Source organism: Canis lupus, chromosome 12 (assembly GCF_003254725.2).
Source record: "Canis lupus dingo isolate Sandy chromosome 12, ASM325472v2, whole genome shotgun sequence".
NCBI classification, from domain to species: Eukaryota; Metazoa; Chordata; class Mammalia; order Carnivora; family Canidae; genus Canis; species Canis lupus.
The window spans coordinates 63,159,189-63,447,546 of NC_064254.1; the positions used below are offsets into that span (position 1 = coordinate 63,159,189).

Below are 288,358 nucleotides of genomic sequence, written 5' to 3' on the forward strand. Positions count from 1 at the left end.
TTTACATTTATTGTGAAATGATTACCACAATAGGGTCAGTGAACATTCATCCTCTTATATAGATTCAATGAAACAAAAGAAAGGACAAAAAAGAAAAAAAGGAAAAGGATTTCTCCTTGTGACGAGAACTCTTAGGATCTACTATCTTAACAATTTTCCTGTCACACAACAGTATTAGTTATAGCATGTTATACATTATCCCTGGTACTTACTTATAACTGGAATTTTGCACCTTTTGACCAACTTCTTCCAATTTCTCCTCCCCACATCCTCCATCTCTGGGAACTACAAGTCTGATCCCTTTTTCTATGAGTTTGCTTTTGCTTTTGTTTATTAGATTCTACAAATATAAAAAATTTAGATAAGTGAGATCATACAGTATTTGTATTTCTGTCTGACTTACCTTACTTAGCATAATGCCTTAAAATTCCATCCATTTTGTCACAAATTGGAGGATTTCCTCATTTTTTATGGTTGAATAGTCTTCCATTGTGTATATCTACCATATATATATATATTTTACCATATTTTCTTTATCCATTCACCCAATTATGGGCACTTAGGTTGTTTCCATGTCTTGACTATTGTACATAATATGGTGCTATGAATATGAGAGTGCAAGTATCTTTTTGAGTTAATTGTTTTTTCCCTTTGGAAATATTCCCAGAGGTGAGATTGCTGGATCATATGGTAGTTTTTTTTTTTTAATAAAGATTTTATTTATTTATTTGACACACACAGAGAGAGAGAGAGAGAGAGAGAGCACAACAGGGAAGTGGCAGGCAGAGGGAGAGGGAGAGGCAGGCTCCCCGCTTATCAAGGGACTTAATTCCGGGACCCTGGGATCATGACCTAGTAGAAGGTAGATGCTTAACCGACTGAACCACCTAGATGCCCCTAGAGTAGTTCTATTTTTAATTTTTTGGGGATCCTGAATACTGTTTTCCATAGCAGCTATTCCAATTTATAATCCCATTAAGAGGGCTCAAGGGTTCCCTTTTCTCCACATCCATGCTAGCATTTATTATCTCTTGTCTTTTTAATAATGGCTATTCTAGCAGGTATGAGGTGATATTGTGGTTTTAATTTGCATTTTTCTAATGACCAGTGATGTTGAGCATCTTTTCATGTACCTATTGGCCTTTTGTATATCTTCTTTGGAGAAATTCCTATGTAAGTCCTTTGCTCATTTTTTTTTAAAAACTAGGGTATTTGTTTTTGTTTTTGCTATTGAGTTTATGAGTTCTTCAGAAGTTTTGGATATTAATCCCTTATCAGATATATGGCTTGCAATTTTTTTCCCCATGTCATAGGTCATTTAGGTTTCTTTTTGTTGATAGTTTCTTTCACTGTGCAGAAGCTTTTTATTTTGATGTAGTCCCACCCGTTTAGTTTTTATTTTGTTTTTTGTACTTCAGGTGTCATACTCTAAAAAATCGTTACCAAAACCCATGTCAAGGAGCTTTATTCCTTTCTTCAAGAAGTTTCAGGGTTTCAGGACTTACATTCAAGTCTTTAATCCATATTGAGTTAATTTTTGTGAGGAGTGTAGGATATGGGTCCAATTTCTTTCTCTTACATGAGACTATTCCATTATTCCAGCACCATTTATTGAGGAGATTATCTCTTCTCCACTGAGTATTCTTGGTTCTCTGTCAAATATTAGCTGACTGATATACCAGGGCTTATTTTTGTGTTCTGAACTCTATTGGTCTACTTGTTTTTATGCCAGTACCAGTCTGTTTTGATGACTGTAGCTTTATAGCTTGAAATCAGGAAGTGTGATGCCTCTTGCTTTGTTCTTCTTTCCAAGGATTTCTTTGGCTTTTTGTTGTTGTTGTTGTTCTCTCTCAGGATTTCTTTGACTATTTTTTCTTTTGTGGTTCCATATAAATTTTAGGAGTGTTTTTCCTACTTCTGCAAAAAAAAAAAAAAAAAAGAATGACATTGGAATTTTGATAGAGATTGCATTGGCTTTTGGTAGTATTGACATTTTAACAATATTAATTATTTTAATCCATGGACACAGGATACCTTTCCAATTATTTGTGTCTTTGATTTTTTTTCATCAATATATTGATGCTTTCAGAGTAGTGACTTTTCACTTTCTTAGTTTAATTTATTGCTAAGTATGTTATTGTCTTTGATGTTATCGGAAAAGAGATAGATTTCTTATTTCCTTTGCAGAAAATTCATTGTTATTGTGTAGAAATGTTACTGATTTTTGCATGGTAATTTTGTGTCCTGCAGCTTTACTGAATTCATTGATTAGATCTAAGAGTATTTTTGTTGAGTCTTTAGGATTTTCTCTATCTAGAATCATGTCATGGGTAAATAAGGACAATTTTACTTCTTCATTTTCAATTCTGGCATCTTTTAATTTTTTCTGATTGCTCTAGTTAGGACTTCTAGACTATATTGAATAGGAGTGAGGACCCTTGTCCCACTCCTGATCTTTTTTTTTCCACTCCTGATCTTAAACAAAAAACTTTCAACCTTTCACCATTGGGTATGATGTTAGCTGTGGGCTTGTTATATATGGCCTTTATTATGTTGAGATATGTTTTTTCTATGCCTAATTTATTAAGAATATTTGTCATAGAGATGCCTGGGTGGCTCAGTGGTTGAGCATCTGCCTTCAGCTCAGGGCATGATCTCAGGGTCCTATGATCCAGTTCCACATTGGGCTCCCCATGAGGAGCCTGCTTCTCCCTCTGCCTGTGTCTTTGCCTCCCTCTATGTCTCTCACTCATGAATAAATAAATAAAATCTTAAAAAAAGAATGTCATAAATAAATGCTGAATTTTGTCAAATGCTTTTTCTGGACTTTGAGATGATCATGATTCTTTTCATTTACTCTATTAATGTGATTTATCAAACTGATTGATTTGCAAGTGTTGAACCATCCTTGCATATCAGAGATAAATCCCACTTTAGCATGGTGAATGATCCCTTTAATGTGCTAATGAATTTGTTTTGCTAGTATTTTATTGAGAATATTTGCATCAATATTCATCAGGGATATTGGTCTGTAGTTTTCTAGTAGTGTCTGTTTCTAGTTTTGGTATCAGAAAAATGGTCTCATAAAATGTGTTTGGGGATGTTCCCTTCCTTTCCATTTTTTTGTAAGAGTTTGAGAAGGATTGGTGCTAATTCTTCTTTAAATGTTTGGTAAAATTCACCAGTAAAACTATCTGGTCCTGGGCTTTTCTTTGTTGGGAGATTTTTGATTACTGATGTAATGTCTTTACTAGTCTACTCAGATTTTCTATTTCCTTCTGATTCAGACTTGATAAGTTTATGTTTCTAAGGACTTTTGAAATTTCTTCTAGGTTGTCCAGTTTGTTTGCATTAAGTTATTTAGAGTAGCCTCTTATGATCTTTTCAGCTTATGTGGTGTCAGTTGTAACATCTCCTTTTCCATTTATAATTTTTCAAGTTGATGTGCTCTTTTTCCTTGGTTAGTCTAGCAAAGGCTTTGCCAATTTTATTTACCTTTTCAAAGAACTGACTCTTCATTATTTTTTACTATGTCTTTCTGTGCACTATTTCATTTATTTCTGCTCTAATTTTTATTATTTCCATTCTTCTGCTAACTTTGGGCTTAGTTTGTTCTTCTTTTGCTAGTTCTTTAAGGCATAGAGTCAGCTTGGTTTTTTTGCTCTGGTTTACTTGGGATTTTTCTTGCTTCTTAATGTAGGCATTTATTGATATGAACTTCCTACTTAAAACTGATTTTTGTTGCACCTCACAAGTTCTAGTACATTGTGTTTCGATTTTTGTTTGTCTCAAGAAATTTCTTAATTTCTCCTTTGATCCATTGGTTGGTTGTTCAGGACAGTGGTGTTAATTTCCATGTGTTCGTGAGTTTTCTGGTTTTCTTCTTGTTATTAATTTCTAGTTTCATGCCATTGTGGTCAAAGAATGTTCTTGGCATGATTTTAATCTTCGTGAATTTGCTAAGACTTGTTTGTGGCCTAACATATGTTCTATCCTAGAAAATGTTCCATGTGCACTTGAGAAGAATGTGTATTCTGCTATTGTTGGACAGAATGTCCTATATATATATCTGTTAGGTCAATTTGGTCAATGTTGTTCAAAGCTGCTGTTTCCTTATTGATTCTCTGTATAGACAATCTATCCATTATTGAGAGTGGCATATTAAAGTCTTCAATTTTTATTGTATTACTGTACTTTTTTCTCTTTTTTAGCTCTCTTTGGCTTTGTTTTATATATTTAGGCATTCCAATATTGGGTGCATAGGTGCATAAGTATTTATAATTGTTATATCTTCTTGATTATTGACCCCTTTATCATTATATAAGGATATTCTCTGTCTCTTTTTACCATTTTTAGTTCATTTTTAGTTTTTTTTGGTTTGTTTGTTTTGTTTTGTTACCACTTACCTAAAATGTCTTTTTTCACCCCCTCACTCTCAGTCTATGTGGGTCTTCAATGCCACAAGTGAATCTATTGTAGGCAGCACATTGTTTGATCTTGTTTTTTTCTTTTTTAAATTCATCCAGCCATTCTGTGTCTTTTAGTTTGATAACTTAATCCATTTACGTTTAAGGGAATTATTGATAAGCAAGAGCCTACCATTGCTACTTTGTTAATTGCTTTCTCGAGTTTTGTAGACCCATTTTCCTTGTTTCTTATCATACTGTCTTCTTTGTGTTTTGATGTCTTTTGGTATTAGTATGCTTTGACTTATTTATCATGTTCTATTTTGTAATTACTACAGGATTTTCCCTTGTGGTTTTGCTCTGAAGGCAGAGGAAGTCACAGGCTGTGTTCTCTGTTCAAGTGCCACTCTGTGTAGGGCTGTTGGATGGGTACACAGCTTCCTGTGTGCTCTGGTTAGGTTCCTTAGTTAGATAGGCTAATGTCTGTGTTCAGGGATGGGGAGGGCTATGAATTAGAATCCCTGCTCTAGTGCCATAGAAGAAGCAACTCTAAAACTGGTAAAGGTCTTTGTTTGTTGTCTCAATCCAAACCAACCTGCACCACAATTTCTCTGACTGAGCAGGACTACTAGCTTTTGCTCTGCAAACTACTAAGTCTGATTGCCTGCCTCTCAGCTTGAATGGTGCTGGGTCAAACAGGTTCCAGGAGTCATCAGCAGCTCTTTTGTTCAAATGGGGCTAAAAGGCACTCTCTGCAGAGGATGGGGCTACAATTCAGCCCCTTGCCTGGTGGGGGAAAACTGGGCTCTCAGACTTCCCAATATTCTTGTTTAAGGTCCCGCATCAGGCAGATCTGCACTCCATTGAGGTCCTTGGTCCCTGACTTGGTTCTGCAGTTGAGCAAAACTGCTGGTTGGGATATTTACTTGGGCACTGTAGGTATGAGTGTGGTCTGCCAAGATCCATATGTTGGTTGTGGCAAGCCCCTGTCCCCTTCCCCATCCTAGTCAGATTCCCAGTGACTGAGCCCCACAGAATCCCATGTAATTCCTGTGGGGTGAGAGCAGAGGCTCTGGCAAAGCAACCCACAATGCTTTGGCAGGGTTGGTTGTTTCTCCTGGGTCCTCTTTTCTCCCTGGAGAAGCCAGAGGCTCAGGTTAGACCTCTCCAAATGTTGCTGCTGGCCTGGGACACTGTGTAGCTGCTTCTCTTACCCTTCTAAAGCACTTTGTCATAGTCACTGAGGAGCAGTGAGATGCTTCAGTCTTGCCATTGTGTTGTAGGATTCTCTCAGTGGTGTCTTGCTCTTGAATAGTTGTTAGTTGTTCTTATGAGGAGGAATGAAGTCAGGAACAATCTCTGTCATCACCTTGCTGATATCACACCTTATGCCAAAAACCTTTGTGACATCAATCCACCCCATAATTTGTGGGTTTCTCCCACTGACCCACAAACTTCTTGAAGTCAACAAACCCCATACTTTTCTTTTTCTTCTTCTTTTTTTAAACATTCTTGCCTTGCTGCTAGGTATAATACTAGGCCAGTAGTTAGCACCTGACTAATAAATAGGTGTTGAATAAATGAATGGATAATATACTGCGGGCTTGGAAACATTGCTAACCATTGAAGATCGTACCAGGAGAGAATGGCTGAGCACTTTCACACACATAGTTTCACTTAGTCATCACCATTACTCCACGACAGGTAGTATTATCATATAACATAGAAAGAAATTAAAGCTTTGAGGCATTCAATAATGCCTAAGCTTGCATGGCTGGGGTGATCATGACTCAAGGGAAGAGCTGTTTGTTTCTAAGCTCTTAGCCCTTTCTACCACTCTGAACCACTGCCGTGTTAGTCAAGGCTTTTTCTTTGGCACAGCTGATGGAAAACCAACTTAAACTAGTTTGGGATAAAAGAAGGCTTTTATTGGAAGAATCACAAAATAACGGGAAGGTTTGCAAAAGCCAGGGTTGTTCTGGGAACACCAGAAACAAGAAGTAGGAGGAAGAAACCATCAAGCTAGGCTGTCTTTCTTTGCTCAGGCTCCATTCTCCCCTCATGAAAAGGGGACTGTGTGTTGGGGGAGAGAGGCATGAGGACCACCAGCAGCTCCACACTCATATCTTTCCCCCTTCATGACTGGACAGGTCCCCATGTATGTATGTATTATCTCTTTAAATCTAACTTATCCACTGATTTAATGTGTATTGCAGAAAATTTCTCTTGGGGGAAAAGGCAAACTACTCAATGGTTTTAGGATACAACCTGCTAAAGTGGCACAGTGCTGACCTAGATGATATATGGCCAGCATGGAACCCCAAAAGAAGACACCAGTGAAGGTCTATCACATTCTCTTTGCCTTCATCCAATATGACTCACATCAATTGCCAGCTCTCTGTGTTCATCTAAATAACTATTTTGCTATCATTAATTGACAAGTGTCTAGAAGGTTCACTTATAGCTTAAAAATTAATATGGTTTTTAAAAACATATTTTATTTATTTATTAGAGAGTGCATGAGTGGGAGGCAGAAGGAGAGGGAGAGGCAGCCACCCTGCTGAGTGGGGAACCCTACAAGAGGCTGAATCCCAGGACCCTGAGATCATAACCTGAGCTGAAGTCAGACACTTAACTGAGCCACCCAGGCGACTGCTAATATGCTATTAACAGATAACCAGGCTCTTAATGCCTTAAGAATGACACTGATGATATTTTTGTTTGCCATAATTGGCTTTTTTCTCTCAAATTGATTAAGTCAGTTACTAGCACTAGAGAAACATGACTGAACTAACACTATCACGGTGCCAATATTCTCTAGTCATTTGAAGGCAGTGTTGCACACAGGGCAATTGTAGTGGTTTTCCACTTTTTTTTTTCTTTTTCTTGCCATAAATCTTGTTCAAAATAAAAACGTATCCAGTTTCTCAACATATAAAACAGATAAAAACAAGACTGTTGTTTTCTCTGAGGGAATTCGGAACAGGGTGTGGCACGCCTGCTGCTTTGCTCCCCTGCAGTGCATCTTTTAGGTGGTCTCAAAGGAGGTTCCTCAGGATAGAATCTGTACCCCCTGGTGGAGTGGGAGGACCCTGTACTGGAAGCCAGAAGATCTGGTTCTGCTGGTAATTAGTTGTGCAACCTTTGGCAAGACATTTAACCTCTATCTTTTTCCACTGATATAATGGGGATAATAATATTGCCCATTCCAATTTCTGGGGTTGTTGTTAGGATCAAATGACACAATGGATACAAAAGTGCTTGGCAAATGGTAAAAATTAGTAAAAACATGTGAAAGACCTCACTGCAATTATATATCAGTATTTGTTGATGTAGACAGAACTTTGTAATCCAGGGCAGAACTTTTAAAAAGTGCCCATTTATTTATTTTTATTTTTTAAAGATTGTATTTATTTATTCATGAGAGACACACAGAGAGAGAGAGAGGCAAAGACATAAGCAGAGGGAGAAGCAGCCTCCCTTCGGGGAGCCCCAGGTGGGACTCGATCCCAGGACCCGGGGATCTTGCCCTGAGCCAAAGGCAGATGCTCAACCACTGAGCCACCCAGGAGTCCCAAAAAGTGCCCATTTAAAACCTTTTTTGTGTCTCTAGTAATTTTAAGATACATACAGGAATATTGAAATAGAACATCTTTTTAGCATACGTAAGCAGGCAATGTCAATTTTATGAACTATCTAATGTTAGCCAGGAGTTTTACCATGTAGGTGCTTGGTCCTAGAAACACCTTAAGATAAGCCTATGGAAGAAAAGATGGAGAAAAGTCTGGAGCATAAAAGTAAATTGTGTGAACAGTAATGGCAAATTGTATAAGCTCGTGGGAAAAGACCACTTGAATTAATTGGTACCACCATCAATCACAGGCTGTTGATTGCTTGAGGAGCAGGGTGTAAATCCCATGAAATGAAAAGTGGGGCTGCAAAATATAAATCTACTTTAACCCACGGTTAAGAAAGGAAATGAGTAGCACTGTTCAAATGTTGTATTTCCTCTTGCCAAATGCAACAATTAGACCCACACTTTCATGAATTAACCTGTGAAGTGAATAAATCTTCTCTTCAACAGTTCCGTGTCATTGGTTCAAATGGTGTAGCGTTTCTTACATAAAGGACTTAAGAGAATAAATCCATTAGGGAAAGTAGGGGAATTTATCGTACTCCAAGGCTATGCTTTTAAACAGACCTCGACTGTACTCGAACAAAAAATGGCCTTGTGTTCAACGGTTGTCACGTCCAGGTTTGCAGTAGGCATCGTAAGAAACCAACAGACTACACATGGGCTTATTCCACATCTCTTTACCCTAGAAACTGTGCTGCTTTGTGTTTGTATCTCACCTAATGCCTAGTAGCCTGTTCCCAGGAGATGAGTGGAAAAAGACGGTGTTCCCCAGGTCAGCCCCTGCAATTTAATTTCTATTTATTTTTCCAGTAAAACCTGTACTTTCTTAATTTCTACAACTGTGGTAAAAATAAAATCTGTGAGCTGACACATCATTCCTGTTGGCCACCTCAGGAACTTCCTGGAACACACCATTTATAAGTGATATCACTGCCTCCAAATGCACCGATTTTTTTTTTCTCCTTTCACTCTGGGGCCTAAAAGGAATCCCACTTTACCTTTTCCATAAATATCAACTGTTCAGTGGAAAGCTGTTTTTCTTGAGCAGTACATTAATGCTACCAGCAAACAACAGTGGCTTTTCAAAACTCAGAACGCAAGACTAGCAGGGGCCAGCTGTGATTTTCCCTCTAGGAGAATAAGGAGCGTTGTTGCACCTCAGGCTGTTTGTGAGAAAGGATTTTCCTTTTTTTCCTTCAGAGCATCTTTTTCCACTGATAGTCATCCCAAACTCTACTTCAGAAAGAGTAAAAAAGGCTCAGGGATACTTTAAAATTAGGCCGTTGGAAAGTTGGAAATCGCACTACACTGTGGGACAAGCCATGCAGACCAATGGGTACTTTTCACATCAGAATAGATCAAGATATATTTCGTCACAGCCCCCACCCCCATTGGGAGATTATTTTTAAAATAAATTTAAATATGTGAATTAAAATAAATTATTTTTCTTACCAACATCTGGGAATATTTGGGCTTTAGCCGGAAAACTTTGTGCCCCATGCCAGGAAGTCCCAGCTTTCAGGCAGGAGTTGACTCTGATCCCCAGGGAACAACTGACCTCTTAAATTCTTTAGCTATCTCGACAATCAGGAGTGCTGTGTTCATAGAGGTGAGTCTGCACACTGTGGATTATGGCCATAGCCAAGCCAAGTCAAACCGGACATATGTTGGTCATTCCAGAAAAGCAAGCTCTAGCATGGGGGGGCAGGCAATGCTTTCGACTGCAGCTCAACCTTTATGAATCCACCCTGTTCTTTACTACCTCAGTATCTCAGGAACAATTCCTGTTGTCTTCCTTTATTTATTTATTTTGTTTACTTTTTAGTTTTTGAATAATCTTGAATCCTTTCCTCTAGCTTCTCAATCCTTAGGGTTGCTCTCCCTCAATTCCAGTATGGACTGTAGTTTTTCATCAAAATCCTGAAAGGTATTCAGGAAATTCACAGACTAATAAAACCAGCAATTTGCTAACACCCAGAGCAAATCAGACAGGCAAATTGACCTTTCCAAGGATACACAGCTAATGTTTTCGAAGTCATTGGAAAAGCCCAGATTCTGGGACTATGCCAATCCACTGCTTTTTTCCATCATACTAAAGCCAACCTATAAGATAATTTGTCTTTCCATAAATACAGACTTCTTTCCCTTGCATGTCTCTCTACTCTCTGGATTCAGGGTAGAGACCGTAACTCATTCATCTTTTCATACCCAGCATCTTATATGGTGCCTGGCACACAGTGGGTGCTTAATAACATCGGCTATCACTCCCATTTATTATTAATGCATCTCATGGGGCGCCTGGGTGGTGAGCAACTGATTCTTGATTTCAGCTCAGGTCATGATCTCAGGGTCATGAGATGGAGCCCCGCCTTGGGCTATGTGCTGGGCGCCAAGTAAACTTGTTCCTTTCCCTCTGCTCCTCACCAACACTGCCCCCACCCCCACCATGAAATAAATAAAATCTTAAAAAAATACATCTCTAACTGGATGATGAGTTATGTCTCCTCAACTTGATTAAAGCTCTTCAAGGGCATAAACTATATCCTTTTATTTTGAAGATATTACAGTTCCCAGCAGGATTTAGTACATGTGGGCCTTTTTAAAAATTGAAAGCATAGAACAATGTCATAGAATGACATCAACCCAGCTTTCTGAAGAACTGTAGTAGGCTGAAGAGTGGCACTCCAGGTATGTCCATGTCCTAATCCCTGGAACCTGTGAATGTTGACTTACAAGGCAAAAAGAACTTTGTGATATGCTTACTTTCATACTCCATTTGGGGGATAACTGTGGGTTATCCAGGTGGGCCCACTGTAATCACGGTGGTCCTTCTAAGAGGAAGGCAGGATGAGTCGGAGCCAGAGGAGAAAGGGATATGCTTCGAAGATGTAGAAAGAGGACGTGAGCCAACCAATGTAGGTGGCCGCAGGATTCTGAGAAAGGCAAGGAAGGAAAGACATTGTTCCTTCAGAGCCTCCAGAAGGTACCAGTCTTCCCAACATTTTGACTTTAGGTTAGTAAAATGATTTTGTACTTCTGACCTCCAGAACTATAAGAGAATAAATTCGTGTTGTTTTGAGCCACCAAATTTGTGGCACTTTGTTACAGAGGAATCACGAGAGACTGATACAAGTACCATGAAGGCAATTTCTGCAAACTGAGGAAAGTAACACATACTCGACAAACACGTTGAATAATAGAATTGGAAGGGAATTTGAAAACTCACCCTTCTTGGTCACCTGACCTAAGGCAAAGGACAGTCTGCAGGACAGGTGGTGGATGTTTGTGGATTATGTAGGAACAACGACTACATTTGATTTTGCTTTGTTGTTGTTGTTGTTGTTTTCGGCCCTGCAGGAGATAGAATTCTGCTTGCCCTTCATTTATTTAAAACACATATAATTTATTTTTTTGGTTTTTCCCAAAGAAGAAAAAAGCCTGAGCTGGTAGACAGGCGACATCACCTGCAATCTTTCTGATATAGATTGAATGTGGAGATACAAGTAGTGGCAATCAAGCAAAACAGTCCTATAAACAGATGGCTTTGGACACCAAATATCTAGTTTTCTTTGAGCCAATTCACTTCTGCTGTGGTCTCGCTCTGACCTCAATTCTACTTTTTAATCCCACAATTCATGGCGTGTGTGTGTGTGTGTGTGTGTGTGTGTGTTTGTGTGTGTTATTCATCTGAACTAAGCTTACCCTTGGCTTAGGAAACATGTGAATTGGAAAGCTGTTCTCAAAATGAGCTCCCTCCTGGAGGATTTCCCAAAGCTCGGCCTGCTTTAATTACTTAACCAAGAAGTTTTCAATGAACTGTTTTGAACCTGGCATTCACAATACACTTGCCTTGTACTGAGCGATAGCTTTATGACAGGAAGCTTTGTTAGCAGGACCACCCGGGGAATGGGGCTTGAATAGAATATGGCTGCCTGTCGACTCAAGAATGTGGGCTCCTCTGGACATGCCACACCTGTGTTCCCTCAGCTGCCCCCAACTCCTGTTCATTTCCCATGTAACTCAAGGTGTTGAACCTAATCCATAGAGCTTTGCATCAATAGCCTCATTTATGGGTCTGTCTCAGGCCCTGGCCATGCGAGAAACCTCTTTCCATGTAGTCTAAAGGTTCTGGAAGGCTGTGCAGATTATGCATTTCAATGCTATCTGCAATATAAGGGAACCATGTCTATGCAACGGCTCCAAAATAGTTTGAGAGAAATCTTTAGGATTCGCTGAATAGCACACTTCACTGTTGACAGAATTTACCACTTGACAATCAAAAGTGAAGTAAAAGCATCATGTAGGTTAAAAGAACCAAACTGATTTGAACCTAATTTCTCTTTCTGATGGAGATTCCTATCATTTCCACCCATTTGGTTCATGTTTCAAACAAATCGATAACCTTAGCTTGCCTTGCCACACTCCATTCCCTCTGGCTTCGCATCTTACGGTGTAGAACCCACTCCTTCCCTAATTTTGTGGTAGGGACCTAAGGGTACAGCGCATCAACCAGATTTAAATTGTACTCCTTTGGTCGTAGTGATTGACTCAGGGTCAAGTGCATGATCTAAGACACATCAATCAGAGTAAATGTTGGACTTTTGCTGAGAATGCTGGGACAAAGGTAATTTGCTCCTTTATATAGATTTAGATCTTTCAGAACAATGGAGTCCTGGAGTCCTGTCAGTCATTTGAGTCATGTGTGACCTAAGAATGGAGCCTAAACTGAGAAATGGAGCCTGGGGATAGGGACACTGATTCCTGGTGACATTGTTTGAATCCGGAATCTAGTCTTTTTTTTTTTTTTTTTTAAGATTGTATTTATTTATTCATGAGAGACACAGAGAGAGAGGCAGAGACACAGGCAGACTCCCTGCGGGGAGTCTTGATTCCAGGACCCCAGGATCATAACCTGAGTCAAAGGCAGACGCACAGCCACGGAGCCACCCAGGTATCCCCTAAATCAAGTCTTTACTGGACAGTTTAGTGACATAAACCACTAAATACCCCCTTTGCTTTAGTCTCTTTTGAGTTTGGCTTTCGTCACTTTCAACTGGAAGAATAATCATTGTTACAATAATAACATTATGATAATACTGGAACTTCAGATATTGTTCAAATCCAGTGGTTTAGTGATGTCTATAAAAGTGTGGTACTTGTATTAATTGAGCATCAAGTCCCTGAATTTAAGCACTTTCTAGGACTCTCAGAAATCAGGGAAGTGAGAACTTTGCTATTGTTAGCATACCTAAAAATATAAAAGCCATCTATTCCTGCAAACCTTTTTTTTTTTTAAAGAATTCATATATAAGTACATAATTAGCCCCTGTGGGAAAATGATTTAAAAGTTTGATCCTGTTTGATCAAGCTGGTCTCATTTCTTCATCAGGTATATTGGATGTTGCAGTATTTAATGCACTTGTGCTACAAAATTCAAGTAGGGGAAAAATAAAAATACATTTGTATCTACCTCTGAGCATTCTCCTCAGGATTAATAGATAATAATTAGACCAATGGTGAGTTTCTAGAATAAAGTTATACATAAGTTTCAACTGTTTTCGTAATTATTGTTTCCTATCAAATATTATATGCTTTTGGCAACAGAGATAAAGTTTTTGTATTTCCTTTAAAGGATCTGAAATTCTGAATTTTGAGATGTATCTTTAGTTGACAGTTTATTTTGCCTTCCTTCAAAAGATGGATAACAATGACGGTCAAATCTGTAGTATTGTTGCAATACTATATTTTTTTTAAACAATTAGGTTTCTTAGTTTAAAAATAATTATAGTAGCTAGGGTGGTTTAAAAAGCAAATGAATAAGAACCAGAAACAGCATAACTGTGTTGTGATAACAAATTCTTCTAGACGTTGATTGGTATATTTTGTTATCAAATTCTGAAAATTAAAATAATGTTAATGGGGAAATTGTTTTATTTAAAATTTTATTTTCTCAAAAAACAAAATAAAATAAAATTTTATTTTCTCTTTGTGTCTAACTCCTATCTTTCATTTGTTCCCTAGCTTCTTTGATGCTTCTTTATTTTCTTTTCATTCTACTAGTTTCTTAATTTGGAATGTAAGAACTTGACATTCTCATAGGTTAAAAGGTGGTAGAATTTTTCAGTGATTCCATATAGTTCAACATAACACAATTTACTTTTTAAAGGAAACTTCATAGTTTTAAATTTCAACTTCCAGGCTCTTCTTCCTGCCATAATCTTTATAAATGGATGCTATTTTTATCTGTACCATGATGAGGCTCTCTCTTTCTAGGACAAAACCCAAAATGAAACCAAAAGCAAGAAGTTAAGTGAACTAACTATTATGGGTTGATTTGTGCTTCTCCCTCCCACAAAAAAAAAAAAAAAAAAAAAAAAAAAAAAAGATATGTGGAAGCTCTAGCCTTCAATGCCTTAGAGTGTGAATTTGGAAAAGAAGGTCTTTATAGAGGCCATCAAGTTAAAATGAGGTCATTAGGGTGGGCCCTAATCCTATAGGAGTGGCATCCTCATGAAAAGGGGAAATGTAGACAGGAGAAAAGCACTAAGACCCTGTGAAGACACCTGGAGAGAAGATGGCCATGTGACTGGGTGATGCATCTACCAACCTCAGGATGCCCCTGATTGCTGGCAAGTGCCGGAAGCTAGAAGAGGCAAGGAAAGAGCCTCCCGTAGAGCTGTCAGAGAAAGCATGACACAGATGATACCTCCATTTCAGCTTCCAGAACTGTAAGACAATTACATTTCCGTTGTTTCAGGGCATCTAGTTTTTAATACCTTGTTATGGCAGCCAGGAGCAATGACTAAGGAAACTTTAGGCACCTGGACTTTGCAGTCCAGGTTTACCAGCTCTCAAATAAAAGACTGATATTAAAAAAAAAAAAAAAAAAAAAAGACTGATAATAAGTAACAACGTTTTTTTTGTTTTTTTTGGGGGGGGGGTTTTTTGTCTCCAGAATTTGGAGGAGAGATAATTAAATAAGAAAAGGCTCTCTTGTTCAAGATCCCCAAGAAACTGTCTTTTCAATATTATTTGAAGGAATATGGAGTGGAGTTTTAATGACTATTTTTTAAAATTCTATTCATGGTTGTGATGTATGGTTTGTAAAAAAAAAATGAGACTGCTTATTTAAGATCAATTTTCGCCCAATACATATTTAAATGTTCTCAATGTGTAAAAAAGATTTTAGTAATAAAAAATCATTTTAAAGAACCTCTCACAAAAAAAAGAAAGTAAGAAAGCAAGAAAGGATTCCTCACATCACAGACAGAGCCTAGTGTTTGGTTGCAGAAAAGTATCATACTACGTTTTGCTGAAAATTAAGAGAAGTTACATTATAACTATACTAATGGCCCAAAATTTCATATTAGACAAATGTCTGCAACTACTCAAAATTACATATGCCTCATCCAAAAACCTAAGTAAGAACAATGTTAGATGGGTTCAAACTAATAAATACCATGAAATTTAAAATTGAGATTTGCCATGTTTTTGTAATAAGTATGACTGGATACACATGCAGGGCATTCTTTTCTCTTTTCTTACTTTTACTGTAACTCTACTTTAATGGTGACAATGATATGGCTATGGATATGAAAGAGTTTCTCTTCCTTTTTTTCTTCCCCTCTTTTCTTTCCAGTGTTCACATTATTTTTTTTTCTTGATACCAACGTTAGCTTTTTTGTATACTTCCCAAATATATTGAGAAAATACATCAATAAAAATTTAAACTTAAAAAACAGGTAGTCTGAGGGCTAGATAATGGCAAAATATTCTTTTAAAAAGAAGTATAAAGAGTATGGAACAGGTGACCAAAATCCTAGAATTGGAACCTTGACTTTAACGAAACATAATTTATATTTTTATCTCTTGTGGCCTGGACACAGAGACCTGCCAAGACCACCATAAAATTACTTATCGGAACGGAACTTGCCCTTCTATACGTGTACTTTTGTTGATAATTTCAACCAATTCTGTATTTTCTTTGGATCTCCAAATTGATTTGCTAAAAGTTATCTACTGATCAAAAAGCTAAAGCCAGAGTTCTCAAGTCATGAGACTTGTTCAGAGTTGACTTTTATTTTCTTTCAAAATTTTGTACAAGTTGCAAGAGAATGTAACTTATGAATTCTAATAAAATATGGGTATACATTTTAAATACAAATGTACACCCATTTTTTGGAAAAAAGTGGCATTGATATAATCTGTATATTCTTCTTTTTTGTATGTGATCTGACTGTATTTTTCTAAAAGAGAAGCCCTGAGAAAACTTTAATACGTGAAATGTCAATTTCTTTAAAAATTGTCACCAACTCAACCCTGGTTCATCAGCAGGAAAAAGTCATCAATTATTTAAAAAAAATAGTAACATTCCCAAGGTGTCTACATCTGCTGCAAAGAAATTAAGAATTAGTATTTTACTTGGCACATTTAGTCATTGTGGGAATCAATTTTTAAAAAACCCCACCATAGTGGAAAGGTATTTGAAAATGCATATAAGGTTAAACAGTCATTAGGAAGGAATTAATTAAGGGTAAAAAAGAAGGCAATGAAAAGAAAATGTTTGCTTGGTCTCATGCCTCAGTATTGATCATCTATCTTATAAATTTTAATGGTTATTTGCAATGTCTCTGGCAACTTCCTTGGTCCTTCTCATTCATTCGCATTTAGCCCTCTCATTCTGATTTCAGACTGTGCTAAGGTAGTTCTAGAAGCTCAAACTAAATGCACACCAGACGGTAGAGGCATTTGATATGCATTCTAAAACCAATGAGAAATTAATCTGCATTAGCAGTGGAGGTGGAAGCATAATTACAGGCTTATTACAATTGAGAGTTGACTGTGTACATGTGCTCATACGCCTGTGCTTTTCTACATGTTGATATAATTCTGCAAAATGAAGGGAAAATCTCAAATTACTTGGCTGCTTCTGCCTTATTTTATGGTTGGGCATTCAACGGACATCACAGGTTCCAATACAGGGAGATGAAAGTTTTTAATGAAGCCAGGACCTGCTAGCACAGCTCAGTGTTCACCCCGATGGTGGGGGGGGGGGGGGTCCAAAACCCTCATCAGGACATGATCTTATCAATTTCACCTACAAGCCTCAACCAATATTGGGATTAAAATGTATCAGCCAAATGGAAATACAGAAATTTCCCCCCTTTTCCCCCTTTCTCTCCCTCTGTCTCCGTGTTTTTAATTTTTTTTTTGGTTTGTTTTTTGCATGCATGTGCACTTATAATTCGTATGGGTCCATGTACCACTGGACCCTGACAGCGCCTGAAGAAATCCTAAATCATTAGAACATGGGGAACCTAAGTGGCTTCCTTTTATTTCTGGGCTGCTTGCCTCCTGGGAGAAAGCGTGAAAATCCTCTTCATTCCGGGGCTTGCTCATCCTTCTTTAAATTGCCCCCAAGATTTGCTTTTATCTGGGATGTCTTGGAAGGTGTATGGACGTCTCACTCTCTCTGACCCCCTAAGTCAGATGAATGGCCTCCTTTTCAATAACTTTCACTTTGATACACATATTTTTGAAAGCGTTTCCCCCTTTTCTTCCTTTTGAAAATTGGATGTGTTAAACATGCCCTGACTGCTTTAGCATTGCCTATCTGTCTGGTGGAGTGCTGGAAAATTTACATTTAAACAGCACCTCCAACAGTTCTTAATGACCTGCTGAAAGGCGGCTGGCTGGAGTCCAAGTCTGGGGTTTCACTGCTCAGGCAGGAAGGTCAGTTTAGTCCTAAGGGGAAGGGAAAAAAAAAATACTAGACTCTATCCTGCAAGAGAAAAATTACAGATTCAGATGTAATATTTAAAAATACTTCCTTCTTAATTTCCAGGTAATTGCTTCTGGTAGGCAGTGAACTCCCCATGGTTAAAATTATTAACTTAAGATGCTTTGCTTTAAGTTTGGACGAAAACCTCTAAGTGGCCTACTTTCATTTTCGTTTGGTTGAACAGTTTGCGGTTATAATATTTAAAATAAACTTTTAGAATGATCTTGGGAAGGGGGTAAGGGAGTTTAAAAAAAAAACCCATCAAACCTCAATTTTTGAATCCTGTTTCCTGGAGACCCCTGCCTAATTGTTCCAATAAGGACATGAACACTTATGTCAATCATGTGAGTTTAGTGTCATCTCAGGAGCAACAGAAAACCAAAAAAAAAAAAAAAAAAAAAAAAAAGATGCAGGCAAGTTTTGTATTCTTCCTTAGATCAGCTACTCAATCATTTTGTTTTTCGTTACTTTGAAACGTGGCTGTGCCTCCTCGAGGTGGAGGGAGCAGATGGGGTGCCTTCGGAGCCCCGAAGGAAAATCTTCGTGACATAGGACTACATGCCAAGGGACAAGGAGATTACATGGATGATGTGTGCTCTGGAGTTATCCCTGAAACTCCCGGGTACAATTAGCTGTCTGGTGGGGAGGTGAAGGCTGGGACAGACAGATTAATGTAACAACTTTTCTTCACGACTAAGTCATTTGTTAAATAAAACCTATGGGAAAGCTAACGCCATAAAAGACGTTAGATAGCATCACCATGGTGTTATCACTCTTGCTATCCTTGAACTCTAGCCACTTAATGATCTTCAAATAAGTAGTATTTAAACAAACCTCTTTTCAAACGAAATGAAGGCTTATTTAATAACCACAAACATACAGCGAGTGGTACAAAAATTCTACTTGCTTGATTTCATTTTGATAAGCACGCCATGTGCTGAGTAAGCCTGGAAATCCTAAAGTCAAATATTCCGCGCGCAGTCCCCCAACCTGGCATTTTCCACTGCTTAATCTACTAAAATTAAAAAAAAAAAAAAAGATCACTACTGCTTTTGGATTTTGGAGCCCAAACCACGTTGATTAGTGCATCTTGAAGAAAGCTGGTTTAATAGACATCAATCATTGATGAAGTTGCTCAAAGACAGCGTGTACGTTAGGCTGAGGTTTGAGGACCATACTCCAGCCGTCGCACAACCTCAGTGGGAAACTTCTTGTGACTCTATCCACAGAGTCACTGCAGGAAGGACAAAGAAGGCTGCAAACTGCCTTGCGAGACACTGACATTTTTTGATCTCTCTACCTGGTTTGTCCAAGAACAGAATCTTTATGAAGTCTGAGATCACTCTGAGAGGCATCCCTGAAGACGTGACTGTTTTTTGTCTACATGCAGATGTCTATACGATGATGTTTCTTAGTCTTCTCTCAGGTTATAAACCCCTTTGAGAAGCGGTAAGAAGTTACAGAATTTAGAAAAAATGCACACATGCACGCACACATGCACACACACGTAGAAGTTGCGGATCTTAGGAGGGAGTTCCACGAAATCCCTAAGCGTGGCTATGGACCCCTGCTGCACACAGGCTACACTTTGTCTGACTGATGGATTCATCTCACATTTTTATGACCTTTCTAGGCCGCCTGCATTTTATCGGCAGTTTTTGGTATGGGAGCCAAGATTCCTTTAAAAATTTGCAAAAAAATAAAAATAAAAAAAAAAGAGACTCCTTAACATGGAGAGGTAACAGACAAACAAAACTAAAAACCCGACAACCCCAAAGATTCCATTCCTCTGGGGGGAAAAAAAAATCTGTCATCACTTTTCCAGGTGTTGCTGCTTTAGTCTACATTAGTGAGATTCTAGTGCTTTCCTTCCTTTTGCTGCTTCCACCTGCTGCTGTACCCTTCCCCTCACCGACCCTGACATGGGCACATTCTTACCTGCTTTGTTCTCAACTAGTATGACATCTTTCGAACTGCATGCTCATTTAATTTGTGAAACCAGGTCCCTTTCTTCCAGCGCATACAGCTTTGTGTCACAGACTATCTTCCCTTTCTTTTGAAAAGACTTCTTCGAGAAAGGTTAAGTTCTGAACTGAAGAGATATTCCTTCCCAGATCTAGCCAGGGCATGGACTCATTTTCATCACTCCCCGTTTACTTTCTCTGCCACAAAGAGCCAGGTATCAGCCAGCTGCACACCCCCCTCCCCTTTAGCACCTGATCCTTAACTCCACATTGCAAAAAAGAGTAGCATCTCTAAGATCCTATGGACTTTTACCTGAGGGAAGCCGGGTGGCTGTCTCCCATTTAAAGGGTTTCTCTTCACATGCAGCCACTTGTCCACTAGTTGGGGCTCTATACAAAGGAAAGAAAACCCGAAGGGGCTGCTTCAGAGTCATTTCCTCGCGGAACAGCATTTTACGTGGTATCCCTAAACTATTTCCTCAGTCTCTGAAAGAAGCTGGCTAATTTTTGTTCCAACACACCAATCATGAGCTTGTGTTATGTCTCTGGATCGGTTGCGTTTGCTTCGCTTACGTTTGTTAGAAAATTCTAAACCCAGTTGACTGCTTTTGGTATGAATTTGCAGGGATCCAGCTCACCTTGCAATGGTACTTATTACAGAATATGAAAATATAAAGTACGTAAATGAAACATTCAGTATATAAATAGTAAGACCATTTTTACTTTTGCTGTTTTTTTTTTTTTTTTCTAGGACAAGGTAGTTTCCAGTCATCTTTTAAAGCCTATGGCAATGTCCTGCACAAATTAGACTCTTCTTGAATGCGGTTTGGTTTCTGCCTCTACCTAAGGACCCGAGTTAGGACAAGACTATCCAGTACCAGTTCTCTGGGAAAAAAAAAAAAATGTTGGGAAACCGTCTTGGTCCATGCTAATGCTTGGCTCTCTCTCTTGGCTGTACTTATTTGGTGTCAGGTTGAAAGATTACCTTGGGTAGTCACATATAATCAAGGTCTCCCAGGGCTTTGCTTACACTTGCGTTTTGTTTTAGGTTTGTTTATCCTGTCTCTCTCCACCTCCCCGGAGATCCTTTGGCAAATCTGATAAACAATGCCTTTTTCTTGCTCAAGGCAGAAAGTCCAATCGAATACAATGGGAGGCCAGACTTGGCTGAAACGCAGGCTGCAGGTGTTCTCTGCATTGTGGTCATCTAAACCAGATGCTGGGAGTCCGAGCACCTGCTTCCCTTCTCTGTCTACACTCTGGAGACTACCACTCCTGGGTAAGCGAGGCCACAGAACCAGGTTGAAGAGAATAATGTACCTAGTGCAGCATCCTTCTGGACAGATACAATGGGTTGCCCTAGAAACAGCTTCACAAAGTTCTCCTTGAAGTTCTCAAATAGATACCATTTGATTTGTTCTCTCCCTCCCTTTCCTGATCTGACACCGCCATCCTCTCAACACACGTGCACTGGACAATATGGTCTACTAGAGGCAGGTACTTGGTGGCAATTTTATTTTTCTCTGGATTATATTATCTGGAAAGACAAGACCGGCCATGGTCAAGAGGGTGATGATTTTTATGGCCCTGATAACAATGATACAGATGCCAAAAGCCTTGCACAGCCTCGGATTTTATGAACATTTCTATAGGTGCCATAAATCTCTGCACAATCCAGAAAGAACATTAAATCGTCTATCTCGAATGTTGAACATTAATAAGAGCTCAGGGAGAAATTGATTGGAGGGGGACTCTGCTATAAGCATTGGCTGCCAGAGAGGTTGGCTCTGGTATTTTTATTAAGGTGATTCTAAGTTCTATGATTTCAGTTCTAAATATTAGTAATAAATTGACTGCATATGTATTCAAACCCTTAACAGCAAACCTGAATGATAGAAGTTCTGTCCTGCTGTTAATATTTTTATTTCCAATTTCAATGTCACTTTTTTTTCCACGAATATCTTTCTGGACAGAGTTCATATTCTGCATTCATACAAAGGGATCTATTTTCTCTGTGTATCCCTGCACTGTGTTCCTAAAAAGTCAACGGAGAAAGCTTTTGCCTTGAGGATTGAAGCCCTGACCCCACTGCACTCTGATGGCTTGCATGCAAACACCCCCAGTGAGGAGGCTGGGGCCATGGCCTGGGGGAGAGGCATGTACTGGGCCTGTGGCCTTCTCAACACCCCCAAGAGAACCTGGTCTCTTGTCAGTGACTTCTACGGATGCCACAGCTTGAGGAAGCCCTTTAGCTTTGCTTCCCATTGCTCTGCGATACATGGATATATTTTTGTTCCTGCACCTCAGACCAAGTCTACCCTGAAAAGAATACTTTGAGATGAAGAATCTGGGATGAGTCCGTGGGCAAGTGAGGGAACGAGAGATGGGGTAAGGTAGGCGGGAGAGGAGTGACAAATCACAGCTAGTGGAATCAACTTGACAGGAAGGACATGCGGCATTGGTGAAAATTCCTTGAAATGAACCAAAGGGTTCATGACATATTTGCCCCAAAAGAGCCGCCTTCCACTCCTGCCCACATTCTTCTCAGCCAAAGCCTCATGAGAAGAGGCCCCCAGACCCAAAATGATTAGGGGAAGAGAGAGAGAGAGAGGGCAGCTCTGGGAGTTGAGAAACTATGGAGACCTCCATCGGCAGATGTGCTGTGCCCAGAGTTCAGAATCCACTTGGGGGTGGCGAAGGGATGGGGCGCGGGGTGGAGGGGCTGCTGCTTAGATGGAGATGAATATGGAAGTGGAGATTACAACCTAAGATAAACAATGCATCTTTTATTTAATACGATCGGAACTGTTTTCACTTATCTGCGTGACTCTTTTGTGCCTCTTAATTTGTCCTTGAAGTTCTGTATCTAATCATTAGCTGAGCAACCAATAATTCTCCCTCAGTCCCCCACCCCTTTTTACAACCAACTTTAATCTTTCGACTCAGTGAAAAACATGTTTCTCCTATCATAACTGGTTTAACAAAAATTCTCTTTCAAGTTTAGATTGCTCAGATACAATGCTTTCCTGCAGCTTCATGCTAGAGAAAGGAATTTACATTAGAAAAGAGAGATTTATGATAGCATTGAATTTCCATTTGAATATGGAGAGTTAATAACATGCATATGTTTTTTTATTATTATTATTTTAAGGTTTAAACTACGCCATAGGCAAGAGGAAAGCTGGAAACTGCGGGGCTGGCAGGGCTCAATGAATAATTTAATCTGGATTTCATTCACAAACAGCAGCTCGCTGCTAGGGAAAGGACCGGTGCGCTTCCCCAGATCGGAACTGGAGGAAGTGCCAGGATTTCCTGATTTGTTTACATTTCTCAAAAAAACTTTTTTTTTTTTTCCCGGGACCAGGACAGAATTAGACTTCCTTTTCCACTTTTGGCTCCTTCCAGGCTATTCTTGTTTAAGGTATTCTCTCCCCTTTCCCTGCATTCTTCTTTGTCGAAGTCTCAGCTGGGTTCTTTTGTCTCACAGAAAGCACGGAGGGGCAGCGAAGGAGGTTGGCAGGGGAATGGGCCTGGCGACAACAATGGGCCCACGGTACCGGCTTTTCCTGGACGCAGCTCAGTCTGCTCCCCCTCCCCTGTTCTGTCGCTCCCTGAGCCTTGCAGCGCGGTCCCCAAGGCCAGGGGGTGGTACGTGTCAAGTGATCTTGGTTCCAGAAGGAGAAACTGAAATCCCTTCCATTCCCATACACTTGGCTGGTGAGACTCATCCTTCAGATAACACGATTTCAGCCAGATCTAAGCATGGGCCGCACAAGTTGCCTCTTGGTTGGGGTGGTGGTGGCGGCGGGGCATTTGGCCAAGCTTCTGGGACCCGTGCCTGGGGGCTTCTCTTTCATCCTGTTATCCTCTCTGCTCGGTTTGGTTTCACTTTCACCATCTTGACCACCTCTCAGTGTTACACAAGCTTGTTTTGAAAATTTACTCTACGTTCATCTGTTTATAAATATTTGACAATCCAGAGTTCAGAGTTCCTTTTCCTAACAAGGGAGCTCTAGGCCGAGGTCTGATGGCCCATCTCCAGGCATAAAAGGCAACCACATCTTGTTGGGGGCTTACAAATAAGTGAGAGAAAGGCAGAGGCTGTGGGAGTGGGAGGGGACAGGTTCCCTGAGAGAGGTGTAACTCTCTTGTTTATTTGCGTTTCTATTTCTTTTCTCCTTCTCTCTTGTTTTTAGGCGAAAGGTCTCTTTTGATTTCACTAGTTAAGGTCATTTCTGTTTGGAAACAGGTCTGCCTTTCTGGCCCTAGGGATAATTGTGAAAGCTGTCTTGGAGCAACCCTATCCTCCCTCCTCGGATACCTTCCTTCCCCATCTTGGGTTCCTTGGGGCAGCCAGTGTCATCTGTCCTTTTTGCTTCCCTAGAAATCCAACCTAATTCTCAGTAGAGAAGCAGATAATTTTGTTTGTACTGGAGAATGGCCCTAAATATGAATTAGCATCACCCCAGTGTTATTTGTACCATAACGGAAGAAGCAATTTCAAGTAAAGGAACGAGTCTCTAAATTGTGGAATTTATGCTATCAGTGGAGGTCCCCTAAGCAAAATGGCTTCCAAGTGTTCCTGTAATCATATCATATGGAGGGTAGATTATGTTTAAAGTCAGGGTCAAGGGACGCCTGGGTGGCTCAGTGGTTGAGTGTCTACCTTCAGCTCAAGGTATGATTCTGAGGTCCTGGGATTGAGTCCCATATCGGGTTCCCCCACAGGGAGCCTGCTTCTCCCTCTGTCTATATCTCTGTCTCTCTCTGTGTCTCTCATGAATAAATAAATAAAATCTTTTTTTTTTTTTTAAAGTCAGGGTCAAGCCAGGCACATGTGTTTATCTCTATCCTTATGTATACGTACGTAGATGTACACACGGGGAGACACAGTTTATCACGAAGGTCCTGCTGGTGCTGCTGTGCAGACAATGAATGACCAGGAGCCTTTTCTAAACTATCTACTAGAATAGTGGAGCTATGAATCCAGACAATATTTAGAGATTGTGAAATGTCATTTCATAGCATTTTCTACTCACTCAAGTGACTGTGGGGATGGCTACCTTTCAGAAGGCCAAAACTGGACTCTGTTCTGTGACCCCCTGCAAAGTTAGGCTGAACAAATGGCTGTTTGAGTCACTGTAACCTCCACATGCATTTGGATGCTCCCAGCGGACTAATGGTGCAAGAAGAGAGTGTCAGTGGACACTAGCATAGTTTGGCTCATCAAAAGAATACAACATTTTTTCTTTTTTTCTCCTACTGGTTTCAGAGACAGTACTGAAGGTGAAAAGAACCAAGGTGTAACCTTTTGATGATTTCCTTCAAAGCTTGCTTTGGGTGATCATTGACAACAAGCACCTAGGAAATGATCAGCTGACAAGTGGTTAAGCGAAGCGCATATTCCAAAATCGCATAATGTCCTCATCAGGGTCTAGAGAAAGATGTAAAATGACTAATGACCTGAGCTCTAATATGACATGTATCTTCTAAGGGGAAAATCCCCCACAACACACTTGAGGGATGGGAAGAAAGGAAACCAGCTTTGTGACAGCGTTAATAGAAAACCTAAACACTTCCGAAATCGGGTGAATAAATACGCAGCCTCGACGGTAGAGTATAATACATTTTATATATTTTTTACTCTTTCGACTACTTTACTGAGGTGTGACTGACACATAAAAAGCTGTGCATGTTTGATGTCTGTAACTCCATGCGCACGGGGGAGAATGCGGTGCACCTGGTCCTGTGTCTACAGGTACTGCAGATGTCAGCATTTTACGTTATGGTTCATACAACGTTGAGTGCTCTTAATCCCAGGTCTTCATTTCAAGAGAAGACCAGATGCAGGCAGCTAACTGGAGAGAGCTATCCCTACCTCCATGGACACAGCGAATATTCAGTAGGACCCTCAGATTTCTCTCCTGTTAGTAAATGAGATCCCCTGGCTCCTCCGAAAGGCCTCTTGGAAACTTAGGAGTCCAACTTGAGTGCCCTGTAGGCCGACACGGTGATTCCTTTGGGTTTGTCTCTGGTGCTAACCTAGACTCTTGCACAGAGGAAACACGCATTGGTCCAAAGACAGTCCCAACGTGCCGGGCACCAGAGGTGCTGCAGATGGGATGGTTTCCATGTAGCAAGGACACGTGCTGGTTTTGCCTTATGGTTATCGGAAGCCTGAGAGCCTCCTGTGCCAGGCACTCAAGAGTCGTCTGAGTCCTGGTAGGCCACATCACCTCCCCAGCCTGTGACGGAGAGATTTTTTTCCTCTCACGCAAAAAGTGCACCTGCCTCTCTTTCTCTGGGAGCGGGCAATGCTGAGAGGCTGCATAGGCACACGTTTCTAGGCCCAGATTTATGTCTTCTTACACATCATGTTCTCAGTTCAGTAGCTACGAAGCTACTGAATGTTAAGTAAGGTGTGAAAATACAGGGGTCTCCAATTCCGGCAACATTTTAAGAATTGCCGCACTTATTAAGAATTGCACACGGTGGGCGGGTAGGTGAGAGCAGATTCCAGGTATATATAAATGACTTCGTTTTCTTTTTAAAGAGTTATTGTGTATGTGGTACCTGTCATGTCTCCACCATTGGCTTATGAGTCTTCGTAGGATGGTCAGCTGGGCTCTCCTCTCTCTTTAGCCTTTCCTTCTAGATTCCCAAAGATGCCTTAGAAGGAATCGCTCCCTAAAGCCACAGGGAAGTTTCTGGGTAGCTTTAGTTCGGAGAGTGCAGCAGAGTGTGTGGGCACCTGGGTAACAGTCAGCTTGGGTGAGGTGAGGCTGCACAGAATAAGTCAGCAGATCTGAAAAAATGTGTGGATATGACGAACAGGGAGATTTGGCCTTCCTCATAAATCCCCTCTTCCACTCTTGGCAGACAGCATAAAGGACTCTACTTCAGAGGAGGGAAAGCTGAGGAAAGATGGGGAGGGTGTGATCATCCAAGACTACTTTGGGATCCACCGGCAAAAAAACAAGATGAAAGCATGCAGTTTCTGACTATGGGACCAGATGCGCCTCGATATCTCTTGAGCCAATGGCAGAGTCATTTCTCTTATTTCCTTTACCCCACCCCACCCAGCTCTGATACCTCTTCCTACCACTTAAGCTTGACACATTTAGCCCCCCTGAGAGAAAGGGACGTTGGCTTGGACAAAGTCCACACCCACCACGCCCACCCCCCTTGGGCCATCTTGTTATCTCTTCTAGGAGTGTGATTTAGTACCACATGACACTAAGATATGATAACCTGAACTCTCTATTACTTTAGGAAAGACAACTGAGCAAAAAAAAAAAAAAAAAAAAAAAAATGCTTGTTGGAATAGCCCTGCTGATTATAGCTAGCAGGTGTTATCTTGGAAGAAGATGGAAAATAATACAGAGCCAAGAGTTGTTTTGGATGGCTAAAGTGAATTCAAAACTAGATGAAGATCTGCCCACATGTTAAGAAAATCCTCAAAGACATGACAACTGTCAAGATTGCACTTCTTAGCAGTTATCACCTACTTTTTGTTTTCTGCTTCATCAGCTATATAACCCGGCAAGTTTCAGTATTAGGATTTCCTGCTACACTTTTAGTTTTCAGTTACAGATTGACTAGGGCCTGCCAGTATGTCTGGCCTACTGATGTTTGCTGGTAGATTATCCTTGTAAAAGTTACTATTGTCAGGGTTCATTTTTTTTTTCTCAAGATAATGAGGAATGGCAATTCAAATGAATTCCCCGGCCTCCTCGCTAGTGATGGTCCAACAACTATGAACAAAACAGAAAGACAGCCTCCTTGTAAAGAAACCTTCTTGTTTAAAATACAATAGCCAACTAAGCAAACACACACAAGCAAGAAAACAGCCCATGGTGGGGTTTACCAACCTGCAGAGTTCAGACTTGGCCCAAGCCAGGGACCGGCCTCTCGTACAGGGATTCATTTTCCCTTTTCTCAATATTGAATGGAACTCCCTTGTTAAAGGCTTATGACTTATTGTCTCAAGCTGGAACTGGGACAAATTCAAGGCAGGATGAAAGGAAGTCTCCAAAACAATAGCATTGAAATTCTCTCAGGGCTTTTTCAATTGTGAGAATGCAGTGCTCTGGAGTCGCTACGCCGTGTCCAGACGCAGGACTCCATAGAGTGGCAGCGTGCCTCAGTGGCGTATCTTTGCTTTTCAGTCTCAGGACGTGGCCTCCTCTGGTGGAATGAACATTGATAGGGATTTTTAATGTTTTCTTCCATTGAGTTGCAAATATTCTCCAGTTTTCCAGTGGTTAAAACATAGCCAGGCTACGCGAAGAGCCTAAGAGCACGTGGTCCAGTCCTCAGTACAAAACTTTAGCCATCCTTACCCTGTACCGGGTTCGAAGCCGCATGCGCTACCTGCCTTAGTTCATTTGATCTTCACAACAATCTTATGGGCGCAGGTACTATTATTATTTCTAGCTCAAGGACAGAGAAATGGAGAGGTTAAGCAACCTGCCTAAGGTCGCGTGCCTTGGGAGTGCCAAGTCAGGATTTGAACCTGGGCAGTCTCACGCCATTGCCATATTGGTAACCACTGAGCAGTATTGCCTCCTAAGAAGAGTAAGCTGCCTGGATTAAAGGATGTGAGGTATGGAGGGCCGGGGAAGACTTGGTTTTTGTTCCAAAGAAGCCCAGCACATTTAGTTTTTGAGATGAGTCCTGAAATTCTCCCACTGAGTAAATAAAGAGGCTGGATAAGGTGGGTCCTGCTATGTTTTACTACACAGCTGATCTTCCCAATTTTATTTCGTTCTATTCCCGGCCTGCCTGTTTCTGAAAAGCGATCGAAATAAGTAACATGCACTCATATATGTTTATTCCAGGTTTCTGCAGAGCCCCAGTCTCATTTCAACCCCGTCCTACACATCACCGCTGAATCCAGGCCTTCTGGTACCTCCTGTATCGTCCTTGAACCTTCCAGCCCCACCCTAAACTCACTCTTCCTTTTCATTTGGATTTCTCTAGCTCTCTAACCGTGTCACCCAGTCACCCAGACTCTGAAGCTCAGGGTAAGATACATTTCCCTCTTTCCTGGACTGTCCCTGCCTCCATCCCCTCCCCAGGTACACAATCAGTTAGTCATCAGCCTTGCTGATGATTCCTTGCGCCGTATCTGTCCCCGCCTAGTTCTACTGTGAGGAACCAAATTGCTAAAACCAGATTTTGGAATAAATTTCCAAGTAGTTTGCCCACCTTCAGGCTCTCTGCCCTTGAGACAGTTACCAGAGTGAAGTTGTGAAGCAATTCCTTCAAGAGTTTTGGGGGCTTTATGATGTGCCAGGCACCGTTCTAAGCTGGAGACACATCACCTCTCTGCCTTGCTCTTGATGTCACTTCAGCTTGGAGTCTTTACCCTCCCTCTTGCCAATATTTCTGCTTTCAGCACCAGTGAGTTCTCTGCCTCTACCAATGGATGAGGTCATGGTACACGCACAATCTTTCCCCACTGACCCGAGGCAGGGTAGATTTAGAGAGCCCTAGCCTGACACCTGACTGTGGTGGAAAGTCTCTTTTTTTTTTTTTTTTTTTTTTGGAAAGTCTCTTTGTACTGATCTAGCCTGCTCACCCTCTTAAGTTTCTGCTTTGATTCTAATGCCCACCATAGACCTTAGTCTTGGTACTTGAACTTATGCCACATGATTGTTGAGCTCCTCCTGGTGACCTCCTTCTTCATATATCTTACACAGTGTCCCCTGAATGTAACCGTGCTGGTACACTCCATCCCTGTGAGGTCCAACTTCCCAAAAGACTGTAGTTTCTGAGAGTCTCTCTGCCCCTTTGGAAACTAGAATATTGGGGTTACTTATTGAACAATCAAGAAATGTTTTTGAAGCCTGTCTACATGCCAGAGGCCAATCACAAAACACATAAGAGGAATGACAATTTCCTGTGTTCGTGGTGCCCACTCTCTCACTGGGGCAAGAGGTTATGGAAAGAAGATAACTGTGGAGAATGAGAAAGACTATGGAGCAAATAAAATGAGCTGCTGAGATGGAGGAAGAGGAGGGCAGAGGCTGGCTTAGATAAGATGCTAAAGGAAAGCATCTCAGGTGGGACTTGCACGATGAGAATGAGCCGGCCTTGTATAAAATGAGGCACCTGTTCCAAGCAGAGGGAACTGCTGATGAATAATACTACTGGCTGCACCAGCCTGGCATGCTCTAGAAACAGAAGAGAGACCAACAGATGAGCAAAGGAGGGGAGAGCGGTAAGAAAGGTGGCTACAGGGGCCTGAGCACGGAGGCCTTGTTGCTCGTGCCTGAGAAGTAGTTTTGTTGGATTTTCCCCAGTTATTGGCTGCCTGACCCTCCAGCTCTTCTGGCCTGTTCATCAGACTGCCCTTCCCCTCAACCCCCTCCTGTCTGATTTGTCCTCCCCGATGACTTCTAGACGGCACCCGCTTTGGTGGCAGGATATGGTTACAGACTATTGGATTCCACTCACTGCCCACCTCTTGGCCATTACATGGTGTCCACCCAAGTTCTACCTGTCTTCCAAAGTTTTCCTAAATGATCCCAGCTAGTGAAAGACCCTTTACCAGTAGCCTGCCTTGGAATGAGTCATCACATCCTAGTTTATATACTCTGGTGTCACCTTCCCTTCAGATTATATGCCTTGGAAAGTAGGGACTGTGTCTGGTACGATTTCGTTCCACTTGGATTAAATAGCATAGTGTCTTGCTCTCAGCAGCCATGTGATAATAACTGTTTTGGAGAATAAACTCTTTTTTTTTTTTTTTGAGAATAAACTCTTTGTGATGATTTCTGGCTATTGTCATGAGGATTAAGAATATTTGTAAAGCATCTGGAGCATCGTGGGTTCTAAATAAATCACAACACTATGATGGTTATCACAGTTGTGTGACTTTGGGCATAACTCTTTATGTTGAAATGATGTTGCTGGAAAAACGGATTTCTAAAATGCTTTCTGGTTCTAAAACTTGAGCACGACTTGGACGAACACCCTGGAGAAGCTCAGGAAAAGACAGTCTTTGGCAGTTGAGTTACATTTCCCCTTCAAGTAGGAAGGCTTGAAGGCACTGCAGATTCTTTTTAGAGCTTTGGTGGAAATTCACAATAGGTTATTTTCAATAATATAGCAAGTGGGCATCTGTTCTTAGCAATATTTCAGACATTTGGGGTCTATAAACAGTGATAATACCTTTTTCAAATGTGCACTTGCAATAGCAAGCATTGTAGGAGAGGTGGATAAACAGAAATTCTCGTACACTTCTGGTGGGTGTAAATGTCACAACACTCTTTGGAGGATGATTAGAAGACAGCTAGGAAAGTAAAAGATGCACATATTACTTACACGAGCCAGCAGTTCTGCCCCTGGAGAAACTCGAGCACATTGATAAAGAGGCTTGTTTTAGCGATTCATGAGAGCTCTGCTTGTCATAGCAAAATTTGAAGCAACCCAAGTGTATGAATATAGGAGGGATAAAGAAATTGTGGTGCATCCATATATGGCCATTAAGATGAGTGAGCTACGTATACAACTATCAACACAGGTAAATATCGAAAACACAAAACTCAGTGAAAAAGCAAATTGGATAATCATAATAGCTTTTAAATAAAGTTGAAAACCGGGAGTATATAGTTATGGATATGAGCATAAAATGTTAAAGTGCGACAACGTGGACGGGCAACACAAAATTCAGAATAACTCCAGGAGGGATGAAGGGAGGGGAGTAGAATTGGGAGAAGGATATGTAAGGGGCTTTGACTGAATAAAGAATATGGGGCAGCCCGGGTGGCTCAGCGGTTTGGCGCCTGCCTTCGGCCCAGGGCGTGATCCTGGAGACCCGGGATCGAGTCCCATGTCGGGCTCCCTGCATGGAGCCTGCTTCTCCCTCTGCCTGTGTCTCTGCCTCTCCCTCTCTCTCTGTGCCTCTTATGACTAAATAAGTCTTTTTTTAAAAAAAGAATATGTTTTTTTCCTTAAGGGCGACTGGGTGGCTCAATCGGCTAAGTGTCTGACTCTTGACTTTAGCTTAGGTTTGGTATCAGGGCCATGAGATCAAGCCCCGTGTTGGGCTTCATGCTGAGTGTTGAGTTAGTTTAAGTAAGAGTCTCTCTTTCTCCCTCTGCTCACCCCCCTACCCCCCACTCACGCTCTCTCTGTCTCTTTCTAAAACAAACAAAAGATGTGAAAGAAATAGGGCAAAATACTAAGATTTGATGAAGCTGGATGCATATATCAGTGCTTATTATTACTATATTTCTTTTGTAGACTTGTAATAATTAATGGAAAATAGAACTATTAAAATACACCTCTAAGTAGTTGGATTTGGGAGGAGAACCGGTAATTTAAGCTACTCTTGAAGTGGCTAACTAAAGCCTCCTTCTTGATACTTGTCTTTGTGTTTGCCTAAGGAAAACACCTGGATTTGAGACTCAGTATCAATAATTACAATGAATATAATGAAAATAATTAAGATGACACATTTCAAGAAGTCTTTCTTACTATTACATCCTGGAAGTATATAGCGTTATTTTCCTTTAGACAGATTTCATCTGACCAAATGCCCACCGAAGCACTTAATTGTGTGTTGTCTTTTATGTTCATTTAAATACTTCATGCGTTTGGGATCCCTGGGTGGCTCAGTGGTTGAGTGTCTGCCTTCGGCCCAGGGCGTGATCCTGGAGTCCCGGGATCGAGTCCCACATCAGGCTCCTGCATGGAGCTTGCTTCTCCCTCTGCCTGTGTCTCTGCCTCTCTCTCTGTGTCTCTCATGAATAAATAAATAAAATCTTAAAAAAAAATATTTCATGCGTTTATCTTAACTTTCCAGCTGAACCGAACCAGAACCCTGATGATCCAGTTTTTAGTCTGGAGTTTCTCTTGTTAACAGCTTGCCTCTTTCCTACTCAATAAATGCTTTTTGAGGGGATGAATAATCATAGTTTTAACGCACCAATTTCTCTTGTAAAGGGAAACCTAGTCAGTCTTCTGTGCACAGGGGAACCTTCCATCGACTAAAGAATTTGATGTGTCTCTAGGATACAGGACATGACAGTATTCTTTTCCCAGTTGGTGGAGTGCAATAAACCAACCTGATTCTTTATTCTATAAAAATGCACACTTCACTTGTGTCTGGAGAAGGCCACTGGCCTCCCATCAGGCTCCCAGAGCAGCGAGGAGTGCTCCTCCCCTGCTGTCTGGCATCACTGGTGCTCATCCAGGAAACACACACCTGGCCCTGCCCCTCCTCTATTTTGATTGACACACGTATTTGTCAAAGGCAAAAAGTCAGATCTTAATATTCGGACCTGAACACTCAATGAATTCACAATGATGGCCGGAAAAATTAGTGGATACAGGCAAAATTGTTTTCAGCCATGTGGATGAAAGCAATCTCTACTTTTCTCTAATACTTGGTCCGGCTTTGAGGTTCTCTAGTTCCACCAGATAAAACGCCAAGCCTTTGTAGTGTGTTTTGTTGTATGTGTGTGTTTTTTCCCTCCTTTTTTTTTTTTTTTTTTGATGTGAGCTGGCATCTCTCATGAAAAGATAAAGGCATCAATTAACTATACTCCCAACCCCCAAGGATAAAAGCTATTGTTGTGAACAGGAGTTAGGCACGCACATGGTATCAAATAAGGGCCTGGAAACAGACTGCTGCCAAGGAAAACAGATGTCTGCCTCCTTTAAGGAGCCCAAATTATGTGTATATTAGCGATTGCTAATCTCCTGATTGATTTCACAGCGATGGCATCGATGCTCCAATTTGGTTGAGCACCATCATTGCCGTCACCACTGTCACAATACAATTTAAAAAATGATTCAATCCACCGGTAACACCACCACAACAATAAAGCGCTAGCCAAGGAGCCAACCCTGCAAGAGACGAGGAGGCAGCGAATGCAAAAATGATAAAGGGTCAGGCCGGTGTCTGCCTCCGTGGCTTTGCTGTCACGGCACAAGTCCAGATGTGGGCAGGAGAGGAATTCCCCCGCCTGACAATGAGTAAGAGCCACGAACTCACAATCATAGGATGCACGAGACAATGACGAATTGTATATGTCGAGCGTATAGAAGACAATCGGACCGGTCACTTTCTTCCTAGTGGAACCCACCAGCGAAATGGGGACTGAAAAGAAAATTCCACTTGAGGTTTTGTACACTGTTTTTCCTGTTTTCCTGACATGGTTATAAATAAGAAAAAGGACAGATGTTCGGATTCCCTGTGCAGTCCCATGACCGTGTTTCATCCTTTTATTGGGTTGCTCCTATTGTTCCTCTTATGTTGTTGTTTTTAAACTCGCCTGCACATGCTGTCCTCAGGAGCTTCGGGTTCTCTTTCTCTCTTTCTTGTGCCCTCTTTCTGCCTTTCTCCTTTCCTCCTTCCTGACTTCTTTTTCCTTCCTTCCTTCCTTCCTTCCTTCCTTCCTTCCTTCCTTCCTTCCTTCCATTTCTCAGGATGATTGGGAGGAGAGAGGCAGGCCTAGATCATGAGCCAGAATCAAGAGGAGCTGCATGAAGCAGAGGGCCTGCCTAGAAAACAGACAGCAGTACATGCTGGCAGAGCCCAGTTTACTCTCTCTGTCTCCACAGAGGCCAGCTCAGTCCTGGATTACGTTCACCTGAAGGGGACACATCCAGAAAGAGGTCAACTCGAAGCTTAAATAACTTCAGCGTGACCAGGCTGGTCATGAGAGCATGAAAAAAATTCTGAAGTCTGTCTAGAGGGTCAGCTTCACTCTCGGGAGGCAGAGGGTCCAGTTTAATAAGTAATGCCTGCTATCAATACAAGGGTAGGCTCAAACTTTTACTTGCTTCCGAGCTGAGCTCCCCGCTGCCCCTTCCCAGGGATTTGAGGGATGCACATCGAAAAGGCTCGCTGGCTGGGAGAAGGACTGCGAAGTCAGTTGAGCTGCAGTGGGCTCTGTTGTGTTCTTTTCTTTGCATCAGTTCCTCTAGAAAAGCTCTACTAACCTAGGTGTTTCATTCCGAGCTCTTTCCACTTTTTCAAACCAAAACACCTTACTGTCACGCAGGTCTTAGGAGACTCCCAGTCCCTACCAACAGTCAGGAAAAATGATGTCCACGTTCCTGGTCTCCACTGCCCAGTGGTCCAAGGCTGCTTCTACAAGATACAAACAAACACCTAGATGTTTCCAGATTGGGGATGTTGGTCTGCCCGGTGCCAAACATCTGGATAGTTGAAAACATCAGGATGCTTGGCATCAAGCAGACAAAACATCTGGATGGCTGCTTGAGTTTTTCACTTTTTAACTGGATGTTTGGTGTCATGTAGACACAAGCTGAGGTTCTGACTTCATCCTGTAACAGCTCCCAGGCTGCCAGGCTGGCTCCAGATTCCTTTTATTGCAACTGACATTTTTACAAGGAAACTTTGCATTCTGTGTGATGCCTGTTGCTCTCATGCCCAGAAACAGATTCGTTACTCAGGAAAAAACAGCCCAAACCAACCCCCAAATGCATCATGCGAGAGCAAGGGTCTGAAGAAGCTGGAGAATTTCAGAATCACCACTGTCTTTGTGAGCAGAATCGTGGCACAGCCTTAGTAAGAGGGGGTGGCTGGCGGGAGAAGATCTCCAGAGAGGTAAAAGCGCCAGATCCATTCGACCAGCCCTCAGTTGGGCCCACTCCCATTTCAACCAAGAAGTATCATTTCCATGCTGGCAAAGGTGGTGCTTCCTACACTGCTGGATGTACATTAATGACAAATGGCCACGCATCCCATAAAATACAGCAGTGATTCCACAAATGGGGTAGTTTAGAAAATGTCATTTTCTCCAGATTTTTTTGCAGAGAAGATGCTCGGCTGTCCCTCATTTGAGTTGCATGATCCAATGAGGGCTTCTACGTTTTCCCACTTTGGAACAACTGTGCCAATGATGAAAGTAAATGATCAACAACGACTTATTGAGCACCTTCCGTGCCTGGCTGTCATGAACTGTCTGACTTCACACGCTTTCTCATCTCTGCTCTTGCCAAGTGTACTTATTAGCTTCTCCGATGAGCTCATACCTGCCTACTTGCTGTGAGCAGCCCTGCTCTGAGGCACAGAAGGATCCTTGGCCTTAGAAAGTTTTTGGAACAGGTTCAAGCTAGACTCCTTCCCCTTATCTCTCCATGCCTGATATATAAGCTCCCTTGCCTGGGACACTTCAATCTTTGGCCTGGGTTTGTTTTTTTTTTTTTTTTTTTTTCCTCCATTTGTGTCCCTCGTCACTGACTTTTTAGCCTTGGAGACTAGATTCTTTATCTCTGGGCTCCAATCTCGCCAGCTCTGAATGATGCTTATTAGCTATTGGAATGGCAAGATTTGCTGCTTCCTGCCTGCCTTAACAGCAACCACTTGTTGAGTACAGGATCTAGCACTGAGCTGACCTTTTTTATATACTACCTTATTAAATCCGCACATGAGGTCAGTAGTGTAAACTGCTACTTCATAGAGTAGAAACCGAGGTTCAGAGCAATTTAACAACTTGCCTCAGCTTACAAGTAGAAACCAAGAGAAGTGGAGGCAGCATTCAAACCCAGGATTGACTGACTCCCAAGTCCAGACACGGAAGTGCGGTTTGGGGCTGTCTCGGCCTGTCTTCTAGACTTGACCTCTTGCTCACCTAGCCCACAGTATGTCGCCACCTCCAACACTTTGACTTTTCCTTACTTGACTGACTTTATTTGTCCCATGCCTCACATGGGATTCACTCTTTCTACCCAGAATAAGGATTTATTGGGCAATATATCTTGAATGCCCACTCTGTGGTAGGCGCTGTGTTTTGTGCTAAGAATGACATGATAAGCAAGATAAGACCTCGGCTCTGCCCTTATGGCGTAGTGCCTCGTGGGGGAGACAGACAAGGAAAAAGACAATTTTAATTCGGTGCAATTAGTGACACAGGAGCTATTTATAGTAACTGGCTAGGCCCGGTTCTGGGGCCTTCTGGTTTTCCCTGTTACTATAGTCCCAGCTGGTCCTCTTTTTCTCTTCCTGACTCAGCTGACATTGGGTCCTCCAAGTCCCCTACCAGGAGGGCTCACTTGAAGGTCATAGCAGATGGAAGGTCAGCAGTCTCGGGGCCACCATCTAGCGGAACTTAGAATCGGGTTCTGTTCCCCAGATCTGATATTCACTGGTCCAGGCATAACAACCAGTCTCCTACAGCTCCCTCCAGTCCCCTTTGCAGCCTGACAGGTAAAGGTTCTAGGGTTCTAGGTATGAGCTGTTTTATTGCCAGCATTTTCATCAGAGATTCATAAGATCTATGAAGGTTAAACCAAAATTCCCAAGTTTTGGGCTGAATTACCTTCCTCAATATTTTCTAGATGTTCTCTAGGATAGAGGCTACAGTATTCCCTTGCCCCACCCAGGGCAGGGGTCGGTCTTAGAACCTAGGGAATAGATGACTCCTGACTTAGACTGGTGTTCAGAATTCCCTTTTGCCATGTTTCATCTCCTGATGCCAGGGTTATCTGGATTTCATGTGAATTTGCTGTACATAAATCTACACTGAGCTTGGGACCACTGAGATGTAACTTTCAGAATCACTCACTGTAGACTGGTCAATTTACACTTGATCTTGTACAATACTGATAATTTTCTTAAAAACATAGAAACCTATAAAAAATGTAATCTCACCCAGAAAAGTGATGATACGCATAATTAAATGCTCAACAAATATTTGTTGAATAAATTAAATAAAGTCAAAACAAGAACTGGGGCCAGCACTCAAGTAGCACACATTCACACACACACACACACACACACACACACACACAGGTCTCTTAATCACCATTTCCTGATTTGAATTTGCTTGAATTGAGTTGCACTACAATCTGTCTGGGGAGATAAGATTTATAGGTATGAAACAATTAAGAACAATAAAAGGCAGCACACCTCGGTGTCTCTGTCTCATATCAACTGCCTGTGGATAAAGGAGATAGCCTCAGGGATCAAAGTTGTCAGCAAAACACTTATGGAAGCTGAAAGATTGAGATGGACTTTGGGCTGCTAATACATTTCACATATTTCCAGATGAGTTTTTCAAAAATTCCATAGTAGATGTACCACCCTCATTTTACTACTAAAAAAAAAAAAAAAAAGTAGAAAAGAGATGAGAAATTATTTAAAGAGTATTCACATCTAAAGTGATCATTTTGTTCTAATTTGTAAATATTGATGTCTACTATACACCATCCTTGATTGCCAAGAATTAGGCATATGACATGGGCAGGAAAGACATGCTGTCTCCTTTGGGGCACCACAGTGCTGTGTATGGGCTATAAATAAGAAATTAAAAGACAATGCAGTGAGCGCTAAAAAAGAATTATGTAATGTACGCTAGAAGAACCCAACAAATGACTGAATCTGCCTTTCTGGGCAAAAATGGGGAAGATGTCTGTAAGGAAATATTTGGGCCCTGAGTCTGAAAGATGACCTTGAGCTCACTGTGCTGGGGAGAGAGAAAGCCTCAGAGAGGCGATGACCTGTATCAGGAAAGAGCATGGCGTGCACAGACGCCAAGGATGTTGGCCAGGGAGGGTAAGAACAGGCGATGAAGTGCCTCCAGCCCCTTGCCAAGTGGCTAAAGACTTCAGAACTTTGTGCTGGCTTATCCTTCTAGAATATGGATTCTAGAGCATTTTCTCTCTACTTTTCTTCTTCTTTCTACCTTAGCAGAACATGGTACACCCCGCCATGGTGTCCATCTCTGGCCCTTGGCTGCAAGAGTACGTTTCTAAAGATGGTAAAGGATCAAAGCCAAGCACGTCAGTTATACCTCATACTCTATTGACTTGCAAATGTGATTCTTTTCTCCCAGATATTAGGCAATTCCATGTTCCATTTTGGCTGGGCAACACATTTTGAAATTCTTTCTTTTAGAAGCCAGAGTGGCCGACAGAAAGCATCTCAAAATTCAGGAAACCATGGAGAGGATCATCCTTCCTTCTGGCCCCATGACAATGCACTCCATGGATCCCAGGTGCTTGCCTCTATTCTGGGAAGGGGCTCTAGTTTGGAGATTTGCACAGTCCATTAAATCATTTCTGTGTCCTGCTGAGTCTTCCTGCTATGAGCCCAAGCCCTCCACACAAGCATGAAGCTGATAGAAATCCCTGCCAGGAAAAATAGAGCCTTGAGTAAGCTCGACCAGTCAAGGGTTCACCCCTTTCACAGGATTTTAAAGGATATGGTACCTGTTAGGAACCGAGTCAAGATTTCTGCTTAACTCTCTACAGGCCAGACTTAGCCATGTTTGTGAAGCCTGTCCCAGTACTAAGTTTACAAAATGGTGCTCTCCCCTCATGGATTTTCATTTAAAGGAAAAATACATTTGTTTCCTCCACATTAAATTAACTTGCTTGATTTTTTTTCAACTTTCCTAAAATATTTATTTTTCGCTTCACATTCCAAATTAAGGTGAACAGCCAGATTTCTAGGCTCACTTGGTCTCTTACTCATTGCTTCTCAGACTGAATTTTGGTGATTTTGTTAAAAAGCAATTTCTGAATGAGGAGATTGGGGTGGACCTGAGATTCTGTATTTTTTTTAAGAGAGAGAGAGAGAGAGAGAGAACACGTGAGTGGGGCAGGAGAGGCCAAGGGAGAGAGAGAGAGAGAGAGAACCCCAAGCAGGCTCCACACTGGGAAGGGCTTGATCTCATCATGACCCTGAGATCTCGACCTGAGCTGAAACCAAGAGTCCAATACTTAATAGGTGAGCCACCCAGGTGCCCCCGAGATTCTGCATTTATTTTTTTAAAGATTTTATTTGTTTATTCATGAGATACACACACACACACACACACACACACAGACAGAGAGAGAGAGAGAGAGAGAGGCAGAGACACAGGCAGAGGGAGAAGCAGGCTCCATGCAGGGAGCCCGACATGGGACTCGATCTCGATCTCCGGGATCATGCCCTGGGCTGAAGGCAGTGCCAAACCACTGAGCCACCTGGGCTGCCCAGATTCTGCATTTCTAACGAGCTCTCAGGTGATGGCAATGCTGAAGGTCCACCTATTGCATTAGGGGTAGCATGACTGTAGAATATTGAGCTCCCTCTATGGACCAGGCATTGGGAGAAGAGGACAGAGGACACTACTTTTTTATAACCAGTGTATGACTCCAATTAATTAGTAAGACCTGATTTTATTCTTGATTGAGAATTATAAGTGACCACAGTTAGACTCTTTCATCTACTTTTATCTATAGATTGATTATTGACTGAGTTACAAGCAGAGTCTTCTAACTTTCCAGGAAATACAAAGTAGTCACCATCAACTCTGATTCTCTAAGATTTGTCCCGCCTTTTGGGTAATTGATTTATTCTGAGAGGTGAGTGCTTCCCAATCTTGTTGTTTTCATATAATAGAAAAATATAATATTGGTGTGTCACCTCAAGGGAAGTTGGTTGCCTCTGGACTAGCCATTGGCCATTAGAAAGCGAACAGCCCAGGAGCTGCCCGATGGAGATCAAAACTGTGGCATAGCAGTAACTCATACACTCAGCCACCTGGCTGGCAAGCTCTGTTGTTTGCTATTGTCCCTCGGCTTCAGAAATTCATCTTTAATATATAAATGCCAATGCGAACAGTAATATCAAGGTCCCTATCAGGTAAGAGTCTAGTGGGGATTAATTGAGAGCTAACTCAAGTAAAGGAGGACTCTAGGTACAACCCAGAGCATGCCAAGGAAAAAGAGGAATGGCATAGGGCAGGCCAGGAGAAAAGGGATGGTGGAAAGTCACCAAAGGTGAGTTCACCTTCTGCAAATTTTGCCAAAGGCCCGCCTGTCTCAGCCTTGATCACACTTGCCCCAAATATCTCCCCCTCCCTCCCAGCATAGATTGTGAATCTACATGCAGACCAAGTAATAAAAAGCAAAGCGGTAAGAAACCTGAGCAGGTATCTGTTTTTGCACTGAATATATGTATTTTTCCCCTGAGTTGAAAGGCAATGATTAAATTAAAAAATCCTTTTGAAATGTTTCTATGATAAGGAATTAGCACCCAAACCCACGTGAAAGGATAATCCCCTTCTACAATATGTTTTCTTCTTTGTAGACCAGAGTCAGCATACATTTTCTACAAAGGGCCAGAAAGTAAACCTTTTAAGCTCTGTGGCCCATACAATATCTGCAGCAACAACTCAAATGTTGTAGCATCCATAAACAGCACATAAATAAATGAGCACGAATGTGCTCCAAAATAACCGTATTTTCAAAATCAGGCGATGGGCCGCATTTGGCCTGCAGTCTGTGACCCTGTTACGGATAACACCTCTCATATTAATTAACCAAAAATAAAAGTTGAACGTAGAAAAGAACAGAGCATAGCTACTTGCAGGGTGAGCTGGGCAATCGCAACAGCATGAGGACAGATGCTTTCTGAGCACCAGACGCTGAACACAAATACCCACCCATAGCTTCTGGAAAGTCGTAGTTTGCCTGGCTTATTGCCAGGAGTAAGATGTAAGTGGGAAATTTAAGACTTAGTTGAGGCAAACGTTCTATGAAATGAGTCTTCTAGGTCAAGTTGGTAGACAGATTTGAAACTCCACTATTTTGCATAATTTTTTGCTTTTTTAAGTTTTCCACCAGCCCTTTGCGATCGCAATTGTCATGCATGAGAAGGCACCCAGAAATAGTCATCTGCAGAAACACTGCACAGTTGGTACAGGTTGCATTCTTATGTTTTATTAAAATTCTTCTTTGACCACATACCAATTAATCTCCAACTTCGAGCCTATGAGGCTATGCTAATTTGGATGTCTGGTTTGTTAGCAGGGACCATCCAGCAGTTTAAATTGCACTCTCTGAATTTCTCAAAAGGGGCCAGATATAGACTCTAAATATTATGACCTTGAAATACAACAGACAGATAAGAACTTTTTTAGGATCGTAAAATGTATATGCACATTTACTGTACACACGATGCAGATAGGGACATATTCAGAAGTCAAACTTTTCTTCCTGTGTGGCCCTTTCTGCATTAACTATTAAACTGCATTTTAAATGTAAATTAAAGGTATCTAAACGCAAGCACTTTTATGTTAATTGCACAAGTAACAATTTACTTCGCTCAATTATGTTTCCATTTTTGTTTTGTTTTTACAGGAAGTGAAATCTCTGTCAGATAGAACAGTAGGTAAGACTGGGATTTCTTGTTTGTAATAAGTGTGTTGTTCACATTATGCCTTTTAACATTTATCCTAAATCAACCCTTTAATCTAGGAGTCTTTGATCCTAGTTCCTTTCTAGAGTCTTCAATACCAGAACTTCCCCCAAGTTATTCTTGTGTAAATCGATATCATGGATGTTAGAAGGCAATAAATGAACAATGCCACATCTAGTATTTATAACAACAGGGATTATTAGCTTAATTACCTTATCCTTTTGAAATATCTGAAGAAGAATTATGACCTCTGGGACACCAGCAGCAGTCACCTAATCTATTTCTTACGTTAGAGCTGCAAAGTCTCCAGCAGGCATCCCTACGTGGTCTGGCTTATTGCAAGCACTATGGGGCATTTAGCAGTGGCCTGTCATGGAATTCTAAAGGCAGAGTGCTGATTTCAGGAGCCTTGAAATTTCTCTAAAAAGTTAAATTACAAAATTCAGTCTGGGGACCAGTCTGGAAGCATTAAATTTTTGTCAAATGAGGACAAGAGACAAAAATCTTCCATCTACCCTAATCCTAACTTCAAAAAAGGAAGGACACTGGAACACCAAAATTGTAAGTAGGAAATAATCCTCAAACTGAAGTAGCAGGTCTTTTGGAAAAGACTTGCTATGTTGTTTTATTTTATTTTTTCCACTTTAATGTAGTCTGGGAAACAAATGCATAAGTGATAAAGGAGAGGGAATTAGAAAAATCTTCAAAAAAGCCCCCTTCATATCTTAAATAGAATCAGAAGGGTTATTTTCTGTGTTTAGGTGCAATCATTCAGAACTGCTCCTTTATAGCAAGTGAATTTAAAAGAGTGAAAAATGGAATCGTTTTTCCAAAACGATTTTTTTTTTCCAAAAAAAGTCTTCCACTCCAGCACTGTAATTCTATGGGACAGGTTCCTTTAACAGGCTAGCACCTTTCTTAGAATATCATCCCCGGAATTAAAATGCAGAGAAATGCACCTCAATATTTGCTGCACTTTTCAGGTGGTCAAATGAAAGCCATTATTCAAGAGAGCTATTAATATGATGATTTCAACTGGTAGTGATCATAACCACATACAAATATTAAAGAATGGCCATCCTTCTATATAAAGCGATATTTCCTGGTAAATCTATTTTAAAAACATTTTAAGTGGAAAATTACCATACCCCACACAACAACAACAAAAAAACTGCAGAAGATGTTTTCAGCTCCTTTCCTATCCGATTCTCATTTCCTGTCCACTGGCCTCGGGGGTATAAACCAAGCAAAATTTCAAAAGCTCTTGGAAAAACAGAAGCTGTGTGTGTGTGTGTGTGTGTGTGTGTGTGTGTGTGTGTGTCTTGGCGAGGTAGGCGGATGGTAAAATCAAAACAGATTATAACTGTCCCTTTTTCTGTAATTTGTCTACCTCTTCCAAAGGCACAGACACACACACATGCTCTGGGTTGGTGGATGGCCCTGTGGTAGGCAGAGCCTGATTGATAATGTGCTGTGATGAGGGAATCCAGTGGAAGCATTCACTGAGGGAACATAAATGGTTTGGGATACACCAAAGTCATCCTATCATCAGGGTTGTCAAGAAAGCTGCTATAAATATCAACACTTAATTCGTTATATAGCAAAAAGCATGGAGAAAATTCACTGGGACCAGGGCTGGGTAGTGGGTCCCACTAATCAAATACCCTTTGGAGCTGGTCGGTCAGGCTGAGAGCACCACAGAGTGGAGCTGGAGAGTAGGGCTGGGTGGGAGCAGCCGGGCCTGGAGTTATGAGTCAGTGTACGTTCAGACACAACAGTGAGCGTGGCTGTATGGACGGGCTTACGCAAAGGGAGAAGGGATCATTAAAAAGTGAAATCCCTGCGTTGTGAGATGCTGCAGCAATACAGGAAATCGACATTAGGATCCGTGGTTTCCTGCAAATGGTGAATCTAAGAGAATATAAAAAAACAAAGCCACATGTTTCAATTATCAATGGAGATGTACCCAAAGATTTCCCACCCTGTTAGCGTTGGGGACAAACATATGTGGGACAAAACAGGAAGTCGGGGAAGAGTAATGCTAGAAGACGGGAATAGGATGTGTGCAAAATATTCACTTGGAACATCGCTGGTAGCCGATTAGGCGGAGGGGGTGGGTTAATGAGTTCATGCAAGAGGAATAATGAAAATCGTAGCTCATCTTTCCTGAGGAAGGCTGCTGTTTCAGGCACTGGGAGAAGGGCTCCATGCAGTTACTAAATCTATACTTCTCAAAGAGAAGGTGGATTAATCCACAGGATGGATTAATAAGGACATCAGTGATGGGTAGCTGCCTTTTTATCACCACTGGCAAATGTACTGCCTTTATTATGCGTTCCAGGTGACTAATATCAATAGCTTGTCCTCTGGTTATTAGAAAGAATGAAGTCTAAATACCGAAAAAGGATAAACAACATACAGATAAATATTTTGAAAGAACCCAGATTTGGAAAGTCCTAATACATTGCCAAACTTTCAACATTTTCCTCACCACAGAATGACTCCTCTGAGAACAAAGTAATTGCTGACTTCAAAGAGCTCCAAGGAAGTTCAGTGGATGGAAAGAATTTGGCCAGCAACTGGGTGAATCAAATCTAGAGTTTTTCTTTCTATCACTGGTGCGTGCGTGCGTCTGTGTGTGTGTGTATGTGTGTGTGAAGCACATGGGTATTTCTACAAAATTTGACTACTGAAGTATTTCTCAAAGTCCCAAAGAGAAGAGAATGGTAATGCTTCCTCTGGGCTGTTTCCTACTTGGGCTCTCCCAGTGTTAATTATGGACACCAGGAGTTCTCAAACCTAGCTGGGCCTTAGAGTCAGGTGGGGAGCCTGAAATGTATATTTCTTTCTTTTTTTTAAAGGTTTATTTATTCATTCATTCATTCATCCATTCATTCATTCGAGACACAGAAAGTGAGGCAGAGACACAGGCAGAGGGAGAAGCAGGCTCCATGCAGGGAGCCTGACGTAGGACTCAATCCCAGGTCTCCAGGACCATGCCCTGGGCTGAAGGTGGCATTAAACTGCTGAGCCACCCAGGGATCCCTGAAATGTATATTTCTTGAGTCCTACCTCAACCTTAGTCAAGCTCTCCAGGGCTGGAGTGGGCATATGTATTTGATGCTGATACCAGTTTGGGTGTAATTTAATTCAGGCTGGCAGAGAATCTTGTGAACCATCATCTAAACAGTTCCATAGACACTCAGGTTAAGTGGCTGTTTCTATTAAGTTATTCCCTTAACGACTCCTCGAGGGCTTTGACTTTAATGGATTGACCTGTCCATACTGCCAAATGAGACCCTCCGTTGCGTTCCTGTCTTTCAAGGAAAGGAACATGACCTATCATGAAATCCTAGGGGAACCAGGCCAATCTGGCTTTGAAATTGATGGCTGTTTGGACTGATGCCCCCACTGTCCCAAATGGATTTAGGGAATAAGCCTTAGTATCTGCCCTCAGCCAGATGCTCACATGGATTCCAAACAAATAATTCAAACCGAAAATCTCCCCAGTGCCACATGAGACATCATAATAAGCCCTTGGTTCCACTGATTCTTTTTTTTTTTTAGTTTTTTATGTTGAGATGGTCTCTTGGTCCAGAATTCTCCCCACTACAAATTCAGCTTATCAGGCTGTTAGAGCCCTCAATCAATGGACAGAATCACACACAAGGGACAAAGGCATCAAAATCCTGAGACCACAGCTACTTGACTTTTTAGGTCACTAAGTCTCACTGGAGGATAGCCTATGTTGACTACTGGTTTTCCTTTTTTGAAAATTATTTTGGCAAATCAACCTCCACCAGCAACTCACATGGTGTGTTTGTGAATTTGGCCAAAATAGAGCAAGGCGTCTTCAAGACCCCGGCATTCGTTCCTCTCCTGGAGAGACAGGGACATGGGCGCTTGTTCTCATCCCTGGGGAAATGACCCCTCATGAATCAAAATGCTTTGCTCTTGGCCAGGGCAGTCTCAGAGGCACATGCTTCCTACTCCAATCCTTTCTTTCCTTTTGAGTCTTAACAGTTATGGAAGTTGGGAAGAATGAATACATGATTACATTTATTCATTGGGCAATTTACCCCAACATTTATCTCTCATCGCTGTGGGCCAAGAACTTTAAGGGATAAAAGGTGAACCATGGAGAGAATAAATTATATATAATTTCTCATGAAGAGTAGAAAGCGATTGGCAGCATGGAAAGAACATTAAAACATTAAAATTGCTCTATGAGCTTTGTGGCTAGAGCTTATATATCACATAATGGAAGGGAAGTTTATGAGGGAAGGTTTCCTCTCTTTCCAATCTCTCTCTCTCTCTTTTTTAAGAGAGAGGGAGGGGCAGAGGGAGCCAGAGAGAAAGAATCCCAAGCAGGCCCTATGTCCAGTACGGAGCCCCATGTGGGGCTTGATCTCATTACCCAGAGACATCATGACCTGAGCTGAAATCAAGAGTCAGATGCTTAACTGACTGAGTCACCCAGGTGCCCCTCCAGTCCTCGAATTTTAAGTATGTGGTATAATATGGCTCCTGAAATGCCTTTGAGGCCTTGTGTGGTGGGAGTCTCTGTTAAAATGTCAGCACTCATGGGGTTGACGGGGACCAAGGCTAGCTTTCCAGGAGAACACCTCGGATCACCTGGGGAGCTTGTGGAGTCTGAAGATTTCTGCTGGCACCACAGAGGTCCAGAATCGCAGGACGGGGCTGACTCCCTCATGTCAACTCTATGCTGCATGTGCTAAATTCTCCTGGGGATGAGGCCAGTATCTTTTGGGGTCAGATCCCTGGTTAAACTGATTTTGTTTCCCACAACCCTAAACCGCAAGGAGACAGGAAGCAAAGTAAAGTTGAACACCTAGTAGCAGTCACTTTTATGGTATCGAATTCCCATGGCCACCTGCTTCATGGCTCTGAAGACGCGCTGAGAAAAAGATCAAGGAAGGGACCTGAGTCATTGAGGGGTCAGTGGTAGAACCTGGCTCTGGACTCAGATCTCCATCCTGCTAGGGCACTGGTGTTTCCGTCTTGCCCCCTAGGACACATAGGGGTTAGTTAGTACCTGCCAAATGGAATTGAGTCAGAAACAAAGTAGAGCTTCCGGAAGTCTCCAGTTGTGACAGTGGATCCATCTATTTCTTTTTTCTATCTATCTTTTCTTTTTGCAATTCTCTTAGTCGGCGCCATGAGCACCAGTGAAGAAAGCTGAATGCTGGCACCTCTCCCCGGGCAGGCCCCCAGAGCTGCGTGATGTGGTGTGCAGGTGACACAGACCCAGCCCCCCAGGGTCTACAGCCAGTGGTGGGGGCGATGGAGCCTTGCCCAGTCCTGCCAGCGCATCTTTTCCCTTCTCAGCACGGTAATTGGAACAAGGGCTGAGCAGAGGCACAGCATGCTATTGGCAAAAGATCTTTTTCCGGCTCTACCCTTGAAGACAGAGAAAAGGAAAAGCCATCTTATAAGGTTCCACTGCGTCTTCCTCAAGGTTGCCTTCATCTGGCATGGTGGCATGGGCAGAGTGCACACCCCGTCAGAAGCATCCGGGATAGGCACAGTCATTCCATCAGTCATCAAGATAACTGAGAAGCTTGTGCCTGTGGGCATGGATGAGTTTTCTACTATGTAGTTATCCTTCAAGAGATTAAAAAATCACTTTTACATATTCATTTCATGTTGCATAACATCCCTTAGTTAAAGTATGTCTTTATAATCGTCTACACACTAAGTGCAGTAGAAGGAATCCGAATCGAATATTACACAGCCAAGTTGACTAGGGTGTAACATGGAAAGTTGTGGTTTGAGGTATTCAGATAAGAACTCTTTTTTTTTTTTTTTTTAAATCAATTTGAACTATTATTAGTCTTCTCATCAAATATTTTCTGTGCTCGGAGATAAAAAATGTTTACAAACTTGATTTCCCCCCTCATGGCTTAAAGCCTTTATCTTGATTATTCGGACCTTTTGGCTTTCTTCTTCAATGCTGTGATTCATTGGTTTCCTGTCACTTCACTCAGCAGGGTCTGGTTTTCCCATTGACAGCCTGCCATCTACTCAGCAACCAGAATTAGCCTGAAGTGCTCAGGGGCTGAGACAGTGGCTCGCTGACTTGTTTGGGTCTACAGGGAGATGTGGCCACGACCAAACAAAACAACAACCCAAAGGAAAAGCTAGCAGGTCCTCCTGTATTTGGACAGCCCAGATGTTATTTACAGCCTTGTTTATGAAGTATTTTCTTGACCCTGCTGGCTAGGATCCACACACTTTGTCGTTTTAGAGCACACACGTCCTGTCACGTGGTGATGATGTGCCCTGAACAAGTAAACAGGCTGGAAGACTATTATAAGGGTAGAAAAATCTTTGAACATAACATTGTGCTTCCCCACTCCACTTCCAAAAAAAGACAAAGGAAAGCAAAGAGGAAGAAAACCGAAAACTGTTTTATTTTTGGATCTTTAATTAGCCACAGCCAAGGTGGCCATTTGGAACTCCTACTGTGTGCAAGGTGCTCCAAACAAAGAAGTTGAGTGGCTCATCTACTCTCAAGGTCCTCAACCTCCCAAACTAGTGAGAAGCAGATATTACTTACTAAACACAGTGAACCACATGAAGGCGAAATGCAGTTGTTGGAACACCCCCCCTTCCAGCGCTACGAACATTCATTCTAGAGCTATTTATAATACTGAGGACCCAGGGAATACCACATTCCCCCAAACTGAGAGAAGCATGAACTAAATCAAAGTCTGTCCCCACAAAGGAGGGCTGTGCTGCTGTTTGCTTCCATCATCATCAGAAGTCTCCCTGACCAAATGTCCCCTCTCCACCCTCTCCCCCGGCCTCTTGTCTCCCACACGATGTATTTCTGTAGTCCGATCCCCCCTGTTCTGATCCCTTCCCCAACTTCTCCACCACGCTGTCATCAGCAGAATCCTCTGCACACCTCGTTCAGCTCGTCTGCTCTGGACATTCTCATCTTACCTGGAACCTGAATGTTCCCTGAGGATAGTGTAGCCCATTGGTCACTCTCAAGGGAGAGGCCATCATGGCCTCTGCCCCAGCCCCCACAGCACCTGGACATGCGTAGGTATCCTTCTTGCTCCTCCCTCAAAATCTCCACTTCTTTTCATGCTTTTCTGCCTAAGGAGCCAGCTGCTACCTGTCTTTGCTGAAGTAATTCACTGACAGTATGGTCATTCTTCCTTGGTCCCTAGAGTGTGACACAAGACGTACGACCTTGCCATCTGTCACCATCCTTGAGGACTTTACCACTCCTATAGAGGATTTAGCTTCTCTGCTATCTTCATGGTTCCTTAATCAACCTTCAGATGTTCTTTTCCTTCATAACACCTCCACCAACCCCTTCCAGGGTTATGAGCTACAATTCAAGCCAAATTTTTCCAACTCACTTACTGCAGTAACCTTATTCTATTTCTCTGAGCACATAGGGTCCACCAATCCATCAACCTTACCACTTTTCAGGGCCCTTTGTGTGCCGCACTACATGTCCCAGTGTCTCTTTCCCTACTAGACTCTAGGGCTTGTTGCTATAATCACTTCTTTGCATGCGCCCTCAACTTCTGTAGAGAGTTGAACAGCGTGTATCAAAACTTCATGCCCACTCAGAACCTTAGAGTGGGATCGTGTTTGGAAAGAGGGTTTTTACAGATGGGATTAGTTAAAATAAGGACATACCAGATTAGGATGGGCCCGGAATCCAATGACGATAGCCTCATAACAAGAAGAGAAGCACATACAGAGCTATTGGCCCAGGGAAGAATGCCAGGGAAGATGGAGAGAGAGGATGGAGTTATGCTGCCACGAGGCAAAGGATGTCAAGGACTGCTGGAAGCCACGAGAAGCCAGAGGAGAAGTATGGGATTGTTTTTTTTTTTTCCCTGAAGACTTCAGAAGGACCCGATCCTGCTGACACCTTGAATTTAGACTTTTGGCCTTGTGAGCTGTGAGAGAATGTATTTTGTTGTTGTTAGCCACCAAGTTTGTGGTGGCTAAAAACTGTTTCTCAGCAGCCCTTGGAAACTAATGTGATCCTTTCTCCCTTTGTTATACTCACAGCAAAATACCAACACTGATTAAACCCAGTTCTCCACTTTTTTCAGTGCCTGCACCTAACTGGCAGATTTCGGTTGAAAGAAAACACACAAATTTACTAACTGGTTTCACTTGACAATTTGATCACATAACTTATATTAGACTGGTAACTCCACAACATTTTGCATTTGTTCCTTCTTCTATTCTCTGGGGCAAATATTTCATACCCTTTTTCCCTTCCATGCTGGTGACTCTGCCTCTTATTACCCTGAGAAAATGAAAGTAATGAGAAGAGAAATGATTATTCTTCCTTCCACCAAATCTACTAGCCTACCTGCATTTGTATACATTTTTTTTTGTCTATTTTTCTTCCTGCTGTAGGCATTTAATACATACGCACTTACTACATAGTACTATGTACCAGGCAATGTTTTAAGTCTGAAGGATGGCAAAGTCCTTTCTCTTCGGTGATTATATTTTTGGGTAAAATACAAACAATAAACCAATAAACACATGTTCAATATTAGACACAAAATATGTTATGAAGGGAAGCATAAAAGATTGAAAGCTTAGCTGTGATCAGGAAATAGGGTACAATTTTAGGGGAGGTGTTCAGAGAACACCTACTCTCTGATTAGGTCTGAGCAGTTCTGAATAAAATGAAAAAGGGATGACCTCTCTGTGCTTCTTCCTTTTTTTTTAATTTAAAGATTTTGTTTATTTATTCATAAGAGACACAGAGAAAGAGGCAGAGGGAGAAGCAGGCTCCCCACGGGGAGCCTGATGTGGGACTTGATCCCTGGAACCCGGGATCACGCCCTGAGCAGAAGGCAGATGCTCAACCACCGAGTCACCCAGGTGTCCCCTCTGTGCTTCTTTCTAAGGCATTACAACACCTTGTGCTCTGGATCCCACCTGACCTGTCCTACTTGGAAGCTCCAGTCCTACCATTTTCACCCACATTGTTTCTGTGTTTCTCTAATTTACCGGGTCATGTCCATCAACATACAACATGATATAGTATCTGTCATCCTGTAAAAAATGCTCCTGGAATCCACATCCACTATTCTCCCCTTTATTTTAAAACTCCCCCCAAAAGTTTCAATATTAATTGTTTCACTTTGAATCACTCCAATTATGCCTTCACTCCTACCAATAACTTTCATCTGGCAAAGTGCAATGTCAATTTTTAGCCCTCATCTTATTGGATTTCTTAGCAAAATCGAAGCAGATGATCGCAAACTCTCTTTTAAAAATCATTTTCTTCCAGCGACTTCTCAGATCACCTAAACTCCATGCCCTCCTCCACTCTCATTGAGCTCTGATTCTCAATTTCCAAGTGTCGAAACATTGGAGCATCCCAGGGTTTAGCGCTTAGTGCTCTTGGCCTCTGCATCGGCACACATGCGTTAGGTAACCTCATTCTGTCTCACTGCCTTAAAAACCATCCATATGCTGCTGATGCAGATTTTATCTGCAGGGCCTCTGAGCTCCAGACTCATGAGTATCCAATTTCCTATTCAACATTTCCACTAATAGACATATCAAATTTAAATGTGTACAAAACCAAACTTGATTTCCTTGCCTAACGAGTTCAATGCCCTCCCTCTCCTCCTCATCTCATTGACCCCTGGTTGCCCAGCCCCAAATGTTAGATAGCCATTCTCTGAACTCCTTTATGTCTTCCTGTATCCAGATCTAGCACCAAATCCTGTGAACACTGCTTTCAGATTATGTCCTCCTTCTAGCTCCTCTGTAATTGCCACCCTTGCCCAAACCTCCGTTGTCTCTCTCTGGGGCGGCAATAAGTTTCTCCAGTGGTTATCAGTCTGATTTGCCAACTTCCATTATTTATACCCCCTATGTCACTCAGAATGGTCTTTTTTTTTTTAAGATTTTATTTATTTATTCATGAGAGACACACAGAGAGAGGCGGAGAAAGAAGCAGGCTCTCTGTGGGGAGCCCGATACGGGACTTGATCCCAGGACTCTGGGGTCACGACCTGAGCCAAAGGCAGATGCTCAGCCACTGAGCCACTCAGGTGTTCCCAGAATGGTCTTATTAATATATGATTCAGACCACATCATCCCCCTCTACAAAATGCTCCAGTGACTTCCCATTATATTCAGAATAAAATCCAAAGCCCATATCATGATGCATGAGGCACTACATGATTTGGTTCCTACCCACTCACCAACTTCAGTTCTTCATACTCTGCTCCAGCCATCCTCACCTTCCCCGTTGTCCCCACTAGGACAAATGCTTTGCCTAACTCAAGGTCATACTTGTACTTCTCTGCTTGGGGGGCTTTTCTCCTCTGTTCTTGTCTCCATGGCTTGCTCCTCATTTCATTCAGGATGTCGTTCTAATGATTTCCCCCTTTAGAAAGGTTTTATCTGATTACACTATTTAAAATAGCACTACATCCATTTCCTATTTAATCATTTTGTATCTCCTAAGCTGCTTGATTTTTCTTTGTGGCATTTATTAGTATCTGATAAATATTAAAATAAAATATACATATTTGTTTACTTAATGGTTTATTTCTGGGTTTCTAGAGTATACAGGAATATAAATATCAAAGTGTAGGGAGTTTGTCATTCACTATTTTAACTCTAAAATCTAGGAGGTGGCATTCACTCAATAAATATTGGTTTAAGTTGAGTAAAAATTACTTTATGAAAAATTTAAGTGCATGGACAAAATGTACAAAATAAGGTCAATAACCAAAATAGCTATTAATCACTCAACAGAGTCCAGGAAGTTTGTTAAGTGCTTTACAAGTATGATCTCTTTAATCCTTCTGTTAGCCTGAGAGCTAAGCGTATCATAGTCTCCATTTGACAGATGAAGAGACTGGGGTTTAAAAAGTCATATACCAGTAGGTCAAAGAACTGGAATTTAATGTAAATTTGTCTGGTTCCAATATCTGAGAATACCAAATCATAAGTATATAAATGTTTATTCTTATTTATGACAGAGAAAGGGCTGGTGCTATTTCAGTGGGATCCTGGAATAGATACCTGAGATGACATTCCAGATTAAAAGAAATTCCTGGATAGAATAAAAATGCTTCATTGAGCTGGCACAAAAGTAAGGAATTCATCAAGCACATGAAAGAAGAGAAACTCAGAACTCAGAGATAAACAAATGCTAAAAGCGGGTTTCAGGCGGGGGAAATTCTCACTACACCTGGGAACTTGGAACTTCTGCTCTGACTACTGCTTGGAGTTCAGGGAGTGAAAGATAAGCCTCGGCTTCACCACGGTAAGGAATCCTCGCAGGAAGTGGGAAGTGTCTCAAATGGCTGTGTCCCCAATGAAAAGGTGAATAAGAAATGAACCCTACGGTACAGGAGAGGTACAAAATAACTTGTATAATCTCTGGTTCCGGAAAACCGTTCTTAATGAAAATTCAAAATCATATGGAAAGATTAGGTTGGAATTCATACTTTCAAGCTGAGAATTTAATTTAAATACTTTCCGGTGGGTAGCATTTCCAGGTCATTGGCAGAAGGAGACACAATCTACTCTAGAAAACCAGAAGTTCATGCAAGCCTCAAAGGATTCTTATGGGAAAGTTAGCAACTCATAGTCAGAGATCACAAAACATACTCTAAAAGAATAAAACCATAATTTCAAGGAGCAGATATTGGCAAGAGACTCTGAAAGATTGAATCATTTTGATTTGTCTGATGTTGAATATGAACTATAGTTAATATGTTTGAAGAAATAAAAGAGAAGTTGAAAACATGGATAGAGAACAAGTAGAAATTTAAAAAAGAACAACAGAATGTCTAAAAATTTAAAAGTAAATTTTGGAAATAAATTTTGGTTGGTCTCTTCATCAGCAGACTGAATACAAGTGAATAGAGAATTGCTGAGCTGAAAGATGGAACTTTAGTCCAGAAGCTATAGGGCAAACTCCTACGCCAGAAGGAACATTAGTGGAGGTGTTGGAGAAGTAGAGGACAGCCACGCAGGGCATTTTAGCCGGCTCTGTGGGAGCTGAGAACATCAGATCTCAAGTTGCCGCAGCATAGAAGCCATCAGGACAGATGCTTCCAGGTGCTAATAACTCTGAAAAACAGCTGATACCCTTAAGATTCACCAAAAGACCAGCACAAGACTAGGATGTCCTTTCCTCCTAATTCTACAAAGACCACCTAAGCCACATCTCTCCCTCTATGCACTTGGGCATCCCATTAAGGGACAGTGGTCTCACTGAGGATTCAAGGATTTTTATCAAAATCAGATACTATTATTCAATTTTTTAAAAAAAATTAGCAAATTATATCAGTATGAAATTATATTGAAAATTTAGTTAATTTTTATCCACAAAGTGGTTGGGGCTGTGAATAAAACTATATTAGCTGTAGACAAAATTCTAGAGCTACATTTTCTTAGTACATCTAAATATATGACATTATTCCACTTGTATAATCTTTTATTTAAACTGATTAAAATCCCATCTAATTCCATTCCAGTCTAGTCAGTCTTATTCCTTCTCCATTTGTAGTACTGTTTGGAAGATAAAACTAAAGATAAAGGGAAAAAATGGTTTTATCACAAATTTTGTTGTTTCAATGCACATGACCCTAATGCAAGTTTTATGAAGCACTTAGATCATTTGTTAAGCAATAAGATGTTTGATTCCTTGTGCCTGATCCAGAGACGTGGCTTCGATAGACTTTTACATAATTCTAAAAGTTTAGTAGGGAGAAAAGAGAGCCAGAATTAAATAATGTCTATCATTTCTGCTTATGTGAAAAATTCCTGGCATCTAAATGTCAGAAAGCAGAGCTCATTTGGGATGGACCTGGGAAGAGGGTTAAGACACTGGGGCAGCTTCGAAAATGCCCTGGGTCATTGTATCCTCTGCCTCAGGGCAGTGATTTCATACGAATATAAAGGACAGCCAACTGGGCAGTGAAAGGATGGATCTCTGTACCCCAAATATGCACCCATAATAGGTGGTGGAAGGCCAGCAAATGTCTAAAGACAGATGCTGACACAGAAATGCCAAGTCATGATCTGACGAGTGTGATGTCATTACCCATTTTGCTGACTCATGGAGGCTACCAGTCCTGTAGTCATGACTGGCTCAATGGCTGAAGGCTGGTTAAGATATGACTTGTTCCAAAAGAGTACAAAAATCATTTCCAGCAGCAGAGGGATATGATGGGAAGAAAAAGGGTTTTCTTTCTGGTATGGACTCAGTGGCTGTATGCTGAGCTGGGAGGAGAAACCAGGCAAGATTCTTGTTAAGTTAGCTCACGTATTTCATATTGAATATTCAATCCTGAGTCAGGAAAAGTAGCTTGCAGAAGACCTCAGGCAGATCAGACTCTTAGACCCATATTGGGAGGCATGGTGAATGTTTTTAAATTCAGCCTCTTTCCTGCAATAGGAACCTACTCCTGGCTCTTCGTCTTCTGCTTCATATGGGACTTTCCCTCCACTCGTCCTCCCATCACTCGGAGCCCTTCCTTCAGAAGGGGACATATATATATATTTTTTCTGGACCAAGGGCTGTCTTTGTTACAAGAGAGCCTGATGCTAAACCCATGTGACTTGTGTCCAGTTTGACTACTAGGATTGCCCACAGCAAGTTCTTCCCTCACCTAAACAGCATTCTTGTCTTCACCTGTATTCTCTTCTCTATGTTTAATTGTTATCTCTTTTGACTTTGAATATAACCTATCCAAATTTGGCTAATGTTCTAGTAGAATTGTCTTTTCTGACTTGTCATTTTGTTGCTTTGAAATTTCATTTTTACTGTTAAAGTCTATCTTAAAAGCCACCTTAAAAAAAAAGTATCTCAAAAAAATGATACTAAGCAGCAACCACACTTTGGGTAGATAATAGGTATCTGCGCAAAGAATACAAAAATACTAATTCAAAGGATACATGAACCCCAATGTTTAGAGCAGCATTGTGTACAACAGTCAAACTATGGAAGTAGCCCAAGTGTCCATTGATAGATGAGTGGATACAGAGGTGGCTCTATATATCCATAAAAAAGAATGAAATCTAATAAAAAAAAATCTTGCCATTTGTAACAACATGGATGGAGCTAGAGGGTATTATGCTAAATGAAATAAGTCAGAGAAAGACAAATATCATATGATTTCACTTATATGTGAAATTTAATAAACAAAACAAATGAGCAAAGGGGCAAAAAAGAGAGAGACCAACCAAGAAACAGACTCTTAACTGTAGAGAACAAACTGATGGCTACCAGAGGGGAGGCCATTGGGGGGGATGGGTGGAATAGGTGATGGGGATTCCAGAGTGCACTTGTGATGAGCACCGGGTGTTGAATCACTATATTGTACACCTGAAACTAATATTACACTGTATGTTAACTAAATTTAAATAAAAACTTAAAAAAATTAAAAATGATACTACAACATTGAAAATGTATCCAAAATATGTGTAATAAATTTAATCTGATTCACTGTAAACTCAATGTTGTGTTCACCACAAGCTATAAGGAATACATGAACAAAATAATTAAAATCCCCAACCAATGAAGTTTATATATAACTAAAGACAAAGAAGATGGACTCCTTCTTCCTTTAGGAAGAAATTTCTTCCCTCTTGTTGGTTGATGACTAAGTCTATTCAACTTCTTAAATAGTTCTAAAAATTTATTTCTCCCTCTTCATTCCTACTATCACTCTTCATTAAGATTTTATTATCTCTTGCCTATATTCTTACAAAATTAAAAAGAAACCAAAGAGAAAGAGATCAGTTATTAGAGACAAACTATGTGCCAGGCAGCTTGTCATATGGGGGATATAGAAATGAATAAGAGATAGTTCTTGTCCTAAAGGTGCTCATAGTCTAAATAGGGGGCAGACATGCAAACAAGTAGTCATATTAAAGTGTGATTAGGGGGGCACCCAGGGGGGCTTGGATGGTTGGGTGTCTGCCTTTGGCTCAGGTTGGGATCTCCAGGTCCTGGGATCGAGCCCCACATTGGGCTCCCAGCTCAGTGGGGAATCTGCTTCTCCCTCTCCCTTTGCCTCTCCCCCTGCTTGTGCTCTCTCTCTCTCTCTCAAATGAATAAATAAAAAATATTTTTGAAAAACTGTGATTAGGAAAACAAAAGCAACAATATGAGACATAGCATTAGCCATGAGGAAGGAATAATTAACTTTCATGTAGAAGTATTAGAGGATGCTTTCAGAAGTCACTCTGAGTTGCCAGTTAAGGGAGTAGGACAGGGCATTCCAGGAAGAAGGAACAGCAGCAGATACCTGGCCTGCTGTGGCTGACCTGGACCCACCTATCTTTTCCATCCTGTACCTCACACTCATGGGCTCAGGCATTATCAAAATTCTTATAGTTCCCCATTACATTCCATGTAGTTTTATGACTTCCTACTTTTGTGTTGTTCCCTTCATTTCCTGCCTTTATCCTGTAAGTTATGACAGCGAGGGAAGATTTTTGAGCTAGAGAGAAATATAGTCAAATTTCTTTTTAGACATATTTTTATGGCTCTATTAAGGCTGAATTGAAGGAGAAAAAGATTGTAGTTAGAGGGACCAGTTATATTAGTGCTATAAGAGTTAATAAGACTCTAAGGCAGTTGCAGTGGAAAGGAGGACAGAATGGATATGAAAGATGTATTTAAAAGATATACTCAAAAGTACCTGAGTTTTTGAATGGGATGAGTAGTGAGAAGAAAAAATAGGATGGGGTAAGAGGAATCTATAATGCCCTTTAGGTTTCTACCTTCAGATATTGGGTTGTTTGGCATTGCCACCAGCCAAGATAGGAAATACAGAAGGGACAGCACATTTGAGGGGAAGATTAATTCCATTCTGGGGAGTCTTTTGGGTAGAGCTGATAATAAGTAGCTGGATTTCAGGAAAGAGGTCTGGGTTGGGGATATACATTAAGAGGCATCATCAAATAGGGGCTAGTTAAAATAAAGAGAATTTATTTATTTATTTATTTATTTATTTATTTATTTATTTATTAGATTTATTTATTTGACAGAGAGTGCAAGAGAGTACAAGCAGAGGGAGTGGCAGAGGGATAAGGAGAAGCAGCCTCCCTGCTAACTGGGGAGCCCAACACGGGGCTCAATCTCAGGACCCTGAGATCATGACCTGAGCCAAAGATGGATGCTTAACCAACTGAGCCGTCCAAGTACCCCAAAAAGAATGCATTTAATGAGTAGAGGAAATATGGGTAATACTCATAGTTGACTTGTCAGGGAAAAGATTCACTGGGTTCACTACTATGGTAAAATCTTTTCTCAGAGTAGCCTAAATGGACAGAACCCCAAGACAAAATAAATGTCAATCTCTCCAACTTCAGGTGACTAACAATGACCTATCCAGGATAGGAAAGGACTCAGACTGAGGTCCTTGAATACCTGCCACCCTGAAAATAGGATTGTCTTACTGGATGTGCCATGTGACAATATGACTTACAGTTTAATGAATATGGTGCTTTCCTCTCTAAGTAATTACAGTAAGACTTGCAAACTTAAGAAAGATAACAAATTGTGAAATTATTTTGAGATAAAGGACAGAGCGTAGGAACAAATGTGAAAAAAGGAGTAATAGTCTTCACAGTCTGATAAAAGACACATAGCAGAATGCCCATATTTCCCCAGTTATTATCCTAGGTAGAGCTACACTGACTGGCCAACACAGTGCATTGGTGGAGTTGGCGAGTAATGAGTATCTTATGATAGTAAAGAGAGTCATATCTAGCAACTGTAGTGGAAAAAAAAAAAAAAAAAAAAACCTCTCAACATCATTCAGTGACATTTATTCTGATGAGCACATAGTAAAGACTTAATGAATTCTTGTTAATCAATGACTTAATTGTTTACCAAGCAATCTTCTAACTTTCATTTGCCTTTCTAATTAAAATGGCCTTTTGGAAAGAAAACAAGTTGATACTGGAGTTGGATATGTAAATGTGGTCAGGGATATTCCTCTTATATATCTGGTACATACTAAGTGCTCAATGAACATTGAGGGAGGGGAACAAGGATGGAAAAGGGTGGGAAGGAGAAGGAAGGAAAGGTTAAATTAATATCCTCCTACAATGTTTGTGCTCAAAGGTGATGTGGTTCAAGACTGGGCAGTGTAAACAGTATGCTCTAGGATAGTGATTTCTAACTTTGCATCTGATCACTTGAAAAGCTTGAAAGTAGAGAGACACTCAGTAAGGCTCCACCCCAGGGCCACTGATTCGGAAGTTTGGGAGGTGACATCAGGCTATCTATTAATGTTTAAGCCTCTGTTGATGATTGATTGATTCTGTTGCACCAGCTGGGTTGAGAATCACTGTCCTCACATCTGACAGATCCTGGATACATTAATTCATGAAGTTCTAGGCTGGTGGAATTGAGAGGTCAGATCTCAAACCTAGAGTATCTTTACCAACATAGAGGACATCATGAGGCTCCCCTAATTAATCTGCTGGATCTTGTTGTCTTAACTGTAGCAAAGTCCTAATTATCCCCCAATAAGTAACTTTAAGCTACCTAGTAAATGAAAGGAGAAAACTGAGTTGATTCTTGATTAATTCTGTTTGAGGAATTACTGATTATACCCAGCTTGCCTCTCCTTCTCTAGCAATGGGGAGAAGGGGTTCTTATGTTCTTGCTGTCATTTTCCCTTAAACTTCCAGCTCCCCTGCAACTATAAGGATAGCGGAATATAAGAAATAGTACCAGGGACCATAAGGGAAGGAGGGGAAACTGAATGGGAAAAAAATCAGAGAGGAAGACAATAAGAGACTGTGAGAGACTCTTAACTCTGGGGAACAAACTGAGGGTTGCTGAGGGTGGGGGTGGGGAATGGGGTAATTGGGTGACAGGCATTAGGAGGACATGTGATATAATGAGCATTGAGTGTTATACACAGTTGATGAATTATTGATATGTTGACAAATTGAATTTTTAAAAAAGATTTTATTTATTTGAGAGAGAGAGAGAGATAGCAAGAGAGAGCCTGAGCAAGGTGGAGAGGGAGAAGCAGCTTCCCTGCAAGCAGGGAGCCCAATGTGGGGCTTGATCCGGGTATCCTGAGATCATGACCTGAGCAGATGCTTAACTGACTGAGCCATCCAGATGCCCTGGCAAACTGAATTTAAATTCAAAAATAAAATAAAATAAAATAAAATGACTAAACGCTTTTAATATAAAACATTGGACACCCAATAATTGTTCATAAAGTTGTAAGTACTCAAATGTATGTTAACTGTATCTTTACAGTTTATCCTGTATTTTTGAGCACCAAACATTCTCTCAATGACTGAGACTAGTTTGAAGCATGTGTTTTTTTCCCCATCTGAACATTTTTATTTTTACCTTTTAATGAGTTCATAAAAATAGATTTGCCTAGAACTAAAAAAAAAAAAAAAAAAAAAAAAAGGTTTTTCTGCCACAAATCTCAGAAAATGTTTTTCTTTCCAGGTTCGCTTTCTTTGTATGGTAACAGTACTGTCTAGATACAAGAATACAATCAATGCTTTTATGATAGAAAATCAGCCAAGTGGAAATCCTTCCTTAATTCCAAAGATAAACATTGCATTCATTTGCTGCCATTGTGGGTTTTTCCAAATTCAGGTTATCTTTTTGATGGAAAAAAGTTGGGCTTAGTTTGAACAGACTGTTCATAAATGTCACTGGAATTGGGTTTGGAAGGGGAGAGGCTTCTTAGATCATCAGGAGAAGCATAAAGTTGTACCAGACAGGGAGCATCGGCTCAACACTAACCAGCCCTGAGAACCATCTTCCAGAGAAGGGTGGTTCATAACCCCAAGGAAAGCACCCCCTGACAACAGAAACACAGCCTCAGAATCATACAGACATTGATGCTTGAGCAAATGTTGCCTTGTTCAGGGGCATACTAGTCTATGCATAAAAATATATATTTTATCTATGCAGGAAGCATCCCACATCAATAAGTAGCCTGGAAGGAAAAAAGGCAGTTTTTAGGAAAAACCTTTGCAAAATGCCAAATTAAAACTTCCTAAGTATTTTCTACACATTCATCCTTTATGGTGATTTGCTGCTTACAAGTGATTAAGATTTCTCGGCATAGTTGATAATGAGTCATAAGACAAATTCAGAAGAAAAAGATAGTCATCACTATGGATTCACATTCCCAAGTTTATTGCATTACATACACATACATATGCATATCCCTTCACTAACAAGAGGGCTGATCAATATTTTTTGAGTAGCTCCTATATTTAAGACTTTCTTTCACAAGTGGAGGTGGTGGTAGACCCATCAGGGTTCCCGTAAGAAATCTGATGGCATATTAAAAAAATATTTAACTGAAACTAGTTTAAAGAAAGGATTATTTATAGTAGCATGATCAAGATTAAGGAAGCCAACAAGGAATGGTGAAACACCAAAGGACTGGAGACCAGTAGGAAAATATTACCATCACTGGGCCTGAATGAAGAAGGAGAGCAGTGTAACAGAACATGGGGGCCCTGGAGTCATGGGAGAGGGCCCCCAATAGTAGCTGTGGTTGTAGAGAAACTTGGTGAGGCCAGGACAGAGCAGTGATGGGAGTAGGAGGGTGTCTCCATCTCTTTATTCCCGACTATTGGATCTACTGCTGGTGCTTTCCTTTGGCCCAACCCATGAGGAAGTGGAGGCAAGGACGTGGATGACACAGCCCAAATGGTTTGTCCTCAAGACCCAGAGCAAAGCAGAAAACAGATTTGGGGAGGAAAATGGAGAAAAACCATCTCAATGGGGGAGCGAACATACTTACAAGAGTTACCTAATGATGCAAAGCTACACTTGGCAAATATCCAATCTAGGGAGGACAATAGTGTGAACAACAGGGCAGAGCACAGCTCCGTTGTTAAGACCACGGATTTTGGAGGCTGATGGTCATTCCTTCAAACCCAAGCCCTACCACCCACTACTGTATCTATGACTATGGCGAGTTACTACCTCTCTGTGCCTCAGTTTCATTCAGATGTAAGTAATAGTGCTTATCATATAGACCAGTCTTATCCTAGGACTAAAATGGGATAACATATATGAATCGTTTGGTTTGGCACCTGGCACATAGTAAGCACTCTCAACATTAATTAATATTATCATCATCAACAGAGTAGTCTAGCAGAAGAACTTACCAATGGCTACTGGTGTGAGAAAAGGAGGGGTGGAATCTGCAAAGGTAGGAGGAGAGGGGAAGGAATTCTAGAGAGGGTTAGTGGGAAGGGATGGCATGAACAGATTAGGAAGCAGGGCATGAGGTTGTATGAGGACCATTAGATTTGGTTGGGAGAGATAAAATGTAGGAGGGGATGGCCCTTGAATGTCAAGTCAAGTCTGGCTTTTACCTTGTGCGCTAGAGGAAACAAAAAATTTAAAGGAAATCCAAGGTAGGGGTAATATTTTTGTTTTTATTTTTTAGGTTTATTTATTTATTTTTAAGTAATCTCTGCACCCAACATGGGACTTGAACTCAGGACCCTGAAATCAAGTCACATGCCCTCCTGACTGAGCCAGCCAAGCATCCTAAGAGTAGTATTTTTAGAATGTGATATAATGTGTGTTTATAATAGCAGTGTGTTCATACTGTGGCAGAATTTTGGATAAATTTAGGTAGGAGAGGGACACCTGGATGGCTCAGTGGTTGAGCATCTGCCTTTGGCTCAGGGCGTGATCCTGGGGTCCTGGGATCGAGACCTGCATCGGGCCCCCTGCGGGGAGCCTGCTTCTGCCTCTGCCTATGTTTCTGTCTCTTTCTCTTTGTGTCTTTCATGAATAAATAAATAAAATCTTTTAAAAAACCAGGAGAAGTAGTCAGTTTTAACAGTGAATTAATAAATCCTTTGAAAAACTATGGGGAAAATTAATATAAGTAAAACCACTGATTAATATCTATTAGTTATTGTAAGTACATCAAACCATTTATTCTGCTAATAGTTACTGCTATCTTTATATTTTCGAGGTCTTAGATACTGTGTCCCTTAAAATTTCAATTTGCTTCTGCATCCAGGGACTCTAGTCTTAGTAATGTTTAATCATTCTTTTCTTACAATTTAAAAATTTTAAATAGAAATAATTATTCTGGGGGCAGCCCGGGTGGCTCGGTGGTTTAGCGCCACCTTCAGCCCAGAGCATGATCCTGGAGACCCGGGATCGAGCCCTACGTCGGGCTCCCTGCATAGAGCCTGCTTCTCCCTCTGCCTGTGTCTCTGCCTCTCTCTCTCTCTCTCTCTCTCTCTGGGTCTCTCATGAATAAATAACTAAAATCTTTAAAGAAAAAAAGAAAAAAATCTTTAAGCCTAAAGACTAAAATCTTTAAAGAAAAAAAAGAAAAAAAAAAGAAATGTTATTCTTTGGTTCCCAGGGAAAACAAAGGCTATGCATGATAAAAGTATAAAAATTTTCAGGATTTATAATCTTCTACTTCCTGTGTTTTATAAGTTCAATGCATTTAATCTTCACAACAATCTGATGAAGAAATTCTATTACCATTCCCATTTTACAGGTGAGAAAATTAAGGCCCAAGGCATTCAAATAACTTATGTAACACGTACAACTAACAAGAATTACTAGTAGAGTCCAGGTTTGTACAAAGGTAGCTGCGCTACACGTTTCCCAAGAAAGACACACGCAGAGCACACAGCATCAATTACTAAAGTTTGATCTCAACACCATCATTTCGTCTTGAGCTACATGACCTTAGGCACATGATCTGTGTACCTTACCATTTGTTATATTTTCAAAGTCCTTTACTATTTACAAAGGTAACACCCACGATCATATCTGATTGTCACCATGAAGAAATAAATTTGTGGTGATTAGCTAATTTGTTCAAGGTCTCCAACTAGTAGGCAGCACGGTTGGGACTTAATGCAGATCTTCAAACTCCAAACTCTGGATTGTTCTCACCAGGCAAAAGGGGTCTGATGAGGAGCAGAAAATTTAAAAGAGGCGTCTGGTTCTTTGTATATTGATAATTTGCGAAGCACAAGTTGTCTCTCTGAGCACATCCTGGGTGCTAATACAAAGGAAAAAATAATCTCTGCCCTTGGTACTCATCGCTTGGAGGGGAGATAGAAAAAACTGATGCAAAAGGAGTGGGGCTTTCATGCTGTGAGTACAGATACCAGGTGAGCACTAGGAAAAGCACTGCTCAGCCTGGAGAGGGAGAAGATAGCACTTTTGGTGGCTCATGACAGGAATGGGGGAAAGAACCACTACAGACGTGAAACTGAGCTGAATTTTGAAGAACATATGTGTGGAGGTGGCAAAAGCTTGTGCAGGCATTTGAAGGCTTGGAGCACAGAACACAGGGGAGGTATCCACGTGGTGGGAGCGCAGGGTCTAGAGATGAGGTTAAAGGCCAAATCCAGGACCTTGTGCTCCAGGGTAAGGAACTGGGCCTTCAGCCTATATAGTAGCAGAGTGATGTGCTCAGATGTGCAATTTTGGCAGCCTCACTCTGGAAGCAATCTAGGGGACGAACTGAGGTTGGAGGAGGTCATGGGGAGGACGTGACTGGTGGTTGAACTGCAGGCTGGACCGGGGCAGTCGGAGGCTCCTCACAGCCTCCCCTCTTCTTGGGTATGTGTTCTCTCCACCATTCCCACAGTGGGGTCCATTTTCGAGGATGCAGCCTTGGGAGTCATATGTTGTTGAAACCATCCGGACTCTGTACGTGACTGCACCCCTTAAAGCCTCTGAAGATTATGAAGATAAACTCTTAAGATTCTAGCGGGCAGGTGCAGAAATCTATCTGCCTTGCTGCTTGCTGCCCAAGACAAGCTTCATAAGCAAGTTCCTTCACGTACTCAACCCTCCACGTACTAAATCCAGAGTGGTCTGCTTCTTTTCCTTGGTTTCTCCTTGTTTCCATCCAATGGGGCCAGTTTTCAAACCAACAACTGGAGGCTCAGACACCACATAAGTGGCTTCTGGCAATATTCCTGAGAGAAAGCACTGCAGGGAGATATATAGGATGCATGGAAGGACAGATTTAAGAGGGAGCCGGAGGTGGAATTATCAAGGCTGTGAGACCCTGGGTGCAGAAGTAAACGAAGGAGAAGGATGTTTAGAATAGTTTCCAACTTCTGGGATGCCTGAGTGGCTCAGTGGGTGAGCATCTGCCTTTGGCTCAGGGCATGATCCCAGGGTCCTGGGCTGGAGCCTGCTTCTCCCTCTGCCTATGTCTCTGCCTCTCTCTCTGTGTGTCTCTCATGAATAAAATAAAAAAAAATAGTTTCCAACTTCTGACATGGGCAACTGTAGAATTTGGTGGAAGTAGAAAATGAAGAGATGATTATGGGGGAGGGGTCGTGCCGGAGGCCAAGGTACGGTCCACATATTCTGTGGTTGAGATGGTTGTTGACAATCCAAGCAGAGATGTCTCGTAGGAAGTTAAACACATGTGTTTGGAGGCAGAAAGTATAGGCAGGTGGTAAAGGTTTAGGAGTCAGCAATACATAATTGGTGCTTAACGATAGTAGTAGTTCCAAATATTAGTTGATGACCATATGCTAGGCACTGATCTTTCTGGGCATGCCAAATATTTTACTGTCTCCTTTAATCATCACAAAAAATTTTTATGAAGGACATTATTTTCTAAGTTGCTAAGAGAGTAGCTCTTAAAAGTTTTCATCACAAGGAAAATACATTTGCGACCTATGGCGGGTGGTGAATGTTAACCAGACCTCTTGTGACCATCATTTCACAATATACACATATATCAAGTCATTATATTGTATACTTAAATTAATGCATAAATTATATGGCAATTTTATTTCACTTAGAAAAAGAAGAGACGAGAGCATTACAGCTCAGAAGGCTAAGCAGCAACTGGAACAAATACTTACTGAATGCCTGCTATGTGTCAGGCACGATTCTAAGTGTTAGAAACTTTTCCTAGGATTGAAGCAAACAGTCCTTTCACTTAAAGAAAAAAAAACAACCCTACTTCTGAAAAATCTCCAAAGATTCCTTTAATTATAATATTTAAAAATGTACCTGGTCAGAATTCACAGTGGAAGATGGTGTTTCCCTATCCCGAGTTATTGGGAGGACTTTGAAGGGCAAGACAATGTTAGAGAATTCATGCCAAGTTATTTGTTAGATTTCAGTCAGATGTGAAAGCTCGCAGGGGGCAAGTTAGCAGAGGATAATAATGTAGAACCTGGCATTCGAGCTTTGTCTCTACTCCTGATTAGTTTTTTCGTTTACTAAGTAACCCACTTAGTAAATGCTCAATAGGGTGTTAGTGTAGAGTGAAATAATACCTGGTGTAATACATCATGTGGCACAAGGTAAACACAAAACTGAAGGTGGATATCGTGAGATCCTAACTCTGAATCATATGTAGTCTTGTATGGCATTCAATATGGATTTCTTGATTCCCAATAACAGTAGAGATCACTTACTGCGGGCGAACCACATGCTAGATCCAGTATGGAGAATGTTATAAACATTCCTTTTGTTTATATGCCTAAAGATTGATGGTTCTTGGCCTCACATCAAGTTTAAAAGATTGTTATTACTTCTCACAAGGATTTGGGGTCTCAAAAGGGTTAAATAGCTTGCCCAAAGTCATATTGCTAATAAATGGACTCCAAAGAAATTATGATCCAATTCCATTCTATGTCTTCCCAGAGGTAGAAATCATCAGTAGGCAGGCCAAAGAAAGTCCCTCACAACTTCGTCTAAAATCACCTGCTGGGATGCCTGGGTGGCTCAGGGGTTGAGCATCTGCCTTTGGGTCAGGGCCTGATGCCAGGGTCCTGGGATCGAGTCCCGCATTGGGCTCCCCAAAGGGAGGATGCTTCTCCCTCTGCCTATGTCTCTGCCTCTCTCTCTCTCTCTCTCTCTGTGTCTCTCATGGATAAAAAACATCTTTAAAAAACTAACAAAATAAAGTCACTTGTCTGTTTTGCCCATACCTTATACTTTTCAACAGACTCAGCATATGTGCCTTATTATTTCTATCCCTTTACATAGACCTTATTGTCATCCTTCTCACCATCAATCTCATTATTCTTAAAATATAAAGGGCCACAGGCAAGGCAAGGCTGAATCAAATACAGGAGATAAACAGCCATGGTTGGGTTTCTTACAAACTTACAGCCTAAGAGGATAAAAAAAAATTACTCAGACTGTTCATTTGTCTCTGTGTAGTTTATAAGTCAAACATTGAGCAAGAACACAGGAAGAAAGTATGTCCCAACACAAAAATCGGGGGGAAAAGTGAATTTAGAGGAAATGATGGTGCTGACCGAGCTAGGGGTCCTGTCACCTCTTCCAAGTAGTTAATATAAAAGATTTCATGGAAGAGGTAGGATTTCAGGAAATGTATGATAATTTCACATTTCATGGTATGAATCATTGTGCCTGACTTCCACGGGATTTGTATGCAAATAATACACTAGCTTTTAAAAGAAAGAAAAAAAAATACGATGGCCATCTGTGGTTTCCTCAGGGTGGTAAGTCGACTACCCTGTGGTTTCCATAGTGTACATTCAAATAAATTATCTGCATTATAATATTACAGAAAAATATTGGATAAAATATTTTGGTCAAGTACAAAACACTTAGATTTCAGTATTTGTTAAGTTTCCTTGAACTGTCCCTTATTTAGTAGAGAAAACACAATTTAGATGGAATATATTATCATGGGATATATTATCCATTATGATGATTAAGATGGTTAGCTTTTCTTGAAGCTAGTGCCTTTCCTCTGAATTGCTAAAGAACTTTGCAAGTATTTATGATGTAGAAAACAATGTATGTTACGCATTTAGCTTTGCTACTACAAATAAAATTAATTTTAAATGTTCAAACAGAGACAAAGCTAGTTATGTTTACTTTTTACCACGGCAAGCTTGACATTTTCTTTTTTAATGCTCAGAAATTTGTCGTGTAATTAATTTGCACAGTTTAGTGAGTTTTTCTGTATTAGATTAGGAAGACAAAACAGAACCCAAAATACAACCCAAACCAATAAAGCCATTAAATGTCTTCTTAGACTCGCACTCAACTATTGTATGATTATAAAACTGCTTCTAATATTATATATATGTATATATATTATACATGATATATATGTTTCTAATACGTATATATAAAAATGCAGCTATAGCAATGGACATATATACTTTCTTCATATAGCTACATAAAATTACTGAGAATTAAATGATATAAAATATTAAGTATAACAATAGCAGCAATTATTATTATTTTTATCATTATATTTTTTAGGATTTTATTTATTTACTTGAGAGAGAGTGAGAGCAAGAGAGCGTGCAGAAGGAGAGGGAGGAGAAGACTCCCCACTGAGCTGAGAGCCCATGGCGGGACTCCATCCCAGGACCTGGGGATCATGACCTGAGCTGAAGGCTGATGCTTAACTGACTGAGCCACCCAGGTTCTCCACCATTATATTTTCTTATCTGAAGACTGATTTTCAGCAGATGCCTTTTACAGATGAGAAATCTGCAAAGTCACTTATTAGGATAATGCTATACTTCTTGATTCATTATAATCATCTGTTGGCTTTAACTGAAATGTTAAATTCATTACCATCTTCAATAATGTGCTTACATTTCACAAGTATGAGTGAATTTCATTCTTTGGCAACTCCTAGCAGAAATTCACTCAATATGTTCATACTTAACTGTAATCATGGCAAAGGATCGTCTTAAAATTAAGGAATTATAATCCTGCATAACATATCTATAGCAGAAGACTAATTATTAACAATTCTTTTTTTAAAACAATTCTTGATCTTTTATGACATTCATCCTGATTAGCCATTGGCCTCAAATAACAGATTCAAATATAGTAACAGATTTGCTAGTCATTTGTACGAGAACTGGTAATGCAAAGTCATTTAAGCATTTAAGTCTTTTTACATTTTTTATTTCTGAATCTCTACTTTTCTACTTTAATCAATTGTGCTATATAATTTCTCACCAAGTGGGTGACAGGATATTAAGAACTGAATTAACTATAGGTTTTAATTTCCTGGGACAAATTTTCTACTTAGATACATTGAATAACACATTAAGTGGGAATGGTTTGGAGAGTTTGCCAAGGAGTTAAAATCTAATGAAATATGGTCATCTGAAGGCCCTTTAGACTACATTTCAAGGCGGTATCTATAGCAAAATGCTCTTTTCAGAATGACGTAGGTGATTACCCAGATACTATTTCAGACTACAGTAAAGCAGGGATAAGATTATTCCCATTCCTTCAAAATACTCAACCCCAAAGGGCTATTCTGAAGAATTGCAATGACTGAGTCCACTCTGCATAAAAGAATGGGAGTGGTGCTATAGATGGATCACATGCCAGTTCTTCCTGGGAAAGTCACCTCGAATTAAAACAAAAGGAAATAAACCATGTCACAACTTGAATGCACTGTCATCAGAGTTTCCAAGTAAGAAATACTTGGCTACCAGACAACTAAATGAAACCAAGACTTTAAGCAGCATACCTGAATGGTTTCACTGAAAAGCTATATACCTACCTTCTTGTCAATGCTTCATAAAAAATATTAGTGACAACATACCTTGGGAAAACATATTCTCAACTGTTTGCTCCCACCACGTCATATTTTCTCTTAAGAAATTATAAAAAGATCAAATATCTTCATATTTGGTCATATTAAGTGGTGGCAGAAATAACAGTGTTGTTCACTAATGATTTGATGTTATTCTGAACTCATTTTAGCAGACTAGAGCAGTAATGAGGAAAATGAAGAACATTATGCACTTACACAAAGTTGAAGACTTTGAGTTTATAAATTGTCATATTCGAACACTCTATTGCTGTAACTTCTCTGTTAAAATGGCAGGACAATACAGACCAAAAAAAAAGAAAAATGTTTCCTAAAGGAATAAAACATGTGATGCAAGGGCATGTTCTCAATAGAGAAGTGAGCAGGTAAATGCAATATCACGCAAACACGTGAGAGGAGATTATAGCGGAAGTTCAAAATCTTGCAATCCAAAAAGGCTATCAGTTGGAATCCATAAATAGTGCTGACGCTTGAATGTTTGGAGCTGTAAGTGTGCTGATGTGATCGTCCAAATAAGATTCCAGGAAAATATCCTATTCCGTCAGCTATTTAGCTACCTCCACAACCCACCACCCTGCCCTCATTAAATCCATAAGTTTCTCCCTTGTTAGCCTGAAAAGTCTCTGAGGAATGGTGAGGCTCTGGAATATTGAAGTTTTGCCCCCAAATCTGCAACTGATAAAATTATATACATTTGACAGAAACGTTTCTCAAGTATTGCTGAGTCTTCTCCATTCATCTCATGTGTCATACAGAGATTAAATTAATGCTTGACTCATTCCTAAGTATCTGACTAAGCCACAGGCAGCCATCTTTCAAGATTCAGCTTAGATATCAACCCCTTGGGGAATTCTTTTCTTAATAACTCCGATTTGGTTAACTGCACCTTCTGTTTGCCTTAACATATACTCTTGTTCTGTGCTGTGATTATAGTTTATTTGCTTGCCTCTGTTCTAGACTGCAAATTTACTGAGGATAGTGATTCCCACTATTCACTTTCTTTCTAGCACTGGAGCAAGCCTGGCACAAGGGAGCGTACTCAAAACACAGAGAAAAACTCTGAAAACCATAAAGTTGGGTGTTATCATTTGTATTCAAGGTATTTTTTCATTAATAACATTAAAAATGATTTTGAATACTGAAAAGTCAGAACAAAAAAAAATCTCTTGATGCTGCTTTATAAAAGCTTGGAAAATCAGTAAGGAAAGCAAAAGGCTCACCCACCTATTTCGTAAGGTCCTTTTTTTATACCAGAAGCAAATGTCATCATGTGAATTCATGTCCTTAGGAAGAATAGACTTGCCATGGGTGCCTAATAAAAGGTGTGCTTTGAATAGCTGTTTTAAATCCACGAAGTGAGAAGAATTTTGTCACGAAAAGAGTAAGTATCCAATTAGATGACACTCGTTAAGACAATATATTTCCTGGGGAGTGGGGTAGGGGGAGATATGTTCAAATCTGAAATCCTGAAAAATCTGCTATTTTATTTTCTGGCAAGCAAAGCTTGTGAAACATAATTTCAAAAGGCAAATATGTCATGACCTGAGGCAGAATTACACTTGATGTGATGTGGAGAGACAGCATTATTCACTGAAAAATGGTCGGTCTTAGAGGCAAACCACTCTGGGTTCAAACCCCAGGTCCATCCTATAACTGCTTGAACTTTTTAAAAGGTATTAGATTTTTTTTTTTAATTCCTAAATTTCATCTGTAGAGTAGGGAAAATGGTACCAATTTTGCAGGGCGAAACAAAACAAAAATAAAAGCAACCCCCACAAAAACAAAAACCAAAAAAAACCATAAATAGGGCTTGACACATAGTATATCTTCAACAAATATTATTTATTATCATTTTGCTTCAGCCCATTTGTCCTATTACTCACCACTAAGGATTTAGGCACATATCTTAATACACTCTCTTTTTGGATCTCAGTGTGAGAAGTGGAGCTAAAATGATACACATATGCTTAGAAGGATGATTATAAGACTTTTTAGGATACCATACCAGTATGAAGCCGTAAGTATAAAGTAGTATTAAATACTAACATGGAAAAATCTTTTTAAATTCAAAGATTAGAGAATGAAAATTGGCAATGACTGAGGTCCAGGGAAGGGACTAACTTGTCGTTATGGGTTAATTCACTATACATTCCTTTTCTGGGAACAGGGATAACTTATCATTACAAAAAGGAAAATCCACATTTAACAGTGCTTTTCAAAATAATTTAAAAGACAGACGTTAGCCGGCACATCACATAACCAAAATAATATATATCAGAAACTCCCTAGACATCAAAGTTTCTATTTAGTAACTAGTTATCTTGTCTGTCCTGTTGGGAATCCTGCCTGTTTTGCTTTAACCAGTGATCCCTGGATTTTTTCCTTCTTTCTTCTTTCAGTTTATGGATCGGGGTATTGTACCTCCTGTGTTTCTGGTGGTTCTCAACCTTGGCTCAAATGGGTACCAAAGTATAAAACAAACAATTTGGGTTCTGTCTCGGACACATCCTGAGAAACATGGAGACCATGTCTAAACGTTTACACTGAGATCTTTAGAGAGATAAAGCTCAGGATTGTAAAATTTGATGTCAGAGGAACCCCTCTCTTGACTTGTGAACCCATTGTGCCACCACCAAAATGTCATCTGACTTTTTTCTTTTAATTCCTTAAAAAAACCAACAACATGTAAATAGTAACTAATTGACATGCAAGTTTACTGTTGAAGAGATGCTTTCATCATGATTTCAGTTCTTTCTTCCTATCTTCCTGAGACAGAACAAGGATTATTCTCACCCCATATTTTCTAGATGAGTCTTATGACCTGTCCAAGTGATATCTATAAAATTCAAGAGACAAAAAATTAGCCTGAACCCATTCTGAGTTAGTCGCTGAGCCCTTTCCCCAATGGTTAGGAGTTTCCAAAGTGTGCTCCATTGAATATTAGCTTTACGTGATGCTATAGGATAGGGAGCCTCATCAAACATAGAGACCATTACATTAAAGAAAATTCAGCACTTTACTGCATTCTTCGACATGGCAATGTGTGTTGTCGATAGGAAAGAAGGAAAATGTACCGTATTTTCTAAACTTACTTGACCAGGATCGATTACAACTAGTCAGACAAGATGAAAACGTGTAAGGGAAACTGCTTTATTCCATGCCTATTGAAGAGCATGGATGTTTTAGCAGTGTTTAATAGTTCAAAATGCTGACTTAGCCCCTGGCTTTCTGCTCAGCAGCTGGCCGCCATATTGCACCCCAAGTCCCCCTGACAATGAAGAGTCCTGATGAATTCACACTTTCACAATCAAAGACCCAAGAAAGTGGAGAAATTTATTTTAATCTTTAGAATATTATAATTTGGGGAAAATACCCTACAGTTTTGAGCCTGTGCATCATTTAAAAAGTTGTCTTGCTTTAGACTTTGGTACAGAAGTCAAAATAAGCCATCCCTTATGTTTTCAAGTTGTATTGAATCTGTTTGGGGAGCGTTTGGGGGCATTTTGGAAAAGGGAGATGGATGTCAGCATGTGGAAATAATAGTGTTTTTGGAAAATTAATTAGAGGAATATTATTTTGTGTTATGTGTGCTTGTTCCCAGGGGACCTATTCAGGAAAATAAAAAAGAAAACCTTCCCACCATTGGTGAAACAAATGAAAGATTCTGTTTTCACTGGCTTACAAAATAATCCCCCAAATATTTAGCAACAGTATTTTTATTTCTCTCATTTCAAATGCTTCATAGGGATAAAAGACTGAATTTACAAGTGGAAAATAGCCATATATACAATTTCAACCATCCAAATTGAAAACTGGTAGCATCCCACGTTTTTAATTAATAACACTGATGCCATTCACATTCACTCATATGGGATTAATGCTGGTGAACGTGCTATAATCTCATTCCAAACAGGACTGCCAAACAGAGAAAAGGCTATAGACACAGATGTAATAGATATGTATATGTGATTATAGCTTTATTCTAAGATAATTAAAATGCATAGCTGGTGTAAAGGAACCGTGAATATAAGGATTTGCCCATATCCTAAAAAGCGGTGGCCAACCTGAAGGAATAAGAATCCCCCAATGGTAGGACTGGAAATAATTTTAGTTACTTAACTGGCTACCCAGGCAGTCCTGGGTTTGAATCCAAGTCCTGCCATTTGCTAGCTTCGTGACCTTTGGCATGTGCCTTAAGCTTTCTCTCAGTCTCTGTTGTTGATTTGTAAAATGTAGAGAATCATGCCCATTTCTCAGAGGTGTGGCAAGGATGGAAGAAGATCCTGTTTGTAAAGAGTAAATGTTCTGACATGGTCTAATAACTCAATAACCCTTCCCTTTATCTGCAACAAAAATGGGGTTATGGGGGGGGAGGGAAGCTGATAATTTGAGAAACTTAGTGTAAAACTGAGGAATCTGCCCTGTGTGGTGGAGTCAAGTAAGCCATGAGTCCTGGAAATGCTCCTCAGAAATAGGATATTTTATCTCTTTCTAGACTATTATCCCTATGTTCACCATAAGGATCATCTACCAAGAAGTGAGCAAAAAAGGTCTGTGACCTACTTCTGAGATTTTGACATTTATAGGTTTACATGATATTGCCAGTGAAATGGCTGAAAAACAAATCAAAACAAGAAAGCACTCTTTAGTCTGAAAAAGCAGAGGTTGAGAAGGAGTCTGTGAAATCATCCAAACTGGGAGGGTGGGGGGAGAATACAGATTTGTTTTACAAAACCTGAACTTAATAAGAGGAGGGAAATAACCTGTAAACTTCAAGAGACAGAAGGTGGGTTCAAACAGAAACAAAGTCTTTCACAGTGAATAGTATAAGTGTGTCTATATATATATATTAGTTATCCTCAAAAGATAGACGGAAACAGAAATCACTTCCTAAATAATTAGCTAAATTCATGGATGCAGATCCAGAATGTACTTCTGAGAGACATCAGAATGCTTGTGGTTTATCTAGAATCTTTCAAGGTCAAAATGATAGTGGGAAAGCACCCCCCATAGAACATCGCTGGCCCAGCATGGTATTGATTTTATTATTTTAAAATCTTAATGTTTTTACTTGCAGGTGAGTTTTTGGTCCATTTTCAATTATTGTTTGGCTGTCATATAAGATGGGCCAGTTATCAGGAAGACAGCCTTGTGTTTGGCTAAATTCTGGGCTACCTACCTCCTATTACTCTCTGTACACACACTGGGGGTTAGAGACAGTTACTCAAGTTCCTGGAGACAACTGATCTCAGCCAAGAAACCATAACTCAGCTTCTACTCATCAAGCTCAAACTAAAGTGAACAATGCATGACAGACAGATGATGTTCTTCATCCGCGCTCAATGTATCATGACCAGAGCTTGGGGTAGCAAGTTGTTTGACACTAGCCTGCTTATTTACTGACTTTAGCCTAATTTTCAAGACATTTCCTAGTGACTAGAGACACCTGAAGCTTGAAGTGAGGCAACAAGCTCCTATAAGAAAAAAGAGGCAAGATAAAGGACTTTTCTCTTAAGACGTCTGAATTGCTTTAGGGTATCTGTTTTCCCCAAAAAAGTTGGCATTTGCCTTGGACCAGCTATATCACGATGAAGAACCATCATTCTTATTTTGGTTACATTATGGTCTTGACTGAATGGTAAACACCAGCTTTTAAGATGGAAACCACCATGGTAATCCACGAGTGACATTTCTCATGCAATTGGTTCTATGGTCTGATGCCCCTGAAGCCTGGCCTGGGAAAGCGGGAAGGTGATTGTTCACTCCTCCACTCTATTTATATATAGCTATTGAAAGTTAGAGCCTTTCTCCAGGGCTTGGCCTCTTTAATTGGAGTGCAAAACACAATTCCCATTAAGATACCACTTGAAGCAAGGAAACCGTATTCATATCCTGTGAGCCAATGTGGATTTTTCCACTGATGCCCATTTCAATGTCTCAGTTCCTGAACGCAAGAATGGGGCTGTCAGAAAGCTTAACGTTTCCAGGATTTGGGATAGGGGAATCCTGTGAGCACTGTCTCATGACTTGAGAAAAATTTATCTATTCTGAGAAACTCATAGTTATTTATCCTTATAATAATTACTCATTTCTAATTTGAGAAAGAGTCATTTGGGAGGCAAGAGTCTTACTGTGGTGATTCATTTCTTTCTTTCATGGGGATTAATTGCACTATTGGACAAAGCACAATGTGAGTTGCATCATTGCACACTACACATGAGAGCAATATGAGATATTAAGGAATGGATATTTTCCAAAGTCTAATTCTGCTTTCTGTCAACAGCCGGACTAACTTTAAGGGTGTTCTTTTTTTTTCTCTCTCCTTTTTCCCCCACTTAAGTATCTCCAATTCTAATGTCATGTGCAAGGGGCTCTCAGAAATAGAACCAGTACAGAAAACATGTGGTAAAGCCTCCTGTTTCTAATCCACAGAGGACCCTTAAATGGTGGTCCTTTGAGGTTGGCCATGGTACTAATTGTGGGAACAAGGCTTAGGGACAAGGACTAAACCTAAGTAAAAAAGAAGCTCAGACCATCTGTGTGCATGAACACACAGGACGCTTGGGGACCAGGTAGATAGATCCAAACTCCGAACTGGTGGAAACGAAGACAGCTTTGTGAAATGGGGAGTAGGCTCATGAGACAAAGGTGGGCCTGTGTGTCTATAAAATTAGGGACCAGGGCACCTGGGTGGCTCAGTCGGTGGAGCATCTGCCTTCAGCTCAGGTTATGATCCTCAGAGTCCCGGGATCGAGCCCCACATGGGGCTCCTCGCTCAGCAGGGAGTCTGCTTCTCCCTCCCTCCAATCCCCGCTCGTGCACTCTCTCTCTCTCTCAAATAAATAAATAAAGTCTTAAAAAATTAGGAACCAGAACTAGATGAAAGATGTAGAATAATAACACAGAGAGGAACCAAGAAAATATGAAGAGGTAAATGTAAATACAAAGGGGGTGGGTAGAATTAGTAGAAGACAAATACCTTCAATGAGTATAGTTTATTTTTCTGGAGGTCAGTGCATTTTATACACCTTTTTGGTTATTGCAAGAAACCTCTGGGAGTTAAATGGACAGGATTATTACATTCTTTTATAACTAATAGTGACTCGCACTGGTTTGCAAAGAGGAAATGTTTTAGGGGTGGTAATGGTTGGAGGGATGTTAAGAGATAATTGTTTCTATCCTGGTCTTATCATTAGGTAGGTCATTTGATTTGCTGGGCCTCATTTGTCTCAGCTGTAAAATGGGTTAATGAATAAAAAAATTAAAAAAAATTTTAAAAATGGGTTAATGAATTATAAAGTTCCTTCTATTGCTGAGATAATGAACATAAAATTACTATTTTTAGAGAGCATTTTTCACTTGTGTTCATATAAAAATAAATGTCTACTCATCAGAATGTCTTCTGATTCGCTCTAACTCCCGTACGTTTCCTTCGGAACATAACTGTAAAAGATTTCTATTCATTCTCAAGAAGTCAGGCCTCCATTTAAAAGATGAGGTCTTCTCAAAATGCAGACAGTAGGACAAGGATTTGGGATTACAAATCGGCATAAGTTCTGTTACCTGATGCTCTTGTTATTTGTTTCCAAAATTCTGCATTTATATCTAATTCCTTTGCATTATTGTATTTCTTTCTGCTCATGAAAGACAATTTGCTTTCTCTTCCTGAGTTACAAAAGGAAGGACAGAAGAAAGGAAAGAACAATTGAAAATTTTAGGGTGTCTACTGTTAGAATTTTATATGTCAATATCATTCCATCACTCATAAGCTAGAGCAATAAAACAAATGATAGTGTTTCTTCTGGGGTGTGTGTGTGGGTGGGTATTATTTTATCCCCAAACATAAACACATAGGTCTGTGGATCTACTAACCTCTCTCTCCTCTCTCTCCTTTCCTAAAGGCAGAGCCTCATACAAGTTACATTTCTTGTTTCTACTTCCTCACCTCCAATTAACTCCTCACCCTGCCTGCAAGCTGACTTCTGCCCCTATCCTACTACTGAAACTTTCCCTAGCGAAGTACTCCATGACTCTCTATGGCAGTTAACACTATCGACCATATTTTCCCTTCTGAAATTCTCTCCACCCTAAGATCCCATGACCCCAATCTTTCCTGATGACTTGCTGGTCATCTATAAGAATTCCTCTTTGTCTGCCCAGCCCTTCAATGTCTGTGCTGTGTTTACCGGGCCTGTTTCCCTGACTCTTTTTTCCCTCACTTGTTCTTGCCGGGGGATTTCCCTCATACAATTTTTTAAATCTCAAGTCTAGATCTCTTCTCCGAAGTTCCAGGCCAATGTGTCTAGCTTCCAGAATTCTCTACCCACAGGCATCTTACATGCAAATGTTCAAATTCCAACTCTTTATCTTTTACCAAAACTGACTTCCCTTCCCGCACTTTCTGTCTCAGTCCATGCGCCGCCATCCAAGCCCATCATCCGCCCCAGATGCTGAATCTGGAAGCATCCTCTCAACCCTCACTTCTGATCAATTACCCAACCCATCCCTTCCTCTGTGTTTGCATCATCAAGGCTCAGGACTTGGCCGTTTCTCACTTACTGTGGAGGCCTCTGATTTGTATCTGGGATTCCAGTCTTGCTGTGACCTCTTTGCTGTGACCAATTTTCCACCATGCCACCAGAAAGATTTTTCTAGAACACATCATCTCAGTGTCGTTCCACTGCTTCATTCCCATGGATTGAAAGCTTTGTTTCACTTCACGTTAAAGTTGAAACTCTTTGTCCCGACTTTCTAGTCCTTTATTACTTCCCTCTTGTCCGTCTCCTCAGTTTGTCTTGTACACAAACTCTCTGCTCTGCCAATCTGTATTAATCATGAAGCAGACATGCTCTTCCAAGAGCTGTGTTTTACAAATGTTCTTTACTGACTGTGGAGTGTCTTTTCATCTCAATGTGGTGGGTGGATTGCCTACTTTTACCTTCCTGACAATGAACTGCTGGGGTTGGGGGGGCTTGAACCCTACCCCTCCTACTCCAGTGCTTCAAGCAGTTCCCAATAAAACAAACTTAATACATGAGCTGAAATCTAGCTTTTATTTTTTATTTTTTTAATAAAAAGGATTTTATTTATTTATTTGACAGAGAGAGAGAGAGAGAGAGAGAGAGAACAAGCTGGGGGAGGGACAGAGGAAGAAGCAGAAGCAGACTCACTGCTGAGCAGGGAGCTGGATGCAGGGCTCGACCCCAGGGACCCCAGGACCGTGATCTGAACCAAAGGCAGATGCTTAACTGACTAAGCCACCCAGGCACCCCTGAAATCTAGCTTTTAAATTTCAACTGGCTTTTAGAAGTCGTTTCAAAATTGCTATATGGTTAAAACATGCACTATTTCCTCTTCTGCTCTTAGTTTTACTAAATTATATAGTTATAGCTTTGTTTTCCTGATAATAACTAAATTTCCATTTATTCCCATGTCAAATTCCTAACAGGCGTACTCACATTGTCTCCTCTGAGGATCATCCATAAATTCTTTTAAAAGATCCTAACCAGTAATCATGAATCATTCAGTGTATTTTTCTTTACTGTTCTTATCATAGTATAAAAACTTAGCCACTTGCTATTAAACTAAGGAAAAGGAAAACTATAAACTGTCACATAAAAAACCTGTGTGCAGAGTTTCCTCGAGGAGAATTAGATATTTAAAATTCTTCGGCCTTGTTTGGTAACTAACATTGCTTCTCAGTTTGTTTTATGGATAACGAACAAAACTCACCACACTTGATTGTTCCTGCCCAATTATTAGCTGGTCTCCTCCGTTCCCTGCAAGCTCCCTCTGTGAGGGAGGGACCATGCCTATCATTTTGACACCGTGTCTCTAGCACCAAGACTTATCCATAGCTGGCTCTTAATAAACAATTTAAAAATCAATGTTGAAATAGTTAACTTTTGTTTTATGTGCTATTTTACAGAAGTCCAAATTAAGCTGCCAAAGAGGAGAGAAAATGTCACACGACATCACAAAAACTGCACTGGGTCACCTCTTCATCATGAAATGGCAAAAGAGGTTTGTTCCCTGCCCCCACTCCCACCCCCATCTCTTGTCTTTCTAGGCTGAACTCTTAGACACAACTAGTTGAAAGTTTTACGATTCAGAGCAACCTTTTGGTCAGTCAAAGGCAGTCCACTAAGTGAATCTGGGATGAATTTAGTAATGATTAAACTTGGCAAGTATCTCTGTGGGAAACAAGGCACAACAAAGTAGATCTCTGTGTCTAAGTCACAGAAGCAAAGAAAAACTTTTCAAGAATTGCCCCACCTATAACAACATGAACACTGGGTTCAGAAGAAGTGTCCATTAATTCAAGTAGATTTTTTCGACAATAAACTCTCCCAGTATCATAAAATAAGTTTGCTCTCTGCAGTTTCTTAATTAGTGACCATTCATCAGGAAGTTGTACCACATCAAGGGATGCCCATAATAGACTCAATATTCTCCATATAATATCATTTAGGCAAGCCATTGTTTTCACATTTTTGGTTGATAAAAAAGAAGAGAGTCTTTTCAAAGTATGTGCATCTGGTTAGGAGAGAATAGGACAAACCCAGAGTTACAAAAAGTGACATTTTTGTTTCCTGATTCAGCACAAAGAAAGCCAGAGCCTTCAAGTTCTGAGTTTTCCTTGGTGTGGGACCCTAGACTCCAAGCCCTGATCCAGACATGGGTATTGCAAAAACACAATGAGATATCCTGGTAAGGTGGCAATTCTAGGAATGGTCAAAATAGATTCCATCTTTCTGGGAAATGTCACTCCATTTTGTAATAAATCTGGAATGACTTCCCAACCAAGATGCTGTCGATGAGGAAAAGCATGGGCTTTCCAGTTTTCCAAATGCAAGGAGAAAACAAGTTAGATGACTGTTTATAAAAATGAATCCACTGGAAAGGGGGCTCCTGTTGATGACAAACATTTATTTTATTCCGTCTGTTTAGTGTGGGAAAAGAACACACTTAAAGTTCGCCAAACATGGTAAGTATGAGTTTCTGCAGAGTCCCTGAATCTTGTGTTGAGAGTTCTCTAAGCAAAATTTTTCTATCCTATTCCCAAATGCATTAACAGTAGGCGGGACAGAAAAAAGCGAGGGCAAACTAAAATAGCCTAAAAACTAGCACATTTGCTGTGTAGCTTCTATGACGCTGTCCCTTTTTCCTAATTCTGTGGTCTAAATTCTATCTAATCTCAAAAGCCAATTCCTCTTCAACTCAATTAGACGTCACCTCCAGCACTTTGTACTCTCAGAAACATGCACACCTTCTGGCTTATAGGGCGATCACATGTGCATTTACCATCTGAGCTCTAGGCAGGCACCCTTGCTTATCTCTGCAATATCCAGTGTGATTCCTTATCAGCAGAATCAACTATAACTTTGAGCAATTGTCCCTTTAATTCTTTAAATCTGTAAGCATGTGATACTAGAACTGCTATAAATCACAGTAAATTGCTACAATGAAACGTAGATAATATAGAAAAATGTAATGATTATCTTCAGAATGATTTACATAGATGATGGTAATTAACATGAAAATGGTGTCATTATCCTTTTTTCTCTTCTTTACCTTTTTGGTTCCTAGTGTTCACAATAAGCATTTCTGCTAATGATCTTTCCTGCTCCTATGCGCCGTGGAGCTGTAAGGGTCCCTAGTGATTCTCATGTAAGTCTAGTATCTTCCTCGCATATCTGGGGTTCTCTTTATATCAAAGCCCTTTGCTGTTACTCCCCTAGGCATTCGTTCACATGTTTCAGTCACCTCCACACTTTTTCTTTGGTTTGTTCTCTGATTCCAAATACTCAAGGACCCCTGCCCTTTAATTCAGTGGTAAATATTTGCGTTCTGGGGCTCTTCTATGATAACAGGGCTGGATAATGAGTGTTTACTATTCTGAAACAGGAGACCCATGTTGCAAGGAAAGAGAAACAGATGGGATTCAAGAGAATGAACCTGGGACCCCCAGGACCTGATATAAGAAGAGCTAAAATTACAAGAGGCTTGTTGGAAGAAATGTCATACTCCATATACCTTCAGCTATGACACTTGCTGGAATTCTCGCTGGAGAAGAGACTAAGGCAGAGCTACTGGGAGAAAGAGCTGGAAGACAGAGGTGCCAACAGTGAGGCCATCCTCTAAGAAGGCCAACCAGCAGAACACCACTTCAGTGGCTGCCAGTGAAACTCAAAAGGGGGGGCAGGACTAGAATCCATGGCTAAAAGTCAAGTTTAGTCATTAGGAAGGAAAAGCCTGTAGAAGTCTCTGGATGGGGGTTGAGTTTATTTTCTAGCAGTTAGAGTCAGGTTCAGGGAGGCCTGTCGGTGCTAAGAGGGAGGAACTGTCTGAAGGTTCAGAGGTCTTGTAATACAGCGGAGGGCTAGAGTGTAAATTAGGACCCAGAGTACAAATCCAACTGCACAAACCAAGGGATTAGTGCTGGAAGGTGAAGGAGGGAACCATGACTCAGTGCACTCAAGGTAGCCAGGGTACATACACCATAAACCCTACTGGGAAGAGGAAATTGGTGCTAGCCCTCAGGACGGATGGATGTCTGAATTGGTTTCTTTTGCTCCAGTGAATGGGCAAGGCTATGATAACAGGACCTTTTGTACCTGTGTTGCATGACTCACGGAACAGGCAGGTATGAACGCAGGCTAAGAAGAGAGGGGTTTGGTCCAGGTTTTGGACATTCCTACTGTCCTGAAGAACCAAAGAGCCTGGCAAAAACTCCAGTGCTCTGGTGTTCTGTTCAAGTCCCAGTGTGTGATGTTTCTGTTTCTCAGGAGCTTTCCTCGAATTGCCTCCCCACTGTGGGCACTTGAGAAGTGATGGCTGCCACCACCCTCAACACTATTATTATTTCCTTCCAGGTCAATACCATCATCCCAGGAGTTAAATGATAACCTCTTTGCTCATTTAAAATGTCATGCTCATGACTGATTGACATTGTTTTTGAAGTGCTCTTGTTCCAAAATTAGACACATAATATTTTAAACAGCACATAACTTAGAAGCATATGGAAATCCTATGAAGGATACGTATACTACAAATGGAGGGTGTCGGTTCAGATGCTTTTGGATGGAGATACCAGAAAATTGGCCTCGAACTGGCTTAAATAATAGAGGGAACTAACTGGCTCTCCAAAGGGAGAACTGGAAGTGACTTCAGATGTGGACTGGTCCAGTAGTTCAATGATACCAAGGAATGAGGTTCCTTTCTTTCCTTCTTTCTTGCCTTGGTTGGCTTGCCTCTGAGGTAAGTTTGCCAGCACTGCTAGGCTACACACATCTTTATTTATGCACAGCAAGAAACAGATTATCTTTGCCTCAGCATTCCTAGAAAATGTCTGGCACTTCACCATGATTAGATCATCTTCTGGGACTTATCCACTCAGGAACCGATCACTTTGTTGACTGGCTGAGCAGAGGTCATGTGTTCTACTCTGGTTCTGAGGGTGATGTGTGTTTCCCCAGAACCACATGAGTCCTCAGTCTCCACATGAGACTGGAGCTGCTGGGAGGGTAGAAGGGAATTGTTACTGAAAGAGGTAGCAGTTAGGGTCCAAAGGTACGAACAAAAAACGAATTCTAATTAAGAGAGAGAGAGAAAAAAAAGGAATTGATCAGAAGAACATTAATACAACAAACCAACAAAAAAGCTGGAAAACCAGGTGGGGTAAAAAGTGCATACATTTCCTAGGGCTCCTATAATAAAGTACCACAAACTAGGGGACTGACAGAAAAAAAAAATCAAAGTTCTTGAGGCTAGAAGTCTGAGATTAGGGTATTGGCAGGGCAAGAGGGGAAATCTGCTCTGTGCTCCTCTCCTGGCTCCTGGTGGTTTGCTGGCAATCGTTGGAGCTCCTTGGTTTGTAGATGCATCACTCGGATCTCTACTTTTACCTTCATGTGGTGTTCTTCCTGTGTGGGTGTCTGTGTCCAAATTTCCTCTTTTTATAAGGACACAGTCATATTAAGTTGATCTTAACTTGATAACAGAGACCCTATTTGTATGTAAGTTCCCATTCACAGGTACTATGGGATTAGGACTTCAACATTTTGGGGAAATGGACAAAACTGAACCCATAATGATGTAAGAATCAACTCAGGCCATGGCAACCACATAGCCAGGCATGGCCTTGGCACCCTAGCCACTGGATGTTTGATGTTACTTCTGCTGGTTCTGGTGACCCATGAAGCTGTCCTAGCTTCGCAGTGTCACCGTGTCGTGCCAACTCCTTGGCTTCTGGGTGTGGGGAGAGGGGAGCTGCTGGCTCCTTCTCCTTCCCCTCCCCCAAGATTTATGAAGCTTGGTATTCTCCTAACACTAGGCCACCAAAAATGAAAACTATCTGCTGCAGGTGGATACTTGTAGCTACCATGCAGCAAGGGGGGATTCTTTCCTCTTTTTGTAGAAGGATGATTGGGGAAAAGCTAGGCACTGTGTCCTGAGGTGCCAGGGGATCTGATTCTGATGAAAAGTAAAAAGGAACAGAAATGGCAGGATGCAAAAGCCAAAGACAAACTTCCACTCTGCATTTTGTCCTTGGGGTGAGTCAGTTTACCTTCCTCTACTTGTTTATGAAAAGAAGCTGTGTTCAGGGGTTGTGTTATCCCAGCCAGGGTACGTGAGTAGAGCTCAGCTGAGCCATGCTCCGGGATGAAGGCCTGTGGTGAGAGTGCCGAAGAAGAGCAGCAGAGCCCACAGTCAGTTGTCCTGCTTTCTGCACATTGGCAAACTCATGGGACGTCTTGATTAGCCCCAATCCAACGCTGACCCATTTGCTTTTGAAATGGCACTAAGATGCCTACGTATCGGAGATAAGCCTGCCTAATGATAGGCTACGTTTATGTTCTAATTAGGCTATGATTCATTCCCTTGTGGTAACACTTCTAATGTTGTAACCTCCTGGAGATTAGAAGGTGTCTCATCTATTGTATTTTCGGTGCCCAGTGTCCCTGCAGCTGGCAGGTACACTTTGGATGCCCAGCAAATGTCAGATAAAATAGTGAATGGATAGATATAAAACGTTGTTGTGTGTGTGTGTGTGTGTGTGTGTGTGTGTGTGTAGGGATTTTGAGGGGGAGGCAGGGGGACAGTAGAAATTATTAGACAACTCTAAAAGGCTCTCAGTTTGGAAAAATGATTTTTTTTCCTCAAAGCAGTTCTACTATGATCCGTGACCTTCCCTGACGTGTACCACAACCACGGTACGTAGTTTAAACACCAGGAGATACACAGAGGTGATGGGATGTATACTTAATCTCCCAGAAATCAGGCCTTGCTTGTATCTCAGCAGAGGTTTGTAATGCAAGATCATTAGGCTAATTCTGCTCCTCCTCCAGCGAGAAACCCTGGAAACTGGCAGATTTCACCAATTTACACTTTCCTGAAGTGACCTTGAACTAGGTTTTCATTATATCTGTTCCAGATTGATAGGTATTGGTATTTTTTTTTTATTCCTCTCCAGGAAATCAAATACAAAAGGTCCCCCAACTTAGATTATTCACCTGGGATTTTTTTTTTATTTTAGGATGTTGCGAAAGTGATACACGCTCAGGAGAAACTATATTTTGAATTTCGAATTTGATCTTTTCCTGGACTAGTGATATGCAACGCCACCTCTCACGGTGCCAGGACCCCAATGGCCACAGCCCCCCTCTCCCACACCACCATGAAGGGAAACAACTGATAGCTTAAAACTATTTGTACCCATGTAGCCACTCACTTTAAGTACAGTAGTCAGTAAATTGCATGAGATACTCAATATGCGTTAGATGATTTTGTCCAATCGTAGGCTAACATAAGTGTTCCAAGCAAAGGTAGGCCAGGCTAAAAGCTACGATATTTGGTAGGTTAGGTATATTCAGTGCATTTTTGACTTACAATATTTCAACTTACAATGAGTATATTGAAACATAACCCCATTGTAGGTCAAAGAGGACCTGTGAACAATGATGAAAAATAAATAAAATGCTTTAAAATCTGGACAGAGGACAGAATTTGAAATGTTTTAGCCTGTGTTATATTCACCTCTGAAAATGCATTAGCTCGGTCTTTTGAATTTGAGTTCCTTCAGAGTTCTAGAAGCAAACAAGAATTAATTTCAAACAAAAATCTGTCTTTATTTGTATAATACTAGTTTAAACTCAGTTAGAAAAAACATGTTTTTTAAATTAAATTTCCTTTGAAAAACAAAGGCTTGAGTTAAGGGGGAAAATGTTTTGGAAACTTGAAGCTCCAAAAAACAAAACTTGAAGGAAAATCAAAATGGTTTTAGGGCTTTCTGAAAAATCCCTAATACTGCTGAATCCCCTTCCTTCATTTGTAGTAGGAACTGGTGTAAACTCTCTTGCCTCTCCACCATGAAAACGGAACCCCTTTACCAATTCAGTGTTAACTTTTTTTTCATTATTACATTAATAACTCTTTTCCACCCTTGTTTATAATTTCCAGTTAAAATGCAAATGATTTGACATAGCAAATTTAAAAACTTGAGACATTTACTTCTCAGCGTAGAATAAGTGCATCTGAATGGCCAGCAATGGTGAGAAGTATACAAACTAAATGCATCTATCACCACTTACCCTAAATTATTCATTTGATATTTTCTCAAATTTGAAACACGTGATACCTAACTGATCTATGGTTTCTTAAAGAACCATAGTTTAAATGTTTATTTAACAAACATGCGATTGAGTGCTAGGTATACGCCATCCTGCTAGGTACATGTCTAATAAGAAAAGATACTCCAATTCGTCTCTGGTGTGTCACCTTTATTCACATCTTATTTCAGACCCGGCTCCTAGACATCTAGAATAATTTTTTACTGTGTATTTATGAAGACGTCTGTCTCCCCTGTGTAGCATCTGTGATGATGCTATTCAAAAAATCTTCCATCCATCCATCTCATTGCATGCATGCTCTCCCTGTTACTATGGCAGCCTTTCATCAATGAACCATAAACATAACCCTCACTAGTTTATAGTGATAATAAGAATTATATTCTTACTCTTAAGTCTCGTGATGGTCTTGGGAGAGGCAAACTCAAATGCATTTATTGCCCGAAGGGGTAAGAGAAAAATGTGAGTAAAAAAAAATAATGAGGAGTGGCAGGCCTTTAGCAAACTGGGGATATATGTTCTGCCTATAGGCATTCGAATTCATTCAGGAACATGATGCTAGCCCAAGAGAACACTTCTGTGGAGTATTTTTTTGTGTGTGTCTGTTGATTCTGATTTTTTTTCTTAACATTTTGAACAATGGTAAGGCAATATAGGCTTCCCCTCTTTTAAAGCACAAATACAAAGATCTGTGGTCTTAAACTCCTTAAACAGTTTTCTGATGAGTGCTATTAACTAAAATGATAAAAATACTAATAACTGAAAACAAATTTTCATTTCCAGATTGATCTATCAGAACCATATGGCATTTTGAATTCCCAGTAACTCCTAGGGTTGTATTGCTCTTTATTATTATTAATTATTAATTATTATTATTATTGTTATTGTTATTGTTATTGTTATTGTTATTGTTATTAGTTAATTGTTTGAGAGCTCCTGTCAGCAAACTTTTGCTCTGAGTTTTGACTAGAAATCATTAGATGTGGTGGTTGTTTTCTATAGTGTTGACTCTAAATTCATCCCTGCACTCTTCAAATCATTATCCCATTCAGTGGGATTGCAAAAGGAGCCCATCTCCGAAGAATGATGGGAAAGCACAACAGCTGCTTTGAACAAATCCTACAAACACAATTTAGCACAGATACAGAACAGGAAGAAAAAATAAAGACTGACTAATTATGGGCGAGGGTGTGCCCTGAAGCCTCGAATCTGGAAATTATTAATTCCTATTTTTTCTCTCACCTCCCCAAAGGTTCAACGCGTACATTGATGTCTGGAGTAAAATCCACACAAGATGCATTTTCACCACAGCATCTGGTTCTCTGGGAACCCCATGGCCTGCTTTCTTGCTGCCTTTAACCTTTTGTCTGAAGTATGTTCTGGCAGCCAAAGATGTGTCTGAATTACTTTGTGTTTTCAGGAATCCCACTTTCCCTTCACTCATAAAATCTGCAACCTGGTGTAGGGATGTTTGCAATGTGTTTCCCCCGGTCCTTACATTTTGGGGGAGGGTCATGGAGCTATTCGCTTCACATCCACCCACATCTCAGTCCTCATCCCACCCAGAGATTGAGGTTTCCTTTGTCAATAGTCTGTACTCAAAACCACAAACCCTATGGTGATCAGTGAAACCATGTCTTGCTTGATGAATGAGGTAGCTAGTAGATCTCTGTCCTTTTGTGAAAAGAATATAAAATGAAGCAAATCTTAAAAGAAAAACCTGTACTGTTTTTAAGAGCAAAAGTGCTCAAGTTTAAAAAAAAAATACGTTAGATCTGTTACACTATTGTTGGCATCAGACCTAGGAGCTTTGTTATATTAAAAACATCTTCTACAAAAGCAACCAATTTAAGAAGAGTACGAAGAGCCTAAAATATATATCTCTCAAGCATCTTCCTTACAGAAGCAGAACCAAATGTTATATAATGTGAATGAGATAAAACCACAATCAGTGGCCTTCCTCCTCCAAACGGAGGGGACTTCTCAAAATGGCCTAGTCACACCATTTTCATTTTTCATTTGCCAAGGATCATGGGCTAGATCACAGCTACAATGATTAAAGTTTCCCAGAGAGCACTTGTCAATCCTCGTGACGATACCTTCTCTATGTCAATTCTAGGCTGTGGGAGGTCAATGGTTCAGTATTTCTTTTCTTATTCTCAAGTGGTACCTTCCTTTTTTTTTTTTCAAACTAGAGTATTCAGGAAATGATCCTACAGCAATTTGATGAAGGTAGCTAGGTCCACCAACTTCACACTGATTAATATGTAAACTTGGATATTAATTAGCCTTTGTAACTCTGGAAATTACAAAGTACTTTTCTAAGCATTTGAGGGAACCCTGTATAAAGGCATATGTTCTTAGAGAAGCTAATCTGCATAATACTATGCAAATCCATTCTCCCAATAAAACATGATGAATAGTGTGGCTATGCAGATATTAGTGAGTGGGGTTGGTTGTCACATGTAAGTTTTAAGTAAAAATCTACCTTTGGAGGACTTGTATGTGAACCATGTATTCAAGGTAAATGACTGTACTAACTCTCAAAGCACTTGAGCAAACCAGGTAGTAATACTCTTAAAATGTTAAAAAATTCATTCCATATTTGATGGTAGGATTGAGAATCCTCAGATGTCAATTTTACTCAGTCATTGTGTGAAATTAAAAGTAAAGCATCAGTTCAGGCTCAACTTCATTATGGCTGTGTATCTACCACTTTCACATACCCATGAACCTTGTGTATAGGAAGAAATAAGCTCAAAAAATTTAAGTATCTGTATCTGTGCTGCCCTTTCAGTTAGTCATTGAGAGTAATGGATGGAAATAGGATTGAAATCTCAAGATTTGACTCCAGAACCAACAGACTAGCCCTTAGAACAGGGATTTCAATGACCCGCAGAAAGAAACAGATACAGAGATATTCGTATTTGGATTACAGGTTCTACAAAATAATGCTCACCCTTATTATATATAAATCACTATTATTTAATAATTGTATGTGTGTGTATGTGTGTGTGTATTAAAGCCGATTGTGACCCATGTCTAAATGGATTTCACCACTAACGGATCACAATTCACAGATGGGCTACTACCACACTTTGAAATGTTAAGTCACAGGGTCCCTCACTACAAGGGTGTCTCCGCAACGTAGTGGTACAGGATCCCATGATCAGAGGGACCCTGGATTTAATGTCGTCCTGAAATTCTTAATAATTTTGTCTCTGAACTTGTGTTTTGGAAGTGAAGTCAAAGGGAGCCATGGATGGTGAACTTGAGCAGAGGTACACAAACTCTCTCTGTCTCCTCTCTCTTGCCATCTATTCACGTACTGCATTCAGGATGCCCTATGAGCACAGAATTCCAGGGGACCCACAATGCCTGGGTATTCAGCAAGACACAAAGTGAGGGTCTCAAAGTGAGACACAAGTAAGGGTGCTATGCCTATGACTGAGGAAGGAAGGGTGCTGACACCCTTAAGAGACCATGCTTTCAATTCAAACCTGAATTTGCTTCAGATGAGAAACAAGGCAATGACACTCCAAGAAACAGAAATTACCAAGTGGCCTCATCACATCCTTTCTTGTGTATATTACTTCCCTGTCTTAGCCAACCACTTAGGCTGAAAAGGATGATATAGAAAGAAAGGGAAAGATTTGGCAACCCAGAGTTCCTTTCCTTTCAGTCCTTCCTTAATCAGTGAGGCGAAGAGAGAGAGAGAGAGAGTCGGTAGAAAGTGTGTGCGTCAAGAAAGGTAATAAAAGCAGTTGGTTTAGTTTTGTGCAGCATTCTGATGTTCTAGTAAGAATGAAACACACATGCATGCATTAATTGTGAAATACAAATTGTGTAATTTGGACGATTCTGTGTCAGAGTTAAATGCTGTTATATTTGCATTTAAAACTCATTGCATAGAATAAAGATGACTGATATAATTCATGCACATAATTTACATTTTCTTAAAATGGCATCGCATAGCAAATAAAAGACCATGACAAGTTGAGAGAGAGAGAGCACCAAAGAAGAAAAGGTTTTTAGTACTTTTAAAAGCACAGTTTTCCTGGTTTTCGAATACAGGCCTGACATTTTCCTTTTGCTCTGGGCACTGCCAGTTATGAAGCTGGCTGCAGTGGGTTGAGTGGTGCCCCCAAAATAGTATATCTAATCCTAATCTCTGGAACCTGTGAATATTACCTTATATGGTCAGGGAGTGAATATTTTGTATGGCAAAAGATGTGATTAAGTTACATATCTTGAGAGGAGGAGCTTATGCACGATTATCCAGGTGGGTCTTTTTTCGTTTTTTTTTTTTTTTTTAAGATTTTATTTATTTATTCATGAGAGACACAGAGAGAGGCAGAGACATAGGCAGAGGGAGAGGCAGGCTCCTTGCAAGGAGCTCGATGTGGTAGTCAATCCCCAGAACTGGGATCACACCTTGAGCTGAAGGCATCTGCTCAACCACTGAGCCACCCAGGCATCCTTATCCAGATGGGTCTTAAATGCAATCATATATATCCTTATAAGATAGATACACAGAGAAGAGGAATATGCAGAGGTTGGAATGATGTTGCCACAAGCCAAGGAGTCCCTGGGGCCACCAGAAACTAAAAACACATGGAGAAGAATCTCCTCTAGAGCCTTGGCATGGAGCACAGCCCCACAGACACCACAATTTCAGACTCCTTGCCTCTAGAACTGTGAGAGAAAAATGTTCTGCGGTTTTAAGACATCCTATTAAAATGGCAATTTATTACAGAGCCCTAGGAAACTAATACACTGGCTCTGTTTCATTGAACCCCTTTCCTCAAACAAGACCTAAGTGTCTTGCTCTAGAAAAGCTTGTTCATGGGGCACCTGAGTGGCTTAATGGTTGAGCATCTGCCTTTGTCTCAGGTTGTGATCCCAGGGTTCTGGGATCGAGTCCCACAGCAGGCTCCCAACTGGGAGCCTGCTTCTCCCTCTGCCTAGGTCTCTGTCTCTCTCATGAATAAATAAATAAAATCTTTAGAAGAGGAAAAAAAAAAAAAAAAAAAAGCTTGTTCATGACACCAGCCCATAGAGAGCTCTCCTTTCTCTAGATGAGGTTGCTCTTCATCATCCCTTACCAGGAGGATGATAATGTCTGATCATTTCACACACTAGTTTTGATCCTTTGAGAGCATATCTCAATGCCCAGACCCTCTAGACTGTCCTGAACAATGCTACTTTCATAGAAAATTCTCAATGGATTCCTGTTGATTGACTACAGACTTGACTGATGAGGTTTATTTACTTATTTTTTCTATTGAACACTTAGAGAACTTATACCAGAGAACTAATCTCTCACCCTTATTTAAAATGAACAGAGAAAAAAAAAAAAAAAAAATAAAATAAAATGAACAGAGAAACCATTAGTAGTGAATCTCAGGCAAATCTATTTTATTTTAACAAGGGATTGTTATACAGAAGCCTAAAAGTGAGATTAAAATCAGAAAGGTTGGGCAACCCTGGTGGCCCAGTGGTTTAGTGCCACCTTCGGCCCGGGGAATGATCCTGGAGTCCTGGGATTGAGTCTCACATCAGGCTCCCTGCATGGAGCCTGCTTCTCCCTCTGCCTGTGTCTCTGCCTCTCTCTCTCTCTCTGTCTCTCATGAATAAATAAATAAAATCTTAAAAAAAAATCAGAGACGTCTAACAGCCTTACTTTCGTTATTGCAGAAGGCCAGTCCCAAGTGGCATGTGTCCTGGAGGCTTTTCTTCTATGTCAGTTACTGCTGCTCTTATTACATGTGGCACAATTTAAGGCTAAGAGGAGAGACAATTGGGGACACGGATTTTTTATATCTTTTGGATTGAAACTTGGAACAGAGCAGTCTACATAGCAGACACAGTATACAAGTCTTGTTTATAGGATATGTGGACCTTAATTTAAGCTTTGTTTTAATTTGTGGAATTTAATTTCTTTTAAATTTAGAAGATGGTCCAAATTAAATTTAGTTCAGCAAATATTTACTATCCTCCCTGGAAGAAGCCCTTATTAGTCAGCTGTGGGGTGTTCAAAAATGAGTAAGACACAGTGTCTGTCCTGAAGTGACTGACTCTCTAGTAGCGTTAAGCAATTATATAAATAACTTCAGTCTGGTAACGCAGTCTATTAAAATATGTGCACATACGCACGTCTACACGCACACACATATACATGTACACACATGCCAAAGGCATGCCAAGGAAGGGAGTAATTCGTTCTGAGATGTATGGTTGGGGATGGGTGCACTAGAGATTGTGGTATTTGGACCATGCCTCAAAGAATAGAAATTTTGTCACTAGCCAAACCATTTTGAGGGAAGAATATTCTAGAAAGAGACTTTGCATAAACCAGGAGGATACGAGTGCTGTGTTTACTGTAGGGCTTTGCTAGTAGATTGATAATGTTTCTGGAGGTGGTGTGTGGGGTAAAGTGTGGTAGATGTGACTTGTAAAGGTTTTTGAACTCCATCACTAAGAGCCTTAAACATCAGGCTGAGATCACATTTTATCCCATAGGATGTGAGAAACTCTGCAGGCTTTTGAGCCAAGGAAATCTGTAACCCAACCTTGTGCCATGTTAATGAGGTGTGGACTGAAGAGATAAGAGTTCGATTGTAGAGGGAGCTATTACGAAGGTGAAAGAAAGAGATTATAACAGCATGGATTTGGGAAGTAGTTTAAGAAAGAGAAGGGAAGAGAGAGAGTTGTTTAAGAGACAGTTAAAAAGTAGAATTAACAGGATTTAGTGACTGATGGGATATGAGCATAAAAAAAGATAAGTCAAGTCTCTCTCTTAACTGGTCATGGTTTTTTATTTGCTATGTGATATCATTTTAAGAAAATGTAAATTATGTACATGAATTTTATCAATCATCTTTATTCTGTGCGAGTATTCTTTAGAAAAATGAGTCCAACAAAAATGGCCTGCGAGCAGGGAGGTTTAGAGAAGTACGTAGGAAACACAGGAGAAGGTGCAGATCTGGAAGGAAAATCTCCAGAAGAATTGTAGGTTTAGGACATGATGATTCTAATCACCAGCAAATATTTTGAATCAGAGCTCAGGAGATACAAAGTTTAGACTCACCAATGTGGAGACTGTGCTTGTAGCCACAAGAGGGGATGAGAGGCCAGAAAGAAAGTACCAAGTGAGAAGAAAGAAAGGGGAAAAAAGAAGGGTTTTGTGGTAGAAAATTTACCCTGGCATGCCTGAACCACAATATTCCTGAAATCCAGAGGAAAAAAAAAAAGTATGTGTGTTTTTTAAGGTCAGGTTTATGGAAGTATAAATTTACGTAGTAAAGTTCACCCCCCAAATTTGGTTTATACTATCAGTTTTGACAAATACGTACAGTTGTCTAATCACCACCAGAATCAAGATCCAGAGCATTTCCATTCCTATCCCAATTCCTGCGTTCCCCTTAGTAGTTAATCTCTCACCACACCCATGTTCCTGGGCAACAGCCACTTGGTTTTCTAATCCTGTATTTTTGCTTTTCCAGAATGAGCTATAGACAGACTCCTATAACATATAGCCATTTGAGTTTGGCTTCCTTTACTAAGCGTAACATACTTGAGATTCATCCAAGTTATGATGAGTAGGATAGGTATTTTTTATTGATAAGATTGATAAGCAGTTTTCCAAAAAAAAAAAAAAAAAGATAAGCAGTATTCCATTGTACGGATATACTACGGTTTGTTTATACATTCACCAGTTGGGTTGTAAGCTTGGGCCAGTTCCAGTTTTTGTTGATTATGAAAAAAAAAAACCACCATAAACATTTGCATACAGATTTTCGCGGAAACATACATTTGCATTTCTCTTGGGTAAATAGTTAAGAGTGGGATTGCTGGGTTGGTACACAGCAGGTGTATATTTAACTTTATAAGAAACTGCCAGACTGTTTCCAAATTGGCTATGCTATTTTGCGTTCCCATCTGCAGTGAGTGGGAATTCTAATCCTCCGCATTCCTGCCAGCACTGGGTAGTGTTGTTGCTGTGATACATTAGGTGCGGGTGGTACCTCATTGCTGCCAACTTTGGGGGTGTGTTGGAACGTGTGCACTCATGTGGGAAAAGGGACCATAACTCCGTCAGGTTCTCAAGGATCCGTGAACCTGAACCTGAAGGTAAAGCATCATTGACTTACAAACTTGGAGAATGAAGGGATGTCAGGAAAGCACGCTGGGAAGACTGAAGAAGAGTTTTAGAACGTAGGGGCTTGCAGTGCCAAGGGGAGAAGCAAGCTTAAAAGGTGAACTAAGGAGAGGATGCTGTCCTCAGTAAGGGAAGGTTCCTGGTGATCTTGGAGAAACCAATTCAGTGGAGCGGAAGGGAGGACAGGTGAAGAATAAGAATGTGCTGGTTTGGGGGCACCTGGCTGGCTCAGGGGTTGAACATCTGCTTTTGGCTCAGGGTATGACCCTAGGGGCCTGGGATCGAGTCCCACATCGGGCTCCCTGCGTGGGGCCTGCTTCTCCCTCTGCCTGTGACTCTGCCACCCCCCCCCCCCGCCTCTCTGTGTGTGTCTCATGAATAAATAAAATCTTAAAAGCAAAACAAAACAAAAAAAGAATGTGCTGGTTTAAAGCACAAATGAAAAGTGAGAAAAATGGAGGCAGCACATACGGATCTTTCCCTGAAGCATCTGGAAAATCCAGACCAGTCCCTGTTGCTAGAGAAATCATTTACAGAGAGCCCTTGGGGAAGTAATTCTGATAACAGGGAACAACATTATCTATTTTTTTTTAAAGCAATAAGAATCTTTGATGGGATTTTTTTTTTTTTAATGTGCATTGGATTTTACTGGCATTTCCTTCGAGTTTCCCTGAGAAGCGAATTCACTTTACCACGGATGCCACTGATTTGGCTGAAAAGAACTTTGGGCCCGCGGAGTGTTGCTGTGGCCGGAGGAGGCCTCCCCGAGTACACGCCGAGGCTTTTACAACAGGCAATAAGTGTGCTGTCAGGAAATTTTACAAGTCAGCCGACGCGTGCCTTGCGCCACAGTTGCTCCCCTCTTGGGCCTGTGGGGAGGCCACAGCCTCCGCCTCAGCTGGGCCCTCGGGGCCTGTGCCCCCAGCACAGACAGAGGAGAAGGAGTGACACCCCTGCAGTCACTAGGCCTCACCACTCTGCTTGGTCTCTGCTTGGGCTGCGAGAAATCTGTGGAAGGAGAGGAGACAAGGCTTTAGCACAACCCAGACGGGGGCCCACGGAGAGCAGGTCTGTTGGTCATGAGGGAAAATCTGAATGTCAAGAACGAGCCATTCCAGAGTCTCTTTTTCCTGCTCTGGTCTTTGAACACGTTGAAGAAACGAGGGAGCAGACAACATCTAAGCTGCACTGTCCGCTCCTAGTTCTCCTTAGTCTGTCTGTCTCTCTTGCACACACACATGCACCCCCTGCCTCCACGTTTTGACGCGCCCTAGCTCAATATCCAGTCCTCCAGTCTTGTTGTTTGGCAGATACGTGGTATGGGTCCTGTGAGGAGCTTGTCTCCACTAGTTTGTCTCTGAGGGGCCTAGGATGGGGGCATCACGCTCAAGCCACTAGAAGACTGGAAATCTCAGCCAACGTCAGGCCTCCTCCCCTCGTCGTAGGTGCTAGGTTCACAGTTCCACTTGAATCCCCTACGTGCCAATGCCGTGCCCTGGCATAGACCATAAAATAGGTTGCTGCAGTAACCGTGATCCTGTGAGGAGAACTCAGGGTGTGGAATCCAAGAGAGGAGTCCGAGACACGCTTTTGCCACTAGCCACGTGATTGTGAGCAAGTTACTAATTCTTTCTCTGTCTCAGGATTTTCATCCAGAAGATGGAAACCAACAGCTCCTCACGTATACCTTATCTTGTGTATGGGGCATCCCAACAGCGTTGTGAAAACTCACATGAACTCTAGAGGGTCTGACAGTTACTGGGCACGGCTATTACCACTCTCTACAAACTGGAGACCATTGTGTGCTGGTGGCATGCTGGGCGACTTCAACGGCTCTGACGTCTTGGTTTAGCTCCGCCCTTCCTCTCTGGGAGCTGCCATCAGAGGAGTATGTGCCAGGGATTGTCCCCCTTTCTTCTCTGCTGTGCCTTCCTTCCATCTTCTGGAAACAGACTAACTTCCTACACCAGTGAGTTACCATATATCCTGGGCTCTATGGCTCTTTCCTTTCCTTCTCTTTCTCGTCATGTGTAAGGATAATCTTCCCAAAAGAACCTCTCCCCTTTGCCACGTACTACTCCTTTCCCCACAGCATCAGCTTCAAGTCAATGGGTGGGATACCCTTGAACAGGAAATTTAGGGAAGTGCTGGTGCAAGTTAACCACCCCTAGGCTATGAGGAGGTGAATGTGGATCCAGCTGATACCTTTGAGGGCAGGTAGTCATTCGCTTAAGATGGGTTGTCTTTGCCCGACACCATTATTCCATAAATATTCCCAGATTCTGCTCAACCATTTTCTGATCATATTCCATCTGGATTTATGGGAAAGGGTTAAAAAAAAGCTAATGCAAATGAAAGCCCTTATCATCTTGGAGTCTTAGACAAAGCATCGTGTAGTCAGAAGGTAGAAACAAAATTTGTCAAGGTGCGTGTTAGATAAGATAAGTTAGCTTATGAGAAGCCAGGACCTAAGATAATGTCAATGTGAATTATGTTTTTTTTCCTTGCAGAATTGAGGCTACAAACTGCCCTTTGCCTGTCAGAATATATCCCACTCATACTAATGTGAATGGTATGCTTGGGCCAAGGACAGATGCGGCCCTTTAGGATTTCAAAACTGGGTGAAGACTTTGAAATAATGGTTGAGCAGCTGGTCAATATGTTGCTCATCACATGACTGAGTTGGAGACTATGATCTCTTCTTGCTTTAAAGTTCCCTTGGGGAATGATGTGGGGTTTTTTTGTTGTTGTTGTTCTTTATTTGTGTTCTCTGATCTGCACTATGTCAAAAAATCATGTAAAAAAATGGAAAGTAGATAGAATGATTATATACAAAGAAATTGTGTTATCTCTGCCTTTTATGAGACAAAATTGGGTAAGTTCTCTCTCTTTGAAACCCTGATTTGATAAGCCTTTTTTCTGTGCACACAGTCTTGTAGATAAAAGGCATTGACAAATATCAAGTTTATAGACGTGAATGAAATAATAGATGATATTGGCTTTTATAAGTGACAGAAAGGTCAGCTGTGTGATACTCACTTGTTAAGTTGACCTTCTCCCCAGCTCTTTATTTATAAAATGATTCTTGTGCCATTCCAAATCCCAGCTGGAGGGGAAAGAATGAACAGGCCCCCAAAGAAGGTACCGAGAGATGTGGATTCTAACTTCTCTCAAATCTTTAACCATTATCTTTTCCCATTTTATCTGCTTGTAAAGTCTCCAAATTGCTATGCGATTAGATTACTCTGAGGTCAGCCCATAACCCTGATAGAATCGACACCAATACTCTGTGAGATGGGGCCCTCTTAGAAATGTGTTGTTCCAGTTAATTTACAGAAGACAAACAGACCCCAGAGAGGTGAGTGAGTTGGCCCTTCTCTGGTTACCCATGTTTGGAAGATTTTTATTTTGGATGTTTGGTTGCTTTTTCATCAAAGTAATGATTTACTACTATATACTCATCCTCACTTCCCAGGAGAAAGGTGCCAGGGTTTTCAACTCCACAGCTGAACTGCTCTGTGGCAACTTCGTTTGCTAGTCAAGCTTTCTTTGAAGGCTATTTGTCAATATGGTGGTCATTGCAGGAGCTAGCCTGTGGGTACCCTCACTGATCTGCATCCCTACCACCCCAAATGACAAACCCTCTTTGGCACTGCTGGAAAACAACAGGCTATTGATTGGATGAAAAAGGAATAAATGTCATTATAGAACTTACTTTCTCAGGAGCAAAATATCTTCAGCTAGAGAATTTAGATTAGAAAACACTATGTATCAGCAATGAAGATAAATACTGTAGGCCATGCATTTTCAACTGTGCTTGACTTTATGGGATTAGCTTTATTGGATGAACTCAAAAAAGTTTTCAAAGCTCAGCTGAATTTTATTTTATAGTCAGCAGGGAGTACATAACATGGAAAATTAGTTTCTGAGAAGAGATGATTCATGAATAAACATAGACACAGAGCTATGAAATGGTTAATACCCATGCTGACTACAGTCCAGGGCACTCATTTATGGTATGATTCACGAATGCCGAATTGAAGGAAAAAGTTCACTTTTAAAACCATTAGCCAAATGATAAGATCTTTGAGAATCTCATCCAAAGCACCATTCCCTGACTATTGAGAGTCTCTTAATGTTTGTTGGAGATAACCTCTTGGCTTTCTTTTTCTGCAATAAGCCTTGTCTGGCAAACCTGGAACTCCACAGAAAAAGATAACACCGTCCCCCCTGTGGACTTTGACAAATGCCAAGTTCTGAGTCTACGGGAACCACTTTATTCTTATCCAGAGAAATCTAAGAGTCAGCATGTTCTTTTTAGTTAAATCACTCACTTTCTAATTTTTGCTTAACCTTTGACATAGCATCTTGTTATGTGGCCACAGTTTGAGCAAAGATTATGGTATTATTAATAAGTTTAAATTTAATAATGATTTTAACCCCATGCATGTTTGTGAAATGAGAGAGAGTGAATATCAGCTACTTTGTGCCCTGGGGGCAGGCGAGGCAGTTTTCACACGTGAAGCTGATATCCTACAGCCACCTTAGCAGCACATTTAACCCAACAGGTAACCAGGGTGGTGTATGTGACCAAACGTGGGCCCTGTAGTCACACTGACCAGCATTCAAATCCCAACACTGCCCCTTTCTGGTTGTTGCTTTCTTTTTGACAAATTACTCAATTTTGTTAAATTCCATTTTCTCATCGATTAAACTGGAGCCACAATTCCTATATCATAGAGCTGTTATATCAGTGAGATAATATATTTTTAAAAATCCCTACACATAGCACTTGATACATAGTAAGTGCTCAATGCACACCGATTTTCCAGTCTCTCCACCTCGAGTCCAAAGGGGCTTGAATTATCAGGATGTCATAACTATTATATGGTTTCAGCTATATACTGATCCTGGAATATAAGCCTCAAGAACAGCAGGAGAATAAAGCTCACATATCCATAACTTTAAAATGGGTTAATTATTTATGTTAGCATAATTGTGAAAACCTACAATGCCTTAGGAACAAAAGTCTCATACTGCCTTGGAAGGGGACTCTGTGAAAGAACATCTTTCCGCTGCTGAAAGAGTCAGCCCTTCTTAGCCGTGCTTTTCTGTCTCTCCAAGTAGCTTGAGAAGTTAGCTTCATTAGCTCCTCTACTACAACAGACTTACAATCAACAGGAGAAATTTCCCTGCTACATCGATCCCTGAACCCTCCCTTTCCTCACCAAAGTGATATTCTTTCAGGGCATGAAGACGGAAGAGGGAAAGAAGACACATAGAAAAAGTTGTGGTATTAGCATTAGTCATGATAAAGATGGCTAATATTTATGAAGCTATAGGCCAACTATTTTGCAAACATGTCTTTTAATATCCAAAACATCCCTATTAAGAGAATAATAGTATCAACATCATTTACAGTTTGAGGAAACTAAGGTACAGACAGGTTAACTAATTTATCTAAGACCATCTCTCTAGGAGTGTGGAGGTGGAAATTCAAACACAGGTCATCTGAATGCAGAGCCATGGTCTATAAACCACTATACTCTTGGGAGCCTGAGAGCAGTGAATCAACAAAAGGGGGAGCTATGGTGGGAGCTCACCAACATGTTAGCCTAGTGGACGATTCCCCAGCCATAATGTTTCCAGGGGATCCTTACTATTCTTTAAGGAAAGTAAAGATGGGATCATATCTACATCTACTGTTACACAAATGAAGAGCAGAGTTTAGGAGAGTGATATTTGTCAATATCAATTTATCCTGGTAAGACTAAAAGGCACTTGGGGATCTCTAGTATCTGGCTCATGACTTAAATAATAGTTGAATTTCTAACAATTGAAGAAATGGTATGTGTGGAAGCCTTAGTACTTTCCTGGTTAGGTGGGAAAACTGCCTTACTCTAAATCTATCATTTCTTTCCATCATGTGTAAAAACAATCTAATTTAAAAATAGGCAGAGAATATACTCTGCTTATAGACTGGAATATTTAATATTGTTAAAATGTACATACTACTCAAAGCAATCTATATATTCAATGCAATCCCTCTCAAAATACCAATGGCACTTTTCACAGAACCAGAACAATGAATCCTAAGGCTTGTGTGGAGCCACAAAGCCCTGAATAGCCAAAGCAATCTTGATGAAGAATAAAGATGGAGGTATCACACTCCCTGATTTCAAATTATACTACAGAGCTATTTTAATCAAAACAGTATGGCAGTGGCACAAAAACAGATACATAGATAAATGGAACAAAACCAAGAGTCTAGAAATAAAACCATGCTGATATAGCCAACTAATGTTCAACAAAGGAGGCAAGAACCTTCAATAAGGAAAAAATAGTCTCTTCCATAAATGGTGTTGGGATACTGGGCAGGTACATGCAAAGAATGAAACCGGATCACTTTCTTACATCATATACAAATATAAACTCAAAATGGATTGAAGACTTAAATGTAAGACTGGAAACCATAAGAATCCTAGAAGAAAACATAGGCAGTAGCTCTTGGATATTGGTCTGAGTAATGTATTTTGGATCTGTCTCCTCGGGCAAGGGCAATGAAAGCAAAAATAAACAGATGGGACTACATCAAACTAAAAAGCTTTTTCCACAGCAAAGGAAACCATCAATGAAACTAAAACCTACCGGATGGAAGAGGATATGTGCAAATGGTATAACTGATAGGGGATTAATATCCAAAATATATAAAGAACTCACACACCTCAATATAAAAAAAATCAAGTTAAAAAATGGGCAAAGGACCTAAATCCTTTTCTCCAAAGAAGACATCCAGATGGTCAACAGACACACAAAAAGATGTTTAGCATCACTCACCATCAGGGAAACACAAATCGAAACCACAGTAAAATATCACCTCGCATCTGTTAGGATGGTTATTATCAAAAAGACAAGAAATAACTAGTGTTGCTGTGGATGTAGAGAAAAGAGAACCCTCATCACTGTTGGTAGAAATGCAAAATGGTGCAGTCACTGTGGAAAACATTATGAAGGTTCCTCAAAAAATTAAAAACAGAATTAGCATCTGATCCTGCAATTCCACTTCTGAATATTTATCCAAAGGAAATGAAAACACTAACTTGAAAAGGTATCTGCACCCCATGTTCATTGCAGCATTATTTACAAAAGCCGTGCTATGGAAACAACCTAAGTGTCCATCAATAAATGAATGGATAAAGAAAATGTATGTGGACACACAGTGGAATATTATTCAGTCATAAAAATGAAAGAAATCTTGCCATTTGCAGCATGGATGGATCTTGAGTGAAGTAAGTTAGACAGAAAAAGACAAATACTGAATGATCTCATATGAATCTTAAAACAACAACTGAGTTCCTAGATCCTGAGAACAGATTGGTGGTTGCCAGTGGTAGGGGGTAGAGGATGGGCAAAATAGGTGAAGGGGTTCAAAAGGTACCAACTTCTAGTTGTAAAATAAATAAGTCATGGATGGACCTAGAAGGTGCAATGCTAATTAAAATAAGTTGTCATAGAGGACAAATACTGCATAATTTCACCCATATATAGAATTTAAGAAACAAAACAAAGAAAGAAAAAAAAAAAAGAGATCAACAACAACAACAGAACACCAGACTTGTAAATACAGAGAACAAATTGGTGGTTGCCAGAGGTAAGATAGGTAGGGGGACAGGTGAAATAAATAGAGGGGATTAAGAGTACACTCATCATGATGAACACTAAGAAATGTATAGAATTGTTGAATCATTATGTTACACATTTGAAACTAATATAACACTGTATGTTAATTATTCTTCAATAAATAAATATATATAAAAGACACAGGTATGTAATATACATCATGGTAACTATAGTTAATAATATCATATTGTATATTTGAGATTTGCTTAATGAGTAGATCTTGGGACAGCTGAGTGGTTCAATGGTTGAGCATCTGCCTTTGGCTCAGGTCGTGATCCTGGGGTCCTGGGATCAAGTCCCACATCCGGCTCACCTCAAGGGAACCTGCTTCTCCCTCTGCCTATGTCTCTGTGTCTCTCATGAATAAATAAATAAAATCTTTAAAAATAAAAAAAAAGAGTATACCTTAAAAGTTCTCATCACAAGAAAATTCTGCAACTATGGCAACAGATGTTAACTAGATTTTGCCGTGGTGACCATTTTGCCATATACCCAAATATCAAATCATTACATTCTACACCTAAAACTAATATAATGTTCTATGACAGTTATATCTCGATTAAAAAAAAACAATGAAAGCTCAAATAGTGGATACATAGAATAGCCTTAATTTCTTCTGCAATAACCTGGCATATTTCAAGCTGAAACATGAAATAACCCTCTATTTCAAGCTGAAAACTGGCTAGCACATGGAGGAATGGGGTAGATAAATAAATTAGAAACTGAATGGAGACAGAATGGAAAAAGAGAAATAAAAAGAGAAGTAGGGAGAGAAGGCGTAAGTCACCACTTGACTAAAAAAGTAAATTTTACCGGCTACGACCTTGTGACACCTCTGTGTGCCAGGTTGTCCATCCGGGGCTCTTCTTACTTCTCTGACAGCTCCCTCTCTGGATCTCTGAGGCTTTCACCACCTCATAGCCCTGGCTGGTGCCCCGGGCCCATTCTCCTTACTATGTAAGTTCTTCTTATCCATTTTGTAAGCTTAGAATTGCCATAGACAACATTTATTAAGTGTTGCTTATGATCATCAGTATGTTGACTACTACGATCTCCGTTGGTCACTGAAAACTTCAAAGGCTGTGTAGGTCCTGGGTAAGAGCACGGGCTTTGGACCCAGACTCATTGTGAATCCTGGTTGTGCTGTTAGTTGTGTACCTTTAGCAAGTGACCCAACCTATATTGGGGGTGGCAATACTACCTACTACATAGGGTGGCTACAGGGATCAAATGGTATTAGGGGCTCTTACCATTTTGTGCCCAGGAACCCATTTGACAGTCTAGAGGAGACGCTTGGAATTTTTTCTCAGAATAAGATATTTTATTTTATTATTATTATTTTAAATATTTTATTTATTTATTCATGAGAGACACACACACAGAGAGAGAGAGAGAGAGAGAGAGAGGCAGAGACACAGGCAGAGAAAGAAGCAGGCTCCACGCAAGAAGCCTGATGTGGGACTCGATCCTGGGTCTCCAGGACCACACCCTAGGCCAAAGGCAGATGCCCAACCGCTGAGCCATCCAGGGATCCCGTCAGAATAAGATATTTTAAAGACACAAAAGATATAACACTGTAAAACAAACTAATCAAAATTCAGTTATCCAAATATCTTAAAAAACAAATTTGTGACTAGTAATAAATGCATCAAATAATTTTAGGTTTAAAATCAACAGGAAATTTCAAGTTTGTGATAACTAGAAATGTTATTTTGAGATAGCTTGGGACAACTGTTGTATAATATGAAAATATCTGATTTCCACTGGTGACAAAAACAAGGGTACTGGTAATGCTACCAAAGTTTACAGCTCATGTCTATATTTGAAAGAAATGCAAAGTTCCAGTTAAAGGTTAGCAAAAATAAATATATAATTTTTTTTACATACGTTCAAAGACCCTCCTTAATTCAAGTCGCACACTTTTTTGGGGGAGTCCATGGGCCTCAGGGAAAGCCTTGGATTGATGTCAGGGCTTAGCACAGTATGGCTCATAGGGAGAGCTCCATAAATTATTCATTATGCAAAGATTTCTTCTTAGAAATTGAAATGATGTCATTCTATTAGAGAAAAACCACGTGAAATTGCAAATTTTGTAGGTAAAAAAATGTTCTGGCAATTTTATATGGTTCAATCTAATATAATTTAGGAACCATATAAAGTAACTTGTGAAACTGTTTTAATTCTTTAGTATATAAGGTTTTTTTCCTAAGAAAGTATATACTAGCTTAATGGTTTTTTAAGAAAAGTATAGACTATTTGGAGTAACACGTTTGACTGTTTCTTTGGGTTCTTTCCAGTATTTGTTGACAAAGACAAATGGACAACATTTTGGGTTATTCTGAGATTTATGATACTTCTTAACATACATCTTTATCTTCTTAATTATAGAACATTTGTTATGTCTGTGATTTACTCATTCCTAATGATTCATTTAGATCTGAAAAATCTCTCCTAATTTGCCAAAAACTTTAACCTTATTAATCTGGAGGAAGCCTATGACCTAGCTGGATTTAGGTCTTTAGGAAAGATGTCTTTCCTTTTATTTGGAAAGATAGTTTAAGGTGTCTCAATCACCCACAAATGAGAGTACCTAGTGTAGTCACAGAAGTAACGTGTCACTTTGGGCAGCCTACACTGTTTCTGGATTGAAAGAATGGAGACAAGGGAAGATTTCACTAATTGATAAAAGTTCAAGTTCTTATAATAGAGTTTCACTTCAGGTTTCCTTCCCTTTTTCCTTTCTTTCCCATGCCAATGGGATGATACAGTCTGATCCTCTTTCTCCTGGTTATTATAATATCCCCAGTGCCTAGCTTTGTGCCCAGCACACAGTAGATAGTCAATAAATGTTTGTTGACTGAAAGAATGAAGAGATGAATAAAGACTAGCTCTCCACCAACTGCTCTTCTCCCCTCTGGCTGATAGAAGTATCAGGGGGCTGTGATTTTAATTTGGTTTGCCATTAACGTTCCAATGTTAACTTTACGTGCTCAGAAATATTGTCAATTCAATAAAATATAATCAAACGAGAGGGGAATAATTAGCTTTGTGAGTGCATTAAAAAAACTACTTTTAACGATGAACACATTCTTTTTCACAGAATGCACAACCAAATTAAGCATATCAACAAGACTACTGAGTTTGACTTAGGCAAAATCTCTACCTTTCAAGCATTATCAAGTTCTTTAGAGGCATTTGTGTCCACTCAACCTACTGATCATATTATTAAAAAGTTGGCAGGTTATTATGAAAAATATGCTCACAGGAATATTATAGAAAATAGATAAGAAAACACCAAAAACACATGGCACATTATCAGTACTCATAAATAATGTTAATTCGATTGATTAACCTGATTAAAAAAATACCACTTTGTTTTAATTTTTGTGTTTTAAAATTTTTGACAGAACAACCATCATTTCACATGTTTATTAATCATTTCTTTTGCTCTGAGCTATCGCCCTTGCCCTTCTTATTAAAATTGGGGTCTTTACATTCTTAATTGATCTACGAGAGCTCAATCTTTCATCCTAAAAATTGACAGTATTTTCCCTCTTTAACAATTGTCTTGGGGCACGTGGGTGGCTCAGTGTTTGAACATCTGCCTTTGGCTCAGGTCGTGATCCCGGGGTCCTGGGATCGAGTCCAGCATGGAGCTTGCTTCTCCCTCTGCCTATGTCTCTGCCTCTCTTTCTTTGTCTATCATGAATAAATAAATAAAATATTTTTTAAAAATGGTCTTTTAGCACTGTGTGTGTATATATGTGTGTGTTTGCCACAAAGATGAATATTATTCTATATTTCAAAAAGTTGAACACAATATTATAAAAATATTTAAAATTATGTTTAATTCTTTTATAATTTAAGTTTTTACATTCACATTTTTTATCTATCTAATTTGGGGATAAAGAATCATGCAGAGATCTAGCTTTATCATTTTCCAAATGGCTATCTAGGCATCCCCATTTTTTTCATTGTAAACCTGTTTTTTTCCCCACTGTCTGGAAAACCCAGCGTTATTGAAGTCACCCTGCCTAAACTTGTGATTATTTCTGAGTTCTTTCCATTGAGCTTTCTATTGTTGCAAACCACAATTACAGTTGGTTAATCCACACTTGCTATTTTCTTTCCCAGAATTTTCTTTGCTACTCTTGCATGTTTATTTTTCAGACAAACTTTACAGTCATTTTGCAAATTTCCCTGAACTTGTGACTTTGATTAGGGTTTTATGAGCATTTAACCCAATGCCTGACACATAGTAAGCCCATGGTAAGTGTGAGCTATCATAATCATTTTAATAAGAATTATGATTACCACATCAAATATAATGATAGATATGAAGAAAATTAATATTTTCGCAATACTGGGTCTTCTTATCCAAGGGAATATTTGGATAATTTCCACTTATATAAACTTAAAAAAAAATCTATCTCGATAGTTGAAATGTTTTTCTAGCCTACTCACTATTTACTCTAGTCCTTCTCTCTTGTGACAATTATTTTACACCTTCCTCATTCTCTTTAAATTTCCTGTTCTAGTGTCTATACATTTGTAGGGAAAGTTGATATGACCTGGCTACCATTTTCATCTTCCTCCAAATTATCAAGCCTACCTCCATTTGCATTCTTCTCTTCTTCACCCGAGTTACAAGTGATCCTCATGTTCCTAAATCCAACGGTCATTTTTATGCCTCATCTGACATGACTTGCTATTTCTTTCTTGAAATACTCTCTTCCTTCTGCTTCCCTAAGATGATTCTTGGATTTCGAATCCTTCTTGACTGCTCCTTCTAAGTCTCCCGGACTTTTAAATGTTCAAGTTCATCAGGAATTTCCTCTGGGCCTCATTCCTTTCTCTTCCCATTCTCTTTTAATGACTGTAACTACCCCGCCTTGACTTTAAATATCATCTGTATAACCAAAGACTTAAAACTTTATCTCTGGTCCATATCTCTATTTCTGTACTCCAGTGGGAGATACCTAGTTGCCTACTTGAAATCTCCATTTGGAAGTCTTGCTGGCATCTTATATTAGATGTAAAATTGAACCAAGCCATTCTCTTGCCCACTTCAGATCTGTACTTTCTCTAATCCTTCCCACCTGAGAATATGGCTTCTCCATCTACTTTATTGCCCATGACAAAATCTGGGTATAATCTAACCATCAATAGCTCATATTTAAGTCATGACCAAATCTATCCAGTAACTCATGAATCTTTTCACTAAATTTCATCTTCAACACCTCCACCTAATTCCTTTTTTTTTTTTTTTTAATTTATTCATTAGAGACACAGAGAGAGGCAGAGGCGGACTCCATGCAGAGAGTCTGATGTGGGACTGGATCCTTGGACTCCATGATCAAACCCTAGGTGGAAGGCAGGGGCTAAACCGCCGAGCCACCCAGGGATCCCACCTCCACCCAATTCCAAGGACCCCATCACTAACTTGGACTCTCCGACAGCTTCCTTTTTTATGCATATTTGCAGGTATCCTTCCAACCAAGCTGTTCTCTACCTGAAAATCAAAGTAATAGTTTAAAAATACAAACCTGAAATTATTACTGCTTTGCTTAAAGCTTTTTAGTGGCTCCTCATTATTCTCTTAAGAAAGTTACTAAACTCCCAAGGTCCAGTATGACCTGTTCTCAAACTCTTCTTCAGCAATTATTTCCTGTCAACCTTCCTTATGATTCTCTGCTGAGACTCCACTCTCTGAAAGGTGATAATCTTCTATCTTTCTCCTTTTTTTTTTTTGCTTGGCCAATTCCTACTCATTCTCAGGCTTCACTTTAAATTTACATCTTTAATAAAACAGACCTTGATCTGATGATTGTTCTAGTTATACAATTAATTACAGAGCCTACATATGTATATAAATGCTGGTCCTCACTTGGGAGCCCAAGAAGCTGTACTTCCATGGCTGGGAGATGTCAGGCTCTTGGACACATGACATTCTCACCACCTGTGCTCCTCAGACCTTTTCGACTGAAGGTTATTCTGCTGCTTCTCTTGTAAATAGCATAGTCATCCTGAGCTCTGCTCCCTGAGAGTGTCTGTCGCCTGTCCTCACTTTTGACCCTTGTCTCCTCTGTTCTTGGAAGAGGCCCTGATGTTAATGGCCACATAGGAGAAGGGCTGTGGCAAACCCGTTCCTGTGGCAAGTCCAGCATAGAGACCCACAGATTCCAGTATGCACCTTTATAAGAGAGGAAACAGCAACTCTGTCCTAAATGTACCAGCCAAGTGTGAGGTGCATGTGACTTCTGATCCACGAATGTGTGGAGGCAAGAGGGATGGTGTATTGCCTTGAGGGAATAAAGACATGGGGAGCACCTCTCATGCTGCCAAACAGACATTGCAGGCAGGAAAGTGGGGCCCATGAAGCCAGAACAAGAGGCCCATGAGCTCACATAGGGTCTGAAGGCAGCAGCCCACAGGCAAGGTCATCTGGGGATCTGAGTCTGGGTACCCCCAAGACAAGACCCAAGCTGCCAAGCCACCCACTGCTTCCTCCCTTCCTCAGAATCCAGGAGGGCATCCTGAACAGCATCCCCTAGAAGGTCTGGGGAGCTAGCTATGTGTTTATCTTGAGCGTTGTTAGGTTTTAGGCCTAGGCCTGATGTGAGCACCCACTGGCCACACAACATGAGTTGTGAAGGAAGCATCTGGGCCACCATCTGTGCCAGACCCCATGATGCAGCCATCAGTGGCCCTGTGGTGTGCTAGCATGTCAACGGAAAAGTCTGCCTATCAACCAGCGAGAAAGCAGGTGAGCACTGGAGAGCCCCACGTCCCAGGAAACCTGTGTCATCTCATGGACTCTGCAGAATCATTAGGCCCCTTTCCACAAGCTCCACACCCTGAGCTTCACTCAGCTGCTGCCTCCGGTCAGCACTGCTTCTTCCACCCAGAAATTCACAGGAGCTTTAGCTGGTGGTTCACCTGCCATATCTAATTTGTTTTGGTTTTTTAACTGGGTGCATCTTCTTAAAGAGCTTTTCAATTGTTCTGGCATTAAAATCCAAGAGCTAAAATAAATAAATAAATTAATTAATTAATTAATTAATTAATTTACATCTTTAGGGAGGCCTTTGTTGACCCTTAAATACAGTCTCCCAATATTGTGTGTACTTATGGCACTCAATACTTTCTCTCTGTTACAGTAGTTATCATATAATTCTTTTTATTAATGATCTATGTTTATTATTAGGTTGTATTCTACTTGATGTCAGGGACTATATAATTTTTTAAAGCTTTTTATTTTATGATAATAGTAGAGTCCTATGTAGTTGTAAGACACAGCACAGAGAGTTCTTGATTTCTTCCAATGGCAACAACTTAAAAAACCAGAGTATAAGATCATAACCAGGAAATTGGCATCAACAGAACCTGCCAATAGAACTCTGAAGAGTTCACCAGTTTTACGTATGCTAATCTGTGTGTGTGTGTCTCTCTGTGTATTACTTGCAATTTTATCACACAGAGATTTGTGTGACCACCACAGCAGTCAAGATACAAAACAGTTCTATTAGAAGGATATTTCGTTATAGCCATCCCATCCCTCCCTATGAATTCTTAAATTGCAACATGTCTAGGACTTAAGATAGAACTTCGTATATAATAGGTATTAAAAGAACATCTGTTAAATGAACAAAATAAATTACATAATTTATCGAAGTTGAAATTCATTAAAAGAACAATTAACCACAACCAAAAAAGATTTATCCTAGAAATTTGTAGGAGGAAAATCTACCAAAATTATTTCCTATAAAAATACTTTTAAAAAAGAAGAGTTAATAGACAAAAAATTATTTAAAATTTGTGTCAATTTCAAAATAAACATTTTTTCAAAATATAGTTATTCTTACTTAATCTGATAAAGGAACCCACTTTAAAATGAAAGCAAGTATTAATACCATGGTAAAACATGTTAGTCCCTTTGAACAGGAATGTTTGCTGTCACTATTATTATCCTTTGTTATTTTAGAATCTGGCCAATGTAATAAGATATGAAAAAAAATTTAAAAGTTGATATGAAGAAATTATCAATGCCCTCCAGATAAAGACCACCAGGAACACACCTGTTATTAAATAATTTGGGCTTATCACTCCTTGCAGGGAGAGAGAGGCCTTGCTGGAGAATGAAGTGAATGGTGAATCATGGGGTGTCTCACTAACAAGGTATTGGAAAGGACATAAGTAACTTGGCTTGTGTCAAGTCTTTGGGGTGGGCTTAAAGAAGTAGGACTTCTCTCTGGACAGGATGTGGTTATTAAATGGAGATAAATATGTCAATAAATCTTTTCTAGAGGTATGGGAGACTGCACAAGGCTAAATCTGTAACTGGTAAATCAACAATCACACATATTAGTCAAAACAGGGATCTATTTGGTATTTTGTGGTTTGGACATTGTTCATGTTTTGTCTGTCCTCAGACATGATTACACAGTGGTCTTGTTTTTGTCTGGATTGATTATGGTCACAGTATGGCCTTGTCTGATGCTAATGTTCTGTGAAATAGTATATATTTAATGGAAGAACATGAAGGCCTGACTAGTAATACCAGACCAGCTCCTGTATGTTAGGGATTGCTTTTTTTTTTTTCTCAAGACAATTATCATTATTTGCAAACCATATTAATATATTTACACAACCACTGTAATAGGGAATGAACTTAATATTTATCAAGAGCATATTATTCAGTAATATTTGTATAAAAGACAAAGACAAGGGGATCCCTGGGTGGCTCAGTGGTTTAGCTCCTGCCTTCGGCCCAGGGCATGATCCTGGAGTCCCGGGATCGAGTCCCACATTAGGCTTCCTGCATGGAGCCTGCTTCTCCCTCTGCCTGTGTCTCTGCCTCTCTCTCTCTCTCTCTCTCTGTGTCCCTCATGCATAAATAATAAAATCTTTAAAAAAAAAAAGACAAGCTATTCATATCATCTATATCAGCAATGGGTTGCTTTAAAATAAAAAATAGACTTTTTCCACAATAGAAAACAAATATATAAACTAAGATTAAACTTAGTAAGGTATGTGAAAGAATTTAGATAGAAAAAAAATTTAACTGACACATAGAAGATGACTCATTTAGAAGTGTTCTTAATAAACATGGTACACATCTTTTTGTATATTTTGTAACATGCACCTATTTCAGGCAGCTACTTTCCCATGTATCAGAATGTCTTATTCTAAAAGGAAAGCTATAATACCAAGAGTTCTTTCCTAAGTGTATTTGGGGGGCTGGTCTACCAAATGAAAGGAACAGGAAAAAACAGGTGAGATACTGTAAATCTTTGTGAGCAAGTATTTTCTAAGAAATCAATTCTAAGGTTAACTTAAGAATTTACCTTCTAAACATTTATAGCTTATCAATGGGAATTGGCAAGGGTTACAAACAAAGCAACTCATTATCTTATCAAATCATAGTATTTTAATGGTTTAGTGATAGATTTTTTTATTAATAAGATATTAATAAAAGGAAGTAAAGTGAGAAGTGATGCAAAAACCCAAAATTATTTTGTCATGTGATGACATAAGGTTCTTCCCTTGTTCTATGAGAGGTAGCAGTTGTGGAGGAAAGAGCACAATTATGGAAATTAGAGATTTGGCTATATATTCCTTCTCTTCAATTTACTGGGCTATGGAAATTTGAGCATGTTATTTAAATTCTCTGAGTTTCAGTTTCTTCATCTGAAAATGGGGCATATGTCCAAACACTTGGCACTTTATAATGATCATATGAGACAATATATTAAAAATAACTACCTTACTGCTTGACACAAAGCAACTCTCAGGAAAGAAAATTCTGATACCCTACATACACTTTCCCCTCCTGTTTTCTCCTGAGATCAACTTAGAAGAGGAATTTCGATTACAGTTCTGAGCAGATATCTGACATTAAACATTGTGAACCCTAATGCCTAGCTCTGAACTCAGTTACTCAATTCAGGAACTGTGCCTGATGGTAAATGTAAGCGAATTTGAAAAGACATCCAGACAACCATTTTAAAGGAGTTCAGATCACCAATTCCAATGTGCGTGCCCCTGTGTGTATAGGGAGAGTCTCAACACAACACCAAGTAATTCTCTGGCACCAGATGCTAATCACAAGCCCAGATGGTCACCTGTATATCTCACCGATTGGCTTATATATCAGAAGTTCCCACAACCTTCCCCTCGGGTTCAATTAATTTGCAAGAGCAGCTCACAGAACTCAGGAAAACATTTTACTTACTGAATTACAGGGCTCTATAATAGAAGGATATAACTCAGGAATAGCCTGATGGAAGAGATTCATGGGGGAAAGTATGGGAAAAGGGCACAGAGCTTCCATGCCCTCTTCAGCATGTCACTCTCTTCATAGCTTCTTGTGTTCATTAACCCAGAAACTCTCTGAACCGCCTCCTCTTTCAGGTTTTTATAGAGGCTTCGTTACACGGTCAATGTTGATTAAATCACTGGCCATTGGCGAGTTCATTCAACCTGCAGCCCTTCTCCCCTCTCTGACAGTCAATGGGGATGGGGCTGAAAGTTTCAACCCTCTAATCATGATTGGTTCTCCTGCAACCAACCAGTCCTCATCTTTAGGTGCCCTCCAAAAGTCACTTCATTAACATGAACTCAGTTGTGGTAGAAAGGGGGCTGTTGGGAACAACAAGACACCCATTTCACCTTGTGGTTCTGAAGCGTTTTCAGAAACTGAGGACAAGTTTGTCCATATGTTATAATAAAAGATGCTCCCTTGCTCTTATTGCTCAGAAATTGGCAAAAGGAAGCTAAGCTAGGATGTGTGGATGAAAATTGAATATACACAAGAAATATATTTTGGTCACCTGAATAACCAAATATATAGTTCTTATAGGTCACAATATCGCACACTTTTTCCGAAGTTCTTTGATGTTAGGCCATTCTTTTTTTTTTTTTTTTTTTTTTTTTTTTTTTTTTTTTTTGATGTTAGGCCATTCTAAGACTTTCTGCTCCTCCTGGTAAAAAGATATCTTCCTACCTCTGGCCCACTAGCAGTACAATTAAAATGCCAGTTGACAATCACAGGTGTTGGAAAACAAACCCCCCAGTGTTTCTTCATTAAAATGCTAGAACAGAAATGTGACTCTTAATATTTTTTAACTGGCTTTCACTAGACACCTGATGGAACATCAACAGAGAATTGTCTCCCTTGATTATCTCGTGAAACTCCTGGGATCGTCCATCAAACTCTGGATTTTGCCTCAGAGGGGAAAGGTTTCCTCAGAGTCAGGGAGGATTCCCACCTGTGGGAATAGACTGTGGCTCTGAAACAGGCTGTCAAAGACAGACTCGAAGCTGTTACTTGAGCCTTCTGACTCTAGTCCCCTTCTCTGTCTGGTGACTTGCTGCCTCTACTTGAGATTGCTTTTTCCTCCGGGGTAACCTTGTCTGGTGTTGACTGAGTGGAGCCTTTGCTTATCTCTGCACTTCTCCAAAGTTGAAGATCAGAGACATTTACAAACCTGACTGGGAATGAACTTGGAACCACCAAGCTCAAGGCTCATGTGAGCCAAATCATTATTTAATCAAGTTGGTGGATGTGGAAGAAAAGAGCAAAACCACTTAAGTATGGACGATAATAGTTCCTGACTTCACCTCTGCTTGTGAGAAATAATCACTCTTCTCAGTGACACATACAGTAAGTCAGAAGATTGCCATTTACTGCTCTTGCTTTTAGTGTATTTCTCATCATTATATATGGCATTCCATCTATCAGAAAAATCTTAGATTTCATTGACATAGGTTATAAATTCATCTTGGAAAAAAGGTGATTTTTTCTGGCATGGAAATATAATATATGGGCATATACAACTCAGTTCTGTCTTAATTATAATATAGAGTATCTCATAACTTATTTGTGTTTTCATCTTATCTACACTTTTTTTAATGTCCAAAAAATCTGATACATAGCTTTCCTCCTATTTGATCTTTTTAGTTGAGATTTTTTAATTTTATTTTTTTATTTAAGATTTTTACTTATTTTATTTAAAGATTTTATTTATTTATTCATGAAAGACACACACACAGAGAGGCAGAGATATAGGCAGAGAAGCAGGTTCTATGCAGGAAGCCCGATGTGGGACCTGATCCTGTCATTCCAGGATCACACCCTGAGCCAAAGGCAGATGCTCAACCTCTGAGCCACCCAGGCATCCTGAATTTTTTTTTTAATTAATGAACTATTTTTGTCCATCTCTTCTTAAATATTACTGAATTTTCCTTGAAGATATTAATTATGTATTGAAAGAGAAATAAATACACAGGAGGAAAAGGATTTTTTAATTGTCAGTATTTGAGTATTGTAAAATCATTACTGATTGGCCTACATGAATATTAAACTTTTCGGTCCTAAAAAAGTCTATACTGTTAATATAGCTTTCATTGCAGTTTCTTTGCTAAGCATTTTATAGATACTATTTCAGTTATCCTCATATCACCCTCGACAAGGTAGATAATATACTTTAGCTGTTTTTAAAATATATGATGCACTTGAAACATTTAAAAAGCGAAATAAATTTCTCAATGTTACACAGCTAATTAGCGACAGCTAGGATCCAAAATTATATAATAATTCACTTTTAACATAACGAGGTAAACTTTTTCCCTCCTAGGATGTGATGATAAATCTACCAAGTTTACATAATTAACAAATTAATCAACTACACACAAATATAGCGGATATAAACTCCCATATACTCAGGTGTGCAAGAACAGCATGTTCCCTAAGGATTAAAGCAGCATAATTTCTGATTGTTAGCCCTGTTATTCTCATTCTTTCTAGGATCCTCATCTACCCTAAGAACACATCCCACACAATCCAGGGACCTAACATGATACCATGAGTGGAGGGGCTTTTTGTAAGACTGTCCCTGGCCAGTCAGCCTAGGTATACCTTGCAACTATTCCTCTTTGAGGGATACCCATACATCTTGGAATTGCTGTCTTCTAGGCAGGAGCTGGATCCATTCTATTCCCTGATCCTCAGAAATCTCTCTGTACTCTCCACATTCTATGCCTCATCTTTTTTTTTTTTTTTTTTTTTTCCAGCTAGGCACAGTGAAAAAGGGATCTGGCAATCATCTGCTTTCTCCACTTGTTCAGTTGTTTTGTCTATACCTGGGAATCCCATTCTTCATTTACCATAACAGACTTTCTCCATTCAGTAAGAGTTTAGGCCTTTGTAAAATAAAACCACAATGACTGATGGTCTCTATTTCTCCTTCATACCTGGCCTCCACCTTTCCCTGAGGCAGTGATGTTTGGAGCCAGCTGCCATCTTGAATGGGGGAAAATGAGGAGTGCAGAAGTACAGGAGAAAATATAAGTTAATGTTTCAAAATTTAATCACAACCCACAAATATTTAGGAACTATGAGAATTTTCTTAAGTCTGAAGGGGCATAGGAGTGGGGTACAGGATGCCAAATAAGTAAAATAAATTGTCACAATCCCTAGGCACTCTCATTCTATTAATAATTGGAATATAAAAAAACCTATTATCTATAAACTATCAGAGAACAACAATGCAAATTTTGCAATAGGAAATTAGAGAGTAGAGAACTGAGGAAGAGCTTAAAAACAGAAATATCAAAGCATTTTAATAATACCCACTATCAAATTAATTAGATATTACCAATGGAATTCAAAAATATTTACTAAGCAACTACTATGTACTAAGCACTCTACTAGGCACCAGGAATACAAAAAAGGAACATAATTTTATATTCTAAGTCAGGGTGGGGCACAGAAGATGGGGAGGAAAAGAGGGAGAGGCATTGGAAAATACTTTTTAAAGGTTGTGACTTTGAGCTGGGTATTAAAGAGTAGAATTTTTGCAATGGAATTATGATTAGAGAAAACACAATATGCAAAGTCAATGATAGAATTGATCCTGCTTCAAGCTCTTCCTTTCCCCCAAGCTTAGGAGTGGGTTTTGCTAGGAAAAAAAAAAAAAACAGCATGAGGAAAGTGGGGAGTCTTTTTTATCATATACACTTTAGTTAGAGACCTCCTTACAGGACATGAAGGAGAGGGAAGGCATTAGTTTGGATTCCCTTATATAGATTGAGGAAGAGAGCTGAAGCAAACTATAGCTCAAAAAATGGTCTGCACTATGACTAGTAAAATAAACAAAAGGCCTAAGGTCAAAATTGTATAATGCCTCTTCACTCAGGCCCATATGTTCCCAGACAGTACCATTGACAAAATGATATAACAGTAATTCTGCAAAGGTCTTATGTTCTAAAAATGACACCACCGAGTATTCCAGCAACTTGCCTGGGTTTACAAATTCTGAACAACTCATGCCAAGACCATTTTTGACTAATTCCAGCCCTCAAGTCCTGTTAGTACCATACCCTAATTTCTTCTTCTTTTGACTCAACCAATGGTTCCTCTACCTTATATTGTCTCTTGTTCTTGTAGGCTAAATCAAGCTAAATTTTTTTTTCTTTTACTACAGGTGTGCTCCTGGTGGTCTCTGGACAGAGTTTGGCAAACCAAGATTATCAGAAACCTTGCTGCTGTAGAGACAGACTTCTACAGAGAGCCATACTTGAAAGCCCTTGAGCCTCCACTTCTTTGAAGCCAATCTGTCTGTAATGAAAAGCCAGGTCTCACTACCAATGTGAGCTCCAAATATTTTGTTGAGTTCTTTGGCATGGGTCTTATTTCATCTCATGGATAACATTACAGGACTTTTTAGTTATTTGGTTATATATGTCCTCATTCTCTTGAAGCCATCCCAAATTATCGATCTGCTGTTCCTCTGCTGTTTGTCTATTTACAATCCTGTGGTACATCTAAGAGAGTCACAGGACAGGTCAGAGAGACTTAGGTCCAATGAATTTGCATTGCAGTTTGTTGTTTGATGATCAAATATCACATTTTATGAAAGTTCTTTGACCCCTATAAACAACAGTGCTTGTGTCCTTTTGGGGGGATGAACATGTGTTGAATCATTTGGTATGGTAGTTCCTGTGTTGTAAAATTTAATACTCTAAAGATCACACATTTTGTGCCTGCAACATGGATAAACACTAAGACGAGAATCACTATAAAAGTTTGAGATAGGTTTCATATGTCTCATAAACAATTTGGATTTCTTTCTTTCTCCAGAGAAAGCCAGCCACCATGTCTTAAAGATACTCAAGCAGCCCTGTGGAGGCCCACTGCACAAGGAACAGAGACTTTCTGACAAGAACCAGCAAGAACTTGCCGGTCACGTGAGTGGCCACCTTGGAAGTGGATCCTCCAGCCCCAGTCAAACCTTTAGGTAACTGCAGCCTCCATGGAAACACCAACCAGAACAGCCTAGCTAAGCCACTCCCAAATTCCTGACCCACAGAATGCTGTGCAAGAAAACAAGGATTTATTTTCCTGTGTTAAACCATTAAGCTTGGGACAATTTGTTAGACAGCAATAGATAAATAATATACCAGGTAACTAATACTAAGATCATTACTGTGATAGCTAATGTTAAGTGGCCTTTCATTTAATTTGGATAGGGAGGGTTTATCCCTGCCTGTGACTATAGGATTGCTCCCATATTTGCTAATTATTAAGAGCAACAGTTTTGGAAGTACCATAACCACTGGACAAGACTATCTACTAATAATTTAGACTCCTGAACCAGCAGAAAACTAAAAACACTGCCTCTTACTGAGATATTTTACTATTACTTATGGAAGACTACATTTCTAATTATCTCTGGGGCCTTTAAGTAATTTTAAAGAAGAAACAGGAAACTCTGCAGATAATAAGTTGGTTCATGGCCTCTAGGACGGCCCCTAACGATCTGTGCCTCCTTATATTTGTGCCATTATGTAATTGCCTCCATTTGAGTACAGACTATATCTAGTAACTTGCTTCTAAGTGGTAAAATATAACAAAAGAGATGGCCTGTCATTTCTAAGATTAGAATACACAAAGTACTTGGCTTCCATCTTGCTTGCTCTTTCTCTGTCTTTCTGGCCTATTCTGAGGGAGGATAGCTGCCATGTTGTAAACTGTCCAGTAGAGAGGCTCGCTTATTGAGAAAATGGTATCTCCAGCCAAGAGCCAGCAAGTACTTAAGTCATCAGTCCAGTAGCCTATAAGAAGCTGGATGCTGCCATTGAGTGAACTCAGAGGGGATCCTTCCCCAACTGAGCTCCAGCCAATATTTAGCCTCTAGCCCTTTGAGAGGCCTTGAGCCAGAGGTATCCAGCTAGGCCATGCCCAGATTCCTGAACCATAGAAACCATAAGATAAATAAATGTTTGTTGTCCTAAGCCATAAAGTTTTGGGATAACTTATTATACAGCCATAGATAACTATGTTGAACAGTTAGATAAAATAAGACCAACCTGTTCTGGTTTATTTTTATAATAATTTTTATTAATTAATACATTCTCATAGAGCAACATGAGAATAGAGGTTCTGTCTCCTGTTGAGGTTTTACACATAATCAATTTTATAGGGATTCAGTCACTAATTATCCTGGGAGTAGAGGTGTTTTATGGACAATGGGCACATTGAAAAGTCATTAACTCATAAAGTACGTTATAAATGTCACCATTTGACAAGGACATTTAAACCTATATGAAAAAAGTCCTCCTATTTTTCTGTTGGCAGAAAATGAGTTTTTTCTGTCAACAAAATGTTTTTTCTTTCTAACCTGGATCCTATTCATAGTAACATTTTGACAAACTTCTTATTTGATTTGTCAGGCTTTTGTTTCCCTGATCACGCATTTGATAAGAGAACGACTGTGATCATTTTGGAATAATTAAAATCTGGAGAATCCCAAGCAAATTTAATTTTTGTTATCATCTTTCATTTTATAAAGCAAAGAAGCAAACATTGGTATATAGACATCATTAACTGTTATTCTTTGGAGCTCAAATTTGGTAAAGACAAAGTCAAGAAGAACGGTCTTCAAAACACAAGATGTGTTATTAAGGAGTTATGTCTCAAAAAGACACGGTTCAGTTTGACTTCCAAAAGATTCATTCAAATATTTAAGAGACAGATTTATGTTATTCAAACACTTGAGGAATGTCAAAAAAGAGAGAGTGTGCTTCCTATATAAACGTATAGAATAATTGAGAGCGAACTGAGCAGATGCAGGAGCACCTTGATGGCAACAGAAATGAGGGGTTCAGAGAGCAGGGCAAGGGGTTCTCTGAGAGTAAGAGAATGAAGAAGGACCTCCAGAAAAAGAATTTTCTTAAGATTTTATTTATTTATTCATGAGAGACACAGAGAAAGAGGCAGAGACATAGGCAGAGGGAGAAGCAGGCTCCATGCAGGATCCCAGGATCATGCCCTGGGCTGAAGGCAGATGCTCAACCACTGAGCCACTCAAGTGCCCAGGAACCTCCAGAAAATTTTTACTTGAGGTTCCTTTTTATTTTTTTAAGATTTATTTAGTTATTTGACAGAGAGAGAGAGAGAGCGCGCGCACAAGTAGGCAGAGCAGCAGGCAGAGAAAGAGGGAGAAGCAGACTCCCCACCGAGCAGGGAGCCCGATGTGGGGCTCCATCCAGGACTCTGGGATCATGACCTGAGCCGAAGTCAGAGGCTTAGCCGATTGAGTCACCCAGGAGCCCCAAGGGCCCCGAGGAGCCCAATTCTAATCAACTATGTGCTCCACCAGATTTTGTGCCTGCTGAATAATTGGCAATGGAACCAGCTCTGATAGTCCTGAGATGGATACTGTTTCCACTTGAGATCCATCTGTCTTCCCTTTTAAAATCAATGTTAAATTCCAGCACCAGTGACCAAATCTGAGGTTCCAGCTCTTTATTACAGAACCAGATGAAGGGAGAGGGTTCCCTCGAGCCATCTTTTCTGATCTTAAAGCCATTCCCTTGGCTTGCAATCTCGAATGGGCCATGGATGGCTTCCACAGAAACTAGGGAAACCAGCTAAATAACAAGATAGCTACGTAAAGTTTTTTTTTTTTTTTGTATGCCAGTTATTTTAATTTAGAAAACAATCTGCTGCGGTCACACCTTTGCATCTGCTTTTAAGAAATTCCTAGAATCTCCGTGTGTGTCCCGACTAATCTACAAGAGCCAACATACACGGGAAACTCAACACTGTGGGGGAGAGGGGGGAAGAGAGAGGAGACAGAGACAGAGACAGAGACAAAGAGTTTAGAGAGCACATGAATAATCATTTCAAAGGATTGCTTGGGTATTGGGAAGGTGGAGTCTAAGGGATTAACATGGCAGAGAAATAAAAGGTTATTTCCGGTCGTTTGGTTTTTAAGACCTAATAATGGTCAATATCCAACCAACGTGGGAAAAAATGCACAAGAAATGATGCATATCAGGTACCCAACTCCCTTACACACCCAAAACTCAGCTGTGGTCTTTCTTCTCTCTCTTCCTGTCCCTAAAACCCCAAGGCAAGGAATCAAGGCCTCTAGACACTGCCGGATGAGTCAAGGTCCCACGGCCCAGACAAGCTAAGCACTGCCTCTGTCACCACACAGACATAAAGGCATTCGAGAAACCACAGCCCTCTGGTTTTGTGGCTCCTGCCTTCTCAATCAAATCGACGCACAGCATGTGTGCAGAGTTCACCCACAACACACAAGCACCGTGAAACACCTGGGGGGATGTTGGTGGGCAGCAGTGTCCAGGAGCTGTGATTCACCGGCAGGAGGAAGGCCTCCAGAGGGCGGCCGGGCAGAGTCCGGTCCAGGGAAAAATCACTTTGGCTCTTCCAGGAAGCCATCTAATTATGTTACTGTAATCCTCAGGCTTGAATTTTTCAGCCTCCTCAACACGGACTCACAGACTTCACTGATTATGTAATTACGGAAAACTTCACAACAAACATGAAGATTCCTTCTGGAGGCCACATTGAGGATGGGGGTGTGCATTTGAGCGTGGGAGGGGAGCACACGGCTCACAAAGGGAAGAGCAAAGAGATTTATTGAACTTAAAAGGCCGCTGTTTGAAAGAGGCCTCTCTACCAGACCTCCCTTTTCGTGTGTGCACATTTTTTGCACCTGCAACTGTTTGTGGGCTGGAAAGCAATAGCCCTCCCCCCACCCCCCCAACCCCCTTCTCCCAAGAGACCATGCTTTAATGCCTTGGCCCCAAATGTGTCATTTTCCTGGGGGGGGGGTTAAAAATCAAAAGAAACTAAGTTTTTAGAACTTTGCTGTAAAGAAACTAATAGTTCTGTAAAGGATTGGAGCCACATTTGCAGGTTAGGGCACAGTTGCTAGAGATATGTCAGAAGGGAAAACATTCCTCTTCACTTACCTTCCTAACTTGCCCAAATCCTTCATCGCACTGGGTTCTGTGTGACATCTGCAGCACCCATTCTGGGGGTGGCCGAGGCAAGCGTGGGGCTCGGGGGCGTGGGGCTGCACTCAGACCACAGTGTTCCAAGCCCAGCTTCCAAATGGACCTTCCTGATTCTTCACACACAGGATGTTACGTAGATGATTTCCACTGGAACAAGCCTTTGATACCAGAGGCGAATTGTGGCATCTTAATTACGATGCTCATGAATGGAGTGCTGACAAATGATCCGGCTATAGGTGGTGGGTGTTTAGGTGGTGGGTGGAGCTCGGGTTAGAGCTAGGATCAAAACTTCATTTTGGCCATTGATCCGCTTCCTCTCTCCCCCACCACCCACCTCATGTGTGGAGATGAAAGTTGAGAGCTGAGAGCCTCTTTTAAACCATTATGAACTGTTTTATTCAAAGCAGCATCTGTGAATTTTTATAAGACTGGCCAAGATTTGCCAAATTATTCCTCCAGGGAATAGAAAGTTTAAAATCTTGGGTCCTAATTGAAGGAAAAGTATTACATTCACATGAGGTGGAACGGATTGCTGATAGAGGGAAGATACAACAAAGCCCCTCACTCAGCATATATAATAGTAGCACAAAGGATGAATATGAATGAACATGTTAGAGTAACAGATGAAGACCAAATAAGCTTAGTTCTCCTTGGTTTAACTTGGAAGACATTAAGGATTTTCTATATGGTATAAACCTTGATGAATGTTGATGATATGGGGGGCGGGTTCTCCTATATTTTATAAGATGCCAGTGTGCCGTGTGGTCAGGGAGCTAGAGATTTTTAGAAAGGGGATATATTTAATTGCCTCAAAGAGGGGGAAATAATCATCCCAGCTACATAGTGATAGTTTTTTCTTTTCATCCTCTTGACCCATCATATATTAACATTTTTGAAGTAGGTCGGCTTGGGATTCCTATAAAGCAAAACCCATGATGGTCTTCAGTTCAGTTGTCCCAAAGGGAAAATGCGAGAGAAGGCTGAAGGAGTTCACTGTCACTGAGGTGCATTTATGTCATATTTATTTTTATATTACTGAGTTACCTTTTTACAGACAAAATGATGGCATGGAATGGGGTGGGAGTGGTTAAAGGGAAACACGAGAAGCCCTGGGGTATCAAGACTACACGATAAGAGTCAAGGGATAATAGAAGAAGGAAGAAAGAATCCAAGAAGGAAGAAAGTTAACTCAGGAGCAAATAGAAAATTACTTTGGGCTCCTTGGTGGAGAAAATGAGAGGTTTCACTTAAATACATGCTGCCCTGACTTCACTGGCATCAAAAGGGCCAGTCGGAAAGCCTGTCTAGGAAATTAAGAGAGGAGCTTTAGCGCCCAAGTGAGCAAGGGTCAGCATTCAAGGAGGCTTCTGTCCACACAAATGGCTTCCCCAAGAAAGTCTTAGTTTAGGTTTCTGCTCTCAAATAAAATGATGCTTTCTTTGATGGGCTCATTTGCATGAGAGCGAAATGATCAGGTGAAAATCCTGTGCCAAGGGCAGAACAGGGTCCATGGGAGGAAACTTTTAGAGGATCTTCCCTATCAACACACGTAAGAGCTAGAGATTCATATTCAAAAATCTCTGTATTCCACCACCATTTAGATTCCAAATACACAGATTTAGGTGTCTGTGGGGAATTTTATCTGGTAGTGGAATCTGAACACATGTCTTAAATTTGCAAAGCTTGTTCTAAGGATGAATTTCTTCCTCCTTGACTTTGTACGAAATGCTACAGGTTCGGAAAAAAAAGGCAGTGGAATGAACCCCTGATGTCTCCAAAACAGTTTTAATTTCAGTTTCATTTGGAGGAGAAAAAAGAATTTTTTTTTTCCTATTTGATTTTTTTTGATTTGCACTCCTTGAGAAAGTGCATCATTGAACTTTATCTTCTTCAGCATTTGTATTAAATACCCCGCCCTGCCCATTTGGGGACATCTTTCTTCCAATGAAAGGGCACTCCCTGGGTTCTCCAGAGGAGCCCTGTGGGGCCAGGGCGGGGACTGGCGGGGGGGGTGTGGCACCACATGCAGAGGCCCTGGAAAGTTCTGTCCCTCGTGTGGCAGACACGGGGCGGGGGGTGGTCCCTGAGCACCAGCCACAAGTTCTCCAAATACAGCGCCTTCTCCAAGTCCAAGACACGGAAACAGAACTGACCCTTTTTTACTTCCCATTCACCAGATAAAGTATAGCAAGGGCTTAAATTTGCTCGCTTTCCCAACAAAGCATAAAACGGAAGAACAACAACAACAACAAAAGATGGTGATGAAGATATAGTAGAAGGTCAGGCAGGTCAGAAGGTCAGTAGACACCACTAACCTAGTTGTCTTTTAGTTTTTAAATTTGGTAGTTGACACACAATGTCACATTAGTTGCAGGTGTACCACATGGCGATTCAACTTTTCTCAAAGTTAGGCTGTGCTCACCACAAGTGTAACTCCCATCTGTCACCATAAAACACTATTACAACATCATTGACTGTAGTCCCTGGGCTGTACCTTTTAATCCCATGACTTATGCATTCCCAACCTAGAAGCCTGTATCTCCCACCCCTGTTCACCCATTCTGCCCATTACCCCACCCCCTTCCTTCTGGTAGCCACCAGTTTGGTCTCTGGCTTTATTTATTTACTTTTTAATTTTTAAATATTTTATTTATTCATTCCTCCTTTGCAGGGATCCTGATGTGAGACTTGATCCCGGGACTCCGGGATGACGCCCTGAGCCAAAGGCAGATGCTCAACCGCTGAGCGACCCAGGTGCCCCTTGGTCTCTGTATTTATAGAACCATTGACCTGTGTTTGAATTGTACCCTTTCAGGTGGGTTCATCTCTTTCTCTTTTTATTCTAGTACCCGAGGGCTGCGGGGTTTTAAAAATTACATTGATTGATTGATTGACTGAAGTATTACTGGGCTTCCTCCAATCTCATTCAGGAAAGTGGAATCCCTTACGGTAGTGTGCCCCTTCTGAAGAATGGCCCGGCTTATGGACACTCTGTGTCATGACCCAGAGGTGATTAGCAACTCTCCGCTAGCCCCACCTAACAGATTATCTGTCTGCAGTTGGGAAATTCCACTAGCCACTTCCTGAACACAAACTTTCTACTCTACGGCTATAGATGATGGCTATGGAGTGCCCAGGCAACTCTAGAAGCCAAGCTGTGGAGAAACACCTAAGCCTCTTTGCCCAGCATCACTCCCTTGAGTCCTTCTCTGTCCTAATCTAGCCCCTGCCCACTTCACGGATTCTCCAGGGTTTCCCCTGATTTACAAGGAACAGCTGTTTCTCCTTTATAGGAGAAAGTCAACTAGACATTTCCTCAACTACTGCCAGTAAGTAATTACAAAATAAAAAGTAAGTCATTGTGGATATACAATTCAGATTTTGTCGGGCTGTTCACAGTGTTTATTGAGCGACCAATGTATACAGGGAGAACGTGGCAGGAAATGCTTTTGGGGGATTATGACACGACGGTAAGAGCCACCGACCGAGTAGATGCCTTGCTGCAACACTCAGGAAAAGAAAATTTATGCAGATTTCAGAAAGTACTCCTTTAGGGTCTAACACATAGAAACATACAGACCTACAGGCTAATACATTTGGTCTAATGTTATAGTCTAATACGACACCTAGATAACAAAGGAAAGCTTCTCTAAAACTCGCCTTATTCTAACGTATCGCAAGTCAGTGTATATCCCAGGATGTCACAGTTCAGTGAAGTGTTCTTTTATTTTACCTCTACATATATCAACATAAAAAGTAAAATAAACACCTATATGTTTGTCACCAAAGCTAAACTCTTAAAAACTTGGCACATTAGGGACGCCTGGGTGGCTCAGTGGTTGAGCATCTGTTTTTGGCCCAGGGTGTGATCCCAGGTCCTGGGATCGAGTCCCATATCAGGCTCCCTGCGGGGACCCTGCTTCTCCCTCTGCCTGTCTCTGCCTCTCTCTCTGTGTCTCTCATGAATAAATAAATAAAATCTTAAAAAAAAAAACTTGGTACACTAAATACATGACTTTTTAAAATATGATGCTTCTCTGTCACATTAATAAAAATACACTCGAGGGGACACTTAAATCATATTAGTTTGTCATCTGTTTGTTTCTGAATCAGAAAGAATGGTAATGAATGAAATCTAAAGAGCAGCCTAACACTCTTTTGGACTGGGGGGTGATCCGCAGACAGATGCAGCAGGAGGATTTGCAGCCCAAATTGTTCAGGCAGGCAACCAAGATAAAGGAGAGAAAGTGCTGGAGCTCGTTGGTTAGAATGGAATATTGAAACCTAAGAACTTCCCTCCGAGGAAAGAGTCTTTTCAAACACATCTGTCTTGGAGAAAATTCAAACTGCCTTCTCTCGGTGATTCATTTTCCCATAATTTTAAGTTTGCGTATTTGCCATGTGAGGAGAAGAAAAGAAACAGTCCGTCAGACTTCTAAGGAAAGGTGCTGCTCACTCGTACTCCTGGGCCCCACCAGCCCACTCTAGTCTTGAAAGCAATCCTGGTCTGAGGTAGGAAGGAACCCAGGAAGCTGGAAGGGAACTCAGCACCGAGGCATCGGTAAGGTCATCGGGCCAGACCTTGACTCCTTATTCCCATGTACTGGCTTCTGCCTTGTAAGACCACGCCCCCACCTGTGGATCTCTCACTCAGGTGCTGAGCCTGAGCCACTCCCAGCATGGCACCACTCCCACAGCTTCTCTGGCCTGGGTTGTTGCCTTCCCAGGGCATGGAGAACCACCCCCATGTGCATCTAATGTCTGCTACTTTGTATTGGATTGCACATTGCTGCCTCCCTGATCATCCTCATACCTTCTAGATGCCCCTTTTGGCATCTCACAATTTGGGTTCTCATTTATTTGAACGTTCACCTTATGGCAGGCACCACGCTGAGTAACTCACTTGCGCTATCTCGCTGAAACCTCATTGGCAAGGCCATGAGTCAGATTTTATTCCCATTTCATCGAAGAGGAGCCTGAGGCTTTGAGAAGTTAACCTGTTAGTAAGAAGTGAAATTGGGATTCAAACCTAGACCTCTCTGATTTCTGTCTTCCCTCCTTGGAGGTCCAGTCTATGCAGGTCTCCCTTCAGTGGAAGATGGCTCTTGTCTAGACCTTTCTCACTACAAGTGTGTTCTGAACTATGATGGGCTCCTTTCAACTTTTCAGTGCATTTTATAAATAGATTTTGTGCTTTTGCTCATTCACCATATTCTCATTTTCCTCCCTACACTACCGCACTCATATCCTAAGTGACATTGCAGAATCTAACAAGCATGTTAAGGAGTGCACAAAGCCAATTCCCACAGCATCTCTGCCTCTTGGACTCATAATAGTCCCTCAAAAGACATCATAAAAGGAAAAGGGATGGAAGATCTCTGAAAGGAAGTTTTCTGAGAGTGTTTACGTGACAAAGAAGTCAGGAAAATATGGTATTGTTGTGATTCTCTTCATCATTTCAGGATCTGAAGTGGTTCAGAAAGAAAGACACTCCAAAAGGAAGATGGACTTCCAGGGGATATGACTCATGAGGGGGAATATGAATGAGAGAAAAGTGATGTGTCAGATGGACAATGGGCTTTTATTTGAAGCATATGGGGCCATATGGAAGACTACAGAGGGGTGGAAGGTCGAAAGCGACCACAGAAGACAGAAGATGATGTTCCTGGCTTGGGCAGGGTGAGGGGGTGGGGCCCGGAAGCAGAAAGCAAAGGAAATGAGCGCAGAAGGACACAAATACGGGAGGCCTTTGCGTATACAGTGGAGAAACAAATGCCCAACTTTCAGCATCTTGAGAAACGTTGGCTATTTATTACACCAAGAACAAAATCAATGTCTCTAACGCTTTCCTCCAAATGACTCAGAGAGCCTCAAAAGCTTTCTGCTTGTACCATTCATTAGCCAAGAGAAAATCTTCATCTTCTCTGCTCTGGTAGAATGATAACAGAAAAGAATTCCAGTGTCATAAAAGGATGGTTTCCAGAAAGGAACATGAAAAGTGTGTTTCCTAAATGCGATAGCAAAAGTTTATTTTTTCGAGCTTGGCCATTACCAGTAAGCCTCAAGGAAACCAAAGAAAACAAATCCAGGCAGAAGAAGGGAATTGGCTTCCTTGTCTGGCTCACGTCTCCACAAGGAATGGTCATGTGTATGTGGCTTCCTTTGGTGCCACTTATCAGTTCTCAAATAAAATTCTGCGGATGACTTTTCTTCTGTCTCCGAGGAAATGCCTGTATCAGAAATCTCTGTTTATAATACCAAGTACCTCAGAAAATGCCATCTGGTGCTCTTGAACTTAACATTCTTGTACAAGTTTATCCTGATGAAATCCTTGGCATTTTCCTGAGGCTTTTTTTGCCTTCCTGCCAAATGTTAATTGGTACCTGTTCCTGTAAGTCTTGAATTCTCCTTTCCCAGCTGTAGAGATCAGCCTTAAGGGCACTTTTTTACTTCAAAATCTTTTCTCTGAAACTGCGTCCTGGTTTCCAGCCCTGATTGGAGCCCCCTCCCCAGGCTCTGCATGGTCCTGTCTCCTCGAGGCCCCTGCACTGGATTCTTTCACTCTTCCTCTGGTGACCTCCACTTTGTAGAACCGACCTCCTCTATGTATGTTATGTAAAGGTTTGCAAAATATATTAGGAGATGCTATATTATATGTCCCTCGGTGTCTGTCAGCCACCATATGTGCCTAAGCCTTCCACGGTACCTCAGATTGCCATCCAGCTCCTCCCAGATAAACAGCCCATACATACTCTTCCTAAAGTATTATTTCCATGATTTCTATTGCTCTCTGTGTAACCACCTCGGCCTGGGAGACAGCATAATGGAGGAGAAAAGGCATGGACTTTGATGCCAGAGAGATCTAATTTTAAACCCTGGTTTCCTCCTCCCCCCCCCCCCTAATTTTTCTCACTGAACTTGGGCAAGTGATTTGATTTTGTATTTCTTTATCTTCAAAGCGGGAATGATGGTGGAGGTGCAGAGATTAAATATAGATAATGCGTTTGGGTGGTTGGCACATAGTCGGTGCTTAAAATATTTGTTGGGTAAAAGAATAGACGAAATTAATGAAAGAGAAGGACAAAAGAAGAGAAAAAGGACACCTTCCAGTTTTTGCGTATCTACTGAGTGCTGGTGTAGTTTAGCAAAGCAAACAGACACCTACGCACAAAACTGCCAAGCAGTGTAGGAAGTACAGGTGATGGAGGAGAGCAGAGGAAAGGTGCCTAACCCAGCCTGTGGGGGGGGAGGGTCGGGAAAGAATCCAGATCTTACATTTTCTATCGGATCTGTCTTTTTTGGGCAGAAGTTTTGCCTGCCTCTTGCACACCGATGGCTTCCAAAGTGACATTTTATGCAACATAGGCTACAACGATTCCATGTTATGGATCGCACCACAGAAATGCAACCACCTTGAGTGGTGACTTGGTCAGGTGATGGAGCTGGGGCATGTTAACTGTGTCTCAGGAAAATTCACACTTTCTTTTCCAGATCTACAGAATCTGCTTTTTGGAGGCCCATTATGAAATACCCTTACAAGCCTGGGACACAGGAAAATGTAATTGGTTCTATTAGAACCAATGGAACTGGAAATGGTCTTGCTTCTATTTCCTGTTCTGTGTGTTATGTACTAGGGCAAAGCCCCCAAATGTCTATACTCCTTAGTTTTATAGGTACCAAATGTCACTAGAATTATCTGTGTGCTGTTAAGACAGTGTTAAGGATGAGCGGTACAAAGAATCTTGGGCATGTCTCCAAAGCCTGCCATGCTCTACAGGTAGACGGATTCCTAATCCTAATGGCATTATTGATGACCCCATACAATCAAGAAGCTTGCTTTTCTTTCCTATGAATTTTTAAATGACACATTTCCCCCATTGTAAATAAATATTTTCTTCTAAATGAAAGTTTCAAAATATCAAACATTTTGATTTATAATCTGGTAGTACTTTCTACTGGTAAACATTCCCCCCTGCAGTTAGAGAATAGCCCTGTGCTGTGGATAAGTACTGTTCTCTCCCATTTTACAGATAAGAAAACTGAAGCATGAGTACAGCATACAATTTGCTTAAACTTTCTCAGCACCTTAAGGACGGCCTGGGAACCTAGTTCGCAATGTCTACATTTTTAAGTCTGTTCTTAGTCATGAGACCGAAAGGATCTCAGGAACTACCAAGGTCATTAAAAATGTTCTCTTTGTGGAGGTCAGGGTTCTATTCCCAGGATATAAAATCTGACGAATGGCAGAGAGGAAAACAAACCACCTCAGAACAGAAAACCACATTGGAGAGTAGTAGAATCTCAAGCTCAGCTTGGAATATTATTATTCAAGAGTTGGAAAATGATGTGACATGACTGCACAGGATCTGGCCACTTTTCAGTAATGTCTGTGCTATTCATACACTCTTGTGCAAACTGAATTTCTAAAAGTTATGAAGGGAATTTTTGTGTAACAAAATGTTCTTGTAAAAGTCGTCTGCTATTAAACTCTAGACACAACTCCAAGGAATCTTTTACTAGAAAGCAATGCATTATTCCAACATGAATCACAGGCTAATTGACTATTTTCCCAGGATGTTATAACTGACTGCTGCACTCAACTGGGAACGACGATACTCTACTACATCTGTGATTGAGATGCCCACCGATCAAGGGTCTAACCAAACCAGATTTAGTGTGAATTTGTCGTATGTGAAAGGAAACCCAATGGAATGTAGTAGGGCAACTTTCAGTTCAAAAGACTACAAATCATAAAGAATGTGCACAGGAGACATTAATCACCACGCACTTAAATTACATTTAAAGTGGATCTCTCAACCACTTCTAGAACATTCTGCCTTTTTCCATCTGGATGTCAGGTGCAATAAAATTCCAACATGGAAAGAGGAAGTCAGTCTAGAATCAAGGCTTGAGAGAACGAATCTTTCCATGTATGAAGGTGGATCCTGACCATCAAATAAGACTCATTAAGTGCCCAGATGCCTATGGAACTGTAATTGGCAGTGCATGGATCAGGAATGTACTTTTAATGCCAGTCTCACTCTAGCCATAATTTTTATTAATGGCATTTGTGAGAGAAGGAAATAAGAAGAAGGTAGTATAAAAAAAAAAAAGAAGAAGGTAGTATATTTTTCATGAAACTATCTAACATTCAAAAAGTGCTTTGTTCTTTGAAAGTTTTACAATCCCTTCCTCACAAAAGTCAAGGGCATTAGTTGGAAAGGTGTTATCATCGCCACTTTTAAAATAAGAAAACTGAGACCCAGGTGAAGTGAAGACATTTGCCAGAGTTCAAGTTGTAGGTTAGCAACAGAATTTTTTTTTTTTTAAAGATTTTATGTATTCATTCATGAGAGACACAGGAAGAGGGAGAGAGGCAGACACACAGGCAGAGGGAGATGCAGGCTCCATGAAGGGAGCCCGACGTGGGACTCGATCCCAGGACTCCAGGATCACGCCCTGGGCCCAAGGCAGGGGCTAAACCGCTGAGCCACCCAGGGATCCCCCAGAATTTAGACTAAAATCCAGATTTCTTTTTTTTTTCCACGTTGATAGTTTTCGTTTAAGTTTCTAATCCTACTTCACAATGTTCTCTATGAACTTTTTTTTTTTTAAAGTTTACTTCTTTAAGTAATCTCTATATCTAATGTGGAGCTCGAACCCAGGACATCAAGATCAAGAGTCTCATGCCCCTCCAACTGAGCTAGCAAGGCGCCCCTCTGTGAACTTTTAAATAGATTTTAATATTTCCTGATCTCAAATAGCAAAGATCTGACACATATTCTAAACAAAAAGCTTCCACCTTGGTTCTAAGAATGGAATAGTTGTGGCAAACTTTTCCTTATGAGAAAACATTAGAAGGACGTTTATTTCATTGATTTACAGGACCTTCATTTCATTGATTTATGAAGGAAAAAAACGTTTTCTCTGTAGAAACATGAAGCTCCCTTTATTGACTTCTTTGTCTTTGTTTTAAAAGTTAAAAAATACATAGAAAAGTTACAGTAAATAATATAACAAAGAAGAGTGTGTCCACTATGTAGCATTGACCAAAATTGACATGTTCTGATTTGGCTTCATGTATAAAGAGGAAGCTGCTATATCTCCTTCTTTACCTTTTTTCCTTAAGATTTTATTTATTATTTATTCATGAGAGACACAGAGAGAGAGAGGCAGAGGGAGAAGTAGGCTCCATGCAGGGAGCCCAACGTGGGACTCGATCCCGGGTCTCCAGGATCAGGCCCTGGGCTGAAGGCGGCGCTAAACCCCTGAGCCACCAGGGCTGCCCATCCTTATTCACCTTTTATGCACTTTTTAATAAGGTAAAATCCAGATTTTTTTACCTGAAAGCTGAAGAGTGTGAGGTCACACAGACCACGTGAAGACAGAAAGTCCCTCTCCACTCCTTGGGAGAAAAGCACTGACAAATGCTTAAATTGTCAGCAAGCACCTCCCCCAAATAAAACACAGCCAGCAGCCCCCCAAATACAAGGCTGCTGGTCTTTTCCAGAGGTAACTGGTGAATTATTATTACTTGTTGCATTTTCTAGAACCTTGCTTTTAAAGTTTTAGGCAACACCTTGGCCCACACTCAGCTCTACGAGGTCTTTTGAGTAATTATTCCTTGAAGGTTATTGACTGGATTGGTTTGTTTAGTAGCTCCCCGTGAAAGGGGAAAGGGCTTTGGAAACCAAGAGTGACTGTGACTATTTTCTGTGTAAAGTGGAAAAATAATGGATTATTTTTCCGTGTTGATTCAAGTTTTTCAGATCAGCTCTTCTGAAGAGTAATAGATGGGTTTAGTGTGTTGAGAAATTTAGGGGAAAACTAGGGTAGTGCGAGACCATAGGGGCTTTTTTGGTTGTTGTCAAAAGGTAAATACCACTTTATATTCAAGTTCTGTAATATATGTGGCATAGGGACTGATGAATCATTTGTTGTTAGAAAAGTGAACGAACTTGCCCGATGATACAGTTTTCTTTTCCCTGTGTGTATGTGTGTGTTCGCTTTCTGGGCAATGCCTCCCTTAGACACATCTCATATTTTCAATTATGCCATTTTTTTTTTAAACTGGTAAATTCATTTTCACATAGTTTCCATTCATTCACTGGTTTCTCGTCATTTTTGATACACGGTTGAAGCAAGAGAACTACAAATGCAATGCAGAAGTTTATTAGGGACTTTGGAGCATAGATGACAAATCAGAACCATGCAAAAAGGGATATTACTAAAAATCTACACTTCAGGATAGATTGATGTTTAAAAGAATTGTACCAAAAATTAAGAGATCTTGATAAAAGTGCTCTGCTTCATTAACATAAAATATTATTAAGGGAATAACATTATTATATCCAATTTATGATGATACTTCTTCATACGGTTGTTTTTACTTCCTTATACAAATCTTATTTCTTTTTCTTCTTTTTGGGCTCCACTGTTTCTCTCGCTTGTGAAATTCACTTCAGTACTCTATTTAAGATTAAATCAGAAATAAATTCATAGCTTCCGGAATGCAAAATCCTCAGTTGCATGAGTATTCAGTTGGGGCCAGTGCCTTCTTGACTTCTAGGTGGAAAAGATGAACCCAATAACTGACATCCTTATCAAAGCATTGGGATGTTTTTTTGTTGCTGTTGTTTTTATTCTTATATACATCTCTTCCCATCAATCTTTCCTTGGGGCTCTTGGAGTTCCACGTCTTTCAAAGCTTTTTGGAATTCCATCCTGTGTTCCACTCTAACACCTGTGTCCTTACCCCTGACTGTGCTTCTCTCCACCCTTTTGAGATGTTACCTGTCAACTCATCAGCAGGTGAAGCACTGCGAGGTGCCTTAAGTACATCTCAGGTTATAGTCCTCAAGCCTCGTAGTATAGAGGAGTGGAAAGACTATTCTATAAATAAATATTTGGAAAGGCTCGTGACAAGAGTGGCTCTGCCAAAAGCAAATAATGGTTAACATGCCCAGCTAGTTTTTTACATCTTTCCTTGGAAGAGAGAATCTATGACATTTTCAAAAATACCAACTAGTCTTAAATGAATAAGGCTGCTCGTGTTGGTACCAACTACTAAAGACATTTAAAACTTCAGTCACAACATATCCCCAAAGCCTGATCTTTTTCAGATGAATTAAAAGGTCTTTTTGATGTGTGTGTTCTAAATACTTCATTAATAGCATAAATGATGTCCCTGGTACTCTTATACTTCGGCTTTTGATTTTTGTCCCTTTAGTGACACTTGCTTTTATTCATATGCCTGTTATTTGCCCTGTTATAAGCACTCACATGATTTTGTCAGTAATTCGGTGCTGGATAAGTGACTTCTTGTTTTTCAGGATACCAATTACCCTTCCCAGCTTACATCTTGTGTGGGCTTGGCAGACATCAGCTCCCAGCACCTAGAAGGCACTTCCTTCTCCAGAGTAACTTCACGGAAACAATGTCTCTGTTGCAACTGGCTGAGGTTGGAATTAACTCCTCCTCTGTCTGCATTACAAAATAAGTGAAGACTAACTGGCCCAGGCAGGTTTTCTGTATCCTTGGATTGATCTCTTTGCATTCTCTGCCTCTTTTCAAGAGCTCCTTTCTGTAAAATAGCCAGACTGCATCTACATTTGACAATGTGATATGGTACAAACAGGCTTTCATGCATGCTGTGTCATCAAGGGGATTTCAGGATTGTCTAATTGGTCTGCCTTGATGAATCTGATGCAATCTCCCATTGGTCTGTACTCAGGAATCTGGGTGGGAAGTGAAAGTACAGACAAACCTGCCCAGGCCATCTCCACCATGCAAGAGCTTGCCGCTGTGTGTGGGTCTGAGACCCGATTCAGGCCAATTCAAAATGAAAACCTTCAAATGAGTGCTCTGAAAGTAAAACGAAAACTGAATCTATTTGCCACCTCTCTCAAGGAGGCCCCTAAGATAGAAAAAGGTTTTGGGGTCCAAGGTCAAACTGAAAGGTTAGAGACAAAAAAAGCCTCTTGCCCCTCAGACTAAGTATCCTTCCCAGGAGTCATGACTGTGGACAGGTGGCACCGAGGAAGGTCAAGGGATCTGAACTTCCACTGCTGGATGGCATCTCATTCAGGCCTTTCCTGGTGACCCCCACAGAGGGGCTGGTTCCAAACCGAACCTGAAGAGTTATGTGAAATCCTGTCTGATTTAGGACTTATGGTGGGGGCGGGGGGGGGGGGCGGGGAGAGAATTATAAGGATTTGGGAAAAACTAGTACTGGGTAAATGTTTATGCTTCAAATATCTGTTCTCTGCTCTAGTGTTCTCTAAGTTATTTTTATTACTGACACAAAAAGGGATTAGCTAGAGTGGTTTGGCATAAAACATATCCCAACATTTCTTATTAAAAAAAAATCATTTTCTTCTGATTATAAATTCATGCTCACTGAAGAATAGTCAAATGTTACAAAAATATACAACACAGAAAATGAAAGCCCTCCCCACATCACCACATCCCCTGGAGGTAACTTTCCATACCAATTTGTTTTATGCTCTCAGTTATTTCCTCACCGACTATCTGTCTATCTGTCTGTCTATCTCTTATCTATCTCTAGTTTTTATCAGAATGGAATCTTCCTTGAGACTTCTAAATTGCTTTTTATTGCATTCAACAATATACCTTTCCATGATTGTTCAATACCGTGTTTGGTTTCTAAGACTAAATTTCTTTAAAATTACTGTACACAGAACAAAAGCCAAGAATAGAGAGAGATACACTGAAAATAAGAACGCTTCCCTTCTGTCCTCCATTCCACAGTATTAACTCTGCTCTTTGTAATGTTTTTAGAGCATAAACAAGTGTATGCATGTGTGCTTGTTTACTCCTGTGTATTCTTTTTCACATAAATAGAGTACTTATACTTTGCACTATAAAGTTCTGTGTCTCCATTTTTAAATTTAGTACTAGAATTCCCTCTCAGTTGTACCACATGGTGTTTAACTTGAAGATATAAGAGCTCTTCCCCAGAGGGAAGAGACCACGTCTGTTTGGTTCACTGCTATATGGACTTTGACTGGCATGTTGTCAACACATGGTCCATACATGGAAGCCTTGAGGGTCTTCTGCTCCAGTCAGAATAATATCTGGGAGAAAAACTATCCCTCAGCCCCAAATGCTCAACAGATCCCACAGGAATTTTCATCGATGGACTCCAGGCCAGGATCTGCATGTGCGCTTCCTCTTACTGGCACCGGGCTACAGTGAGACTCGTTTCTGGGTGTAGGAACCATCATCTGGTGCTCCAAAGTCAGCAGGGGAGTGTGTGTACCTGGCTGGAGAGGGGAGAAGGGGGCCAAAGAGGTAAGCAGACCTTGACCATGCTGTAGTTTCCCTCACATCCAGCAATCTATAAAATATACCCAATCTTTTTTGGGAGCAGGAAATCCAACTCTGATAGCAGAAAGTGGCTTCTGAGTCAACAGTAAGATTATTAAGACTCTTAATAAAATTCTTTGTGGATTTTGTTTTAGAAAATTTCAAAACTATTCGTGTGTGTGTGTGTAGGCTGAAATAGCCATGTAACAATATTAAATAATGTTTGGATTTGACCTCTTATGCACATTGCAATTTCTTTATTTTTTAAGATTTTTATTTATTTATTCATGAGAGACACACAGAGAGAGAGAGAGAGAGAGAGAGAGAGAGGCAGAGACCCAGGCAGAGGGAGAAGCAGGCTCCCTGTGAGGAGCCAGATGCAGAACTCAATCCCAGAACCCCAGGATCACGACCTGAGCCAAAGGCGGACGCTCAACCACTGAGCCACCCGGGTGCCCCGTACATTGCCATTTCTCCAGCATATTCACCCTGTGATATACTCCCTCCCCCAAATGTGAGTTTGGTTTTAAATTCTTCAGTACTAGGAAAATAAAATGATTCTTGTCACCAAATTTGAGCATCATCCCAAGCTATTAAAAAAAAAAAAAGCCATTTCTTCCATTTCAGAAGCATTTTAGTCACAATTTTGTAGCTAATAGAAATGAAAACCAATGTATGGTAGCCTTGAATAAGAGAGAAACTTATCTGTTGGAGAGACTTCAAAGGTCAACAGATCCCAGAAAGGCTCTAACTTATAACAGGAGACATTTATTATGCACGGACTTTGGGACATTAAAATGTCACCGCTAGAATTTACGGCTTTCGCAAAATGTGTACAATTTCTGTGGGGAATTGTCCTCATCCCAAAGGACAGGGATAATAGAAAGGAAGCCTTTTATTAGGGCTTACTTTTAAAACGTTCTAAAAGTGGTAAGGAGTCAGGATGACTGTTGTCCAGCTGGCTACAGGCAGTTGGTACATAAATCAGAAGGAATTGGCCTTAGTGAGCCTCTGTATGGAAAAGCTCATATAAACTGGCAACTGATCATTCCCTCTCCTTTATTTCTGTATAAACTGTTTACAGAAAACTACGTGGCAGAGTGTTTGAGAATAGTGACATTCTAATCCCTAGTAATTCTTAGGAAATGTAATTGTAGGAACAGATTTCATAAAGTGCCTTCAATCTTATATAAATCTGTGTAAATCACAGAGCCCTATAAATGCCATTTGGACATGAGAGCGTTAGCTGGGACCAGAGCCTTTACCCTCTCTGGAGCTTCCCGAGGGCAACTGCTGCTTTCCTGGTTGGGTACTCATCTCCTGTGCTGGTCACATCTTACCAGCTGCCTTCGGTGGTTTCCAGGGAATTTGGGGGCAATCTCACCCCACTTGCTGAACTAAGGATTTGCCCACTGAGTTTTAAAGGCATCTGCCTTTCGTAAGGAAAACCCAAACTTCTGCTTCTGACTCATTTGCACAGAGCTGCAGATGCCTAAATTGAAGTGACTGCTTGCCGTCCCTGGCTGTGAACAGGCTCTCTCTGTTGAAAACTGAAAACCTATGTGGTGAATGGCATGAGGCCTGTGTAATGGTGCTAACTTCCCCTCCACAAAAAGCACTTTTAGAAATGCATAAGGGATGACAAGGCCGAGACTTGGAAATGTTTTGCTCACAGCTTCCAAAACTGATGATGATGATGAATGAGCCTCTTGGAACGCAGGAGGGAGTCCATGTCCCTCTTTCAACTTCCCGGATGCTAAGTAAGGGCCAAGCACAGCCTTAACGATGGATGCAGATCTGAGAACGGGGAGCAGGTTAAGTTTTCCTTCTGAGGTTCATGTTGGGAGAATCAAATGGACCAGTGGAGGCATGGACACCCTGACCTTGGTTGTTACCCAAATAGATCCGTGTCATTCTCCAAAATATCACTTCAGTCCAGCCTCCCCCACTTCTCCATTTGTACCATCATCCTCCCACCCAGACCTTGACAATCTCTCACCTGGATTAGACCTGCAGCCTCTAACTTGTTCCTCTGATTTTAATCTGGCCTCCACTTAATTTATTTTTCCTCTGGACCACTGTCAAAATGTGATCCATCTATCACCTGAATCTATTATGTCATTCTCTTATTTCTCATCTTAAAAATTTTCTATCACCTACAGGATAGAGTCCATCTAAGACTCTCGATGCCTGCTTGCTGCTCCAGGCTCTGCCCGACGTGGCCATGCCCCACATTGGACACGCTGCCAACACGATTGCCTTCTTCACGCTCCATGCTCCCTCTCACCCCTGTACCTTGTCATGCTGTCCCCTCTACCTAAGGTCTTTTCCCTGTTCTCTTGGCTGGTGTGACTACTGTCCATTCATTAAGATTCAATTCACACCATACCTCCTCCAAAGATCCTTCTCTGGCGCACTGTCCCTCAGGGCAGAGAAGGGACCCACGGCTCCATGAGCTGCCCTCACTGTATGGATCTGATTGCAGCCTACTAGTCTCATTATGGGTCTCCTGACCCATGAGATGCTTGAACACATCAACTGTGACTTAGTCGTTGTTATGTTCTCACTCAAAGTATAGCACCATATCTGTCATATATTTGGTACCCTATAAATGCCTGATAAATGAATGAATGAGACTGGAAGGGCAAAATGAGTAATGAGGAGGGCTTAGAGTTTTATACAAGGTTTGCAAGGGTTATAGCAGGTCATATAAAGTTTATAGTAGGTTTTTTATAAGGCTGTTTCAGTTTTGTTAGAAGCATATATATTTATAAATAAGTAGAATAATTTTTTTCAAAAAATACACAATTTTTAGACTTGAAAGAGACTTTAGAAAGCATCTAGTCCAATTCTTTTCTTTTACAAATGGGGAAACAGAAACTCAGAGAAGTTACAACCTTCCCAAAGCTCCATGTAAGGTAATAATAACCTGTGAACAGGTCTACATATAGTATTTATAGGGTCTACTGGACGAATTGAGGTCTGTGTTATATAGGCTTTAATATTTATGTTCAAGTAAAGAATCAATATCATGATTCACTAGTGGGACATTGAGCCCTATAGATGTACAATTTAAGAGTAATATCAAAGTGTCTAGTCCTGTAAAATGTTCCTCAGTCGCCATCTGCTACTATGGTGAATGCCTCACTAACTCCTGAGTATCTCTGGAACCACCAATTGGAACCCAAAGAGGAGGAAGAAAATGGGGAGCTCAATGCTACCAGGAAGTGATATTTGATTTTGCAATCTGAAAGGAGGACTTGACAAATTAATTAATTTGTCTTTTTTTTTTTTTTTTTTTTTTAATATACCTAAGTGCTTCTGCTTCCTATACCTTCCACATTCCAAAGCTGTCAGCAGTGGCACAGCTCACAAGCCTGGATGGCATGTGGTCAGTCCTTTTGTTCTGAGGGACGCAGAGCAAGAGAAGTACAACAGGGTTCCCCTGGGGCCTGGGACCAGTGCTAAACATCAGGGTAGGCACACTGGTTGTGTTGCACTAGCACTGAGCACTCACATGGTGCTGAATAAATATGTTTTTGTGGTATGCAATTTCATCTAAAGCTAAGGGACCAGGACAAGAGTCTCTCTTTCCTCTGCTTCCAGAGCAGTGCTAAATTTGAAAGAAAATCATATACAGTAACTATCAAGGTTGACTATCAAGCTCCCCATCAAAATGTCCTGTGACACTAATAAGGCAATAGACTACTGGGGTCCTTAATGCAGAGTTTCTTACATTCTTACGGCATTGCATTTAGGATCTAAGGTATAAAGGTCTAAGGGGAAAGGCCAAGAAACTGGGAATTTGCAGTCTTGGATTGTTTTCTTAAACCTACTAATTACCTACTGGGTAACTTTGAGAAAACACAACCTGTTAATAGTTAGCCATTTCAGTTTCTCTACCCATAAAATAGGCCATAAATTATCTACACCCTTGCCAAAATACTGGGAGAATAAGTGTTCAAATGAAAGCAACTGTAGAAGGATAACATGGTTTTACAAGTTTGAAAGCTGTTCTGACCTCCACTTAAATAGGTAGCATGATGTCAGGCTCCCATGGAGGGAGACTCCAACATAACTGGTCATAGATGCAATAGCATGTTTTCCTTGAGATACTCAAATGGAAAGTGTTTTCTAAATCCACTCTATTTTCTTGAGCAAATAGTTTGTGTGTAACATGTGACTATCATGTGAAAAGACTCCATTACGGGAACAAGATCGTTGTTTGGGAGCCTCTTCCATTCTGCCTGTATCCCATCTGTCATTATCTGTCCTTTTCTGAGCTGCCGGACATTCCTGTTCCCCTTTGGCTCCTTATAAACTGGACCTATAGAGTTGTCTGCCTTCAGGTGCCACAGTTAAGCTGTTTTGGGTCCTCTAGTCTCCTAGAACAATATGTGATTTGGATTACCAAGTAACTCAAAGACCTTTAGACAAATGTGGTTAAAAGCAGGTATTTTCCTGATTTAGATGAGGGACCAACTTTATAAGCTTGATTAAGGAGGCATTTAGAAACTCAAACCATCTAATCCTGTCTTCAAGGGCTACAGGATCCCTGCTGCATGGCTGGATCATCTTAGTGCACGAATGGGGGAGCCCTACTCATGCTCTTGAGAGAGAGAATCTCAAGCAGACTCCATGCTGAGCAAGGAGCCAGACGTGGGGCTGGATCACATGACCCTGAGATCATGGCCTCAGCCAAAAGCAAGAGTCAGACACTCAACTGACTGAGTCACCCAGACACCCCACCTCACAAGCGATTTTATGCTTCAGAAGTAGAGAGAATATCCCCTCCCACCTACAAACAGCACTGAGCTAGTCTCTGGGGACTCAAGGACTCTGGAATCACCAAGTGTGAACTTTGAGGACCTGTAACTTTCTGAGGTTCTAATTTGAAAAATCTATCCTTAGAAATGGGAGATTTCTGGGAGGCGGATGGTTCATTTGTGTTTCCCTCTACCCACAGTAAGGAGGTTCCTCACCTTAAGAGAACTATCATTCCAGTGGTACATATTTTCCACTCTTGATCAGCCCACTGAACCAGACCCTTCCTGTTCATGGTCATCTCTTCAGGACCTGTCTGGGCCTTGGCTATATGAGTTGCTCCAAAAAAATTTTTTGTTGAACAAATAAACAAAATATAATTTCATTACTCTTCTCTTGGTAATCACTCAATTAAAAAAAGTGATACCCTCCTTACAAGGCCTTCAGAAGAATTTTTCCACTCTAAATTTCCCAGAAAGCCAAATGGACAAAATATTTCCATTTTAATTTTTAAATATCAGAAGAATGCAGTGACCACAGTTTATATTCTTCCTCCTATTTTCCTCAGGGCCTGCGTTGCTCATTTAAATGCCATTTGGTGCCTGTTTGGGTCAGTGACTTAAGCTGGGAGGCTCTTACAGTAACTCAGCGCTGTGGAAATCCCAGACCCCTGGCCGGGGTCTGAGGGGGAGAAGTCCAGGATTGGTGGCTCTGAGGGCCGTGTAGGTAAGCACCAGGCAGAGGGCTGGTCTACTTGCGGCAGAAGATCTCCAGCCTCACCAGTTTGGGTCAGTATGGAATCAGTCAGCAATGCCTGAGAGAAAGCCAGGAGACCAGTCAGGATGACTAGGGAGGTTATAAACCAGAAAACTTCCGCCTTGGTATTTGAAAACCACACAGTATTTTACAACATTCCTGTCTATTAACTGCTGGGAAGGGCACTACCTTATTGCCTTTTGCATAATGGAACCAATCTTTCCCCTCAGAGGCCCTCGTGCTGCTTTGATCAAGTTCAAAAGATGAGGGAAATGATGACTAAGGACCTTGGGAACCAGACAGAAGAATCTCACAGACATACTCAAGGGTTTTGTGGAGATTGCTGTTTGTTTGTTTGTTTGTTTGTTTGTTTTTACTGATGCATCATTTTGGTTAATAAATTCTACGGTCAGTGCACTTATCAAATCCCTTCCCCAAATATTTGTTATTTATAAAATAATCAAGGAAACAGGCTTGTGTTTATTATTCTGCAATCAGCAGCAGTTTGACGAATTAAAAACAGTCTTTCTTTTTCCCCTCTCCTTTCCCCTTGCCAGGCTCTTGTAAGAGTGCCAACGTTATACACCCAACTCCCTAAATGGTAAAAATGAAAAATAAAAGTGACCTCGGTGAACTGTACATCGCCTCTGCCCAGGTTAGACTTTGGGCCGAGGGCCCACTCCCCTTAGCATCAGAGGTAGAAATTTGGAACCAATTGAGTTGGAAAGGGATACTGTACATGTCTGTTTCCGGTTCACAGGGCCCTCAGCGTCACTGCATAGTTTGGACGTCTGACTAGTTTCCTGACTTTGAGAGTCTCCTACTTTAAACATGAGGGATCAACCCTGGAGAGGAAAGGAAAGACACGCAAAAGTCTGCCAGTGACTCCACCAACCATTACTCTCAGGACGGGTTTCTCCCGGCAGGATTTAAATAGAACTATTGTGACATGGACAGTGCTTTCTTTTGGTGTCCTGAGGCAGGGTGATGGTGAGGTCGTGGGTCTGCTCACATGGTCTGAGTGGGGAAGGCCAGGTCTGGGCCAGTTCTCCACAACACAGCTTCCAGGAAAGCCCCACCTCCACGCATCATGACCAAAGAACAGAGCAAAAACAGACACTTCAAACCCAGAAAACCATGGTAAGACTGGGTCTCCTCTACATTGTCCTGAAGTGGTTCTATTTCTGTTTTACATGCGTGAAAGAAAGGCTTTGTTAGGGGCACAGATCTAGGCTTTTCTTTCCCAAATGGACAAACGTGTGAAATCATCATGAGGGAACCAAAGCCTTCCAAGGAAACCTTTTATTTTAAAACAACTACAGTTAAAAAAATAGAATAAAATAAAATAAAATAAAATAAAATAAAATAAAATAAAATAAAATAATACAATAACTACAGTTAGCCTTTACCAAATGAAATCTCTAGGGCGACAGCAACTTCAACTTGGCACTGAGTTGCCACAAAGCCTAACACGTAGATATTTGAACACTCGAGCTGTCTTTCAAGCCACCCAATTCTTGCATGTGCTCGAGTTTGTCCTCATTTTCATGACTTTGTTTCTACGTTAACAAATAGAATAGCAGTTCTCACCCACGTGGAGAGGTCATGCACCAATTGCTTCCATTCCTTTTATGATAAACTGAGCTGGCTGAAAAACTGATTCTGTTGGGTCAGAGTGTGACTGGTGGTTGCTAATTCCTGAGGGAGCCGTTGGCATGATTTGAAGGGGGGGAGAGGCCAAAGAATCGAGTTTCCCAGAGGAAACACAGGAGTGGGAACAGGAACCGTGGGGGAAGGGAGAGGGCATGGGTTGGTTGGGAAGAGTGGGACACCAGCGAAGAATATGCCTGCAGGCTGGGAAATGGTGTATCGCAGATTCATAAGTGTTAACTTTCACATTCACGAATAAACATTTCATTTGCCATTATGAAAGTTAGAGTTTTGTGTTCATAAGTAAAAATGTCAGTACATAAGTTCACTATACCTAGAGAGATCCCAGAGGCAGGAGTCACCTCACCCTCCCCCCCCACCCCCCAAAGTAAGAGAAGCCAAGTAGAGCCTTGGAAGCATTGTCACCTTCAGTGGTCAATCACAGGGGTCCTGCCAATGGAAGCCCAGAGAAGGGTGGGAGGGGGAAAAGGTTTTGTTTTTCTTTTCCTCCAGCATTATGAAACAACCAGGGAAGCTAGTCCCTTAGGATTCCGTTCAAGTCTCGCCCAGACTACTTTCTCTCAGGAACTTTTGCCTTGAACCACTTTTAGACATTGAACTAGTTCCTTCTTGCTGGAAGAACGTTATTGTATTGTCTGAAATAGAGTAAGCTTCCTTCCAGAATGCCGGCGGAAAACCCCAATGATGCCCTTTCCCACTAAACTATTAGGATTTCTCCTTCCAGTAAGTGAAAAAAGAAGAACACGCAACTGTTACTAACTGGCAGGTGAGGAATGTTTTTTAAAATCAAAAAGTTATATTCTTTAACTTAAAATTTCTACTACTGTAAGCTTTGTGAGCGCAGAGACCATACCATACATCTTTGTGTCTCCACGATTCCTATTATTTAGGCACACAATTGGAGATGAATAATGATTTTATACATGAAGGAAATTGGCCCCCCAAATTAAAAGCCTTTTTCATACAAAACTTCGGCCAAGCAAAGGCCCATAATATCTGTAAATGTGATGGAGAAGCAATGAGGATAGTTCTTGTCCCACTGTCTAGTATGGAAATCTAGATTGATGGTTTGTTTTACTTTTCACATTCTGTTTTAATGAAGAGAAGGAGGAATGTGAATAGTTGAAAAACAACTCACAATTCAAACAAAACTCATCTGAGTTCCACTTTGGTTTTTGATAAATCCCACACCTCCGTAGTGACCATGATCCCTTTCTATTCATCTTCAACTTCAGTCTCTGTTCACTTGATCAGGTCCTGGCTGGAAGGAGGACCCAGAGGGTTCCACACATCCAGGGAGATAAGCTTCTGGAAAAAGAGGAAAAGTGGGAGAAGGTGCTAGAATAGAGGACCCAAGGGTCAACGTTGAGGCTCATCTCTGCCACTAAATCACTTTGTGTCTCTGAGAAATGTTTCTTCACTTTTCATGCCTGAGGTGTCTTCCTGACAACTGAGATGCATGAGTTAGAAAATGTAAAAATTTCCTGCTGGGACTGTAACTAAAATTCACATATAAGTAAAAATTCGTTGAGCTTTGCATTGTTTTGGTATTAAACTGAATGTGGAGAGAGCTTATGAATTTAATAATAAAAACTAAAAATGGATAAACTGAGTCAAACAAAGAATTATCAAAAGCTCGAGAAATCTAGGGATGAAAATGGAAACAAAGTAAAACATTTACATACTATTAATTCCAGTGCCTACCACTGTTTTCCTTCTGCAACTTATTTAAATACACATTTCAAAGTTATAATGATTTTGAGTAAATCCCCTAGTTGACTTGGATGTATGTAAATCTGGTCTTGGTCATTTGAACTTGACACAATTCAGCAATTTTTGAAATTTGTATTCTGTTTATTCAAGTAAATGAATAGTGTCATTTGCTTATTTGATGCGATTTGAAAAAAAAAATGAGTCCTTTGAGAAACTGCTTCTGGGTATCAATACTAAAATGAAAACACTGGCTAAAATCATAAAAGCAGGAAAATTAATTTCAGGGCATTTTAAGCTCCCCCTGCTTCCTGGGCTCACAGGGCTTCAGAAGTTGAGAATTGCTCTCTGATGTCACTGTTCTCTGAAAGCTGATCCATTCAAATCCATATGGTGGACATCTTTGAATCACACACTGCTTACATTTTTCAGTGCTTCTGAAAAAGAATTTCTCCCTTTTAATCCTCAAAACCAAACTCAAATGAATTGTGTTACCCACCTGCAGCTTCCTCTGAGGAATATAACTCTTTGATTCAATCCATAATTTCCTCTATTCTCCCACCCCCAAATTATCCAATTTTAGTTTTAAATTCAAATCATTATTACTGTCACTGATTCTGAGCTGGGAAAATGGAAGGTGGCTTTTTTTGTGATGCGGCATGGAGATGTGACACAAACATAAGCCGGACAATTTCTCATTTCTTCAGTTGTGTACCACAAACTACAACTGTATGAATTCAACAGAGTTTCAACATGGTTCTTTATAGCCTGCAAACCCAGAAACTTTTGGCTCCTATAAGCCTCCTTCAAAGGGAAAACTATCTGCTGAACAAGAAAGCCCATCCAGAAGAATGGAGTGTGGGCTTCATTGCTTTGGGTCTCAGATGGAGGTGACTGGTGGCGGGAGCCTAGAAGAGGACTGTGTAACACAGAATTGCTGCTGGCTCAAGAAGCATGCACACAGTGCCCAAGAGCAGATGATGAACAAATGGTTGATATGTAGGCCTCCCCGGCCTCCCTCTTCCCTTGCACCCACTTTATACCCCCACATTTAATTATTGTATTGCTTCAACTGAACTTCAAGCTCAGCTTCTGTCCCACATCAACACTCATTCATGCTTCCAAATATCTTTCCTACTTGGGCACATCCCTATTTTGTGTCTTTGTATCATAAGGACATGTACTGTTGCAGAACTTTTAGACCGAAAATAAGATGTGGTTCTGACAGTACCTAATGTTGCCATGTACTCCTGAGTTCTTAATTCAGACCCTGTTCCTTCTGTGGAAAGAGCCCACCATTTGCACCTCAGGCCAACTGCTATATATCCTATAAGACTTGGTTACTCCCCGGGATGCCTGGGTGGCTCAGTGGTTGAGGATCTGCCTTTGGCTCAGGTCGTGATCCCAGGGTGCTGGGATCAAGTCCTGTATCGAGCTCTGTCTCTCTCTGTCTTTCAGGAATAAATAAATTAAAAATCTTAAAAAAAAAAAAATAAGGACTTGGTTATTCTTCAGATGCTCTGTGGAGCCCCTCTGACTGTCCCCCTCTTCTACACCTTCCAAGCATCCTGAACAACCTCTATCATAGTTTATAACAGACTGTTACGGGCCTAATTTTGTCCCCCCCCCTCCAAATTCATATGTTGAAGTCCCAATCTCCAGTACCTCAGAATGTAACTGTATTTGAGAAGAAGGTCTTTAAAGAAGTGGTTCAGTTAAAGTGAGGACATTAAGGTGAGGCCCTAATCTAACATGACTGGTGTCCATATAAGAAGAGGAAAAAAACTAGATATATGTACACAGAGGAAGGGCCATGTGAGGTCATAGCAAGAAGGTACCGCCTGCAGGCCGAGGAGAGAGGCCTCGGGAAAAAGCAAGCTTGTGCTGACAACTTGATCTTAGACATTTAGCCACTGAAATTGTGAAAAATAAATTTTTGGGTGTAAGCCACCCAATCTTATAGTAAGATAATACCCTGTCCTACAAATTATTACATTATATATCTCTACTTCTATATTATGAATACTTTTTATTTTTAAGATTTTATTTATTTACTAATGAGAGACACAGAGAGAGAGAGGCAGAGACACAGGCAGAGGGAGAAGTAGGCTCCCTGAGGCGAGCCCGATGCAGGACTTGATCCCAGGATCCTGGGATCATGACCTGAGCCAAAGGCAGAAACTCATCCACTGAGCCATCCAGGCACCCCAACTGTGAATACTCTTAAAAGGGATTGTATTTCATCTCTCTAATCACAGAACCTAGCAGAGTGCTTGATATATACATATAAAAATTTGTTGATTGAAGGAAGGAAGGATTTTCCTGACTCAATTTAATCATCAGCCTCTAGTTACTTAGCATCTTATTTTCCTCCCTATTTTTATGCCTCCTCTCCCATCCTAATTTTAATGGCTTGGATACGTGTCTCTATTTTGCACCTAAGTCTTTAACACAATCAAATTTATTCCTAGTTTTCAGAGGTATAACACAGGACATTAGCGATATCCGGAACCACTCCTCCTGCACTGGCTGTAGACATAGTTGTTGGGTGTCGTGCTTTCTCATCACGACAATATGTCCAGCCCAAAGATGCCAATTTACAGGAGTACAAACAGAGAAATGATGGCATACATGCCCCTTTTCTAGAGTCAGGCTAGCAACTCAATGTCAGAGAGGCTGAAATGGCTCCTAAGAAGAATCTCTTCTGACTGCCAGTTCTGAAGTGATCAAAATAAGAGTGGAGATGGCTGTTACGGTGACCCAGGAAATGCTAAAAGGGTGGGAAGTCAGCCCAGCAGAGTAGGAGCTGCCTCACATCCTGAAGTAATTACTCCAATAAAACACTCTTACATCCAGATATTTCTTTTCCCCAAATTATGGGATAACTACATACAACAACTCAGAAAGATCACATTTGTGTGAATAAAACCTGACTGTACTTTGAAGGTACTTCCTTTCAGTGTCACTCTCCTCCAGTCTCTTGGGATCCAGTAAATTTTGAGGAAAGAATGGCAGGGCTGGAGTATTTATACATCCATAGAGGCTGTATTTGTTTTTATACATTCTTGTTGCTTGGCCCTGTATTCTTGTTTAAGAAACATCATGTTAAAAAAAAAAAAAGAAGGAAACATGTTGAAATGGAATGGTATTTTATGTGAGTGAGGGTGCATGATGCGTGCTCTTGTAAGAGAGTAGCCTAACACAAGTCCTAACACAAGTAAACTCAGGCTGACCTACTGCTCTGGACCTTGGTTAGCAAACTTTGTAGTGAACACTCTTTAAACCTAATGCTTGGAAGAATGATTTCTTCTGTAACAGTTTGTAATGGCAAATCATTTTATGCCCATGTTCTGTTTAGTTTTGTTCATGAGTATTATTTTTTAAAACATTTATTATTTATATGAGACAGAGAGAGTGAGCACAAGCATGAGGGGCAGAAGGGGAAGGAGAGAGAATCTCAAGCAGACTCCTCACTGAGTGGAGCAAGAGGCAGAGATTCATCTCATGACCCTGAGACCATGACCTGAGCCGAAATCAAGAGTCGAACACTTAATCTACTGCCCCACCCAGGTGCCCCCATGCATGTGTGTTTTTTAATTCCCAGTTTAATTGGTAAGTCTAGCAATCCTCTTCTTTTCCACAAGTAGGATATTTACTGATACAGAGCACCTTGAAATTCCAGCTATAAATGGTTTGGACCAGCTTATTTTACCTTCCAAAGAAGTATTGTAAGGCAAACTATACATTTAAAAGGAGAAATGGTCTAAGATTTAGCCCTAGATGCCTTGAGGTGAGAAATCAAGGGCAAGGTGTTCATTGAGATAATGATGAAGACCCTTCAGCGGATTCCCAGGACTGCCTCTTCTGGACACTCCATTAAGTAACGTCCATTGCGTGCAGGGTACAATGCAGGTACCTTGAAAAGCATTAAGGATTAAAATCTTTTAAATGTTTCTGGTTCTCAAGGAGTTTACAGCAAAGTTGGGGACAAAAATGTTAATCATGGCCAGGGTAAATAGATACGGAATATTCCAGTAACAGATCTAAATAAAAAGAGATGACAGCTGCCAGAGAGCTGTCCATGGTTAATTGCTAAATGAGTTTATAAGCAAGCAGTGCTCTGAGACCCCAGTGCTCTCTCTGGAGTCTCATCCTCCCCTCAGATCGGAAGGCATCTTCAGGACAGGCAGATGCAGGTAGGTCCAAGGGTGGCCAACAAACCTACCTGTTTGTCTCCAGAGTATGAGACCAGGTAGACCTGAACTCAGCTCCACCTAGGACCACCCGGGACAAGTTCTTTTCTGTGCTGAATCTGTCTTCTCAGAAGAAAACAGATGATAAACTTACCCTCTGAGTTGTGAGAGTAGATGAGTTCTGTGTAAGTAAGTTCTTGGTGTAGACCCTCACATCAATTCGTATTTATGAGAGCAGATCTCCTGTCATGTATTAATTTGTCTTTTAGCTTATATTTCCTGTTTGCCCCACTCAAAAGTAAACTCCTTGAGGGCAGGGACTTAGCATTGTTCTGTCCCTGGATCCACAGTATCTATATTACTATGCGACACACAATTGATGCCTAGTATGTATTTGTTGAATGAATAAATTAATAATTAACATCAAAAAGTAAATTAGCTAATATTATTGTTCAATCCTGTCTTTTTCATATTACTTCTTATCCCTCTTTGTTTTCTCCAACCTTACAAGCAATAAGAGATGTTGCAAACAACAGGCTAAGTTCCAAATGAGTAGGATCATTTGGAGTGTTAAAGTCCCTATGAGTTCAGGCTATTGGAACTTGCATTGTTCACTTCGCAAAAAATAGATGATGCAATGGGGGAAATAAAGCTTTTCTTCCTGTATCCCCTTCCTCCATCAGCTCATCCTCACTGTATCCTCATCATGTCCATGTCCCATGTGCCCGTCTCACCCAACGATATCCAAAAAATAAAGAACAGAGACAAATTGTGGGGGCGGAAACAAATGTTTTTTCGCATGAACCTTCCAACTCCCATGGAGAGAGGGGTGGAATGTAACTTCTCATTTCTCCAACGCACCTCAGTGCCCATTTTTAAGCCCAGGAAGGCTTAGTTAGCCAAAGCCTGGCCAATGAAGCATGACCGTTAGAAAAATGTTGTGTTTGCCATGACACTAAGCAGGAACGGGCTTCTAGTGTGAAATCACTTGGCTTTGTGCAAAAGTCCCTGTCCCTACCACCAGAGACAGACTTATTTTGACCTAATTTTCAGTTCCGTTATGATTTTTGTAAGCTAAAATTAAATTTGGTTTAAGATCACTGACCAGGGTTTATATCACTAGCGGGAGGGAAGGAATCAACAAGCAATGTTTTATCATCTTGTGTTGGTGCGTGACCAACTGGAGTGTCTCATTAAAATCTTATTTGCAGGAAATGGACTCATTTACAGCTCCCCACTCAGTCGTATGTTTGTTAATAGTGCAGAAGGGAGGTAAAATGAGTCACAAAAGGTCAACTCCGGATCGAGTAAGTTTCCTCCCAGACTGCAGATTACTGACACCTCATTGTGTTTTTCGCGTGTGACACAAAGCTTCAATCCATGTACAGTGTAACCTCTTAGATAAAATCCTATCCCCAGACCTGCAAGACCCATTATTGCCTAAGAAAAGCCAAAATTACTGAATGTTTTCTTTTCTTCTGACTTAAAATGCACGTCATCAACCACGTAAAGGAAAAAGAACAACGTACAAAGTATTCTCTGGGGTTTCTCACCCATTCTAAGATATTCTCACAATGAGTTCTCCGCTTCAAAATGGTTTCATCAGAGGATTTTAATATGCCCCTGTGTATTTCAAGAAATTCAAAGAAATGAAATCTAACCATCTCAGGGACATCTTATGGAGATGTTGATTCCAATACTTAGATATTTTTGTTTTTCCTATGAAAAAATATCTTAGAATCTACATAAGGGTCTTTATGGACTTTATTAAAAAACATTTTGTAACATGTATATATGAGTCAGGGTCCTGGTAAGAAACAGAATTCACCCCAGTTTCCAGTAAAGACAGTTTAATAACTACTGACAAAGGTGTGGGAGGCAAAAGAAACAAACAAGAGATGTCAAAGCACCCAGAGACCAGCAACAGTGGGAAGCTGTTACCACTGTTAGGTCTAAAGGGCAAGGAGAGGAAATGATGCTACTTGATCCCCGTGGATGCTAGCAGAGATGACAGTCCCTGCCAAAGACCCCTCTGAAGATGACAGGGAGCCAGGAAGAAACACCCACATCACCATCTCTGTCCCACCTCTGATCTGCTGCCTGTGCTTCCCATTGGCCAAACTGACCTGGAAGGCAGTGCCAACGGAGACTGGGTGATAGAGTCCCCAGGGGTCAGTTGCCCAGCACATATAACAGGGTGGATGGAGAAAGGCAGAGGATTAACCTGTTAGGGCAACTGGAGCATAAAAAGCATAGTGTTCTTCATAGACAATGATTGATTGATTGATTGATTGCCAGTGTGTTTATGATAAACTTGCAACTGTTTACCCAGGCTTGCTCTTTACCTTGATCCCCTTTGAGATCCTGTAATCTGAACTTATATTTAATGTCCTGAAACAGAGCTTCTCTCTGTGCAGTGCTAACTCTTCTGTATGGAAATTAATCCTTATCTCCATGTCAACTAAAAAAAATTAAAATTATTAAAATTATGATGACTGTTCTTCACCTTTCTGAATGTTTAAATTCATAATCTCTTGGTTTAGCAGTTTCTTTCTTTCAAAGAGATTAAAACATTTTAGTTTTGTTATCTCATTGATCTTTGCCGTATCTCTGATGGGCAAGCATCTAGGTAGAGTACCGGGTACAGTGACACACGGAAATAGACGCTCAGTAAATGCTTTTGGCAAGATGATCATCATCAAATGCCTCTTGTGCAGATAGGAGAGCTTACATGGAAAAGTTAAGCAACTGAGCCAATATCTCATGGTGTGCCAGTAGAAATAGAAGCCAAGTCCTAGGGTTTATCCTGAATATGCTTCCTCCTTATGGAGATTTTGCTAAGCAGGGCAAGAATTTGAACAAGAGTTTATTTGCTTCTTGTACTTTGACCCAATCATAAGAATAGTTGAGAAATTCAGGGCATAGTTTTTCAACTGATTTGTTTCCTAGATTGCCAGTGAAAGGTATGCCTCATTATTTGTTCTTAATCATTAGGCATAAAACACTGTTGCCAGCAGGAACAAAAAGCCGAGTTATTCTCTTAGAGGAATTGAACTAAACTATTACATTTCTTTGTGTTATTTCTGAGATGGGGCAAAGAAAACATAAAGGGGAGATGAAATCTGAGAACTGCATGTGAAATCAGTTACAGCTGACCCTTATCAATGAAAAACAAGGACAGGAATGACCTGAGAAACATAAATGTACATGGTTTTAGAAACTCTACAATTATTATAAGTCCACCTTCATCAAAACCTTCTACTATATTTCAAAGTTTTAAATGCTAGTTTTTCTTGGATGACACTGTTTTCCTGAATATCCCAGGAAGGAGTCCTATAGAGAAGGAGACACAGAGGGGTTTGGATTCACTGCAAGCCAGATAAACTCTTCGTGAAATAATACTAAATCAGGTAGATCAAAATTTGAAAACACATGGGCACAAGGAAGGTCTGTAATCTTGCAAGCCTGCATCATGCCTTCTTCCAGAGAGTGTATCACCAGCCTGCTTGTTGGTAGGTGGCTCCTGTGTACACAGCCTCACGGTGGATGCATGTGACATGACACAAGAGACTAATAAAGGGCTCGGGTCTTCTCGAAATCACATTTGTTTCTTTTTTAAAAAAAGATTTATTTAATTGAGAGAAAGAGAGAGAGAATGCATGCAGAAGGTGAAGGGGTAGAGGGAGAGAAAAAGAGAGTCTTAAGCAGACTCTGCGGTGAGTGCAGAACCAGGTGTGGGACTCCATCTCACGGTCCTGAGATCATGACCTGAACCGAAACCAAGAGTTGGACATCTAACCGACTGAACCACTAGGTGCCCCACAAAATCACACTTATTGTAAATCAATGAGAACTCGTTTCTTAATAACTTGTGATCTCATTTAGGCATTATTCTCAACTCCTTCCTCTTTCTCCTCATGCTCTTAATCATGGTGAAATCCTTTTTTCTATGTCTCTCTTGAATGTGACCTTTTTTCTCCTCAGCCCCTTTCCTAGGCCAAGCTTCTAACAGTTCTCATCTAGACCATCACGGACCAGATTCCTAATTGGTTCCCCTCCACCCACTCTCCCACTGCAAACTCCTCCACACTGTAACCATCGTCATTGCTTAAAAGCACAAATATGCTCAAGTCAATTGCCAACTTAAAATACTTCTGTTTTCCCATTGCCTTGAAATCTATACTCCTTACAACCTCTTCATGCTTCTGTCTTCAGCCTTCTCCTCACTATTCTCTACTTCACACTCCCCTTTGTCAGAGAAACAAAGTCCCAGTGCAGGGCCCTGTATTATCTGACCATAGCCGATTTTTTCAGCCTCATCTCCTACCCCTCTCTTCCTTGTCATCTTTATCTGGGTATATACTGCCTGGCGAGTATTTTCTCTCTCAAGACTCAGCTCAAATGACACTTCTCCTGACTTGGCTAGTGACACCACCCTTTTTGGTCGTGCTAGCACAATACACATATCTAAATTATCGTATGCACCACATTGTATAAATCTCACTGTTTATGTCTGTCTCCTCAATGGACTATGAGGTAACAATCTTCAGCCTATTCAGGATCTTAGTGCCTTATCTAGCATAAGCACTGCTCTTAAATCCTGAAGGAGGAGGGTCATACTTCAGAGACCCCCCACCCCCAGCCCTCTTCCAGAAGTATCCCTACACCTGAGGTGAGAAGTCAGCAGGACAAGGATGTACCTTCCTGGATTCCACATCTCCCTAGATCCCATGCTTCCTGTTTCTAGACCATGCTTTGCTAAGCAAGAGCCCAAGAATTCCCTATCCAAATGGTCCAATCTTCCTTCGGGGCCTGCACACGCCCTTTTCCAAGATCTTTCCTCAAAGAAGGGACCAAGAAGGTGTGTGCTCACTCCTAGATCCAAAGACTAGCCAAGCTAGTGATTTGTGAAGTGTATGGCCAGAACTTGTATAAACAGGCTAGATTGTCCACATATGTGTATGCAAGGAGCCAGTGATGAGGTCAGAGCAGCACTAGGAGAGGCAGGCAGGTAGGCAGAGAGCTGGGGCCTGGAGCATCAAGGAATTAGAGAGTTCTAAGGTTGAACCTGGCCTTCTAGGTAGTTATGAAGATATATTTATCTTGGGGGGAGGATGGATCATATTTTGTCATTTGCAACCTTGAAATATTTAGGCATATGTCATGTGGGCCTCCGTGTGTACCCTAGCCTGGACCTCTATAAACGTTAGGATGCTGGTGGCTTGTCTAATACAGTGCACAGCACATGGGAGATGCTTCATGCGTGACTGAGGATTGGCTCACAGCAAAAAAATGTGGAATAATTGAGACTCAAGGGAAATAATTCTGCTGTGTTTGAGTAAGAGAAATTAATAGAAGATAGTAATTATAATCGAATTAACAAACTAGTTAATATACTTCCTAAAAATGTTTATATTCCAAAGGCCAAACTTAAACATTCTTGCTAGGAAGATGTTATTTACCAAATGAATGATCAATTGTTAAAGCCTCACTTGAATTCTCCAGCATTCTTTCAGTAGTTCCAAAACACAACACTAATCTACCAAGCACTCATAGATGGGTTAAGAATGAAGTCAAATAAAACATGAGTCAGATAGCAAACTCCGTTGTGGGAGTCATACTCCAGCCTGAGAGGAAGAATTAACGAAAACTCGCATCAATATTTCTTGGAACCAGCATTTCACATCTCCATCATTTCAAATGACCCCATTATCCTTCACTGGCAGATGAAATCATTCTTGTAAAGAAAAGGAATATTCATCTTCTAGGTGGAAACTTGAGAACTAAGGTTCTGCTTGCCACAGATATGATCATTTCAATGAACGTGGGCATTTTAATTTTTCTCCAGTATAAGAATCAATGGCTTACCGTGTTGAGTAACCAAGACTTCTTGTATCTTTTATTGTCACATAAATGTATGTTACTAACAAACGAAAGAACATTTCAGACTAAAATATGGTTCTATGTATGTGCAGGCATATATGTGTGGAAATTGAGAGGGGCAGAGGGAGGGTAGAGAGAGAGAAAGAGAGAATCAATTTAACCTGGAAAGTCAACTAAGAAACATCTATTGAGTGACCTCTATACTCAGCATTATGCTAAGCATAGGGGATAAAAATTCAAGGTCTTCAAATAATAATGAGATACCACACTGTACGTCGATTAGGATGGACAAAATCTGGAACACTGACAACCCCAAATGTTGGACAGGATGTGGAGCAAGACAAACTCTCATTCACTGCTGCTGGGAATGCAAAGCCACTTTGGAAGACAGTTTAGTGGTTTATTTAAAAACTAACATGCTCTTATTCTATGATCCATTGATTGTGCTCCTTGGTATTCATTCAAAGGAGTTGAAAGCATGTCCACACAAAAACCTGCCCATGAATGTTTATGTCAGCTTTAATCATAATTCAAAACTTGGAAGCAACCAAGATATTCTCCAGTAGGTGAATGGATAAATAAACTGTGCTATATCTAGACAATGGAATTTTACCCAATGCTCAAAAGAAATGAGCTATCAAGCCATGAAAAGACATGGAGGAAACTTAAATGCATATTACTAAATGAGGGAAGCCAATCCAAAAAGGCTACTTACTCTATGATCCCAACTATGTGACATTCTGGAAAAGGCACAACTACAGAGACAGTAAAAATATTAATGGTTGTCATGGTTGGGGGACAGAGAAGGGGAATGAACAGGTGGAGCACAAAAGATTTTTAGGGTAGTAAAAATATGATATCATTATGTCATTATACATTTTATTATGCATGTCATTAAATATTTTTCTAAACTCATAGAAGGTACTGAATAAGATACAGAATAAGTTGAATAAGGTACAGAATAAGCTAAAATATAAAATAAGGACTTTGGGTGATTATGATGTTTCAATGTAGGCTCAGTGGTTGCACCACGCTGGTGAAGGATGTTGATAATGGAGGAGGAGGCTCTGCATCTATAAGGGCAGGGGTGTCTGAGAAATCTCTGTAGTTTTTCAATTTTGTGGTGAGCCTGAAACTACTCTTAAAAAGTTAAGTATTGGGGATCCCTGGGTGGCGCAGCGGTTTGGCGCCTGCCTTCGGCCCAGGGCGCAATCCTGGAGACCCAGGATTGAATCCCACATCGGGCTCCCGGTGCATGGAGCCTGCTTCTCCCTCTGCCTATGTCTCTGCTTCTCTCTCTCTCTCTCTCTCTCTCTGTGACTATCATAAATAAATAAATAAATAAATAAATAAATAAATAAATAAATATTTAAAAAAGAAAAAGAAAGTTAAGTATTTTTTAAAGATTTTATTTATTTATTCGTGAGAGACACAGAGAGAGAGAGAGAGGCAGAGACACAGGCAGAGGGAGGAGAAGCAGGCTCCACGCAGGAAGCTAAGTGTGAGACTCGATCCCAGGACCCCAGGATCACGACCTGAGCCGAAGGCAGACACCCTAAAAAATTAAGTCTTAAGAAAAGAAGAAGGGCACCTGGGTGGCTCAATCAGTTAAGTGCCTGCCTTTGGCTCAGATCCTGGGATGGAGCCTGCAGCGGGCCAGTCTCTGCTCAGTGAGGAGTCTGCTTCTCTCTCTCCTCTGTGTGCTCTCTCTCTCTCTCTTGCTTGCTTGCTTTCAAATAAGTCAATAAAATCTTAAGAAGAAGAAGGAGGAGGGGAAGGAGGAGGAGGAGGAGGAGAAGGAGAAAGACAAGGTCCTGTCCCCAGGAAAATTTACAATATCTGATGGGAGTTGGGTTTGGAGTGATGGGAGAAGCACCATAGGCATATGTTGGTAGGTGTGAGGTCATAGATTTCCCTATTACCTTCCACGAACAGACACTGTGATTAGGTATGTTATATTAGGGCATCTCATTTAATTCTCGTTGAATCAGTGCATGTAAATACTATCCCCGTTTTCCAGATGAGGAAACCAATGTTTAGAAGAAGAGCCCAATGAAAGAGCAATACAACTGAGCAATTGCCAAAGTAACTATTTAGAAGGAACTTATGGGAATGTAAATTGGTACCATCTCTGTGGAAAACAGTACAGAAGTTCCTCAAAAGAATTATAAATAGAACTGTCATATGACCCAGCAATCCTACCTTTGGGTATATATCCAAAGGAAATGAAAAAACAGGGTATTGAAGAGATATCTGCATTACTATGTTTATTGCAGCATCAGTGGATGAGTGGAAAAGGAAGATATGGGTCATATATGCAACAGAATATTATTCAGCCATGAGAAAGAAGGAGATCCTGCCATTTGTGACAATGTGGATAGATCTCAATGCCAAGTGAAATAAGCCAGAGAGAGAAAGACAAATACTGAATGGTGTCTCTTAAATCTTGGAAAGTCTTAAAAAATCTTAAATAAAAAAATAAAAAAAAAAGTCAAACTCTTAGAAGGAGTAGAAAAGTGGTTACTAGGGGTCAGAGGTAGGGGAAATGGAGGTTAAGAAGAGGGTACAAACTTTCAGTGATAAGATGCATAAGGTTTGAGGATCTAATGTACAACATGGTCACTATAGTTGATAACACTCTATCTTCAGTTATACAACTGAAATTGGCCAAGGGAGTAGAATTTAAATGTCCTCACCAAGAATAAAATAAAACAAATATGTGAGGTAATGGCTATGTTAATTAACTGGGCTGTGGGAATCCTTTCACGATGTGTAAATCTATGGAATGAGCACAATGCACCCTTTAAATATCTTACTATCTTATTTGTCAATTATACCTCAATAGAGCTGAAAAAAATGAACAGCTGAATCAGATTGCTTGTACAATTCAATCACGTTGTCAAAGACACAAGCAGTTCCCTCTCAATTCATGGCAGGGTCTGCAAATGGAAAAAAAAAATGGATGGTTTCACAAGGGTGATCATGGCTTCAGGAGTGATTATATGCACTGTGCTCACTTAGTGCTAGCAATGCTCAAAATCAGGAAAAAATGTAAAAGGAGAATCAAGTTGAAGCTGATTAAATCACAGCATCTCTTCCTTCTTAGTTGTTTTACATTAATTTTTTTTGGTTTTGTTTTGAAAAATGTCTCACACATGCTTGAAAAGGATGTATGTTCTCTAATTGCTTGGTGCAGGATCCGCATATGTGCCCATTAGATCATGCATACTAGTTATGTTACTCAAATGTTCTCTATTTTAGTGACTTTTTTGACCTTTAAATAATTAAGACTTATTGAAATCTAGTGGGCTATTGCAATTTTAAATTTCTACCTATAGTTCCGTAGATTTTGCTTCATATGTTTTGAGACTATTTTAGAATTATGAAATCTTCTAAGAGAGTTGAAAAAAATACAATGAAAGGAATTTAAACATTTTGAAGTTGAGGTGTCTTAACTCAGAATAGTTTTACCTCATGGTTTCTTACATGATGGGTGAAATGTAAACTGGCCCCACTTCTGCTTAGCACATGTGTTAATCCCTCATTTGAATTTAATCAAAATAACAAGACAACATTTACATACATATTTGAACAATTTCTTTACTGCCTTACTCCTCACCAGATAGAGTCTGCTGCTGAGCCCTGGTTCTTCAGTGTGTTGAGGTCAAGCGAGTATTTATTCCCAGTGAAATGATCTTTGATTTGACATAATGGAAGATTTCTATTATTCTGTAGGGGGGCGGGGGTGCAAGGAGAGCAAGGGGGAGGTTAGAGGGAGAGCAGCTGAGAGAAAGTTACTCTGCCAAGAAAGAGAGAGAGATTTCAGGAGGCATAAGACCTGTGACTAGGGTGTCAGAGCCAGGGAGGAGGGACACTCAACAAAAAAGGGAGGAAGAGGGAGGTATCCAAAGGGGCTTTCTCAACCAACATGCTGGGCCATGTGGACCTCCTCCTTATGCTTCTCCACTTGATCTTTAATGAAGTCTGTGTGGGCCATTAACACCTTTGACAGAAAGGAGCTGGAGCTATAGGACAAGAGGATGGACATATTGTTTAAAACAAAGATATGGTGAATTACTATTATTAGAAAATCAGTTTATCTCTACCCTTGCTAAATAAAGATAAATATTCAGATTCTTAAATATTAAGATTATCAATTTGAGGAGCGGCTGGTCATAGTCCTGCTTGGACCATTGACTTCTCTGGATGGTTTCATCACTGGTGAAATAATGAAGTCAGGTGGCCCGGCGTTGGCAGGGTGGGGATTTACACCCAGCCCCTGATTTCTTTGACCATATACCACCTCCTGTGTGGTGGGAACAATTCTGAGCCCGGAAAGAGGGAAACTTAGTTGTAAGCCTCAGCTCTGCTACTTATTAAGGTTTAAATTAGTATAATTTGGTCTAAATTAGCGTCTCTGGGTCTACTTTCCCCATCTGTGGAATGTGAATAATCAAAACTTTCAGTCTACCCCATAGGTCAGTTTTAAGGATCAAATAAGAAAACAAATGGGGAAATATTTTGTAGACCATACAGAGTTTTAAGTGATTGGGCCAGCTAACCTCACAGAAATACCTGAATAATCATGAGCATACTTAGCCTGAATGGAAGGTCCTGGGTTCAGCATAAACTGATATTGCCAAAGAGTGTTAGTCACTTGGTAAATGCCAAAATGACTGGAATGCAAAACAACAAAAAACCAACCCCCCACCCCCCAACACCAAACAAATGAATCCAAGAGGTTAGGCCTCTTGTTTTTCAGTCAGTTGATACTGACTGTAAAACTTAAGCTTTGTGACTTCTTAAATAGTTTACTATTTTCTTGTGAACTCGATTTGGTTCCTGGGAATAGAGTAGGATGGGGGAAAAAAAAAGAGAATTCAAGGGAGTGTTTATCTGGAAGTTCATTGGGTGGTTCCTTTCCTTCCAGTGAAGCAGAGAGTTCTGGAAGTCAATTTGAATATTTTGAATGGCCAGTGCTGCAGTGAAAGTCTTCTGAGTTTATTGCATGTTTAAGTGAAAAGGATCCAAGTTTGATGTCTTGAACAGGTGACAGAGGTCCTCAGTATCCCTTCTATCCTGGTCCAGTGTAACTGCTCTTGACCTTAATGGCTGTGGCCTCACCTTTTCCTTTTCAAAGATTCATCAGGTACACAAAATATAAACACTTTTTAAAAGAACAAAAATCTAGTTTTTATTCCTCAGAGGAGAGCAGTGTGAATGCCAGCATGAATTTGTTTGGGGGTTGTGACCATTCATATTGCTTTTTTTTTTCCTCAGACACGAGGGTCTCTTGAGTCAAACTAATAACTAGGTTAGCATTTCCCTCCCTTGATCTGCCAATAAAATAAGAGAGGTGCAGAAAAAAATCATGTGCCATTGTGAGTTTTTTAGGTTATACCTTAGAGATCCTTATCCTGATAGCTCAGGAGACGTTAGTGCCAGGAATATCTTTATTTATATCTCGCTTAGGCATATATTCCTATAATAGACAATTTTGGATTTTGGGAAAATTGTACTTGTCCTAAAACATATGAAAGATGAATGAATCAGCCTGTGGTCCCACTCCTGGGGATTGTGTTTGTCATAAGAAAGGATTTATGTTGCACCATCGTCAGCTTCAGTTACAGTTTACATCGGAAGCATCAACATCCATGACTAGCATATTTTGTGACATTTTCACTAGCCTCCTAATTGAGACTGGGCTGAGCTGTCAACTGTCCATCTGGATGGCTTTTAAGGGCCAGAAGATAATCTTCATCAACCTTCTTCCAAAGCACTATAATGAGGACATGAAAGCCAAGCCCACCCAAGACTTGGAGAGCAAGACCTTGCTCGTGTCTCCCATAGCGTTGAAACAGAGCTGAAAATTATTAAGATGTCAATAGATGCCGATTGAACTGAATCAAGATGGCCAAAGGAGATTAGATATGAGGGAAGTCAAAGCAACAAATGGGAAACAGGTTGTCACAGGAATAAAGACAGAAACCAAATGATTCTCTAAATAGGAGATACAGAGTGTGCCAATCAAAAGTCAACCCTGAGCCCATTCGGACAAGTTCTTTTCGTGTTGATCTCCATACCTATCTCGCTTCCTATTGGTGCTGGACTTTGATTGACTACCCAATGCCAACCCATCCTTTAGGACCTGCCTCAAAATCACCTCCACTGAGAATGCTTCTTTGACCTCCCCCAGACAACTCACAAAGTGAGCGGCTTCCTTCCCTGTGGAGTTTGAACCCACCCAGGATTTTGTCCTTAACTTTGTTCCCCCTCTTATCTCATTATATGTTTATGGTCTGTTTACATATCTGTCTCTTCCCTCCTCCTTCCCTCCAAATCCAGACTGTAACCTTCTTAAAGATGTTATATTGTTTTTCCTGTTATCTCTGACTATCATCTATGTATCCAGTCCTGAACCCAGTCCCTGGCCACAGGAAATGATCAGTAAATGTTTAGTGAACAATGACCAGTGCAGCTTCCATTTGTGGTTTTCATTAGAAGCATCAAAATGCAAAATGAACTTCTTGAATGGCTGCCTGAACGCCAGGAAATTTACAGCTATTTCTCAACAGGCAAGAAGAAAAGCATGTTCGACACAGAAGGAGTACCCTACATAAATATCATTCCTACATAAATGGATAAGCCACAACCTCATACCCTTAATGGCTCACACCCTTCTAGAACAAACTAAGTCCATAGACATTTGTAATAGGCAAGTTCTTTCCGACGATCCACTGTCCCTACTTCACAACACAAGTCCACATGGAATTACTTTCTATGCTGCTTTCTCAAGGGCCCGGTCTAATCTGGTTTCAAAATAACCACTACCGAGAAGGTCCCATTAATTCCCTAAAATGGCTGTCTCTTGGATTAGTAGACTTCTAGGGATCTCTTGTACAAATAAACAGTTTGGTGACACTGAACCAAGGCTGGCCTGCTTTGGTATTTCTGTGTGCAGCTTAACTGAAACATAGCTGGACTTGGAACATGTTTATACAAACTAACTAATCCTTCTAGATCATCATGACCTGCAATTACCCTGCTATTCCCAGCATGTACTCAACTTGTGCCAAATGAGGCAGTGAGTTTCATAATGAAAGAAAGAGTTTCCATTAAAGAGACAGGTCGGACCCCGGCACTTCTTTCCCGTTCACTCGGGTGTTCCATGTCTCTGCATATCTAGCACTCATGAGGAAACAACATTAAGGGCACCAGCTCCACAGGGCTGCTGTACTGAATGCGAAAGAAAACTTTTCTGTGTTACCAGTTGGATCAGATGTCAAAACTCTGAGTTCCAGGCCTGCCTATCTGGTGGCAGTCATTTTGTTCAAATAGGGACATTCCACTCATGATAACTGCACTTACTAAATAGTTCACTTATGTACATACTAATGTAATGATATCCCTATGGGCTTGCAGAGTCAGACTTTGAACTCACAGAATATCTTAAAATACTCTATGTTTGGTATCTGATGGAACCTCGACTATATTTTTTCTCAAATATCTCCTATAAACAGCCTGAAGATTCGAAGGGGATATTAATCCATGTGTTTCTGATTCATTTACACTCATACCATTAAAATCCTGTATTGTAAGAGCTAGCTGATGTTCAAGAAACCAGTTAAACTTTTAAATAATCTTTGTAAAGTCTTTCTTCTTAACAACAGGAAGATATGTTTGCCAAAAGAAAATGAACTGAAACACTAGAAAATCTGGGTTTGATTCAAAACTAACCCGGGAGGTTTAAAAGGGCTGTAAACTTGGTGAGTGAAACGGGTTTAGTTTCCATATACTACATATCCATATGCCGTGTTGATACTTGGTGTGCACATACTTAGCTCACACATGCTGATATGTAGTGTTAACATTTGGAAAGTCGGAGCCAGTTGGCAGGTTAGGTTGGAACAGGGTGCTAATGAGGTCAAGATTCCAGGCCCAGTCTTCCTGAGGATGGGGTGCCACTTCTCTTAAGCCAACCACTTGCCACTAATGAGCTCAGTGGCCTCGGGCTACTCTGATTCAATCTAATTTAACAAGTTTATTGAGGCCTACAAAGCGCTGGCACTGTACTCAGCACCAGGACTACTCCCAGGGCTACCATGTTGTCCCTATACTGCAGGAGCTCACAGTCCACCAGCGGAAACAGGTAAGTCAATGTACCAGGGAAGCAGTATAATACAGGGAAAAAGTAGGACTTAAAATCCTTGGAGACCAAGGAAGCCTTCATGGAAAAGGCTTTTTTCCTTATCTTTAAAGCTCAGCACAAGTACTCTTCGGTGCAGATTTCCGTAGGCAAACATAGGTGCTCTCTTTTCTACGGTCCAATGTCCTTGGAATAGACCTCTGTTAGGGACACTCAGGAATACTTGGTGAACAGATGGTGGAGATGACACAGGATTATGAACAGAATTTAAAAAGAAGAAGAACACACCAGTTACAGGAATGGGGGAGCAGGGGGAGATTGGTAGGAAGAGTCGATGGATGGAAGAATAAGAGGGGATGAGGCTGGGGAGGTAGAAAAGTAGGATGCTGTTCTTAAAATGTGTGCATGCCCTACAGAGAAGCTTTGGTTTCATTTTGTAGCCTATGGGGACTTATTAAGGGTTTTAAGAAGAACTGGACTTGGTTTTTAGCACGACCGATTTGGTAGGCTGCTTGGATGAAAAAGAAATGAATCCAGAGGCACTAGGACCGATTTGGAACCTATTGCCATTCTCCAGGCAGGAGCCAAGGATGGTCTGAACTTAAGCTCTGGTAGGGAGGATGAGGAAAAGAGGGTGGATCCGTAGATGACTAGAAGGCAAAGTCAGTGAGACCTGAAGAATGATTGGGTATGGAGTCAGCAAAGGAAGGAGTCCTGGCTGATCCTAGGCTTCTCCGTGGGGAGATTAGGGGGTTAGTGGGATCACCAGTTAGCATGAGCAATGTGGGAAGGTGTCTAGGACAGAGTAGGTGATACTGTAAGGAGTTCAGTTTCAGAACTAATGGGTTTTGGTTGTTTATGGCTATTTGTAGGGAAAATGTCTACTGTCCAATCAAAGATGAACTATCTCTTCTGGAGATTCAGATATAAGATGAAATAAAGATGGGGAAGGGGATGAAGACAGGTATCCAGGTAGGGCAGGTAAAGTGAGAAAATAGGAACAAAACAGAAAAACACCCAGGGATCCTAGTATTTGAGAGATGGACGGAGAAGTTTGATCCAATAAGAGTCCTGAGGAAGAATATTCTGAGAGATAAAAGGTCAACAAAGAGCGGGTGGTGTCATGGAAGATAAGAGGGAATGAGGGAGTGGCCAGTCCTGGTAAATGCCCCAGAAAGATCAAGAAAGGAAGAAACTTTGGCATCAGGAGATAAGTAACCACTTCACTGAGAGCAGTGTCATGTGTCACGAGCCAAGACCTGTTTGCCAGGGAATGTGTGAATAGATGTGAGGTATGAATGGTGCCTACTGATGTAAAGCTTGAGAACAACAGAAGGAGAACACTGAGGTAAAAGCTAGGGACAACGCTGGGAGGGCTTGCCCTCTTGTGGTATGGGCCACATTTAGAAAAATGAGAGGCTGGGATGTCTGGGTGGCTCAGAAGTTGAGCGTCTGGCTCAGGGTATGATTCCAGAGTCCTAGGATCGAGGGATCGAGTCCCACATTGGTCTTCCTGCATGGAGTCTGTTTCTCCCTCTGCCTGTGTCTCTGCCTCTCTTTCTCATTCTCTCTCTCTGTGCATCTCTCATGAATAAATAAATAAAATCTTAAAAAAAAAAAAAAAGGAAATGTGAGAGGCTGAAGGTAAGAAGTCACGCAGGAAGGAAAGAGTAAATACAAGGTCCCCACGAAGGAGAAAACAGGAATAAGGAAGGACCAGCCTACCCAGGGAGCCTACCACCTCAACCACCATGAAAAAGTTTTCACTCAGCTTTTGGAGTATTTACGATGTTTTCATGGTGAAACCTTTTACTCCAATATTTATCTAAAAATTTTCCCATATCCCCCCTTAAAAGCATCCTTACCCTTTTTTAGGGTAATGAAACCCTAAAAAACTATACTAAAGCCATTTAGTATAGTTTTTAGATATGAAACCAACTCTTTATGAAATGACATTGGATTGGGAGGCATGGTTGTAGTATAGTGAGATGAGGCGGGAGGGGGGGTGCTGATGTAGGTTGGAGCCTCAGCTCTGCCATTTACATCTTACCTGGCCTCTTAGGACCTTGTTCCTTTACCTTTATCCAGCCTACTCAACAGAGCTCCTGCAGGTCAAATGAGACCAGGTCACGGAAAGCTCTTGATAAACTAGCACAAGACAAGGTTAGTAGTTGTATTCAGTTTCCTGTCTGAATACACCACATCTGTCTTCCCCTGTGTGACTTCTGGGGCCGTTTTGTTTTAAATGAGGTAACACATGCATGTAAAACCCTTAAAAGTGGCTTGGCACAGGTAAGTATGTGTTAAAAGTCAACAATTATCAAGCTCTTCTCTACCTCTCTCTACTCCTTTGACCTAGAGTGCCTCAATGAGCCATCAAGAGATGGTGAGGCTTCCTACAGTGGCCACTTTGTACCTTTCCAGAAGCTTCTCACCCTGCCCCAGAGGAAGGCTCACAGGTATTGCATTACATTCCCTTAGACCCACCCCTTCTAACAAGTATTACAATTAAACCTGTTTAGCTAATTCTTACTGCAGCAATGATGACTGCAAATGATTCCTTCTAACAGTATTTATAGTTTAGCATAGTATAACTCCTTGGCCAAGGAATGAAACCTCTAATCGTATAATATCAGGTAATACGTTTGGCGGGTCATCACACTGCAAGATAAATGGAGTCCAGTCTTGGTATATTTGAGAGGACAAACATTTTCTAAAGCAGATGAGAAAACGAGGCCGAATGTTCCTTGAGAGTATCCAAATGTTAGAATTTGCATTATTCATATTCACATTTATAGTTTATACCACAGCCCTTTCTAAAAATGACTTGAGTCACCTTACAAAAAGGTAGGTATGTCTAAAAAGTTTAATGAAATCAAAATATAACATCAAAACTATGGAGGGGAAAGACAGAGAATGTTTGAAATATAGTAACTTTGTTTTAAATATAGTAAAATCTATTTATATACACAACTATTTACATATTTGACTTTGGGCTTCCTGGTTGTTGCCTGGACATTAAAAACAACAACAACAACAACAACCAAAAACCAAAAACTAGATAATTCAATTCTGTAGTGAGAATTATAGCTGCTCACCAATGTCTACTCCTTTCTTAAAATGATATTTTACAATTTTTTTTTTTTACAGCTAACCCAGCTATAAGATTAACTTCTAGCCAGTGGGATAGAAGGATACACAATTAATAGGTGTAATTCACAACTTTAGTACAATAGACATGAGACGGGATACAGATGAAATGGCTGGAGCTGGAGCCTATTTCGAACTCAGAATATCCTATGTGTTCAGGTTCGCAGAATCTCTGTACGAGCTCTGGGCTGCTGACCTTCAGGTTATTACTTTGCTGAAGCTACTGCAATTGTGGATCCTTTTGTTCCATTAGCTTAGATTGTATTCTCCCAATACAAAAAATTGGTATCCAGAAGTCGAATCCAGTAGTAAAAATAGAAACCCTGAAATAGATGACAGGGTCTTAATGGTCAGGCAACAGGCACTGAGGACAAGGATATTGAAATCTCTAAAGCTGTTGACCACTGCCATGTCATGGTAAACATCTGCTAAAACTACCACCGGGGACAGATGGCTGATGACTGGCAACCCTAGCAAAGCCTTACAATAGAGCCTAACTCAGGTGACAGCTCAGCAGCTTGCAAGCAGATCCCCATCCGGGAAAGTTCTCTCTTGTATACAGCCTTCAATCCACATGGAATGAAAGTCTTGTAATTCAAAGGGTTGCAAATACAGCTGCTTTTGTACCACCAAATACATTCAAGCCTTCCTCAGAGCCTCATACAGAATGTTCCCTACTAGACAATAAGGCCACTCTCACTCTGTTGCCTTGCCATTCAAACCTGTTGTTTCACATGGCCTCTAGGGAATCTCCAGCAATATGGGAGGGAGAGCTATGTTGAACATGGAGACCAGGAAATGAAAGAACAGAATCTTCTGGCTTAAGAGGCATGGATAGTGGTTACTGGCATCTGGAACTGACAGGAAGCAAGTAGACCATAAGTCTATAAGGTTTTAAAGGAATTGTATTGCCAAAGAAACCACAAGACTGGCCTGCAAAAGCTATCTAAAGCTTAAAGTAATCCTGTCTCCTAAACCTTCACCAGCAGGCAATGAGCTATGCTCACTTTATATGTGACCATGAAAGATAAAGTCAAGAACATGTCCCAGTGAGCCAGGGAGGACAATATGTAGGGGAGTTACTTCCAGCATTGGGGCTTTCGGTGCAAGGGGCCCCTGCACTGCCAGGGCATGGAGTCTGCAATTCCTGTCCAGTGGAGTTTGACGGTTGCTATGGACTAATGGCTGCTCTATGTTTATCATTTTTTCACTTTTCTAAATGGGAGTTGTTATTGTGGTTATCCACAGTAAAATGGTCATAAAGCTCTGTTTATTGTGGTATTGGGGGTGGAAGGTGGGCCTGAAGGTAACTCGTCTCATAATTTGTAGGTCACCAGATCACAGGAGTCAGAGCTAGAGCTAGACTTGATGGGGGGAGGAGAAGAGACTCTAGGTTACGCAGATTCTGGACTATAATTGTAATCTCATGGAAAATGTTGTGTGTGTGAGGAGAATACACATGGGTATCTGGGTGGCTGGAGGGACAAATGCTGGTGGACTTTGTTTGTCTACTAATATCAGTGCCTCCTTTCTGTCTTCTCATTCTCCCTCACAGCCAGGCATGGCCATGACGCTAATTTCTGTCCCATAGGAGGTGAACACAAGTAGGCCAGTTCTGGGTTCTCTTGTCCTTTGTCCCTTGGAGCAATCACTTTGAACCCAAAGATGGAAACTGTATGTTGATGATGGCAAAGGCTCTTACCAGCTATGGACCTTCTATTTGTGGAGTTTTACACAAAATAATAATAAACCTAAACACTTAAGCCACTGTTTTGAGATATCTGTGGAATAATAGCTAGGCTAACACACTCTACTTATTAAAAAGGGAGAATGCCCACTAGTCTTGTAAGAAAAGCCTTTTTGTTTATCCTGACTCTCAACGCAAAAAGAAATTTTTCAAGTGAAGCCTTACATCGAGGGTCCTGTAGACTTTATCCTTGACAACACTTTACAACAAATCAGAAGTAATTTGCACGTGGCTATCCTCTGCTTGCTTACCTCTTTGAAGTGTTAAAACTAAAAGCACAACTTTGGAGGGCAGCTCAGTGAAGGCAGTTCTTTAAGAGCTTCCACTAGAGTGCTTCAAACACAGAGTCTCCCAGAAGGGTGCAGAAAAACTTGATTCAACGAGAGCTCTCATAACCTTCTGGAGTAACAGAATAATGAGTACTTCCCAACCTAAGTCATTTAAAACCTCTTAAGTCTACTCTAGCAACGGCAACTAGGATATAGAGGGTATGTATGTACGTTACTTAGACTGTGGAGTAGATGGTGGGGGGCGGTGGGGGTTACATTCAATCAGGAAACTGGAGAAGCATGGACAGTGTTCTCCAGTGTATTGAATTTTACTCTGTTCTCACTTGAGCAAAGCTAAAGAGCTTTTGGTACATCAGAAGTCAGGACTTTGATCAGGATGAGCTCAAGCACAGGTACCAAAGTTGCTGTCTGTTGCAGACTTCTTTCCACCCAGAAGCATCACACCACTCTGTGGGCCCATTAGCAACACAAGATGCGTTGTGACCCTATCCTTCTTCCACACCTTCAAAATAAATCTCAGTACCCAGAGCTGTGACACAAAAAGCAAAACAGCTCACTTTTGAAAGGACTGGTCTTTGGCATTTGGCTACCCAAAGAAACCTTCAAAAGCCAACCCTCTCTCACTGCCATGTGAAAACAATTTTCTGTCCTAGAACTCAGATTATATTTTATAGTGAAATAACCTAAAACTTTTTATCCATCTTCTTGATTATCTTAGAAGATTATTGTTTTTTTTTAAGGTGAATTATTTCAATATCAGTTAAGAAAAAATATACTAGAGGCTCTAGGTAAACGTCTGCTCCTAGGCACATATAAGCCTCTAATTCTATTTCGTAGTGTGACGCAGCTGATTCAGGACTGGAATATTTTCAAAACAAATGTCACTAGGATGCCCACTTTACCCAGAAAACATCTGAAATGTTTGTGTGGATTGTGTGGTGACCTTCTAGATGGCTGAACATGTAGGCATGCTATATGGGGTTATTTGGTTTTACACAATTTAAATATACAGATTATCTACCTGTGACACTGATTTTAGGTAGAGTATAATATCAAGACACCTTTTTTTTGTTGAACGTTTAATGTCTAACCATTGGCTTCTTTGGGCCACCAGAAACTTTGAGGGGATAAATCTGATTCAAGGATTCATCTTAAAACCTTTTTGAGTGGCAGACTATACAAACTGGTTCCCAACCTAAATGATCCAAAACCTCTCCAGTAAGTGCCAGCAGTGACCACAAGGGTCTAGAGGGTGTGTACTTTATGTTACTTTACGTGACTGAGGAGTGGATGAGGGGCTGACATTCAATCAGGATATCAGAGAAATCTCAGGATCATAACACCATGGAGGCTCCTTGCTTCCTATTTGTTGCACAGGATAAGTGCATCTAAATGCTGTTCTCAATTCATGTTAACTGAAGACAGCTAGATACCATATACACATAGCGTTTACGTGCATGTGTTTGTGCATGTGTGTGTTTGTATTTGGAAGGTGAAATTGGGGGTAATTTTCATTTTCTTCCTAGTGCATGTTTGTATTTTTGAAAGAAGCACACATTACTGATATGTTAAAAAAAAAAAAAAAAAAAAAAGACACTTTAAGACATATCCGCCTCCAACCTGCCAGACTTTCAGAGGGATTGGGCTGACACCTAAACCCACTGGCTTGGTCAGCTTTAGTACCTTTAAGAGTGTGACAATCAAACAGTATGTGCTTTGTGATATGAGACAATAGGACACTTACAGTGTCTTCCCATGATACATTCTTGCCACCAGCTGCCTACCCCCTTAAAAAAAAAAAAAAAAAAAAAAAAACCCTCAGCAAAGTCTGAACCAATCAAGCTTCAGACCTAATTGCCAGTTAATAGGAAGTATAAGGATTAGAGAAACAAGTTAAAAGATACTACAAGGAAGCAATCTACCAAACCCAGAATATAGGAATATTCTACATGAAAAAGAATTTGGTTTCTCCAATAAAAGAAAAAATGACATTAAAAAAGAATAATAGTGTTAGAGTTTACAAGGGACTTATAAGAGTTAATAATCAAGTGCAATATGTGGACCTTATATAGAACCTCATTCAAATAGACCAACCATAAAAAGACATTTTTTAAGAAATTGAGGAAACATTATATTGAGTGGAAATTGGATCTCTATTAAAAAATTAAGATGAAATGCTGATTGAGAAAGGAAAAAAGTAGAAGGAAAATAACTGTCAATCTACAATTGTACACCTAATTAAACTATCTGTTCACAGGAAGGGTGAAATCAAGATACTTCCAGTAACACAATCTCCTTATTCCCAAATGCATCATATCATTTAGGTGAAGAGTAAGAGCATGAGAGAATTAAATATGGCTTCCTTTTTTATCAATTGAGATGGTGATATAATTTGGCAGTTTCTTTCCTGATGTAATTCTTGCAGAGGGATTAAAATCCAAGTGCTATAGCAGTTATCACCAACTGTTGATGTAAACTACAGAATACACTGTCTTTGCAAAACAGCAAAGAGAATGTACAAACACCAAAGAGAAAAAGTGTAGACAGATATAATAATAAAGTAATAAACAGAAGGTGAATGCAGATTCATGTGGTTTTCCTTAAGAGGAAAGGGAATACAATTTTAGTTAATATATCAACATACCTGAATTCCAATTGTTCCTCAATTAAGATTTTAGACTAAGAGATGCAAACTTTCCTCTGTTGGGAGAATCCTAACTTGGAGCTCAACCTTCTACAACATGTTCCCTGTTGAGGGGCAAAGATCCCTGGAAAGCAACTAGAAGGTCAGCTCCACAATGACAAAGATTATTGTTTTGTTCAATGATGTGTCTCAAGCATCAAGAGCAGATACAGGTACATAGTAGGTGGTCGATATATTTGGGTTGAACTTTTAAATGTGTATCACAGATAGGACATAGAAAAAGAGAGATTATGAAAGCCAGGCTGGGGCTTCCAGCCATCAGTTAGCAATATTGGAGGAGAAGCCATGGAGGGTTGCTCTGTGCTTGTGTGTGTCGGCCTACTCTGAAGAGCTTTTAAGATTAAAAAATCATGGGAATATGGTGGTAGGAAATGATATAAAAATAAGGGCTTTTTGTATTAATTGACTTAACAGTATCTTATTCCCCCTTCTAGAGATGATGAGGTCAAGGACTATAGGAGAAGATTCTTAGTTTACTCCATTTTCAGGATTTCTTTGTAAAAGGGTGAGGTTCATGGTCAGTGAGGATAGTGGTAAGATTCCTATTTTGGCGGAAAATGGAGATCTGCAGCAGTCTAAGTTGGATAACGAATATATTGTATTTTAAGTGAATAACCCAAATAGGAACACCTGTCTCAGTGCTGCAGAAATCTATGTCTTAGCCAGCATTGAATCCGTGATGATAAAGGAAGGCCATATTTACATATGTGTTTTGATTAACATCATATGCACATTCAACCTGCATCTGCAGACTCTTAGACAACATCTGTAGTCCATCCAAGCCTACTTACTTATATTGAGATCTGTAGGTTTCATAGGGAAATCACAGTTAGGGTAAATCTGTTCTTAAAGGGTACCATCATACTCAACAAATTCAACTTGGGAAACTTGGTATAAACACTCCTTGGGGATTAGGAGAAAAATCTGATCTGGGCACAGCTCAGCACCCCAAAGTCCCATTGTTGGCTGATCCCTGATACTTCTGCAATTTTAAAGCTCTCCCAATTTGTGAATCATTTCAAAGATGTTGGAAAATAACCAGCGTGGACTTGTTTAACATAAATACTCTCTTTCCTATTAATGTGAAGGCTTTTGTATAAACATCATGGCCACAACAGTAGCTGTAAATGCCATCAATTTTCATATGTATTTACTAGCTTAGTTTGTGCTAATTTAAAGGGGTAAAGGCCCTTTTTAGCTTGATACAATCCAACTAATCATTCTACCTTGATTCTCCCTAGCATGTGCCAAAAGGAGTTTTGATTTTAATGGGTGTGGGATAAAAAGATGAGGGAAGTGCCCTTCTGCAGTTCTTGGAATGTTTTTGTCATTAAGTTTCCATGAATGTCTTGATTGTACCATCATGTTAATAGTCCGCTCTGAATTAGGAGGAAATTTTATTTCATAACACTTGTCACCAAAGACAAGCACATCTCACCACCCATCCATAACATGTATAAACATATGAAAAATCAGATCCAGGTGTACAGTTAAACTTGAGATCCTAAAATGGAACAGGTTAGACTGGTAGAGGAAATTTTATAGGGCTTTGATATTCCTACTTTGCAAAGTGTAAATAAGAGTCTGTCACTTGACATTTCAGTAAAGAATGGATTATATATAAATTTACAAGTGTGGCCAAGCAGTTTTTAATAACTAAGAATTAAACTGGGTAAGAGGAAAACATATCCTATCAGATACCAAGACATTACGAAGCTTGGTAATTAGATACACATAAGTTTTCAGGGACAAAATTGAGTGGAGAATTTAGAAGCATATAAAGAAAAGATATAGTTTGAGAATAATAGAGAAAATAAATTAGTTGGTTATGTAACATTATGGCCCCAAATGAAGTAGAGTATCAAAAATCTAAAACTATTCATTGATGTAGTTGTCCCCAATAATTCTTTACTGTATACTCAGGTGTTATTCAAGGATGAGCTTCCTGAAAACATGTGTTTATTAGAAACAATATCAATGGCACCAATAAGAATACCAGAATACTAGGAGCCAATAGAAATTCCTTTGATTAGTGACTTACACTTGGAGACCTAGAATCTTCTGAGTACCTCATGGCAATGAAAACCATTTATGATTCAAGTTATGACACTGTGATGAAAAAAAGAGGCATTATCAATAATTATACTGAGAGGTCACACATAATTCTAGACCACCCTGGGAAAATCAGATCTTAGAGCTACTTTAGCCATGGCCATACAATGTCAGGGACTTCATATTAATTCTAAAGTGCACTAAAATCTCCAAAGTTGCCCCAGGGATACACATTTAACTTTGGTTGAATCCATATATTCTGTTTTGGCCCAGACAGTGTGGATGTATTTGTTCCAAAATCACATCAATCTTTTTTTTTTCCTCCATGCCCCACCATCTCTAAGTTCTTTCCATTTGGGGTTCTGATCTATAGGAAGCAGGAACTGAAGTACATCTCTCAGGTAGGAAGATGAACTCTTGAACCACTTGTAGCCTTTCCAAAATGACTGGAAAGCCAACATTTTCTGGTGAATCTGGCCAACAAGATAGTTTACATTTTCTACATATGTTATGTGGCTTTATGATTTTTAGGCCCAAATGTTTCAAAGCTGGTAAGATGCTTGGAAGAATAACAAAGAAGAGAAAGGAGTGTGTGTGTGTGTGTGGGGGGGGGGCGGTTAACATAGTCTGAGCATCTAGAACATATCAGGCCCTGGGTTTGATGCTTTATATAGATTATCTCATGTAGATCATCCCAGAAGCTCTATGATGAGATAGGTATTATACACTTATTTTTAAGATGGAAATATTAAGCCTCAAAGATGGTAAGTAATTTGCCTAAGATAACACAGCTAGTAAGAACCAGCTCAAGGAATATTTGTCACCATATGCTTTCTCACTTTCACCTAAATTTCTTCATTTCATTATTGGCTCCACCTCCTTCAATGTTCCAAGCGATAATGGTGAAACCGTTTTAAGACACAACCATTGGAGGCACATCCGATGAAGAGGAAAATGCTACCTCTCTTAGTACTGGAAAGGCAGGAACACCATCATACGGTCGCTTAACAGAAAGCAACTTTATAAAGAAAGACTCACAAAAGTGAGCTTTATTTCCCAGACTACTATTGGACCTAAATGGGAGTTTTCTATACCGACGACAATTTTTTCTCAGCTGTGGCTTCGTCATATGTTCTGAGTTCTCAGAAATCATCATTTTTCTGTTCACTCTTTAGGGTTTCTGTCACCCTAAGTGGTGAGTCCTGTGCTAAAAAGCCAACAGTCCCCTAGTGTCAGATGTGCTGTTTACATGTGACCACATTGGTCGCTTTGATTCTCAGTTTCCTGTGCATCTGGCTGAAGAATGGCTAGATGGAAAGTTGGGGGATGCAGTCATGCACCGAGTCATAGCACACAGTGGTGACAGCATGCTGAATTACATACCAAACCTTCCAAATGCGTTCTCAAGATCATTTCACATTCTGTAACAACTCACCTATATTGGATTCAGGGTGCCCTGCCTCAGGCAGATAAATTCCTCTTGCCTTTTTTTTCTGATAGTTCATCATCTCTGCTTCTGATAGTTTATCTCTACTTTCAATCCACCTCTCCTTTTCTCTGTCTCTGTCTCTGTTTGTCTCTCAATTAGACTAGAACTCAGAGCACCTATACTGAGCTTAAAACAAATGTTTATGCTTTATATCCCTAGAAAATATGCACATGGGTTTATCCAAGTTTTTAGCACAACGCCTCCCCCAACAAATACTGGAAAATTCGAAAGCAGCTTGAGAAAAACTATTCCGAAAGATGTATAGGTTTGACTTTTCGGTGTGGGCATACTTACATTTAAAAAACAGGATTATCCATTGTGCTCAGAAATTACAATAAACAGAATACTGGACAAACAAGGATAATGGAATTGTAGAATAGTATCATTGTTCATTAGAGAAAACAATGACCCTTATGATGCTGTGAGTGTAGAGAATTGCATTATCATTTATTCCAAACACAAGCACGAATATGGAACAGACAAACTAATGAGTTGAGATGTCATCTGAATTTCCACGGGTTATACTTACAGCTTAGAATTGTAGCTTTATTGAACGGTGCCAAAATATTCTTACTTTATAACAGCATTAGTGACAATGCGCTTGGATAATCCTATTTGTTTTTATTCATTTTAATGAGGTGGTTTGGGATGGTAATCTGCAGAAGAAAACTTGGTAACAGGTGACAGCATGATTTGAAATGCCTCTTGAATTGAAAGTAGTTAAAAGCTGAACTAAATGCTTAGATGCACAGTGGTTATCCGGTACTATATACTTTACTCCAAAAACAGTGAGGCTAAAGTACCAATTTTAAGAACCTAGGACTTTATTACCTTTTAAAACTTCCCTGCATGGATGAGTGGATAATAAGGACTAATTTGCTGCATTTTTTGTGGCCTGTTTCCACATGTTTGCATTTCCCAATAATGCTTTCTTTATGGAAAAGAGTATGCTAGGCACAACACATTTTTTTTCCATGCCATGATCATATGTCTATGATTCATTAAATCCTTCAATATATACTCACAGTCAATAGTGATGCAGATGGCTGACGGGTATGGATACTTGCCAGGCCTTTAGGTGTCCCAGCTTATAAAAGGGGTTTCTAACATTGAGAACTTCAATTATGTCACTTAAACCCATCAACCTTTTTCCCTTGCCTAATGCTATAAATCTTTCCAATCTCTTCTTTCTATAACATCTGATGCCTGGTGTGGAAAGAGCTCTTCTGACCATTTTAGTTTTCATAGAAACTTAGAATGAGAAAGATGGGGCCTCTGTACATCTTCCTTATTGATTAAAAATGAGAAGAAGACTTTCCTCATTCCATCTTACACAAAGACTAACTCATCTAATAAGTAGACCTCACACATCTTTTGGGGCCCAGGATAAGAACTCATACTAAATTCTAGTCTTTTAGGGTGAGAGACTAAATAACAATACGATATTTCTACCCAAAGGGCACCATTCTCAGGTTTGCTCCAAGTACACCTTGCAAGATTTAGTCGAAGTCCAAGTGAGACAGCTGTGAGATAAAGGAAAGGACTCCTATTTTCTCAGTCCAGGATGAGTTAGGAGACAAATTACACCAATGGAGAGAATTTAATATAAAGAACACAGAGAATTATTTGCTAGAGATTAAGTTACTGAACATGCACAAAGAAAACACTGAGTTATTATAGAAATGGGATACAGTTACCACCTGTAGGGCTGAGCAACAAGAAGAGATGAGAATTATTAAAACCAGAAGCTTGGTTTTAATGAACCCAACCCTCAAATGTCTAAGGAGGGAGCACTGCTGTAATGGTACTGGGCCTCAGACCTTAGAAAATGGGCCCTGTGGAGGGTAGATTCAGACCTCCCATGAGGAGGTGGCAGCTGGCTGCTGCTGGTGTGTATCTCAGGCCAGCAGCAGAGCCTGTGGGGTTGGCTCAGACATCTAAGGGTGCTGCCAACTGAGACGGTGTCTCTGAGGGGGTGGCATGAGACAGGTTCTACAAGTTTTGGAAAAAATTGCACACTGGTATCAACTCCTGCTATTGGAATGAACTGCCATAGCCTGGGTAAAGAAGTGTTCCTGTGTGATACTGGGGGAAAAGCAAAAACAAAAACAAAAACAAAATAAAAACAAATACAGCCAGCAAATCTGAGCTCAAAAGTAGCAGGAAGGAAGACAAACTTTCTCCTCTTCTAGGCTTAGAGTCTCCCTCTAACCTCCACTATGGGCAGAGCGTAACAGGAACTAGTAGCAATAAAGAAGGGCATGTGTTTTGCAGAGACTCAACATCCCAAAGCAAAGTATAGAAGGATGGGTTTGATGCTGGGAGGCAATTCTGAGACTCTTATACTTGAATTTGTATTTCTCCATTCCCCACCAGGTGAGTTCCTCTGGCTAAGAGCATTTAGCAAAACTTAAGTCAAGATTTTTCTAACTTTGTTGCACTATTTCTTCAGAACCAGAGTAGAATCAACTAGGTTAGTTCTTTTATAGAGGTTATCTAGATGACTTTTACTTCAGAGTGTTACCACTGTGAGGAAGGATTTTTTTTTTTAAGCCTATTTTTACTTAAGGAGGAAAAGCAAAGCCTACCTGGGAAATGATTTACCATGGCAGTCTTATTTATGAGAAAAGGCAGCAGTAAAATCCTACCCATCATGCCCTAGGCTGAAATACCTGGTCATCCTTCCTGAGTGTGGAACAGAACCTGCAAGGCACATGGGTGCCTCTTTCGAAATCTCTAGGCTTCCCTATTAGTCTTCTTGCTAGTTGTGAGTTGAGTTATATAACAGAATGAGAATGTCCACTTGCTTGTTTTCTTAAGCTTTATGTTTTAAACTTTGGAACCCGATTCATTACTCAGTAGATTTTTCTTCTTAAGTATATAGAGATTGGCAGCTACCTTCTGACAGGAAAGCAGAACAGCTGAATTTTGCTGGAGATAGGGACTTCAGCTACTGAAATGAATCTCTGATTCACATCAAGAATGACCAATCAGCTGCCACTTAGTTTAAAGAGCGCGCTTGGCAAATCCTTAGAGGATGACTTATATAACAGCCTCTCACAGTAGAAAACATGAAGGCAGTACAGAGTGGTATTGTTTTCCAGCAATTCCCCTTGAGAAATTAGTTTGCTATCTGGCAAGAGGAGAGATGTGCAAGTATTCCTAGAAATAACAATCTACCTGTGTGCTTACTGGCACTTCCACCATGGAGGGAGGCTTCTTTGTGAAGGGCAGGTTTTGGTTTCGGCCCCGCAAGAGTGCTAGCAGAGGGCTCCTCAAAGGAACTGGGAAAGGTCTCATCTACAATCCAAATCTGATTTTGAACCAAATTCCTAAGGGGAAAGTGACAACAGGGGTTGTAAATGATGCTTCATTCCATAAACTAATTGAAACGGAACCCTGGGCAAGATTTGTTGGCATGGAAAATTTCAATCTGAGAGCATTTGCATATTAGAAAAATAACATCAATGAGTGTAAGAGTGACAAAAACAAGGAAGCCAGGCCTGTGCTAACATGACAATAGGATCACTATTTTGTTTACCTTGGAATGTAGGAGTTATAGACACTATTTCAGTTCCCATAAAGCGCATTTCCTCCATAATAGAATTGGCCCAAATTTCATATTTATTCTGGCATAGGCACTGGGCTCTCCCTTAAGTTTGAAGAGTTCAGATTACCAGTCATCCCCAAGAATAAACCTAGGACAAACCTGCAGTTTCTAGCATTGAAACAGAGGTCCTCTATATTCCTGTTGTCAGGTAAAACACCTGGAGAAGTCACTAAACACTCTAAGTCTTAGGTCACTCTGCAAGAATGGTACAAGGTCACGCAGGCTTCATATTCAAAGAGCCACTAGTGGATGCCTCACCTAGCCTCAGGCCAGACAGAGAGGGGCTTTGTAAGACTTTCCTAGGAGCGCAGAGGTGGTTTGAATTCCATTAACAACCTGGACAGAGCTAGCCAGACCAATACAGACACAACCATTGAAGGTTCTGAGAGCCTGTCTGAGACCAAATGCATTAATAAATAAAGAAACCTGCAAGTAACCTTCCCACCAACATTAACCACACCAAAAGCGAGTCAAACCCAGGCTTCTCATAATTGGTTCTTGTTCCGACACAAGGGTGAGAAGAGCCATTTGCTGTGGCCAACGGTTACTGTCGCTCTCCTCTGTAGAAAGCCACTGTCTTCGAAGAGCTTACTAAGGGTCTCCACTAAAGAACAAAAAAACATGGGTAAGACTGGTTTCCTCTCAAGTTATGACTCAACTTTGGTCACCGCACTTCCACTTCGGCCTATTAACATTCGGTGGCCAGAATGTCACTCTTCTTAATTGGCTGCTCTAGCAAACAACAGCCTTGCTGCCTCTCAGTCATATAGAAAGCCACAAGAATATTTCCTTTTGACTCCCTTCTCTCCACATCAGACCCACAAGTCAAGCTATTGCTGAGATCTATCTTCTCACAATCTACTAGAAAGTGGCCTGCCTTGACTTGCTTACCCTGCTAAAAAGAGAGGCAAGAAATAAACAGCTTAATGTTAATTATATAAATAGAGGGCACTGGTTATTGAACTTGCCCATGGCATAATGGAAATGCAGGAAAACATCCTGTTCCATCTTTGCGCAGGTTGTGAGAACAGTGCCTTCCTCCTCAACACCAGGGGAAGCAATGTGGACACAAGCAAAAGGTGGGATCCTCATGACCACTCACGGACTACTCGGCCTGGGGGGAGGGTCAGAGGAAAAAGAAAACCTGTTGTTTTCTTTCCTCCATCTTTCTTGGAGGTTCTGAAGATCCACGTTTTGCAGATAATCTCCTGTGTGCTCATGCACATGTTAAGTCTTTCATAACGTTACTTGGCTTTGAAATTTTATTATCATTATTATTGTTAGTGTTATTTATGATTATATTTATACAAAATTAATCAGTAAGATTTATTGGGCCAAGTACTATGATAAGCATATTAAATATTTTCTTTACTAAATTTCGCAACTACCAGAGGAATCAAATACTAATACTAACTCCAATTAAAAACTAAGAGCTTGAGGCTTGAAGAGGTAAACTTGTTGGAGACCATGTTGCTAAAGAATGGTAGGGCCAGGATTCGGCCCTAGGTTCAGTGCCTCCCACTTCAGGTCTTTCCTCCCTTTAAAACAACCAACTGTTCAAATTCTCAGCAAACCCAAATGCTTAGAATGAAGAGCCAAATAAGAGTAAACATTACAAATGCCACTGTTTGGTTTCTCAGATGGTACATCTCGGGGTTATTAAATGTAATCCCTCGTCCCTTTGCTTCGGTAGCTTCTTTGCCCCTTGAGAAATGTCTCTCCCATTTCTTCACAATCCCTCACCCCAAACACCATCCTCACCCAGGCCATCTGAAATCTACCCAGCTTTAAGGCTGTAACAAAACTTCTCTACGTACTGTAACTCCCACTTCTGAATTTCTAGAAAAATTAATATTTATATTACCTGGTATTTATGTTTTAGTTTTTACTGTTAGTTCTACTTGAGAATAATCCATCTTCAGGCTGAATTCATTGATTGTTTGTAATCTTTGAAGGCAAGGACAGTGTATTAAAAGCTTTTTATACCTATACACATACCAAGCTCAGGCATTCAATAAATGACCACTGAGAGCTGGATTAGAAAGCCCACTGCAGCCTGGAATTTGAAACAGGCTGGGTTGGTAGAAAAAGAAGCTAGCTCGTCTTCTTCGAGCTCTTAGTGAGTACTGTAGAACACATTTAAGAATAAAGTCTAAGGAGCCTTTAGGGGCAGAAAACAATTCTCTGGCTCCTCAATTCCTGGCCTCCCATGTTCCAACTTCTCTCACATGGTCTGTTCAGACTCCTAAATTTTGTTCGGAACTAACAGGAAAGTATGTAGAGCGGTAGACCCTGAAAAACAACAGCAACTTTTACTTACCAGTTTCACTTAACTTCACACCTGTGGTTTTGAAGGTGTCAAATTTCCTCTGAAGTCTTTCTGCAAAGCTTTATTTTTCCCTCATTTTCCCACCCTGCCAGTCATCCTGTCAACAGTGACAATCTCTTTGTCAAACTGAAGTCACTTGGGCTATCAGTTTTCATTAGCATTTGGGTTGGGATAATCCTTGCTTCCTACAAAACTGTTTTCCTTCTAGGAATTACTGGTTCCTTTTTAGTTTAGGTTTCTAAAACTTCTCTAACTAAAGCCGCCTGCCCAGATGATTTCTCATGGTTTTCTGAAAGTATTCAGCTAAAAAATTTGGTAAAACTTCATATTCTATAATTTGAAGTATGCAAAAATTGGTATATTACTTTTTTTCTCCTCGAAACTATACATAGCACCCCAGCGAGTTTAAGATGCCCTAGAAAGTGGTATCTCCCCTGGAATAACTATTCAAATTGCCTTTCAGTTTTTATAAGATCTGCTTCTTTACCTCTTCCATTTCCTATCCAGAGCCCATTCTTTGATGACTTGAGCTAAGTGAAAAACTTTTGCCAACCTCAGAACCCTGTCATCTATTTTCATTCAGATTGTTAAATTCACTAACCTAGAGGAGAGCCATAGATAGTAAATGTTAACTATACAAAAGGGACCCCTTCATCCAGTTTGTGTGAATGCTAGTTCCAGGGATAAGTAAACAAATAATACTCAAACCTGTCTATCTCTGTTCTCCCACAACCAAGTCTCCATTTTCAACACCCCAATTCTACGTCCTCAAATTCAACATTTTAAAGAGGCTGAGTTTCAGAGAGGGATAAGTAGCTCTTCATCTTCTCATAAAGTTGAAGTCAGCCCTAAGCCTACTGTCTCTGAATACCTTCTTACTCTTACTAGCACTGCTCACCTATTCACTTTCTACTCCCATTTCCTACCCTTCACTGAGAATGAGTGGTTGGAACAGAATTATCTCCACAAGAAGAGGAAGCACTAAGTAAGAAGTGACAATAATTTATCACACAGTTGACTTAGGAGAATGTAATGGAACTCTAAAAGCAGATCCTGGGCAGCCGGGGTGGCTCAGTGGTTTAGCACCACCCTTAGCCCAGGGTGTGATCCTGGAGTCCAGGGATCAAGTCCCACATGGAGCTTCCCTTCATGGAGACTGCTTCTCTCTCTGCCTGTGTCTCTGCCCCCACCCCTGTGTGTGTGTGTGTGTGTGTGTGTGTGTGTGTGTGTGTCTCATGAATAAATAAATAAAATCTTTTAAAAAATAAAAAATAAAAATAAAGGCAGATCCCTCTTCCCTGGGGGTTTAGTCTTCACTTGGCCAAAATTAATGCAAAAGAACCAGCTGATTGGAGTAGCCAGATTTGTATACAGGCCAATGTATTCTCTTTGACCAAGTATCCATGATACCCATGTTAAGGTATAAAGACAGCAATTCATCTTAAAGCAAACTGTTCTAAATACTACCTTTCTTATTTTCTGATTTCCTTAAAATCAGCTAATGCCAAGCAAAAGTTTCGTCTTCCTTTCTAAAACACAGTACAATCACTCCCAAAAATCAGAAGATACATGTTCAGGTCCTGATTCAATAAGACAATAGCCATGGAATCTTGACCAGATATCAGTTTTCTCAAACATAAAACACAGATTTTGCCCCAACTATCCCATGAGGATGTTGTGAGAATGGACTGAATTAATATAAAGAACTACTTTATGAACTTTAAAGCTCTACATACATGTATATAAACTCTATATAGTATTACCATTCTGTTTTTATTTTTCCATTACTAACTCTTCATTTCCTGTCATTTCTCAAATACTTTCTCTTAATATACCAATGATCCTTTCTCTGGACTGAAAAATTTCTTGTTTATAGTTTGAACTCCATTTCTATTCCCCTGAAAAACAAATCCCCCTAAAACCCAGCTCTTTCTTAAACTACTTCTGGATAAATATTCAGGCAATCTGATGTTTCTTCTTTTATTTTTTTTTTAATAACTAAGGAGCTGATTTTCTTGTGAGAATTTTTAAAAATATTCTGGGTCCACCAGAAAGAGGTTGAAATCTCTTTAAACCTGATTCAGAGAATATAGAGGGTCCCAGTAACAACTCATATTATATAGTTACAACATCAACATCTGCAGATCTCAAGAAACATTATAAATATTGTCACCTCAACTGTTGCTTCTATATGATTATACCAATTTTTACAGTTAAAATATTTGGACTTAAGTAGTTGGCAAAAACCATCCATGAAATCCTACCATGACATTCAAAGGCACAAAATGAATGGAAAAATGATGATGCTTTGGCTACAAGAGGAAGAAAAACTCTAACTTGGAAAAGCAAACTCAGAGGGCCAGGATACTGTCACTGAACTCATTACTCTCATCTGGTGACACCGGAAAAACTTAAAATTTTACAGTACATTTTTTCCCCACCTTTTATTGATCTATCAGTTTATTAGAACAACTCTTCTTAAATCAGCAAGAATATCATGTTGTTATTTCAAAATAATCATTAATCTTCCACAAATATTTAATATAATGATTAGGACTAATGAGACTCACCTAAGCCTGAAATAGACAGTTTGTACGACTCAATTAAAGCATTCAATTTTGTAAAAAGAAAAAATTATCCAGACAGCATAACCAAAAGATGAACTGCTTTCTGAACTCTTCAATTGATGATTGTGGCATTATGTAGATATTGTTCCATTTAGAACTGACCCCAGGATAAAACCCAAAATCAACTCTAGCCTTAATGCTTACTAGCAATGATGACTCATTGTTCCCTAGTTGATGTTACACTTTTTAAAGGAGTGGAAACCTTGTTAACCAGACCTTTAAAGAAGTCACATAGAGAAGCTTTGGAATAGGCAAAAGAAAGGTTCAGAAAGTGAGATAATTTTTGGTACAATCACAATTTAGGGGAAAGGCTGAGGGTTTGAAAATGCCAAGTAAAGGCTTTTCTTGCAAATTGTATCGTCCTTTCAAATGGAAAAGCAAAAAAAAAAACAAACAAACAAACAAAAAAACAAATGGAAAAGCATTGGGCTTTAATTAGGGATACAGAGCTGTCCTGAATAAATAAGAATTTTAATAATTATGTACTGCCTGATAAACCAACTACCCATGCAAGATATATAGAAATATCAATTCATTTTCCTACAATAGATCATATTGAATATTATCTGCAGGAAATTGTTCTGTCATGAGCAGAGAAAAGCAGGGAATTTTCATAAAACACAATTTAACATAAAAAAATAACAACAAAAAAAAACACAATTTAACAGGTAAAAACCATGTTTCTTTTTGTGAGACAAACTGCTCTGCAAAGTATGGCAAGCAAAGAAAACTACTATAGGAGGAAACAGTGACTTAGACCTGGAAATTATAGACAAGTTGACTTCTAGACCACCACAATAAAGTGAGTCTTGCAGTACAGTGAGTCAAATGAATTTTTTGGTTTCCCAAAACATGTAAGTTATGTTTACATTATATTGTAGTCTATTAAGTGTGCAATAGCATATGTCTAAAAACTATATATTGCTTAATTAAAAAATATTTTCTTGCTAAAAATGCTAATCTTCAACTTTGTTTTCAGCAAGTTGTAATCTTTTTGCTGGTAGAGGGTCTTGCCTTAATGCTGATGGCTGCTGACTGTTCAGGGTGGTCATTGCTGGAAGTTTGGGTGGTTGTGGCCATTAAAAAAATAAGACCAGGGACACCTGGGTGGCTCAGTGGTTGAGTGTCTGTCTTTGGCTCAGGGTGTGATCCTAGATTCTGGGTTCGAGTCCCACATCAGGTTCCTTGCAGGGAGCCTGCTTCTCCCTCTGCCTCTCTCTCTCTGTGTGTGTCTCTCATGAATAAATGAATAAAATCTTAAAAAAAAATAAGACAACAATGAAGTTGCCACATTAATTGGCTCTTCCTTTCATGAATAATCTCTTTGTGGCATGCGGTGGTGCTGTTTGATAGTAGAACTTTCACTCCCAGTGGAACTTCTTTCAAAATTAGAGTCAAACTTCTCAAACCCGGCTGCTGCTTTATCAACTAAGTTTATGTCATATTCTAAGTCCTTTGTTGTCACTTCAATAGTCTTCACAGGATCTTCACCAGGAGTAGATTCTGTTTCACGAAGCTACTTTCTTTGCTCATCCATCAGAAGCAACTCCTCATTCTCATGAGGTTGCAGCAGTTCAGTCACAACTTCAGGCACCACATCTAATTCTAGATCTCTTGCTGTTTCTGTCACATCTGCAGCTGCTCCCCCTACTAGAAACTTGAATTCCTCCAAGTCACCCATGAGGGCTGGAATGAATTTCTTCCATACTCCATGTTGATATTTGACCTCTTCCCATGAATCATAAATGTTCTTAATGGCATCTAGAATGGTAAAATGTTTCCATGTTTTCAATTTACTTTGCCCAGATCCATCAGAGGACTCACTCTCTATGGAAGCGATGGCCTTACAAAATGTTATTTCTTAAATAATAAGACCTGCAAGTCAAAATTATTTCTTGATTATGGGCTGCAGAATGGATGCTGTGCTGATAGGCATGAAAACACTAATCCTGCAATAGATCTCCATCAGAACTCTTAGGTCAACGTGCTTGGAACTGGAGGGTATTATGCAGAGTGAAATAAGTCAATTGGAGAAGGACAATCATCCTATGGTTTCACTCTTACGTGGAATATAAGAAATAGTGAAAGGGATTATAAGGGAAAGGAGGGGACTGAATGGGAAAAATTAGAGGGAGACAAACCATGAGAGTACTCCTAACTCTGGGAGACAAACAAAGGGTTGTGGAAGGGGAAGTGGGTGGCGGGATGGGGTAGCTGAGTGATGGGCACTTGATGGGATGAGCACTGGTGTTATACTTTATGTTGGCAAATTGAATTTAAATTTTTAAAAATGAAATAAATGAATAAATAAATAAATAAAATTTAGAAAGAACTCTTGGGTGATCAGATATATTGTCAATGAATAGTGATGTTTTGAAAGGAATCTTTTTTTTTTAACCTGTGCATTAGGTCTCAAAAGAGGGCTTAAAATATTCCATAAATTATGTGGTAAACAGCTGTGATGTCACCTAGGCTTTGTTGTTCCATTTCTGAAACAGGGGTAGAGTAGATTTAGCATAATTCTCATGGGGCCTAGGATTTTTAGAATGGTAGGTGAGCATTGGCTTCAACTTAAAGTCACCAGCTGCATTAGCCTCTAATAGGAGACTCAGCCTGTCCTTTGAAGCTTTGGACCAGGCACTGACTTCTCCTCTCTAGCTGTAGAAGTCCTAGATGGTATCCTCTTTCAATATAAGGCTGTTCCATCCATATTGAAAATCTGTTGTTTAGTATCACCACCTTCCTAAATTATCTTAGCTAGATCTTCTCGCTAACTTGCTACAGCTTCTGCATCAGCACTTGCTGCTTTACCTGGCACTTTTATGTTATAGAGGTGGCTTCTTTCCCTAAGCCTCATGAACCAGCTTCTGCTAGCTTCAGACTTTTCTTCTGCAGCTTCTTCATCTCTCTCGGTCTTCATAGAATTGAAGAGAGTTAGGACCCTGCTCTGGATTGGGGCTTTGGCATAAGGGAATGTTGTGGCAAGTTTGGTCTTCTCTCCAGACCACTAAAACTTTCTCTGCAGCAGCAATAAGGCCATTTCACTTATCATTTGTGTGTTAACTGTAGTAGCATTTTGAATTTCCTTCAAGAACTTTTCCTTTGTATTCATAATCTGGCTAAATGTTTGGCACAAGAGGTCTAGCTTTTGGCATAGCTCAGCTTTCAACATACCTTCTTCACTAAGCTTAATCATTTCTAGATTTTGATTTCAAGGAAGAGACTTTTTTTTTGGTCACTCAGAGACCACTGTAGGGTTCTTAATTGGTCTGATTTCAGTATGGTTGTGTTTCAAGGAATAAGAAGGCCAATAGCAAGTGAGGAAAGTGGGGGGAAGGGCTAATGGGTAGAGCTGTCAGAAAACACATTTACATTTGCCATCTTATATGGCCACGATTTGTGGCTCCCTCAAACAATTATAATAGTGACATCAAAGATCACTGACCCCAAATCACAATAACAAAAATAATATAAATGAAAAAGGTTGAAATATTGTGAGAATTACCAGAATGTGACACCGAGACACAAAGTTAGTAAACATTGTTGGGAGAATGGCACCAATAAACTTGTTCAATGCAGCTTTGTCACAAACCTCCAATTTGTAAAAAAATAAACACACACACACACACACACACACAGTATCTGTGAAGTGCAACAAGGCGAAGCATAAAAAAATTAGGTATGCCTGGATGCTGATTGTGCAAACCAGATTTCACCTCTCTTGGCTTTCGTGCATCTTGACCAAAGAAAAGAGAGGTCGATGATCCACTTTTAAAAGTAAAAATAAATGGGTGGAGTACACCTTCTACTGAAAGCATTCCTAAAGGCATGTGAATCATAGTTTATACATTTTAATTAGTTTGAATTAGAAAACATATCCTTCATGGCCAATTATTTCTGACTCAAGATGTTTACTTACTTACTATGAGAATGACCTGTGGAGTCTTGGTTGAGCCAAGACAGATATTCTGAAAAGCTCTGCCTTATAAATAAATGTTAGGAGCACCTCATGATGAAGTGTTCTGAGACAGCATAATGACATCTAGATATATAGTTCAATACAAATGAGGGCATTTTGAATAATTATACATTACCTAAATAATCATTTAATGTCTAGGTAACTTAATTTTCTTCCTGTAAGCATTACTCATAAGGTGTTAATTCTCACATCATCTTCAAGAGGAAGGTCAGTATTATTAGTCATTGAGACTAAAGTTAGTTTCACTGATTCACTCTTCTAAAATACAATGCTGAAAAAGTGAAGAGACAAAGAGGTCACAAGAGTAGCAAGTAAGTCATTTAAGGCTTCTTGGTTCTCCTTAGTTTAGGGATGAGAAGGAAGAAAAAAGTTGAATAAGAAGAATCTGGAAAAGATGAAAGTCTAGTTGAGACAAAACAGGGTAAGAAAACATGGGAAAATGAGGGATCCCTGGGTGGCTCAGTGGTTTAGCGCCTGCCTTGGGCCCAGGGCATGATCCTGGAGTCCCAGGATCGAGTCCCGCATCGGGCTCCCTGCATGAAGCCTGCTTCTCCCTCTGCCTGTGTCTCTGCCTCTGTCTCTCTCTCTCTCTGTGTCTCATGAATGAATAAATAAAATCTTAAAAAAAAAAAAAAAAAGAAAACATGGGAAAATGAGAATGAATACATTTGCTTCAGTGGGAAGTAAAATCCATAAGTTCTGATGGTGCTCTGAATCTTTGATTCTGATTTGTGATTTGGGTTGGGTAAGTCCCTGAAGGAAAATACTTTTAGAAGAATTCAGGATATTACTCTGACTCTGATTTCCCAAAAATAATGAGAGAATTTTTCTTTTCTACTACCAGAAGCTTAAAATACTTGGATAGGTGTGATCAGTCATTTCAGAGACTGTTCTTCTGAGAAGTCAAAACATGGGATGAGCATCTCCACAGTGGGCCTGTTGTGACTCCCATCCTTCTTTCCACATTGCCAAACCTGAGGATATAAACATTCCCATTAGTATCAGAGGTTTCCCATGGGCCTGTCCACATGGGAGTGTGAGAAGAAAGGTTTAGCCTGGCTGAGATGAGTGCCAGCATTTAGGCCAGACAGATACCATTCCAGTTTCTATGCAGGAAAAAATGAGAGACTGTAGCACTCACTGAATTCCCTTCATGAGAGTCAAGTGACTTAGGCTCAGAAGAGGCTCCACTCTGCCCCATACTAATGAGATGAGCCCATCATTTCAGAAATAGTCCTTCTCCGACACCTGGGTGGCTCAGCGGTAGAGCGTCTGCCTTTGGCTCAGGGTGTGATCCCTGGGTCCTGCATGGAGTCCCGCTTCAGGCTCCCTGCAAAGAGCCTGCTTCTCCCTCTACCTGTGTCTCTGCCTCTCTCTGTGTGTCTCTCATGAATAAATAAATAAAATCTTAAAAAAAAAAAAAAAGGAAATAGTCCTTCTCCTTCCAATCACCATTGCACTGTGAGCATGCTCCCAAGACACCAACAACAGAGCACAAGGGAGTTGATACATAAACAGCTCACCACACTCCTAAGCACAGGGGTCCAGAGGTGAGCCTTAGACCCCTACTGTTAGATGAGGGGCAGAGAGTAATAACTTGTTTGGAGTGGAGGTTTTGTCTCTGAGATCAGACCAAGAGCAGCTTAGCCTGATTGATTAATAATAGAAGCATCAAGAAAGAGCATCATGAGGCCAGCTTCCACTTGTCTTTTCTAGGACGAGCTTATTAAGTCTCATTATGTGGTTATAGCAATATAGAGAATATTGTATTTTTTAAAAAAAGATGTACCTTTAGAAGTGTACAATTAAGCAGGTTGTAGGAGTATATTCACAAAGTTAGGTAGTAACAACTATTATGTATTTCTACAACATTTTCATTAGCCCACAAAAAACCTCGTATCTATTAGCAGTCACTCCACTCAGTCCCTGACAACCACTAACCAACTTTTTATTACTGTGGCTATGACTATCCTGGGCCTTTCCTATAAATAGAATCACACAATATGTGGCATTTTGTGTCTGGCTTCTTTCACTTAGCTATATTGTAACATGTGTCAGTAATTCACTCCTTTTTGATGCTAAATGATATTCCATTGTATGGAATTACCACATTTTGTTTATATGTTCATCAGTTATTGGACATTTGGGTTGTTTCCACTTTTTGGCTATTATGAAAAATGCTGCTATGAGCATTGGTGTACAAGCTTTTGTGTGAATATATGTTTTTAATTTTCTTGGGTATATAGCTAGGAGTGGAATTGTAGGGTCCTATGATAACCCTATGATTTAACTTTTCGAAGAAATGATGAACTCCCTCCATAGCTCCCTATATAGTCCCACAGTTTCAGTTTTCAGCGGCAATATGTGAGGATTCGAAATTTTGCACATCTTCTCAACACTTGTTATTTTTCATTTCTTTGATTATAGCTACTCTACTGAGTGTGAAGTGGTATCACGTTGTGGTTTTGAATAGCATTTCCCTAAATGACAAATGATGTTCATTATTACTTTAGGTGCTTACATTTGTATTTTTTTAGGCATTTGTATTTTCTTGGAGAAATATGTATTCAAATACTCTGCCCAATTTTAAATTGGGTTATTTTTAGTTGTTGAATTTTAAGAGTTCTTGATATATTCTGAATAATAAATACTTGTCAGATACATGATTCACAAATATTTTCTCCATTTCTTTAGGCTGTCTTTACATTTTATGGGTAGTATTCTTGAAGCATAAAATCTATTAGTTTTGAGAATGTTCAATTTATTTTTAGTTTGGTTGCTTGTGCTTTTGGTATTATGTTTAAGAAACCATTGCCAAATCCAAGGTCATGAAGATTTACACCTATGTTTTCATTAAGAGTTTTAGAACATAGATTTAGATATCTGATTCATTTTGAATTAATTATTGTATGTGATGTGACGTAGAGATTCAACTTTAATTCTTGCACGTGGGTATCTAGTTGTCCAGCAATATTTGTAGAGAAGACTATGCTTCTCCCACTGAATGGTCTTGGCACCCTTGTTGAAGAGCAATTAACCATAAATGTCAGGGTGTATTTCTGGACTCGCAATCCTATTCCATTGACCTAAACATCTATTGTTATAACAGAAACACATGGTCTTGATCATTGTAGCTTTGTAATAGATTTAAAATGAGAAAGTGTGTGTCCTTCAAGTTTGTTTTTCTTTTTCAAGGTTGTTTCTGTTATTTTAGATCCCGCATTTTCATATGAATTGTAGCATCTGTCAATTTCTTCAAAAAAAGCAACTAGAATATTGATAGACATTGTATTGAAACTGTAGAGCAATTTGGAGAGCACTGATATCTTAACAATATTGAGTCTTCCGATCCATGAACTAAATGGAATGTCTTTCCATTTACTTAGGTCTTTTAAAATTTCTTTCAATTATATTTTAGTTTTCAGACTATAAATTTTATACTTATTTTGTTAAATTTATCCTTAAGTATTTTATCCTTTTTGTTGGCTGCAAATACAGCTATTTCCTTACCTCATTGCTACTATATAGACATACAATTTTTGAATATTGATCTTGTAACCTGCAACCTTCCTTAATTAATTAATTTAGTGAATTCTTAAGACTTCCCACATACATTATCATGTCATCTACAAAAGAAATAGTTTTACTCTTTTCCTTTTTTTTTAAGATTTTATTTATTTATTCATGAGACACAGAGAGAGAGAGAGAGAGAGGCAGAGACACAGGCAGAGGGAGAAGCAGGCTCCATGGAGGGAGCCCAACTTGGGACTCGATCCCGGGACTCCAGGATCATGCCCTGGGCCGAAGGCAGGCGTTAAACCACTGAGCCACCCAGGGATTCCCAGTTTACTCTTTTCCTAATCAGGATGTCTTTATTTCATTTTCTTGCCTAATTGCGCTGACTAGAACCTTCAGTACAATGCTGAATGCAATGTTGAATACAAGGGATGAGATTGGACATCCCTCTCTTGGGAAAATATACAGTCTTTCACTATCAAGTATAAAGTTATCTGTGGGCTTTTCATAGATATTATCAAGTTAAGGATGCTCTTTTCTATTACTAGTTGCTGAATTTTTGTATTATAAGGGTTTGAATTTTGACAAGTTTTTTATCTCATCTATTGAGATGATCATGTGGTTTTTGTCCTTTATTCTACTGATGTGATGTATTACATTAGTTGAGTTTTGAATATTAAACCAATCTTGCACTCTTAGGATAAATCTCAGTTTGTCATGTTTCAGTCTCCTTGTGCTGCCATAACAAAATACTGGATGTTTTAAGCAACAGAATTTTATTTTCTGGGAGCCTGAGATCAGGATGCAATTATGGTCAGGTTCTGGTGAGGTTTCTCTTCTTGGTTTACAGATGGCTATCTTCCCACCCTGTCCTTATGTAGAGAAAGAGAAAGTAGCACATCTCTTTTCACATTTTACTGTAAACAGACAGAATTAAGCTACTCATTGAGTATCTTGCTTAGAAATTTCCTCAGCAAAGTACACAACTCCATCACTTTAAAGTGCTATCTTCCACAAAATACTAGAACATGGCTCGGCCAAGTTCTTTGCCATCTTATAACAAGAATCATCTTTCCTCCAGTTTCCAAAAACATGTTCTTCATTTCTAAGACCTCATCAGAATTGCCTATAATATCCATATTTTTAGCATGCACCTCAAAACTTTTTTACTTTCTACCCATTACCTAATTCCAGAGTCATTTCCACATTTTCAGGTATTTTTTACAGCAGCATCTAACTCCTGGTATCAAAACCTGTCTTTGTTAGCCCAGGCTGCCGTAACAAAATACTATAGACTTAGCTTGAACAACAGAAATTTGTCTGTTCTGGAAGCTGGAAGTCCAAGATCAAGGCTAATGTTGAGAGGTGCCCAGAACAAAAGAAGGCTCTGAATCAGGTCCAGGCTTCTGTATAAGCGCTTCTGTCACTTGGGCCATATGATTCAGCAGGTCCCATGGCAATTGAAAGGTCAGTGACAGACAGACATGGTGTTTGGAGTCTTTGTCAGGTCCTATGTGTAAGTTGCAATGAGAGCCCTTAGTATTTTTTTTAACCAAAGCCTTACCATCCTCTTGGATAACTGCTCCCCTTTTAAGACACAACTCTTGGCCTGCTACTTGGCCTTAGTAAAGACCTCATTCTTAACCATAAGCCATAACATTACCATGTGACCCAAGGTGTCTATGTTGAACTGGAATAATCTAACTGGATGTAATCTAACCCACCAAGTCATAAAGTGGGGCATGTGCAGCAGTATTCCATCATCTAATGGAAATGGTATGACTGGGTCTGAGCAGGCCTTGAAGGCACGAATCAGTTACATAAATAAGTGATCCGAATGCTCAATGATCCCCACTTCTGCTGCACTGCCTTCTTCTCCTTGCCTCTCCCTATGCCCTCATGGAGAATTTCCAATAATCAGTTGGCAGATGAAGAAAAGACTTGGGCCTGGTTTACAGATGTTCTGCATAATTCATAGGCATGACTCAAGAACAGAGCACCATAGCTTCCTGGAAGGTCCCTGAAGGACAGTGGTAAAAAGAAATCTTTCTAGGACAGAACTACAACCAGCACACCCAATTAGTGATTTTACCTGGAAGGAAAAATGGCCAGACATACAATTTTATAGTGATTCATGGGTTGTGGTCAATGGTTAGGCTGAATGGTCAGGGGCTTGGAAGGAACATGATTAGAAAATCTGTGACAAAAAAAAAAAAGAAAATCTGTGACAAAATTTAGGGAAGAGATATGTGGATAAAAACCATAAAGATATTGTGTCTCATTTTGTCACTCATTGAAGAGTGATCTCAACAGAGGAGGATTTATGGTAATCAATAATTAAATAATCAAATTGAAAGATGACTCATTCTGTGGATATCAGTCAGCCTCTTTCCCTAGCCACCTTTGTCATTGCTCAATGAGCTATGGACATCCCATGGTGACAGGGGTGGAGGTTATACATGGGCTCAGCAACATGGACTTCCACTTACCAAGGCTCACTGGGTTATGTCAACTACTGAGTGTTCAATCTGCCAGCAGACTGCGACCAACACCGAGTCCCTGATATGGCACCACTGCCTGGGGTAATCTGCCAACTACCTGGTGGCAGGTTGATTACACCGGACCACTTCAATCAATGGAAGGGGCAGCATTTAGTTCTTAATGGAAATAGATACTTACTATGGATTTTTCTGCCCTGCACACAGTGCTTCTGCCCAAACTACCACCTGGTAGTACAAAATGCCTTATCCACTGTCATGATATCCTGCACAATATTACAGGAACTCACTCTGCAGCAAATAAAGTGCAGCAATGGGTCCGTGCTCATGGGATTCACTAGTCTTAACATGTTTCTCATCATCCTGAAGCAGCTGGCTTGATAGAATGGTGCAATCCCCTTTTGAAGACTCAGTTACAGTGCTGGCTAGGTGGCAATAACTTGCAGGGCTAGGGCAAAGTTCTCCAAAAGACCACTGGTTACAGTCTGTACCACTGACCAATATATGGCACTGTTTCTCCCATAGCCAGGCTTCCTGGGCCCAGGAATCTAGGAATGGAAATGGAAAAAGCACCACTCACTATTAGTCCTAGTAATCCACTAGCAAGACTTTTCTCCCTGTTTCCATGAACTTATGCTCTGCTGGCCTAGAAGTCTTAATTCTTTATCTTCTATTTTTGGAAAAATTTTCAAAGAATTAGTATTAAAGTTTAATTAATATTCTTTTGTTTGATAGTCCTTATCAGTGAAGCCACCTGCTCCTGGGCTTTCCTCTGTGGGATTTTTTGTTGTTGTTGCCCTTGTTACTAATACATTCTCTTTATTGTCATAGGTCTATTTTGATTTTTTAAGCTTTTCTTGACTCAGTTTTGGTAGTTTTTGCATTTCTAGAAAGTTATTTATTTTATGCATAAAGTTGTTCGTTCACAGTATTTCCTTGTAACTCATTTTATTTCTATAAGGTCAATAGTGATGACCCTTTTTACATTTCTGATTTTAGTAATTTGGGTCCTCTTTTTTCTTGGTTAAATTAGAGTTTTCAAAATGGATGAAAGAACTAAATGTGAGACAGAAATCCATCAAACTCCTAGAGGAGAACACAGCCAGCAACCTCTTTGGCCTTGGCCACAGCAACTTCTTGCTAGACACATCTTCAAAGGCAAGGGAAACAAGGCAAAAATGAAATATTAGGACCTTATCAAGATAAAAAGCTTTTGGACAGCAAGGAAACAGTCAACAAAACTAAAAGGCAACCTACAGAATGGGAGAAGATATTTGCAAATGTCTTATCAGATAAAGGGCTAGTATCCAAAATCTATAAAGAATTTATCAAACTCAACACCCAGAAAACAAAAAGTCCAGTCAAGAAATGGGCAGAAGACATGAACAGACATTTCTCTAAAGAAGACACAAATGGCCAATAGACACATGAAAAGAATGCTCACCATCACTCAGCACAAAGGAAATACAAATCAAAACCACAGTGAGATACCAACTTACACCAGACAAAATGGCTAAAATTAACAATTCAGGAAACAAGAGATGTTGGCAAGAATGAGGAGAAAGGGGAACCCTCATACATTGCTGGTAGGAATGCAAGCTGGTGCAGCCACTCTGAAAAATAGTATGGAGGTTCTTCAGAAAGTTAAAAATAGAGATACCCTATGTCCCAGCAATTACACTACTAAGCATTTACCCAAAGGACACAAACATAGTGATCCAAATGGGTATATGCACCCCAATGCTTATAGCAGCAATATCCACAATAGACAAAATATGGAAAAAGCCCAGATGTCAACTGACGAATAAATAAAGAAGACATTATATATATATATGAATATATATATATAATGGAATATTACTAAGCCATCATAAAAATGGAATCTTACCATTTGCAGTGACATGGATGGAACTAGACGGTATTATGCTAAGCAAAATAAGTCAATCAGAAAGACAATTATCATATGATTTCACTCATATGTGGAATTTAAAAAGCAAAAGAGGATCATAGGAGAAGGGAGGGAAAAATAAAATAAGATGAAATTAGAGAGGGAGACAAACCATAAGAGACTCTTAACTATAGGAAGCAAACTGAAGATTGCTGGAGGGGAGGTAGGTGGAGGGATGGGGTAATGGGATGATGGGCATTAAGGAGCCCATCAAGGAGCACTTGATGGAATGAGTACTGGGTGTTATAAGCAACTGATGAACCACTAAACTCTACATCTGAAACTAATAATATACTATATGTTAACTGAATTTAAATAAAATTTTAAAAATTAGGTAGAGTTTTGTCTATTTGGTGATCATTTAAAAAATCAACTTTTGATTTTCTCTACTTTTAAAATCCCTCATTTCATTAACTCTTATTTTTTCTTGAGCCACTTTCAGTAATTTGTGTCTTTTTAAAAATTTGTTCATTTCATCTAGGCTATGTAATTTGTTGGCATGAAATTGTTTACAGTATTGCCTTAGAATATTTTTTTTATTTCATTGTGTAGTAAGATCCTCTCTTTCAGTCCTGATTTTGGTAAATTGAGTCTCATCTGTTTCTTTTTCTCGATCAATCAAGCTAAGGGTTTGTCAATTTTGCTGATCCTTCCAAAGATCAAAGAACCAAACCAGTAATTTTTTCCTATTGTTTTATTTTTCCTATACCATATTTGAATTCAGTTAATGAAGTTCTTAATCTTTTGTTCTGTTTTGCTCTTCTCTAGGACTGGTATGGTATGGTGAACATTACCCTAAGGACTGCATCATCGGGGCTCTCTGGCAGTCTGTTGAGTTCAGAAGCTGTAGGGAAGAGGGAGAAGCTGGGGAATATCCGTGCTCACTTACTTCTGCTTCAGAATCTTGGTTCCAGTTAATTGCTGCACACCTCGTGTCAGTAGGTTCTTCTTCTGTGGCTCCAGTTCACATTGGACTCCTGAGACACCATTTTCTCTCTTCCTTATCTTCAGGCCTGGTGTTGGTAAATGCGCACATTTTTTCAAGTCTCTGGACTCTTCAACATCTCTTGTTGCATCCTTTAATGTTGCCTACACTTGTGCTAAGAGTTACTAAATTCCCCTAGAAATCTCATCTAAGTGTACTTTCTATTTCTCTGTGGGACCCTAACTGACATAACCAAATTTCACTGGCTGGTAGTGCATAGTATAATCTGCTACAACATTTATCCTCTCAGTTAACAGTTTTGTTTGGGAAAATAGTACTACATCTGTATCTAAATATCTATCTGTGTCTCATCTATCTATCTATCTATCTATCTATCTATCTATCTATCTTCTATCTATCAATCAATCTATGATTAGAAATAGATTGTTCTTCAGGAAACATTTTAGAGAAAATAAGCTTATGCAAATCCATAATGCAAAGCAACTTCAAAAGATATATATAATTGTATAATTCTATTTATATAGGTTATAAAAGAGGCAAAACTAATTTATGGAACTGGAAGTTATAAAGTGACTATTTCTAGGGGAGAGAGGTGTAGTGATTGGGAGGGAGGATGCAATGGAGTCATTTAAGATATTGGTGATATTCCTTTTCTTGATCCTAGTGGTACTCCCAGAGGTGAGCTCACTTTGTGATAATTACTGAGCTGAGTATTTAGTATTTATTGGGTTTCTGCATGTGTTATTCTTCCATTTAGAAAGAGCAAAGATTACAAAAAAGCTACTAGTATTTCCCATTGTAGTACACAAATGAAATTTACGAGAAATCATTACATCTATTCATTACACTGAAATCAAATGAGCTAGCTTTTATGGAAGAGTTGAAAGGTGTTTTCCAAGCTCCTTTTTGTACAAAGTTTAAACATGCTTTTTGGCGTGTGCCAGAATAGTAACAGATCAAAAATTTAAAACGAATTTGAATCACTTCTTTTTCTACTAGTGCAAAAGACTCTTTTGACTCTTTAATTCATTTAATCATTTATTCTCTCATTCAATAACCACTTTTCTGAGTCTCTAGTATGGTCTACACTTTGTGCATATGCAGGGAAGGTCAATAACGAAAAGAAAGATCCATGCCACAAAGCATTCATTCAGCTTTGAAACAAACCCAAGAAAATGAAATTTAGCATGATTCTTCTTGTAAGAAGAAAAGAGACTCCGAGCCTTCAGGCCTTTGAAAGTTCTTTACTCAAATGAAGGGAATGAATTTAGCAGGCACTTTGGAGGTAGGGGTGAGAAAGTGGGGATGAGATAGGGATCATGAAGTTCTGGAAAGCCACACCTTTCTGGGAATCCTGAAAGGCCACCCTTTCTTGAAATCATTTATTTTTATGAAATGCAGTTGTTAAACTCCCCAAATGCTTGATGAAAATGGTTTTTGTTTTTGTTTTACAGAAATACTCCTTTCATTTATTGTATTTTTTAGTTCCACAAGTTCCATTGGGTTTTTAAGTAAATACTAGTCCTCAGCTAAAATTCTACATCTTGTAATTCAGTTTCCTCAGTGTGTTTAACCATAGCTATTTAAAATTTCATGCCTGATAACCCCAATATTTCTATCTACTTTGAGTCTGTTTCTATGGGGTAGGTTTGCTGTTCATTTTTGGTTAGTCACTTATTTTTTCCTGACATGTCTGGTAATTTTATTAAAAGTGGGTTTTGTATATGGAAAATTCTGGAGACTCTGAATGATGTTGTCTTCCTCCAGAGAGAATTTAATATATTTTCTGAGCAGGCAGATCACCTTGCTGGGATTGAGACTAAGGCTGCTTTATTTCTCTCTCTTTTTCTACCTGAGTAGCCCTTTAAGAATCTCAGTGAAAGCCTGAATATTTACCAGATCTCTTCCCCCCCTGGGTAGGAAAGGGAAGTTCTGAATTCCAACTGTTTTTGTCCCTTGTTCTTTGAGATAGCAAAAATCTCTGAGTGGATCATTAGCCTCTTAGAAGCCCCTTTCTGCCTGGAATCTTGATCCCCTCAGTTCCTCACTATGTTGATAGTCCTGAAAGCCAATTTTTCTCTTCCTAATCCACAGAGACTGCAGCAAACTCTAGGTTCTGTTTGCTTTAAACCTTGATGTTTCAAGCCTCAGATTAAGAGCTCAGAAATAGAACTACACATATACTGTCAACTGATTTTTGACAAAGGTGCAAAATCAGTTCAGTGAAGACAAAGTTTTTTCAACAAATGGTGCTAGGAAAATTGAATATCCCCATACAAAAACATGAACTTTGAGCCATACCTAAAAAAAAATAACATATAAAACCCAAGATAAAATCCAGAATGAATCACTTACATATGATTCAAACTAAAACTATAAAACTTCTAGAAGAAAACGTGAAGTAAAAAGAAATTGCAAGCTCAGATTAGGCAAGATTTCTTAGATATGAAGCCATAAAAGAAAAAAAATAGTAAACTGGAGTCCATTAAAATCAAGAAGTTCTGTGCTTTGAAAGGCACTATTAAGAGAATAAAAATACATGCTACATACTGGGGAAAAATATTTGTAAATCAAACTAGCAAATGCCTTGAGGGGAAAAGGATCTTGGTGTTACAAGTGCTGATGCCTTGCAACAGAGTCTTTTAAAAATTTGTCTTATTTTTTTTTTAAATTTATTGAATAGTATTTATGTATAACAAACTACTATATATCAAGTTATATATACTTTTATCAAACTTATCCCTAAGTATTTTTAATAGTTCGATGCAATTATATATGGTATTGTTTTTAAATTTTCAATTGCAGATTGTTCATTACTAGTATACATATGTACATATATTTGTATATAAATATATCTACACATAACATTTTTTATTTCAATTTTAAGTGAAATTTTAATTAAAAAGAGAACATTTTGGGGTGCTTGGGTGGCTCAGTTAGTTAAGCATCTGCCTTCAACTCAGGCCATATCTCAGTGTTCTGGGGTCCAGCCACACATTTGGCTCCCTGCTCAGTGGAGAGTCTGCTTCTCCCTCTCTTCCTCCCCCCAGCTCATGCTCTCTCTCTCTCTCTTAAATAAAATCTTTTAAAAACTTAAAAAAAAAAAGAAAGAACATTTTAAAATTTCAATTGTTGATCATTCTTTCTAGTATACAAACATAAAAGTATACATTGGAATATTTGTAAAAAATGTATATATACATATACATTATATATGTATATATACATATATAAATACAATATGTATTTATACATAAATATATATATGCAATTTATCATATTTATCACCTATGTCTTGCAGTCTTGAAAAACTTACTTATTAGCTCTAGTTGCCTTTTTTTGTTAGATAATTTAGGATTTCCTGTATAGATAATCATGTCCTTCAAGCAAGGAATTTTCCTTCTTTTCTTCTAATCTGTATGCTTATTTTATTCTTTTGTCATAATCCAGCAAAAACACAAATTTTAAAGCAAAAATAAACATTATAAAAGAAAACTATTGAAAACATTAGTAAGGAAAAAGTATCTATAAAGAAAAATCAATTATAGAGAAAAGATTTAAAAAAACATATTAATTTTTTTAAAGTTCTTAATTGATTAGATGTACAGTTGCATGCTGCTGAAGTATTAGTTTGGGATCTGGAAAATTAAGATGGAGGACATGCTAAGCATCAGAGAAGAATAAAGAGATACAAGAACAGTTAAGGAAAAAATAAGGGAATATGGAGAAAAGAGGTTGAAGTCTCAACATTCATAAAATTGGAATATCAAAAGAAATAGGAACAGAATGAATAAAATAGTTGAAGAAATAATCGTTCAAAATTCACTAAAATTAAAGAAAAATATAATACTTGAGATTGTAAATTCCCATAGAATACCAACAGGTCTGGAGAATTTAAAAACACACCTAGAAACACTAATAGTAACATTCAACAACTCAAACAAAAAAATTCTAAAAGCTTCTAGAGAATAAAGGTTATCATCTATCCAAAAAACAAGAATCAGATTAACCTGAAACTTCTCAAGAAGACATGGAGAAATATTTTTCAGTGTTGAAGGAAAAGAACCATATAACTAGAATATTATAGTCAGATAAATTATTATTTTCTTACTTGAGCAAATTAAAGATTTTATTATAGCTATGAGACCCAAAATTGTTTATCACCCAAAAATAGTCTGAAAACACACATGGAGGAAATATTTCAAGAAAAAAAAGGATTAAATGCAAGAGGAAATTATGCGATATGGGAAATTAGTGTGAGTAAACAACTTGTGTCTCTACATGCAAGCACTAACACTGAAAGAGGGAAGGGGGATAGGAGTAAGAAGACAAACAAGAAGAACAAGAAGGAGGAGAACAAGGGGAAGGAGAAAGAGAAGAAAAATAAATACATAATAATTAGAAGAAAAATCTAAACATTTCCAAAATGATAGTTAGAAGACTGATTAAAATGAGAGTAAAGGGGATCCCTGGGTGGCTCAGCGGTTTCGTGCCTGCCTTTGGCCCAGGGCGCGATCCTGGAGTCCCGCGATCGAGTCCCACGTAGGGCTCCTGGCATGGAGCCTGCTTCTCCCTCTGCCTGTGTCTCTGCCTCTCTCTCTCCCTATGTCTATCATAAATAAATAAAAACAAATCTTTAAAAAAATGAGAGTAAAAAGAGGAAAATAAGAGAAAAAGAAAAAACAAAATACAACAAAACTAAACATTTAGATAATAAAAACATGAAAAAAGAACATAAGCCCTAATAAAACTATGATTGCAATAAATGTAAATGGCTTAAACTTTGCTAATCAAAAGACAAAGTATCTCAAATTGAATAAATAAATTAGAATAAATTTTGACAATTATATAGTGAAAAGAAAATGATACATGAAAGTGGAAAGTAAAGGGACAGGAAAAGATATGCCTATTTTATACCCATCAAATATGGAAAAATGGAAAAGTCTGACAAAACTGAATGAAGGCAAAAATGTAAATCAATAAGAATTAGGCACAAGAGTAAGAGTGTAGGTTAATATAAGTATTTTCAAGAGTAATTTTGCAATCTTATAAAGTTCCCAGGATCTATCAGTTCCACTGCTTAGTGATACCAGTCTAAGAAAATACTGTCAGTTGCATATTATGGACTTATGTCTCCCTCAAAATTCATATTTTAAGCCCTAAGTGTCAGTACCTCAGAATATAATTGTATTTGGAGATAAGACCTTTCTTTAAAGAAGTAATTTAGGTTAACTGAGGCCGTACAGATGGCCTTAATTCAATCTGACTGATGTCATTATAAGAAGAGGAAATTAGGACCCACACACTGAGAGACATCATCGATACACATACCCAGAGGAAAGACTACGTAAGGATGTGGCAAGAAGGTGACTATCTACAAGCCAAGGGAAAGGTCTTAGGAGAAACCAAACTTGTGCCAACTCCTTGATATTGGACTTCTAGCCTCAAAAATGGTTGGAAAAAATTGCTGTTATTTAAGCCATCCAGTCTGTGATATTTTGTTATGGCAGCCCTAGCAAACTAATATACTAGTATAAAAACAATCTCAAAATATTAATAGCTAAACATAAATGTTTTCTGTGCTCACACAAACCCCAATCTGATATTAAGTGATGGCCTTGCATCTAGTGATCCAGGTCTGAAGGTGTTTCTATCTGGTAGCATCACCATCGCACAGGCTTGAGTTCTTCACTATATCCTCTGCATCTGACCAGAAAACAAGGGAAGGGAGAGGGGCTCTGGAGGATCCCCTGTGGGAAGTTTTTGTGAGCTGGGATTGGAAAAATCATATATCACTTCTACATGTTCGACTGGCCAGAAGCCAGTCACATGGCACCCAGCTAACAACTGTAACAGACACCATGGAATGTATTCCAGCCACAGTGAATACAGAGGAAAAGGAGACAGGAATTGTTTGGCACATAGCAGTCTCACCCACACAGATATATAACTTAGAGAAAAATCTCTCACATTATGAACAAAAGGATGTAAAGGATGTTCAATACAGCATTGTCTGAAATAGCAAATGGCCAGAAAAACGTAAACATTCAATAATACAAAACTGGATTAAAAACAGACTTCTTTAAAAGACTTCAAAAGTATAAACAATAATGCAACAAGTTAATAAATTTAACTGCATTAAAACACCAATGACAACATCAAGAAAAGAATCACAGACTGGGAGAAGATATCTGCAACATCTAAACTTAAGGATACAGTTCATAAAAAAGAGGGTCCTATTAATTATTAAGTTAGGACAATGGGCATAAATCTGACATATAGTCACTTTATCTAAAACCGACAAGATATTAATCCTAGGATACCCTTATAACCCATACAAATCAATAAGAAAATACAGGAAACCCAAAAGGAAAGGGGTTGAGGGGGGGAATAATTGACAGTTCACCGAAGAAAAACTGAGCATCTAGTGAGTATACAAAGAGCTTTTCAACTGAAATAGTAATAAGATAAATGCAAAAGCAACAATTCCTTGCACCTATCAGATTCGCAAAAAAAAATCACAAAGTCAGGGGGCACCTGGGTGGCTTGGTCTGTTAACAGTCTGCCTTTGGCTCAGGTCATGATCCCAGGGTCCTGGGGTAGAACCTGTATCAGGCTCCCTGCTCAGCAGGGAGTGTGCGTCTCCCTCTCCTGCCCATGCTCTCTCTCTCTCTCTCTCAAATAAGTAATTTTTTAAAAAAAAATCACAAAGCTAGATATTATCAAATGTTCATTAAGATACGTGGAAATGAGAGCCCTCATGCACTTGTGGTGGGTATATAGATTAGTAATGCCATTCTGAAGAACAACACAGCAGTGCTTTGCAAAATACACATTTACTGTATGACCCAATAATTCCATTTCTGTGTAAGTGCACATATGTGAAGATGATCACTACATTATGGGTTGGAGGCAAACTGGATGTTTATTACTAAAAAAAATGGGGATGTATATTGTAGAAGTACCATGAAGTAGTTAACAGCAATGAGCTTTACTAGATGAACATATATATATAAGCCTAATGGTGAATTTTATTTTTTTTTTTCTAATGGTGAATTTTAAAAGTAAATTAAAGAATGAAACTAATACTACAAAGCCATTTATGCAAATTAAGAACACATTCACACCCAAAATGTCCTTAAAGTTTGTGTGCACATCCGAGGACATATAAGGTACATAAGAGTGGCTGACTGTAAAGGGGGGAAAAAAAGAAATCTCATAATTTGCAGAGGCCTTGACTAGACTGATGATGATGGTGGGTCTTAAACTAGTGAGGTAATTATAGCTCAGAAACCTGCACCTAAAACTCCTCTTCAACAGACTGTAAATAAACGGGAGGGGGTGGTGAGGCATGCAGGCAAGAGGACAGACAGTCAGATTGGGTAAAAGATGCAAAAAAAAGTATAAAAAGAGTCTTTCAAATTTTAGTCAGCGCCTGTTAAATTGGGATGGTTTGAAAACTTAAGAGCAAAACAAACAGAGCATTATTCTATGACACCATTGGTTTTGTAGAGTGTGAGGAGCTTTGTGGGGTTTGGGGTGAGCTTTCCTTTTTATTGAAAAACACATGGAGTGGTTTGAAATGCTAGGCATGGTTTGCCACAATGAATGCCCTATCCTGTAATTAAACCATTGGATTAGAGGCCTGTTTGCCCTGTTTAATGCGCTTTGTGAAACTCAGTGTTTGCCTTTTGTTGTTGCTGAATCTTTCTGAAAAGCGACAGGAATTCTCCGTGTATTTTCCTGCACCACACTTGGGCTGACATATACACATGAGTTAAAAAGCACCAGTCTACCATGCCTATTGGACTTCTGTTACAAGTGTTGGCAGGAGATGCTCAAGGAGACAAGAGGTATATTTAGGGTGTGTGGTCCTCTGAGATGCAAAATGATAAAGCAGCCACAGAAAGGAGTCAGCCCATTAAATTCGGCCACAACCACAGTGAGCCACGGTGCTTCCACACTCACCAAATGCATAGCCCTTGACACGCTCCATTCTTTCTGTGTCCTCCTAACACCCAGAGCCATGTTCCTTCCCCAAATCTCCCCAAATGAATTTTGTTGAATAAGCTGCCAAACGCACACATGGTTACACGTATGGAAGCAAATATGAACCCCAAGTCTGCACAAGCATAATGAATGACATTCTTGGAGTTCTAAAATCATGGAGAAGAATTAATTAGATGCTTTCTTGGGCAGAAAACGGTCCATGGAAGACAGCAGCTGACAAACACTTCAAATGATGCAAACTACCACCAAGGGATAGATGGCAGAGTGAAACCAAAGGAACTAATTTTAAAGGACAATCACAGTTAAGACCACAACAATAACAACAACAACAAAAAACTTCATGAGTGATAAGAGAAAATGCAAAACTATCAGAACTAAATGACTTATCACAACAAGAAATGATGACTAGTGACATGTCAGAGTTAAGCAACAGGAAATTTGACTTTTAGCTGTATTTTCAAATGCTTTTCAGGCCCCTTTTCCACCTCTGGCTATCTCTCTCTCTCTCTCTCTCTCTCTCTTTCTCTCTCTCTCTCTCTTTCTCGTAGTAAAACTTCTCCAAAGAATCATCCCTGGTCACTGTCTTGACATCCTCTGTTACCATTCTCTCTTGGGTACGTTGACTTTGAACTTTTGTTCTTCCCACTCTGTGACACTGCTCTTAGCAAAATCACTCAGGAGTTCTACGTTGCCAAATTAAACACTCAGCCCCGAGCCCTCTTCTCAAGTGACTTCTCTGCAGCATAATTTGTTTGCTCATCTTCTGAAAACCGCTATTAACTATTTTTTAAATGTCTACTTTCAAATACTTTTAGACTCACACAGAAGTTGCAAAAATAGTTCAGAGGGTTCCTGTGTACTGATCACCCAGCTTCCTCTAAAAATAGCACCTCTCTTAGCCATAGTGCAACAATGCTCTAAACTCTTTTTTTTTTTTTTTTAATGCTCTAAACTTTTAAGAACTGCTCCTGCCTTCTTTAAATTCTTTCTTCATTTGGTTTCCATTATACCATCCTCCTGGTTTTCCTTCTCTTCTTAATCTCTTATGTGGATTCTCCTCCTCTCCCTGTTTCTAAACGTTGGCGTGTCCCAGGGCTCAATCTTTGTACCTCTTCTCTTTTTAATCTAAATTCATGTCTCATGTGACCCTGACTAGTTCCATAGCTTTAAATAGGGTGTATATGAAGAAATTCCCAGATTATTGTCTCCAGCCTTGAATCTTCCACTGAATGCATGGCTTGTATATCAAACTACCTACCCAGCCTCTCCACCTTGGCATATAATGGGTAACTCACTTTAATATGTCAAAACTGAGCTCATTCAAGTCCTGTCATCCAACACTTTTGTCCTCGTTCCCCTTCTCAATGAACAATTCTGTCAGTCAGCCAGGCACTTAAGCTGAACACTGGAATTATGCTGGACTGTTCTTTTTCTCTCATGTAACTCCATTCAGTCTGACAGCATATCTTATTGGCTCTAACTTTCATAACAGAACCTCTGTCTAAACAGTGCTCACCACCTCTTATCTCTTATCATCTTGGGCCAAACCCCCTTCACCTCCTTTCCTGACTACTGCAATAGCCTCCTAAATTGGTCTCCAGGCTCCTATCCATGTTCTCTCCACAGCTTATTCTCCATGTGGCAGTCAGAGATTCTTTTAAAATGCAAATTATGTCCTATCACTCTTCTACTCAGAACCTCTCAGGATCTTTCCATAGATATAAATCCATTACTTCCACAGAAAAAGGTCCATGGCACTTGTCCTGGCCTACAAGATTTTACATGATCCACACCATCTGCTCCCACCAACTCTCCAACTGCATTTGCTTTCTCAGCCTGTGCAGCCTCCTGGCTATTCCCAGAATATCTAGGCATGTTCACACTTGTGGGCATTTGCTTCTAGGCTTCTCTCTGCCAGGATCACATTTTTCCAGCTATTCCCATTCAAGATTCTGCTTATTCCCTCAGAGAAACCATCTCTGACCACTTTATCTGAGGCAGCACCCTACCCTCCCTGTACGTAGCTCTATCCCTATCCAGGCTTGTTGGTCTTAATCAGAATCTAATATTTATTGAACTGTCTGGCTGTCTGGCTGGCTGGTTAGTTGTCTGTCTTTCCATCTGTCTGCCATACTGGAATATAAACTCCAGGATAACCAGGACTTTATCTGGTTTTGGTTCACTACTGACTCTCTGCAAGACATATGGTAGGTGCTGAATTAATATTTGTTGAATAAATAAATAAAGGAGTAGTAAAGGACCATATATAGAAATGCTCTCAGAGAACTTGAAGTATTGAAATTTGCGGTGATGAAATTTGAAATCCAGGTTAAAATATAAAATTTTTACAAAGACAAATTGAAAGTTTTGTCACTTATGATGAAATTACTTTGTCTTTGGCCATCTCAGCCTCATTGCTTAGCAAATGCCATTAATTACAATCACTCTGAATTATCCATGGGTAATCATAAGTATGTCAATGTCAAATATTTCAGATATAGAATCATTTTAATTGGTCTACCTCAAATGACTTGCAGGCAACTTAAAATGATACATGAGGGGGATCCCTGGGTGGCGCAGCGGTTTGGCGCCTGCCTTTGGCCCAGGGCGCGATCCTGGAGACCTGGGATCGAGTCCCACGTCGTGCTCCCGGTGCATGGAGCCTGCTTCTCCCTCTGCCTGTGTCTCTGCCGCTCTCTCTCTCTCTCTCTCTGTGTGACTATCGTTAATAAAATTAAAATAAAGATTTAAAAAAAATAAAAATAAAAAAAAATAAAATGATACATGAGGTCCACCAATTCCCCATTCTATAAATCTAAAGAAACATAGTAAATGACTTAATCTCTTCCTATAATACCTCCCTCGTGGGTCACTGCTCTAAGAATAAATAGAGTCACTTGAGAAATAATGGCATAAGGGTTTTAAATTATATCTTTGGTTAGTTTAATGGCATTATAAATATTTTTTTCTTTTACCTTTAAAGATTTGCCCACATGAATTACATGTATAAACTCCATTCATATTATCTGTATTTCTCATTGTCCCTGAGGCAGTCTTCTGTCCTTATATGATTCTTAAGGATAGAAACCAATGACACATATATCAAAAACCAAAATATAATCTCTCTCTCCTTTCTTACTTTCATTTTGTAAATCAGCATATTATACTACAATCTCTAAGAATGTATGATCTAAATTATAATGATATTTGGAGGCAAAAAATGGGCTGAGTTCCCTATATCAATATTCTATGCAGGAGATAACATATTAATATCATTTGTAAATATTGAAGGAAAGAAAATTTAGTCCTACAATTTCATAACCAGAAACCATAGAGGATGAAGATAAGCAGCTTTCAACTGCCATAAATTCAAGGACTATATTCCCCATCAGCCCTTCCTGAGGAATCTAATAGAAATAAACAATAGCCAACAAAATGATGACCAGGGAAACTATGACAGCTGGGCAGGACATAAGCATTTAGTATATTTAACTGATATAAAATAGAACATAAATGTCTTAACAAAATAGAAATAATACCAAAAATTGTGAGTAGAAAAGGAAAAAATGTAAATTGTTATAAAGGTAATTACTGGAAAAGAAAAACACAAACCCTCCCAAAAACCTGTACATACATATATAAAGTAAATAAGTAAACTACATAGCTTATTTTTTATTTAAAAAATAAAAAGCATAAAATATTGGGCAGGAACTAAGGTCAAATTTTTCTATCATAATGGTAACTATGAATGGGATTACTACACCTACTGTATTAGTTAGGGTCTAAGCTGGTACATCAAAGAAAATCCCAAATACAGTGGATTAAATAAAGTAAAATTTTCTTTTTCCTATAAAACAGTCTGGAAATGAACACTTCAGGATTTCAAGAAGATTTTATTCCATAAGGTCATCCAGCAACTCAAGTTCTGTCTACCTATGGCCTGGACATCTGTAGTGTTAGACAGCTGTAGTATTGATATGCTTACCACTATTATCTATGCTAGCTTGTCGGCTCCACAACCCCAGGAAGGGGAATAAAGGAAGGCACAAGCAAGTGGTTTCTTATTTCAAAAGCTGCACAATTTCCTTCTACTAATATACTTAGTCATGGGACCAAGAGTAACTGCAAGGGAACTGTAAGATAGTGCTAGAATTTCATCCTGGTATTTCTTAGAAAATTTACATTTTTCTGAATCCCAACCCCAAAATACTTTGTCAAGAAATCCGGAAAAAGGGGGAAAGTGCAAATGCTCTTACAGGAATCAAAGTCTTTTTTTTTTCTTCTTTAGGAATCAAAGTCTTAACGATCAAAATAGAGACATTATTGACTTGAAAGAATCCACTCACATCAAATTGAAAGCAAGAATAAAAAAAAAAAAAAAAAAGTACTGATATGGAGTTGAAGGCTTAGGTGGACATTTCCAGGGAGCCAGGACAGGAGCACATGGGAGAGAAGCAGTCACAATCTAATCATGCAGGGGTTTTTTTTTGTTTTTTTTTTTTCTTTAAGCTGTTACAAAGAGAGCTAAAGAGAGACAGAGATAGAGAATACTCCAAATATCTACAGAGGGCTCCTCTTTAGTCCTCATCTGGATAATGATTAGAACACGTATGTGAGGGAACTATATAAGGCTGGAGAAAGAATCACCCAAGAGGATTGGAGGAAACATCCTTTGGGGCTCACACAAGACCAACAATAGTTTCTGTTCCCATTATCCAGAATGGAAAACCTCATAATTCAAGGGGCATCAGAAGACTACTCACAAGGCTATTGCCTTAGTATTAGAGAAAAATTAGCCCCAAGACAAATGGTGCTCTTGTCTCACCTAACAAAGCTTAAAAGCAAAATCCCCAAAATATTTACAGTGTTTCTAGGTAACTGTGTCCCTGAAGAAAGTTCAAGAATATAAATATGCATATAAAAATATCAAGCATATAACAAAATTAATTTCACAATGTCTAACACCCAATCAGTAATTGCAAGGCATACAAAGAAGAAAATATGATTCATAATGAAAAGAAAAATAAATCAATTGAAACTGAACCAGAAATTATACAGATAATAAAGTTAGTAGACAAGGAGATAAAATAGTTATTATGAATTATTCGTTTTGTGTAACAGGCTAGAGAAAACTTGAGAATGATAAGTAGAAACATGGAAGGTACAAAAGAGACCAAATCAAAATTCTAGAAATGGATAATATATTTCTGAGATGAAAAATATACTGCATAGAATTAATAACAGATTAGATATTGTAGAAAGATTAGTGGATTTGAAGATATAATAGAAATTATTCAAAATGAAACACAGGGAAAATTATGAAAAATGTAATGAACTGAGCATCATTCAAATATATATACAATTGGGGTCTCAAATGGAAATAAATAGCAGGAGTGTAGAAAATGAGCTAAAATAAATAATGATTGGAATTTTCAAAGCTTGATGAAACGATAAACCTACAGGTCAAAGAATCCTGACATATAAGAAACATAAACAAAGCTGCAAAAAAACAAAAAAACAAAAAAACAAAACAAAACAAAACAAAAAAAAAACAAAGCTGCAAAGTACATCATAATCAAATTTCTTAAAACCAGTGATAAAGAGAAAATCTAAAAAGCAGTCTTTTTGACAAGCAGTCTAATGGTAAGAAACAATGCAAGCCATAAGATAGTAGAGCAATACTTCTACAGTAATGAATGAAAAAAAAAAGACAATCGAGAATTCTAAATGCAGAAATTTTTTCAGAATCAAATGCACAAAAAAGATATTTTCAGGCATACAAAAACAGAAAGAACTAATAACTGACAGACATGTACTACAAGAAATGTTATGAGAAAATCATTCAGGCAGAAGGAAAAGATTAAAACAGAAATCTAAGTCTACCCAGAAGAATGGTGAGTAATGAAAATGATATTTTCATCTGGCTAAACATAAAAGACTTATTCATTACTGAAATCTCTTTGAAAAATAATTGTTTAAATAAAATAGCATTGTATAGAGGGTTTATAACTTAACATATCCTAATGTTTCTACACCTAAAGAGGTTTGAAATATATGAAGCAAAAACTGATAGAACTGCAATAAGAAATAGACAAATCTGCAATTACAGCCAGACCTGACCCTTCTCTCAATAATCAGTAGAACAAATTGGCAGAAAATCAGTCATAATATAGAAAATTTAAACAACACTATCAACCAAATTGACCTGATTGACATTTGTAGAACATTCAATCCACCAACAGCAGAATACACATTATTTTATTATTTTAATTTTTTAAAAAATTTTTTTACTTATTTATTCATCAGAGACACACAGAGAGAGGGGTAGAGACACAGGCAGAAGGAGAAGCAAGCTTCATGCAGGAAGCCCAATGTGTGACTTGATCTGTGGGACTCGATCCCAGAACCCCAGGATCATACTCTGAGCCGAAAGCAGCTGCTCAACCGCTGAGCCACCCAGGTGTCCCTACACATTATTTTAAAAAGGTTAAGTAGCATAGTTAAGATAGATCATATTCTGGGCTGTAAAACAAATCTAGCTAAATTTCAAAGGATTCAAATGATACAAATTATGTTCTCTGAACACTATGGGATTGAATTAGAAGCCAATAAGAGAAAGATATCTGAGACACTCTCAAATATTTATATCCTAAATAATACAATCATGCAAGTGTATTGACCACTGAAAATTAATTGAATAGTAAATGTTTTAAAAATCAGTGGTATCAATTTGCTTGCACAGGTGACAAATAGCCATTGAGGTGATTTCAAAAGACATTCCCAAAATATTCTGAGCTTTATTTGAATAGATACATGTTCTCTCAAGAGTACTACCATGAAGGATAATAGTTCTTTGGGGGCAGAAGTTTTGTTAGTTTGCTATAAAATCAAGTTTATTCTTATATAGCTACGTAGTATAAAAAAATTCTCAAAATTATTGGAAAGACAAAAGTAATACTCTAGCAATAGACTTGTCACCAGAGCTGTTATTCTTTGCCTCTCTCTCAGGGAAGAAAAATAGCTCTTACATTTATCTTTACTTTTGCTTGATTGCTTAAGTATTCAGCAAGGACTTATGGAGCACCCAGTATGTGCCAGGTACCATTTTAATACAGCAAGAGTAAAACACTGTTCTCATTTTCATAGAGATTATATTCTAATGGGGTGAGTGGGAGGGATATACAATAAACAAGTGAATAAAAATATGTCAGGGGAGAAATGATATGGAACAAAATGCACCAGGTAGCTAGAGAGCTTGATGGGAAAGACTAGATGGAAGAAGAATGTTTCCTGACACAAGGAAATATTTTTTTAATAATTTAAATTAAGGTCAATTTTGTTGTCTTTGAATAAAGCCACCATTTAATTACATTTTAGACTTTTCCAGACTTTTTTGTGGAAGCACAAAAGGGTAGAACCCCCAAAAGGCAAAAATTCAAGCATGGCAGGTACCAAGGAAAAGTCTCTAAAGTAACAGTGTAAAAGATGGAAGAAGCTGAGAGTTGGCTTCAAAGTGTGCAAACGGCCATTAACTTGGTCTCTGAGACTATTCTTTTTACAAGGAAACTTATGACAAAAATCAATCAATCAATCTCATGTCTTAACAAGTTCTTAAATATTACTAAGATTCCTTGGAAGTCTCTTCAAAGAACTCTTCTAAAATTAGTTATCCAAACAAGTTTCCTTCTCCTTATTTATAATAGTAAAAACAAGACAATACATAAAATGATGAGAATTTTGCATCGTAGAGTACAGCACTATATCTTACTAAACATGATCTGTACAATTCATTTCTCTGATAAATAGGGGTCTGGACATGTACAGTTTAGAAAATCTCTTGACGTGATCTTATTAGCATCCTACCAAAGGACCACAGACACTCATTTGAGAATTACTGACCTACTACATCATCACCACAGGCAAAATGAGGCTTAATTCATTGCGAAGAGGCTGGGTATATGTTGTGTCCCCCTTCTAATGTAGCCATTAGCTGAAAGGAGTGTCAGTTTGGGGTCAGATGTGATGAAAAGTTAACACACTGCATGGGAGTTATAATTTTTATAATTATTTGAAAACACTTTTTACTGATGATCAAACATCAAAATTGTAATTGTGTCTCACTTAATATGGTTCCATTTTCCTGTTTCCTTCAAATCTTTTGAAAAATCTTATCTTTAACCTTGGTTGGTACAGAGTATCAAATACCCTATTCTGCAAAGGTCAGATGCTAGAGGAATCAAGGATGGCTAGGGGTGTGTGTGTGTGTGTGCGTGCACATGTGCATTTAACCTAGGATTTCCATTTTTACAAAGTCTACTACTACTACTATCCATCACTTGACATACACACACATTCCCATCCAACACATTCTAGTCTTTGAATTGAATAAGTAGCCTGATGTCTGTGTAATTGAGCTTGAAGATATCCTTCCCAGACCATTAGCCATATTCCAATGATTCCAGAATACTAAAGTCTAATTTGAGATGGCATAAATAGCCCACAAACTATTTCTGGCTGGATGGCACATGCACTGGATGGTTTTCAGCTAACAGTTTGCACTGCAGCCATGGGAGACCTACACGTGTTGTCTAGGTGGATATGTAGCAATGACAGAGAACTGGCCCTAAATGGATTTGCCATTTTCAGATGAAAACTTTTGAAATGGTACAGTAATATTGGATATTCAATGCTTCTTCCAATTTATTTCTTTCTTAATAAAAAGATGTGCACAATAAATCTCATTCCTCAAAATTCTATAAAAATTTGATTGAGGTCCTTAAAACTTACCATAAATGTTCAATATAATATTATACTATAAACATGCTTCTTGGGAAAAGTAAGCTTTTTGTTTCCATCATAAGAGAAATCTAGGAACTTTTATATCTTATGGCAGAAGGAAAGACCCAAAAAGCTTAAGAACCCCTGGATAAAGCTATGGGATTTTCTGAATGGTTAGAAGATGTCTTTCCTGGATTTACTATAATTAAAATGAAGCACTGGTTTCCTCTCCCTGCCACCACCACAATAAAAGTGGCAAAAACTTGCCACCAAAGCTAAGACCTTAGCCTCCCTCTCTGGGGAACTGGTGGGTCTAGTCATAGGGTTGAATTTGTATCCTAAGAAATAGGGAATGTGTTGGACAAAAAATAGAAGCTGAATCAGTCACCAGTGCATTTCATTGACTCTGACCCAATGCCTATCTTCCTTGTCTCCATGTGTTGCTTTGTTTTGACTCTGGCAAGAACAACATATTTCATAAAGGGGTCAGAATTACAAGAAAGGGTCAGCTTGGAATCTGGGAGTTTCCTGTACCACATGAAAACACTGCTAGCATGCCACAGGTGTACGTCACAGCAGCACAAAGGAAAATATGGCATTATAAAGGGTGTGGGAGGGAAGAAACAAAGAGATACAGTGGTTATGTTCAAGAGAAAAAAACCAAACATTTTGTTCCTTGAAAGATGACTATGACTTACTCAAACCTAAAATCTGTATTGTTCTGAAAAATCTTTTCACGCAATATCTTGGTGAAAGTCACTGGGGTGGACCGTTGAAAATCAGAACCAGCTCACTGGTACCCTAAAGTTCTTCTAACTTCTTTAAAGTTCTGGGCACTTTATCTTGAACGGGTGAGTAGCAGATATACTGTCTGAATTTAACCACAGAAACCTCTGTCACAGTACCATAAAAGGGCAATGAAAAGGGCTATGAAATCAAAGTGCGCTCATGACTTTGATGTGGGCAGGGTTGTCTGGTGCCTGAGAGTGCCAGCCTCATGGCACATTTCACCACCTGTGACCATCAGTAGCCATTGATCCTTATCTATCCAGGTTGATTCACTTGCAGGTGCAAGGTATTTAAGTCCAACTTAAAACGTATACACTCACCTATGCTGTGCCTGAACATCACCCCAGAATGACCCCAAATAAATAATTCAAGGAGAACTTTGAACACTTGTACCTCACTTAGCCTAATATAGTCCATTGAAGCTATACATTTGCCTGATGTTTTCTCTCCACACAGAATAGAATGCTTCATCTTTGATTGTTAGCCCGATAGGACTGGCTGGCTTGTTTCCAGATTTGTATGGTATGAATATAATGCCCCCATACAACTGTCTGACATCAGGAACTGAAGCTACTATGGCACTTTCAGGGCTATACTTCTTACCCTAGGTCTAAAGGAAGTCTAGAGAACAGTTAGTTCTGTCTCATAGACTAGAAGGCAAAAAAATAACTCAATGGGTTGACGTTGCAATTTAAACCAAATCTGCAATTGAAATTGACCTTATTAAAATCAGAATTGTGATCAAAGTCAACATCTATTAAAGTAGTATTTTTCTGAGATTATAAACAAAACTACTTTTTAGCTATCCTATGACAGTTCACCGTGGATATGGAGGCAGACTGAGCCTGTCTGAAGACTTCTGTACAGTCTGAGTATAGAAAAAGAGCAAGGAGAGATCATTAGTGCCAAAAGGTTAAGAAGACCGAGCCTTAGTGAGGATGTATGATTTATGTCACTTATAGATGGAGTGGCCAGGCTGAGCCTGCATGCCAAGTCACCTCTCTCCGTAGGATGCTCTTCCTACATATTTCTATAATTAAGTTGCCTTCTCTGTATATACACTCTCATTATCTCCTGCTTAGAGCAAACTAGAAAGGTTTCTTTGGTTTGCTGTTTGTTTTAGGAAAGATACCACACTTTCCGAACCTAAAATCAAAACAGAGAGTCTAAAGAAATGTTTTAGTCTAAGGTTGATTTTATGAATCAATTTATGTATAAAGTTGGACCAAGCTAAAGTAAGTTACATTTATCATACACTTAACAATTCTTCTCTACTGCAAATGATAGAATTCTTTAAGAAGAAGCCTCAGAGTTGACCTTTGCTAAGAGCAATACACTGTAGAGAAAGGAGTGTGGGATTTGGAATGAGACCTATTTAGGATCACAGGAGACCTCCTTACATGAACCTTGGCTCTAACAGTTATTAGCTGTATGAACATGAGTAAGATCATTAATCACCCTGCGTCTTGGTGCCTTCATCTGTAGAATGAGGATAATAATATGTCTTACTGGATCATTGTGACTATTAAGGGTGTAATACAAATAAGCAAAGCTCCCAGCCTAGTGTCTGCCATAGAAAGGCTCAACAAATGTCTCTTTTCCTTTCCTGCTTTTTACTTTTCTTCTCTGCTGATTATATAAACCCATAGTCCTTTCACAAGTTTTCACAAAGCTATTGTTGATGTGATGTATATAAATTACCCCTTAGGAAAACCATCATGACCCAAAGGTCCCTTGACCTCCAGGTGATGATAGCAACTCTAATACCCTAGCTGATCATAAAGAAACCCATTTATTTCTTCCATGAAACCTTCCCTTGATTACAGCTCCTGCTGACCCGTGACAAGTAAATCTTGGACCTCAGAGCTTAACACTTCATCTTATGCTCTCAGGCATTTTGGGTGACCAACCCAAGCTTCCAAATACAACAGAAACTTCTTAATGTTAAGGTAAATTTCTTCTTGCTTCAGCCTTGAGGATGAATGGCTATTAATGGATCTATCTGCCTAAGAAGGGCCATATTTAGTTCTGGACTAAACAGTCATTTCAAGAACCCTGACACTAACAAAAACAATAATGTGGAGTGTTCCCACAAACCCTGAAAAGTAACAAATTCCATTTGTAATATCAAACAAGTAGAGTACAGTTTAGCTCAATGTAATTCAAATTCTTGAAGACTTGAGTTAAATGCAATCCTTGAAAGGCTTTTGAGAATATATTCAAAGTAAAGTGTGTAGTGTTAGTTTTCATAGGGTTGGTAAAAACTAAGTGAGTATTTTACATATTTTCATATGAGAGGCAATAAATGGACCTTTCCTAGGAATTAAAGTTCTTAGGGAACCCATTTATTTCTGTTTATTTAAAAACTACTTATAAGGCTATAGAGAACAAACAGATGGTTACCAGAGGGGAGGTGGGCGGGAAGGAGGAAAGGGGTGAAAGGGATTAAGAGTGCACTTAACCATGATGAGCACTGAGTAATGTATAGAATTATTGAATCACTATATTGTGCACCCGAAACTAATATAACACTGTATGTTAGGTGTACTGGAATTAAAATTTAAAAACAAAACAAAAAAACAACAAAAATTTAGAAAAAGGAAAAAAACTACTTGTAAGGTATATTTTAAGAACTATGCAGTGTAGTGTTTTCTCTATTTGACTTTTCTAAAGCAAAAACACAGAGTTTCTGGGGAAAATAGTTTGAAAATAAAGATAATAAGATTATCTTTACAGATTTTCTATACAAAACAATCCCAGACTTTCTATAACCCAAAGTTGTATATTGTCATAGACAGAATTGGGTGTGTGATTTTGCATTATGGATCCCTTTTTTCCTGTAGAAGAGGAGGAACAATTTCCATATGGAAAACTAGTATAAGAAATAAAAAACGGAAGCTCATTTGTGAGGGTTGTGGTTGGAAAACTGGTTACTATTCACTTTTTGAGGTTTTTGAAAAGTCCCTTGTACTCCTTATTTCCACAAAGGATGAAAAATAGACATCATGTGATTGGGATGTATACAATAGTATAATATTTTCCAGTTAGCAAATATTAATCTGATTAGACATCACTGACTCTTGAATTATAATGTATGTGTGTGTGCAAACACAAGTATATACACACACACATACATATGTATATATGTATTTGATTTGTGTATTAAGCAAGGTTCAATTGGCATTTTTCTCTTTACATACTTTGATATGTTGTTCAGTTATTTCTTAATTACTTAAATGGGTATCATTGACCAATCTCCTCAGTGAAATCATTGCCTAACAATGTATAGGAACAAAAACCATAACAAGATTCGTTTCTTGAAATCACAGAGGCAAAACTGGCTATTTTTCATTGATTCAAACTGTACTGAGAAGAAGCATCTAAATTGGAATTGATGGATGGAATTGGAAATGACCCCAGGGAGCATCTGGAAGGCCAATCATAGCAGATGGGTGGATGATTGGGCTTCCTTAAGAATCCTATGCTTAATTAGAATCTTTCCCTTAAAATATTAGAATGGGAAGGGGGTGTGTATAAGCCACTCAACTGTGTGACTCCAGGTACCACGTGCACCCAACATAATGAGAACAGCTCAGCTTGGAGACCCTTGTGGAGTTTCCATCCAGCTGTCTGGGAATTAGCATCCCGGGGCTCCCTTCTTCACACTTGTCAGAGCGTCAAGGGAAAACTCACCACCCTCACACAAAAGGACTATTGAGGGGCCCATGAGTCAACTGGAAAACATACATGGCACTTTCTCAACTTGTTTCTTTCCATTGCTGCAAAATAGCATGTCTTTTCATTTGGATTTCCACTCAACCAAAGAAGGGCACCACTTTGACAAGCATTTACAAGTGGGCCTTAAGGCAAGGCGGAGTCTAGTTCATTAGCAACTAAATTTCTAGTAAGTACCTTGATGGTGTTCATACCAACCTGGTTCATAACAATTAGGCCCAGTTACTTCATGTCTCACAGAACTCCTGAGCCCCTTGAAACCATGAAAGTCTGTGGGGAGGACAGGGGACAATTGAGGAGCCTTACTCTATTGACAGTGAGACATCTCCTCCGCCACTTCTTTGGGCATTTCAGGATGTTTGCTCAATAGAAACCACTCCTAGACTGCCTGTCACATGTAACAAGTACTTGTATCTTAGTAAGTCAGTGGTGGACTGGATTCAAAGCACTATGTGTAAACAATAGCCCAAAAGAAAAAAAAAATTGCCCCTGGCAGATTGCAAAGGGAAATTCTGTTTCCAGTTTATTCTTTTATGGACTCTGTGTAAAATACATGAAGGGATTCTGAAACCCTTTTCTCTCTCTCCTCTCTCTCTCTCTTTCTCTCTCCAACTAATGCTGTTTTCCAGTCTCTGAGCTGCCAATGTACCATGAGAAATCCACTCATTGACATGACAGAAAAGGCAGTTGTACAGCAGAAATGGTACGGTCTGTTGCAATAAATTACAGGTTTCCTTTTCATGTTCAGCACAAGAGGCGGCCCTCATGCAATTAGCTACAGCTGGTTAAAGAAAGAAACCATGCATCTGTGGACAGATCAGACTGAGAACCAACTCTTATTTTTTGGCATATATCACTACAGGAACAGAAAAGAGACCTGAGTTTTGTTCCTGAGCATAAGCCATTTTTAAAACTTGTACTTCCCCCTTCTGAATCACTAAGACAGCGCACCATTTGGGGAAACAAATCTACAGTCACGTTTTTTCCGTTAAGGTCACTGGTTATGACAAATAGCTGAGTGCCTTCCACTTGATTCTTGTCTTTCAGGCCTACCAAGATCTTCCTTCAGAGTATCTAAGCCTGATCCCGACTCTTAATTATACAATTGCCACTGCCTGATTGGAAATTTTATTGGTATGCTAGAGTCCTTCTACCATGATGACTTACTGTTTTATGTCTTTCTGCTGTTGTGGAATGATACTTTTCATGATCAAATTTGCAGTTTATTTCAGAAAAATTAAACATGCAGGAACTCCAGAGTTATTCTAAGTGCACATATATGGGGTATTATATCACAAATATATTAACAATATATTCATGTCACTATTGTATGAAAGATGTAAAAATATTTGAGAGCATATGTCAAATGAATAGCTTGTCCTCTAAGAGACAACCTACGAAAATATTAGCTACTATCAATTCAAGGATGGCATGTACATTCTACACGATGCATGTACATTCTAATGATCCACTTCCTCATCATCCATGCAAGACTCTAGCTATATTTTTTCTGCAAATAAAATCAGCCCTAGGAAGTCTGAGATTTCCTTCCCAGACCTTTTGATTTCAAGATAATGCAATTTTTAAAATCATTTTGATATTTGAAAATACCTGTGTTCTTACCAATCCTGGTTGAGGAAATTTACTTTATAAGTGAAAGAGGATAAAAGTCAAGAAATTAAAAAAAAAAAAAAAAGTCAAGAAATTAATTCGTAAGATTAAAACAGTCCACATTTATCTTCTGGAATGTATAGGGAGTCCTATAAAGACATCAACTATTCATTCATTTAGACATACTCAATCTTACAAAAGTAAGGAGATTTTTGTCTTGGTGTCAGTTTCTTTGTTTAGCACAGAAAACAGAAATCATAATGGAAATCAGATGTAATTACTGACTGCCCCCCCCACACACACACACATTGGCTCTGTTTGTTTTACAGAAAAGCAGTAAAGCTACTGATGTTTAGGAGGGGGAGAGAAAGGGGGAAAAAATAGCTTGACAGTCCAGCTAAAGATCACAGGGCATTTGTTGAGATGTCTCCAAAGCATTTGCCTGAAGATTTATTTTGAAAGTCGTGCTTAAAAGTAAAAAGCTGTCTGCCAGCTTCCCTCCCTTGTGTTGCAACCAACCTTACTGTGCCATTAGAACAAAGAAAACAACGATCCCCATATTTGTGTTCATTAGGTTTAAGAAAGACATACAGAACAAACAACCTTTAAACAGCAAATCAATATTACATGTTTGCAAGAAGGGAAAAGAACCAGAGTGTATGCCCGAACAACAAATTTGTATCATCACAAAACCTGCAATTTACTTGAAAATGTGCAGCATCCTTGTACTGGACTCCCAGACTCCTTGTGTAATGAACAACTTAAGTGTGAATGAAAACAGACTGGGAGGAAGGGAATTATGAGTTATGAAGGCAAACATTTGTAAGATTGTGAGAATAAACACTATTTTTTGAAACTTTTCAAACTAGTCCTTCTCCCTCCAGAGAAAATTTTGCTCTTGAAGAAGGAACAGGCTAGAGAGATTCCCATGTACCAAAAATGTATATTCAAATGACATGTAAAAATCATCTTCCAATAAAAGCGAAATCACCATTGAGTGAAAAAATAATAATTGAAATGTATACCACTATAAAAACCCACTGGGAATCATAGGTACTGAATTTTGAGAGGTAATAACTAATTCATTATGTCTGGAGACATTTCAAGCTGAAGAGGACAAAACACTAAAATATGTATTAATCCCTACAAAATAGCATTGGTAAGATAAAGGATCTATCTTTCTCTTTATTTTGGAGTCTAAAAAACAATAAATATCCTCTACTGGCCATTTCTTAGCATCATTTAGTCAAAGAAAGCTGATAAATTTTGAAATTGTTAAATAAATACTGCCTGGCAGTCATACCAAGTACAAAGAAAGGAAATTGCCTGAATGCACATCTTTCATTTATACCTGGAGGAGAACAGCTCAGAGCTTCTTGGTAATATTATTTTAATTATTTCAAAGGCAAATATACATCACAGAAGAAAACCCTCCAACCCGGAATTTCAAATTATCCCTCAACAGATGATGCAAAACTGCTAGTTTTGACGAGATGATTATTTCCTTTTAAAGAACCCCTAAGGAGGATATTGAGTGGCAGGTGAGGATCAAAGAGTCACACCTTACCAAAGTCACTACAAGTCTTTCATGCATGCACGTTAAATTTATTTTTACAATGAAATACATTGAGGGCTTACTATTGTCAGCCACTCTTTTGGCCTAGTAAACAAGGTCCACAGACATGCCTGCCCTCATGAAGTTTATGACCCAGCTGGCCAGATAGAAGATAAACAATAAACAAAAATAAATCATACAGTATGCTTGCTATGGGAGATGTGTTATGAAAAGGAAAATGTCAAGGACGATACAGAGATTGGGAGTGCATTGGCAATACATTTAAGTAGGGGGATTGGGAATAGCCTCATTGAAAAAAGTGATGTTTAAGCCCAGACCTGAAGGAGGTGATTAGACATGTGGATACTCCAGTTTCTCAACCTCCGTACTGTTGACATTATGGGCTAGTTAACTTGTGGTGAGGGCTGTAGGATGGTTAAAAGCCTCCTTGGCCTCTACCCACTAGATGCCAGTAGTACACACCCCAATCCTAGTTCTAACAACAAAAATTGTCTCCAGACATTGTCAAAAGTCCCCTGGAGGGGGGAAAAAAAAAGGCAAAGTGAAGGAGATAAGTTGGAGCTGAGGTCAGCGAGGTGACAGGAATGATCCTTTGGGGCTTCATTGGCCAATGCAGATCCTTTGTCTTTTACTCTGAGTGAAGTGAGAAGCCATTGGAGAGTTTGAGAAGGATCACTCTGGCTGCTGTGTGGAGAAGGTGAGTGCATGGGAAAGGTAGAAGCAGAGAGGTCAATTAGGAGGCTCTTATGTCCAAGTAAGAGATGATGGTATCATGTACCAAGGTAGGAAGAAATGATCAGATGTGGGGTATGATATTTTTAGTGTGGCAAATTAGATTTTCTGTCATATGGAAAGAAGTGCTTGAAAAAAAAGGAGCTAAAGATCCTCAAGTAACTGAAAGGATGAAAATGCCATCAGCTGAGATGGGGATTGCAGTAGAGAGGGCAGGATTGGGAGGGTAGGTCAGGGAACGTATTTTAAATCATTCCTTGGCAAATAAGAGGTAGGAGAAAATTTTGGTTTTGCATGTGTCATGATGTTTTAAATCAAAGCAGTGGCAAAATATTCACATGTGAATGCAAAATTGGGTAGAAAGAAAGAGAAAAATCTTTATCTTAACATAGAATCTGCTTACGGTTTCTCTTAGTGCTATAGGACTTTTCATAATAAAAATTCTTCCTAATACAAGAATCACCACATCGCCATGCAGCGTGTGTGTGGCATTTCTCAGATTGAGTACATTCAAGGGATATCTCACTCATGCTATAAGCTATCTTCCTTTTTTGTCTCAAGGGAAACTATAATTATTCTAAAGTAAAGAGTTACTACTCTCAAATAAGTGTTATTACCAGTGGACACCCAGAATACTGGAACTGTGTTTCTTTTGGACTTTGTTCTTATGCCAGCAACAGCAGTGACCATGTTGGATTGCCATCTGCCTGCTTGGGGTCACCCCCACTGGATCTTGAGCTGTGAGCTGGAGTTTCCCTGCTTCTGTATTCCCAGTCCCTGGGACCTCTTGGACACTCAGTCAACATCAACTATATGAGTGAATGAATGAATGAATGAGTGAGTGATTACAAAGGAGGCAAACTTTGTGGTGCACAATTACAGCATTAGGCACACAAAACAGTCCCACTGAGGCAGAAACCATGTGTCGCCCCCCCGGCCTCTGCCCTCCTTTCCTTCCTTCTCCTCCTGCTTGGTGTGATGGAAGGTGGCCGACTTGAAAATCAGTCAGACGTGAGTTGGAATCCCAGCTCTCCCACTGACTTGTTATGTGAATTTGGACAAATTACCACATGACAGATCAGATTCCTTGGTAAACAGACCGGTCCCTGCATAGACATCCAGCAAAGCAACAGCTCTGTGTCCAGAATTTTACGATCAGAAAACTGAAAAATCCAAAAATGGCTGTTAATTTCCACATACATGTATACTGTTTTAGCTTTAGTGACACAATCTGGGTGGGGGTGGGGGCATGGAAGTTTCTCAAAATGTCTTCTTCTTGCCCTGAGACTGGCACTGTTCAGGTCCAGTGAATAGGACAGGCCTGTCCTTGCCTTCATGGTGCTTTCTTCCCCCAGCAGGGAAGGCAGGCTTTAAATATAGATAGTAATTTATTTGTGGTGGTGTGAAGTGTCGGGAAGGAGAAGAATGACATAGTGTACAAGAAGAATCCAGACAAATTGGGGGTGCGGAGGTAGGAGGCTTTTCTGTGGAAGTCACATTTTTAGCTACAAACTGAACCATGAGTTGCAGTTGGGGGTGGTCTGCAGACTTGGGAGGGAATAAACTGGAGAACGAGGGAATTGGGAGGGGGAGCTGGGAAAGAAGAGTGCTCCAAGCTTAAGGCATTTCAGGATCCAGAAGGGCTCTGGGCTTCCGCATTTCTTCATCAATACAATGGATATAATCCCCGTAGGTTGTACTTGGTTTATGTTTGATGGATGAACAAATTCTTGGAATCCCTCCTGGTAGCCAAACTTCATGCACATACTCTCACCTATGCCCTAAAATGCCAAAGTGAACCACTGGGCAAGCTCCAAGGTCCCAAGGATCTCAGGTTCCAGTTTGTCAGCAATCAAATGGCCACTTTGTCTTTCATCCAAGCTCTTCTGAATCACTCTTCAAACCACAGGGCACTTGACAACATTTGTGTTGTAAATACAATCTTACCTTTCACCTGCCCAGCGGCCCTAGCTGTTCCATCATTTCTTTTTCCTTTTTTTTTTTTTTTAAGATTTTATTTATTTATTCATGAGAGACACAGAGAGAGAGTCAGAGACACAGGCAGAGGGAGAAGCAGGCACCCTGCAGGGAGCCTGATGTAGGACTTGATCCCAGAACCCCAGGATCACGCCCTGAGCCAAAGGCAGATGCTCAACCACTGAGCCACCCAGGTGCCCTGATCCATCTTCTCTAGTGTGTGTTGTACCTCTGTGACTGGTGAGGTCACCAATTTGTTGGGTGGTATGGTCACCATTGTCCTTATGAAAATACAGCTGCTGTCTGCTTCTGTTTTGCTTTTAATGCCTACAGACTAGAGGTCTTTTTTCAAAGCTTTACATTTTTTTTCTCTAGCTTTTAAGCTAGAAACTAAATGAAAATGGCCCTTCCCTTTTATTTAAAGAATCATTAGAGATAAGTGGACTCCACCAAATGAGGAAAATAAAACCTGAAGACCTGTTCCAGCAGTCACGTCTTCATTCCCTGGTGCTTTCATGAGAACCCCTGTGGCTCATGTATTTATGGTAACTCTATCATAAAACGTGATCTTTATTACAACTAGGTGTATCAAGTTTCAGCTCAGGGGCAAGTTTACGTCCCCCTCCCCAACTACATTTGCAAACTGGTCCTTTTTGAAAACCATTCAAATATTGAAACAACTGAGACAAAATGGACAGCTTGCATCCTAATCCATTCCTCTATTGTAGTCACTTCAGGACTGTTAAGAAAAAAAGAAAATCTGGCAGAGAATTTGCTCAACTCATCATACGTTTCTCTCATCACTTCTGTAATTTTGAAAATGAAATTGCCAAGATATTTAGAGGTTTATGAATTATTTGAATCTTACAAGTTTCACACATTCTATTCATGTCATCAGAAAGACTTCAGATATCCCTATTGCTATGGATAACCAACTAATTGTGTATGTTCACAAGCTGTCAGTTCTCCATTTCTCTCTGAAATTTCTTAAATCTAATTTAGTGAATCCAATCTCGGGGTGGGGGGTGGGAAGTCGCATTTTATATTGCAGGGCAAACAAATTAAATAGCAAACCTGGAAAATGCAGCAGCCATAGCATATTGTTCATTCAATCCGTATTGATTGTGAGCAATGTGCATGCCTCTATAGAAGAATGCAAAAATATATAAATAAAAAAATAACATATTATTCCCACTTTTAGGAATTTATAATTTAACTGAAGAGACAGGTTGTACAAAAGTGCTCCTTGGCATTATGACACTTAATTTTCTCTGCTGAGGTTGATTAGTTAGCAGAGGCACGTGCTCGTCTGGGTCCTGACCATCATAACACAAAAGGTGCACTGAGATTGTTGCCCTGTCACCAGCTTCCCAACTTGCCCTATCGGTATTATACCTCTCAGCTCTGGAGATCATTCAGACTTACTTGCCTTGCATGTTTCAACAGCTCTGGCCATGAGGTGCTGCTGATAATGAGCAGATTCCGGCCCCTCCTTCTCCTCCTCATCAAGAAACCTTTATAGAACACCACAAGGAGCAGTAATAGAGGCTATCCAGACTCAAAGGGGCTAAAGGAGTAAATGAAAAGCCCCAGATCAGTCATCTAAAGGTGTTTCATGTCAGTGACTATGCTCAGGAAGTGGAAGCACAAGTAGGCGTCCAAGATATTTCGAAACCCTGTGGGGGAACAGCAAGGTGTTATGGCCTGATCTCAACTCTAAACGAACCCTCGCTCGCTGCTTTCAAATTCTATGCTCCTATTCTATCTCAACATGCCCCTAAAATCCTACACACAACAAACATTTTCATCCACCTTAGAAACTCATTCCTGCCAATAAGATCTTTTTATTATGTAACAGCATCTATTTCACCTAGAGATAAAATTACAAAGGTCTTGAAAAATGAGTGAAGAAAGCAAAAATGATTCTGGGATACTGGTAGAGAACAGTATTCATTACAGCACATTTTTCAAACTATGCTAAGATCCTTCAGTAAGGGATAAAACCAATTTGGTAAAACCAAATACTTAAAAAAAAAAAAAGTAAAATAAAATGGGATAGGACAGGAGCAAGGTATCAAAGGATAACTCATAGGAGTAAGTATTATTTTACAAAACTTCTGTTTCAGTCGTGTGTATTATGTGTATATGTGACAAATCATGACGTCTTACTAAGGGTTATGATGGAAAAAATTTGAAAACCTCTATATCACATCATTGTTACAAGATCCTTAATCAAGCTAAATTTCTCAAAAACCATATGCTATTGGTATGACACTGGACCTGCTCCATGGTGATATCCAATGCTTAGCCATTGCAGTGGCTCTAGGATGCCATTTATTCCATTCCATGAGTGGACTAAGAGAACCGTTTAGACAAAGAGATATCAAATCCAGCTAATGGTCCCAGCCAGATCACTCTGGAGGAGGCATTTATATATATACTGACTAAAAAGGCTTTGCAGTGAATCTTAGTTTTATGATTACTATTATACCAACATGGACTGAGGACCTAACCATATGCTTTATATGCATTACCTCATTTAATTTTTCACATGAACCCTATAAAGAAGGTTCTGACATTGTCCTCATTTTTCAGATGGCAAAACAAAGATTCAGAAAGTCAAGTAATTTACTTAAGGTCTACATGGTGGTGGACCCAAGACCCAAATCCAAGTCTGAGACAATGCCATCATCATGCATTGTGTTGTTTCCAGGCCATTCCCTATTTGAACACCTTGTTTCTTTGCTTACTAGGCCAATTGATCCTAAAAACAAACATTAACCTATGTCTTCTTTATCTTTTACTGCCGTTTTAAAATTCTTGCACTAAATTTGTACTTTAAAGGCACCTGGAAAATTTCAATAAACTAAGAATCAATAGAAAATAGTAATTCATTGATGGATAGACTTCACTAACTTCACAATGATCACCTATCTGTAGGCTATACTCATCAGAATACAACTCATCGAATATGATTGGGAGAAATAATTTGGCTTGTGAGCCAAACAAAAAGGTTTTAAAATCTGTTATTTTATTTCTCCTCTGCACTCATGCCTTAAATAGATAAGTCTGTAGCACATTTATTAATAATAATCATTCTTCTAGATCTAAAGTCAGTAACTATGCCTCTCTCTTGTAAATTTCCCTTTATATCTTGAATTTTATGCTTTATTATTTATTCCTCCTAGTTCCCCCTCATTTTAAAATGATGGCTTCAAATTCTGATTTTGTTTTGTAGGTATTTAGAGATCTGGTTTACTTTAAAACAATGGAACAGCAGAATCCCCTAAGGCAAACTCACTGAGAACTGGGAGGTCCTAGTGGCACAATTAAATTGGCAACAAATCAATAGAAACAGAATAGAAAAGAAAACAATAATTAAAACATTCTGTCAAAAAATAGAATGGTAATTAAAAGATGCAAACCATTGTTTTGCCCCACTAATTACATTTTAATTTTCAATAGATTGTTGAACACCATGAAAAGATTTTGCGTTTTACAATATTATAGTGTTCCTTGCTAGGTTGATAACACTATGACTGTGTTGCAACTGAATGGCAGGTATTTTCACCAAGAGAGGATGGGGCAAAGAGTAAAATGTTGTCCTACCTGTTATATAATGTGAGTAAACCTTTTATATGGTCATTCTGGTATGGTCCACCATGAATCATTGTACACATGTTTATATGTGCACATAAGATGACATATGATGGTGAGGATGAAAGCTACTCTATTGAGTACCATGTAACGACACTTTGCTAAGCACTTAACATATTACCTGATTTATTTCACACCACAAATTTAACACATAGGTAATGGTACTATCCCCCTACTTTGTAGTTGGATAAAACTAACACTTAGAAAGTTAAAAATAAATCCTGTCTGTGATCACACAGCTAATAACTAGAAGAACTAGGATTAAAATCCAGTCAGACCCCAGAGCCTGTTTTCTGAACCAGTGTTGCTCAACTAGAGCTTCCCAAACTCATGACAAGGCCAGCAGAAGCAGCTACAAGTTTGCTCTGTTCTTCACTAACCATTGCTAGGCTCATGTAAGTGATTGTGAGTTTTCATTTCATGGGTGCTCTGATTTCCAAACTGTTAAAAGTGCTAGGGGAAAAGGAGTATGCTTTATAACTCTTCCAAGGAATTTTACTGCAAAGGGAAGAAGAAATGAGCCCTAATTGGAAGGAAAAGTGAAGGGAAAGTATGGCCAAGAGAGTTTAAAATTATAAGATAGAAGAGCACGCATGTTTGCTGATGGAATGATTCAACGGAAGAGGAATTATGCAAGAGAAGAAAAATGAAGAATTTCTAGAGTGATATCCTTTGGGCAAGAGGAAATGGGAACTAAAGCAAAACTGAGGGCACTGCATTTGAGGGCAACACGGTGAATTTGATGACAGTGACAGGCAAGGGGCTGGGTATATGGTGCAGATGATAAGTATATGGATACATATGGTGAAGGGTCTAGAAGTTCTTTTATGATTGAAAATTGAAAAGCAACCAGAAAATCTCCATGAGTGATTAATATTTTTTTTTAAAACCAACGTTAAAGTGATGTATTTTCAGGTGAAATGACATAATATCTGGTATTGCTTTAAAATAGTTCAGAAAAAAATTTAAAAGTGCATCTTAGAGTTAGTGAAATATGGTAATAATAATACCAACTGACATTTATTGAGTGCTCACCGTGAGTCACTGCATTAAATGCTTTACAACTGAGCGTAATTCCTGGTTCTCTTGATTTTCTTTCCATTTGTGACTATTATCTAAGGAGATTAAGAGGGACTCATCTCGGTCTTTCCTATTCTATCATGTAAACACTTCACTCCTAGACCCACAAGGCTGACACCCCTTGGCAGTGCACTGGAAACCCCCAGAGAGTGTGAAGTGAGATGCTGAAGATTGTTTCCCTGCCTACACTTGTGCTGCTGTCATAGGCTGACAAGGCTTATACTGAAAACATCCAAGTCTTTCTCACTTGGTCATTTCTTTAACTTTCAATCCTTCTACTTTCTTGTTTCACTTTTCTTCTCTGAGGTTAAAGAGACACTGGTATGGGGGCAGGGAATACAGGCCCATTCTGGGGCAACTATATTGATTAATCTGTATCTACATACAAATAGCATGGTAATGTTTTTGAAATATTAATTAAAGTTTCAGGGTTTTTTTTCCCCCTGGTATTTTCTTTTACATCCTCACCCCTGAGTCTTCTCATTTAGTCACTTCAATTGACTCACATCCACTGTTTAAAGAGATGTGAACACAAAATGCTGAAGAAAAAGGATTCTACTTCTTAGATATTAAGTTGCAGAAGTAGAGATCTTTAAGGGTCAAAGCGTGGATCCCTAGCACAGAAACAATTTGAGATGAAGCCTTGAGAGGAAGAATAAGTTTTCCAATAGGCATGAAACTAGAAATGACGTGAGGGGAAGCTCTATAGCTGGTAAACCAGGGAACAAGAGGGCTGAATGGAAGGAGTTAAAGAAACAAAATGTCAGGATAACTGTGTATTAGCTGCTGTAACAAATTATCACAGACTGGGTGACTTAAAGAACAGAAATGTATTGTCTCATAGTTCTGGAGGCTAGAAGTCAGAAATCAGAATGTGAATAGGATTGGTCCTTCTAAGGGCTGTGAGGGAGGACCTGTTTCAGGCCTTTCTCCTTGGCTTATTGGTAGCTGTCTTCTTTCTCTTTTTACATGGTCTTCCCTCTACAGTATTTCTATGTCCAAATTTCCTCTTTTTATAAGGTTACCAGTCATATTGCATTAGAGCCTACCCTAATGACCTCTTTTGAACTTGATTACTTCTGTAAGGCACTATCTTTACAGATAGGATAAAGACTTAAAGGTCACATTCTGAGGTGCTGAGGTTTAGGACTTCAACATATGATTGGGGGCAATGGTTGTATGTGACACAACTCAATCCATAACAAGCTGGAATGTGAGATTTTTCATGAAAGGATCCTATGGATGTTTACTCACCACAATAGCACCCAGCTTCCCCAAGAAGTCTTCCATCACTAGAGTCCTGGAGCTACATGGAGCTGAGGCAGCCTAAGCATGCCACTCAATTCCTTTCACCCACTTCCTGAACCACAGAATCTGTCACTCTTATCATCATCTAGTGGCAATTTCTCTTTGTCCAGTAAGACAATTGTGCATCAGCAGGAATCACATCCATCTGTTCTCTAACACTTGGGGCTGCCTCATCCAACTTGACCTACAGAGAGAATCCTCTTGTATTGATCCCAGACAGATGCAGCCATCAGGTCAACAGACCCCTCATTATGCAGCAGCACATGTCAGTGTTCTTGGAAGGTCCTTCTATCACTACCATGGTGGAGCTATAAAGTATTAGCTAACAAGGCCATCAACAGTGGAGCAGTGCTAAAATCCATTCCTGGAATAGATAATATGCAAAAGAGAGATATTTTTCTTACATACATCTTCTTCTTTAAGGGTTTTGTTTTCATGGTCCTGTTTCTAGATTTAATAGTTAGGGATTAAATTAAAAGTCTGAGAGTCTGCCTTCTAATTCCTAACTTGAGTCCATGTTTTCAATGTACTTATTAAATGAAATATGGTATGAAAACAGTACCAAACACAAGGATGGAATTCAAAAACACAGGTCTGCTTTCTAATTTTATAGAGAGAAATCTCATTAATCATTACACACCATATAAAATAATAAATGTCCTGTAATCACATGTAATAACATATAATGACAAGTAATATTCAGTGTTATGGTTTTCTCCATGATTTCTAAGGTCATGGCTGAAAAATTCAAAAGGAAGTTTGAGTGTAATTTGCTTCCCCTCTTCCACTAATATTATTAGACACACTTTGAACACAAATTTTGTGAGTTCTGCAAATTAAACCAAATTGAGCTCCTGTTCAAACCAAGTTAACACAAGTCTTAAAGGGCAGGAAGTAGGTAGGGTAAAGAAAGTATCTGAAATCAGTTCAATTTAAGAATCACTTAATCACACACACACACACACACACACACACACACACCAAAAAAGGAGGGGGATCTCTGGGTGGCTCAGCAGTTAAGCACCTGCCTTCTGCCCAGGGCGTGATCCTGGAGATCCGGGGTCGAGTCCCACATCAGCCTCCCTGCATGGAGCCTGCTTCTCCCTCTCCCTGTGTCTCTGCCTCTCTCTCTCTCTCTCTCCATGTGTCTTTCATGAATAAACAAATAAAATCTTTAAATAAATAAAAAAAAAAGGAGTCACTTCATCACTGCAGTGATGATTCTGATGTATCAATTTCTACCTGGGAGAGACCTTCAGTAGCCTTGTTAACTATTCTCAGAGGCATCAATGCTATGGTAGATAAAAAGACAAAAAATGCTGGGCCTCTTTAAATGGTATAGTCAAATATTAGAGAAACTATAATTATTGTCTTGTAGTAAAGTAGCTATGTCACCACACCTCAATATAGATGAAAGCATGAGAGAAAACTCAAAAAAATAAAATTTAGGGATCCCTGGGTGGTGCAGCGGTTTGGCGCCTGCCTTTGGCCCAGGGCGCGATCCTGGAGACCCGGGATCGAATCCCACGTTGGGCTCCCGGTGCATGGAGCCTGCTTCTCGCTCTGCCTGTGTCTCTGCCTCATTCTCTCTCTCTCTCTCTGTGACTATCACAAATAAATAAAAAAAAAAATTTAAAAAAAAATAAAAAAAAAATAAAATAAAATAAAATAAAATAAAATTTAAACTATTATGGAACTGTAGTGGTTTCTAAATTAAGATCTATTTTTAAAAATTAGAAATCTTCAATTTGGCAAATAAAGCCAAAGAGTTGTTATGATTAAAGTTCCTAAAGTTTCCGTTCTGGAAAATGGAACTTATGTCCTCTCCCAATACTGGCCACATCCAAAAGGAATGCTATTCCCAGTTACTGATATTATGTTGATTATAAGATATAGTCTGAAAATATCTCTTGGATCCCTAAATATAATCATTTTTTTATTCTTATTTTTCCTTTGTACAATTCAAGATGGGGGTTGGATAGAGTCATCCAATCGTATGTTTCCTACACAGCGAGGCTGGTTTCATTTTCCTGAGACATAGCTACCTACCTTCTCATTGGTCAGTTTTTCTCCAGCTATCCTAGCACCCTATAACCCTAGGGTATTTCCTTTAAGGATCGAGAACTCCCCTTCAATCACATAGAAATTTTCTCCAACTTTCTTCCCTTTATACCATTGCCTGTGTAAAGATTAAATTCCCCCTTAATTATTCCAATTTCCTTCTTGACAAATTTCTTGAAATAATTGTTTATATAGATTACACCTACTGATTTCATTTCTATAACCTCCTGCAGAGCCTAATCCACTGCCAACTGCTTAATTTCTTTAATACTCCCTTGAAATGTTACACATCAAGGTCATTAGTGACTTAATTACCAACTTTAATACCTATATCATCCCCCTTCTTCTTGAAAGTCTATATGCAATGGCTTCCAGAATAAGATTTTTGCCTGAATTTTCAATTATATTTTTGACTGTTCCCTCATGTTCTATCCTCAGTCCTCTCCTCTTCCCATTCTCTGAATTCCTATAAATTCCCATCTGCATGCAATTTACTTTCAAATTTTTATGTCCTACTCTGGTCTTTCTTCTAAACTTAGAATTATATTTTTAATTCTTTCACATCATTTATTATATTGCATTGCAATTATCTATTTATGATCTGCAATGCTCAAGATACTCTAATTCCCTCAAAGCAGAAACCATGTCTTTCTTTCCCTCCCCAGTCTTCTGGTTTTTCTTCTGTCATCATCCAACAGGTCTTCAGAGTAAGTCAGCCTGTGCAGGTAAGTCTTATGAGAAAGGGGGCATTTGACCAAAACCTGGAAGTAAGCAATGGAATGAGGTTTATAAATAACTGAGGAAGAGCATACCAGGCAGAGGGAATAGCCAATGTGAAAGACCTAAGTTATGAGTGTGCCTGGTGTATTCATAGAACACCACAGAAACCGTTGTGCCTAGAGTAGAGTATGTAGGAGATAAAATTAGAGAGCTAACAGGGGGCAAAGTTCTTATAGGGCTACACAGGGCTTCAGATTTTTCTCTGAATGAAAGTGGGTGCCACTGGGGAGTGTGAGGCATAAAAGTACCATAAACTGATGTCTGTGTTTGTGTGTGTGTTTCAGCCACTCTGGTGCTACATCAGATATGCTCCATCAAGGTGCTCCATCAAGACTGTAGGGCGAAAAGAGAAAAAAAAGACTGTAGGGAGAAAAGAATGGCAGCAAGGAGATTAGTCTGCAGGACTTTACAATAAATAGTCTACGCAAGAAATGACAGAGATAGTAGTAATGTTGGTGACATTAAATGGACAGATTCGGATTATGTTTTGAAAACAGATTTTTAAAAAAGATTTTATCTATTTATTCATGAGAGACACACACAGAGAGAGGCAGAGACACAGGAAAAGGGAGAAGCAGGCTCCTGCATGGAGCATGATGCAAGACTCTATCCCAGGACCCTGGGGATCACAACCTGAGCTGAAGGCAGATACTCAACCACTGGCCACCCAGGTGCCCCTGAAAACAGATTTAACTTGGATTTTTCTGACATAAAAAATAAGGAGTCAAGGATGAGATAAAAGTGTTTGGCCAGAGAACTCTAAGGATGGAGTTCCCATTAACTAAGATGGTTTGAAGGAAAGGAATATAATAATCAGATTGCTGTAAGTTGGGTCGCTATGGAGGTTATATAAGGACTGTTTTGAGGGAGCAGGACTGGGGTCAGGTTGTGACAAGTTACCAGGCTGGTGCAGTAGTCTAGGAAAGAGATCATTAGAACCTGCCCCAGAGCAAGGTTTGCTGAGATAAGATGAAAGAACCGATTCAAGAAATATTTCAGCGAAAACTATTTTCTGTATTTATAGATAACTGTTGCAAAAAGGAGTCATGTTGAAGGATATAATCTTGAAATTTAAATTTTGAAAAAAATAAAAACAAATGTCCAGCTCAACAGAACTTGTAAATTCTTTCTGTGTGAGAGTTCAGTGATACATATCCTTTTTTGAAATAATCGTTAAATGTAATGCTGGATTAGAACCATTTTGCTTGATTAGTGGTTTTTTTTTCTTTTTAAAGAATTTCTAATATATATTTGCTGAAAAATTATCTCCCAAGGAGGATGATAAAAGGAAAAATTGTAATTAAAATGACAGCAATCATCACTGAATATTCATTGAGAATCCACAGTACTTCAAAATAATGAATTATGAACTCCAATGAGAATAATAAAATGCATTTTACCTCTACTTTTCAAAGTAAACTGGGTGACGGGCATTAAGGAGGGCACATGATATGATGAGTACTGGGTGTTATAGGCAACTGACGAAATCACTGAACTCTACATCTGAAACTAACGATGTACTATATGGTGGTTAATCAAACTGAAATAAAAAAAAACTTTTCATTCAAACATAATATCCATAAAAATAAGTACATAAATCTTAAATATACATCTCAATGAATTTTTACAATGTGAACATATCCATGTCACCAGCACCCAAATTAAGAAACAGAACATGTCCAGCTCTCAAAACTCCCCCCTTGTTTCCTTCTCATTATAACCCCCCCTTCCCCCCCCCAGGCAGTCTCCTGATTTGCATCCCTATGAAAGAGCTTTGCCAGTTTTCAGCTTTATGTAAATGAAATAATATAAATAGTATCCTTTGTATCTGGCTTCTTTCCCTGAACATTATCTTTGTGAGATTCAGTCATATTATCCCATGTACTCCATTCATTTTCATTGCTTTATATATTTTAATTGGTTGAAATTCACACAATTCATTTGCCCATTATACTATTGATGGACATTTGTGTTACTCCCAGTTTCTAGCTATAATGGGCAGCACCATTATGAACATTCTTGTAGTGTCCTTATATCTATATATGTATATACATACGTGTATATATAGATATAAACCTGCTGGGTATATACTGAGAGTAAAATTCCTAAGTTATAAATTATGCATCTATTCAACTTTGATTGATACTGCCAGACAATTTTTCCAAAGTGCCTGTTACATTGTCTTTATTTTTTCTGTTTAAATGTTTAGAAAAATACTCCATTCTAGAATGGATTTTGATCTTTTCAGGAAATAATTTAATCATACACCCCAAATTTTGTTATGGCAAGCTCTGTATCAGAGTCAATTACAAAAGATCTGACTATGTAAGGAAATTATTTTAGAGATGTAGTTTACATAAGACATAGTAAGAAAAATCAAAAAGCTAAAGAAAAGATAAATAATGTGCAGTAATAATGATAATAGCTAAGTTTGTTTTGAGCAGGTAATGGCTCCCCACATAAAGGAGACAAGACAAAAGAAGGATGCAGCTTCTTTCATTCAAATGTCGCAGCATGGGTGTCTTTGTGTCTCACTGGGCCAAAGTCTAGCCATTCTGAGGGCATTTGGTCAAGTTACCAAATGGCATAGCTGTTATGTTTAATATGCTGTTTAGTGCCATATCCTCAGCTCTCAACACAATATCTGGCACAGAGTAGGTGCTGAGTATATAACTGTCAAATGAATACATAAATGAATTATTAATAGAAGTAACTGCTGGGAAAACATCTGATTGGGAAAGATGAGCCTGAAGATTTATGCTACTGACCTAATCACACCATAAAACTGTCTCTTTGTTCTTTAGTTAAATGTGTGACCTGGAATCAGCTAGGTCATCCTGCCCTTCAGGCTTCAAATGAGTTGGCTCAAACCACCAGCACCTATGTCCTGGGAAAGCCAATGTTTACACAAATCCCTCCTGAGAATCTTGGAGGAATTTCCATTTTTGTTCATCACCGATGGTTTTATACTGTCAGATCCATTGGATTAGTTCATCTTGTGAAGCATCTTGCCATATTCTGTATGCCCTCCTTATCCTATACTGTGTGGTCTTATACTGGACACCAACTTGATTCCTTTCTGTCTTCAAAATACCACCAGTGCAGTACCATATGTGCAGCAAGTTTTGAATAAGGCTTGGAATAGTAGAGGAAGCCTACATCCTGGAACCACAAATAACTTAAAATTGGCTAGTGGACCACCTTGTTTTAAAATGTGTCAGATATACTGACACCTAGAATCTTACTACTAGTAAAGTGTCTTACTAAAAGTAGATACTTTTCTCCAGGAGTTGCAACCTTCTGACTAATTGGTCAGTCTTCCTTTTCTTGACCCATCTTCTCCCCTTCTCTTCTTTCAAATGCTTGTTAACTTTATATGCAAAAAGTTTTAGTTTTCTGGATTGATCTATTCTAAAGCTCTCTACCTCCCACCTTCCATTCTTTCCACCCTAGCATCTATCTGTCATACAACAGTCAGAGCAATCTTCTTAAAATGTAAATCTCCTGCTCCAAACCTAACCGCTCCCCTCCCGATAGCATCCCTCTCACTTGAATGAAAACACAAACTCCTTGCCAGCACTACCAAATCTTACATGCTTTGGCCCCTGTTGCATCTCACACTTCATTGCCTTCTATTCTCCTTCTTACTCACTATTCTCCACTTGCCCTGGTTTACTTGTTATTCCTTAAGCACGTTAAGTTCATTCTGCTCTAAGGCTGTTCTCCTTGATACTTCCTTCTGCTTAGATCTTTACAGCTCTGTGTCTTTCCCACCATCTAGGAATGAGTTGGCTCAAACCACTGCTCAAATGTCACTTCTTCAAAGAGACCTTCACTATCTATATAAGTAGCAATCTCCTTTCCCCATTTTCTCTATAGCTCTTACCACCATTTGCAACCATTTTTAAAATTAATTCTTTCTTTCTATGTATGTATGTAAGTATGGATGGATGTATATCTCCCCAGACTAGAACCAGTGTGGTGTGAAGGTAGAGAATTTCCTGTCTTTTTTTACTTGAGTATCTCAGGACCTAAAAATTTACACATAAACATTTCCTATATATATGCTGAATGAAGGAGTGAATGAGGGAAAGAATACTTTGTCACTCTCTCCCTACTGAACTTGTACTCCGGACTTCAACTTATATTATCTGAAGATATTGATTAATATGATTAGCTAACAACAACAACGACAAAAATATGAAGAGCAAAGGTGATATTATGCTTCCTGACTTTAGACTATATTACAAAGCTACAATAATTACAAGAGTATGGTATTGGCACAAAAACAGACACGTAGATCAACAGAACAGAATAAAAAGCTCAGAAATAAATCCACACCTATATGGTCAATTAATTTATTCAAAGGAGGCAAGACTATACAATGATGAAAAGACAATCTCTTGGATAAATGATGTTGGGAAAACTGGACAGCCACATGCAAAAGAATGAAACTGGACCACTGTCTCATACCAAACACAAAAAATAACTCAATATAGATTAAAGACTTAAATAGAAGACCTGAAACCATAAAACTTCAAGAGGAAAACAGGCAGTAAGCTCCTTGACACAGGTCTTGGCAATGATTGTTTGGATTTGACAACAAAAGCAAAGACAACAAAAGCAAAAACAAATATGTGGACTACCTCAAACTAAATGGCTTCTGCACATCAAAGGAAGCCATCAACAAAATGAAAAGTCAACCTATTGAATGGGAGAAAATATTTGCAAATCATATATCTGATAAATAGTATCTAAAGTCAGGACACCTGGGTGGCTCAGCGGTTTAGCGCCTGCCTTCAGCCCAGGGTGTGATCCTGGTGTCCCGGGATTGACTTCTGCATCGGGCTTCCTGCATGGAGCCTGCTTCTCCCTCTGCCTATGTCTCTGCCTCTCTCTGTCTCTCATGAATAAATAAATAAAATCTTTTTTAAAATAGTATCTAAAGTATACAAGGAACTCATATAGCTCAATAGCAAAACAAAAACAAAAAACTGATTAAAAAATGGGCAGAGAGTCTGAATAGACATTTTCCAAAGACGACAGACAGGTAGTCAACAGCAGGTATATGAAAAGGTGCTCAACATCACTAATCACCAGGGAAATGCAAATCAAAACCACAATGAGATCAAAAAGGTAAGAAATAACAAATGCTGGTAAGGATGTGGAGAAAAGGAAAACCATGTGCACTGTTGGCAGGAATGTAAATTTGTGTAGCCACTATGGAAAACAGTATGGCATTTCTTCAAAAAATTAAAAATAGAACTATCATATGATCCAACAATTCTACTTGGAAATATTTATCCAAAGGAAGTAAAATCACTAACTTATATGGAAGCAACTTAAGTGTCCATTGATAGATGGATTTTAAAAATGTGGTATTAGGGATCCCTGGGTGGCGCAGCGGTTTAGCGCCTGCCTTTGGCTTAGGGCGCGATCCTGGAGACCCGGGATCGAATCCCACGTCGGGCTCCCGGTGCATGGAGCCTGCTTCTCCCTCTGCCTATGTCTCTGCCCCCCCCCCCCCCGTGACTATCGTAAATAAATAAAAATTTAAAAAAAAATAAAAATGTGGTATTATATATGTTTACTATGAAATACTATCAGCCATTAATATGGCTGATATTAAGAAGAAAATCTTGCCCTTTCTGACAACATGCATGAATATTGAGGGCATTATGGTAAGACAGACAAAGACAAATATCAGATAATCTCATTTATATGTACAATCTAAAAACAAACAAAAACCTAAGCTCATAGGTACAGAAAACAGATTGGTGCTTGCCAGAGGTAGGGGGAGGAGGTGGGTGAAATGGGTGAAGGTACTGAAAAGGTACAGACTTTCAGTCATAAAATAAGTAAGTCATGGGGACATAATGCACGATATGGTGACTACAGTTAATAATACTGTTTTGTATATTTGGAGGTTGCTAAGAGAGCAAATCTTAAAAGTTCTTACCAAAAGAAAAACAAATCTGTAACTACGCAAGATGATGATGTTAACCAGATCCATGGTGGTGATCATTTTGCAATGTATATAAATACTGAATCATTATGTTATATTGCTTAAGCTTATACAATGTTATATCTCAGTTACATCTCAATTTAAAAGAGAATTTTACTAGAGGAACTGTTCTACAAAAATGAACAAAGTTTTTTAGGCAAAAGGAAATTATGTCAGATGATAATTTGGATCTACACAAATGAATGAAGAGCTCTGCAAATGAAAAACACATGAATAGAAATGCTTTCCTAGTTTGAAACTTCTTTTACAGATCATTGACTGACTAAAGCAAAAATAATAATGAATTTTCAAGTTTATAGTACAGTTGACCCTTGAACAACATGGGTTTGAACTGTGGAGTTCTACTTTTATACAGATTTTTTTATATAAATATAGTACTGTAAATGCATTTTCTTTTCTTTATGATTTTCTTAATAACTTTTTTTTCTCTAGCTTACTTTATTGTAAGAGTATAGTATATAATACAGCACACAAACTATGTATTAATTGATTGTTTATGTCATCAGTAAGGTTTCCTGCTAACAACAGGATTTAGTAGTTAAGCTTGGGGGGAGCAAAAGTTATACATGAATTTTGGACTGTGAAGGGGGGTCAGTGCCCCTAATCCTCACACTGGTCAAGGGTCAGCCATATATGTAAAAGTGAAATGTTTTCACAATAACACAGTGGTAGGTAAATGGAAACCTTCTGTTACGAGTCTTATATGTGCATTGAAGCTAGACAGTAATAATTTAAAAACGTATATTATAAACCCTGGAGTAACCACCAAAACAGTAAAACAAAGTGGTATAGCTAACAAGCCAGTAACGGAGATAAAATGGAATTTAAATAAAAACTAACTTAACCTAAAAGAAGTCAGGGGAAAAAATTTTTTTAAAAATCAGAACAAAAAGCAGATGGGACTGCTGGAAAATAAATAGCAATATGTTGGATTTAAATCCAGTGATATTGATAACTACATCAAATATCATGACCTAAATAAACTTAAAAGGCAGGTAAGATAAAAAACCAAAACCCAATTATATGCCCTCTATAAGACCCATAAATACTAAGACAAAGATAAGAGTAAAGTTAATGAATGGGAAAAGATACACTATAAAAACATGAATAAAACCAAAGCTAGACTTTCCTTACTACCCAGAGAGAGGTCCATACAACATTGTTCTGCACCCCTGTCATAATTTAAAGGGGAACTTTCACGATGTCCAGAGTCCTGATGTCCTAGCAATGAGGGAGGAGGATGTCCTCAAATTTCCTGCAGCAAGAACCAACTTATATGGTACCAACCTTGACTTCCAAATGGAACACTACCTCTACAAAAGGAAGTGTGATGGTATCTATATCATAAATCTGAAGAGAACCTGGAAGATGCTTCTGCTGGCAGCTCATGCCAGCGTTGCCATTAAACACCCAGATGATGTCAGTGTCATATCATCCAGGAGCAGTGGCCAGCAAGCTGTGCGGAAGTTTGTCGCTGCGGCTCCTGGAGGCACTCCTATTGCTGTTTGCTTCACTCCTGGAACCTTCACTAAACCAGATCCGGGCAGCCTTCTGGGAGCCAAGACTTCTGGTGGTTACTGATCCCAGAGCTGACTACCAGCCTCTCACAGTGGCATCTTATGTTAACCTACCTGCCATCGCTCTGTGTAACACAGACTCTCTCCTCTGTGCTGTGTGGACATTGCCAACCCTTGCAACAAGGGGGCTCACTCCGTGGGTTTGATATGGGGGCTGCTGGCCAGGGAAGTTCTGTGTATTTGTGGCACCACTTACCATAAACACTCATGGGAGGTCATGGATGATCTCTACTTCTACTTCAGAGATCCTGAAGAGATTACAAAGTAAGAGCAGGCCAATGCTGAAAAGGCTGTGACCCAAGAGGAGTTTCGAAGTGAATGGACAGCTCCAGCTCCTGAGTTCACTGCTACTCAACCTGAAGTCACAGACAGGTCTGAAGGCATGCAGGTGCCCTCTGTGTCTATTCAGCAGTTCCCTACTGAAGACTGGAGTGCTCAGCCTGCCCCCATTTTAAATTTACTTGAACATCATTTTTTCAAAGACAGGAACTATTAAAGCTCACTCAAGAAAAAAAAAAAGGAAAAAGGAAATAAATCATCTGAATATCTACTAAAGACATTGAATTTGTAGTTTAAAAAAATCTCCCCATGAAGATTATGTCCGGCTTTAATAGTTAATTCTACTAAGCATTTAAGGAAGAAATAATACTAATTCTATATAAACTCCTAGAAAATAAAAGTGAGTGGAATTCCTTTCATTTCTAAGATCAGTATTACCCTGATTCAATACTGAAGATATTATAAGAAAAAAATTCACAGAATATTAAGATAATAAACCAAGTCAAAGTTATTTCAAGAATTCAAGGTTTGTTTAATGTTGGAGACTCAGTTAGTATAAATTCAGCAAATGAGCAGCCTTTAATGAAGGATTACAAGAAGGTGATAGGGCTAGTTGCTCAACTGGTGTGAAGTTACAGTTATACAAGAAGGGTAAGTTCCAGAGATCTGCCGTAGAACATGGTACGTAGCATTAACAATAAGGTATTGTACACTTAAGAATTTGTTAAGAGGGTAGATCTCATGTTAAGTGTTCTTACCACAAAATAAAATATGAGACATAAGAAAACTTTTAGAAATGATGCATATGTTTATTCCCTTGGTTGTAGTGATGGTAACACAAGTGTGTACATATGTCCAAACTCATCAAATTGCATATATGAATTATATGCAGTTTTATGTGTATCAATTATACCTCAATAAAGCTTGGAAGAAAAAGGATATATTGCATAGTCCTCTCAAGAGATACACATGTACACATACAAAAAATTAGTAAATTCAACACCCATTTCTGATAAGAAAAAAAAAAACTTTTCAGTAATTTAGAAATAAAACAAAACTATCCTAACCTAATAAGGGACATACACAAAAAAACATGCACTTAATAGTGTAAAGATAGTCATATATTGTTTCTATTGGATAGAGAGCCCATAAAGAGACCTACACATACATCATCAATTGATTCTCAACATGATTTGAGATAAATCAATCAGAAAAGAGTAGTCTTTCCAACAAATGATGCTGGAAAAAAATGGATATCCACATGCAAAATTAAAAACCCATTTTTTAAAAGATTTTATTTATTTATTCACGAGACACACACACACACAAACAGAGGCAGAGACACAGGCAGAGGGAGAAGCAGGCCCCATGCAGGGAGCCCAACGTGGGACTCAATCCTGGGTTTCCAGGATTAGGCCCTAGGCTGAAGGCAGAGCTAAACCGCTGAGCCACCTGGGTTGCCCTAAAAAACCATTCTATATTTTATATCATCTACATAAAATAATTATAAATGTGTCTAAATTGTGGTACCTGGATGACTCCATTGGCTGAGCATCAGACTCGATTTCAGCTCAGGTTATGATCTCAGGGTCATGGGATTGAGCCCAGTGTCAGGCTCTGCGCTGTGTGGAGTCTGCTTGAGAGTCTCTCTCTCCTTCTCCCCTGCCCCTTCTCTGACTCTCAATCAATCAATCAATCAATAAAAATCTTTTAAGAATATTTTTTAAAATGTTTCCTAAATCAATAAGTAAGCACTAATACTATAAAACTTCTGGGAGAAAATACAAGAGAAAATCATTATCATCTTGAGTTAGTAAAAAAATTCTTTTATGACACCAAAAGCATAAGCCATAAAAGAATTTAAAAGCCTAACTTCTAAATTTAGACTCCTAAATTTAAGAAGTCGGACACAAAGACTATCTACTCTGTGATTCCATTTATAAACATCCTAGAAAAGACAAAATTATGGTGACAAAAGCAGATCAGTGGCTTCCAGGAGCTGGGGTTGGGGGCAGAGTAATGAGTGCAAAAGGGAATATTTTTGAGGTAATAATGTTCTATAACCTGATTGTAATGGTAAGTATACAATTATATATATTTGTCAAAAATGGGAGGCACGGGGACACCTAGGTGGCTCAGTCAGTTGAGTGTTTGACTCTTGGTTTCAGTTCAGGTCATGATCTCAGGGTTGTGAGATGGAGCCCTGCCTTGGGGTCTCTGCTGAGCATGGAGTCTGTTTGAGATTCTCTCTCTTGCCTTCCCTTTGCCCCTCCCCACCCTTTGTTCACTTTGCACTCTCTCTCTCTAAAGTAAACAAATAAATATTTTTTAAAAAGGAGGTACAGGTTTCCAATCATGGAATTAATGTCATGGGGTCATGGGGATGAAGCACAGCACAGCATAAGGAATATAGTCAGTGGTGCTATTTAGTAACATTGCATGGTGACTGATAGTAGCTATACTTGTGGTGAGCAAAGCACACATTGTGCTGAATCACTATGTTGTACTCATGAAACTAATGTAACTTGTGTGTCAACTATGCATCAATTAAATAAATATAAAAATGTATTGAAATGTATACTTAGATTAATTTCCTTGCATCTAAAATATAGACATCAAATCTTTAAAAAAAAAAAAGACAATTAAAAAAAAAGACAATTCTAACTAAGATACCTTACAAAGATAAGAATATGAAAAAGTACATTAGTGTTGCTTGGCTACCTCTAAAATTTTGTAAAACTTGAAAACTATAGTGTGACCTAAGGTTATATCTTTTGAGTTCCAGGTAGAGCCACTGGTTTTGTTTGCTTTGTTAGAATGAAATATGGAGTTACATACATAGAATGGGGGAACAGAAAACAGTTAATAAACCATTCATATAATGACTGCTCACTTCATAGGAAAGAAAATAAGCTCATACCATAAAAAAGAAGGAAATCCTGCCATTTGCAACAAATGGATGGACCTTGAGGACATTATGCTAAGTGAGATAATCAGAGAAAGACAAATAGCATATGACCTCATTTCTAAAGAAACCAAACTCCTAGAAACAGATGAGATTAGTGCTTGCCAGAGGTAGGAGGTGGGATTGGTGAAGGGTGAATAAGTCCTGAGGGTGTAATGTACAGCATGGTGACTCAACTTAACACCACTGTATTGTATTTTCAGAAGTTGCTGAGAGTAGATCTTAAAAGTTCTCCTCAGAGAAAAACAATCTTGTAGCCATGTAAAGGGATGGATGGTTACTAAACTTACTATGGTGATCATTCTGGAATATATACAAATATCGAGGAATTATGTTGTACATCTAGAAATTATACAATGTTATATACGTCAATTATAACTCAATGAAACTGGAAGAAAGAAACAAGAAAAGTCTCAGAAAGATTAAACAACTTTTATGGGCACGCCAAACTGTAGGTAGCAGAGGTGATAATCTAACCCAGTCTAAGGTTTCTGGAACTGCTGCTGCTCTTTCTTCTTCATTATGCTGTCTTAGAGCCTTCAATATAGAATATTCATTTTAAATATCCAAGAGGGGAAATGTGCATAAATTATTTCTCATAGGTTTCTTTTTTAACCACAAACTCATTTTTCAATGCTACACAAATTATAAGACTCTGCCTTTTGAAAAGGCACATACCTTTCCTAATTTTTTGTCCAATGTTTTCTAGCCTGTTCCTCTTGAGTGTTCAAACTACTGAAGGTTATGGTTAAAGGCATGAGCTTTACAGTCCAATCCAGGACTTCAAATTTCTGCTGTATCACCTCCTAGCCTGTGACCTGGGCCCCATAGAACTCTCCATTTCCTCATCTGTAAAATGAAGATAAAAGCCCCATGTAAAGGGTTATTGAAGAAACTAAATGAGTTCACAAATTGAGCATTTGGCACAATGCCTAGCACATCATAAGCACCCAATAATTGTTAGTTATCACCCAGCTTTGGTGTTTTGAGTTGGGAAGACGGCTGCAGTTCAAAGTAGCCACAAAGAGAAATTGAACTGATTAGTGCTGCTCAAATAAGCAACGACTCTTCCCCTAAATACGTGGGTACCTGCCTGCTGACCATGCCTCACTTGTTGCATGCTCAGGGTCTGCCTGGGCAGGAGATCCAGCACATTCACAACTACCTTGGGCATGAAGAAAAAAATTCATGCCTGTGGGGCTACCCAGTTACCTTCTAGCCAGGATGTGACCTCCACGGTCTCCATGATGACATGATATTATTGGATAGAGTTTGCTTTCTAGCTAATTGGAAGGAGTTCAGAGGAGGGCAACTGAATTAATAAAAGGTTTGGAAATGAAACCCTATGAGAACAGATGAAAAACCTGGGCATGTTCAGTCTAGAGAACAGGCAGAGAGGAGCAGCATAGGTGTACCATGTCATGGAGAAGACAGATTCATTATACTCGGTTATGAATGAGGATACTGCAGATGACATGGGTTTAGATTTGCCCAGGAACATTTTGGAGAAAATGAATACACTTCCCAATGAAGTGTAAGACAATATAGAAGATGCCTCGAATGACTATAAAATTGTTTTCAAGGGGAAAGTTGAGGACCACCATAATTGCCCAGTTGGTCTCTTGGGGTAAATTAAAGATGAACCAACCACACAAGATTGGAAAAAGATTGGCCAGATGTAACAAGCAGGTTTCTATAGTTGTAAAGAATACCTCATCTGGCCAACTTTTTGAAGAAGAGGTTTCTAATAGGACATGAGGTGGTTAAAGTACCAAGTTTAAGAGCAGATAGCAACTGAGGCAGCCCTTAGAGGTCCAGGCAGCAGGAATCAATGGACAGTCTCTTCAGAGCATCAATTAATTCAAGACTCAAAGTCCCCCAGTGAAAGTCTGGTTGGCTTAGTCTAGTCATATGTCCACGACTTGCTTACACTAGCAGAGACTTTCTTGACAATTACACCAAGATAGAGGAAGAACAATTAATGTTGTTACCAAAAGAAGGCAAAATAGATGCTAGATAGAAAAACAAACAAAAAAAGCCCACTCCATTCTATGAATTCATATTAAAGCTAATAACTGTCATTTATTGAGTACTTAATATAAAATGCAGAGATTAAAAAGATGCAGAGATCTTATGCAGCAATTAAAAAGATGAGAACAATGATCTTAGAGAGTTTTAAAAGGAACTTGTCTAAGGTCATAGAGCTAATAATTCATCCAAGAGGAACTCAGTTTTTAAATTAATGCACCATACTGCTTTCCTTTTCATCCTTTTCATAATCTGTGATCACTGCCACTCCTTAAAGCAGCTGCAATCCCACAAGCCTGAGACCATGACCTGAGCCAAAACCAATAGTCAAAAGCTTAACCAACTGAGCCACCCAGGTGCCCCCAATTGCTTTAAAAGGAGTAGTATGAAGTGATATCTTTTTCTATATTGTCCTGTACAACCAGACTGTAACTCTCTTGTGGGTAGGAACCACGTCCCACTTCTCCTTCTTTGTAGCCACTGCAAACAATGGGTATTTAATTATGTGGCTAAAAGCAAACATAATGAAGATAGAATTGTGACTTTGGCTTTACTGGTTTTAGATTATGGTTAAATCTCCTACTTTGTGACCTATAATCTTTTTTTTTTTTTAAGATTTTATTGAGAGAGAGAGAGAGAGAATGCACAGAAGTGGAGGGAGAGGCAGAAGGAGAGGGAGAAAGAATCTCAAGCTGATTCTGAGCTGAGCGCAGAGCCCAACCTGGGGCCCAAACCCATAACCCCAAGACCATGACCTGAGCTGAAATCAAGAGTTAGATGCCCAATTGACTGAGCCACCCAGGTGCCCCTCATGGCCTATAGTCTTAAAGATTCAGATTTTATGCAGCTTAATCAGAGTTCTGGAAAGTTTTTTTTAAAAGGCATTATGTATATGGAGCCAAGAAATATTGCAGTGTTACTGAACCTCAGCATTGGGAAGCCTGGAAAAAAGGAAAAGCTGTTCATTCTAGTTCAATGGTTAGATCATAGACTTTGGAATTAACCAGACCTGGGCTCAAATCTGAGCTCAGTTACTTACTAGCTGTCTGTCCTTCTGCAAATGATCTTCTAAACTTCAGTTCCTTCATCAGCAAATATAAGGCCTATCAAATTTGTAGAGAAGATTAAATGAGATTATGTGTATAGAGCCCTTGGCTTGGTCCTTCCCACCAGTAAGGCTCAGCAAATATTAGTCATTATTTCAGTACTTTAATACATATCTTTTTACTCCTATTTCACTTGTGTCCCTGGCGGCTGGGGTTGATCTGGGCTTGATTTTAAAGTTACTGAATAATATTAGAGGTTCTAGGCTAAAATTCTTGTATATGATATCATAATTTCTGAAAAAACAGCTAATCTAGCTTATATCTAGTTATTTTACACCAAGATATACTTACTGTTGTCACTGAAAATTATGTCTAATATTTTTTCACATCTTATATTTGAGCAATTTTATTGCAATATAATTCAATATACTTTAATCATTCTCTTTCCTGGGCCAAGCACTGGCAATAGGAATTGGAAATAAGCCTTTAAGCTACTGAGAGCCCAGAAGAAACAATAAGGGGCAAACAACAGGAAAAAAATTGTCAAAAAATTAGAAGAAAAGTTATCCTATAAACTCAATTATTCAGAGATTAATAAGATGAAAGAGAAAAGATATGAAAAATAGTCCCAGAAATTTTTCTATATAGGTTATAATATTCACCAAAAATATAGGTTAAATTCCAGAAGAAAATACAGCAAATGGACAAAAAGCTAACATAAAAACCTACAGAAGCACTTTGACCTGAACCATGTAGATTTAGAATTTAGATTTTTAGATTTAAAACGTTTACAAAGTATGTGGTAAAATTCATGAACTGACTTAACTGGGTCAACATTTTGAATTTCAAAGGAAAAAAAAAAAAATCCCCAAGCCTCATGTGGAGAAATAAACAAAACCAGTTTCTTAGGAAAGGAAAACTTTCCAGTTATCATTGTCTTCATCCCTATGACAGTAAATTCCCAAATTCTGTACTCATCTCTACTGTTTTTAAGGTATAAAATCAATAGCAAGACTATTCTTGGGGATATGAGGATAAAGAAAGACAAGAAATCACTTATTCTTTATGATATTTTTAATTGAAAATACATACCAACTGGCCTAGAGGTTAATACAAAGAACAAAGTCAAAAAATACTTAGTAAACTTAATGCAAATATCAAAAGTCAGAGCATAAATAAATGATTATTAAACCATAATAGAAATAAGGGCAGTAAGTCAACAGAGTAGGGAGGAAGAAGAAATCAAAGTGCTAAGATTTTTATTTTATCCAGGGACATTAATAAACAGTTTTTAAAAGATATCAAATGTTGGGACGCTCGGGTGGCTCAGTCAGTTAAGCCTTAGCTCAGGTCATGATCCTGAGATCCTGGGATCCAACCTTGAGGTGTCATTGGGCTCTCTGCTCAGAGGGGAGCCTACTTCTCCCTCCCTCTCTGCCCCTCACCCCTGCTCCTGCTGTCTCTCTCTCTAGGGTGCTCTAATTCTCTAATTAATTAATTAATTAATTTTTCAAAAAATTAATAAAAGATATACGATATTAATACATGATGAACTAACATTCAAACCAAAGGAAAAATGGATTACTCAACTTCTGACTAGGACTACCAGCTAACCAAAGAGAGAAAACATAAAGTTAAATTACTGCAACATACAGCCACCAAAATGAATCCCAGATGGACTAAAGATTGAAATGCAAAAAATAAAATTATAATTATATTAGAATAAAATACAAGTGGCTATATGGTCTTAGGAGAGAGAAACTTTTCAATGCATGACATCAAAGACAAAAATATAATGAAAAGGCTGATAAGTATGACTATAAAAATCTTTTTTTTCTGTACTTAAAAGAAACTCCATGTAAAAAAACTGAAAGACAATAAACCAGGGGAAATTATTTGCAGAGTAAATGCCAGAGGTTAGTAGATTTAATATATGGAAATCTTATAAATCAGTAAGAAAATGACAAATATCTCAATTAAAACACACATGAACACATACAAAGGTTATACTTGAGCAATTGACAAAAGAAGAAATACAAACAGTCCATATAGAAAAAAAATTTCCAATCTGATAATATTCAAAAACAAGGTAAATAAAAGTACATTGATAGATTCAAAGTGAAAACAATAAATGAGGACATTTTAATGGTATTTATTTTTAAAACTCAGGACATAGAACACTCAGGAAATATGTGATTATTCTCCCCCCAACACCTTTTATTTCTCAAAATCTTTTTTTTTTCTTTTAAATATTTAATTTATTTATTCATGAGAGATGGAGAGAGGCAGAGAGACACAGGCAGAGGGAGAAGCAGGCTCCATGCAAGGAGCCCGATGTGAGACTGGATCCTGGAACTTCGGAATCGCGCCCTGAGCCAAAGGCAGACACTCAACCACTGAACCACTCAGGCATCCCAATTTCCCAAATCTTTTCTGAAAATAAGTGTCAGCTTGACACTTGACACTGTGGATATCAGAATATCGCTTCATTATTTCATTCTGCTATTAATAGTTGCCTCTGTTCTTTGCTTGGTTCTCCTTAACAGGCAAAACCTATAATCACTTTAGGTACTTTAAAATATGATTCACTGTTACTCCATTGAAATTAAAACTATAGACCCTTAAAACATCAATATAATTAGAAAAATAGTTTGTGGATATAAGTTACACCTTTACGATTAGTACCCTGACTTGACCAGTTTATTGCAAACCAAATTGGGCAATAGGTTTGTATCCTTTCCTTTAAAATTTTTTCATTTGGTAAAGACAACTCAAAATGTTTTGCATATATTTTAGTTCCCTTTTCAGGAAGAAGGGGTTAAAATGCCCATTCCAGACTCCACCGTGCCCCTGCAAGGCCTCAGGCCATGGTTGCAAAATTTGAAGAAATTTACCATCTCCAGTTTGGATTAATCTACGGCCAGATTAATTAATTCCTCCCTTGAAGGATCCCAGGAACTCCAGCCTAGCCTTGGCTCTTGGCCAATTGGAGCATACTGGGAAGACAGGGTCAGAACCAAGAAGTACTCTGTTGTAGGCTCAGAAAAGTAGGCTCAGGTATCCCTTGGATCGCTTGAAAGTGACTGGACTTCTCTAAGAATCCTATAAACCTAAGGCATCTGAATCTAGTGTGTGCAAGACCCACTTATTTGCAGATTTAATACTCAAAGGATTGGATGAATTCACAGTGCCTTTAGAAAGTGAAAGGAAAAGTTGAAGATCACTGAATATATTAGCTTTAGAATCAGCAAAGAGGAAAGAGAACACAGACTCTGTGGACAGCAGGTAAAAGTACATTATAACAAACCTGTGAATCTGACAAATAAGTTCATGAGAGGATAATTTTATGATGATGGATATATTGCTAGAAATGACGTTTAGTCCTATGGGTCTGGAGAGAAAAGGTAACCACTGTTACGAATAAGTTACAAATTAGGGAACCAGAGCATTGAAAGGAGAGATTTCACCTTCAGACAGCAATCCTATCTTATTTTTCCTAATGCCAGCCCCTAGATCTTTACTTTTTTGAGGGGGTTGGGGGTGAACTGTTTGGTTTTGGTGGATTCTTTGGGATTTATTATTGTTGTTGTTGTTTTTATTCTTTCCTTATGGGGATGGTTAGAGGTTAGAATGTTTGATGTGGTAAAAAGGAAAGAAATTTGAAAAGTTCTTACTACTTAATGGCAGGACATAAGATCTATCAAGCTGTATGTTGTAATAAGTTTTTCAGTCTTTCTCCTCAGTGCCAACTGCCAACAATTAGTTAACTTTATTATACAGACTGGTAGGCGCATGGGGGGAGACTAATAAAAATATTTGTTGAGTTTATTATGGAGAAAATGCTTCAGTTACTTTCCAAAAAGCAGTGCTATCATAGACTAATGTCTGTCAGGTCATATAAACAGCTTTATATAAAAATGTTTTCCTTTAAAGGGATGTATCGTCATGGAACTTTATCTGAAAAACCGTAGATTTATCAGGGAAGGACATAAGAATGTAAAGCTTGTGACTTATTGTCCAGAAGAAATCATTTAAAAGATGTCTTCAAAAGTATGTAAATAATATGGTTAGTTTCAATAGAATAAAGGAAAATGTACAAATCAACGATTTATAAGCATTTTTGTTTTTAATTACTTGAAACTATCTGAAGTTTAGAAGAAAAAGCAACTTTAAGACCTCGGCTAATTTTATTAAATGTTTATTCAGACTTATAAAACATCTTTTATAATAATACACGCACACAAACAGTCTGACAGCTGCTCTTGGGAACTGAAGAATGTAGAAACAACTCCTATAAGTCATTTACCAAATAGGATCAATTATCAATTTCCGATTTCTTTTCAGTTGGGTCTACTTTTTGTTCTTTTCTTTTTTTAACAGTACTGCTAACTCCCTAGGAATCCAAGGCAGCCATTTCAATGATGGAAAAAAACCAACAGTGACAAATCAATCACTCCCAGAAGGATTTTCTCATTGTCCCTCAGAGGTGTATTCCTTTACTTTAAGATGATAAACCCATTGTAGTGGACCATGCCTATCCATTGGTCTCACTCTGATGGTTATAATGTTTTTGACACAATAATTATTATTAACATGTTTTTATCTTTGAGGTACTAAGTCAATAAGGCAATGGCAACTAAACATAAAGCCCACTACTTTTTATTTAAAAAATCAAAGATAACAGTGTACTTTAATAGATACACTATTCCATCCATAGAAAGGAAGAATTTCTCTTTCCTGAGATTTTTGAGGCACTTTTCTTGTGGGTTAGCCACTAGAGGGCATCATGATGCTATACACTTAAAAAATACTTTGAATATTGATTACTCTTGAATTGATTACTCTCAAAACCCTGTTCTTCATGCTCACAATGGTCATTTAAATGGATAAAAGTGAAGTTGTAAAAATATAAACTCATCTATCTTCCATTAAATCTTGAGAACATCTGGCAGAACTGGAGACAGAGACTAAAGCTCTATATTACCAAATCCACTGGATTGTAATTGAAAGAATTCATCTCAGAGAAGAGTGGATATGACCAACAGAAAATGGAACAGTTTAACATGACTCTTTGAAGTAAATTAAAGTCTTAAAAATTCACTACCTGATTCACCATGTTTTCATCATAAACATTATAAGCTAAGAACCAACATTCAAATAATTGCTACTCGGGAGATAGTCATGCTCAAAGTTCAACTTGTATTTCTCAAATAAGGTGATTGCTACTTCTTCATATAAGACCTTAGGATGTCAGCCAATGGCTCATCTTTAACCTTCCAGTTTGGGAAAAAATGGTTAGGAGTTGTTAAACCTTGGGTTTGAATTCAGTTAATATCTGGCTTCCTTGATTTCTTTCACGTAAGTTTCATGAAAACATTTGGCTAAAGATTGTCAGGCTACATTACCCTTTTGTGATGCATGAATAGTCTTAACTTTAACATGGACTATCACAAATTATTTTACCTAATATGTAATTGTTTCTCAAGAAACATGGACGACACAGAGAATATCATCCTCAGTGGGGAAAAACTGAGGGCTTTTCCCCTACGGTCAGAAATGTAATAGGATGTCCACTATCACCACAGTTGTTCAACATTGTACAAGAAGTCCTAGCCTCAGCAATCAGACAACAAAAAAAGAAATAAAAGGTATCCAAATCAACAAAGAAGAAACCAAACTTTCACTCTTTGCAGATGACATGATACTCTTGTAGAAAGCCCAAAAGACTCCACCCAAAAATTGCTAAAACTGATAGAGGAATTCAGCAATGTTGCGGGATATAAAATCAATGCACTGCAGAAGTCAGTTGCATTTCTATACACTAACAATGAGGCAGAAGAAAGAGAAACCAAAGAATCAATCCCATTTACAATTGCACCAAAAACTGAAGATACCCAAGAATAAACCTAACCAAAGAGGTAAAAAAGATCTATACTTTGAAAACTATGGAACACTTATGCAAGAAAGTGAGGAAGACAAAGACATGGAAAAACATTCCATGTTCATGGACTGGGAGAACAAATATTGTTAGAATGTCTATACTACCCAAAAAAATCTACACATTTAATGCAATCTCTATCAAAATACCACCATCATTTTTCATAGGGCTGGAACAAACAGTCCTAAAATGTATATGGAACCAGAAAAGACCCTGAAAAGCCAAAATAATGTTGAAAAAGAAAACCAAAGCTGGGGACATCACAATTCCAGACTTCAAGCTCTATTACAAAGCTGTAATCATCAAGACAGTATGGTACCGGCACAAACATGGACACAGAATAGAGAACCCAAAAATGGACCCTCAACTCTATGGTCAACTTATCTTTGACAAAACAGGAAAGAATATCCAGGGTAAAAAAAGACAGTGTCTTCAGCAAATGGTGTTGGGAAAATTGGACAGCCACATGCAAAAAGAATGAAACCGGACTACTTGCTTCTACCATACACAAAAATTTAAAAATGGATGAAAGACTTAAATGTGAGACAAGAACCCATCAAAATCAAGAGAACACAGGCAGTAACCTCTTTGACCTTAGCCACAGCAACTTCTACTAGATACATCTTCAAAGGCAAGGGAAACAAAGGCAAAAATGTACTATTGGGACCTCATCAAGATAAAAAGCGTTTGCACAGCAAAGGAAACAGTCAACAAAACTAAAAGGCAACCTACAGAATGGGAGAAGATATTTGCAAATGTCTTATCAGATATATGGCTGGTATCTAAAATCTATAAGGAACCAACCAAACTCAATACCCCCAAAACAAAAAATCCAGTCAAGAAATGGGTAGAAGACCTGAACAGACATTTCTCCAAAGAAGACAGGCCAACAGACAAATGAAAAAGATCCTCCACATCACTCAGCATCAGGGAAATACAAATCAAAATACAATAGGATACCATCTCATACATGGCTAAAATGAACAGGTCAGGAAACAACAGATGTTGGTGAGGATTCAGAGAAAGGGGAACCCTCTTACACAGTTGGTGGGAATGCAAACTGGTGCAGCCACTCTGGAAGATAATATGGAGGTTCCTTAAAAGTTAAAAATTAGAGCTACCCTATGACCTAGCAATTGCACTACTAGGTATTTATCCAAAGGATACAAAAATAGTGATTTGAAGGGGCACATGCACCCCAATGTTTATAGCAGCAATGTCCACAATAGCCAAACATGGGAAGAGCCCAGATGTCCATGAACAGATGAACGGATAAAGAAGATGTGTTTTATGTGTGTGTGTGTGTGAGTGAGTGTGTGTGAAGAGAGAGAGAAAATGAATATTAACCATCAAAAAGAATGAAATCTTGCTATTTGAAATGACCTGGATGGAACTAGAGGGTATTATGCTAAGTAAAATAAGTCAATCAGAAAAAGACAGCTATCATATAATTTCACTCATATATGAAATTTAAGAAACAAAACAGGGCAGCCCAAGTGGCTCAGCGGTTTAGTGCCACCTTCAGCCCAGGGTGTGATCCTGGAGACCCTGGATAGAGTCTCATGTCGGGCTCCCTGAGTGGAGCCTGCTTCTCCCTCTGCCTGTGTCTCTGCCTCTCTCTCTCTGTCTCTCATGAATAAAAAATATCTTTAAAAAAAAAAGAAAGAAAGAAACCAACAAACAAAACAGATGAACGTGGGGGAAGGAAAGGAAAAATGAAACACGATGAAAATTGAGAGGAAGGCAAACCATAAGAGATGCTGAACTCTAGAAAACAAACTCGGGGTTGCTGGAGGGGAGTTGGGTAGAGGGATGGAGTAATTAAGTGATGGGCATTAAGGAGGCACTTGATGTAATGAGCACTGGGTTGTTATACGCCAACTAATGAGTTATTAAATTCTACCTCTGAAAACAAGAAAAAAAAGGAAAAAACATGGGTTGATGCTGCTTTAACTATGTTTTGTTTATATCGTTAATTAATAAGCTTCATATTTTAGAGGAGTTTTAGATTCACGACAAACTGAGTAGAAAATACAGAGAGTTCTCATATAGGCCAGATGATCTCCCACACACGTACAACCTTCCCAGCTGGTAACATCCGATATGACGATAGTACATTTGTTATACCTGATGAACCCATACTGATGTATCATTAATGCCCAAAGTCCATAGTTTACATAATGGTCACTCTTAGTGAAACGATGGGTTTGATAAATGTTTAATAACGTGTATTCACCACTGTAGAACCATACAGAAAAGTTTCACTGTTCTAAAAATTCCTTTGTGCTTTGCTTATTCATCCCTCCTCTGTAACTCCTAACCCCTAACCCCTGGCAACCACTGATCTTTTTACATATTTGAACTTTTGCCCTTTCCAGGATGTCACATATTTGGAATGATAAGGTATGCAGTCTTTTTGGATTGTTTTCTTTCACTTAGTAATATGCATTTAAGTTTCCTCCATGTCCTTTCATGGCTCCGTAGCTCATTTCTCTTTAGTGCTGAATAATATTCCATTGCCTGGATGCACTACAATTTATCTATCCATTCACATTCTAAAGGACAAGTTAGTTGCTTCTAAATTTTGTCAGTTATGAATAAAGCTGCTATAAACATTTGTATGCAGGTGTTTGTGTAGACATAAGTATTCAACTCATTTGGGTATTTTGTTTGTAGCCAGTCTGAGCTCTTTGAGCAACGCTTCCTTTGAGGAGCTAATGCTTGGCCATTTTGGTTCTGTTGACTCCTAGAAAGCCATGTGCTGTCAGGGCTGGAAGAGAATTTGGTTCACTAATCACTCATTTTATATTTTAGGAAATTGAAGCACACACATGTGAATTCCTTGTTAGCCTATTCTTTTTCAATACAAATATTCCTGGGTTCTGTCTTTTTGTTTGTTTCATTTTGAGATGTTTTTAAAATACAGCCACATTATGGGGTACCTGGGTGCCTTAGTCAGTTAAGCGTCTGACTCTTGGTTTCGGCTCAGGTCATCATTTCTGAGTCGTGAGGTCAAGCCTTGCACTGGGCTCTGTGCAAGGAACCTTAAGATTCTCTTCCTCTCCCTCTGCCCCTACTTGTGCACTCTCTGTTTAAAATAAGTAAAATCTAAAAAAAATAAAATAAAATAAAATACAGCCACATTACTTTTTAAATGACTAGTAAACCTTCAAGATCTCTTGTCTGTTGGGTTCCATTTCAGATTTTACCATTACCTTCTTCAGGAAAAAAAAATGCAAACATGAAAAAAAATACAGCAAATAATTTTTAAAATGCAAAGCTTGTAATGGGAACGGGCATGGAAAATAAACACTGTTTTAATGGTAAGAGTTTTGGTTAAAAGGTTGTTCCAAGTTGGTGGTTCCACTTCAATGCTGCTGAAGACACTCTTATTAACTGTTCAATTGGCCACCAGCCTCCCCTTCCCCAAACAACCCTCAAAGCAGGGTACTGGTCTCAGTCGGGAACACCAGCCAGAGTAGTATAACTAGATGCTAAGTGAGAACCATCCCCCTGTTACCTCCCTTTCAACTGAGGTCCCAAAGCCTTTCAACTGAGGTCATAGGTGACAATTATCCCCACCTTCTAAAGAGAGATATTAAACTAGCTCTACAGCGCCTGCCATGGAAGTAGCCCTTATCATAATCAGAAATATATGACAGGGAGGCTTTCTTTGAAGGGCATTGTTGGAGGAGAGTATGGTGTTTCCCTTAATTCAAGATGAACGAAAAGGGCCTTTACAAGGACTGTTTATATAGAGTGTGGGTCTTGTCAGGAAAGGATGCTGACATCTTATCCAACTCACACACTTCCTAACCCTTTCTCATACATTCTTTAAACAGAGATCCAGGACAGAGCCTAGTTGTTTGCAGAGTTCTTGGGAAAATTTGGCCTGCATTTCCTGCAATACAAGACTGGTATCCATTCTTACCTGGAAAAGTCTAAATAATAGAAAGTCTGTGTAGGTGCCCTGTCACTTGGAGAAGCTGGGCTGGCATGGCAAGCAGTCAGCCAGAGGACAATCCCCTGCTCTAGGAAAGGTAATGTTGGAGTTTTTCTGGGGAAGAGAACAGTGGTCTCATCAAAAACCCACAAAAGCATCTGCATCAGTCAATACAAATGCTTGCAAAATCTTAGAACTGAAGAAGGAAACCTCCTGGAGTGATGTGTATAGATGGATACAGAACTGACCCACTAAGGGAGCTAGCATTTCTGAGCCCATCACTTAAGCTAGAAGTGAAAGCCACATCCATTGCTACTTTTCTGCATACAAGAATGTGGAGATAGGCACAGAAACACTACTGCAGGAAAGCTTCATGTTTCCACCATCTTCCTTGTTAGAAACCATAGCCCCAAACCTCAGAAAGATGATCCCCACCTCATTCCTGCCTTCCATATCCAAGAAGTAAATTCAATTGATAAAAATGAATTCACATCAAGAAATGTACCTGCAAAAAAAGTCTGGAAAGTATAGTTTTCATGTTCCAACCCCTTGTACTAGAAGCGATGTAGGAGGAGGCTGATGGGCCCATCCAGAATACCCAAGACAGTACCCTATGAGAGAAAGAATCCATAATTGGGCTCCTGTTATATGGAGAGGCTCACTGACAGATTGCAACACAGCAATGGCCAAGTAAGATATTTTTTTCTCTTTACCTCACCTTATATTCTTCTCTCTCTTCTCTAGCCTAGAGGAGCCAGGAACAGAAAATACCTGGGAATAGTAGGAAAGGTGAAGAAATAGTAAAGAATCTACATGTATTTCTTGCATGTTTCATAGACTGGATTGAGCCTGGTGGTGTGGAAAGGGAAAAGATTTGAATTGGTATGAAGTTAGAGTTTTAGGGGCAACTGGGTGGTTCAGTAGTTGAGCATCTGCCTTCAGCTCAAGTCATGATCCCGGGGTCCTAAGACCAAGCCCCACAACAGGCTCCCTATGGGGAGCCTACTTCTCCCACTGCCTATGTCTCTGCCTCTCTCTGTATCTCTCATGAATAAATAAAATCTTTAAAAAAAAAAAGAAATTAGAGTTTTAACATTAGACAAAGTCTAAATTTTTCACTGCTGAAAGCATGACTGTTCATTAATATCAGAAGGTGAAGGTGACATTTAGTATGTTTACCAGCTAGGACAGAATGCGCATTGACCAATCAGGATGCACACTGGCCATAAGTAACTGGTATAACTCTATTAGGCACTGTTCAGGCTGGACATTGACCCTGCCTGAAGTGCCCTGAACTGGAGAGGGATCTTCCAAAGATACTGTTTAGGAAAAGAAAAAAAAAAAAGAAAATCTATAGACCAGATGTAAAAGTTAGGTGTGAGGAACATACAGTGTTGTTTCCTACTTGTACAGTACCATACTCAGCCAATTTGATCAACTAGTTGCAATAGACTTTTCACTCAGTTTAATCCCATTGATCACTTTAATGTCCTGTGGTAGTCATTCATGGGTGGATTAACAAAGTACCAGATTTTCCTTCTTGATTCTGAGTTTAAAGAACTGGGTCAATGTATGTTCCCTGGACTCATTTGCCATGTAACTCATTTCTCTTTTAGTCCTTCCAAATAAACAATCCATTCAACGGGGAGCTTGTCTGGCTATCTCCTAGAGCTATGACTCAAGAGTCAGATTCCAGCTATTCCAGATAGCTGGAATCTATCACAGGGGAGTGGTGAATGATTATAAGAACAGAGTATATAGATACCTGAGATTTCAATATCTGCAACTTTCACGGGCCTCAGACACATTTTCCCAGAGGTATAACAACTCATCCTTATAACCATTCTTCGAAGCCTGGAATTTTAATTTCATGATCCCTCTGTAGAATATCACTAAAAACCATTCCTTTTGAAACATTTGGGACTTTTTTTTTTTTTTTTTGGCTAGTATGTAATACATTTAATTTTTGAGTTAGGGTCATGTGGTCGTAATATATTAAAAAGCAATAAACACTCAAACACTTCAAATTGATTAAACAAAGTAATGAAGTTTGGTTTAGAAGATGCCAAATCCCATTTGTCATTTTAAACCTTCACTGAATTAAGGGATATTATCTCAGTAAACACTGGACTTGGGAGTTCTCCCCGTGGCTGTATTATTTCCATACGACCAGATCCTAGTGACTTTTAATAGATGCTCATGAATAATGGGTCACTTTGCAAAGTTAGTATATACTGTGGTATCACTGGTTCACATTGACTCCATTCTCCAAGGACAGTGATGCATCCACCATCTATATTGCAGGGGTCCTTGTACAGTGTCACAATGACTAATGTCCAGTTGTTGCCATTTTCTAGTTATTGTTATCATAGGGTAAGAAGGGAGAGGGACAATGCTCATTTGTTATGGATTGCTGAAAGCACCTGGTTTTGATGTAGATTTCAAATAAATCTTCCAAAATCCGTTTCTAGAAAATTCTGCAGAATTCTGTTTAGCGATGTGCTCCCTCTACCTGACCTTCCCCCAAAACATTCTGCTCATTGTAAAGTCAAACTTATATTTTACCCTTCTTATTTTTGTCTAAAGTTGTTCTGTGTCTTGAATCACAAAACCAAAGACTTAGTTGTTTCTTTTGTCATTGTGTTGGCTTTCTCCCAAATTCTGACCCCATTTTTTTAGTTTATTTTATTAAGCAGAATGGGTACACTAGCAAACATTGCCTTTCACGCAGAATATCCTAAAAAAAAAAAAATCAGTGGGATCAGCCACCAATATTCAAGATTAATGAGACAATAACCAAGATCCATCTTCAAGTTGATACAAGTTAAATTATGATTCGAATATTGAAAAAAATCCATCCTCATTCTTACTCAGTGTAAACCTGGGTTTCCTGATTTAGACCTGAAACTACACGTGAAATTATATTCAGCAAACACCATGACTGTGGTAGCTCCAAACATCATGGTCATCTGAACTAGCTCATGCATAATTATGTCCCATCACAGGGTTTTTTAGCTCTTAATTCTTGCCTTGTGCTCATCATCAGAACACACAAACTTCTATTGTTCCATTTCTTCTAAGTAGAAATAAAAGACTCAGGTGTGGAGACCAACAAAGAGATTTTTGTCCCAGAAATGGTAAGGTTCCTGCCTGAGGCAAGATGTTTGAAATGTGGCATATAAAACTTCTCTTTCTGTTCCCAAATAGGCTTCATATGCCAGTGAAGATGGAAGTGGGGCACTGTTAAAATTAAAGACAGTTTTGCCTTTCAACACAACAGATGAGGAGCTGACTCATCCCGGACACCCTAACCAGTCTCTCTCTTTCCTTCTCTTTCTCTCTCTCCCCCAGAAAACCTGGCTTTGAGATGGATTTTCCATGGTGAGAGTTACAGAGCTGCACCCAGGGCTTGTCATGGCTCCTCTGGTCCCATGATAGGTAGGTGGACTAGAGATCAGAGAGCTCTAAAGAGATGAGAATAGCAATAAAACTGACTCAAGTTGGGATGACGCCAACAGATGAAGGCCACAGCAGCATGACAGTTGGGTTTAAGATCCATGATGCCACTATGGGAAATCTGCAGTCTGAGTGTTGCCCAGACCCTGGATCCATCCCAGGGCAATGCCCAGAAATTGGGTCTTTATTCCTCCGTGCGTGCAGCATCGTTTGTGAAAGCTCTGCCCACAAAGTCATCAGATGGTAACAATTTTCAGTCACTTCCAACACGAGATGGTTTTGAACTTTAATATGCAACCTAATTATGACTGCAAACACTTTGTTAAGCAAACAAACTTCAAACCCTTTTTTTAAAAAAACAGCTCTTCTTTGGTCACTTTGTCTTGTACAAAGGCTTTAAAAATAAAACTATGTGGGGAACTAGAGAATCCAAGGATGGAAAAAAAAAAAAAAACAGTGCAAAATTAAATGACTTGAATGTAATCACCACTTGAGTACTGAGTATCAGAAGGTTTTCTTTCAAGCCAAAATTGAGAAAAATCACCATCTTATATCCCATTTCCTCTCTTTAAACCATTTGACTTCTACCCCAGAATAACAGATATTTTTTAAAGAAGATACAGAAAATAGACTTTTTTTTAATTTGATACCAAATTTCCCTAAGCTTACTAACCTCTTCTTTTCTGATTCGGAAATATCTTGGGTGCTGGAGGTTTCTTCTCTCCCCTCTCTCCCTACTCCCTTTTGGGTTTTCTCACAGTAGCTTTTCTTTTTGCCTTTATTAGTCATTTTTCAAGAACTAGGGTCATTATAACGCGAAGAGAAATGCATGAGTATCCCCTCTCAGGACAAAACCAGGGAATGTGGGAGATTGACAGTATGAGAGGATGGTGGGAGTGGTGGACCCTGAAAAAACCCACCTAAGGACACTGCAGCCTTTGCATCTCTGGATTATATAGCCATCTGCTCTCCTCCTGTCTTTATGCCACAATTCACACCTCCCCCCCTCCCCCCCAGTTATTTTGCTGCTGTTTTATCCCTTCTCCTACAGGAGGACCAAGAAACCCATAAGCTTCTCAAGCATTTTCTTCATTCTGCTTCAGAGAGAGGTTGAGGTATAGAAGCTAGATCGGATTCTTACCTGTCTCATTCAGTAAGCTTAAGAAAGAAAAAAGAATCACCTGAGTTATCACCTAAAATTCATTTTTCTGTGAACAGCCCTTCTCTCCCTGGTTTTCATGCCCAAAAAAAGAAATTGCTTCATCCCTTTGTGAAAATGGGAAAAGACTGAAGCCAAATATTGCCAATAATCATGCATATAAGACAACCCCTCTCTCCTAGGAAAGCCCATCTGTGCTTAGCATGTTTAACTCCAATTTTGTGACACACTTTTTGTTGCCTACTAAACTGCTATTTCTCCCTGTGCCTTCCTTCTTCCCCCTAACAGTGAGATGCAAAATATGCTGGGAACTCATGCAAAGTGTTCCTTACTGATGACAAGAGACACACGAGAGGAAACAAGATTCCTCTGGATCTTGCTGTCTGCATTTGAGCGTGGGCACAATGGCAGCTATCTTGGGGCCATGAGAAAATTCAGCCAAAAGACAAGTCAATGCCTTACAGGGGGGAGATGGAGAGAAACTGAGACCTTGATAATATCATCTAAACACCAAATTAAAGAAATCTAGAACCATCAAACTTCCAAATACTTTGTAATGTGGGATACAGATGTTTCTTACAGCTACATTATTTTTGGTTGAGTTTTTAAAATTTATAACCAAAAGCATTCTGACATTGATAGTTGGACTATACCTTTGAAAACAGAGAAACATACAAAATCATTTCCCTATAAAGTCTATCGCCAAATACTCTCATTTTAAGTTTTGGGTTTTTTTAAAATATTTTATTTATTTATTTGAGACAGGGCACAAGCAGGGGGCAGAGGGAGAAGCCAGCTCCGCTCTTTTGTCTCTCTTTAAGAAGAGTGTTATTCTCTCTTGCTCACCATCATTCTTTATCCTCCATATGGTTACACTAAAATCTGCTTAGGGAATTTGGCTTTATCTAATGATTCCAAAGGTATACACATTGAGGGGTGGGGGAACCATCTCAGCTTGGGAAAAACCTTAGAAAATGAACACATCATTTCAGATGAATAGATTAAAAAGATGTCGTATATGTATATACAGTAGAATATTACTCAGCCATCAAAAAAAAAATGAAATCTCACCATTTGCGATGACCCAGATGGCACTACAGGGTATTTTTTTTAAGATTTTATTTATTAAAAAAAAAAGATTGTATTTATTCATGAGAGACACAGAGAGAGAGGCAGAGACACAGGCAGAGGGAGAAGCAAGCTCCCTGCAGGAAGCCCGATGTGGGACTTGATCTTGGGATCCCAGGATCACACCCTGAGCCAAAGGCAGATGCTCTACTGCTGAGCCACCCGGGCATCCTGGCACTACAGGGTATTATGCTAAGTGAAATAAGTCAATCAGAGAAAGATAATTATATGATACCACTCATATGTGGAATTTAAGAAACAAAACAGAAGATCATAGGGGAAAGATAGGAAAAATAAAATGAGACGAAATCAGAGAGGGAGATAAACCATAAGAGACTCTTACTCTAGGAAACAAACTGAGGGTTGCTGGAGGGAAGGAGGGTGAGGTGATGGGCATTAAGGAGGACACGTGATGTATTGAACACTGGGTGTTATATGCAACCCATGCATCACTGAACTCTACCTCTGAAACTAATAATACACTATATGTTAATTAATTGAATTTGAATAAAATAAAATTTAAAAAAACAACAACAAAAAATAAATAAAAATAAACATTGATAGTGCCCAAAGAAGAATGTGTTTTCCATTCTGAAAAAAAATTACTATGTGTTTGGTTTGGTTTGGTTTGGTTTGGTTTGGAGAATATTAGTTGAGTATTTGGAACTGTGTTTTAAGGTTTAATGAAGAGATTTATCTTGGCTCTTAATGTTGAATGAAATGGCTGGTAGTTGGTAGAGTCAGAGAGTACAGGGTACATTCATAGAAATGACTACTTGAAGGGCCATAAAACTAATTAAAGCCAAATTTGAGAAAAAGAAGAAGATATACTGGCAACAGTATTCAGAATGTGCATTGCCAATTCTGCTTTGTTATATTATTCAAAAGGACTCCTTCGTATGGGAAAATATAATTGATCTAGACAAACAAAAGACAGATTAACATATACTTAAATCCTAGGCTCCAAAAGAAGTCAAGATACAGAGTCAAAAAGAAATTCAATAAGCTCTACCTTTTATTTCTGTTTCCCAGTTGGTTTTCACACAATTTTTGCATGTGGGTGAAACTCAACAATTCTTGACCATGACCTCAGAGATTGAGGATGCAATTAGGAGGTAGGGGCAAACGGAATGTAAAAAAAGGGGGGGGGGGGGTAAAGCAGAGCCCTTAAATAGTCCAAGTAGATCTGTCTAGCTGAAATAGAGCTAAGACAATTCAGAGATTGCATTTCAAACACAGCCGAAGTTAGTATGCAAGCAGCACTTGAATCCAAGCTCTTCTTATTCAACAAGGGTTATTTATAGGATCTGAATAGTTCTAGAAAAAGATGCTGATTATTCATGCTACTTTGGCCCAAGCTCTTATTTACTCTTTCACTCTATCAAATATTTATTAAGAATCTTCTATGTAGCAAACATTGGTGCTGTGAGAACAAGAGGAGTTTCCTGGCCTCATGGAGACTATCATAAACAATTACTTAAATCATCATTTGATTAAAGTTTTGATTAATGCTTAAAGGAAACTGTAGTGTGCTTTGAGAGTTTACTAAAGGGACCCCTAACTGGAGCAGAGGTTCAGGGAAAGTGCCTGCAGACTTGAGATTACTACTAAAGTAAAAAGACAAAGAAAGATTAACTACTAGGTGAAGAAATACTACAAAGATTTCCCAGCAGGAGACACGGAATGATGAGTAGGGCTGGAGGGGTCCTGGAGCCCAGCACAGAGGGAAATAAAGTCAGAGCGTGACTGCTGGCGTGGCTGACAGGTGGGCAGGGACCATATAAGTAGGAGTAATGTTCTAAATATTCAGCAACTTGAAAAGGCACAGACCTGGCCGGTCAGAAGGGAGACTGGCTGTCAACTACCTGTGTGGTGGAACCAGCGTAACTGGTGGACTGTAAGCCCAACACAAAAGGCCTCGTGGAACAAGATAGGGGTTTTAAACTTGATGCTCTAGCCAGAAGAAGGCATTACAGAGTTCTCAACAAGGAACTTCCAGGATCAAATATGAATTGTTAACGTTTTCTAGGTAGAAAAGTCTGCAGAGAATGAATTCAGTTGACCCAGAAGTATGCACTACACAGATGCACAGAGTGGTGTGAGGGGGCACTGAGATGAACAGAGACCAGCCGTTGTCCCCAGGAAGCTTTCAACTGACGGTCAACACCACTCCGATATTAATTACTCAACGGTCAGCTCTGATTAGGTAGAAAGTTCTAGAAGCTCTTCAGAGCAATAGGTGGAAACAGAAATACAGTCTCTGCCTGAAATCCATTATCTCTTTATGTGCTAGATGAGAATCCCATCCTAGTAGCTCAATATTACAAAGGGAAAATCTATTATTATTATTATTATTATTATTATTATTATTATTATTATTACAGAAGGCCATTAAAGTCTCTCTGAGGGCTTTGTTTCCCAGTGGGCCAGCACCGGCACTCACACCTCTGTCTCCGTGTAACAGCAAGAGATTGCCCTAATCTAAAGACCATCATCTCTCCACCAGTTCGGGTATTGCCAGACACAGAGAAGATAAGATCTGCCCAAATCACGTGGCTGTAGGTGCCATAATGTGTGTCGGCTGAGAGAGCAGGTTAGGGGAAGTCCTCCCAAAATGTCCCTATAAAGTCAAAGTGGTTTCATCTTTTCATAAGCCATGTGAGACCCCTCCTTCTTATTTTCCTCCAGATACATTGTTAGCAAAGCTATAAAAATTAGTATAGACCCCTAAATGGGGGTGGGAGAGAGTAGTAAAACTAATATTAAAAAAAAAAAAACAGACCAAAGTCAAATGTTAATTTTTAAATCTTCATTTGATGTATTTCAAAGGCAAATTAGTAACAAACTAAATACCTACAGAAATGGAAACTTTGTTGTAACATATTCAGAAAATATAAAAATATACAGAGCATAGACAAAGAGAGAGGCCTCTTTCCTTCCTTCTTATCTTATCTGGCAGGGGGGCCAGTAAAATACATATACATTGATATCTGTCTATATTTATCAATATATACACAGAGTTTTCTTTCTTTCAAAAAATGAGGCCATTCCAACATGCAGTGTGACATATTGTTCTCATCGTTTAATATATCCTAAACATTTTTAAGTATTCTGTATCGCAGCATCTCATTCTTTTTAACAACCTTATTGTAGTTCATAGTATGGATTTGCCATCATTTTGTTGCATGTTCCCTTATTCCTGGGCACTTTACAGTATTTCCAATTTGTGTGTGTGTGTGTGTGTGTGTGCCTTTGAGGTAATGTTGTAATAGCATCCTTATTATAGTGTTTGTCTGTTTATAAAATAAAATTCCTAGAAATGGGACTGTAAGATAGGGAGCTCACATTTTTATTTCAAAAGAAAATTTCGCACTGCCCTCTGAAAAAGGGTTGTGCTGATTTACATTCCCAATGAAATCATTTTAAACAAGAGTAGGGGGAAGAAATGACCCCATATTTTTAGTACTACTGACACTTACTCACATCATGCTAAGAGCTTTTGGGATACATTATCCCTGGGGTCACTCCCCTCCCAGGAAGTGTGAGTAGAACAGAAATCCCATGGTCGTGTTTTTCTGCTGAGACTTCTGAGACTGGATACACCGGGCCCTTTGCACACAGCCATGCCAGCAACCACCAGCCTAGGTGAGAAGGCCGTGGTGGACTGTGATGTCAGGCTGTCCGAGTTCCAACTTTGGTTTTATTTTACAGTGGCGTGGCATGGGCTGCACTTCTCTGTGAGGGTTAAGTTTATGTGTCAAGCTGGCGAGGCCATAGTGCCCATGTGTTGGGTCAAACACGAGTCTAGATATTGCTGTGAAGGCATTTTTTTTTTTAGATGCGATTAACATTATATCAGTAGACTTTGATTAAAGCAGATTCCCTACCCAGTATGGGGAGTCCTCATCCAATCAGTTGAAGACCTCAATAGAGGGACGCCTGGGTGGCTTAGTGGTTGAGCATCTGCCTTTGGCTCAGGGCGTGATCCTGGGGTCCCAAGATTGAGTCCCACATCGGGCTCCCTGCATAGAGCCTGCTTCTCCCTCTGCCTGTGTCTCTGCCTCTCTCTGTGTATCTCTCATGAATGGATAAATTAAGTCTTTAAAAAAAAAAAAAAAAAAAACTAACAGAAAGACAGAGTTCCCGGGAAAGAGGAAATTCTATCTCTGGACTATCTTCCCACCCAAGCTGTAGCATCAACTCTTCCCTGCATCTCAGCTTGCCAGTGTGCTCTGCAGATTTCAGACCTGCCAGGCCTCCACAATTACGTGAACCAATTCCTTAACATAAATCTCTCACTAGATAGATAAATACACACACACACACACACACACACCATCCTACTGATCCTGTTTCTCCAGAGAACACTAATACACTTTGTTAAGCCTCGGGTTTCTTATCTATAGAATGGTCACAAATGCTATTTATTCTGTGAGATAACAGCACAGACTAAATGAAATAATCCATGTCAGTGGGGGTAGGCCCTCTCCAACCAGCTGAACACCTTAAGAGAGAGAGAGACTGAAGTCCCCTGAGAAAAAAGAAATTCCGCCTCCAGACTATCTTCAGACTCAAGTGCAATAGTAATTGCCAGCGCCAGCGCCAGTGCCAGGCAAATGGTCTGGAATCCAAAAATTCTGACTTTTTTGGATTCCAGAAAAAAACCAGCTTGATCCTACCACTTTTAGAAAAACCAGCTTGATCCTACGGCTCCGCTCATTGCCATCCCCCACCCCCAACGCACGCAACCCCAAGTGCACGTATACTCACACACACTCACACACACCAACAGGTACACACAAATGTCTCTGGAAAGCTCCAAGCCCGTGTTCTTCAGTTTCCCACAAGACATGAAAGCCCAGAGTGTGCAAGGATGGACGTATTCAAGAGCTTCTTGAGCAATGTTGAAGCCAGGAATGAGACCTCCATCTTCTGGAAGGTTGTTTCCCTCTGTAATACTGCCTCTGTCTTAGAGCTGAGTGCTTCTTCTTTCATTAATTGAAGCTGCTTGCTTCACCACCTGCATGGGGCGTGCACAACAACCTCTGCCTCACGCATCGCTTGATTCCATGACTCTCCTCTGCTTCTGCCATGCGTCGCCTTTAGTGAGGATCCTCTCTGCCTCTGCTTCCTTTCCCCTGGTTTTCACGCCAGTAAGTCAAACTGCAAGAGGCAGGAGGAAAGGAGGGGGAGAATCAGAGAAGGAAACATCAATGACAAACTCGGCTAAGCCATTACTAATACCAGACAGGTCATTACTCCAACTTGGCCTGGAGGAAGCAAGTACTAGACTCTCACTACCTTTATTTTGTGATGACAACAGACATGATGAAATTCAAGTTCATATTGTCCCGGGGTTGCTCATTCTCCTAAATATAGACTGTCCTGCGTAGCCCGCAACACGTACTGGGTCATACTCACTCCAGCTTCGACTCTGTGCTTTCAAAAATACTGCTAATGTGCCTTGATGCTTTGGGTGCTTCAAACAGAAGGGGTTCCCAAAATACGTCCAGAGATGGAGGAGAAATTTGAAAATTTATTCATGACTGAGCTGTCAACCTAGGGTGCCATTCGAGAGTGGCTCAGACGAAAAATTGTTCACAAATGCTTGGTGAATATATTATAGCTAACTGAAATGACATTTTGGTGTTTTAAGGACTCATTCCAACCATGGAAGTGGACACTCTCCTGTGAGTGGCTTCCTGAGAAGACGGTGGAGGAATGGGGAGACACCCATGCACTCACGTCTATAGTAGACCCACCAAAAAGCATCCCTCTGTGTAATGCTGAGAAACTCAAGTTTGAGGATAAAATAGTGAGAAACAACAAATAGCTGTATTTATTGCTTGTCAACACCAACAGTGCTCAGGAGAAATTTAATAAGTTCTAATAAAACGAACCAAATTGGTGAATAAGTGGTTTGAATTGTGAATAGGCTTTGAAATGCTTGAACCTTTCCCAAGTGAATATACTTCTGTAAGTAATATTGTAATTCTTGACAAAATTCATGAAAATTCAGTCTTTTGGTGAAGATCATCTCTGGGACTATGTGTAAGTCAGCAAAAAGCCCATAACCGATCACAGTGTGGTGGGATGAGCCTGGCCGGGGTCAGATCCTGACATCTGTGTTTTTGTTTGTGACTACTCTTTTGTGGTCCTGTTGCCTGCACCATCTCAGAACTAGCGTGGAGACAGACAATCCCTAACTTATAAATTTAACTGGACAAGCAGTTTCTCAAACCAGAAAACAAAGGGGAGTAACATCTCTTTTTGAAAAGTATTTAAGATTTAACCTGCTCCGTTCACTAGCCATCTGGTAACTTCCTCTTGAGCAAGGATCTGGAAAATTATTCCCAAGTCCAGGGGCAGATGCAGGCCCCAAACGGTTCCGAGATCCAGAGTCTGACCAGGTCACAACAAACATTGCCACTCAGCCTAACACGGAAGCTCTGTGTGCTTTGCTCTCGGTTCTTGTACACTCTGGTCATTCTTGCCCACTGAGTCAGAACTGCCCAGCCCAGGGGCAGGACCCAGTCAAGTCTTCACTGCTAAGCTCTTCAGTTTACTGTCACATACTGTCCCCAAAGCATACCCATCGTGTTAGGGAGGCCGTGGGTGTAGGAGTTTCCTGTGACAGCTGTAATGAAGCGTCACAAACTGGGAGGCTTAAACAGAAATGTATTGTCTCACGGTTCTGGAGGCTAGATGTCCGAGATTAGGATGTTGGCGGTGCTGGTTCCTTCTGAGGGCTGTGAGGGAGGTTCTGTTCCGGGCCTCTCGTCTAGCTTCTGGTGGCCTCGGGCACGCCTTGGCTTTTAGATAGCATGCTCCCTTGTCTCTGCACATTGTCCTCCCTCTACATATCTGTCTCTGCGTCCAAATCCCCCTTTTATTTATTTTTTAAGATTTTATTTATTTATTTATTTATTCATGAGAGACAGAGAGAGAGAGAGAGGCAGAGACATAGGCAGAGGGAGAAGCCAACTCACCATAGGGAGCCCTATGTGGGACTCGATCCTGGGAACCCAGGATCACGCCCGGAGCCAAAGGCAGACGCTCAACCACTGAGCCACCCAGGTGTCCTCCAAAACCCCCTTTTAGAAAGATATCAATCCTATTGGATTCGGGCCCACCCTCATAACCTCCTTTTACATTTCTCATTTTTATAAAGAACTATTTCCAATAAGATCACACTCCCAGGTACCAGTTAGGACTTCAACCTCTTTTGGTGGCATGCAATTTAACGCGTAACACTGGGTCAAAATGAACATCCGTATTCAGTCAAGCCAAATGCTGGAACTTCAGCATCATTATGGACCACCATATTAGGTTTCCCCAGACCCTGAATCTCTAGAAGCAGGAGTTACAGTCCTGACTCTTCCTTCCACCCAAAGTAAAGACTCTTTTCTTACCGGGGATATCATTTCTCCTCATCGTCTAAGACAAAATTACTATAGCAGGCATCTGGATCATCTTCAAAGCACCACAATGCTTTACCCTCAAGCGATGGCTGTGGTTATTTAATGTACATTTGTGAAACTAAGAGGGCTACTCAAGTAACAGGACATACCTGTCAACTTCTCTCAACTTGAAAAACTGCTACATAAAATAAAGATAATGGTATCTCTTTTAACCACCTCATAAAGTTGTAAAGACCATATGAGATGGTGGGGGAAATAAATAAACCTAAATAAACCACAATAAAACCTCAAACAGATCTTAGGTGTAAAGTCTTATTGTAGAGCGGAGTCAACAAACTTTCTCTGTGAACCAGATAGTAAATAGTTTAGGCTTTGTGGGCCAAGAGGCAAAAATCAAGGATATGAGGATAATCCTACAGTAGTCCCTGACTGTCCATAGTTTCAGTTACCCACCATCAACCACGGGCTGGAAGTAGATAATCTTCCTGCTGCTGTATTGCCAGTAGGTCAATAGTAGCCTAACACTACATCACAATGCCTACGTCATTTACTTCATCTCATCATGTAGGTATTTTGTCGCCTCTGATCGGCACGAGAAGGGTGAATACAGTACAATATTTTAAGACAGAGCAAAAGAAATCACATTCGCATCACTTTGATTATAGTATATAGTTATAATTATCCCATTTTACCATTAGTTATTCTTGTTACTCTATTACTGGGCCTAGCTTATAAATTAAATTTTATCACAGGTATGTAGGTATAGGAAAAATCATGCTATGCATAGAATTCGATACTATCTGTGATTTCAGGCATCCACTGGGGCGGGGGGGGGGGGTGTCTTCGAATGTATCTCCTGCAGGTAAAGGAGGGAAACTACTGTCCAGCAAGAGTGATAACAGATTTTTGCAATTTTGTCGGCAAAACTCAAAACATAATAATAATTGAGTATAGTTTTTTATAATACAGGTTTAGTAACAAGAACGATGAAATTCTTTGTGAGGTAAGCTACCATTTCCTTAATAGGGGTTAAAATCAGTGTTTCCTAATGATCAAAATCGGTTGCATCGAAAGATGAATGGATAAAGAAGATGTGGTCTATGTATACAATGGAATATTCCTCAGCCATTAGAAACGACAAATACCCACCATTTGCTTCGACGTGGATGGAACTGGAGGGTATTATGCTGAGTGAAATAAGTCAATCGGAGAAGGACAAACATTATATGGTCTCATTCATTTGGGGAATATAAAAAATAGTGAAAGGGAATAAAGGGGAAAAGAGAGAAAATGAGTGGGAAATATCAGAGAGGGAGACAGAACATGAGAGACTCCCAACTCTGGGAAACGAACTAGGGGTGGTGGAAGGGGAGGTGGGTGAGGGTGGGGGTGAATGGGTGACGGGCACTGAGGGGGGCACTTGACGGGATGAGCACTGGGTGTTATTCTATATGTTGGCAAATTGAACACCAATAAAAAATAAATTTATTTTAAAAAATCGGTTGCAAATGTCCACCTGTTAATGCTGATGTGGAGTAAGATTTTACGTACCTCAACTCCGAAAATATCTTTTCATGCCTATAGGTGATCCACCTGGCACCCAGAACACTGTCAGTTTATAATCACATCACTGCAATTTTCAGCGCACAGAGTGACAATGCAAAATAGTGCAAGTACCACACAGGGCATCTACCCATCCCCTCAGCTTGGCTGTTGGAGCACAAAAGTAGTCATAGATGATACTTAAACAAATATGTGCAGCTATGTTACCACAAGATGTTATTTATGGACACAGATATTTGAATTTCAAGTAATTTTCACTCTTTTCATGAAATATTATTCTTCTGATTGTTTAAAACCATGTAAAAATATAAAAAATCATTCTCAGGCTGTACAAAAGGCAAGGGTCCTAGGACTGCCTTTTGCCAATTCCTGTTTTAGAGGATTCTTTCACTGAAGAAAATTAATCCCCGGGGCACCTGGGTGGCTCAGTGGTTGAGCATCTGCCTTTGGCCCAGGGTGTGATCCCAGGTCCTGGGATCGAGTCCCATATCGGGCTCCCTGCAGGGACCCTGCTTCTCCCTCTACCTATGTCTCTGCCTCTCTCTCATGAATAAATAAAATCTTAAAAAACAATTAATCCTCATCTGATTACTCCTACCTGAGATAATTTATCTTAATTTCCACCAAATGCTCTGCCACTAGCAATTTATAAATGTTTTCTTATTAATAGAGCACATATATGTTATTCCCAGACAGAGCTGTGTGTTCTGTAAATCACTTCTCATAAGCAGCACTGGAAAGAACTCAAGTATGTGAAAACTGGGGACCTGGCTTTGTTTTTTCAGCATCTCCCAACATCCCAAACAATGTTTGCTGTAGAGTGATTTGCACATATTGAACCTTATAAAAACCACAAACTGTACCCATTGTCTGGGCCTAGGGCCAGTCCTCGTTCCTTCAGGAAGCCTTCCCAGCTATTCCGGTCCACCCTTAAGTCCATCTTCTCTGCGTTTCCATTCAACTTCTATGATCCATGCCACATAATTTGCCATTAACCCTTGATGAATTCTCATGCAAGCTTTGACTCTTAAATAAAGCCAAAAGCACTCCAAGAAAGAAACTGATGTTATCCTTGTTTTTCGTTCCCTCGGAAACTAGCTAACTCCATACTAGGCACAACCAGAGGCCGTGAGTTCCCTGTCAGTAGGACTGACTGCTCCCCTGGCACTCCTTGAAGGGTTAGGTTGGGTCACTGTCCACCCACCTCTCTGGCCCAGAGCCTTCTGCCAAGGCCTGACTACACTGAATCAACAGTGATGCCATCCCTGTGGGCACCGAAACTCCCAAGCTCAAGGAAGGGGACTGGCTCTCCAGCCACAGCTGGAAGCCAGGAATTAGGACCTACTTCAGAAGTGTGCTAACTTAGGAAAAAAAAAAAAAAAAAAAGCATTAACTACTGAAAGATTTTCTCAAACACAAAGTTTTAGGGAACACTGACCCAGTTCATGCCCTAAGGTGTGCCCTCTCTGAACAGGTGAATTTCTAAAGTAAAGGGAAAAGCCCAGTGTCTCCCATGCCACTTCAGTCCCCTCACTTGGCATTTTCTTTCTTAGAAGATATTACAGTAGTTAGCATAAAACTTTTTAAAGGCCAAGCTTGACCCCCAATGTAGAATATGAACCCCGCGGCAGTAATGATATTTTGAAGCCTGTCAAAGGAGGGATCCAAAGCACCAGGACCAACGTGTTTTCCTTTATGGGTGACTTATAGTGCAAGATTAATAAAGCACTCCAAGATGTGGTAAGAATAGGCGATATCACCACACCTTGGGTGGGGGAAGCCACTTGGCTCCGGCACCCCGTCTCGCCACACCCCTGAGGTGTGGCATAATAGCAGAGTATCACCACACCTACTGAGTGTGGTAGCCCAGTGAAAAGCAAACACTCGCAGGGCAGAAGGAGAAAAATCAATAGAGGTGCCTCAGGAAGTGATACTAGAAAAGATGTGAGGCTCAGAGGATTCTCACTGCAAGTGAAGGTACACAATTAAAAGAGATCACTCCTTGAAGGGTTCTGGCCAGGGCTGTTTGTGAATTCCACAGCCTTGGTTTTTGAGTGAGTTGGGACTGGTGTCTTCTCTGGTCAGTCTCTATAGAGGACATTCCCCAAATTACTCCATCTTCTAAACACTGTAAAGGATTTGGAGTCTGAGTTGAAAACGCAATTAGCATTATGCAAACTGTGGGCTTCTGGTATTTCTAGTAAGTTTAGGAAGCTGCCAAACAATCCTGCCAAATTCCCTTGAGCTTGGAAAGGCCTGGAAGCACTAATCCAAGGAAGGTGGCTGGCTGGGATGAGTACTCAGTCTTTCACAGGCTGAAAGGGAAATGCTTCGGGACTGGTGAGGTGGACAATCTGTGAGGAAACTATTAGGCCCTAAGGATGTCAGCTTTGAAAGAAGCTCTAAGTGGAACTGGACAGGGTTGAGAATCGTTTGTAAGACCACAGAGACATGGGAGGTAGGCACAAGAGATCAAATGCAAATCTTCATCTGCAATAGAGCTCCTCCTCCAGAAAAGATCAAACGTCTGAAGACCTCAGAGAAATTAATCCCAGGAGGCTTCCTTTCCTCTGTAAAATTGGAAGATGTCAAGGTTTCCATACAGGCTCTAGGGACAAAAACACATTATCACCCTTGATGACACATTTGGCTTTCACACAGATTTGATTTTATTTATAGCTAGTGTGTGGTTCTTTTAAAATGGCACCTGACTTCCTCCTCCTTTTTGTTCTACTTTACTTCTTAGAAGACTGACTAGCTGCCAAGAAGAATCGATTTTTCGCAACAAGTGTTCTCAGGGATCACACATAACTGGTATTCACAACATGTTTTGAGTAAAGGAGGGAACGGAAAAAACAAAACAAACGTAGCGAGCATTCTATACATTCCACATTCTGTGCTAAAGTATTTTGCATTTATTATCTCATTTCCTAGAGGAAGATATGGTCTCTTCATTTTAGAATTGATACAAATCAGACAAGTTATTAAATTTCAAAGGGCCGAAGAGTATATGAGTAATTGAGAAAAAAGATTTTTCGAAGGGGAGGCCCTCCAGCTCAAGTGTGGCTGGAGAGGGGAATGGCCACTGTCTTGCTTAGCATGTAGGTAGATGATGGCGCCAGGAGGGGTCTCAATCCATGGAACAACCATTATCCAGCTCCTCTGTGCCCTCCCCTCCCCACCATGTCACCACTAACGAGTTTCTCATTAGGTTCAAAATGGAAAATCAGCCATTTCTTTACCTTTCTGAAGGCCCATTCCTTGTCTTCAATTTCTACCTAATATATACTATTGAGAGGTTATCGCGGCATCTTCCAATCACTCATTTACGCAACCATCATTTATTGAATACCTACGGTGTACCAGATCCTGGGCTACACACTGCATCCACGGTGCTGTCCTAGAAGTCTGCTGTCAATTCCCTTCTCCTCAGGGAGCAGGAGGCAAGGACCCCAGCCAGAGGTGCACAGTGGCACCCAAGGACCCACTTCAGTCAGAATGGACTCAGGGCTCCAATATATGCAACTAGTGGTGACTCCTCTATTCTCAATCAGGAACTGGAAGACCATTACTTTTAGAGAATCAGAAGGCAGGTGTAAGAGTTGCTGACATAGAAGAGAAATCCACATAGTGATCAGAAATGCAAGAAGGCAAATGAAAGCGATGGTGCCCGTTTGGCAGTGGAAGAGGATATGGAGGACTCTCTGGGTCAAGGGTGCCTTGTGCTTAGGGACATCTACTGGGCACAGATTCCTCCATGAACAGTGAGGGAGTGCTCGAGGATGCCATTCGTGGCGCTGAGGCAGTTCAGAGGTTCAGACAAGGAGAGAGGACAGGAAACTAACCATGCTACAAAGAGCATGGCATGAAGTTAAATGACTATGGATTCCAGAACCAAACCAGAGTGTCAATCCTGGCACCGCTGCTTCCTTGAATAAGCAACTTGAGCTCTGTGAACTTTAGTTTCCTTATCTGTAAACCAGGGATAATGTTTTTGTTGTAAAAATTATTATTTTTTCAAGATTTTGTTAATTTATTCGAGAGAGAGAGAGGCCGAGACATAGGCTGAGAGAGCCTTCCCTGCGGGGAGCCCTATGTGGGACTCGATCCCAGGACCTGGGATCACCCCCTGGGCTGAAGGCAGATACACAACCACTGAGCCACCCAGGTGCCCCTTGTTGTAAAAATTAGATGAAATGGTGTATATCAAGTCCCTGGCACAGTCTAGATCGCCAAAAAGCAGTAGTTATTTCTGTTATTTTTCAGCGTGGCAGAAGTGCTGCAATAGAAGAAATCACCAAAAAAAGACATGGTGAAATCATCCCTGGAGAAGCCTGAAGGTGGTTTCACTGGTGCGCAGCCCTGAAGAATGAAGAGTCCCTCGAGTCGTCAGGGAGGGAGAGTAGAAGAAACCACATGGATGAAACGTGCCTAGTGCCCCAGTGTGGCTAGAGCACAGAGAGCTGAGTGCAGGAGGGAGAAGGGGGCAAAGGGACGTGGAGCCACAGCAAGGAGGAGATGTGGACCAACCGCAAGAGCTACTTCTTCCCTGAGCAGAAGATGGTGAAGGGCTTTAAGCTAAAGACACAAGAATCGGGTAACAATAGCTGATACTTATACAGCCAGCACTTACTTAGAACTCCCTATGTGCCTGACCTCTATTTTAAGCACTTTACCTCTATTAACTCACAGAATCCTCACGTGACCCTTTGAGCTAACTACTAGGAAAACTAAGCCACAAAGAGTTAATGTATTGGCCCCAAAATATATCACACCAAAAGGCCTCAGGTGGATTGAGGCTGAGAGGGAGAAGTTTGGAGAGAAGACAGATTAGAAAGGAGAAGTCATTATTAATGAGTTAGGAGAGGGGCTCCTGGGTGGCTCAGTCAATTAAGTACCCGACTCTTGATTTCAGATCAGATCATGGTCTCAGGGTCCTGAGATCAAGCCTTGCATGGGGCTCCGTGCTCAGTGGGGACTCTACTTGAGATTCTCTTCTCCTTCTGCCCCTTCCCACCACACCCCGCCCCCCATGTGTGTATGACCTCTCTCTCTCTCAAAAAAAAAAAAAAAGATGAGTTAGGGACACCTAGGTGGCTTAGTGGTTGAGCATCTGCCTTTAGCTCAGGGTGTGATCCTGGAGTCCTGGGATCAAGTCCCACATCAGGCTCCTTGCAGGGAGACTGCTTCTCCCTCCACCTGTGTTTCTGCCTCTATCTCTGTGTCTTTCATGAATACATAAATAAAATCTTTTTTTAAAAAAAAAGGTGAGTTACGAGAGACCACCCAGGTAAGAGATGAAGGTGTCAGAGCTAAGGCAGAGGGGAAGAAAAAGGAGAGGATACTCTTGAGTATAAAATCTAGAGTATGGGGAGTCTGGTGACCAGCTGGATAGGGAGACAAGTTATTGCTTGGGGAAAACCTCTCGTGAATTCAGTGGGCCTGTTTTTTCTTTGAGATACTTCTATAATATTGTCCTTTTCCAAGGGGATGGCTTTACAAGAATGACAGCTTGCACTTTCACCAATATCCATTCACTTGCCCCTATCCCCCAAATCTAAACACTCAAGGTATTAGGACTTCAAAAAAAATTCAACCTGGTGTTTTCGCTTTTGCCTTGAAATGGGGTATTTACTCTTCATCTAACAATAGACCTGTTGTTTCTGTCTTCTAGGAGTTTCACTTTGATGTGTCAAAGGAAATGCCATGAACTCTAGGGGAGAGTCATCACTGCGTGAGTGCAGGATAAACAGCAGGTGTGGCTGGGGCTTTAGGAGAGGTGCCAGTCCGGCTATTCCATTTTTAGGGATAAAAAAAAAGATGAATATTTCAAATGCTTTGGTTTTCAGAAGTCCAAGACAGTTTCTAAAAGAGTCGTCAAATAGAAACTCAACACTTCAGAGTGAAGCTGCATCAGACAGGGGCCTCTCACTGTCCTGATGATCATGATTAGGAAGCTGAAACCAACATGCTCTTCTTTGCATCACTTGGGTGAAGCAGGTGCAAGACAGATGCACTGTCTGAACACCTGGGTAGGTTGGAGTCAGCTAGTTAGTCTGAACATTAAGCAACGACCTTCCCTTTTAGAACTTTACAAATTAAATTGTGTCTTAGACACGAGTCAAACAGATGATCTGCAATGGCCAGCTTCAGGAACCGGAAAGAGGTAATAGCAATAATCCCTTACATACTTATCGTCTCTGTGTCTTTCACACAGTGGTCTCACTGAAGTGGTCTTGTCTCCAAACAGCTAAGGCTTGGAGAACGGTCTTGCCCAAGATGCCAAAATGATGGTGGCAAAGTAGGACAGCCGTGGCTGTAAGCCTAGTGCCTTTGCTACCACACCATGATGAAATGGATTGTAATGGCCTTGGTTCTTCTCTCATCAGAGTCTTCTATTCCTGACAAGAGAAACTTCTCATTCCTGGGGCGACCCTATTCCCCTACTTAGGAATGGACAGGTAATCTAGTATGTCAGCTTCTCCATGTGGTTAAAGGTCAGACAGCTGATCCAAACAGGTCCATCTTCCCTTAACCCCAGTTCCTTCATCTTGCTCAGTGAACAATGTACTCTTCCTGTCAAGGCTGAGATCTTAAACAGCTCCGGCCCACTATACGTACCCTGGGAGAATGACTTTCAAAGAGATGGAGCTAGAAATAAATCATGTTTAAGCTTCTGATTCCAGTCACGTCAGAAACAAGCCCTGCCTCTGGATTGTTCAGTTCAGTTACATTAACCAATAAATTATTTTCAATCCTTTAAACTCATTTGAGTGTATTGTCTTGAGTGTTTTGAGTTTTGGTTCAGTCACTTTCAACCAGGAGTTCAGATCAACTGATGCCCAATAGAAATAATGAACCTGAACATGAGTGGCTCAGAGAAGACTTCCTGAACATGCTATCCAGTGCCCCATCCTCACCTTCCACTCCTAGGCCCACCTTCAGTGATGATTCACCCATGCTGCCCAGTAGCCTATAGTCTGGGGTTATTTCAAGGAACTCCGAACTGTTCCTTTCTATAACCGGAGTGGTTTGCTCCTTCCTCTGTCTTGGATTCTCAAAAAGCACACCTTGGGTCAAGTCAGTGGCTGAGATAAAGCTCCTGGGAGCCCCTCAGCTCTGGGAGGTGGAAGGGAAGTGTAAGATGGGACTTCATGGGTTGTGCACAGCAATATTCATAGAATCAGAGGGAGGGTGTGGATTCTATTCATCTCACTTGTTTGCACTTGGATGGCTTTCAGGGCACTGAATCATTAAAACAGAATCCTCCACAAGACCTTCATATGGCCAGAAAGGCCACAGGGATTTGCCTGTTGGAGCCTGCTGTCCAGAGCTCTTCCCCATACTCCTTGCATGAAGGCCAGCCCAGCAAAAACTATGACAATCTCTGTGCCCCTTCATGTCTCTCCCAAAGCTAAACAGAGACAGTGATGGGACCTAAATATGTTTACTTTTCCTATTTCTACCAAATATACAGTGTTTCAAAAGAAATGCCTTATGTAAACACAATAACAAAACCTAATGTGCACATAATGAAGTTGAAAGGAAACCATGCCCTGTTTCCCTCTTCCAGCTTACAAATTGCTTCTTTGGCAATGCTAAATTCTGAAAAAACTGTAACTATTTTGAGGCATAAATTCCAGCTCCCAAACCAAAATAAGTATCTTTGATTTCTTTAAATAAGAGCATATATGAGGTTGAAGCAAAAGCTGTCTCACTGCCCCTCCAGAACGTGCACACCACAATGACGGTCTTGCTACTGGTGGGTGTGCATTTTGACTTGCATGATCTGGCCTCAAGAACATTTCTGACATATTGTTGTTTGTTTTAGTCAGGATTAGCAGAAAATTTCTGTGGGTGTTTTACGTCACTGGAGTAGGAAGCACTGTAAAACTGTACCCGCCTGGCTGATATTTCTGGAAAGAGAACTCTAAATTATTAGAAGAAGGAGAGAAGAAAGGGGGTGGGGTGGCCAGGAAAGAAAAGAATGAGTAACAATCAAGAAAGCCCCAACAGGAAAACCCCACATGGAAAACTGAATTGATGGCAAATGGGAATTCTTGCATGCAGCAGCATTCAGCTCTGCTTCATGGGGAAACCAAAGTTCTTATTGTCTTGGGGTGAAAAAAAAGTCAAGATCTCATCTCAGTGCCTACCAATCTGTGGAACTGAACTTTGGCAAACAACAGTGAGAGTTATAACAAAGCCCTAGAATTTCCCTTTCAATAAACTGCAGATCTGTATATAATTGGAAGGAAGGGGCTAGTAGAGTTTAGTCTGGAAACATTTGGTATGAAGTTTGAGATTTCTCAAATAGTCCAATGAAGTATAACAGTCACGGAATGTCTAGGCCACTTTTTTTTTTTTTTTTTTTTTTTAAGGCACAAGAGAAAAATCAACACTGCAATACAAGAATGGGCAAAAGATGTGAAGATACAGTTTGCCAAAGTAGAACTACAAATGCCAAGACTCAAAAAAAGTAAAAGCAAACAAAAACCCTAACATCATCTATAATCAAGGAGATGCTATATAAAATACTAAGGCCCTATTTTTCAATCTATAAAATGAATGCACTATTTTTTTAATGTGATAATCTTGTCTTTGACAGGATGTCTGGCGACAGGGACATTTTTGTACTGATTCAATTAATACTATCATTATGCCAGTAATTTTTTTTAAAACCATGCCCTTTGACCCCCATAAGCTTACTTCTAGGAATTTACCCTAAGGACTATTATGAGAAGCACACAAATATTTACATTCATAGTAGCACTGTTTAAATGTTGAAAAGTAGGAAATAACTCAAATGTCTAACTATAAGAGAAGGGTTAAATTAATTTACTCATGTAACAATATTACAAAAATGTTTAAAAGTATTTTTTCAAAAACACTTAGGATCATGGGAAAATGCTTAATGTAATATTAAGAAGCAATATCCTATTCCAAATTTATATTAAAATACAATCTCATACATCATTTATATAATATATATTAAATATATATAATATATAAAGTATAGTATGTATTCTCTATAATAAATATTTATACATAGAAAAATATGAGAGAAAATAAAATTTATTCATGGTAATAGTCACTGGTGATAAAACTATAAGTTATTTTGATTTACGTGTATTTTTAAATTATCTATAATTTTTAGTATTTGAGATGTGGGAATCCTAAAAAATATAATAAATAACAGCATACCTAAGACATAAACTAGGGAATATTTTTAAGATAGTCAAATAGCCAGATATAAGTGGGCAAAGTATTCAGTCTTTAACATTTTATTGCATTGATTGATTGATCAATTGAGAGAGGGAGCACACAGGAGCATCAGTGGGAGGGGCAGAGGGAAAGAGAGAATCTTTTTTATTTTTTATTTATTTATTTTAATTTTTTTTTTTTTTTTTGAGAGAGAGAATCTTAAGCAGGTTCCATGCCCAGTACGCAAGCCCCAAGCGGGGCTCAATCCCAAGACCTTAAGGTCATGACCTGAGCTGAAATCAAATCAGTCACTTAACCAACAGAGGCCACCCAGGTACCCTGCATTTATTTCTTTAAAAAGCAACATAGAAGAGTGTCATGAAGTAGTAAAAGGAGTACTGGACTCACAAATATATGTCATATAAAATATGGCCTGTTATATATGTGTATGTGATATACACCTATGACACATATTCCCAAAAGGATTTTGATGTCTTAGAATAATATGAAGATGTGTGAAAAGTAGATATGATACATATACAAAGGGAAACTTAGAAACTCTTCAGAATCAGACAAAAGTGAAAGTTCACAGTAACAAAACATGGAGTATGTTTGTGTGAGCGCTATATTTAACTCGGAGCTTCTTAGAAGTCAAGCCAAATGAGGAAACATAATGAGTTACACAGTTCTAATTATCCGATGAAAGGAAACACACAAGTTTATCTGGAAAGACAGACTTCTTTTTCCTACTGACTTCTAATAGAAATCTCCAGTGTACATCTTTATATAAGATATATTACAGAGCAAAATAGATACTGATCTTTGACAGAAGTCAAGGACATCATATTAAAATAAAGCTCAATGGACATTTCTATGAGGAGTCAAGCAAGCTAACACAGCCTTGGTATAAGTTGCTTTCTGGTGAGCTAGGTTGAGGCAGGAATAAAACTTAAAGAATCCAAAGAATTCAAACTGGCTGTTACAGGCTGGATTTGGAACACAGGGTGTTTCATAAAAATTTTAATCCATTACCAATATTGAAAAATCAGATTTTATATAAAAATCCAATGTTGGAGTTTCTTTTTAAAAGGCTGCAGTATTTGGCAAATTAAATCACTTTCTTCATAGCCTTTGGGTGGCCTTTAGCAGCCAATCACTCTTGGGTCATTTGTCCATCATCATCTCAGCTAAAAGTCTTCCTACATGCTGGCCTGACTCCTGGACATGAGTGCACATGTGAGTCTAGATCTAGAAGAGTGAACAGATAGCACGCCCTTATCTCTCAACTATAAATTGTTCATGTTGACTAAATCTAGACAGCAGTCCATTTAACACTGAGCTCTTAGGTGGTACGTTGAAAGGCGGCATAATTGATTCCATAAATCAGAGAAAGTTCATGAAATAACATGCTTGGAGCTCTAATCTGATAGAATTGGGTGCCAAGAAAACAACTGTTTTAAAGAAGGCTTCTGTTTAAGTCTGAGGGCATTTAGAATTCCGACTTTCTCTGAAGACCAAGGTAGTTGGCACATAATCAAGCAAGTACCGCCTCTCCCACTACATCATGACTTTCCCTCCTTTCTCCTGCCTCCCTGTGCTGACTTTTCCCAGCACTGTCATGAGGCATTTGTCTGAGTTTTTCCCAGGGGCAGTTTCCCAACTTTGCACTGGCCCACATACACTCTTACCAGTTCTCCCACCCTGCCCCCACACATGGTGATTCATGCTAGAATCTTGTGAAAAGGCAAGTGGGAATTCTGAGTTCAACTTGTGGCACAGAAATGAGAGGTGTTAGCTAATCCATATGGAGACTGAACTATAAAAAAAAAATGTCCTTGACTTTCTGAGCCAGTGTTATAACCAACCAAGCTAAGATGTCTCCAACACATTTGCCCACTGGACTGTCTTTCACGGTAACAAGAAAGTAGTTTTCTTTAGTCAAGCCATCTGTGGCAGAGGGTGTTGGTTGCATGGTCAATAGCCATCCCCTATCTTCTTGCTCATGGTTTTCTGGGTGAGAAATTTGAGACGGGCTCAGCTGAGAAGTTTTGCTTAGAGTTTCTCATCTACATGGAGACAGATGTTGGCTGGGGCTGCCATCGCTTAAAGACTGGACACTCAAGACAGCTCATTCTTGCGGTTGGAGTTGACGTTGGCTATTGGCTTGAGAGCTCAGCTGGAGTTGTTGACTAAAGAACCCACAGGTAGCCTCCCCTGCATGGTGGTCTCAGAATAGTGAGACTTCTTTCATGGCAGCTGTTTCCAGAGTGAGCACCCCAACAGAACCAAACACAAGATGTACTTTGTATCCAAGCTTCAGAAATCACACATCACCCCTTCCATGTTCTATGGAATGTTGCTGTCCCAAGCATGCCCTGATTTAAGCAGGTAGACCATAAGCCTCACTTATCAATGGGAGAAGGGTCAAAGAACTTGCAGGTATGTTTTAAATCTGCAAATTTTGATGAATCAGCACATCCAAGATAGCTCTGCATTTACAAAGTCACATGCTGTCCAAGTCAGCTGCTCATTTTAGTGCAAGAAGGATCTGTTCTAAGTTTGCCAATTTTATGAGGGACTGTGGGTGAAAGGCTTCATTATTTTGCCACCTCATTTTCCCTGTCATTTCGTATTAACTACAGAGGAGTCTGGTGCCTTGTCAGGCTGGCCCAGGTTTCTCTACTCCTCTATTCCCTCTTTTTCTCCCCCTTCCTTTTTCCTCCCTCCTTCCCATTCTTGCTCTCTTGTCTTTCCTTCCCCCTCCTTCCTTCCCTCCGTCTCTCTCATTTTCTCTTTTTCCACCAAAACTAGATCTTTTTGCTCCACATACACACAACTTAGTTCAGACGGGACATCTCACCATTGCCCTGACACTACTGAGCTGAGACTAAGAACATTCTGGAGGTTGCAGTTGCAAATTCTTGGGTCCAATTATTGGTCTAGAAGGAAAAGACTTATGAGCTACTCAGCCAGGCCTGTGAGACCAGACTCTTAGAGAGCACTGAAGCATTGAAACATGCCAGGGTGAAGACTTGACTTAATTGCTACATACACATACCCATACACTGGTACATGTAGGCATGGATATTTAGGCATGGATGTTAGACAGGCATCGACATTTAGGCATGGATATTAGACATGAAAGCTAATCTATTATATCTGAGTCACAGAAAAACATTTAATCAATTATGTATAAATGGGTTCTAGTAACACAAAATAGCTCTCCCTAAATCAGCATTCCCTTCACCAGTTTTCTATTACCTTCAACATAATTGGCTGATTTGCAGGCCACTTGCATCCTGCCCTCTGTATCCACAACATCTTCTCTGATCTCCACAGGCAGTGATGCTGAAATATCCCTGTCTACCTGCCCAGTTCATTGATTCCTGTCATGGGCCTCCAAGTCTACCTCACCAGAGCACAACATTTCTGGTCACATAAAATTAATCTCAAACAGTACTTACTTCCAGACAAGTAGTTACAAACAACTGTTTAGACTGATGGCTGGACTCATCTACTCTTGAGCTTAAGGCAGATTCATGTTCTCAAGAACCCATCCTCTTTGTGCCTGCACTTCCCACTACTGGCCATGTCAACTTAGAGGTGTCTCCCTTGTAGCAAAATCCCCATTTCCTTACATTTTTATTTTTATGTTTCTTTTCAAGAAGCAATGTGAAAGATGAAAATGAAAATAACTTGTATAACTTCAACATTTTTTTTCCAGGACAACACTGCCCTAGGCATGTGTGGCTAGGTCACTTAGTCCTGGAAGTTCACAGGATATAGGAGCTTGGTTTTATATATATCGTTATAGGTGCCTAAGTAACACTCAAATGAATGCTTTACTACCTCTCCCAAATAAAAAATGTTGAGGCAGATCATCCTCAATTATATAGGAAAGGATGCACAGTAGCAGTGGTTGTACCCCCAAGAAAGGGTGCATGTGTTTTTTGGGAGGATTGGGGGCGGTGGTAGCTATTAGGAACAGGAGTTTGGAGGTATCTGTGCCTATTTCCTTCCTAAGAATGGGAAACTACTTAATTCAAATAACAAGGACAAAGAATGTATAAATAGTGGACAAAAACTCAAGTCCCATCTTAATGCAGTACAAATGGAGGAGGAAGTAAACAAATAGTGGTCGAGAGTTCAGATTCTGTGGTCAAAACCATGTGAACACAAACCCCAGTTGTGTGATCTTGGGCATAACCAATAATCTCTTCAAGCCTCAGTTTCCTCTTCTGTAAAAGGAAAATAAGAATAAATACCCCATATAATAATTGTAAGAGTGGAGTAAAATAAACTGGCACATTTCCTGTGCACAGTAAATAATTTTTTTAAATGTATGCTGCTGGTACATTATAAAAGGCAGAATGAAATATGGTTTATCATGCTCGTTCAAATAAAAAATATAGGAGTAAAGGGAAAGTAGTGATTACAGTACCCATGACGACATTTCTCCAGTCATCCTCTTCTTTTACGCAGCACAATTAACAATATTCTCAATCTCAAATGTAATCTCTCTTTAAAAGATCATTGCCTGTTGCCATAAGTATTGAAACATGCCAGGGTGAAGACTTGACTTGATTGCTACATACACATACCCATACCCTGGCACATGTAGGAACAGCCAACTGCCCCATTTCTTTTTTCTCCTTTACAAGAAAACTCTTCAAAACAACCTTCTATGCTCACTGACTCTATTCCCTCCCCTCCCGCACACTTCAACCCATTCCTACTTGTCTCTCATCAGCCCCCTTCAGGAAACACTCTCATCACAATCAGCACCAGCCTCCATAGGTCTTACATCCTTATTCATTCCTCAGTGATCTCTCCTAGTCCCTGGCTTTACATACAGTCTATAACTTATGGCTCCCAATTTTTGTATTTCCAGCATTGACCGTAGGCCTACTGTCTAGATTCATATGTCTATCTTTCAACTAGACATTTCCATCTTATCATCTAACGGAAACCTCAAACTTAAAATGATCACAACTGAGCACTTGATTCACCAGTCCTCCCCAAAATAAAATTTAAAAGCTTTCATCTCTTCTAGTCTTACTCATTTCAGCCAATGGCAACTCTATTGTCATCCTTTCAGTTGCTCAGGCAAAAGCCTTCAAGTGAAGAGTTGAAGCCTTGACTTCACTCTTTCTAGTACATCTTGTATCTAATCCCTCAGCAAAGCCTGAGGGCCTTGTTTCCAAAATAACCCAGAATCTAGTCACTTCTCACCTCTCACCACTAGATCCCTAACCAAGCTACCACAATCTCTGGGTCATTGTGATGGCCTCCGAGCTGCTTCCTCTGCTGCCATCCTGTCCCAACATCATCTCTTATAGTAGCCTGAGGAAACTGTTTAAAACATGTCAGAACAACCTTCTGATCAAAACTTTGGGGGGCTTTCCATTTCACTCAGAGAGAGTGATCGGGTCCTGGCTGTCTCCATAAAATCTGTTTCCTACCAGTGTCCTCGTGCACTTGGCTACCTCAGCGTGGCCGCTGCAACTGCTTCCTGTTCCTCTGCTTCCTGTCTTGCCCTTCCTTCCCTCAGTCCTGCTCTGATCACACTGGTCTCCTTTCTGTTTCTTAAATACTCTGTGCCCACCCTTTGCTATAGGCCTTTTGCATTGCTTTATTTTTCTCCTTACCACATAAGAACACTAGACGTACTCTAAGTGTTTACTCATTTATTTATCTTCTCTCAGCCTCTGCATGAATGCAAGCTTCATAAAGGCAAGGACTTAATTTTAATCACTGGTTTAGTCCCAGTGCATGAAACAGTGCCCGTCCCACAGTAAATGCTCAGTAAATATTTGCTAAAAGAATGAATGAATGAAGTGGTTTTCTACTCAATGTACAATCGGCAGTAAGCAGCACAAGTTTTTAAAAGTTAAAGGAGAAGATCAGACTTGGGGGAATTAGAAAAAAATGACAGTAAAAAAAAAAATCAATGAAATTGATTGTCGAATTACAGCTGTCCATTAAAAGCTGCTTTTTCCATTGCTGAAATTTCCAATCAAAGAATCACTCCCCTGACTAAAACCCACACGAGGCTGAGTCATATAGGACATGCTGCTAGGCCAGTTTTTCTCCTGTGTGACCTGAATGACTCAAAGTGCCAACGACAATGTAAGCCTCTGTCCCAGGAACTCCACTGAGAAGTCTGGAATCAACTGTGGACTTCATTCAAGTATATCTGGCTTGACTTGGTTAACTTGAAACTGTTCATTCCTTGAACAACATTGCTGTTGTATCCTTTGTCATCCACTTGCTGTATGACTAATTTGAACATTAACATTTTTAAGTGAAAATGCTTTGATGCGAAACAAAAGTTTTTGAAGACTTTCAAATGTCTAGATATAATATTTGGAGGGGGGAGGCAACTTAAAACTTGCTAACCAAAAACTAAATATACATGATTTTAATTGAGTGCCAGGAGTCCAAATCTATTATTTAAGCGTAAGAACATCTTACCAAATGCTAAGTATTGTGGTATGCTATCTGAATTTGTGTCCCATATTTTAATAAACCCTATGCTTAGTTCTAAGATGTAAAAATTTCCTTCCCTTTATCCCAACTACATAAAGTGAGATGAACAGCAGTGAAGTGCCCAATCTAATACAAAAGTGTTGAGTTTTATTATTATTACTTATTATCATTACTTGTTTTGGAAAAATATCTGTAACACTTTTTTTAAGATTATTTATTTATTTATTCATGAGAGACACACAGAGAGAAAGTGGCAGAAGCACAGGCAGAGGGAGAAGCAGGCTCCATGCAGGGAGCCAGACGTGGGACTCCATCCCAGGACTCTAAGATCATGCCCTGGGCTGAAGGTAGGCGCTAAACTGCCGAGCCACCCAGGGATCCCCTGTTTTAATACTTTAAATGAGGTTTGCAACTATCTTCACAATTGGTTTAGAAGTCCATATTCGTATTAAATGACCAGACATAAATCTTTTAGATAATAGGAGGTTCAAAGACATAGTTCAAAACCTTCACAGAGCTCCCCGTCTGGAGGACAAAATCTTTATAATAGTGCTACTAGGATCCAGGAAAGACATTGTCAATGGGTAGAAAGATGGAGGCATCGGACTCTGAATGTGGCTTTACAGGGAGAAGGTGCAGCCAGGTTTGTGAAGGCTTCCCAGGAGACCAACTCTTAAATCTTGAGGAATGAGTAGAAGGTGACCTGACAGTAAAGATCTAGAAATGGAGGAGGAAGACAAGAAGGGAAAGGTCATCTGAACTGTGCTGTCCAACACTGTAGCCACTATTCACTTGTGCATATTTCAACTTCAATATTTGTTCATATTTCAATTTCAATTAATTAAAAATCAATGAAATATAAATTTTAAGTTTCTTGGTCACACTGGCCACATTTCAAGTGCTCAGTATCTACATTTGTCTAGTGTTTACCATATTGGACATCATTACAAAAAGCTCTACTGAAGAGCACTGGCTCTGAACAAAGAGTGACAGCCCAGAGACCTAAGAGCAGGTGTTGGCGGGGATAACTACAGGTGGTTAAGTACTGCTGGAGGGCAGGCCATCCAGAGAGGGTACCCAGGTGATGAGGCAAGAGGTGTAGGCCAGTGTAGACAGACCATGGAGTTCCTTGGCTAATATCACAAAATGTAGAAAGATTCAAGTCCTGGCAAGTTCTGCCTCTCATTATGAGCCAGTCACTACAGCACTGGAAAGCTGCATAGTCAAAACGTTTGAACAAGCATCCTTAGTTCACCAATTGTGTATATGAAACCATATGTCTTCCGGTAATGATGGTAACTTACCACATCATGAAATCATTTTTCTTTGAAAAAAGGAGATCAAATTTTTTATTTGAGCATCTTATCCCCTTTCTATTTTTTATATACTAAAAAAAAATCTGTATAACATTTTACACTTAACACAAACTGGGTTTTTATAGTTTCTTGGGTCTACAATGCACAGATTTTGGTAGAGCTAAGTCTTGGCCATAGGAACACATGGTCATGCTATTAAGAATTCAAGAATAATTTTAGGTAAAAAAAAAAAAAAAAAAAAAGAAGAAGAAGAGGAAGAATTGTAGGTAAGCTCAATCCAACCTCACCAAGCATTTTTCCTCAAAGACCAAAATGAGACATTTTAAAATGTCTCATTTAATAATATAGATAAATTTAGAAATAAGCAGGAGTGGATCACTCATTTAGGACTCCCTCCCCTACAATCTTTGGCTCTCTTAGCAGACCATATGAGGGCACAAGGAAACTGGGGTCAAACATCTGTTGCTTCGCTGTGTGGCTTTGGTTCAGTCCCTTAACCTCTTCAACCTGTGTCTGCATCTGTAACAGAGTGTGAAAAATGCTTCTCTCAAGATGTGGTGGAGACTAATTAAGATATGCAACAGCAGTTAGCACATGAGATCACTCTGTATGTTTGTTGCGGAAGGTAAAGAGAATGGGAATGGCTGCTTGCTAGGCAATTTAAATACCTGATGATGCTACAAGTTTGTCCCAATACTTCTGGCAATATTTCCTGACATGGGTTTTAAGGCTTTTTACACCAAAATTCCACATCAAATGTTATGAGGTAACAAAACCACAAAAAATTATAACTCACATTTATCTCAGGCACAAGAGCCCAGTACCTACAGGCTTTCATGAAAATGGATGTTTATCATAGAGGTTCCCAAACTTTCCCATTCATAGGACACTTAATGACTCAGTAACTTTTTTCACAGGGCCCCCACACAAAAATGCATACCTAACATCTTTATTGATTAAGTAGTTAAGGCCAAACAACACACCATAATGATCCAGGCACTGTTCAACAGATATTTCCTAAGAAAA

At 39.6% G+C, this 288,358-nt stretch overlaps 3 long non-coding RNA genes and 1 pseudogene across 3 annotated transcripts; all 4 read left to right on the forward strand.

Annotated features, from left to right (window-relative positions):
* The first annotated feature begins 21,161 nt into the window (after positions 1–21,161).
* Positions 21,162–47,555, forward strand: LOC112658639 (uncharacterized). The gene is made up of 6 exons (XR_003135848.3): positions 21,162–22,176; positions 38,669–38,768; positions 40,000–40,122; positions 41,902–41,932; positions 44,456–44,542; positions 47,131–47,555. It is a non-coding gene; the product is annotated as an uncharacterized LOC112658639 (long non-coding RNA).
* A 33,596-nt stretch (positions 47,556–81,151) lies between these two features.
* Positions 81,152–88,204, forward strand: LOC112658681 (uncharacterized). Its single transcript, XR_003135889.3, has 4 exons — positions 81,152–81,234; positions 81,472–84,119; positions 84,735–84,779; positions 87,445–88,204. It is a non-coding gene; the product is annotated as an uncharacterized LOC112658681 (long non-coding RNA).
* A 4,913-nt stretch (positions 88,205–93,117) lies between these two features.
* Positions 93,118–239,893, forward strand: LOC112658332 (40S ribosomal protein SA-like; annotated as a pseudogene).
* Positions 239,894–248,759: 8,866 nt separating this feature from the next.
* Positions 248,760–260,711, forward strand: LOC118350465 (uncharacterized). Its single transcript, XR_004804317.2, has 3 exons — positions 248,760–249,000; positions 258,948–259,034; positions 260,500–260,711. It is a non-coding gene; the product is annotated as an uncharacterized LOC118350465 (long non-coding RNA).
* Positions 260,712–288,358: the final 27,647 nt, after the last annotated feature.